The 288,358-nt window shown below is 42.3% G+C and overlaps 8 protein-coding genes and 2 long non-coding RNA genes across 23 annotated transcripts in view; 8 read left to right on the top strand and 2 right to left on the bottom strand.

Annotated features, from left to right (window-relative positions):
- The first annotated feature begins 4,362 nt into the window (after positions 1-4,362).
- Positions 4,363-24,492, top strand: tbcela (tubulin folding cofactor E-like a). Of its 3 annotated transcripts, XR_012599115.1 has the most exons (12): positions 4,370-4,468; positions 7,567-7,687; positions 7,844-7,914; positions 8,630-8,809; positions 12,370-12,509; positions 12,685-12,866; positions 13,092-13,348; positions 14,643-14,769; positions 15,117-15,233; positions 19,122-19,233; positions 20,073-23,807; positions 23,891-24,492. XR_012599115.1 is itself a non-coding variant. In XM_074679586.1 (11 exons), the coding sequence occupies exons 4-11, from the start codon at positions 8,662-8,664 to the stop codon at positions 20,277-20,279; spliced, it is 1,290 nt and encodes a 429-aa protein (XP_074535687.1). In that variant the 5' UTR covers positions 4,370-4,468; positions 7,567-7,687; positions 7,844-7,914; positions 8,630-8,661; the 3' UTR covers positions 20,280-24,492. The 3 variants fall into 3 exon arrangements, 2 of the variants coding, with proteins under 2 accessions (XP_074535688.1, XP_074535687.1); XM_074679586.1 differs by having other exon boundaries at positions 20,073-24,492; XM_074679587.1 differs by lacking the exon at positions 7,567-7,687 and having other exon boundaries at positions 4,363-4,468; positions 20,073-24,492.
- Positions 24,493-27,456: 2,964 nt separating this feature from the next.
- usp2a (ubiquitin specific peptidase 2a) lies at positions 27,457-175,671 on the top strand. Of its 4 annotated transcripts, none has more exons than XM_074679689.1 (14): positions 27,457-27,606; positions 33,419-33,567; positions 102,577-103,378; positions 150,756-150,806; positions 156,557-156,680; positions 157,447-157,558; positions 157,701-157,811; positions 158,614-158,693; positions 158,886-158,989; positions 159,321-159,401; positions 161,516-161,594; positions 165,727-165,831; positions 174,996-175,116; positions 175,241-175,671. In XM_074679689.1, the coding sequence occupies exons 3-14, from the start codon at positions 102,626-102,628 to the stop codon at positions 175,335-175,337; spliced, it is 1,818 nt and encodes a 605-aa protein (XP_074535790.1). In that variant the 5' UTR covers positions 27,457-27,606; positions 33,419-33,567; positions 102,577-102,625; the 3' UTR covers positions 175,338-175,671. The 4 variants fall into 4 exon arrangements, with proteins under 4 accessions (XP_074535790.1, XP_074535791.1, XP_074535792.1 ...); XM_074679690.1 differs by having other exon boundaries at positions 27,458-27,606; positions 158,629-158,693; XM_074679691.1 differs by lacking the exons at positions 27,457-27,606; positions 33,419-33,567; positions 102,577-103,378 and adding an exon at positions 122,842-123,403.
- A 3,018-nt stretch (positions 175,672-178,689) lies between these two features.
- LOC141797968 (GTPase IMAP family member 8-like) lies at positions 178,690-185,808 on the top strand. The gene is made up of 4 exons (XM_074679693.1): positions 178,690-178,966; positions 183,979-184,219; positions 184,302-184,619; positions 184,718-185,808. The coding sequence occupies exons 1-4, from the start codon at positions 178,811-178,813 to the stop codon at positions 184,873-184,875; spliced, it is 873 nt and encodes a 290-aa protein (XP_074535794.1). The 5' UTR covers positions 178,690-178,810; the 3' UTR covers positions 184,876-185,808.
- Positions 185,809-187,348: 1,540 nt separating this feature from the next.
- LOC141797722 (TLC domain-containing protein 3A-like) lies at positions 187,349-192,201 on the top strand. 2 transcript variants are annotated; one of them, XM_074679370.1, is made up of 5 exons: positions 187,349-187,733; positions 189,156-189,239; positions 189,309-189,528; positions 189,611-189,706; positions 189,822-192,201. In XM_074679370.1, the coding sequence occupies exons 1-5, from the start codon at positions 187,585-187,587 to the stop codon at positions 190,113-190,115; spliced, it is 843 nt and encodes a 280-aa protein (XP_074535471.1). In that variant the 5' UTR covers positions 187,349-187,584; the 3' UTR covers positions 190,116-192,201. The 2 variants fall into 2 exon arrangements, with proteins under 2 accessions (XP_074535471.1, XP_074535472.1); XM_074679371.1 differs by having other exon boundaries at positions 187,349-187,706.
- gemin4 (gem (nuclear organelle) associated protein 4) lies at positions 192,171-199,766 on the bottom strand. The gene is made up of 6 exons (XM_074679369.1): positions 199,499-199,766; positions 195,855-197,855; positions 195,382-195,538; positions 194,654-194,924; positions 192,937-193,623; positions 192,171-192,744 (listed from the first exon to the last, which is right to left on the bottom strand). Exons 1-6 carry the CDS (start codon positions 199,518-199,520, stop codon positions 192,523-192,525), a joined length of 3,360 nt encoding a protein of 1,119 aa, XP_074535470.1. The 5' UTR covers positions 199,521-199,766; the 3' UTR covers positions 192,171-192,522.
- Positions 199,767-206,692: 6,926 nt separating this feature from the next.
- LOC141798111 (tapasin-related protein-like) lies at positions 206,693-210,270 on the top strand. 2 transcript variants are annotated; one of them, XM_074679901.1, is made up of 8 exons: positions 206,693-207,152; positions 207,578-207,748; positions 207,819-208,094; positions 208,265-208,594; positions 208,857-209,198; positions 209,294-209,377; positions 209,614-209,633; positions 209,777-210,270. In XM_074679901.1, the coding sequence occupies exons 1-8, from the start codon at positions 207,107-207,109 to the stop codon at positions 209,792-209,794; spliced, it is 1,287 nt and encodes a 428-aa protein (XP_074536002.1). In that variant the 5' UTR covers positions 206,693-207,106; the 3' UTR covers positions 209,795-210,270. The 2 variants fall into 2 exon arrangements, with proteins under 2 accessions (XP_074536002.1, XP_074536003.1); XM_074679902.1 differs by having other exon boundaries at positions 209,780-210,270.
- Positions 210,271-234,215: 23,945 nt separating this feature from the next.
- On the top strand, positions 234,216-236,110 carry LOC141798422 (uncharacterized). Its single transcript, XR_012599155.1, has 3 exons — positions 234,216-234,465; positions 235,731-235,799; positions 236,041-236,110. It is a non-coding gene; the product is annotated as an uncharacterized LOC141798422 (long non-coding RNA).
- A 5,254-nt stretch (positions 236,111-241,364) lies between these two features.
- LOC141798421 (tapasin-related protein-like) lies at positions 241,365-250,181 on the top strand. Of its 4 annotated transcripts, none has more exons than XM_074680353.1 (9): positions 241,366-241,792; positions 242,037-242,188; positions 244,776-244,946; positions 245,014-245,289; positions 247,184-247,513; positions 247,785-248,132; positions 248,217-248,309; positions 248,475-248,491; positions 248,645-250,181. In XM_074680353.1, the coding sequence occupies exons 2-9, from the start codon at positions 242,143-242,145 to the stop codon at positions 248,657-248,659; spliced, it is 1,296 nt and encodes a 431-aa protein (XP_074536454.1). In that variant the 5' UTR covers positions 241,366-241,792; positions 242,037-242,142; the 3' UTR covers positions 248,660-250,181. The 4 variants fall into 4 exon arrangements, with proteins under 4 accessions (XP_074536457.1, XP_074536454.1, XP_074536456.1 ...); XM_074680355.1 differs by having other exon boundaries at positions 241,366-241,706; XM_074680354.1 differs by having other exon boundaries at positions 241,367-241,774.
- Positions 250,182-269,400: 19,219 nt separating this feature from the next.
- LOC141798317 (uncharacterized) lies at positions 269,401-270,170 on the top strand. The gene is made up of 3 exons (XR_012599142.1): positions 269,401-269,847; positions 269,932-270,003; positions 270,078-270,170. It is a non-coding gene; the product is annotated as an uncharacterized LOC141798317 (long non-coding RNA).
- Positions 270,171-286,666: 16,496 nt separating this feature from the next.
- The window catches only part of git1 (G protein-coupled receptor kinase interacting ArfGAP 1), a 39,908-nt gene continuing 38,216 nt past the window's right edge, over positions 286,667-288,358 (bottom strand). For all 4 annotated transcript variants that reach the window (XM_074678937.1, XM_074678940.1, XM_074678939.1 and 1 more), the window contains one exon: positions 286,667-288,358. This exon is cut by the window's right edge and continues 7,046 nt beyond it. The gene's annotated coding sequence lies outside the window, so the exon portion shown is untranslated.

Consider the following 288,358-nt stretch of genomic DNA (forward strand, 5'->3'; position numbering starts at 1 on the left):
ATGCATTTAGTGTATTGCATTTTCATTTTCATGATTGCAATGTCATTTTAGTTTTGGCAGCAATACGCTTCCATATTCCCTGACAATGTCTCAGTTATGATGATCAGTAAGATATTGTTTGTTCACAGCCTATAAGAAAAAATGTTGGTCCAAAAAGACAGGGGGTGGTCCCACGCCGGAGGACTTCACTCTGACTGAGCAAATTGGTGACTGAATGGTCTTTCATGCCGGCCGGAGAGAACCGATTGGTCAGCGGGCAGTCTGTCACACCCCGTGAGCTCTTATCCTGGAACTTAGCCTGCTCCAGACCAGGTTTGGCATTCAGCATCAGTTACTGGGGCAACGTGTCTGGATAAAAAGAGATCCACATTCATAGTACGGAAAACCCAGACTTATCCAGGAAGTTATCTCTACAAGTGCTAATCCAGCTTCGTAGTACAGGCCCCAGGTCTTTCTCCTGCTCCCCCTGACATCTACTGCCTGGTTCCTTGTGCAGGATGCCGTTGTGGGTGTAGCCTGAAGCTCTCTCATCAAACTGATAGAGGTTTGGGTTCAGGGCAGCCACTGTCATCTTTTAATGTTTCTTGGCTCTCTGTTTTCAGTATCACTGTCATGACCAAAGCTTTGATCATCAACCCCATTGGTGCTCCTACAGAGTGAAACTGAAAACATGTCATCCAAACCCGGTTTATGAAAACCAATGTTAATTTGTATTGAAAATGTATCAATGTTTACAAGAAAGTTTGAGTTCACACACACACACACACACACACACACACACACACACAAATATATATATATATATATATATATATATATATATATATATATATATATATATATATATATATATATATATATATATGTGAGTTAATACCAATGTTTGGTAGAAATTTTGTTTGAATTGCATCTTTGGAAATAAAGGTGATAAGAAAAACTTAAAAACTTTCAATACTTAGTATGTATGTTTATTTATTATAACAACTTCAGTGTGGAAGGACAGTATTTTTCCTATGATTAACATATATGAAAGAGGACAAAATGAACAGAACAGAGCTTGAACTCCTTGCACGATGGTTGAGAACAGTACTCAGCTGAATATTTACTGAATGTTGTTTTTAATCATCTGAATCTATCTACTTTAGGCACTATGGTTCAGCCACATACTTTTTCAGTTCACATAACACACTTTGGATTTATCAATCAGCTTAACTGCAACTTTATGCTCTCAGGCAAAGACAAAAAAGGAGCTACATTACTTTTTGATGCAGAGCATCAATGCAAATAAGATGAAGACAAATGTTATTTCAGTACCAGAAAATACAGTATTCTTTTTCATTTTAATGAAACCAAAAGAAAATGGCCTACACATTCATGTGGTCCTCTTATCTACTCATTTTTCAGCCAGTTGCTGAGGCAAACCAACTTGTCCACATTTTCTGAGTGCTGACCTCCTCTTGTTCACAATGTGCCCTGCAACAGAGAAACTCACCACATATGCTGGGTCCTCATCGGACACTGCGCAAGTGGCAGAGAGCAGGGGAGTATCATAGAGCAGGAGACACAGGCCTCCCCACCCAGAATCTCAGTTAAATACCTGTCATGGAATACACACACACACACACACACACACACACACACACACACACACACACACACACACACACACACAACACAACACAACACACAAGGAAAGATAAGTGAATTACCTGATCACAAGATGTTACATTTAATAGCAGATTAACATGCAATATTCCTTTGATAAAATTAATTTCAGCCAACAATGAATGGTCGCATTATGATGACAGGCTTACCGGCAGGGCTTTTGAAGGGTTTCCAGTCTCAAGAGTTTTTCCCATTCTGGTGGCGTCGACATAACAAGTTTATGCTTCTTTTTATCCAGGGTGGCTGCTATTGCTGCTTGATTGCGAACTGAGCACATGACCATTTCCAACGTGGAATTCTAGCGCGTTGGAACGTCCTGTATAAGTGGCTCCTGTTTCAGTCCGAGTGACAGGTGCTCTGCATTCAACTCCCCTGTGTTTGCTGGGCTGTGCTTGAAGTGGCCCACAATTTTGCGACACTTGGCCAACGCGCTGACAAAGCCACTGACAGCAAGACTTACTGTGATGCTCCACTGAAGTCAACAATAGAGCAAGAAAAGATTGGTCCTCTGGATGGGGAATTTGAGTTTCAGAAGAACAAAGACGGAACCGTAAACAAACAAGTAGCAGTCTGCACGCACTGCAGGGGAGTTTAAGTTTCACCAAAGCTGTTCAAGCTTAAAGTACCATCTCAGCGCTAACCATGCATTTGTTCGGGCTTCCAGTTCAACACGTGGCTTCCGTCAGACCACTGAATGAATGCAGGCTGTTAAGCAAGTCTGCCTCGGACAGATTAACCCACACAATTGCCAAATGGGTTACAAAGGACTGTAGACCGGTTAGCGTTGTTGGAGACAAAGGGCTTCGCCAATGTTTTGGAAGTTGTGTCCCTTGACACTTCGTACAAGCCACCATCAAGAGGCACAATAATGAATGAATAAAAACATAACACTTTGCGGAGGCATGTGCAGAACAGTTCCAAATTGTGGCTCGCAAGTGGGTAATTGAAAGAGGTCACAACCAAAGGGACTAAAAGTGCACGCAATATGATCGCTGCAGCTCTTTTTCTACCATTCGATCACATGCCCTGCATTGCTCACATGTTACACAGGAGCATCACTGAAGTCAAGCCAGCACACAAGTAGAAACACTCGGTCAAGCCAGGCCACACGTTGCCTTGTGGTGCGCGAATATTATGGCAAATTACGGTAATAGCTGCAAACGCCTCATTTCAAAGTAAAAGCAATCTGACTGATAGTACAAGACATGAGGATTAAACTCAGATAAAAATCAGCTCATTTTGAGGTGGAATTTCACAATAAAGGCCCTCTTAACTTTCAAATCTCACTGTATTTCCTCTAAATATAGATTTATAATAACTAAAAAAATCTGTAGTTATAACTGGGCCATTCCACTTTAGACTGATAGTACTTGACTTCAGGATGACACTCTGAAAAAAATAAGCTCATTCTGATGTGGAATTTCACAATAAAAGCCTTCTAAACTTTCAAATCTCACTGTATTTCCTCTATTTATGGATTTATAATAACTTAAAAATCTGTAGTTATAACTGGGCCATTCCACTTTAGACTGATAGTACTTGACCTCAGAATGACACTCAGAAAAAATCCGCTCATTCTCATGTGGAATTTCAAAATAAAAGCCTGCGCATTTCTGTTTCTGTTTTATTAAATTCGTGGATTCTTTTCATTATTGTGTCTCTTGATGGTGGCTTGTAGGACGTGTCAAGGGACACAACTTCCAAAACATCGGCGAAGCCCTTTGTCTTCAACAACGCTATCCGGTCTACAGTCCTTTGTAACCCATTTGGCAATTGTGTGGGTTAATCTGTCCGAGGCAGACTTGCTTAACAGCCTGCATTCATTCAGAGTGGTCTGACGGAAGCCACGTGTTGAACTGGAAGCCCGAACAAATACATGGTTAGCGCTGAGATGGTACTTTAAGCTTGAACAGCTTTGGTGAAACTTAAATTCCTCTGCAGTGCGTGCAGACTTCTACTTGTTCGTTTACGGTTCCGTCTTTCTTCTTCTGAAACTCAAATTCGCCATCCAGAGGACCAATCTTTTCTTGCTCTATTGTTGACGAATGTGGTGGGATGAATGGGTGGAACCTTGGGAGTCATGGAGCGGGTCATCTGTGCATGCGTTAAATGCGCAGTGTGGATTTTTGGATGGGACGTATGCACATGCGTTAAATGCGTCAAATATTTTAATGCAGTTAATTCCAAAAATTAATTAATTACACACACACACACACACACACACACACACACACACACACACATATATATATATATATATATATATATTTATATATATATATATATATATATATATATATATATATATATATATATATATATATATATATATATATATATAATTTTACGCAGTTTTGGTCCTCGACACAAACGTTAACTTTTCCCATGTTATGTATTCCTGCCATGATCCTGATCCATTCAGGGTCTTTTTTAAAGGCCCCTTCGTATAAACCTTTTTCTTTTATTTATTTATTGATTGATTTATTTTTGAGTTAAGTCATGTTTGTGAATGCGTTTACAGGCAGGATAGACACCTCGTTATCGACATATTACATTGTGAGCTTATCTACGCCTCTGGGGACCCCATCTTGCTTTCAGTGAAAGATTTTTTTTTTTATCACGACAGAAAACAGCATTAAAAACACACAAACACAACACAGGAAATAATCTAATTCTTTAAAATAATAAGAAAAAAAAGACATTGATTTCGACGATCAAGCAACGTCACTTCCGGATGTACAGGCGAGGAAAATGACAGCTGCTTTGTTTTTATCAACTAGGGGAATTAAAATAGACACAGAAGGTATGTACAACCACGACTTTGTATATAACCAATCATTCTCCTGATCTGCGTATGTGTAACATGATTATTCTCTGATAATTTCAGTTTGTTCATGTTTTTAAACCGCTGCTATCTGTGATCCACCTCCGGCTGAATCGAGCTGCTTGCAGAGGGTCAGACTCTGATGTCTTACCTTAAAAATAAAACCTTCACTTTCCATTCGTTTTTCACAATTAGAATGCAGTTTCCTTGACACTGGAGCTATCATTTGTTTTTAACGCGTGGACAGGGTTAGCTACAGGCTATTCAGTTTGACAGGGAGCCAGACTCCATTCAGAAATCAGATCGTTTTCAGGGAGTCTAGCCGGCGGATTATCAAGGCAGCTGCACCAATTTCAGACTTTTTCTTCAACCCTCAATATTGAAATATCAGCAAGGAGGTAATTCTGTTAAACATGCTTCTGTGGCGACCATGATATTTCAACTTTTATGATCTCCCTGTCTGTTGATGTCTGTAACACTTTGCCCCAAATCACTGTGACCCATGCGATGCTCTGTCAGCGGTTAATACATGAAAGACATTTAATTGTAACAACGATAATACATTTTATTGAAGGGGAAAAGCCAAATTAACGGGATATTTTTGGTGATTGCCGTCATGTTCAAACTTGAAAGTTGTTTAAAGATGTTTAAATCCAGTGATAAACAAAGAAAGTAAAATTTATTGTTCTTTGCTTCAGCAGTTTTCTCCAGTTATACACTTTTATTTTAAAGCCTTCCTTCAGTGTACTTTCTGTATGACACTGTGTTAAAGGCACACTGTGCTTACAACAAATATTAAAGCAAGTTTTTTCATATATACATTGTATTTTCATATAACAGAGTTCATTTCCAATTGAACATTAAGGCTAAATAAAAATCAAATAAAAAACTACAAGCAATAAACATTGCTCCAAACTCTGGAAGCATCCATGACAATGTGTAGATTACCATTTTCAGTTACATAATGGTGTAAAAGAAAATGTTTATCTATCTTCTAGTAATTAAAGCCATATCAGGCTTACACTTTGGTAGCACCATCGTTTTCTGATCAACCAAGCCTGTATTAAACAGTCTATGGTTTCAGTGGGGAGAGACAACAGCTTTGTTTTTCTTGGTATTCAAACATCTTATTTTTAAGTCCTTAGAAGAACAAAGTTCAACAGATTAGAATCGTAGAACAAAAGTAGAATAGAATAGGAACATTCTAACATCCCTGAGGAGAAATTCAGGGGTCACAGCAGCAATCAAGAAAACAAAAGTAAGAAAGTGATAGAATGTGCAAAAAGGTCTATAAGAAAACAGATGACAGCTTGGCCATCATTCTCCAGTTAGCTAGCCTTCACCTCCACAGGGTCCAGGACTGAGCTTCTTCAGCCGTCAGTTCTTTTCTCTCTCCTGTATCCTGTCTGCTCACAGCAGGTGAAGTTCTTCCAATGTGGCGTTCATGTCCAGTGTTAGCTCTGTTAGTATGATGCTACTCTGCCTTCTGGTATTCCCTCTGTTGCTGGGTTAGCACAGCCAGGTGGTCCATCTTATTGGAGATAGATTTTACATTCCCAATAACCATGGATGGTAGGACAGGTCAATGTCATCACTTCTTAGTTCACACCTGAGAACCAGCACATCTTCCTCACCTGCTTCTCCTAACCTTGTGAGAAAAACATCAGGCCTTGCCCCAGTAAGCAAGGACATGCTACAGGCTGCTAATAGCTGATTTCACATGGAGACAATGTGGCCATGGTTACTTGTAGGACCTTCAGACAAACACAGGAGCAAAAAAAGTAAAAGTATCACCAAAGGCATAACCAGTTTGATGTCCATAACCAACAAATGAACCATACAATTGTAATGATCCACTCCAAATGCAACAATGACAAAAAAGAGATGAAAAAAATTACAAAAACGGACAAGGAATAGAGAGCTCATGCAACAGGCAGCCACAACGGGGCGGCGCCTAGCGACAAAGCATTAAGATCATTACTAAGGCAAACAAATTCTGACACCCAGTTGAGTTACTGATTAGGATTAAGAACTACAAATTTAAAGAGGGTGTGATTCGATGATCCCCCCAGGGTTTGAGCAGGGATAGGGATAGTTTGCCTGGCGATATATCAGAATTCTGATTACACTCTGGAAATGTAGAAACCTCCTGGAATTCTGGTACCTTGTTGGAATTCCTGAAGTATTCCAGAATTCAGGTGTCACTATGAATTTCCCAGAAAAATCCCAAATTCACGCAAACTTTGGTCTTGGGCTAGCACTTAACGTCTACCACCCTTATAGAAGTCAGTCCCACAGTTTGGCCAGCTCATTCTAAAGCTCCGTTACAGGTTTAGTCTGAGTTCACAGAGTGGAGTTATATTACAGTATGGTGATCCACTTCAAAGTAATATAACAATTCATATCTATATTTATATCAGAAATCAGAATTCAGAAATACTTTATTGATCCCCGGAGGGGGGAAATTACATTTCAGTTTCATCCCTTCGGAGGAACATTAAACACAGTGACATGGGGAATACAGGAATGGGTGAACTGTGGAAGCTGCTAGCGTGCCCAGCGCCCTGTTATAATAGATATGAAATGAAAACCTGAGGGAGAAGAGGGGGGAAAAAAAGTAAATTCCAGAATATGCTCCAAAGGGGGGGATAACAAAAAACAAAATCTCGAAGACTTGCACAATTGTCACTGCACAGACACTGAGGGGCGCACAAACAGCCTTGCTTGCATACGTGCACAACAAACCTCAGCAGACTGCACTGAAACTAGCCCTTCCCATACCTTAAACATGGATCCAAAGTACCAGTGTTGGATAGTTGGACTGAGCATGTGCGGATCTTCAAACCTGTACATATTCTTATGTTGTAGAAATCCCTGGACAGAGCAAAACACTCTGTTCTGAAAATAACACCAGATCTTGCAATACCCCCTGCTTTTTGTTTCTGTGTTGAATAGATGTTAGTTAATATATGCTGTAAAAACTGCTCACAGTAGTAGTGCACTGTTAATCTAAGCAGGATTTTATTGCTTCAGGTTGAATAACAGCACAGTGACCTTTTATCTTGTTTACTCTTCAGTGTCACGTGGTGACAGCTTTCTGACTTCTTCTGGCTGCTCCAGATCAAAACCTGACATCTGATCAAAGAAGGGCCAGCATTTTTCTTGCAGTGGTCTATCAACCCCATCAGCCACTCTGGAGTAAGACCCCACTAACAAAGCAAAGGGCCTTGTCTTTCGTCTTTACTACAGACATGTGCATATGACCTTATTTTTCAGCTACATATGTAATGGATGTATTAACCTATGTGTCAGTAGATGAGAAATGAGAAAGAGTAATGCTGGTTTCTTTGACAGGCCCATAGCATTCACAGAGACAACCACAGCGAGCAGTGACGGTAGTCAAAACAAAGGAAACGTCTCTCCGGGTAAGACGCTCTGTCCTTTCTTTTCCGCTCTGACCTTTCTTTTCCGCTCTGACTTCCTTCATTCAGAGAAATAGGATTAAACTGTGAACAGTTTTCATTGGGTGGTTTCCTGGGTGTAAAAATAACTGTGGCCTCACAGAAAATGACTTATTGGCTTCAGAGTCACAAATGGCTTATTATCTCTCACCACAATTTACTGCAGCCCATTCCTGTCAAATAAGACAGTGTCAGGATCTTTTTATTATTCAATTCAGTGAAAACCACTGCATAATTAATGTTTCCCTGCAGTGGACTCAACAGCAGCTTAACCCAGCAAGAGCTTTGAAAAAGATTACTGACGCTCCTCACTTTAATTATAGAAGCTGAAGTGATACGTTTGGTCAAAAGGGCTTTCTTCACCTCGTGTTTTATTTTTAAAAGTTCAGTATAAGGAGCAGCCGTAATGTTTCTTTCCTTCGGGGTGAATTCAGAGAGGTTTCAGTGGGACACTGTGGTTTGCTGGTAAGAGCTGGTGACATCTCCTTATGTCCCTCCCTGTTCCCTCCCCTGTTTCTACACCTAAAGAGAAGAGTGGATGGTCTGCCGTTGTTTCAGTAGACCATCTTTAATGTTTGTGCTTAGATTCAAGAACAGAAATGTTTTTAAGCAACAGTAATGAAGAAGTCAAAAAGCTAACGGCCAGGGATGTCCATCTTTTCCCCCATCTGCCCTCCAGCTGAGGCAGGGTCAGCCAAGCCGGACAGTGTCATGGAGCAACCAGAGTACTCGGAGGGCCGTACCTTTGTGGAGGTGATGAGTGAGAAGTACAGCCCAGAGAACTTTCCTTACCGCAGAGGGCCAGGGATGGGTGTGGTTGTGGTGCCCACAGTCCTGCCACAAGGTTCCCCCATGAAAGGTAAACAGGAGGAGGAACTGCTGCAAGTACAGAAGACCTTTACTCAACAGGGAGTTTGATGGTCATGACTTTAAAGAGTAAAGCACTCTAGATAAGACAGAAAACCCCTGTCTGAGACACACCTGTGCTCAACACTTGCTTCTGGTTGGTTGATCATTGTATTTTGCTTCAGCATCAGAGGAGATGTTTGGTTTAGCATGAGGCAGAAAAGCTCAATTATCATGAACAAAGATGGCTGCTGTGTTAAGGGCTCAGTCTGGGGGAGTAACAGACTTATTTCACTGGAGTAAATAGGATCATTTAGAGTCCACAGAATCATTTTCAGACCAATGTTTTGTCCCAAAGTGAGGTAGAATAAAATTTTGATTGAAATCAAACAAACAAATCTTTCTACACATCCCCATTTCAGCGCTTGTATCAGGAGCTTTAAAGTTCTGAGTCAGTCAGTCTGTACTGACGCCTTGTGACAGTAGATAAGTTCAGGAAAATAATAAAAACAGCTTCTTTTGATAGAATTTAAAAAAAAGGAAAACAGAATTAAGCTTCATTCTCGAATTGGATCCAGTGATAATAGATGAAGGCTAGGTAAGTCACAGAAGAAGATGTACTGTAAATTTTTCTCGGGTGGTGGTGGTGGTGGTGTGTGTGTGTGAGTGTGAGTGTGAGTGTGAGTGTGAGTGTGTGTGTGTGTGTGTGTGTGTGTGTGTGTGTGTGTGTGTGTGTGGGGGGGGGGTGTTAATGCATGCAGCCTGTGAGTGAACTCAGGGTTAGCTGATGTGTGAATGGGACAGGTGACAGTAAGGAGCCAGTGGGTCATATTAAGACGTGGGCTGCAGGGTTGTGAGCTCTTTTGCACATAATGAAGACTTAAATTCTCAGACCAACCACTGAATTGCATTGGTATGAAGGTAAACTCTCCCCCAGGGTTGAATTCTGGCTATCTTGTAAACATTACACAGTGGCAGCTCCAGCTCTTTTTATACAGTGGAGAAATTTAGTATTGAACGCGTCAACTTTTTTGTCATCACATTTTTTTCCAAAGATGCAATTCAAACAAAATGTCTACCAGAAATTGGTATTAACTCAAATAATCCACACATGAAAAGAAATCACAACAAAAATGACAGCTTCCAGACGCTTCTTGTATGTTTTAACTAATCACCCACACTGCTCAGGTGTGATTTTGGCCCATTCCTCTGCACAGATTGTCTTTAAATCTTGAATTTTCTTTGGTGCCCTCTGGCGAACACTTTTCTTTAGTTCTTTCCACAAATGTTCAATTGGATTTAAGTCAGGTGATTTACTAGGCTATTCTAACAGATTGAATATCTTTTTTAAGAAACTATTTGAGAGTCAACTTTGCCATGTGCTTTGGATCGTTGTCCTGATGGAAGGTCCAGCCACATCTCATCTTCATCAGCCTGGTGGATGGCAGCAGATTTATATCGAGAAATCCGATACATGGCTCCATTCATTGCTCCATCACTTATATAAAGTTTGCCAATACCATGAGATGAGAAACAACCCATGCCATGATGCTTCCACCTCCAAACCTCACTGTTAGTATAGTGTTTTTTGGATGATGTGCATTGCCTTTTCCCCTCCAAATATGGTATGTCGTATGACAGCCAAAAAATTCAACTTCGGTCTCATCTGACCAGACAACATTCTCCCAATATTCTACAGGCTTGTCAAGATGCTGTTCAGCAAACTTTAAACAAGCTTCAACCTGCTTTTTCTTGAGGAATAGAGTCTTGCGGGCTGAGCATCCATAGAGGCCATGGCGTTGGAGTGCATTGCCTATTGTTTTTACTGTAACAATTGTACCTGCTGCCTCCAAATCTTTCTGGAGCACTTTCACTTTCAGGGTGGTCCTTGGCTCGGTGAGTACCCTTCTGACTATCTTTCTGACTCCCTAGTCAAGAAGCAAGAAGCTCTTGTGTGTGGCCTGTTGATGGTAAGGTGGTGCTTCTTCCTCTTGCGAATAATGGCCCCAACGGTGCTGACTGGATTATTCAGGTGCTTTGATTTTGTAACCAGTTCCATTCTGATGCTGAGCAACAACCAGGTTGCGATTGTCTTCAGAGAGCCCTTTGCCTTTACCCATCATGAGGTGTGTGGCATTTTTAGTACCATCAATTTGCTGTGCCCCAGATGTTGTTAGTTTGCACTAATTGGAAGTTCAAGTAATAATTACTGACAGATTTCAGGTGGTATAGGGCATTTCCTTGCCTAAGTATACAGCCTTTCCATGGTGTGTTCAATACTTTTCCTGTGTTATTGGACTTAATTCCACATAATCATTATTTATGGACTTGATCGTTTTGATTTCTTTTCATGTGTAGATTATTTGAGTTAATACCAATGTCTGGTAGAAATTTTGTTTCAATTTCAGCTTTGGAAATAAATGTGATGAGAAAAAAGTTGATGTGTTCATGTAATATATATGTCAACTCTGCCCCCACCTCCCTGTTCCAGCCTGTGAAGGACACTCGGGGTCAGACTGTCCAGAAATGTTTCTGATGTTCTCAGTGATTCAAGAAATCTAACACGACATCACTTATCTCTCACACACTTACTGTCTGTGAGTGTTTGAGTGAGAAGGATGAACCAGATTACAAAGACCCTTCTTTTCTATGACCACTTTCTCTCCACTTCCTGTAAACATCTGTCTTCTTCTGTGTGTGTGCGTGTAGTTCTAGATAAGTAACCCAAAATGTTCCATCAGTGTCATATTTTAAAAAAGCATGAGCGCTTGACCTGGGACAACACTATCAAACACACTGATACTATCTTGATATACAAAATTTTCCATGGCCAAGCACCACCTCTGCTACAAGAATTTGTGAAAAAAAAAAAAAAAAAAAAATCTCAAATAGGTCAACAAAAGCCGGTTCCAAAGGACTGACTGTGTTGTTCCTTTTAAAAAAGTGGCTATAGTCAAGCCACTTCTTCTGTCCGCGCATCTCACACCTGGAACTCAGTTCCAACACTCCCAACCTTGACCTCTTTTACCAAACAGCTTAACACTTGGCCACCGGAAAACCAGCATTGTTGTCATAACCAGGCCTGAACTTGCGTACTTGTCCTGTATATTTATTGTGTCGGGGGCTCCATCTCCAATTTTTTGCTGGGCAATGTGCAATGCAACTGGCACTTTGTATGTGTTAGATGAACTGATTTGATATGCTTTGTGTGTGTCTGCTCGATCTGTGCGTAACATGTTGTGTCTTCTCTCTTTTATTTGGGCTTGATGGGCAATGTGCAATGCAACTGACACTTTATATCTATGGATGAACTGATTTGATATGTGTTGTGTGTGTGTGCTTGATCTGTGTGTAACATGTTGTGTCTTCTCTTTTTTGGGCTTGATTGTATTAGAAATGTAATGCATTTTATTTTACTTTAAATTTTTTTTAGGTTGCCTATATTGACAACTGGCCGGGGACTGCAGCTGGAAATTAGCCGCAAAGGCTAAAGCTGCCTCTTTTACTTTGTACAGTACATTAAAGAGGACTGTCCACGAAATAATAAACAAATACAAATACAAAAACTTGCAGACCGTCTGAACCTACCCAGTGTCCTGGTGCTGAACAGCTGTGGGATTAGTCGGGCAGGAGACCAGGCTGAGATTGCTGCTTTCTGTGCCCACGTTATGGAGCTGGATCTGTCCCACAACAAGCTGCAGGACTGGCAGGAGGTGGGTTCAGCTTAGTCAGAGGTTTCTGATACTGCAGGTTATAAAATACATTTAGATTTTTCTGGATCAATGGATGAACACAGCGGTGTGAAATTCTAACTGTGGAGCATCACATCAGAGTGAAAGTCAAAGCTGAATTCATGATGAAGTGAAAAGGTCTCTGTCTCATTTTCAGATCAGTAAAATTGTCTCCAACATCCCAAACCTGGACTTCCTGAACCTGAGCTCTAACCCTCTGGCAGGAATAACCCTGGAGCCGCAGTTTGCTGAAGCCTTCTCTCGGGTCCGACGCCTCGTCCTCAACAACACTCAGGTGTCCTGGGACACTGTGCTGCTGCTCGCCAGAGAGATCCCAGAGTAAGAGAAGCAGCTGATGAAGGCTTTCACATAGTTGTCTCTGTTTCTTGAGCACTTATCCCCATCTGCATTCAGTACACTAGCCCCATCTGTCTCTCTGTTTTCTCTCTCTTTCTGTTGTCTCTCTCTCTCTGTTTTCTCTCTCTTTCTGTTGTCTCTCTCTCTCTGTTTTCTCTCTCTCTCTGTTGTCTCTCTCTGAGTATGTTTCCCTGTGTGGCCCTGCAGGCTGGAGGAGCTGTTCCTGTGCCTTAATGAGTACAGCAGTGTGAGTGCCTCCAGCATAATTTGCCCAAACCTGCGCCTGCTACACATCACCGACAACAGCCTCAAAGACTGGAGTGAAGTCCGCAAGTTTGGCTCCATGTTCCCCAGCATGGACACTCTAGTGATGGCCAACAACAACCTGAGCTCCATCAGCGACAGCAAGGACATCCTGGAGCGCCTGTTCAGCAGCTTGCGCAGCATCAACCTGAACAACGCAGGTCCGTGTGTGTGTGTGTGTGTGTGTGTGTGTGTGTGTGTGTGTGTGTGTGTGTGTGTTTGTGTGTGTGTGTGTGTGTGTGTGTGTGTGTGTGTGTGTGTGTGTGTGTGTAACCAGTTCAGCATCAACTTGAACAATGCAAATCAATGTGTGTGTGTTGATGATTGCATTGTTTTGCAGGATGTCTCTCATTCCTTCTTTATCATCATCCATAGGCTCTGACCTGATAACCCCTGGTCTATTCAGCACAAACACACACACGCGCACACACACGCACACACACACGCACACACGCACACACGCACACACAGACGCACAAACACACACACACACACACACACACACACACACACACACACACACACACACACACACACACACACACACACACACACACACATGTGTGGGCGCGCACACACACACACATGCGTGGGCGCGCACACACACACACATGCGTGTGCGCACACACACACATGGGTGCCAGCATGCTTCCAGAGCTGTGTGTCTCTGCAGTCTCACGTCAGCTTCATTTCAGGTCTCAAGACTGGTTTCTGTTTCAGAGCGCAATAGAGCTGCTCCTATTTTTAGAGCTCTGTATGGAGATGAAGGGACAGAAGTGTGTGTTGGTGTCTCCAGTGGATAGCTCTGTCACATCTCCTCTGATGCCCAAATACAACCTGTGATTGTTCTGGAGAAGAAGAGAAGTTATTGATTTGAGAGACTGTGAATATTCAATCTATGAAGGAAGAAGAAAGATGAGATGATGGAGCAGAGATTTCAGCCTGAGAATCATGTTCCAGTCTCAACAAAGAAGAACAGGACTTTCATTTCCGCTTTTTAAATGTTTCAGCTCAATCCTTGCTGTTAACTTTTATTTCTGTAAGGAGGGTGTTGTTCTAGAGCCGGCTGTAAATACCATCAATCACACACACATTTTATTTGGCCTGGTTACCCTCAAGATTTCACTCCTTGTTGTCTTTTCAACAAATCATGACTTGGTGAATGTCATTGTGTCTCTTGAAGCTGGTGCTTACTTGTTCTCACACATATCAAACATCTCCTTTAAGAGCTGTTTCTGTGGTTTTATGGGTGCTAAGGGATTTGATTGTGCAATACGGGCTCAGATCCACCCTGTGATCTCTTTCCCTCATGCCCCTCCTTGCTTTTGCTCTGGTTCCTACTCTATCCACTGTGCTGTCCTCCCTAAAGGCCCATGAAACCTAAGAAAATTCAAAAGGATCACTGTCTTTTTGTCTTAATTGTTAAAAACATGACACCTCTGTGTTTGTTTTCAGGTCTTAATCAATGGGATGACATTGAGAAGCTCAACTTCTTCCCTAAGCTGGAGGAAGTGCGGCTACAGGGCATTCCTTTACTGCAGACCTACACCAACGCAGAGCGACGGAGCCTCATGATAGCACAGTGAGTCACTTTCTGCCTCAGTGAGAACAAACATTTGGAAGAGTTAACCCCCTGTTTTCAGACTTTATTAAAAGACGGCTGGCACAACAGCTCCCCGACAGTGAAACCAGAACATTTAGTGCTCTAAATGCTGACTCAGTGTAGGCCCTGGGCTCCACCTCTTTAAAGAAGTGTTGGTCTAAGTTAGTCTTAAGATGCTGATTCAGGTCAAGGTGTTGGTTTTCATAAGCAACAGGCTCAGCACGGTAGCATTTTGTCCTCACTTTGTGCCACAGGAGGAGGTATAAGCGTGGTCACATTAACACCTGCTGTTAAACTGGCAAAACAGTGTGTGTGTTCCTCCACAGCCTCCCTTCAGTGTCGACGCTAAACGGGAGCGTTGTGACCGACAGTGAGAGAGAGGACGCAGAGAGGTTCTTCATCCGGTACTGCTCAGACTACCCCAAGGAGGAGCTGCCTTACAGGTACTTTGCACACTCAGGATGTACAGTGCAGCTGTGTTTAGACCTGTGTAACTGTGTGATCATGTAGACAGATTTTAAGGGAAGTCCACCTGCTTTCTCTTTACTGACCAGCAGGGGTAGGCTCAGAGAAAAGCTTTCAAAAAAACAAGTGTAGATTTATCCTCTTCTTAATTCATTTTCCAGCTTTACAAACACTTTGATAAGTTCACAGTCTGACCTACATCTTTGAAGTCTTCTTGAAAACCACCTGACACCTCAGAAACAAAACTTCAGATTCATGTATGAACCACATCGAACCAGGTCCAGTCACATCTGACCTTTGAGTTGGATTAATGCCCCTCAGCTCTTAGTGTAGACCTTCCTTTACAACTAATAAATTACTAGATCATCTCAGCGGACCTTGAAGTCAGAGTTTGAAGTTCTGCTTGAATAAAAGAAACCGACCCGAGGCTTTAGTGGAGGAAGGTCCTCAGGATCATTGGTCCCATCTCCTCCTTTGAGGCGCCCTGGTATGAGACTGATAAGATTGGTTTTCAGTTAACAGGTTTTCACACTGGGAGCTGATCTGGTTCAGGGTGGGAGTGAGATCAGGAAAGTAAATTCATATCAGTCTGTTAGATATTTGATTCAGGGGAGTTTAGTGGGCCTGATAGTCAGGTTGCTGAGGTAGGATGAAGACGGAGATTTGTCAAAGCATACATTTTTGGAAACCTTACAACGTAACAAATCAGAAAACCAATGTTGCCATTTTTTCTGAGATCGGTATGGCAACCATTTTTAAATAGCCAACTTTAAATATGGCCTCTTTCAGAAATGAATTTCTCCATATCTTGTCTCCTATATGACCTAAATTCATGGTTTCAATGGTTAAATGTACATTTTGGGGGGCAAGGAAACCAATGGAGTTGACCTTCCTTCTAATTGAGGCATGTATGGTTGTGTATTTTGCATATTTACATGACAAAATGGTATTTTATGTTCATTTGGATATGTATGTCGTCCAAATAATGGAATATTTCACTAACACTCTTTATCACATCTTACAAAAGACAACTCTTAAAAGACAACCTGCCCATTCATCAACTTTGAGGGCCCCTTAAAGTTATGGTGTACGATTTGGAAGCTTTGTACATCTTAATAACACCATTTATAGGGCTGCTATTGTCCTATGGTCCAATCTACACGATATAAAGACCAAAAAAAACGAAAAAAATCCATTCAGTATATCCGCTGCAGAGCTGCATACTAGTTGACCAATCCGACCCGCACATTGCATGTGAGGTTCGGATTGATCCATGAGTCCATCCAATCCCCTGTCTCCCTCGCATCATGCCCATGGTCCCACCTCGAGCTTTCCCACTACCCCTCTCACATCAGCTAGCTGCTCGGCTACCGAAGCGTCATGGAGCCAGAGAAGATCAAGACCAGGAAGCTGTTACTGTTACCCTCCACAGGGAAGGGAAGAAAACAAAAACGTTTCAAGGAAAAGGCTGAAGCAAGGAAGAATTATGAGCCATACAAGTGCCAACAGAGACTGAATATTGGAAAAATGTACGATCGGTGGAAAAAGCTGCAGAGGGATTTGGGACTGAAGACTGGCGCCGACAGCTGAGTTTCTGTTGAACAGGTACAGATTTTGTTTGACACAGTGGGAGATGTCAGCTGAATAACTCTGGTTAGTCTGTGCCTATACTGGCTAATGACTGAACGCTGCTGGTTGGAACGGGTCAGCTCTGCAAATAGATTTTAGCATAAGTTAGCCACACATCTTTAGCATTGTAAACTGAGCTGGTGATGACACACCAAGAAAGGTAAAGCCTTGTCTACAGTCGGCTCTGCTCTGATCAGCTGGCAGTGGCAACGCCAGACCTGCTTCGCGATCGCGCCAGTCCAATTAAAAAACCTACCACTGAGTGTTACAAGGAGGATGACTGTCTTGTTTGTTACATTTTCTGCCGGCTGGCTTCTTGCTCTGTCGGAGAGGGCGTATTGTTAGGAGGCGAAGAAAGGTGATACAAGCTGGGCGGCGGGATCGTGGAACACGGAGGGGAAGGGTGAGTGAGACTGCATTTTTCAATTGTGTCTCATCAGCCGAACTGGGTTTCAGATCATAGACCATATTAGTTTTATCAAGAACTCAAAGGGGGGTGCTCTTAATTGAATTAAGAATTTGAATTTGTATCTGAATTTCCCCTCGGGGATAAATAAAGTATTTTCTATTCTATTCTATTCTATTCTATTCTATTCTATTCTATTCTATTCTATTCTATTCTATTCTATTATCATGGCACACCATCATAAGAGTTCATCAGACACTATGACAAAATATGGACAAATGTAGGACAGTTTTGTGATCATACACTAGAAGATAAACTAAAAGCATATAGGATCTCCTACCCAAATACAACATATACAATATTCTCTGTACATTGAACATTTAATTATCTACAATATAACAAACATGTCCAACAATATCTAACAAACTTGTCTAACAAACTTGTTTAACAAAACAGAAATGTTCAGAGCTCTTCTCATCAAACCTTGTACTTGACTCAATGCAATTGCTAACTAGAGTTACCTTGGCCATGCCATGTAGGCCTAGCATCAACATTACACTGATAAGCAACATACCTGGACCTGAGACACAGCCTAGCTCACTGTAGACTTATTTATCCCTGCTAAGTACACAGCTACTCCTTATCAAATATAATTGACAAGTAATATTGATTAAGAGATGATTTTACTCCTTCTGAAAATATAATCAACCTTGCAGGTGACACAATGCAATTGCTAACTAGAGTTACCCTGGCCATGCCATGTAGGCCTAGCATCAACATTACACTGGTAAAGCAACATACCTGGATTCATCCGAGATGTATTGGCACCATTTGTTTTTTTCACAGACAAAAATGTAGAAGCCAGTGGAATCTTGAATTAGGGTAACATAAGAGTTAAGCTACAGTAAATCAAATCAACTAGGATATGAATTGAATTTTCCTTTGGGATAAAAAAATGTATTTTTCATTCATTTGTTTCATATAAGGTATTGTCATGATGACCTGATTGCTTCATTATGCCAATTATATGCAACACTGTGTGGTATTATGATTATGGGAAGTGAAGTACTGATATAACAGCCTCGTGTTGATTGGTCATTGTCTTGTTGATTTTTTGTGATTGCTGCTCTTGTTATTGGTGTCTAAATTAATGTTCTATTCTGTACTGATCATAAGCTGTGAAGTTTAAGTAGCGAGATCACACTACCACACCTCTATTCTCTTTCCTTTACATCAATTTAAGTGTCAAACTGTTACTACATGCATCAGATAATTTGTGCTCACAGTTTTTGAGGGTATATCGAGTAAACTGAAAATATACACCTTTATAGGGACCTTTTCATTTTATTTGGGGGACCATTCTACAAAATGCAAGAAAAAAAAGCCAGACATGTTTCAATCAAAACAGCCAGCTATTTTATCATATAAAACACTCTAAGGCATGATAAAAATTCAAAATACCCACCTATTCATGTCCTATCTACAGTGTAGTCAGCTTCATTGGATTCTTTGCCCCCAAAAATGTAGATTCAACTATTGAAATCATTCATTTAGGTCATCTAGGAGGTAAGATATAGAGAAACTTGTTTTTGAAAGAAGCCATTTTTAAAGCTCCAAGATGGCTGCTATAACAACCTTGGAAAGAATGGCAACATTGGTTTTCTGATTTGTTACACTATAAGGTTTCCAAAAATGTATAGTTTGAAAAATCTCTGTCTTCATCCTACAAACTCATCCAGCTGAACTTATTGGCCCTGACTATGATGCTCTTTCTGCTCTTGCTCACGCCTGAACCGTGTTTCTAACCCCTGGCTGCTCTCTCCCCTTTCAGATACCACTCACTGGTGACCAAGTATGGGAAGCTGGAGCCGCTTGCTGAGATTGACCTTCGACCTCGCTGTCGTGCCCAAGTGGAGGTTCACTGTGAGGAAAAGGTGCAGCAGGTGTGTTCAGTGATACTCACACTGCTGGAATGAAAAGTAGGAATGTTTATTTACACAGATAACCAAACTGCCCTCCATTAGTGGAAACCGTAGATTGTAAAAAAAATAAAATGGACATCATCTTGCTCGGCTCGAAGTGAGGGCGCCACAAAAACTGCTTCCCTGGTGGCTGGCTAGCTGTGTTCAAACTTTGAAAAAAATAATACACCTGGTAGAAATGTTTCTCACATCCAATTCTTGTGGTGATTTGAAGATATTATTTGGCTGCCTTGTATTCAAGCTCTCTTTTTTCTGAGAAGTTTTGTTTTCATTAGTTATAAAAGGTTAAAAACAAGGCTTTACGTCACGTTTAATGATGATTGGCAGCTGATGGTCCTGTGTATTTTTTTCAGGGATTGTAAAATATGTTGGGAGGGAGAGCCAAGAAAAGATTAGACTCAAAAGTAAAACAAATATATATTATTTTTGTCACCCAGCTCAAGTCAGATTCTCTCAGAGTCCCTCATAGTCTCTGCTGAGCAGACTCTGCTTGCACAACAGCTGCCAATGGCGGTGCCTGTGAAAGGGGTATTTTGGCTTCAAAGCCATTCAGTGGCAAATGGCGGAGCCACGCTGTCCTCTCTATGGTGGAAACATTGTCTCTCTGTCAGTCACATTATTGAAGGTGGAAATGATTCTTACAAACAACAGTAAGAAATTTCTCTCAAATTCTCAAAAGATAAACACCTGCCTGTTATCTAACTATAAATCAGAAAACTACTGGTATTAATACCAATGTGAAGTTTTAAGGGGAAAAAAACACTGCTTTGCTTTTCTTTGAAGCTTTTTATTTGTTTCAGCTGAACATCCGTTTGGACCAGACCGTTGCTGAACTGAAAAAGCAGCTGACCACCGTTGTGCAGCTTCCCACCAACAGCATGAGGCTTTACTACATTGACAAGTGCACCGCTTTTGGTCCTGAGGAGATGAAGTACAACACCCGCGCTCTGCACTCCTACAGCATCCAGGACGGGGATGAAATACTGGTCGTTCCCAAGACCAAGTGAAAGTCTAGTGTCAAACTGTCTGAGAAGTGGGATTAACTGAGTGATGGATTATTTTGATTTTTTGCTGGTTGGTTACAGAAAATACAAAATCATTGGAACATGTTAATGGAAAAGAAAGGACAGGCAGTCCACTTGTTGGAGCATGAGAGAGGAAAAGGATGCAGACAAGTCGAGGAGCGCAGAAAGGACAATAGTAGACTGTGAGGAGGATCTGACTGCTGCTGCAGCCAGTATGGAGAGGGGTGTGTCTTTATTTATTTTAGCTATATTCAGAGGAATCCACTGGAGTCTGTGGACCAGTCTGTCAGCGTGAATAACAGGCTGAGAGCCCACTCTCAGCTTGAGCAGAGGAGAACAGGGCCCTGCTGAAGCAGCTCTTTCTCCATGTACACAACATTTACCAAAGCACCACTAGCTTGCCCGCTTGTGGGTAAAACTACCCTGTTCACTAGTGAGGCACTGCTGCACTCATCTACACCATTAGAGTGGGCACATTATCAGGAAGAGCAGCTGCTGTGGCAGGAAATCTTCTCTCTAAACTCTGAAATGCAGAGATTGGTGATGAAACCTGCTTTTCTTAGCTTTATTTGTTTTTGAGTGATTTCTTTTCTACTTCCATGAATAACTGCCAAGGTTAGACAATGCCACATCACACTGACACTGTTTAAGGGGGTACTGACAGTGCCACAGAGAAAACTAAAACTCTAAGAGCCAACTAGGAAGATCAGAGTCCTAAAGATCACTAAAGATGACCACTCAAAGATAAGGGAAGTGTGCCCAGAGTGACTGAATGAGCATCAGGCTGCATCACAGACTGAAAACAAATATAAATTCATAGGAAAATGTGTAACAGATAAATAATAAACTGAGAGGTACTGTCATTTACACATTAAACTAATAATCTTCATAGACACAGCATTTTTGCAACCATGTAGGTCACCCCCAGCTGGCTGCTAGCTGCGCAGGGTTCAGGTGCTACGTTTTTAACCTGTGATATGCATTTACTTCTTGTGTTCAGTCACAAACAAACACTCACCTGTCCACACCATTCACAGCAGAGCAGCTGTTTGTCTGGTGAAACGCTGCATCCTTTAGGTGTCATGTTTCAGCAACACAAATTCAGCTCTGCCTCTGCACTGAGCTGACCAGAGGGTCTACCATCTAAGGAGTCACACTCTCACACACTCTCTCAGACTTTTCCACTTTCACTCACTCTAAAACACTTTTACACACTCTCACATACTCTCACAAACTCTCACACATCCAAGAGGCAGTCTCTCAGAGCTCATCAGCTCATATAATTAATTCTCTGTTTCTGAATTCCCGGAATAAAATCAGCTTTCCTTTAATTAACCACACCCAGTTTATCAGGTCATATCTACACACACACACACACACACACACACACACACACACACACACACTCATACTTGTACTACTTACTCTCTTAGCAATCTATTCTTATAATGACTGCTGAGAGTCAGCTCTTTTATTTCTGAGTTACAGGAAACGGCAGAGTGATGGCACACTAAGGTCGCTGATGTTCATTCCTTAAAGTGGGGGTATTTTACGTTGTTAAGGGTTTATTCTGTCCCTCTGGTTCACCCATAGTATCAGCCTCTGTCTGAAACGTTTTGTTTTAGCTGCTGTCTCTTTAAGGATGCGGTCACACTGGCAAACTGGCCGTGCTTGAGCAGGCTTCAGTCCAAAGCACGTTTTGAATGGCCAGTGTGATTGCAACCAGGCATTAGTATGATTCACTTTTCTGCTTTGGCACGCTTCAGAGAGGAGGCCTTCGGCACGGTTTACTTCACGCATGAGCACAAGCACGCAGACAGTGCGTGTGATTCATGTTGTCATGTTATGTTTACCGCGTGCGTCTCTCGAATATCATTTTAAACAGTAGCGGGGTGTTAGAGGGCTGTGTCGGGCCAATAAGACTTTCCATTAGTTACAAAGTTCCTTAAAGTTGTAGCAGTGCACCCGTGTCTTATTGTACTGACTCTGATGAGATTGCACTTCATGTAAACAGACGCTTCACGGTGACGTAGACGAGCCATATGTGTGTGTGATACCTGCTAAAGTCTGGTTCATATTGGAGTAGTGTTACCGCTGGCTGTACTCTCCAGTGGGGGTGGGGGGATGGAGGGGTGCAGAATGCAGAGGACTAATGCTTCATCGATGTGTTCCTTTGATGATCCACTTTCCAAGAAGTCGGTCCTTTTCCCTGACTTTTAAAGTGGTTTGATGGTTTGATGCTAACTGACTGCTGACTCGAAAGCCGCATTTCCACCAAGTAGACCGGTTCGGTTCGTCTCGGTACGGCACACTTATCCCGGGACAGATGCCTTAAAAACCGAGACGAGCCGGCCTACTTTTTTGGGACCCTTCCGTATGGGTGCCAGACTGAACCAATCCGCTCTCGAAAGGTGGAGCAACACACTGCGGACTGTTGATTGGTGAAAGGAATCGTTACTTACCCCCCGACAGCGGCTGCTGTATTTCTCCTGGCGGCACACAGACTTCTCTGAAACAAAGCTTGACTGCTTTGCACTTTGTAACAGAGAGCTACATGCCAATCACAGGGAGGTCGAAATGCTGCATGTCTTCCATTTGTGCTCTTTGTTTTCTGTGTCACGTTTTTCTTCTTTGTTGGATTTAATAGCGGGGTAAACTGCTACGGCGTCACGCTATTGTTTAACAGCTGGGGCTTTCGGCATCCGGCTTACACGCCACCTACCACAAGAGGGCACAGTTTGCTGTGGAAACGCAAACTGGATCATTCTCAACTGTACCAAACCGTCCCAAACCGTACTGAACTGACCCGGCCTGCTTGGTGGAAACGCGGCTTAAGATGCCTGACTTGTCATTGAGGGTTAAATACCACACTAATCACAATAACTTAACACTAATAACTTCCTAATGTGTCCAGATCACTGAAATTGGACAACAGCTGATGGAAACACTGTTTCATGTGACGCTGACGCACCAGATTTGAGATGATGTTTCTGATTGGAGCAGGCACTCGTGTATTTTCCAACCTGGGGGCTCTTTTTTCTGACAGCACATGAATGCAGCATAACTTTCATTATATCTGTCCAGTTATGTCAATGTTTGTAAGTCCAAGTATGATGAGAAAGCCAAGAACAGAAAAGTAAACAGCAGGGAAAAGGATGGAGAGGTTAAAATGAAATTGGGAATTGGTAAATAACAGTTTCAAGGGCTGACAGTCACAGATTTTAACAGTGATGACACTTTATTAGGTATCATCATTATTGTTTATTTCAGGTAGTAGCTGTGTCATGAGTAATGTACAGTTAGCAGGTTGTTGGAGCAGAAGTCTTGGCTCATTGTCTAAATTAAACATTGGTTTTCAGGTTGTAATGCCAAGAGAGTGTTAGCATCAGAGTTTGGACAGAAAAAAGAGAAGAAGGCCTGCCCACGCGGTCTTATTCTGTAGATCTCCTGTTGATCTCAACTTTATGTCACATTCAATAATCATCCCATGCTTTGATTCTCTGTTCATCAGTGTTTAAAAAAGTATTTTAAGCCCCAAACCGGTGCCTCTTGGGTGAGTTAATGCTTTGTTATTTCTCTCTCACATGGGTTAGGGGTTTAAAAGTGTACATTTTTAAAGTGTTTGCTTTAAAAGAGAAGTTTTGAAATCTGATAGCAATGTGTTTTGTTGACGCAGTAAAAAATCAGTGTCAGGTAAAACTGTAGATGGATATTACATAGCATAGATCTATAGTAGAAACAAACCAGAAGTTCCTTACAGGAGCTTTAATGAAATGGAGCTCTTGTCTTTTCTTTAAATTTTTTCAGCTGAAATGGATATGATTCATATTTCTACAGCTGCAAATATATTTTTTGAGGTTTAAATCCCATCACTTATTGCACAACATGTGTCAGCAGCATCAGTGGAGCACATTCTGTCTGAAATAAAACAACAAGAAATTTTCATCATGTCCATCTGTAACACTCTGCCTGGGCCATCATCTGCATCTTGGAGTTATCCAGCAGGGCTGACATGGATCTCCCTAAAGCTTGGTTTTTCTTTGTCTTTGCTTTTCATGGTTTAACAAAATGTGCAGAGTTCATCCTCATTCAGACCTGTACATCAGAATTTAAGCTATTTATTCCACAAACCGACGTATGTGTGTGTGTGTGTGTGTATAAATGCGTATAAATGCGTATATATATATATATATATATATATATATATATATATATATATATATATATATATATATATATATAGAGAGAGAGAGAGAGAGAGAGAGAGAGAGAGAGAGAGAGAGAGAGAGAGAGAGAGAGAGAGAGAGAGAGAGAGAGAGAGATTTATGACCACTGTACACACACACACACACACACACACACACACACACACACACACACACACATATGTATACACACACTCACCGTCCACTTTATTGGGTGCACCTGTCCAACTGCTCTTTGACACAAATTTCTAATCAGCCAATCAAATTACTTTGAATGTGGCATGGTTGTTGGTGCCAGATGTGCTGGTCTGAGTATTTCAGAAACTGCTGATCTACTGGGATTTTTCATTGTTCATCTCTAGGGTTTACAGAGAATGGTCTGAAAAAGAGAAAATATCCAGTGAGCGGCAGTTCTGTGGGAGAAAATAATGCCTTGCTAATGCCAGAGGTCAGAGGAGAATGGCCAGACTGGTTCCAGCTGATTGAAAGGCAACAGTAACTCAAATAACCACTCGTTACAACTGAGGTATCTGAATGCACAACATGTCCAACCTTGAGGCAGATGGGCTACAGCAGCAGAAGACCGCGCCGGGTGCCAGTCCTGTCAGATAAGAACAGGAAACTGAGGCTACAATTTGCACAAACCCATCAAAATTGGACAATGGAAAAATGGAAAAATGTTGCCTGGTCTGATGTGTCTGCATTTCTGCTGCCACATTTGGATAGTAGGGTCAGAATTTGGCGTCAACAACATGAAAGCATGGATCCATCCTGCCTTGTATCAACGGGTCAGGCTGGTGATGGTGGTATAATGGTGTGGGGGATATTTTCTTGGAACACTTTGGGCCCCTTAGTACCAATTGAGCATTGTGTAAACACCACAGCCTACCTGAGTATTGTTGCTGACCATGTCCATCCCCTTATGACCACAGTGTACCCATCTTCTAATGGCTACTTCCAGCAGGATAACACACCATGTCATAAAGCTGGAGTCATCTCAGACTGGTTTCTTGAACATGACAATGAGTTCACTGTACTCAAATGGCCTCCACAGTCCCCAGATCTCAATCCAATAGAGCACCTTTGGGATGTGGAGGAACGGGAGATTCTCATCATGGATGTTCAGCCGACAAATATGCAGCAAATGCTTGATGCTATCATGTCTAGGGATGCACGATATTGGATTTTTCCGATTTCCAATATGCCGATATATCAAAACCCCTTTTGGCCGGTACCGATAATCACAAGTTTGTTTGTTTTTTTCACTGTAAAGAAAGTTAAGTCTATCCTGTACTGGCATTTATATGTTACTCTTATTGTGACAGTCTTATTTGTTTAAGAAACACACATAAAACAAGACAAAAAAACATTTGATTTTACCATAAATAAGAAATGTATTAATATTTCAAACTCAAGACATTCAGTATTGAAATACAGAAAAATAATTTCTTTAGATCACATAAAACTTTAAATGTACAATGCATTTTTAAACATAACCAAGCTGCATTTGATTATTTTAGAGCTACTGTAACAACCTGGTGACAGACACAGAGCTCTGTGCAAATAAATGAAGTGCTACATTTTATTTAAGGAGCTTATTTTTCAGATGGAAAATAATAATAATCCTAACTGAATAGCACCGTATCGGCTGTGCATATCTGCAGGAATTTTCATATCTGCCAATACCGATAAACGTGTTTTTAAGCTTTTATCAGCCGATACCGATATTGTGCCGATAATATCCTGCATCCCTAATCATGTCAATATGGACTAAACTCTCTGAGGAATGTTTCCAGTACCTTATGGAATATATGCCACAAAGAATTGAGGCAGTTTCAGAAGCCAAAAGGGGGTCCAATCCAGTACTAGCAAGGTGTACCTAATAAAGTGGCCAGCGAGTGTAACACAGGACTGCTCACAATAGGTGGCAATTAAAGCTAAATGACTCTCTGTAGGAGCCTGTTTGATGTACTAGAATAATCAGAGTGAGTCATCTTTCTCATATTAGGGTTTGTGGGGTAAGATGCGTCAACAGTGGGTAATAAACAGCGGTCTCTGTCCTCTGTGTCTGACACTTTGTTTCATTCACAGAGCCGAAGCATTATTAGTTCCATGGTTTTGCTGTAGGACGATTTTATGACTAACTCACTTTGATTGCAGACACTCCAGAAGGAGTGCCCACTTCAAGGGCTGCAACTCTGAATACTCCAAAGCATGTCGATATTGCTAACATAGTAAATGGAAATTCATAATCATTGGTTCTTAGAATTTAGACTTCAAACAACAAATAAGTTCAGCTCTAAGCTTCACAGAACATTTTGATAATTACAAACATATTTCGGCCAAATTTTTAACAGTAATATGCAATTTATTACATAAAAAAGCAATATGAGTGCACTGTGATGACAGGAAAATAATGATAATGATAAAAAAAATAGCGGTTGTCTTGTGTTACAGGGTACACATTTCAAACACATTTTTATTTCTATTTGCTACTATTGCAATGGCTTGACTTAATCCAAAAGAATTTCATTTTTACATCAAAACTGCTGAAAGAGTCCATAAAGTTATCCCTTATTACTTAATAAACTGCATTTAGTCTAAGTTGCAGGTCATGGGTAATGTATTTATGAGATATTTTGACTTATTCTGCATGTCTTCTTGAATGGTGCTTCTTTCACGGGTAGAAAATGAATGATCCTATTAATGATTAGGCTATGTCATATATAGAACTGTGAAAACAAACGCAGCGTCGGCTTTTTAAACCTCTCTTCATCCCATCACATTTTCTCAATGAAAGAATCACCTTATGTTTACGTTCATCACCACGGCGACAACGTAGTGGGCAGTTCCCTGAGCTGGCTGGTGACGCTCATGGAGAGGTGTGAACCAATCAGAGGCGAGCTTTCAGTGCAGAGCTGACGTCACCGTCAAAGCAGACATTACCGTTACTTAGTTGCCTCCAGAAGTCGTCTTCCATAAATTAACGCTCAGTTATCATGGATCTCAACCCTCTGCACGTTGAAAGGTGAAATACCAGCTGTGGGGATACTTTGAGGGGCGTTTCGCCACCCGTGTGGACCGGAATGAGTTCTAGCTGTGAGGTGAGTGCCTGCAGACCACAACCTTCCCGCGAAACCTGAGAGGTTATGTTGGCAGCAGTGTTAAACCTCAGGCTCATTTACACTTTAATTCATTCACATTAATCATCATTTACACATAACGAAGCCGATACTAGGAGTTTATGGGTCATGACTGCCAAAAGAGCCTATTTCTGTGATGTCTTAAGAAGTGAGAGAAATTCGAGCTCTAACAGTTAGTCGGATCATTTGACTCAGTTCAGCAGTAGGCGCCAATGGTCGGATCCAAAATCTTCATTTGGACTGTAGAATTACATTACTTTACTTTTGAAATAATGAAGAGCAAAGTGTCTTACTGTTACCCTTTTCTATAACCTCTGAAAGTAACATCTGAAAGCTATATGTATTATCTATTTATTTTAGTGATTTCTATAAAATCAGTCCCACAATGTGCTTAAACCTGCTCTTTCCATCATCACAGGCTGATGACATCAAAACTCATCCGTCCCTCAGGTGTCTCTTGATACCAGATAATCAGTAGTCCGTTTTCTGCAGTGTTACGCTCTGCATAAACACCAGCAAACTCTCCTTCTGACCAAGGAACATGTTCTCCATTAGGGGATGAAACAAGCGACAACCCCTGGTCTAAGAATATGAGACAATGTGGAAGTGCTATAATCTGCTGTTTCTCGAGTGTTCGCGTGAGGCTGGCTCTGGAATTACTGGAAGTCACATACACACCAAGCCGCAAATAGCCATTTTCAGAGCAGAAATTAACCTATTTACAGCCTGGTTCAAAAAACGTCTCCTGTCTGAGTCGCTAATTTTACTATTGGCACCCACTGTATGGGGGGGGGCACTTTTTTCTAACTTGGCTGTTCAAAGGATATTAAGATCGTGAGCTCCCCCAATAAGAGGCACAGCTGAGGGTCACGTGACCAACAGGCGCCCTATGGCTGTACGTGAAGCCCCTGCCACTACCAATATGGCCTCTTTAGTCGATGTGCTTCATTTTCCGTTTCAGAAACAGACAGATGACGTCGGCGAGACCATGTCTATGTTTTATACAGTCTATGGGATGAAATGAGCCAAATGTCAGGACGGCTTTATGGCAGTATCAGGATCTGAATTTGATCAGGGCAATTTGTTTTTTTTTTTTACTATTTTGACTTTTTTGTGTTTTTTGAACTCACTTTTTCACATTCTGATTAATCTATTTATTTAAAGAAGCCAGATGGATAAGTTGTTGATTTTATGCAGAATGTGCAGAACTTTACTTTTATACAAGCAGCCTATGCACAGTCCACATGGAGTTTAGTGAGACAATACTAGTTGTTGTGCCAGCTCACACAAAAAGTGAGCTAGCTCAAAGTGCAATTGACACCAATCAAAATGAACAAGTGCATGTTCATAGTTCATTTTTGAAAATTCTGAACTAGCTCATGGTACAAAAAAATGAACTAGTTCATGTTCATTTTTTCACTATTTTTTCCTCGTCAAAGGCGTCGGATTCCTACTGAATCTGACCTGCTGATGACTTCTGGCCATGTGTCAATGACGATTTTTTGATAAACAAGAATGAAATTTATGATCAGGAGCCAGAACATGAAGCTCTTTTTTGAAACAACTCGATACTCAGACTGTTTGACGCGTTTCTGCAGCACACCCCGCCTAAGAGTAGATTCACAGCAAAACAGGTATGCACAGCCTTTGACCGACCGTAGTTGGCATGTATGTGTGAATTGGAGGTTAGATTGTGAGCGGCCGCTCACTGCCTCAGGACTGAACCTCGCTCACATTTCTGTTCACGAGTTAAAACTTAACAGTTCAGTTCACCGTTCATGAACATATGAGCGCATTCAATGAACACGCTCATTTTCACTCTTTCATGCACAACACTGTAGACTTTGTTTGTCTTTGGGCTCTTATCTATTAATGTAGACATAATTTAGAATGTGATTAATTTTCTTGCCATAATTAATACACAATAAGATAAATGCTGAGGGCTGTATGAAAATGGCTGGTTTCTATTCTGTAATACATAATGCTGGGGGTGGGAGAAATAAAGCAAAACTCAATATATTGGGATTTTTTGTTTGACAATATTAAATTTGGGATTCTTTATCAAAAAATCATTTTGTTTTCTAATTCAAATTCTTAATTTCAGTCTTTGTTTATTAACTGGATTGGGAAAAAATGTTACCATTTTTCTCGAGCAGATGGTGAAATGTTTCTCTCTGACTCACGTGATGTGCATTTTATGTGAAATTAGGGCTCCTGATATAGTCTGTTGACATTATCATCATTATTTAACGGTCTCCATGGTCTGGTGTTAAAAAGCAAACTAAAAATCACAAAAATTGCAATTGAAACCGAAGCAACACCCCAAAAATCGTAATACAATCAAATTGCAAGAATAGTATATTGTCCCAGCCCTAGTTAATAAACAAAGAATATAGTGGGATCTGGGATATAGTTAAGCTATGATGCAAGGTAGACTTGCAGTATTTGACAGATCACTGGTTTGAGGTGATTACTATCTGCATATCAATCACCCATCACTTTTGACCACAGCATAGCCATGTTGCTGTCTCAACGACGACTTTGGCTGCAAGATGTTTGTTCCTTTACAAACATAGCAGGTTGTTGACCGAGGTTCTCATGATTTCACAGTGTTGGCTCCTAATTTCGATAGCAGTGTCTTACAGTCCAAGGGAAAGAAGAGTCTGTCCTTTGGCTCCTCTGCCGGTGTCGTCCCATCCCCTTCCAGTGACATGTAACGCTACACCCTTCTCACAGACCTCCACCACACCACTCTGTTTGTCTCCACTGTCTTTCACTTATACGTCAACTGTAACCTCAGCTAGTGTTCACCCTCACCGCTCTCGTTTACTTCTCCTGCAGTAGTTTTGTTAACTATGGTCATTGTAACGTATGAGACTCCATGCGGAAGAAACCGACACTAACGAGGTGAGCCTCATAGCTATATGCACGTTGTGTAAATATTTGACTCATATTGGTCTGTAAGACACAAATGCAGGTGCAGTAGCCAGGGGCACCACAGATCAAATGTTTGTTTTGGCTCCAGAACTTTAAGTATCATTGCTGCTCTTCATGTTATAGGGCTCCATACAGTCAGGGGCCCCTGATATGAGCCTGACTTTTCTCCCTGACATAAATTTTATGTTAAATGACTAGGGCTGAACAATTAATCAAATTGACACAGAAATTGCAATGTAAAAGAATGCAATTTTCAAGTTGCAAAGGCTGCAATCAATGACTAATCAGAAAGATTTTAATACATTTAATGTTCATATCATCACCCTATTAAAATAATGGCCTAAGTTAGTTTTTCAAGTTTTGGGGAAAAACACAAAAAACTTGACCAGATACAGAGCATATATTTATAAATCACTTCAATCAAAACGGCCTTTACAGTGGATGATTGTTGTTATGCAGAGAACATTGTGTGTCAATCATGAAAGATTAAATAATCAAGTGCCTGAGGCCAATTTTTCTAACATTCTAGTGTGACCGAGGCAACTTTTAACCTGCCCTAAACTGCCCTTTCATTCCATAGTGCAAACCTAAAACTGGAATTACCCTGAGTTAAATTAAATCAATGTCAGGTAAATCAAATTGTTTAGGAGGCAGTGCTATGGTTTTGAACCAGGAAGTTGCACAGAACCCAGGAGCAGACAGGAGGCAGCGAAGACGTTGAACAATGATTTTATTAACACTGTTAATAAAGTGGTGTGGTGCAGTTCCCAAAATCCAGTGAGTGAGTGACAGCCGGTGGAATCAGTGAGAGCTTTAGGCAGCGTGGAAGACTGGGCAGAAGAGCAGGAAGCATGTGGGGGCACTGGAGCAGAGTGGAGCAGATGCAGGCAGTTAGACAAGCGAACCAACACATACTAATTTATAAATACTCAAAAGAGCCAGCCGTGTTACCACAATGTGAGTGGGAATACGCCTGTCTTCCACTGCAGCAGTCCTTAAGTGCATCCACAGAGCGTTGGTGATTGCAGGCAGGTGTGCAGGGGAATCAGGTATGTAGACATGAGGGAGGAACTGGGAGTGCAGCCTGCACTACAGGGGAGTTCAGGGCGAGACCAGACTGTGGTGAGAGATCACCACAGGCAGTCCCTTTCCTTACTTCTCCAGGTCTTCTTTGCTGGGTTTTTATTGGATTTAACCCATTTCCAACATCCAATTTTGACAACTTTTTGAAACCTGACCATTAACTATCCTTTCATTCCATAAAGCAAACTCAAAACTGAAATAACTCCAACCTTAATTGAACAAATGCCAGGTCAATCATATGCTGGGTAGGCATACTCATACATGTCCTACCAAAAAGCAAAAATGTTTCCTCTAATTTGCACAGCACGTCACCCTGCTGTTAATCTCTCTTCACTGGCTTCAAGTGGCAGCTTGAATCAAATTTAAAGCTCTTCTTCTGGCTTACAAATATTAACAAGAATGGCTCCTGCTTTCCTGGGGTCCCTCATCCAGGTCCTCTCTCCTTCTCGTCCTTTACGCTTTGCTTGTGAAAGGCGCCTGGTGCTCCCTGGCACTAATTCTCTTGCCAGACTCTTCTACTCTGCTATGCCCAAATGATGAAATGAATTACCCAACTCTTTACGATCAGCAGAGTCCCTTTCTTCTTAAAGAGATGTCTGAAGACTCATCTGCTTAATGTTAAAGCATCCGGTCTGCTGGCTGAAGCAGTGCACTGATGGACTTGGTTCTTACCCAGCCTGGTTTATAAAAAGTCTTAATGTGAGTCCTTAAAGTAAATTAGAATGCCTGTGAGTGCTGAGTGACCTGCCGAGGTCAGAGGTGTCTGCTATATTTACCGCCGCTGTAATTTGATCTGTGGCATTCTGGATGGCTGTGCTCATACTATCCTCTCACACTCTGGGGCCACAGCCTTCCATGTAGCTGTTCTGCCCCGCTGCTGTCTGTCTGTCTATGGGTCTGGCCGCTCAGAACAACCAGGGAAAGCCGCTGACCAACCCAACCCAGCCTCCACTTATCCTCCTGTTTCTGCCTTCAGGTACCTGCTTCTAGGTGAAGTGTATGGGTGTGTGTGTGTGTGTGTGTGTGTGTGTGTGTGTGTGTGTGTGTGTGTGTGTGTGTGTGTGTGAATGTGTGTAGTGTGTGTGTGCGTGTGCGTGTGCGTGTGTGTGTGCGTGTGTGTGTGTGTGTGTGTGTGTGTGTGTGTGTGTGTGCGTGTGAATGTCAGGGCTGTTTGAGCAGTTGTCTGGAGGCGATGATAGAAGATGGGGTTAGTGACAGTTTTGGGTTCTATCAGCACCGGAGCAGCAGACAGACTCACTTTGGACTGGGAAATGCCATCAGTTTGTGTGATGTTACATTTTGTGGTGAGATTGTGAAGTTGATGGTTTTAATTTCAAAATAAGAGCATTGAAACAGGTGCTGAGAGAGCCACACACTGAACATGGACTGTATGGATCAACTTTCTCTGGGTCTCAGTTTTCTCTCTGAGCAACTTTTCCAGATTTGATAACACCAGCTGAATGCTGCGTCATCAAACTTTTATGGTTAGACATGAAATCCGGAGAATGTGTTGACTGGCCTCTGGGCTCACTTCAAGCTTTTTGTGTCTGTCATAAAGGGACAACCGATTGAGCGCTTTCCTGCTACATTTGTCCATTACTACGACTGAAAGTCCCCAAACTGCTCTCACAGTGAGGTTTATATGACAGCTACCAAGAGTTTATGCTCTACAAATCAATGTGTGAACATTTTAATGTTTCTTTCAATGTCCTTTTCATTTAATGACACCTTATATATCTGTATGTTTTCACAGGTGTGATCAGAGCCCTCCTATGTGTTTGGTGTGTGTATGTGTGTGTGAGTGTGTGTGAATGTACTCTGTGGGATAGCAACAATAGAATGAGCTGCCCCGGAGCCTTCACAGTCTGCAGGGACTGACACACCGCGCTACCAATACAGCAGGTAAGGTACCTTCAGATGCTCTTTGTAAGCAGAAGAAGGAAATCTGGTAACTTCATCTGCTGCTTTGCTGCTTCTGAAACCTGGAGTTTGTCTTTCTGATCGACACTGGCTTGGTTTTTGGAGCCAGAAGTGACCGTGTTTAGAAACCTCATCAGCAGAGCTGATAAGAGTTAATGCTGGTCACTCCACCTGGTTAACTGTCGAATGCTATCCATTAGGGCTGAACGATTTTGGAAAATTTAGCACAAAATTATTTTATTTCTACTTATTTATTCATTCATTTATTTTTGTATTTATTTAATTATTTTTTTGGGGGGGATCTTCTGCATTAATCACTAAACACAAGCAATAAATCAATTTGCTGTATGACCAACACAACAAAGGATGAAGGATACTGTCAATATAAACAGTTATTTATCCTGCACTAATTGAAAAAGAAAAAGCATCAATGTGAAATTTTACCGACATCCAGTTGTCAGAGTAACAAACCATACAGACTTAAGTGAACAAGAGGAATGGCTCTGCCAGCTACAATCATTCGCTGGGTTCGGTTCTGAGTGACTCACAGGTTTTTACCCGAAAAAAACAGCTGATTTACATTGCTGGTTTTGAGGAATGAGTACAAGTTTCTATTTTTTTCCTCCGGGTCTGTGAACATGAAACTCTTTTGTTGTTAATTGCACCCTTTGCAATTTGAAAATTGCATTCTATTTCATTACAGTTTTGGCTTCAATTTGATTAATTGTTCAGCCCCCTCATCCATCCATCCATCCATCCATCCATCCATCCATCCATCCATCCATCCATCCATCCATCCATCCATCCATCCATCCTTTAAGCCCTTTATCTGGTCCTCCTGGGCTGTATAGGATTGGTTCGTATGAAATGATAGTGATCAAACTCTGAACATAGCTATGCGTCCTGAACCTCACCACATGTTGCTCCATGATTTAAGGCCGCCACATGAACATGGTGAAGGTTTTCTCATGTGGCACCTATTAGAGAGCGTTCAGATGTGGTCTAGAGGAGCTGACTCTATCTGAGCAGTTAGTAGCAGCTCTTGACTCCAGGTGCATTTCTTTCCCAAGGTGAGAGGGCTGAAACAAATCCTCAGGGTAAAGAAAAGATTACGGTGAGTTTATTAAAGCAGAAAAAAACATTGACAGGCTGAGAGGGCTCCTGACCCGGGGGGAAGGGTCTCCTCTTTTCCTTAGAAAGTTTCAAAGACAGCATGACAACACTGAATCAACATTTGTATTTGTGTTATTGAAATTAGTAATCAAAGTGTGTGTGAATAAGGTCGCTGAAGTTTTCAGCATGTGACCCCAAAATAACAGTGCTAGAGGTCAGCAAGCTGACAATGACGATGTTTACCCTACTGAGGGCAAACACTCACAGTCCAATCCCAAAAACAAAGAAACAGCAAACAAAGGCAAAAGGTACTAAGTTTGCTGTTCATTAGAAAATGAGACTGACTATAGGTACACTGCTATGTTTCCTAAAAATAGTGTGCCTTGAGGGTCAAAAAAAGACATGGTGTCAAACAGTTTCTGTTCATATGGTTTTATTTAGAAATTCAAACTACTTTTGGTCGTATTTTTGACTATCAATGAAATATACTATTGTAAAAAGCTTGTGATTTTATGACCCTTTAATCAGTGACTTGCAACCAGTGATGGGCAAGCTACTTGGAAAATGTAGCAAGTTAAGCTACAAGTTCATTTTGATAAACTATAGCTTCACTACAGCAAAAGCTAACCCAGAGAAATGTAGCAAGTTAAGCTACAAGCTACAGTGCAGAAGTAGCTGGCTACAGTCCCACTACTTTTTTTTTTTTTTTTACAACCAAACAAATAGGCAGTTAAAAAATATACAGTTTGATTGTTTATCAAATGATCAGCTTGTCATCAAGCTCTGCTCGAGCCTGATAATGTGCCATTCATTTGAATCAGGTGTGCTGGAGTGGGGTAACATCCAAAACATGCAGGGCAGGGGTCCTCCAGGACCAGGGTTGGGTAACACTGATCTTGAGGAATGTAATCATCTCTACATATTTCAGGCAAAAGTAATAATTTAGACTTAGATGTCTTTCCTTTGTTCTAGGGATTTGGTTCTCATGCAAATAATATTCATACATAGCCCAGAGAAATTAAATACATACACAGTTTGCCTTTTCTTTCCCTGACCATCCCCACAATGTTGTTCATTTTTTTGCACATGATTCTGTTGAATACACAAAATCTCTCACTTTTTTTAAAAAAAATTCTGAAGACTATACATTTAAAAGGCAGTAAATTATACTTTCCCAGAGTCCTTTCTAAGGTGTGGGGCAATCGCAGTTTTATAAGAATTTGATTTAAGAGTAAACATAATAGCAGGATAGAGGCATTTGAAACAAGTGGCTCTAGGCCCATTTAATGGCTCCAAGAGTGCAGCTACTTTCCTTTTCATCAACTCACCTTAATGTGCGTTATCAGTTTTGTATTTAAAGTCTTTGATGTTGAGAGCTGTTTTTTTTTTTTTTGGTTTACACAGTAAACACGTGAAGACGTAGATTTTATCATTTGTGTTTGTTCTCGTCATAAATTTGTCAAGAAACGGCCATGGAGAAGAATTGTTGTTGACCTCTCCTCGGGCGTTATCTCCTTCATAACTACTTTCTACCTCTGTCATTATCCGGTTGTTCTTCCATCCCTCCCTTTTGCTTGTTTTGCCTTTACTCGTCGTCATTTCACATGTGCGTTTGGTATGGGTGTAGGACTCAGCTTCTTGGTTGGAGTGGCATGACCCGCCTTATCTTGCCTCTGATTGGGTAACCTTACCCAACTGTGAGTCGCCATAGTCGTCATATGCAAACAAACCAATCACCGTAAAAAAAACAACCCCCCCCCCACAAATCTTTATTCAGCCGACTTCTTCTGGACACTCGACAAGACAGTAACATGTAGCTTCCGTCGCTGCTGGCTCTAAAAATATCTTTGTTACAGAAAGAGCTACTTGACTCAAATGGAGCGGCGCTGCCGCCTCGCTACAGAAAAATGTAACTAAAGCTACTAGCGCTGCTACTTGTAGCGCGCTACTGCCCATCACTGCTTGCAACCCTCCAGGGGGTCTCCACCCCCCCACTTTGGGAGCCACTGAGTCATAAGATTTCCTATTTAAATCTTGGGGATAGACAAAGGTGTGCTGTAACTTACAGAGACTGAACAAATCCTGGCCGTGGTCTCTGTGACACCACTCACTGGCTTCTGAGGAATTGTACCAAAGTTGCATTAAAGCCTGACGATGCCTGGTGCTATGTTGTAAAGAGTAACTGGACCCAACTTTAACTTTTAAACTTGGATTAGGCCAAAGGTGGCACCGAGGAGGGCTTTTAGCCTCCCGGGAAATTAGTACAACATACCTGCCCATCTATTCAAAGCTGTTCAGTTCTGCTGTGGTATTAGTTTTTCTCCATTGGTTAGGCTTATTTCTTGATACAGAAATTACATTCTCAAAACAACATGGACAAACCTCCAAACTACTTGGAAATTGTTAACAACATAATTTAATGTGTCATTAATTTAATCAAATTGCTATTTTTTTTTGTTTAGTACTGCAAATGACAAAGTACAGGTATCCTACATTTAGTACAGTAAGCCTAGATTTAGCACAATTTTCAAGTGTATACATTACATTGATCTAAAATGTTTGTTGATTCTCAGTCTAATGGTCAGTCTCTCCAGAACGTATCCGCATCATTTCATTGCATAAGTCACCTCAAGCACAATTGTCTGCTCAATTGTCAAAATTAGTCAACAACCAGATATGAAGACCATATATCAGGGGTGGGCAATTAATTTTTACCAGGGGCCACATGAGGAACCTGAATTGTGTCAGAGGGCCACCAACTTTCTTCCATCGTAAAATGCTCTAAATTAAATATTTTGAATAGTCGGAACTGATTATCAGAAGAATAAAGCACTCTGTAAATGTTTATATTAGGTGATGTAAAATTGTGGTGTATAGGTCAAGTAGAAAAAAACAAAACAATTATTGAATCCTAAAATGAAAGAGAAAATGTCTTAAGTTTTCGTCTTTGTCAATATCTGTCATACATGAACTCACTTTTACCGATCGAGAGTGCTGGCAGACTGCCAACACTCCTGAATATGGAGGGAAGCTCCCATTTTTTAAACCCTTTCTCCAGCTGTTCTCCTGGCTTGTGATTTCTCCTGATAGTCCCCAAAATTTAAGTATGCTTCTGTGAGCTCTAATATTTTACTAAGTCAAATCAAGTCCCGTACTTGGGCGTTATATCGAAAACTCAGAAACCATCCACCCCCCTCTCTTAGTTGGTTTGATCCAGAGACGCTGCAGTAGACCTCAGAGACAGAGACAGATAACGGTGCAGCACTTGTTGATGAAGACTTTATCAGAGCCTTAGCTGTTTCCTTTCTTTTTTGGAGAACTTTGACATGACATGTCATGAGTTAGACTAACGTAGCTCTGCTCTAACGCAGCATCCTCTCCAATCAGGAAAGAGCAGCGTGAATTTTATAGTGAGAAGGCTGACTCTAAAATAGTGAAACGCGTATCGTTGTACTGAAGACAGTGCCGTCGCGTACATGCGCTGCGCGTGTACCAACGGCACTCTCTTGCGGGTTTGTAATAGCACACAGAGGAGGGTGGAGGAGACTGACTGAGCCAGTGAAAGAGAGGGAGAATTCAATCCAAAATGTCTTGTTCAGTGCCTGTGATAGATGGAGTTTTAAGACATATGCACCCGCACGAGTTTTATGTTTATGTTTATGATTGGCCTCACGCGGGCCGGACAGGGACGTACAAAGGGCCGGATGTGGCCCGCGGGCCGTAGTTTGCCCAGGTCTGCCATATATGAATCTCTTGAAAGATTTGATAAATTGATATATCAAAAGTCAGGTGGAACTAGAACTTGAAGGAAGAGTTTCACACATCTCAGAAGTCCAGATGACAGGTTCTGTCAGTAATTGTGAAAATACGCTGTGATGTGTATAAGAATCCGTGGCCAGACAGGCAATTGCCTGTGGATGGTCAGGAGAGCTAGGATGGTGGGCAGGAGAGGGAGGGTGAGGACGGTTGCCAGTAAAGAAGTGTAGTTGTGAAACTCCAGCTTTATTTACAGCACTGTTGGCTACATATAATTTTCCTTGTTTTAGTTTATGTGTTTATATTACAGTACTTTGGGCTTAATGCATTTTCTTTTTACTCTGTTGTAGGGAAGTTACTTTATGTGTGTGGATAATAAAGGTTACTATTTGCTTGGCAGTGTAAGTGCAATGCGTGATGTCAAACCTTCGGGATACTCTTACCGTAAAACCTTTTTTTCCCCTTTTTAATTAGCTTTATATGTAAGTGGTGTTACTCTGCGGAGTAACACCACTCCGCTGCGCGTCGTGGTGTTCCCACTCCTCGTCGTGCCTTAGAACGGTCTAATGCACGCTTCCTCATTGTTTAATCCGCTTATACCATGGTCCCACAAACTGTAAACTTTAAAAGAAATAATGAAAAATTGCTGTAAACTTGCTAAATGTGCTCAAATATAGGAACTATTTTTGTGAGTCAACCAAAAAAGTTTTTTTTTCTTAGCAAATCGTTGTCAAGATAAAAGAAAAATTTAACTGAATGTTCCCGTTGATTGTGCCATTATTAGAAGACACTGGCGTGTTTGCCTTGCTGGATTTTTTCTGTGGCAGGGATGCTGCTGAGTCATTTGCTGAGCCCGTCAACAGAATTTCGCTCCAATTTTTCCTGTCATTTAAGCCTGGCTCACACTACAGGATTTTAAAAATCTTATAAGATTCTGAAATTGGGCTGTATCTCACACATAAGGAGAATCTTCACAGATCATCTTCTCTTAAATCTTAAGCACGCACTAACTACAAGATTTGAAAATACGGACCGCCACACGCTACAGGGTTTCAACAAGATTATTCAGAGAGAGTGATGGACCGCATGTGCTCAGTTGTTTGATCTGAGGTTTTTAGCGCACTGGTGGGACAGGAGGAGAGAGAAGCGGAGCTGTCTGCAGCGGTGCCTTTCATCCATTACGCACACGCAGAGGGACAGAGGTGAAACTGTTGCTGTATCAGCCAATAATGGCATGATCTCACACCGATCACTGATAAAACAACAGTTTGCTACTGAAAAAGGCGTGATTATGTGTTATTTTTAAAGGCATTATTGAACTGGCTCGAGTGGGCCAGTGCAGCGCGCAGTCAGCTGACCCGGAGCCTTTCAGTTGCACTTTGAGCCTGTGTTTGTTGTCTGTTGTTCGGTCTCTGGGGCTCTTTCTAATTGGCTGTTGTCATCCTCAGTGAGAATGAATGTTGTAATCATCCAGATAAATATCAAACATATTTGAAAATGATTGGGGCGGCTCCGACAAGTCAGTGAGATGATCGTGGGGCTAAAGATTCATCTGTCAACCACTCACACTAGAAGATAATCTTGGCTGAACGTGGGGGCCGATTTTAGTCCCCGACCAGGTTTCTTCCCCAATTGTCGGGAGGACCAAATCTGGGTTAAATCGGGGCGAGAATCCTGTAGTGTGAGTCAGGCTTTAGAGATGGGGCCCAGTAGGAGCGCAGGCTGCTCTCGCATGCGTTGAAATGTGTGTGACGCGTTGCTATGGTAACGCGCACAGCGGAGTGATACAATTGTGATCTAACTTGCCGAACTAACATGTCAACTGGCGTGCATTAGACCGATCTAAAGTACACCATTGGAATTCTCACTGACCATGGTATAAACAATTTTATTCTGTAAGCTAGACAAAAATTGAGTACAGTACCCTTTGTCAGTGAAGGACTGGGCTAAGGTTGAGAGGTGGACATTAGCGATATTTCAATGGTCCTCCGCCATAACAGAACATCTGAACAATTTGACTTGCAGTGCTTACACAAAGCCAAATGGAAAGATGCATTTTTGAGGCACTATCTGTATGAGACAGAAATTTTGTTTTGACTGTTTTGGGAGAGATATGAGCGCTTTGCAGGTGATCCATGTTGTTATTTTGATCAATCCAGGTTAGTTTTAGCAAAAGCACCAAGAGTGTTGAGAATGTACAGTCTGTTTCAAGAAATGAGCCACGGCAACTGAGAAGGATCTTTGCATTTTTGGTGGCACTGACTTTTTGTTTGGGAGAGGAAATTAGCTTTGAACCATAGGTGAATAGTTTTGGGAGAGATATAGGCTTTTGCAAGTGAGCTATATTGTTGTGCTGAACTGGAAGACTGTTTTGCCAAATGATCTTGGAGTGTTGAAAGTGTAATTTCTGTTTCAAGAAATGAGCTAAACAGATGGAGAAAAACTGTAACGTGACCGAGAGGGGATTACTTGGCTTTTGCAGCCAGCCCCAGGTGTACACTGGGGGAACTACATGTTTTTTTTTTCTAAATTTGGCTTTGGCTTCTTTTCTTAGCACCAGAGGATGTGAACTGGTAACGTTGCATGATCGTCTTTATAGTGGCCATTTGAGTGATCTTGAAGTCTCCCTTCTAGATACAGTGTCCTCCAAAAGTATTAGAACAGTGGGGCAAATTCCTTTATGTTTTCTGTAGACTGGAAACAATTGGGTTTGACACCAAAAGAAAAATATGAGACAGGAGATCAAAATTTCAGCTTTTATTTTCAGGTATTTTCATCCAGATCTGATAAACAACTTAGAAGATAGCATTTTTTGTAAAGGAACACTACATTTTTAGGTGAGCAAAAGTATTGGAACAGATAGACTCAAGATAAATTAAAGCAGGTAAGACTTTATTTATATTTATTTTACATATTTATATTATATTTTGTGGCAAATCCTTTGCTTGCAGTAACTGCATCAAGCCTGTGACCAATTGATGTCACCAACCTTTTGCATTCTTCTTTTGTGATGCTTTTCCAGGCTTCCACTGCAGCCTCTTTCAGCTGTTTTTTGTTTTGGGGGGTTGCAACCTCCAGTCTTCTCGTCAGCAAGTAAAATGCTCCATAGCAGGCATCTCAAACTCAAGCCATGAAGGGCCAAGAGGCTGTAGGTTTTCTTTCCAACCAAAAACTCCACCAGCTGATTTCACTGATTAGTCCCTGCTCTCTGCTTGAAGGTGATGTAATCAGTGAAATCAGCTGTTGGAGTTTTTGGTTGGAAAGAAAACCTGCAGCCTCTTGGCCCTCTATGGCACGAGTTTGAGATCTCTGCTCTACAGGGTTTAGGTCTGGAGATTGACCTGGCCAATCTAAAACCTTCCACTTCTTGCCCCTGATGAACTCCTTTTGTTGTTTTTGCAGTTTGTTTTGGGTCATTTTCTTATTGTTTGACGAATGATCTACCAATTGGTTTGGTTGCATCTTTCTTCAAATTGGCAGACAAATTGTGTCTGTAGAATTCTGAGTTCATTTTGCTGCTGCCATCAGGTGTTACATTATCAGTGAAGTTTAATGAGCCCGTCCCAAGCCATGACATTGCCTCCACCCTGTTTTACAGATGAGCTTGTATGTTTGGGATCATGGGCAGATCCTTTCTTTCTCCAAACCTTAGCCTTTCCTTCACTTTGATAATGGTTAATCTTCGTCTCATCAGTCCATAAAACTTTGTCCCAGAATTTTGGAGGCTAGTGTCTGTACTTTTTGGCAAAATCCAGCCTGGCCCTCCTATTCTTTTTGCGGATGGTTGGCTTGCATCTTCTTGTCTAGCCTCTGTACTTCTGTTCATGAAGTCTTCTGCTAACTGTAGATGCTGATTTCTTCACTCCTGCTCTATTGAGGTTGTTGGTGATGTCACTAACAGTTGTTTTGGGGCCTTTTTTCAGCTCTCAGAATGTTTCTGTCATCAACTGCTGTTGTTTTCCTAGGTCTACCTGTTCAACATCTGTTCCTTAGTAGACCAGTGGTTTCTTTCTTCTTCAGGACATTCCAAATGGTTGTACTGGCTATGGTCAATGTTTGTCCAAAAGCTCTGAATGATTTTCCATCTTCTCTCAGCTTCACAATTGCTTCTTTTTCACCCACAGACAGCTCTCTGGTTTTCATGTTTGTAACACGTCTTACTATAATTGCAGTCTGCACAGGCAAAACTCAAATCCAAAACTGAACCATTCAGACGTTCACAGGGCTTAAAGTTTTCCGACGCAGTACTGGATTTCCGGCGCGAGGAAGTCTCCCCCTAAAAAAAATATGTATATATATAATTATATAAATGTCATAAATACGCAAAGCTAACTACAGCTTTGGTAAAGACTTGTGAGTTTTTGACCAATACGATTGAAGGATTGCCCGCATACAGTTCAAACAAACACCATTTCAGCCAATTAAAAGTTGACAGGGGCTGGTCTTTTGTGTGTCAAGAGGTTGTGACTGCGCATGCAAACTTCTCCTGTCACAGCAAATTAGCTTACTCAGCAGCTAACACCACCATGGAGCGACATTTAAACATTTAATGAAACCAGGAGAGGACATTTCACGAGTGGGCGTAGGTGTTAAAAATAAATGGCGCTGGGCGTGGATGGATGAGGTGGGCAGTGGTGGAAAGCCCTTTGGAAGCTGGTGCCGAAAGCTTCGAGAGTCAGGGGCTAGCTTCTGCGTTGTATGCTCCACGAAGCTAATATATGCAACGAGTGGCAAAAAACTTTATTCTCGCCACGAGCTTCGCCTGGGCCATATCATAGCTGTCTGTTCACTTCATCACACGACAACGACAGCTGGAGCCAGCGCCACCACCGAAGCCCCTGCTTCAATCACTGATCGGGTATGCAAATTGAAAGTCCGCGTATGCTCCTTTATTGCCGAACATGATGTATCTTTTACATTAGCCCAACCACTTGTACGCGTCAGCAGTCCACTGCTCCAGCTGCCTCCACTGGACCAAGCAGATTTTTCCCTTTATTTCATTGCTCATCCAAAGTAGTCTCCTCCTTACACCCTTTTCCCAACATGTTAAAAAGAAAGGGATCAGAAAATGTACAAACAAAGCAAAAACGAAAAAAAAAAAAAAAAAAATCTTTAAAACAGTATTCTTTAAGCACGCAATGTTCTCTTGTGATGTTTATTACCAATACAGATTGGACAGTACGCCTTATGAAGGAAAGCAGCATAGAGTTATGCAGCTGCTTTGTTAGGTTTACAGTTGCTGTGTTATGAGTTCTTGTAAAATGTACAGAAGAGTTATAGAGGATTTTATAGTTTTGTCCTTTTTCTCAATGTACAATATATGACACCACAGACTGTTCTAGTGTGAATTTTTTATCTTGTTTTTCCTTTAACTTTTGAGCAACAAGTTAATAGTGGGATCATTATGGGAATTATTTACACCATCTGATCTTTTATTTGCTCTTATTAATATAATCTCATATTGTGTTTTATGAGCTAAAACACATTTTTAAGTGCAGTGCACAGACGTAAGTTGTCCACTGCTGCTTTTTCTCTGGTCCAGGATGGTGTGGAGTGGGTGATCAGTGTGACGAATGATGGCCTCCACTTTCTTCTGTGTATACCTTTCCACCACAGCCTCCAGTGAGTCCAAACTGGATCCAACCACAGAACTAGCTCTCTTCACCAGTTTTTCCAGTCGCCTCTTGTCCTTCTGCTTTAAACTATTTCCCCAGCAGACTGCACCATAAAACAAAACACTCGCTACCACAGACTGATAAAACATCTGCAGCAGCTTACCACAAACATCAATAGATCTGAGCTTCCTTAAGAAAAAGAGACGGCTCTGCCCCTTCTTAAAGAGTGCATCTGTATTAAGGGACCAGTCCAACTTGTTGTCTAGATGAACACCAAGATATTTGTAGGATGGCACCACCTCCACGTCCACCCCATGGATGTTAACTGGCTGATGGCAGAGCCCAGACCTTCGGAAATCCACAATCATTTCCTTTGTTTTTGAGGTGTTCAGTAGGAGACAATTTCTATGACTCCAGTCACAGAAAGCCTTTATCAGATCCCTGTATTCAGATTCCTGTCCATTTTGGATATACGCCACAATAGCAGTGTCATCGGAGTATTTTTGGATGTGACAGGACTCAGAGTTGTATTTGAAGTCTGCAGTATAAAGTGTGAATAGGAATGGAGCCAGAACAGTTCCTTGTGGAGCCCCTGTGCTGCTCAAAACTGTCCCCGAGATGCAGTTTCCCAACCTGACAAACTGTGGCTTCTCTGTGAGATAGTCTGTGATCCAGGAGACAAAGGATGGGTTCACTCCTATATCTTTGAGCTTATCTCTCAGTATCATGGGCTGGATGGTGTTAAATGCACTTGAAAAATCAAAGAACATAATTCTTACATAGGTGTCAGGTTCTTCAAGATAGCACAGGGCACGGTGGAGCATGTATATAACTGCATCATCCACTCCAATATGATTTCTGTATGCAAACTGCAGAGGTTCTAGTGTGTCTTTGACCTCAAGTCTCAACAGACGTAAAAGCAGCCTCTCAAAGGTTTTCATAACATGTGAGGTGAGGACAACTGGTCTGTAATTGTTGAGTTCAGCTGGGCATTTGAGTTTTGGTACCGGTACAATACAAGATGTTTTCCACAGAGCTGGGACCTGACCCAACTGTAGACTCAGGTTGAAGATCCTCTGAAGGGGTTCACACAATTGGGCAGCGCAGTCCTTAAGCAGTCTTGGACACACACCATCTGGACCAGCAGCCTTCCCTGAGCACAGTCTTCCTAACTCTTACCTCACTCCTAAAGCTGTGATAGACGGTGACGGTGGAAGAGGCACAGGTGTAAGAGGGGATGTAGCAGGAGTGGTGGAGAGACACAGATGTGCAGAAGGGGCAGCAGTAGAGGAGGGAGTGGTTGCTGTGTCAAACTGGTTGAAGAACAGGTTGAATTCATTAGCACGTTCAACATCACCCACAATTGGCTGCCTTGTCTTTGTGTTATAGCCAGAGATGTTATTGATTCCTCTCCACACCTCGCGAATGTTATTATTTTGTAATTTTCTCTCAATGTTCTTTTTATATTTCACCTTAGCCTCCCTTAATTTCCTCTTCAGCACTTTTTGCACCAGTTTGAGCCGTTCTTTGTCGCCATCTCTAAAGGCTTCCTTTTTCTGATTGAGGATATCCTTGATGTCACTTGTGATCCAGGGTTTGTTATTGGAGAAGCGGAGTACAGTCTTTGATGGTATGATATTGTCTTTACAGAAGTTGATGTATTCAGTAAAACAGTCAACCTGTTTATCAACATCTAGGCTGTTCTCATCTGTTTCTAACAATACATTCCAGTCTGTGCACTCAAAGCAGTCTCTCAGAGCCTCACTGGCTTCAGGTGTCCATTGAATGACTGAAGGTATGTCTAAAAATGGCTAAATGAAGTCTTAAAAAGCTTGCGCAGAACTGCTAATGCTGATACTGAACATGAATGACTGAAGATATGTCTGAAAATGGAAGAAAAAAGTCATGAAAGGCTTGCGCTGCAATGCTAATGCATAACACTGAACATGAATGACTGAAGTTAAATCTGACAATATTTAAATTAAGTCTTAAAAAGCTTGCGCTGAACTGCTCATGCAGAATGGTAAACATGAATGAATGAATTTATGTCTGAAAAAGGTTGAAATAATTCCTGAAAAGCTTGCACTCAACTGCTAATGCAGAATGCTGAATAAGCCCCCCATGAACTCTTGGATGAAAGGAAATTAATGGATGAATCATTTAAATGGATAAATGAATTTAAAGTTCAAATGGCTGCATCTTATTAAAATTTGAAGCAATGAATTAATTTTTAAATAACATTTATGGAAGAAATGACCTGACTGGGAATCAACAGACTGAGTCTGTTGATTCCAAACACATTTCCACTGAAATCAGGGTGTCAAACTGCCTGCAACTGTGACTAAACCAAAGGGCCGATCAGAAAAATGATCACACCGTAGGAATCCTGAGACCCAGAGGAAGCTGTTCTTGTACATTTCATTTCTGAAGACACAAAAATGGGCCCATGACAGTGATAGATAGATGAGGGAAATTTGTCTGATCTCTGAGAAAACCCCTCTAGAATTAACATTGGAGTACATGGGTGCCGGAGCTGACTTTGCCCGACAGTTGGCCATTTTGTGAAAAAGTGCTCCATCTTTTTGCTTTAAAAACCACTTTGTCAGAAGCAGGACAAGACTACCTACATTTTGACGGCTTATTTGTGTTGATAGCTCAAAAAATGTGGCCAAGAGGGCAATTTACCCAGAAGTTTTCCAGGTTTTGTTTCCCCCTCTCCCCACTCTGTCGTTTGAATCTCCCACTCTAAGCTGCAACATTCCGTCCAATACACACCACTGTTAAACGGCTCGAAGAGCTGAAAATCATCATGACCTTTGAAGGGTCATTGTGAAGAAACTATGAATGCTAGGAAACATTTGAAACATTTGAATGGAGCCAAAAGATAGGTGAATATTTTGAAGTTTGAACGAAGTTTGTAGCTGAATGTATGACTGAATGAGAAAGGTTTGAAGGGAGAAAATTTATCACGGTTTATCTCACAGAAAAACAACTTACACGACGTTAAAACGCCATATTATACTCTTGTATTAGATAATGGTGGAGGTATGAATTAACATTTCCAATTATCTCTGTTTATCACACGAAAAAAAACCAACTTACACGACGTTAAAACGCCGTATTATACTCTTACATTAGATAATGGTGGGCGTGTGAATTAACGGTAGCTTTTATCTCCGTTCGTCGCACAAAAGATGCAACTTACATGACGTTAAAACGCCGTTCTAGAGTCTTACATTAGATAATGGTGGACGTGTGAATTAACAGTAGCATTTGTCTCTGTTTATCTCACAAAAAAAAACAACTTACACGACGTTAAAACGCCGTTCTATAGTCTTACTGTAGATTATGGTGAACGTGTGACTTCACAGTAGCATTTATCTCTGTTCGTCTCACAAAAGTTACAACTTACATGGCGTTAACATTGTTACACACTCTTTAAAACTTACGTGAAAAAACATTGAATGCTCTTCCTGGCATGTCTTAACAGTGTGTTTTTGTCATGGAGCACTAAAGTGTAGTTACATTGTTTTGAAAAATCACAGCTGACGATGGAGTAATTAAAGTTATTGCCGTCCTCTCCTGTAGCAGAGTGAGTGGGGGAGACGAGCGGCTGCAAAGCATGGTCTGCGTGTGAGGGGGAGGGGCCGGGCACTCGGGCAGCCGTGCAGCCGTGCAGCCCAACACACAGACTCACAGGAGCAGGAGTGACAGTAGCAAGAGCGGCAGAATTTCCGCGGAGCAAAATTTTTTTATAATCGGCTACATTTTGGCCAGTGTTGATTATTCTGGGACAGGCTATAATCGGTCGGGCTCTAATATATATATATATATATATATATATATATATATATATATATATATATATATATATATATATATATGTATATATAATTTTTTTTCAATAAACCTTAATTTTAACCAACACTTACTGTAGTGACAATTTGTCCACCAAAAAAAGACAACAAAAAGTTTCAAACAAACTTTCATAAAAGGCTCAAAAGGCCACTCTTGCACCGTGGGTTATGGTGTACACGGATGGGAAAATAAACGTAAGGTCCTAACAGATGTCCAACTTTCACAAAAACGTGGTTTATTAATCCAAAAATCAAGCAAACGAAGAACAAAGGAAAACTCCCCATGTGGCTCCCGCTCCTGTAAAAAAACATTTGCCCACCCAGGTGCATGCTGGTCCCTACGGTACGCCTACCTATATAGCCTAAAGTGCCACCGTGTCCAACTTAAACAAATAATAAACAAAACACCCAAACTAAAGGAATGATAAACTACTGAAATACTAACAAAAACGTAATCATAATTAAATCAAAATTAATTGATTTAAAAATAGTAAAAATCTAAACACTAAACTAAATTCTAAACAAAACAAAGAAAAAACACTAAATAGCTCCTACACTAAGGCTATATAATGTATACTACTATGGATGAGGCAGGAAAGTCAGGTTGAGACTTTTAATGTCCCTAGTCAGGATATGTACATTCAGTGGAGCTTATATTTACAAGGCTGCGAATTAATACTCAACAAATAACTCAAACAATTAATTATGAAAGAGCTGCAGCATCTTAAACCAGCAACAATGAACATTTTAAAGATAAACCACAGTGCTTCAGTTTCAGCTTCAGAGTTTTTTGTGTCTTTTATGTATTGTGACTGTCTCTCTCATCTCACCATATTTGAAGTGATACTCCGGGATGGAACAAGTTGGGTCCTATCACAAGGTTTAGGGCAGAAATTACCCCTACAGCAGTGGTTTGGTGCAGCAGAAGCCCAGAGCACTTGCACCAAACACCCTCTCCCTGCTCGTCAGACGGTTTCCTCTGCACTCAGACGGGGCCATATTTTACTTGACCAAAAACACAAATGAACGGACTCCCACCGAAAAATCTGATATCGGTCTGCATTCACGCTTCATTTAGATAATTTTTAGCGCGTTGCTTTCACACAAAAACACCGCTAAATAAGGCTCTAGTTCTCATCGTGTCTCTTCGTCCTGGCAGACTACCTGTGTTTGTTTATATCTGGCACGCCGCACGTGCGGACTGATACACTAAGCGGCGAGCGCCTCGTAGCCAGCTGTGGCTCTGCAGCGGAGGTAGCTCCATTGTACGACACGATGAGAACTACAGCCTTATTTAGCGGTGTTTTTGTGTGAAAGTAACGTGCTGAAAATTCTCTAAATAAAGCGTGAATACAGACCAATATCAGAATTTTTCAGTGGGAGTCCGTTTATTTGTGTTTTTGTGTTTTCAAAGTCAGGTGCTGTGGTGGAGAGAGCGCATCTCATCTCCGACGCAACATCCAGTCGAGAGGGTTAAACTTGTTTTTTTATTATTAGTATTAACATAATAATTATTATTGTAAAGGGAAATGTGTTTTTTTTTTTTTTCTTTAACAATTGCTGGAAATTCCAGGCGACCCCATTTGAATTCCAGGCAACCCCACGTGGGGTCGCAACCCCAAGGTTGAAAAAGACTGTCCTAAATGCTATTTCTTAGCTTCCTCATTACAACAGAATTGATGCTGTTGTAATGAGGTCTCCATTACAACACCACACTGGCTGATAAAGTTTAGTTGTGTGAAGAGAGATTTTTGTTTTTCTCTGCTGAACACAATTTCTGTGATTAATTTTGCAGTGATGGTGGACATTGGAGCCTAACTCTCGGAGAGAAAAGGGATAGAAAAGCACAAGGAAGCTAAAGGGAGCTAGAGGTTGACACATAAGCTAAAGGCTAAAGCACGGGCTACAGGCTTAAACCTAGGCCAGTGGCTAAAATGCAAGCTAATGGCTGAAACTAGGGCTGCAGGCCAAAATGCAAGCTACAGGCTAAGATGCAGGCTACAGGCTAAAACACAGGTAAGAGGCTAAAAAATAGGCTAATGGCTAGACACGAGCAAAAGTCTTAAACGCAGGCCACGTGCTAAAACACAAGCTTAAGGCTAAATCACATGCTAAAGGCCAAAACATAGGCTAATGGCTAACACACAAGCTAAAGGCTAAAACACAGGCTAAAGGCTTAAACATAAGCTGAAAGGTTACACACAAGTTTAAGGCTAATAATAGACCAGTGGCTACAACATAGATAAGATAAAAGATAAAAGCTTAAACACAAAGCTAAAGGCTTAAATTACAGGCTTCAGGCTAAAACTCAGGCCAAAGGCTGATTGCTGAACATAAGCTAAAGGCTAAAACATGGGCTTAAGGCTTGAACATAAGCTAAAGGCTAAAACACAGGCTACAGGCTAAGATATAAGCTTGAGGCTAAAATATAAGCTAAAGACTTAAACAGATGGTAATAGCTGCAACACAAGCTTAAGGCTAAAAACAGGGCTGTGTTACCTGTGTTTTAGTTAAGTTTGCTTTCTGTTAGCTTTGTGTTGGCTTTGGTGTTTTAGCCAGTGTTTTTGAAAGTTGGGTCCAGGATCCATAGCTTGGGGTAAACAGAATAATTTTAAAACAATTGTTGAAAAAGCAAACCAATAAACTGGGATCTCTAGCACAAATATAATATAATATAATATAATATAATATGAAATAATAGAATAGAATAGAATGGAACGTTATTGTAATTCTAACAAGTACAACGAAAATGAAGTCACAGCAGCAATCAAGACAACAAAAGTAAGAAAGTGTATAGAAAGTGCAAAAAGGTCCATAAGAAAATAGATGCTGACAACTTTTCCATCATTCTCCAGTTCAGCCAGCCTCCACCTCCACAGGGTCCAGGACTGAGCTTCTGTAGTCATGCTCTATCTCTGTCTCCTAGATCCTGACTGCTCACATCAGATCCATCATGATTCTACTCTGCCCTCTTGTATTCCCTCTGTTGCTGGGTTAGCACAGCTAGCTTGTCCATCTTATTGGAGATAGATCTTACGTTCCCAGTAAGGATAGATGGAAGAACAGGTCCATGTCGGCACTTTTTAGCTCACACCTGAGAACCAGCACATCGTCCTCACCTCCTTCTCCTCACCTTGTGGGAAGACATCAGGCCTTGCACCAGTTAGCATTGACATGCTACAGGCTGCTAATTGCTGAGTTTACATGTAACCAAAGCAGCCATGGTTACATGTAGGATCTCCAGACAAAAACAGGAGACAAAGTAGTAATAATATGGCTGAAGCCACAAAAAGGTTGGTGTCCATGACCAACAAATGAGCCATACAAAGTAATGATCCACTCCAAATTCAAAGATTACGAAGAAGAGACGAAAAAATTACAAGAAACGGACAAAGAGAGAGCTGCTGCAAAAAGCAGCCACAGCCAACAGGGCAGCGCCTAGCAACTCAGAAAATCAGTCATTCCTTTTCAGGGCTCTGGCCCACTATAGTTTTTTTTGTCATGAGGTCAATTCTTTCGTTATGGTGATGGGTCAATCAGTTCATAGTTTGCAACACTAGGAAAAAAAAACACCTTAGTGCAATAGGAGAGGTCAGCTGACGTGGCTCACACCCTCTATTGAATTCACCAGTGAGTCCAGACAGGAGCAGTCCAGCCTGGTCCAGTCAGCCAAGTTGGAAATAGCTGTGGCTCTGCTAGGTATATATCTGCACAGACTCCGCTTGAGTGTCTGCCCACATTGTGTGAAGACCACATTGAGTAAAGACCTGCGCAAGTCTACCTGCGCGAGTCCACGGAGCGAGGATGCCGCCTGGCTGCTTCGTTTTGGTTTCCTTGTCACCTTAAAACAGTCTAACTCATCATGGTCCCTTCACAAATCCCTGTAGTCATGGGAATATTTATCCTCCACTGGGTCTCCATAGGGGTGCATCCTCTCTCCTCTTTTATTTGTATTGTATACAAATGAGTGCCAAACTCAATTCCCTGGGCGGCATATCCTTAAGTTTGCAGATGACTCTGTGATTGTGTCACTTCTTAGTGACGATGAATATGATCATGACCCAGTGGTATCTGAGTTTGTTGACTGATGTGACCCGTCCTTTTTAAATGTGAACATGTCCAAAACTAGGGAGATGATTGTTGATTTTTGGAAGAATCCTACAGTCTTCTCTCCTGTCATCCTTATTGACCAGTCTGTCGAGGTGGTTTAGGAGTATAAATATCTTGGGACGGTGCTCGACCATAGGCTAACGTTTGAGTCCCAGGTGGATGCTATATGCAAGAAAGCTCATCAGAGGATGTATTTTTGTCGTAAGCTATCCAGTTTGAAAGTGGATAACACTTTTATGAAAATGTTTTGTGTTTTATCGAGTCTGTGTTGACCTTTGCTTGTCTCACTTGGTATGGGATGCCCACCCTCAAAAATAGGAACAGGCGGCAGGGCATCACTTAAGTGTGCAGCAGAATTGCTGGCACAACACTTAATTACCTGACCATGTTTTACCAGAGGCAGACTCTGAAGAAGGCCCAGTCAGTCCTCGACGATCAGAGTCACCCCCTGCATGCTGAATTCAGGTTGCCTCCATCAGGCTGCAGATACTGTGTTCCAAAATGCAAAACAAATAGAATGAGGAATTCTTTGGTTCCAGCAGCCATTGTTCTGCTGAATAACTCCCTGTAATGTTGGTGCTGTATTTACTGCTTTTTATTGTATTTATTGTTGCTATGTTGTCTGTGTGTTACTGCTGGCTGTAGAACAAAATGCCCCTTGGGGATAATAAAGTTTACCTTGACCTTGACCTTGAAACAGAAAAAATGCATCTTCCACAGACAAAGAAATCCACAAAACATATCTGCCCTTCAGAAATGTAGTTCAAATGCCTCCTCGAATAATTTTGGCCTATGAAACTGTCAGTGCGCAGTAAATAAAACAGAATTCATCAGTTCAATGAGTAATCTCACAGATATTCAGGTCCTAGCCCTGACTAACCGCCCAGAAAACACAGCAACTCTGTGTCCTCTACATTCTGTCATACACCTCACTGTGCTTGGCAAAGAGGTGGTACAGGCATGCTGATTCCAGACAGTTGAACTTTTACCAATCTCTGTCCATTGAGTAACAACACAGCACTTAAATATTGTGCTATAAAGGTTGCTGCACCAATAAAAGCATATATTCTGGTTGTGTACCGCTCACCAAGGGGTAATCTGGATAGCTTTGTCTCAGAACTTGACATGTTATTCTCTGACATCCCTGATGATGGCACACCACTGATTGTCATGGGAGACATGAACATTCACATTGACAAAACAGGCAAATGATTTTCTGGCACTCTTTTGACCTCAAACTGGTCCCTTCTCCTCTAACTTACAAAGCTGGCAAAATCCTTGACTTGGTGTTGACTAGTGCTGGACGATTATCGCAATCGCAATGTCAGCACATGCAATTATGTAATCGCAAAAGAGGTTATCGCAATCGCAATGTCAGCACATGCAATCACAAAAGAGGAGCGATTGTGCCATTATTTAAAAAAAGTATAAGAAAATGAGTGTGTTTGTGTGAGTGATGTGTGTGTGTGTGTGTGTGTGTGTGTGTGTGTGTGTGTGTGTGTGTGTGTGTGTGTGTGTGTGTGTGTGTGTGTGTGTGACTAAGTAAGAGAGCGTGAGATGACTAATCAGTCACTGTTTCAACTGATCATGTGACTACCTGCCCACCTGGTACGGCAGTTTAATCAGACAAGATGGAGCACAAAGAAGTAAGTGAGGCGCTCAAGGCGAAAAGAAACTCTGCCTTTATTTGGTGTTATTTTGGTTACCGGTTGAATGACACAGCAAAAAGATGTAATATTCAAAACATGCAAAGCAAAAGTGGCATAAATGTGCTGTTTTGAATACAAACAAAACAGTACTGTTGTGCTGTACATTGTTGTTTGTATACAGTAAGTTTGGATATTTTGAGAATTATTACACAATTAAAATCCTCAGAAATCTATCTGCGCTTTTTTCTTGATTTTCTCCATGAAAACCAAGCAAGTCTGTAGACTCATTACACAACTTTTTTTAATTAAATCGCAAGCACAATTGCAATCACAATATTGTCCACCTAATCGCAAATCGCACCTTTTACCCAAATCGTGCAGCACTAGTATTGACTTGTAACTGCTGCTGGCTGTGTCTTTTCAATTATCACTTAAGCTGTCTGCTGGCTATGTTTTAGCTGTGTGTAAGTTGTGTGCTGGCTGTGTTAGCTCTGTACTGTCTGTGTTAGCTGTGTTGTCTTTGTGTTAGCTGCGTGTAAGCTGTGTGTTGGCTGTGTTAGCTGTGTGATGGCTATGTGTTGAGTGAATGCTCTCAGTTATTACATATTGTTTTTTATGTTTGTGTTTATCATGGAAAATCTGTTATATTTTTGATTATTGATTGTTTGAGTTAGAGTAAGGACTGACTGATTGAATGATTGTTTTTGTGGGCGTGTTTAATGAATGGCGTGCACCAGCACCTGATTTTGATTGTTGATGTTGGGTAGCTACAAAAAGAGAGCACAGAGTCTGTCATCTTCTTTTCTTTTCTTTTTGACCAGTGCTTGATTATTGGTCTTAGTTTTTTGGTTCACAACACTGAGCTACTGTAGCCAACTCTGCCAACACTGTGTGTTGGCGGTGCTGGCTTTGTGTTGGCTGTGTAAGCTGTGTGTTAGCGGTGTTAGCTCTGTGTTGGCTGTGTTAGCTGCATAGTGGCTGTGTGATGGCTGTGTTTGCTGTGTATTGGCTGTCAGTTGGCTGTGAAAGCTGCATGTTAGCTGTGTTTTGTATGTTTTAGCTGTGTTAGCTGTGTGTTTCTATGGCACAGAATGTTTTTTTTTAATTACAATGGGACCTAATTGAAGTGAATGATTGGGTCAGTGATAAAGGATCATAGCAGTCAGCTGCAGGGTTTACGGTATCAATCTGTGCAGATGCTGCCCTCTTTGAGGTCACTGCTACCTTTATTGCCTCTGCAGTGAGTCACTGACAGATGGTGGTCACTATAGATGTTAATGAGCTATTCCTCTCCATGTGCTTTCATATCTCACACACCCTTTGGTTGTGTTAGCTCTGTAGTTTCCTGTTCCTTTGTTCTGAGCTGCCCCTCACTCAGCTGTTGGGTGAGGTGAAGTATGAAGTCCAGCTTGTGGCTCTGCAGCCTGCCAGAGCAGCTAATTCAGGTCCAGTAGTCTTGGTTTGAACCAGCTTGGTATGCGGCACTGAACAGAGAGGGAGGGTGAAGGTGTCAGTGTGGCCCTCACGTCAGCAGTCTCTTATCTGCTCACATTTCAGGGTAAATATAGCAGCCTGTAAGACCAGGCCAAAGCCAGCAAAGCTCAAAGACCTGTGAATAGACCCCGTGTTTGTTTCTGACTCACTTCCTTATGAGAACTACCCTGAACGAGCAGACTGCTGTTTGGATGTACTGCTGCCACTGTGTATGGCTTCTTCATGGCCATGGTAATGATGTGTGTTTATTGATCTGTCATAGAGAAGGTTATAAAGCCATGTTTCAAAGTGAATCCATGTTATTACAGGAGTTACAGTTTAAAAAGTCAAACCCAAGACTTCACTGGGGCTCAGTTCACCTCAAAAGTAATGTGATTTCTGACCTCATTATCAAGTCCAGGACTTCTTCATGCCAGCTGGATCCCCACTTCCCAATCTTCCCGGTTACCTCAGGTGTGCCCCAGGGCTCTGTCCTGGGGTCCCTAGTCTTTATCATCTACACCTCTTCCCCTGGCAATATCTTCCGTAAATATAGTATCCACCTCCACTACTTTGCAGATGACACCTTGCGCTACCTGTCCAGTAAACCGGACTCCACTCTTCCACCTTCCTCCCTCACCTTCTGCCTCTCTGAGATTAAAGCCTGGTTCACCTCAAACTTTCTCAAACTTAACAATGATAAAACAGAACTCCTCCTTGTCAGTACCAAATCCTCAGAGTCCTCATGGCTCAGTGGTGGAGTAGTTGCCTCTCGATTGGAAGGTTGGGGTTCGATTCCAGCTCCTGCAGCCACATGCCGAAGTGTCCTTGAGCAAGACACTGAACCCTGAATTGCTCTCACTGTTGGTCAGTGGTGTGTGGATGGGTGTGAATGTCTTATACAATAACTGATGGTTTCCAATAGAAATCCACGATCAGGGGAAAAAAAAAAAAAGGGAAAAAAGAGAAAAAAAAAAAAAAGGGAAAAAAGAAGAAGAAGAAAAAAAAAAAAAGAAATCCACGATCAGTGTGTTTGGGTGAATAAAGACTAGTGTAAAGTGCTTTGAGTGGTCTGAGAAACTAGAAAAGAGCCACATAAGTACTGGTCCATTTACCATTACTCCAATTTGTGTTTCACACTACAGCCTGACATGGGAGCAGATTTTCACTCCTGTCCCACCCGCTCCCACAGAAAAAAAATCCTGTCCCCTCCCAATCCCGGTAAAACAGCTCCCACTCCCATTCCCCTCCCATTCAGAATGACACCCACTCCTGTACCGCTCCCATTTCCCCCTTCTTTTAGTTTTTTAGTTTTTCCATTTAGTGAAAAGACGGTAAGTATAACTCAAGTGATTCAATACACTAGGACCGAATTCCTTTAAAACAAACATTTTTCAACATTTCACAGATTAATTTTAAATGTAGTTTGTCAAGTTTGGAAGGAGCTGTACTTTGTGCACAGCAAAGCAATTGTCCACTTATCCATTTTTGATTCACTGAAATAAATCATTACATATTTGTGAAAAAAATAAAATAATATACGTCATTTACAGTGTCCAGCAGAAGGCGAATCTTGGAACCAGCAGCTCCTCATTTTGCACGCATAACCCGCAAAAGACCTGGTGTGTACTCATCAAGTTTTATCATAAATTTTTCCTCCAAGGAAAAAGGTGGTAATAGGTCTGAACTCTTCCTTGATCTAGTGAGAAGTTAAAAGGAAAAAAACGACATTTTAAATGACAGACCGTATTTCGAAGTAATTACATGAAAAATCACTGGCTACAAACAACCAACTGTTGCCGTGGAGGGGAACTGTGAGCAGGCAAACGAGATGAACTCATACTTTAACAGGTTTGACCAATCATCTCAGGGAGGACAGATTGGCCCCCAGACAGGACAGCCTGGGTCCCTTGGTCTAGCCGCGTCACCCCCTCCCAAAAACCTATCTCGCACCGTCTCATTATTATCGTCCCACCTCAGTAGGGAGATTACCCCCCTGCCCCACCCCCCTCCCCCCCAGTCGTCCGGGGCCAGAGTCCTATTGCCATCACAGCCAACTAGGTGAGGTGGCAACTAGGGCTGCAACTATCGAATATTTTAGTATTTGAGTACTCTACTGAAAATAACATCGAGTACTCGTATTAGAATAAAAAACGCATTTTCGCGTACTTAAACAGCAATCATTTTTCAAATGGAAATTTGTTTCAAGCAAGTGTAAAATCAAGTCACTTTGGGTGATAAATTTTAAATTCTGACTACATATGTGACATTTTAACTAGGAATAAGACATTTTTGAAAGATTTTGAGTCTTTGCAGTGTTCAGACTAAAATGATTATCCGTGCTGTATTGGAGCACATATAGCTCCATTACTACTTGATATTTGTACCCTTCTACCCCTGACACCTGCCCAGTTAGCTCTATTATGTTTTTGTTTTTTAATCTTCTTCACTCTTCAGTGCTCTGTTTTGTAGATTATCGACAACACTAAATCAGTAATCAACTAATTTGCATAACACGTCATTTGTATGTAACGGTTGTGGACATTGAAGGAGAGAGGAATAACATCGTGTGAGGGACAGTAAGCGTATAATATCACAACAGTGTTTCCCCTGGGTTAACAGTTTGGGGGGGGGGGGGCACGTTACGGCAGCAGGGGTTGCAAGCACAGGAGAACAAGTGTGGCCTTTTCACGGAGAAAGCATTGGAGATGTTTCTTGTGGTGGTGTGGTTTATTTGTCCTTTATAGGGAATGAGCTTGTCTGTGTGTGTAAATGTGCGCATGTGTTTGTGTGTCTGTGATTGCGTTGGAGCAGAACTTCGCCGTGCGCTAAAGATCACGCGCTCTTTCACTCACAGTGAAGTTCCGTGAGGAGAAATATGAACCCAGTGATGTAGAAACGACATCCCGCCATGAAAATTAGATTAGTAACATAGGGCTATTTTGTCTGATGGATTAAAAAACAAGGTATGGACCTGATTCATGAGAGAGGGAACTCTAAATCACTTCTGCTGTGATCTGGCGCTGTATGGAAAATAAAATTAACTTGACATTCGGGGGGGGGGGGGGGGGGGGGGGGGGAGTAGGGGAAACACCGCAACCTGTTAATGTGTTTAGAACTACAAATAAACTTTGTTTGGTTGACTCTTTTTGAGATGTTAAAATGTCGTGCACTATTTAATTATACGCAGTCTCCTGCGCAGTCACACTGGCCATCCAAGTCGTGCCATACTCTACCCGCCTGCACAATGAGACACAGAGAACACTGCTACAACTTCAGTGACTTTTAGGCTCATATTAAGTCGATTAGGTGCGACACAGCCCTTTGACACCCCCGCTATTGTTTAAAATGACTGTTGAGAGAAGCGGTCGCAGCGATCGTATGTCATTGATCATATGGAGTATCTGCGTTTGTGAGCGTGTATGAAGTGGATGGCGCTAAAGCTCACCTCTCCTAAGGTGCCAAAGAGAAGTGAGTCACACTGATCAAATAAAATGGACTGTGAAGACTGTATAAAAACAGTTCAGATAGCCAGTGTGACCGTGACGAGAGACTGCTGCGAGCGGGACGTCCGTCTTTGATGAGTGAGTGATTTTGGGTAGGGGAGGGGCTCAGCAAGTGCGGCTTGTTGACAAGCAGCTGATGCAGATCAAAATATGCTTTCATATCAGTCTCCAAACTCCAGAAAAGAGGCTAAATTTATTGTCAGTCACTATTTTGAAATAGAGGTAACTTGAGGGGTATAAAAACTCTAAATATAGCGTCAGCTTTATTTGAAATACCACTCTTTGATCTTTTTTTAAAAATTAACGATCCTTTGAGGCGGAGAAAATCCCTCGAGCATTTTTTGTACTCGAATACCTCGAATTATTCGAGGTATTGTTTCAGCTCTTGTGGCAACTCACCAGGGTCAATGTGAGAAAGGCGAGAGGACCAGACAACATCAACCCCAGGGTGCTCCGTGTGTGTGCTGCGGAGCTGGCAGAGCCATTCCAGCATCTCTTTAACCTCTCCTTGGGCCTGGGGAAGATGCCACAGCTGTGGAAAACATCATGCATCGCCCCATGCCTAAGAAGGGACGTCCCAGCAACCTCAACGACTACAGGCTTGTGGCCCTCACATCCCAGGTCAGGAAAATCATGGAGAGGTTGATTCTGCAACATCTCAAGCCCCAGGTGAAGGACTACCTGGACCAGTTTGCCTATCGAGAGAGGGTTGGAGTTGAGGACGCTATCATATATCATATATCATATATCCCTTCCTATCCCATTCTTGCGATATTTTATCTGTTTAATTGGGTTAAAAATCTGGATCACTGGCCATCTCTCTCAAATAAATACATTTATCATCACATTTATACATATTCCGAATTGTTTTCCAGTTTATAAGGGTATTGTCTATGCATCTATTATTTCCTTTGTACTTTTGAATATCCTTTGGATTCAGATAGGGTAATGCTCCTAATGATATTAATATTGATTGTTTTTCCATTTCTACCCATTTTGTTTGAACTGAGTTATACTTATTTCGTTATTATGTCTATTTGGGTTGCATGGAAATACGTAATTAAATCAGGAAAATTGAGCCCTCCTTTTCCTCTAGTTTGAGTTAGTGTACTGAGTTTTTTTCCATTTGCTTTTGTAATTCCAAATAAAGTTTAAAAGCATTGTGTTCCATCTTTTAAAACTATCGTGTGGAATGGGAATTGGTAGGGTTTGGAATAAAAACAAAAACTGTGAAAGGATCATCATTTTAATGCTTTCTACTCTGCTCATTAAGGATTTTAGTGTTGTTTCCCATCTATTGAGGTCTTCTCTTATTTTATTTTCAAGGACTTGATAGTTGTCTGTGTACAGTGTTGTTATGTCTCCGGTAAGATATATTCCCAAGTATCTCATTTTCTTTACGTTCTATTTCAGTTTATATGTTTCCTGAATTTCCGAATGGTAATGGTAATGGACTTGAGCTTATATAGCGCTTTTCTAGTCATAGACCACTCAAAGCTGCTGTACACCACAGGTCACACTTACCCATCCATACCCATTCGCTCTCACATTAACACACTGATGGATCCAATCTTTACTATGACAGCTATCCATCAGTACATGTAACACAGTCACGCCCTTTTCATACCCATTCACACACCACTGACGCAGCAGTGGGAGCAACTAGGGGTTAAGTGTCTTGCCCAAGGACACATCGCCCATGTGTCGCCCAGAGCTGGGCTTGAACCTGCAACCCTCCGATTACCGACCAAGCGCATTCTCCAACTGCCCCACCGACGTGAGTGCATCTATCTGTTCTTTGATTGTTAGTGCTTCACATTTATTCTCATTTAATTTATATCCAGAATGTTTGCTATATTCAGAAATTGTTTCCTTTAAACTTGGTAAGGACTGCATTGGTGATGTTAAGTAGACAACAACATCATCTGCATATAGCGCCAATTTATGTTGTTCCTCCTTTATCTTTATTACTTTGATGTTATTACTTTCCTTATGCTTTCTGCTAGACCTTCTATACATATGGCAAATATTACTGCTGAGAGTGGATCTCCTTGTCTTGTACCTTTAGAAATTGGAAATCTTCTAGATGTTGTGCCAGTTACTTTTACTCTTGACATTGAATTTCTATACAGTCCTTGCAGCCACTTGTTAAATTTTTCATGAAATCCAAAGCTCCTTATAATTTCAAACATGAATGGCCATAGTACTCTGTCAAATGCCTTTTCTGCATCCAGCATCAAGAGTAATAGATTTGTATTGTTATTTTGTGCATAGTCTATTATATTTAACATCCTCCTTATATTGTCTGACAGCATTCTACCTGATATAAAACCACATTGATCACCGTCTATTATATCAGGTACGATGTCCTTTAATCTATTGGCTATAATGGCGGTTATAATTTTATGGTCTGTATTCAATAGGGATATTGGTCTGTATGAAGAGCATTCAGTTACATTCTTACCTTCTTTATTGATGATCGTTATTATAGAGGAGTTCCAAGTGGTTGCCAAATTTCCAGTTTATAATGCAAATTTATATGCTTGTAGGAGAATTTATATGCTTGTAGGAGTAGTGGTATCAGCTGTCTTTTGAAAGTTTTTGGGTGTCGGTGGCGCAGTTGGAGAGTGCACTTGGTCGGTGATCGGAAGGTTGCAGGTCCAGCTCTGGGCGACGCATGGCGATGTGTCCTTGGGCAAGACACTTAACCCCAAGTTGCTCCCACTGCTGCGGGTGTGTGTGTGTTCGACATACTGATGGACATACTGATAGAAACACTGTGGTCCATCAGTGAGTGCATGTGAGCGCGAATGGGTGTGAAAGGGTAAGTGTGATCTGTGGTGTAAAGCAGCTTTGAGTAGTCCATGACTAGAAAAGCGCTATATAAGCTCATGTCCATTTATAAAATTCATTGGCATATCCATCATCACCTGTTTTTTTCCCCCATTATAAGGTTATTTATTTGGTGTAATATTTCATTTACTGTGATGTCTTTAATTAGCTGCTCATTTTTTGAACTTGTTACCTGTTTTAAATTCAATATATTTAAGTAATCTTTCATTTCATTTTCATAGGCTCACTATCTCCTGTGTTTTTATAAAGGTTCTCATAATATTTTGCATTTTTTCTTCAGCTATTTTATCTTTTTCTGTTATTATTCCAGAGCCATCTAGTGTCTTCAATTTCGTAATGTATGCTTTTTTACTCTGTGCCTTAAGTCGATATGCTAGGAGTTTTAGAGACTTTGGTCCTCCATGGTAATATTTCTGTTAAGTATATGTCATTAGCTTTTCCTATTCCTCTATACGAAATTTATCCAACTCTTTGCATTTCATTCTTAATTCATTTTTTACCCTTATTTCAGTTGTATTTTTGTAATTCACTTTTTATTGCTTTTTAAACATTGTAGCAGTAAAAAAGGAAAAACACAGGTAAGTACATGTAATGGACCCAAGAATTAGTCCCTTACAACAACAACAATATACAAAAGGATAGTTAAATGAAACAGAATAAACCATAATTATAACAACAACAAAAAAAGATAAAATAATATTAATAATAATGATAATTAAAAAAAAAAAAAACAATAAATACATGAAATAAAATAAAATAAAGTTATTTAAAATGATAACAATAATTACATATATATATATACATCACATGTCCAGAGTACATGACTCCCAAATCCTCTATCTCCACAGTCCCCCCCACCTTTATCTCATTTTACAGCCACTCTTTATCAAAATATTTCACAATTCCTATCAGGATTAGGACCCATCTGTAATAGTTCTCCTATCACATATCTTATATGTAGTTCAAAAAAGGACCCCATACATTCAAAAACATCTCCTCTCGGTTGTTTAACCTAAAAGTCAACCGTTCATAGCTTGCTGTTTTTGTCATTTCTTCCAGCCATTCATTAAATGTGTTGACATTTTTAGATTTCCAGTGTCTCAGAGTGATCCTACATCCTGTTATCAGGGCCAGCTTACACCACATTGTCTGTTGATGGGACATCCCCATTTCACTTGTTATCAAACCCAAAATACATAAGGCTGGGCTCTGAGATAAATCTGTCCTGAGTACTTTGTTAACAAATAAAATGATCTTTTCCCATAGGTCATGTATCCTTTCACACTCATACAGCATGTGTACAAGAGTTCCCTCACATCTCCCACATCTCCAGCACGACTCAGAATCACAGAGCTTTAATCTTGCCATTCTACTGGGGGTCCAATACATTCTGTGTATAATTTTGAACATTATTAGGCGGGTCTGTGTCTCTCTTGATATCTTGTGCCAGGATTGAGTAATTTCTTCCCATTTCTCCATAGCAATTTCCCCCCTTAAATCAACCTCCCATGCTCTTTTAAGAGCATCAAGTTTAGGTGGGTGAGATTTTCTTATAAAGCTATAATATTTAGATGCCCCACCTTTAGCCCCCCGATTATCCTGTATTAGTTTTTGTAGCTCAGATTGGAAAGGTAGGGGGGATTTACATTTTTGTTGTAAAATACAACTCCGTAGTTGCAAATATTTCCAAAAATCCTGTTTAGGAATTTTGTATTTAGTTGCCACTTGCTGAAAGGACATCAAGCTATCATTCTCAAAAATATCTCTAACATAAATAATCCCTGCCACAACCCATGATTTCCAGAACAGAGTGTTTTTCCCCACTTTCAACCTTTTATTATACCAGAGAGGAGACTGCTTTGTAAAGAAAGGGTCGAGGCCAGTGATACTATGTGACCTTTGCCAGGTTTCTCTAACAAATGACAGCAGTGGATTTCTAAAAGGGATTTCACCTTCAGTCTGTGACATAAAAGCTTGCAATGGAACGGGTTCTGTAAGTTCCTTTTCAATCATGACCCAGCCTGGAGCTTGATTCTCTGCATTATCTATTTTGGCAAGCTGATTAAGAGAGAAGGCTAAGTGATACCAATCTAGTCTTGGTAGGTTAAGACCTCCATCTTCATTTGCTGCACTCATCTTAATTTTATTTAACCGAGGTCTTTTACCCTCCCATAAGAAAAAATCCACTGCCGCATTAAATTTTTTAAGTAATGCAGGAGGGAGGCTTATGGGCAATAATTGCAAAACATAATTAAACTGTGGAATAATCATCATTTTCAGTACATTTATTCTACCCAAAAGCGATAAACCTAATTTAGCCCAGTTCCGTAACGCGGTCTCAGTTTTCAACAACAGGGGGAGTAAGTTTTCTGTCATAATGTCCTTTAGGCCTGGTGTAAGTTTTATCCCCAGATACACCAAACCAGAGGGGAGCCATCTGAACTGCCAGTTTTGCCTGATACTTGGTGGACATAAACATGAAAGTGGCATTGCCTCTGATTTCCCCCAATTTATTTTGTAGCCTGATATTATAGAAAAGGTATCAATTAGAGACAGAATTTGGGGAACAGCTGTTTCTGGATTTGAGGTCACCAACAAAATATCATCTGCATACAAAAAAAGTTTGTGCTCCATCTTACCAGCTAAAATACCCTTAATTGTGGAATTATTCCTGATGGCAGCTGCTAACGGTTCCAGCGCCAATGCAAAAAGCAAAGGGCTTAGGGGACAGCCCTGTCTTGTTCCCCGGTGTAGGGGGAAACAAGAGGACATATTTCCATTTGTCACCACCGAGGCTTTAGGATTGCAGTATAAAAGTCTGACCCAATTTATGAAGGATGGGCCTAATCCAAACCTGTGTAGAGTTCTAAACAAGTAAGTCCATTCGACCCGGTCAAAAGCTTTCTCTGCATCCAAAGAGAAAGCAACCACGGGTTCAGTGCAATTCCTCATCTGCCAAATTAGGTGTAATAGCCTTCGTACATTGTCTGCCGAAGATCTACCTCGAATAAACCCCACCTGATAAGGATGAATCAGGCTGGGTAGATGCGTCTCCAATCTCATGGCTAATATCTTGGCCAGTATTTTGGCATCTACGTTTATAAGAGACACGGGGCGGTAGCTTCCACATTGTTGAGGGTCTTTGCCCTTCTTATGTATCAGGGTTATAACAGCAGATTGCATACTCTGAGGCATATTACCCCTCTTGATCGCATCTCGGAATACGGTCACTAATCTGGGTGCTAGTAGATCTGCAAATTCTTTATAAAAATCTGTCGGGAGCCCATCATTTCCAGGAGCCTTCCCAGAGCTCATTTTCCGTATAGCTTGTTGAACCTCTTCCAACGTAGGCTCTCCACCAATCTCCTTTTGCTTTTCCCTGGACAGGGTTGGTAGATCCATCTGGGACAAAAACCCATCTATTTTGTCTTCATCCACCCCACCTTGTGAAGTATATAATTTCTGGTAAAATGTTTTAAATGATTCATTAATTTTCCCCCTGTCTGTCACTAAAGTCCCGTTTTCGTTCTCCACAGAGGTTATTAATGTGCGATTAAACTGTTGTTTTACTCTTTGGGCTAGAAACTTTCCTGCTGTCTCTCCTTGTTCATAATACTTCTGTCTACATTGAAATAATGAAAATTCAGCCTTTCTCTGTAGTATAGAGTTTAGTTCAACCTTCAATTTGCCTAACTGGGTGAGGATTACTGAATCTAGTTGGGACGCATTTCTATTTTCCAGATTCTTTATTTCCGTCTCCAGTTCAACTAGTCGAGAAGCTGCTTTTTTTTTTTCAAATAAGAACTGTGTTGAATCAAGCGACCCCTCATATAGGCTTTAAATGCATCCCATTCTAGTCCAGGGTTGGAAGCTGATCCCTCATTAAATTCCCAATACTCAAGAATTTCTTTTTTTATAAAATTACATGATTCCTCATTTTTAAGCAAAGGGGTGTTGAGTCTCCAACAGCCGCGAGGGATTTCAGATTCAGTTTTAGATCCCAACACCAATTCCACTGGTGCATGGTCTGATAGTACAATATTGCCAATCGAAGCGGTTATAACTGCACTAACTAACTGTTTAGATAAAAGGAAATAATCTATCCTTGAGTACGATGTGTGTGGGTTGGAATAGAAAGTATACTCTCTTTCCCTGGGGTGTAAAAGTCTCCAGACATCCACCAAACCAAGCTCATCTTCCAAAGCCTCGATGGCTAGCTTTGATTTATGTACCACTCTTGTATTAGCAACTTTTGATTTATCTAAGGCTGGGTCTCTGATCTGATTAAAATCCCCCCCAATAATTATGTATTTATCCCCCAGTTGTTTTGCAACCTTGGATATATTAGCAAAAAAATCAGGCGAGTCTAAATTTGGTGCATAGATATTAATGAGGGAGCATCTGCTGCCAAACAAATCTGCACTTATTGCCACCCACCTGCCTTCTTTATCCGAGAGTTGTTTGTGAATGGTGATATTTACATTTTTACGTAATAAAATACAAACACCCCTCTGGCTTGAAGAATAGGCAATTAAAATATTTTACCTACCCAATCCCTCTGCAGTTTTGTTGACTCCTCCTTATCTAAATGAGTTTCCTGTAGGAAACATATATCTACTTTTTTTTGTTTAAGATATAGGAGAAGCTTCTTCCTTTTGGTTGCAAGATTGGCCCCCTTGACATTCCAGGACAGGAACTTAAGCATTTCTGCCATAATAATACAGCATCCCTACTATTTTGCTCCAATACATTATAAATAATTTTGAGGAATAGATATCCATGTAGGTGGGACTGTGAAATAACCTGACCCTGTCATCTCCCTGTGACTGCAATGTACACATACACACATACACACGCACAAAAAAAAAAAAAAAAAAAAAAAAAAAGAAAAAAAGGGGAGAAAGAAAGAAAAAAGAAAAACACACATGAACCACGGAGAAGCAACGCTGCTCCTTTAACTCTAACCCCAAACCCTGAGATAGTACGTCCGTGAAGCTGGTAAGATCCTGACCCGCCACCCACACCCCCCCCCTCCCCGAATATCATTAATAGCCCAAACAGAAATATATATTGTTCTAATATATCAACAAAACAAACAAAAAAAAAAAAAAAAAAAAAAAAGAAAGGGGGAGAAGCCTTAAGCAAACCACAATCCCCATTAATAACATCAGAGAAAAAAAAAGATCAGCATAAACAAAACCAAAAAGGGCCAACATATAGGCCTCTCTAAATGGCAAGTGACCTGATAATTTTTAGCCCTTCTATTAACTGGACGAATGTCCATCATATCCCTTTAACAGTGTATTGAGTCCTTTAAATATTTTCAGTAAAATGTCCATTCCAATATTCCAGTCCAAAAGACGAATATATTACTGAGGAAAAAAATCCAAACAAAGCAAAGCACCATAATCCTAATGCAAATAAAGTATAAAGTGCAATTTTAACCTTGAAAGGAGAAACACTAATTCCTTATAAAAGCTTATAAAAAAAAAAAAAGCCCTTAGATATACTGCTTTGCTCCTTTAATCGTGATTAGCACAAATCCTGAACCACACGAACATGAACTAATTATATGTTATCAGAAAACGATGGGGTGACTCACGTAAGAGTTCGTCCAGGTGGAGCTGTAAAACGGCTCTTAAATTTACCCCATATTCAGCATCGTCCTCTCTGTCCCCGCCGTATCCTCATCCAGATCTCTGGGAGATGAAGTCCATCACCTCCTCCGGAGAGGCGAAGGTGTGTCGGACATTATCCGCCACGACTCTCAGCACGGCCGGATGTACCATAGTGTATCGAAGCCCCTTCTCTTGAAGTTTTTTCTTTACTCCGTCGAACTTTTTACGCTTCTGAATCACGTCCTGGGAAAGGTCTTGGAAAAAGGAGATCCTCTTGCCTCGCCATTCCACCCGATCTTTCTCCCGAGCCGCCTGCAACACCGCCTCTCGTGCTCCGAATCTCAGGAAACGTACCAGCACATGCCTTGCTCTGCTGCCCCGCTGACCTGCTCTGTGGGCCCGCTCGATCTCAAATCCCGGGCCCATTTCAATGTCCAAAACTTCTGCCAGTAGCTTCTGCATGAACCCCTTCATGTCTCGATCCTCTGCACCTTCCTCCAATCCAACCACACGGACGTTATTGCGGCGGCCTGCATCCTCGAGGTAAGTTACTTTCTCCTGCAGCTGGGCGATGGTTTTGGCCGCTGTGCCGACCGTAGCATCCAGGCTGTGGCTTTTATCTTCCAGTGCTGATATTCGAGTCTCGGTCTCCGTCACTCGAGCTCCCAGTTTATCCACCCCTGCCTGTACTGCATCCATGCCGGCTTTTAATCCACTCATATCGGAAGCTATGCCCTGAAGCAGTGTTTTGATGGTCGTTATCTCAGATGCGGTGTCTGTCTCCGATGAACTTGGAGTAGCCGCCATGCTATCTTCTGAGCTTCCCTCTGTCTGGCGTGTGAGGCTCCTCAAACCGTACTGCGTAAGAGTTTTCTGGACTTGGTGCATAATATATATAGCTGTGCTTCACCCCATGTATATTTTAAGCGTTTAGGATTTTTCAAATATAAATTTTAAGGGGGGAAGGTGCGAGCGGCTCCGCAGCAAATTCACTACACGGCCATCTTGGACAGTTGCCTCGCCGGAAGTCTCCTTTCAGTTGTATTTTTAAAATATCTTCCAGATTTTGTGTTTGTTGTTCAAGCACTTTCTGTTGTTGTTGTCTTTGTCTTTTCTTTTGTGCACAGTATGTTATTATTTGTCCTCTTAATACAGCTTTAAGGCCTTCCCATATGATGATTGGATTGGTACCTCTGTTGTCATTTATCTCTACATATACTTTTATGGCTTTATTGATTTTTTCAACAAAAGTCTTGTCTTGTAAAAGTGAATTATTTAATCTCCATATTGTTTCTCTTTGCTTTATATTCATATCATATAGTAATAGATACTTTAGCATGATCTGATAAATCCCTTGTGCCATTTGTACATGTTTCAATCATCTCTTAATCTTTTTTAAACATGAAGAAATAATCTAGTCTATTAAAAGTTGAAAATCGTCCAGAATAATATGTATATGTTAGTATACATTTAAAAATGAAACAGTAATTGACTCTATTTTCCAATTACTAAGACAAATCTGCCCTCTTTATCAGATACATGTTGTTCTTCTTTAAATGCTATGTGTGGTTGTATGATTATAGCAACGCCCCTCTTCTGAGTTCCATATGAACTGGAGTAAATTTGTCCCATAACCAGTTTGTCATGTTCTTTTTTCTTTTAGTGAGTTTCTTGTAGAAAGAGGACATCTCCTCCTGCTCTCCTCAGCTGGAGAACCTTTTTCCTCTTAGTTTGGTTGTTCAAGTTGTTAACATTAAATGAAATTACTTACAACTTTTTCATATCTCTGTTTAGAGGCTTTATTTTAATTTAACTTGTTTTGCAAGTATTTTCATATGTATATTCAGGAGAAAGCAGTGGGAGGGGAAAAGCACGGAAAGGGAATAATAAAGGAGAAGAAGCGAGACAAGGAAAGAAAAGAGTGAGGGGAAAAAGAATAAAAAGGAGAAGAGGAGAGAAGAATAAAAAATAAAAAAAGAGAGAGAACCTGAAGACATTGACAGGTTCAGTTGTACCACCTTAAAATTAGGCAGTGTTAATCAATAACCATTATTGAAGGGGCCAAAATGGTCCTTAGGGTGGTCTCTACCGGCCGCAAAAATATATCTACTCAACAATATTTCATTGGCATCAATGTAACATAGTCTCCCTATTCCCCTACTTGTGTTCACATAATTGTTTTGCGTCATTTTCTCTATAGCCTACATCTGACAAATTCCAAAAGGATAAACCAGACGAGCAAAGGAAAAAAAATCATAATAATAATGGAAATAAATAAATACATAAATAACTATATTAAAAAAAGAGTCCACATTGTTTTTACTTAGATCCGTCTGCCCCCTTTTCAGTGCTTATAAGATATGAGCTTACTTTTTCCCTTATTTCCATTTAATTTCTCTTGATTTAATAAGATTAAGCCAAGTGAAATATTAAAAAGAAGAATTTATATCTATCGTAATGATGATGATAATTAAGTGAAACGGAAAAAAAAAAATAAATAAATAAATAAAATAAATTATCATATCCAAAACAGTTTTTCATTCTAAATGTGTGGCTTCATCTTTCAATAAAAAAAACAACAACAAAAAAAACAAAAAAAACAAGGGGGTATGAACTGCGGGTCAAAAGGGGAGAAGGGATATTATCTAGCCTGCCATTAATCATTAATCCTACACAGAGTTAATTCTCTACTTTTTTTTTCTTCTCATTTTCCTTCCTTTTTTTTTTTTCCTTTTTTAATAATTTAAAAAGAAAACGGAGAGGGAAAAATAATCTATGTCTTGAAAAAAAAAACGAAAGAAGAAAAATAGACAAATAAAGAAAACTGGTATGTTTACAGCTTCAAGGGGGAAATTAAAATGTCATTTATCGTTTTCTTTTCATAGTGTAAATGTTTTCGTTGCTAGGCGCTGCCCAAATAGCTGCCTGTTGCAGCTGTTGTAGCTCTCTCTTCTTATGGTGCGGCCACACCAAACTGGAATTTGCGGCGCAATTACATACAAAGTCAATGCAAAGACGCGTTTAGCCGCCGATTCGCTTCGGGCAGTGCGTTTGGGGCGTTTGGTGCGGCGCGTTTGAGCGTTCACACGTTTGGGCGGTAGACGCGAATTTGCTCGAGTTCAAAATATTGAACTATTGACGCGAAGTCGCGTGAAGGCTTGCTGCCAATCAGTGATGACATTCCCCCACGACGTCATTGATTTGACGACGTTGGGGGGCAACTGCCGCCTGCTCCGGCTCCAAATCCGCCGGAGGATGGAGGAGAAAACAATCTGTGCGGTGTGTCATCATCCAGAGTTATACGACACGACGTGTGTACTGTACAGAGACCGGAAAAACAGGAGCAGGCTTGGGTGAAAGTCTGAGGAGACAGGTTTTGAATGTAAGTTCTGAAAACATTCGTTCCCAGTTGGACTTGCCTGCACGGGCTATCACTGAGTCCGACTGTGTTTTCCTCGGTGGAGTTTTGAGCCTGATAGAGAGGAGGAAAGAGCGGGGCAGGGGCAGAGCCAGGGAAAAGATGGAAGTTCTCTGCGGTCCTCTCTTTCCTCTACCCCTTCATTATCCCCAGGGAGACCACCGGGAACATGGGTTGGGTGGTCGGGGGTTCGGGGGTCGGAGGTTTAGGGGATCGAGGATGAGATCGCAGGGAACAGCCAGGCAAGGCTGGTGGAGGTGGATTACCAGGGAGAGGCAGCAGGCATTGATTGTGATCTCCAAAGCTTTCACACACTCTCCTGTCATGCTTTTGAAACCACAGCTCATTGTTTTTCAGCTGCTCTTTTGGGCTTTCGGTTTTTAATCGAACGGGCTCTCTACTCCGCATGCGCAGTACCCCGCTAACGTGCGTTCGCCCCTCAGCTTGTCAAAATAGTCCAGCAGCGAGACTTGGGCGTTCACGCGGCACCTGACAGGCCATTCGCGCAAATGAATTTGCGTGTTCGCTTTTGGTGTGGCCGCAGCATTTGTCCGTTTCTTGTAATTTTTGCGTTTCTTTTTCCGTCATCTTTGTATTTGGAGTGGATCATTACTTTGTATGGTTCATTGTTGGTCATGGACACCAAACTTTTTGTGGCTTCAGGGATATTTTTACTACTTTTCTCCTGTGTTTATCTGGAGATCCTACATGTAACCATGGCTGCATTGTTTACATGTGAAATTAGCTGTTAGCAGCCTGTAGCATGTCAATGCTAACTAGTGTAGGGCTTGATGATTTCCCTTGAGGTGAGGAGGAGGAGGTGAAGACGACGTGCTGGTTCTCGGGTGTGAGCTGGGAGGTGACGACATGGACCTGTCCTTCCATCCATCGGTGTTGGGAATGTGGGATCTATTCCGGTGGGATGAATGAGCTAGCCGTGCTAGCCCAGGGGCTGCCGGAGTGCAGAGTGGCATCGTGCTGTTCACTGATGTGGCTGACGGAGCTGACATTGGACGCCGGCGCCACATTGGTGGAGCTTTGCCAGCTGTGAGCAGACAGGATCCAGGAGACAGAGACTGAACAGACTGCTGGGGAGGCTCAGTCCTGAACCCTGTAGAGGTGGAGACTGGCTGGGCTGGAGAGTGGTGGACGGGATGTCATCACCTATTTTCTTGTGGACCTTTTTGCACTTTCTATACACTTTCTGAATTTTGTTTTTTCGATTGCTGCTGCGACTCCTGAATTTCCCCTTGGGGATAAATTAAGTATTTTCTATTCTATTCTATTCTATTCTATTCTATTCTATTCTATTCTTCAGTGTAGCCTGCTGTATAGTCAGTGTTCATCTCATCAACTTAAGATAACTGTAGTGTTAGTGTTTAAATGCCTCGGTACCTGGATTTAATGTCTCAGTTCTTTTTTTTTTTTTTTTGATCCAGCTGCGCTGTTTATGGTGCGATCTTCTTCAGCGTTCTGTAGCTGCGTTTTTGTCTCTTCCATGTCCTCCTGCTTTGTACAGTCCTCTCTTCTCCAGGTCGCTGGCAGCCTTAGTTGGATTCGGATATGTCGTAGTTGTCCTATCTGGGTTGAAAACCTTCAGTTTAGCTGGCGCTAAGATGTGCGTCTTAATGTTGCTTTGATGTTTCAGGCACTCTAGGATTAGTTTATACAGGGCTCGCTGTCTTCTTGTTTTATATGTATAGTCATTTTCAAATAGGATGCGCTCGTTCTCATCCAGCACTTGCTTTTTATACCAGGCTGCTTTTAGCAATCAATCAATCAATCAATCTTTATTTATATAGCGCCAAATCATAACAAATGTTATTTCAAGACACTTTACAAAAACATTTACAGGTCTAGACCCGTAAATGTTAATAAAATTTTTAGCACCCTTTTCTTTGCATCAAAGTCTAGGAAGGCTGCAACAATCGGGCGAGTGGAGTTTGTTTGTTTTTTGCCCATGCGGTGCGCTCTGATTAAGTTGATAGCACTTGGTAATTAGTTTTTTTAGAAACTGTGTCATGTTTTGAGCTCCATTTGGTTCCTTGACATTACATATATGAATATTGTTCTGTCTGGATTTATTTTCCAAATAATCCACCTGTTCTGAAAAATCCTTGATTCGATCCTTTGTTAGTTTCAGCTGCTTTTGGGCTGCAGCCTCGGCGTCGTCCAGATAGCTCACCCGTGACTCCAAGCAGCTCACACTTTTCTCGGTTTTCTCCACGTCTTTGCGCAGCTCTGCTGTTTGATCCATAATTGTTTTAATGTCTTTCTCCGTGCGTTCTTGAAAGGCTTTGGATCCATCTCTGGACTCCTGGATCTCTTTAGCCAGTGAGCCTTTCAGATCGGCAAACATTTTCTGCATCTCCTCTTTGTTCATGTGGATTCTGCTTTTGTCTTTAAATAGATTCTCAGGTTTTGTTTAGATAGATAAAAATTAGGGATCTCCCGATCAGGGTTTTTTTGCTCCCGATCCGATCCCGATCATTTGAGTTTGAGTATCTGCCGATCCCGATATTTCCCGATCCAATCACTTTTTTTAAGCTTCCGATACAATTCCGATCATTTCTGATATATTTTACCAATCACATACATTTTGGCAATGCACTAAGGAAAAAAAAAAGAGCACTAAAACTTAAATTGTCCCAAGTTTCTTTTATTGTCCATTCTCTCCAACATGGACACATGTTTCTTTTCACTGCATCAAAACAATTAACTTATCAGCACTGGTGCCATGAAATACATAAACATAAACTCAAACAAATAGTGCAGAATAGTGCAATGACATAAAATAAATAGAATTCACTTCAAAAGAGGTAGTTAACCTTACTAGGTTCAAAAGTTGACATCCCGTCAAACTTAGAATCACAATCAATGAGAAAATAAAATATCTTTTGGCTTGACCTTAGTGCAGAATTCTAAAATGAAATGAACAGCAGCAGCTTAATGCAACATCAAACGTAAACCACATGGGGTATAAAATCTCAAGGTGCTCTTTTTTTATAAACAGGAGATGGTCTCTCTTACTCCTCATCTCCACTCTCACTCCCATATTCAGGCAAAATTAAGTGGAGATTTTTCTTAAGGAAAATCAGCATCTCTACATTGCCAGCTGAGAGCCGGTTCCTTTTTTCATCAAGGACATTAGAAACTGAACTAAAGAGTCTCTCACTGTCCACAGAGGTGCAGGGAGCACAGAGAAACTTGGCTGCCACATCAGCCAGAGGGGGGGAACCTTGAACCATTCTGTTTCCAGTATTGCAGAGGATTGCTGTTCCTATTGGTGGTTTGCTCTAAAAGATAGGTCTGTACCTGGACTGCAGCTGAGGTACACACAGACCGGGCCTCTACCGTATTCTCCTCCAAGATCTCGTCCAAGATGCTGCTCAGGCTGCTGCTTCCTTCTTGGCGTTTCCTCTTGCTCGTAGGCTCTGCTACTGCTGCCCCTGGTTCTTCACTAGCAGTAGATGCTCTCTCCTCCATCTTCACTACCTCCTGGATGAGCTTATCTTTGGCAATGCTTAGTTTGTCTGACTGGGTGAAATACCTGAAAATAGATAAATATACCAACAATTACCACAGCTAGCCAACTAATGAGCTGAGCACAACAGTCAAGTCAGACAATAGCCTTACAGTAGGCTACATCCATAACAAAATATTAACAACACTACAGAGTCTTACATTTAACCTAATTGGTTTGACTAATGAATTATTGCATTCAATAGTACATTTGTTTACAGTACTTGCCTGTCTTTGTATCTAGGATCCACCAGAGTGGCAATGCTGTACAGTGTCTCCTCCTCTATCCCTGCAAAACGGGTCTCCACTGCGGCTAGGAGTGTGGTCTTCATCGTTTTGACCCCTGGTCAGTCGTCTTCTCCTGAGACAGCAGACGTCTGAGGGCTGTTTGAATGAATGAAATGATTAAATAAATAGATAGTTCAACCTCTTAAACCCCAGCATCAGTGTTGTGAGAAAGCTTCTGTGGAAAATAGCAAATCAGCAAGCTCACAACACAATGTGTCACGTTGTGAGCTTGTAGATCAGCTATTTGACGGAAGCTTTCCTGACAATAGCAGAATACAGATAATAGTATTAGCTCTGAGGGCCTCTGGATACCCATATGGGGTTCATGTGGTTAAGTGTAAGAAATTGATTTGATTGATCAGATTTCCCTTATCCGGACATCCCTAAAATATTCTCTTGCAATTGTAGTATTACTTGTTCAGCAACTACAACTAATAATTTGATTATAATAAAAAATAAAGTTACCTGTTATTGCCGGGATGACATCGGCTGCAGATGCAGTGACCTTGCTCACATCCTTTGTGAGCTCCTCAAATGGAACCAAGACCTCAGCTATCTTCTCCATCAGGGTCCACTGGGCGGCTGTTAGTGTGGCTGGGAGGTTATAGGAACCAGCATAAAGCAACAGAGGCTGCTTTTGCTCCAGGATGCTCTGCAACATGTATAGGCTACTGTTCCATCTCACTTGCACGTCCTGCTGTAGACGCTTTACGTCCATCTTCAGCTCCCGCTGTTTATCCTCCAGATGTGAGTAGGCCAGTGGAGAATGTTTAAAATGGCCAATAATCCTTCTCACGTTGGCCAGAGTGTCCACGACGCTGCGCTGAGACAGTAGACCCTCGTGCACAGCAAGCTGGAGGGTGTGTGCCAGACATCCCACACTCTTTACCTCCATATCATCCATGGCTTTCTTCATATTCCGTTGTCCCGCACAATCACATGAACCCTTGGCTTCTCTATCCCCCACCTGTTGAGCATTCCCTGGATCGCCTCTCCAATGCGTTCTGCCGTGTGAGACCCTCTGAAATCCTGAGTGTGCAATGTCACACGTTGTAAAGTAAAAGTTGGATCGATCCACTGTGCAGTGAAACTAAGGAGGGACATTGGACACACAGAGGAGCTCCATATGTCTGTGGTAAATCCAAACGCAGGTACGTCCTTTAACATACCTTGTATGTGGTCGCGTAGCTTTTGGTGAGTGGCAGGCAGAGCTTTTGTTGTAAAATAGGCAACACATAACGTGGCTCCAAGATCTCCATGAGCCGGCGAAAGCCCACGTTCCCTACCACACTGAACGGCTGGTCATCCAACGCGATGAATACAGCTATCCCGGCTGTTATGGTTTTGGCCCTTTCACTCGTCTCCGACAGCTTTTCCTTCTTTTTAAAACTGTCTTTAATTGTCAGTTGTTTCCGTGCTGCAGCCGCCTCGGTTGCTGCGACGTACTCACTGTATGCCTCTTTATGTTTGCTCCTCAGGTGTCGAATGAGGTTTGTCGTGTTGAATGACGACTTGTTTGTTCCTCCTCGCGGAACGTCCACCTGGCAAACGTTGCATCTGGCTGTTGGACTGCCTTCGCTTATAAGTTTAAAATACCCCCAAACTTCAGACATTTCTCCATTCATCTTCATCCTCCTCATGTATTCTCGCGCCGAGCAACACAAAACTTGTCGCACGACAGTGACGTAAGCCAAAACCGCAGATCTGCAAGCTCACAAAGAGCTTCTTTTGCATCCCCTGAAAGCTTGTCGATCTGCTTTCTGGCGACTGAAAGTGACGTTTACGTGAGGTTTCCGAGGTTCATTGAAAGCAGCATTAAGAGGGGGAAAGAAGCGTGGCAAACAGAAGCCTAACAACAACACTAGATGTCCCGACATTTTCTGGCCGATACCGATATTATAAAAATGACGTGATCGAGCCCGATCGATCGGGAGGCCGATCCATCGGGAGAACACTAATAAAAATACTTTATTAATCCCTGAAGGGAAATTCATGAAATGAATGATGAATGATGTTTGTTCTCCAGAGTGTAGATTCATCAACAACGGCTATTATTTCACTATTTTTTGGGGGTGGCGAGGGAGCATTATTACGCTGGGGTCATCTTGCCAGAAACAGAAGTCCAAGAACACTGTAAAGAAACTCTGGAAGATTAAGTCTTAATTGAATTAAGACCAAAATGAGTGGTTCAAATTTAGATAGTGCAGACAAACCACTTGAGGGGATGTATGGCTAACACAATCTAAACATCTGCATTAAAACCAAGACATTGGGCAATCCTGTGTAAAATTTTGTCTTCTCGTTCTCTGGATTAAACTCTGCATCCAGTGCTTTTTTCCTGAGGTCATTCATCTCCTCTGTTGAGCGATTGATGACATCCTGCATCTTCTGAGGGTCACTCATGGTCAGGTCAGTCTGGCATCCTACATCTACATAGAATATATTTGGCAAAGGGGATGAGAGGAGCAGCTTAGCAGACGTTTTTTAGAGCTGCTTTCTCTCCTCTGCGGGCTGCAGGGCTGCGGGCTGCAGGGCTGCGAGCTGCAGGCTACAGGCTGCAAGCTGCAGGGCTGCAGGCTTCAAGGCCACAAGGGCAACAGCAAGTGCACAGTGTCTGTGCATTTGCAGCAGCTCTCTGATCCATTATGCAGTGGTAGAAAAAAAACAATGCAGCTTGTTGTCTCAGTAGCTATGAAAACTACTGGTTAGTAAAACCTTAGGGGAGGTTAAAAAATGCAGAGTGGCTGAAGTCTGTGTGTGTTTGGGCTTGTAGTCGCACCATGTTGTTTCCTTGGAGACATCTCCCCTCTGAAGTGAAATCCAGAGTTTGATCGCCTTCGGAATCCTCGGTGGTGGACATCCCACAGGTGCGATGCACTTGTTTTAACTTCCTGCTGCTGGTCTGTGGCTGTGTTGAGATTGTAGAGAAACAAGGAGTTTAAGTGAGCTTATACAGAGGGCTGAGGATGAGCAGTCAAAGGACAGATAGGTGTTCAGATTCAAGTTTGGAGGCATGACCGAGTCCTGGTACCTTAGATCATCCAGGATCTGTTGACTTTATAGGGCCATCAATTTGCTCTAGCCCAGCTGATGTTGGTTTGCACTAATTGGAAGTTCAAGTGATAATTACTGACAGTTTTCAGGTGGTATAGTGCATTCCCTTGCCAAAGTATATGGCCTTTCCATTGTGTGTTCAATACTGTTTTCCTGTGTTATTGCACTAAATTCCACATAATCATTATTTATGGACCTGAATGTTGGGATTTCTTTTCATGTGTGGATTATTAGAGTTCTTACCAATGCCTGGTAGAAATTTTGTTTGAATTGAATCTTTGGAAATAAATGTGATAAGAAAAAAGTTGATACGTTTATACTTATTTCCCCCACTGTAGCTGTTCAGCCTTTTCCATCAGGGGGCCATGACACAGTGAAACCTGACAGAAAATCACATTCAGTCCACATTTTTTTTGCAGGTTTTGGCTTTTAAGGGCTGTGGTCTTAAACTTTTGATCAGCTGAAGAACAGCCTATTTCAGTTTAATTGTTTGAAATAAATTGCTTACTTATTTATTTTTTTTCACTCCTTTTTTAAACAGTGCTTAGTTTTCTAGTCTACTCGGGTCTCTCCCAAGACAGTTCAAAATGTCTTTTAGTGACTGTTTCTTTCTAGACTTGGTTGCTGCCTTGTACACCTCCAGAATTCTTTGGACCAGACCATCAAGTCCTTCGAAAAAAGATGAAATCTGCCATAATCTGAGGAGACAGACAGAAAATACTGACTTTTCTTTTTTCTCAGGACAGTTTAGTGTCAGACATAACATGATTAACGCTTCAGTTGTCCACAGAAAGAAAGAAAAGAGAGGAAGGGAGTATGAAAGGAAGGGAGGAGGAAGAAAGGTGAGAAAGGGGGAAGAAAGGAAAGAAGAGCAGAGGAAATAAGGGGGGAGGGAGAGGAGGAAGGGATGTTAGGGAGGGAGGAAACAAGTGAGGAAGGAAAGGAGGAAGAAAGAAGGAAGGGAAGAAAGGTTAAAATGCTTTGTAGAATACATCCACACAGTGGCGTATCCAGGACATTTTTACTGGGGTGGCCTGGATGGGACACAAAGTTAGTCCATGGTAGCCATGGTATCACGGAATTATACTCTCTCTCTCTCTCTCTCTCTCTCTCACACACACACACACACACACACACACACACACACACACACACACACACATATATACATATACATATATATAATACAGTAAATTGTTTATTTTACTATCAGTTTTTACTTAAATCAAGTTTTTTTTTTTAAGTATAACATCTCTGCACAATCATTCATTTCTCTACGAAATTGCTTTATCCTGTACTACTCAACTCTTTTTTGGTTTTCAGGGTAAGATTAACACATTTGATTGTTTATGCCATCACTTTTGTTACCCTTTGTATTATTTTCAGCCATTTGCTCATTAGTGTTAACAGTAATACTGAATACAGATTTTTGTTTTACTGTTAAATCATTTTCTCCCATACATCTGCCCTCATATATGTATCAATTTGATTATTTTATCCTCCACCTTACACACACTTTAACACTGCCATTGCATCCTCTTGCTTGATTCAATTAATTTACTGCTACGCAAATTGTCGGCTGTTGAAAAGCAGCTTGTTTGTGTTGACGTCTTATTCTACAGTTGACATGTGGTGGTTAGCTTAATTGCTGGTTCTGCATATTAGTCCCCTGTGTATGGGTTCTCAGATTTGTGTTCGCCTTGGGAAACTGCGCCTTGGGTTGGCACAGTAGGCATCTGAACACATAACTTTTCCCCGTTTTCTTTTTTTTTTTTTTTTTTTTTTTTTTTACAAAACTCAACTATTTAGGTAGGTGACTGCTCCAGCTGCTCCTCTTTTCCTTCCTTTTCTGCCATCTCTCAGTGAACTGATGAGGGCGTGTGTGTGTATGCAGTGAAGTCGCAGGCAGGGATTGTTGAGTGACGACATCAACAATTCCTCTGCTTCTATTGGTCAACACAGACACAGCAGCGTTTGGAGATGGCGTCACAGTCTAATCCTTACAAGTGTGAGATGAGACTGCAGGAGAAAGCTCCGCTTCAAGCACGTCAATATGAATCATTTAAAAATATTTAATGTAACTTTTGCGTTCGCTGATGACGAAAAAATCAGCTAAGTTATTGAGACAATCTTTCTTTTTATAAATGACGCTACCATGTTGTTACTGAAAATGCAGTTAAACTACATTTTCAGGAACACATCCTTAATAGACTAATTAGGACAGCCGGATAAAAGAGAGTTACAGTTGTCCAGCCTAGAAGAAACGAAAGCATGGACTGGTTACTCAGCATCGCTCCGAGACAAGATGTGTCTAATTCTCTTGATATTACGAAGATGAAAAAATGCCGTCCTTGAGACCTGTTGGATGTGAGAGTTAAAGGACAGGTCCTGATCAAAAAGAACTCCCAGGTTCCTGACAGCGGTGCTGGAAGCCAAGCTGATGTCGTCCGAGGCGACGATGTTGTTCAAGAAAGCTTCCCTGAGATGTTTCGGTCCAAGAACAATGACTTCAGTCTTCTCTGAAATCAGCAGTAAGAAGTTTCTGCTCATCCAGGACCTTACGTCTTTGAGGCATGCTTCAAGTTTAGATAAGCGGTTGGTTTCTTCAGGCTTCATTGACAATGAGTTTTCAGGGGTGGCACCGGCCACCCCAGGCCACTCCCTAAAATCGCCACAGCATCCGCAGTAATTTGAATACCTGTCTCTCATGGAACAGAGCTGGCCATCGGGAAATTATTTCTCTGATGGGTGGCTGATCTCCAACGATCTCTCTTCTGCGCTGTGAAAATGTGGCAACCATTAGATTCTCCAACAGCAGGTGATCAGGTTCTCGTTTTTGCATTTCAGCCTCCATTATCTGGCATTTCTCCTCCATGTTTTCAGGACATTCTCCTTCTGGTGGATCAGGAAAGTAAAGTCACCTCACCCTTTTGGACTTTTTGACACATTTTCCCTTTGAGCCTCCTCCTTTTCATTTGTTGATGACCACTTCCAGGGCATCCTGCTGCACTCAACTTTTGCCAGAAGTTCCCAATGCTTAAATTTCAGGCTGTGAAACCACGAATGCCATCCTTTTTCAGACCCAGGCTCTTGCAGACAGAGCTTCTTCTCCACCAGAGGTTTGGCTACACTCTCATAGTGGTTCCTCTCAGGATAAATGATAATCTTTGACATACTGTCTGCAAGTGTGTCAAGGATATCAGACCTTTGGGAATCACCATCATAGATCCATCCTTGATATATGTACAGTTTGCTTCTCCAAGTTGCTGCTCCCCATCGTGTGAGAACTTTGGAATTAGGAAAGGGTAGGGCCATTTGACAGAATCCCCACTACTGGCAGAAAGAAGACTGCATGTGTCCAGTGTAGAATCTGAGGAATCATCAGGTGCGAACAAGACTTTTAAAGTTGCCTGTTCCACAGGAAGAGTCTTTGATGTCTGTTAGGTTGCACAACTGATTATTAAAATCAGGATCTTCAAATGTAGAAAAAAATCTTCCCCCAAGACCAAGGCTTGTTCGTAACAGCTGATACAGCTTCTTGACACTTGAGGGAGTGTCTTCAATTGGAAGACGTCTGATTTCATTTTCTGACACTATGAAACGCAGTAGCATTGTAGACAACTTTTACCTGAAAACAGAAAAGAAATGAAAAATATAACATTAGTATCCCTCCCAATGCAAATCATATTACTTACAGTCAAAATGGTAATTCCTTACAGCAGGTTTATCTCAGTAAGAAGGTCTTGGGCGTGACCAGGAGGCAGCCTCGAATGAAGTTTGATGCACGTAGTCTTTGAGATCCTCTGGTTTCACCAACAGGCACTCAGTAGAATTTTTCTTCGCAAGATAACTCCACAGTTGCTCCACATAGTACACTGAAAAAGGTTCAATGATAAAGCAAACTTGACCAGCCAACACTATGCATACTTCCAATATCCCCCCAAAGTCTGGTTGTCCACTTGTGCTGCCAGCAGAAAGAATCATTCCCTTTGAGTACTTTGTTCCATTTAGGAAGACATGAGGGGTCAATCGTACTGTGTCAACATCACCAAATCTATTAAACATGGCTTGTCAGACAGCAGCGTCCAAGACTTCAAGTCACGTATCAGACACCTTTGCAGTCTCGGTCTCATGGTTGAAAATGCTTGGCATTTCAAGTTAGTGCACCAACATGAGCTGATGTCTTGAAGCAAGGACAAGCAGAATGTTTTTAAAGTTGTTCGCATCCCACACAACTCTTTTAAAGAAAGGATGTTTTGCCTCAAACCTGATAGTCTAACATTCAGTTGGAGGACCAAACTTTTGAATGAGATGTGAATAATGTTCAAAATGTGTTTGGTAATCTAATTTTTTTTGGGGGTAATCTGTCTGCAGCAACTGTCTGTGCTCTCATCTGTTTGCTTGTAAATACCAAAGTGAGTCTGGAGTAAAGTATGGGGTGCACAATAACTCCACCAAGTCTTTAAGTTCAAGAATTAAATATGTTTGATCACCCTCTGGAACACAGTGACCAATGATAAAGGGGAGGAAACGCACAAGACTCCAATTTTCAAGTCCATTACCGCCAAGGGTCTTACCTCCAATTGAAAGTCGCTGGAATTTTCTGAGGGCAGTTTGTCTTTTCTGTGAACTTAAAAGGAAAGCCTTGTATTTCACTGTTAAGTTGGTCCAAAGTGAAATAGTTCTTAGAAATTAAACCCGAGAGACACAGACATATTACTCTGGGTATGATGCCTTCTAGCATGTCATGCAAAAAGTCTGATGGAAAGCCTTGGCATGCATGAAAACCTGTCGATCAGTTAAGAGGCATTCTTTTTTGACACCATCAACAGACACAAGTTCACTCACTTTCCACACATTTACAGCTTCATTGTACAACTCTGGTGTTTGAAAAACAAAATTGCCACTTCTAACATCACAAGTCTGTATTTTTTCACGATCAACTAGACAAAATCTGCAAAATTTGTCAACATTCAAGAACTCCTGGAACCCACCTAGGAGTGTGCAGCCAAGTTGTCAGCAGCCACATATAAAATGATCCCTTTTACATTACAAGCAAGTTTTTTAACAAAAATACCTACAGTTTCTAAATATTCAAAGCAAAACGCTATTATACCCATAAATTTTTATATGTTCAGTCTTGCACAGTAAAACTAGGTAATTTTTTGAAGTACTTACCATGCAGACATGATGTGTAATGTCCAGATTGTTCAACTGGTCTGTTTACTTTCAACTCATGCAAGACCTCCTTTTTTTTTTCTAAGTTCTGAAAGTAATTTTAGAATAGGAACATAAACAACGGTATGAGACCTTTTTTGTCTACTCAAAACACATTCAACAGGCTCAATGACAGTGAAGTTGTTTCTGTAAAATGCCTGTCTTCTAAATTCAGTGCCAAGAGACCCCTCCCTTGAAAGTAAAAAAAGTGGGTTGGCACTCTGGAATGCTTCAGTTAATGATGCAGTTAATTCCTCAGCTATGCAATCGTGCTCCTTCAAAATATTTTCAACTGTCTGACTAGTTATTTGTCCTGCAAATTCACCAACATTAAATAAGTCGTCAACAATATCTTGAATTGCTTTCTGTGACACGTGAAGGACTGCTTGCAAGCGAAGTAAAAGGGATGCAATCCCCCGCTGAATGGAATTCTGCACAGGCTGAAATTCAGATTCCAATAATAAATCTGATGACACTGAAATGTTCAAATTGCCCTCTTCATCATTTACAAGGGCTTGACTGTGACATTTTATAACAAGGTCAGATTTAAAATCAACTAACTCGGCTTCAAAATCATATCTTCGACTCTTGTGGGCAGTAATAGTTGAAAATACACTGGACTTAAAAGAGCACCCCTCAAATGGACAATTTACAGTCTCACCTGATCTCAAATGTCTCTTTAAACAAAGAAAATATTACTTTATGTTAGTTGGTGCTGAAAAAGTACAAAGTTCACAGCACAGTTTGGCAACTTGATTTGAACCTTTTTTATGCTTCTTGATATGTTTTGCCGGATTCACATAGGATTGGAGCACAGTCAGACAGTTGGGGTAAACGCAGTTGAAGCTATGCCGTCCACTGCAGAATAACTGCTGACTGTGCAACCTGATGAACATTATCACAAAGTTTAGCCAGTGTTTGAGCTGACACTCTATCTCTCTCCTGTTTATTTTTCTTCTGCTCTTCTGTCATTTTTCTGTCTGACAGTTAGGCTCCAGTGTCCACTATCACTACAAAATAAATCACAGAAATCGTTTTCAGCAGAGAAAAACACAGACCTCTCTTCTCTCTATTGAACTCCATCAGCTGGCGTGGTGTTGTCATAAAGACTTCGACATTCTGTAAATCAATCCGGTCCTGTCGGACCAAAGAGGGAAGTTGAGAAATAGCATTTGGAAATAAGCTATGTTGATGCTGATAGTCTCATTTTAAGATGTGTATTACAATCAGGCATAGAACAAAAACATTTCAAGATTATTTGTAAAGTCCTTACAGTCCCTTTAGTTTTTTTTTCTTCTGTTTAATGATAGCTATTATTATGATGATGATGATGATGATTATTATCATTATTACAATGGTTATTATCAGTGATGGGCAAGCTACTTGGAAAATGTAGCAAGTTAAGCTACAAGCTACAGTGCAGAAGTAGCTGGCTACAGTCCCACTACTTTTTTTTTTTTTTTTACAACCAAACAAATAGGCAGTTAAAAAATATACAGTTTGATTGTTAATCAAATGATCAGCTTGTCATCAAGCTCTGCTCGAGCCTGATAATGTGCCATTCATTTGAATCAGGTGTGCTGGAGTGGGGTAACATCCAAAACATGCAGGGCAGGGGTCCTCCAGGACCAGGGTTGGGTAACACTGATCTTGAGGAATGTAATCATCTCTACATATTTCAGGCAAAAGTAATAATTTAGACTTAGATGTCTTTCCTTTGTTCTAGGGATTTGGTTCTCATGCAAATAATATTCATACATAGCCCAGAGAAATTAAATACATACACAGTTTGCCTTTTCTTTCCCTGACCATCCCCACAATGTTGTTCATTTTTTTGCACATGATTCTGTTGAATACACAAAATCTCTCACTTTTTTTTTTTTAATTCTGAAGACTATACATTTAAAAGGCAGTAAATTATACTTTCCCAGAGTCCTTTCTAAGGTGTGGGGCAATCGCAGTTTTATAAGAATTTGATTTAAGAGTAAACATAATAGCAGGATAGAGGCATTTGAAACAAGTGGCTCTAGGCCCATTTAATGGCTCCAAGGTAAGAGTGCAGCTACTTTCCTTTTCATCAACTCACCTTAATGTGCGTTATCAGTTTTGTATTTAAAGTCTTTGATGTTGAGAGCTGTTTGTTTGTTTTTTTTGGTTTACACAGTAAACACGTGAAGACGTAGATTTTATCATTTGTGTTTGTTCTCGTCATAAATTTGTCAAGAAACGGCCATGGAGAAGAATTGTTGTTGACCTCTCCTCGGGCGTTATCTCCTTCATAACTACTTTCTACCTCTGTCATTATCCGGTTGTTCTTCCATCCCTCCCTTTTGCTTGTTTTGCCTTTACTCGTCGTCATTTCACATGTGCGTTTGGTATGGGTGTAGGACTCAGCTTCTTGGTTGGAGTGGCATGACCCGCCTTATCTTGCCTCTGATTGGGTAACCTTACCCAACTGTGAGTCGCCATAGTCGTAATATGCAAACAAACCAATCACCGTAAAAAAAAACAACCCCCCCCCACAAATCTTTATTCAGCCGACTTCTTCTGGACACTCGACAAGACATTAATGTGTAGCTTCTGTCGCTGCTGGCTCTAAAAATAGCTTCGTTACAGAAAGAGCTACTTGACTCAAATGGAGCGGCGCTGCCGCCTCGCTACAGAAAAATGTAACTAAAGCTACTAGCGCCGCTACTTGTAGCGCGCTACTGCCCATCACTGGTTATTATTATCATTATTATTATCATTATTATTATTTATTTATTTATTTATGCTAATTAGTTAAAGCTGTATCCTTTCAATCCTGTATTTTTAATACATGCATAGCGAGTGCCCCGGTCGGGGCACCCCATTCTAAAATATCTGGACACACCCTTGCATGTCAGCGCAAATGTCTCTGCAGGTATGTTATGTTACTTCACACATCAAAAGATTTATGCTGAACAGAGGGTTCAACTAGTGGATTAGAGGGAGTTACAACGCAAAATGGGACTTTACTTTCCCCAGGTAAGAGTCAAACAACTCCCCAAGCATGCAACGCGTCTCTCTCTCTCTCTCTCACGCTCCAGTTAAATTGATGTGGATCCCCTATCTGCTTCCCGTCTGCCTCTCCGCAGTCACAAACAGGATGAGCGCAGATGTTTGTCACAAAATACTCAAAGGGCGTGTAAAAATAATAAAAGCCATTATAGAAAGTTGTGCTCTACAAAGCCAGCATTTTCTTTTTTTTTTGGAACTTTATTTTTATTTTCCAATTTTTTAAACAAAGAGAAACAAAACAGAACATTTCTTGACAGCCTCACAGGAAAGGTATGACATATATACATACATATACATACACATACACACATAAATACATATATACATATACACACATACATACACACATACATACACACACACACACACACACACACACACACACACACACACACACACACATATATACATTTACATATATATATATATATATATATGCATATTAAAACAGGCTTATAAGTAGATAGAAAGAAAAGAAAAGAAAAAAAAGGACAACCTATTGTGGTCAAGAGAGCTAAACCAACTGAATAATAATAAAATAATAATAAAAAAAATAATAATAATAATAATAAAAATGATCAAATGGTTACTTAGGAAGTAGTTCCGCAATGCACAGTTCTCTTTAGTTAAACAGATATCTTGCTATAGGCCGCCATCTTTTCACAAAAATGTCAGACTGTAATTGTAATTGAGCAGTTAGAGCTTCCATTCCATATACCTCCTTCAGTTTCTGTTTCCATTGTGCCACTGAAGGTGGCTTGGAATCCATACATTTTATTGTCACCATTTTCCTAGCAGTCATTAAAAGTATATGTAGCAAATATCTTTGATCTCTGGTGTATTCATCTCCAGGAAACATGTCTAAAAGAAAATGACATGGTGTAAATAATATATCGGTTCCAAGAATCTTATCAATCTCATTCTTTACCCTTTTCCAGAAAGGAATCAACCTTGGACAGTCCCAAAATATGTGTGAGTGGTCACCCACCATTCCACATTCTCTCCAGCAGTATATTACAGCTGGGTTTTTTTACAAATTTAGAAATTACCAAGGGTGTCTTAAAAAAACCTAATCTTCATCTTCCAGTCAAATTCCTTCCATGTGTTACTATCAATACCCTTGTGACAACCAGAGCATATTGTTTCCCATTCTTCATCTGTAATTATAACGTTTAACTCCAATTCCCAGTTAGTTTTGATATAAAGAGTGTTGTCAAGTGTATCAGCCAACAGATTTCTGTATATATGGGAAGTATGTTTTTTATTTGGCAAATGATGTTTAGTTACAGTACTGAAGTAAGTTTCTATGTTTGATGGGGCGTCTTTGATAATATTCCAGTCTTTATGGTTTGTGATGTAATGCCTAACCTGAAAATATCGAAACATATCACTTTGAGGTAAAGAGAATTTATCTTGGAGGTAAGAGAACGGCTGTAATACATTGTTATGAAACAACTGGTCAATAACCTTTAATTCTCTTCCAGCCCAGCTTTTAAAAGTAGTATCCATTGTTGAGGGAGGAAAATCCGGATTTCCAGCGATCTGCATAGCCTGGGAAAGGGCAGCTATTCCCCTGATTCTTTTTTGGACAGTCGACCAAACTTTTACCGTGTGTTTCACTCATATATTTTCACTTTCTTCTGGGATTGCTGACTCAAAAACATTAAGTTCGATAGAGGTATACCTGGCAATGACATCTGCTCTATGTTTACCCATCCTGTCTCCAAATCATTGTTTATCCAGGCTACCACTGCTGTTAACTGTGCTGCCCAAAAGTAGTATTTTAAGTTAGGGAGACTAAGTCCACCCCTATTCTTCCCTAGAGTGAGTGTTTTAAGTCTCACCCTTGGTCTCTTATTCTGCCAAATGAATCTAGATATAAGTTTGTCCAACATATTAAAGGCTGATGCAGGGATTCCAACTGGTAACGATTGAAACAGGAACAGAATTCTTGGTAATAGGTTCATTTTAACAGCCTCTATTCTGCCCAGAAAAGATAGAGGCAGTGCATCCCATCTTGTCAGTTCATTCCTAAACGTCTCAATTATCTTTTTATAGTTTGCCTTATATAGTTGTGTGACCTGGGGAGTGAGTGTAACCCCTAGATATTTGAAACCCTGTTTAGATCTGCGAAAGGACACTATATCATCAAGTTGACTAGGCCATTCCCCGGACATCATCATTGCCTCTGATTTGCTTGGGTTGACTTTATAACCAGACACTAGACCATAGTCCTTGAGATTTTGTAGAAGGGCCGGAATTGAATGGATGGGGTTCTCAATAAATAGTAGTATGTCGTCTGCGTATAATGCTATTTTATGTTGGTGTCCACCCTCATCTCTAATTCCTTGTATACTGGGGTTGCTCCGGATTAATTCTGCGAGGGGTTCAATACTTAGCATGAACAACGCTGGCGACAGTGCGTCCCCTTGCCTCGTGTCTATTGAGACATTAAGTCTCCAGTATTTAAAATGTTTTTCTTGGCCTAACTGTATTTTCATCTTTCCTGGACTATGGTCTGATAAAGTTTTGGGATCTATCTTACACTCAGCTACTCTATATACATCAGCCTTTGAGATGAGAAACATATCTAGTCTGGAGTAGCTCCCATGAACCTGGGACCTATAGGTGTAGTCTCTGTCCCTGGGATGCTGATATCTCCATATATCAGTCAGGCCCAGACCCTCCATCATTCCCAGAAGCGCAACAGATTTCTTTGTCAGAGGTCCCTTCTCTGCAGGTAGTCGGTCCATGCTCTGATTCAATATGCAGTTAAAGTCCCCTCCAACCACTATGATTCCTTCCCCTTCATCAGCCAATTTAGATGCTATCTTTTTAAAGAAATTTGGATAGTCTTCATTAGGTGCATACAAGTTAAGGAATGTAAACCGATTTTCCCCAATTGTACCTATTACCAAGATATATCTGCCTTCCTTGTCTTTCAGTACTTTTTCACTATTAAAAAAAAACCCTCCCAAATAAAATAGCAACCCCTCTTTTTCTCCCTCCCTCATAAGATGCACTGTATATTTGTTTCACCCAACCCCTTCTTAATTTCAGATGCTCTACCTCAGATAAGTGTGTCTCTTGCAACATTGCAATTGAGCTTGCATAGCTTTAAGTTGGTTAAGTATTTTCTTCCTCTTTATTGGGTTTCCCAGGCCCTTTTTATTGTAGCTAACCACAATCTAACCATCCATATCACACTACTTTTAATACTTGCTGTCATAATGCTTATCCTTAGCCTTCGAAATATTGGATGTACGTTCACCTGTAGTAAATGTCCTGTCAAGGAAATAACAGAAAAAAACAGAAACTATGAACATATTACAAGAAAGAACATCAAAAATCGAACACAACAACCTGGCTTCCAAGTCCTCAACAGGCCTATCTCCAGTAGTAGCCAGTCCCCGTGTGGAACCGGGCGGAGGGTGGCAGAAGCCCTCCGGGATAATGTCACATTGTGCAGCAGTCCCTGTAACCTGCTGCTGCCCTACGATGGCTGAGTGTAAGTCACTCATCAGTTGCTGCTGATATCACAACCCCAAACGACCTAGAAATATATTGTTACATTCTGAACTTAGCAGGATATTGAAACAAGGTAAAAATAAATAAATGTAAGCTAAACATGCGTAAATACACACCCACCCACATAGAGATACGTAGATTTATAACTATAACTGTTCACTTCTACATAGATATATGCTTTATACCCCACAAACACCATTATACTGGGAGGGTATCGAGAACATTTAACTTACCCAGTATAGCAAATATTCATTCACCGAGGAACGTAGCTGTCCAGATAGTTCTCACAGAAGTATATATAAAAGAAAAACCTTCTTCATGCATAATGTGATCAGTTATTTCACGGAAAGAAAAAACCTGCAGTCTTCCTCCGTAAAGGTGCTGACTCTCCGTCCTCCTCGATTAGCATCACGTCTGTCCCATCTGTGTCTGGCCAGCTCTCGCTCCACTATATCCTGCTTGTCAACACGGACCTGGATCCCCAGGTCCCGGAGTACCGGCACTGCATCCATCACCGTCTGGAAAGTTTTTTCTTTGGCGCCCACTGTCATCCTTAGCCGAGCTGGATACAGGCACTTCGCTTTAATATTTTTCTCCTTTAGCTGTTTAATAACATATCTGACCTGAGCACGTTTCCTCTGCAGCTCAGGAGAGTAATCATTATCAAAGTAGATCTGTCTCTCATTCATCTTCACTGTGCGCTGTTTCCAAGCTTGCTGTAGTATCTGTTCCTTCACTGTGTAGTCCGCAAATTTAATCACGATGGAGCGAGGGGGCTCATTCTCTTTGGGTTTTGGCATAAGCGCTCTATGCGCCCGGTCAATCTTGATGTTGTCTTCTGTCAGTGACAGGTCCGTCAACACTCTCGGGAGTAGTTTTTTAATGAATGCCACCATATCTTTTCCTTCGCTACCTTCAGGAACCTGGTACAGGCGTAAGTTTTCCCTTCTTGCTCTGTTTTGAAGGTCCTCACATCGTTCCACAAGTTCCGCCTCACGTTGTAGCAGGTAGCCGATGGCTTTGCCATGTGTCACAGTGGTCTCCTCCGTGTTTGCAATACGCTCCTCGGCATCAATGATCCGCTTTTCCAACTTTGTTAATTGTGCACTCAGACCATCAACGGATGTTCCAAGTCTTGTGAATGATTCTTTGGTTTGACCTTTAAATTCTTTAACGTCCAAACTTATTTGTGAAATGTTCTCTTGTATTTCTCGGTTTGACTGGGCAATAGTTTGCAGCATGTCATCCATGTTTTTAGCCGCAGCTTGAGCACTTTTGCTAGCGCCCGCAGTAGCAGATTTAGCATGCTTGTTAGCGTCAGCAAAGCCAGCATTTTAAAGTTCTTCAGAGACACAAACGTCTAAAACAAGGAAGCTTACGCAGGAAACACATCTGAAGACACAGATTCTCAGCCAGGGAGGGTTCAGCTGCTGCCAGATAGCCAAGGAGTGTAGATGCAGTCAGTGATGCTAGTAACGCGCTACTAAGTAACGCGTTACTCTGATTTGACTGCTTTTTTCAGTAACGAGTAATCTATCGAGTTACAATTCCCAAACCAGTAATCAGAGTAAAGTTACTTATCAAAATCACTGTGCGTTACTTTTGTTTTAATTTTTCCTTTAAAAAAGCTATATGCTTTTTTCTTGTGTCTCAAGGAGTGACACGATTCGTGTGTTCATCAAGTTTTCAGCATGTGAACAACTCACGTGTAATAGCAGCCAGCACACAAGGGTAAACAGAGGGGGAGAGGAGAAACGCGCATTTTCTAGCTGGAAATACGGTCACTGTTTTAGCTTTGTCAGCTAAAGATGACGGTTTAGGGCAGTGGTCCCCAACCTTTTTATCATCGCGGACCGGTCAACACTAAAGAATTTTAATGCGGCCCGGGGGTGTATGAAGTTGCCAGTGCCTCGACGCTCTCTGACTCTTGTTGCTATGCTAACGTTTTAATATGTTTTCAAAATAACTTAAAGATACACCACAAAATCGAATATAAAGTGCATGAAAATTTTAACTCACCATAACGTGAAATCAATGGGAGCCCTGAGCTTGTTTCTCCGCAACGAGGCGGTCCCATCTGGGAGTGATGTGAGACAATGACACCCAAAGTGTGTTGAATATGTCCAGTCGACTCCGTTGTTTTGTTTTGGTCGTCGTCACTGCAGAAAACCCGGCTTCACACAGATAGGATGTCGGAAACGGCAACAGGGTTTTCAGTGCTGTGGTGGCAATCTCAGGGTATTCTGCCATGATTTTAATCCAAAAAACCGGCACAGTTGTTGTCTCGAACATACTTTTAAGACCGCCGTCATTTGCGATCTCCAGCAGTTGATCTTCTTCTTGCATAGACATGCTGGATTCACCTGGTTTGTTAGCAAATGGGTCGCGGAACCATTCCTTGCCAATTCTTGGATCCCTTGTGTTTGGGAAGTAGCGTTTGAACTCCTTTGAAAGCAAAGACAGATGATCGTGCACAAGCTGGGAGAATGAAGGCTCTGGCTCAGTCTCATCCAAAATCCCCGCTAATGTTGGAAACATGTCGAATATGCCTCTGTTAACGCGCCGTCCCCACAAATCTATTTTGGCTTTAAATGCAGCTACTTTATCTGCCAACTTGAAGACAGTAGTCATTTTTTCTTGAAGTGACAGATTGAGTTCATTGAGCAGGTTGAATATGTCGCACAGGTAAGCCAGTTTTGCGACCCATTCCTTGTCACCGAAATGTGCTGCCAGCAATGACTTCTTTTCTGTGAGAAATCTTTGCAGCGGCTCGCGTAATTCAAACACTCTGGTCAGCGATTTCCCTCGGTATAACCATCTTATTTCTGAGTGTAAGAGAAGGCGTCTGTGCTGCGCGTCCATCTCCTCACAAAGCTGCTCAAACAGGCGCAAGTTAAGGGCTTGTGCTTTGACGTGGTTAATAACTTGAACGACATCATTCAATACGCTGTTCAATTCCGGTGACATTTTCCGACTTGCCAACATTTCCCTGTGAATGATGCAATGCGTAGCTTCACATTCAGGTGCAACCTCCTTAATCCTAGCAGTTAAACCAGACAGCCGTCCGGTCATGGCAGCAGCCCTGTCTGTGCATATGCCGACACAAAAAATCCATTTCAGTTTTCCTGATATGTAACCATCCAGCGACTTGAACAGTTCTGCGGCAGTGGTATTAGTTGGCAACGAAAGTGCACATACCATATCCTCGTGCACATCCTCTTGATAAAGATATCGCACATAAACAAGTAGTATTGCCTTGTTTTCAACATCTGTAGATTCATCAACTTGGAGGGCGTACCATGGCGATGTATTAATCCTCTCTAACAACTGTACCTCAATGTCTTCAGCTATTTCCCCAATGCGCCGGCTCACCGTGCTAGCCGACAGTGGCACCTGTGCTATCTTCTTAAAGGCATCCTCGCCTTGAAGTTCACGGCAAATTTCTTTCGTGGCGGGCTTCACCAATAGTGAATGGCTTTTTAGCTTTAGGAATACGGTTGGCCACCAGGTAAGATGCTCTCAGGGCATTCGTATTTACTGATGTGGTTGCCCTTAGTAGATTCTTCTGTCTTTCTTTTTCCTGTTTTTTTCTTTCAAAATACTCCAGGGGCTTGTCTTTTAATCCAGGGTGTTTGGTCTCCAAGTGGCGAAACAGTTTCGAAGGCTTCATTCCCTCATTAGAGAGCCGGTCGCCTCATATAACACAGAGCGGGCTCTGTACATGAGAATCACCGACCGCGATAAATCCATATTTCAAGTACAACTCCTGGTATTGTCTGTTAAAAACTTTCTTCTTCTTGGAAGTCAAAGGCTCTTCTCCTGTCTCTTCATTGAGCCTTTTGCCCCTCGCAAAGAAAGTTTCCAGAGACAGCTGCTTCTTACTCATTTTGCTAGCTTAAGGGTAAAAATTTGGCGCACAAGTGACCGAGAGAAATGACCGAGAGGAGAGCATCCGGTCGTTTTCCAAAACAAAAGATCATTCAGACTCAGACAATACATAAAACAGAAATGATTAATTATTTCTTGTACGGCCCAGTACCAATTAATCCGCGGCCCGGTACCGGTCTGCGGCCCGGGGGTTGGGGACCACTGGTTTAGGGTTCACTCTGTGCCGGCAGTTTGCTGAAGTTCTTTGACTGAAACGTTTAGGAATCAATTAGAGAGAGATTAGCGTACCGCAAACATAAACGCTTGAGAAGTTGTTTGACTCTTACCTGGGGGAAAGGTGAGTCCTGTCTTTCACTGTAGCTCTCTCTGTAACCCCCTCCATTCCAAGAGCTGAACCCTCTGTCTAGCACAAGTCCACCAGTTGAGGGGCAGAGCAACATTACATAGGCTACAACGATGCACCCGGTGGCAGCCCAGACTTTTTAGACTGAGGTACCCTGAGCAGGGTATTGAGGATTATGTGAGCCCACACTCCAGCAACATTTATTTTTGCTTATTCTATTACAAAAACAGGATCAGCTTTAACAATAAATGAAACTAATGGAAACCAAACTAGACTAAAACAAAGGATTTAAAAAGAAAATAATTCAAATCCAAAATTTAACCGAAACAGTGCTGTAGTATACCAAAAATAGTACTGTAAGAGCTTTCAGTTGTATTTGACATTCAAAATGTATAAAATGAATATTTTTTGTTTGTAATTGATAAGTACATGTTTTACAACTACCAATGTCTGCATGTTACTTTAAAACAAAACATATGGACTCATATTAATAGTCATTTTAACTGCTTGTGCATTTTTTGCCAAATTATGCAGCTGGAAGTATTGTCAGCAGCTGCTGAAAGTAACTAATAAAGTAACTTGTAATCCAACTTAGTTACCTTTAAAATTAAGTAGTCAGTGAAGTAACTGAGTTACTTTTTTAAGGAGTAATCAGTAATCGGATTACTTTTTCAAAGTAACTGTGGCAACACTGGATGCAGTCCACTCTACAGAAATACAAATGAACCAACAGCTTGGAAAACCAACAAAGATCTGGCTGTCCAAGGGTTTCTTTGGCAAAACATGACCCCATTCTGATCCAGCAAGGAAGACCAAAGTTGCTATTTCAGTCTAGGCCCCCTGACTGTGATGATGATGATGATGATTCATAACCATTAGTGTTTTTATTCACTAGTTAATCAATCAATCAATCTTTATTTGTATAGCGCCAAATCATAACAAACGTTATCTCAAGACACTTTATAAAAACATTTACAGGTCTAGACCCGTGAATGTTAATAAAATTTTATTAGCAGAAACCCCACACCAAGACAAGATAAGGAGTCTTATCTTATCTTAATCCACCATGAGTACAGGACTTTGCAGCATTAAGCAAGTTACAATGGCAAGGAAAAACTTCCCTTTAACAGGCAGAAACCTCGGACAGAACCAGACTCATGTTAGACAGACATCTACCTCGACTGTGTTGGGGTTAGAGAGAGACAGATAGAGGAGAGAGAGTGGGAGAAAGAAGTAAAGAGAGAAAGGGTGGGTTGACAGAGAGGGATACACACACACACACACACACACACACACACACACACACACACACACACACACACACACACACACATCCCCCGCATACTCCTGTTGCACTCCTACCAATACCTGCCAACACTCCCGTTTTCTGCCAGAGTCTCCCTTTTTTTAACCATGTTTCCCACTGAACTCCCACTTCAGAATTTGTCTAATATTCGCCCAAATTTTCATGTTGAACCTGGAACAGACTGTATGGGAATGAGAATTACAAGGCTCAGTGAATGCATCATCCGCAATCAGCAGATCAGCAGGCAACGTCTGCGTGATGTTTATTTTCTGAGAGAGTTGTGGGACACATAGCTCTGTAACTCAACTCAGTAAACATAAGACCAAGTGTTCTTTTTTTTGTCCTGGTTACCCATAGTGAAAATTATATATATATATATATATATATATATATATATATATATTAGTGCTTTCAGGCGATTAAAACATTTAATGTAATTAATTACAGGATTTGTAATTAATTAATCTAATTAATCGCATTTTAATCTCATATCTGCTTAAGGTCCCAAAATAAAGAATTTGAATTCCAGGACATTAAAATTACATTAAAATACATTTGAAAATAAGGTGGGAATATAGACAACACATTTTTAGGTACCCTGAGGCATAAGGAACAAATGAAAAAAGTGTTATGGTTCTATCTTTACAAAATCTACACAGTCCTGCACCTAAGATAAGCTGATTTGATTTTTAGGACGTTTTTTTGTTTCTGTTCACATTTTTACTCGATGTGGACTCAATTTTCACTGCAATATGAACTTCTATACTTCTATGAGGTCAGGAGAACCAGGGCTAGAGGCTAAAAACTGTGAGGAACTATGTACAAAACACTTTTTTCAAGTCTTGGATCAAAGAAAAGTAACATGCTCTGAACACACAAACTGTTGCTCATTGGTGCAGAGCAGCCCCAAGCTGAAAACACCAGGAAGATGGAAGGAAAATTTCAAAGAATTCTTTAGATTTAAATACAAGACCTTTTTTGATCATTCAGGGCTTGTTTGATGCAGTAGAGAGTGTAAAATTACCTGTTTTTTTTCAGAATTGAGCTAGAGCAAACTGTCGATTTTCTGTAGATTTTCAAAAAGGACGTGTGAATAAACGAGATGTGGACGGCAGTCCCCTTAAAGGATAAGTTCGGTTTATACAGCTTTTACATTGTTTATAGAATGAAGTAGAACAAAATACTCACCCAGAAGGTTTTCCTGATCCAAGCAGTGCTTCGGGAGATATTTCGATCCAAAATCGTGCAGCGGACGTCCATATAATGGGATCTATCGGCGCATAGACAGCGCCGCTCCTTAAAACTGCATTAATCGCCCATAAACTCGTGTTTTTCAGCAATACTCCATCATGGTCGGCTCCGAGGTAGTCCTCTGCTGCAGTCTGTGTCACTCCAGACAGCGCTGTGCGGCTGTACTGACCTCTGAACTGACAAAGACTTTGTTTATGCTTGCCCCTCAAAGAAAGGAATCAGTGCTCCAGAAAGTACTGCGTTTTTTTAGGAGCGGCGCTGTCTATGCCCCGATTGATCCCATTATACGGACGTCCACTGCACGATTTTGGATCTAAATATCTCCCGAAACACTGCTTGGATCAGGAAAGCCTTCTGGGTGAGTATTTTGTTCTACTTCATTCTATAAACAATGTAAAAGCTGTATAAACCGAACTTATCCTTTAACAGCGCTCTCTATTCATATTATAAGCATGTTGCTAGATGTGATACATTCAGGGACCGTCGGAAATTTGAAAATCTGACGAGAACACCACTTTTTTCATGTAGTACAAACGGTTTGTAAATGCTAGACATTTAAAAATAAGTGCGTCTTTGAACGCCTAGCGGGTTTGGGATCCAGATTAATCTGCGTTAATTTTTATGATGCGTTAATTTGCGGTGTAATTAATTAATCTAATTAGCGCGTTAAAATGACAGCCCTAATATATATATATATATATATATATTTATATATATATATATATATATATATATACATATATATACATATGTGTGTGTGTGTATCACTCACTCAGTGAAACAACTCAAATCCAGGGATCACAGCACACAATAAGAGGGAACCACCAATAGGATTTCAGGAACCACCACAACTGAACAGCAACTGAAAAGGTTGAAAAAAAAGGGGGATTAGTGAGTCGCACTCACTGAAGGATAACCAGAATACACCCCAAAATTATTACTTATGGGTGGCAGCCCCAACTAACTAAGCCAAATAAAACATTTGCTGCCAAAACGATCAAGCCCTGAAATTAACAGAATAGAAAAAGACAAAACAATAGTCAATTCAGTAAATTAGGTTCCTTCAATTATCGATCAAAAAGAGCTACAAACAAAGAAAACAATTAAATACAGAGGAAGAAAGACAGATGTGAGGAAATATGAAATAGTTCAAGATAATTCATGGAAACAAAATTAACCCGCACTGAAATAAGAAAACAGTTGGGCCTACTTAAATTATTGCTTTGTTTGGTCACACCTAAATAAATTAAGTTATTTGAAATGAAATGAATAAGTTCAATCAACACAATTGACTAAGTCAAATGAACTTAAAAATTTGATTGTTCTCAAATAAACATTTTGCATTAGTCCAACTTAAAGAATTCAGTTGTTTCAACTCAATAATTTGCAAAACCTAACAGTAAAATCTGACAAGGTGTTTTTATACTTTAGTGCACTGTAAAATGTGACAAGTTGAGCTTACTTAAAAAAAAAAATCTAGAAAAAAATGCACTAAAAAGGTTAGTAGATATGACTAATAGTCTTAAGTTGAGTTTACTATATGTCTACTTGTAAAGTTTACTTTACAGCCTATTGAATTGACTCATTGTGAGTGAGGAGGAAATGCAGTGGATATTAGACCCCGCTGTACATTAAGATGTTAACCTGCCAAGAGATGACAAGGCTTTCTGTGCTCTGCATTGCACAGACCTGCTGTCTGTGCCCTGTGGCATGGACCGTGCACCTTTAAGCGTATTTAATGTTTTATGTATGAGATGTGTTGATGGGCTAAAATTATGATCAGAAATGACGAACTGGGTTTATTCTTCAGTTATATTCAAATTACCATTACTGAGAGAGTATTTAATTGGAGCCCTCACTGCAGTGGAGCACAGGCAGCTAGGCTGCCAGGACAAGCAGCCTATGCCATGGAGCTCAACCAGGCAGCCAGGACAAGCAGCCTTTGCCATGGAGCACAGCCAGGCAGCGAATGCCATGGGGCACAGCCAAGCAGCCTATTCTGTAGGGCACGGCCTGGCAGCCTATGCCATGGACCACAGACAACCAGCTGGTCCATGCCATAGAGCACAGACACACTGTCCCTGCGTGGTATCTTGATGTGCATCAGGGTCTCATATCCACAGTGTTCCCTCCTCATCCATGGTTTGTCCTTTTGGGTTATGCAGATTATTGAGTTGAAACAATTTAAGACTTGGACCGTGCACCTTTAAAAATGTTGATTTGAGAAGTATCAAAATATGTACTTTAAGTTGGGTTAAATGAACTTGTTAAATTCATTTCAAATTACTTAATTTATTTAGGTGTGACCAATTGAGGCAATTTATTTAAGTTGGTCCAGCTACTTATTTTTAGTAGTTGTAGCAAAGCGGAATTTCAAGTTGATAAGATCCACAAAAATACATAGGAAACCTTAACTTAAAAATATTGAGTTGGATTGATTAAAAAAATTACATCATTCCAACTGATTTAAGATTCCCTTTTCACAGTGCAAAATATGTTTACCCATGATCTCAAAACAAACCAAAACAACCAAAAATGTCAACAATGAGATAAAGAAATTAGTAAACCCAAAGAGGAAAGAAATGAAATAATTTGACAACAAAATCAAAGGTAACCCCACAGATCTCAATCAGTCTTTAAGATCAATCCTTTAGACCAATGTTATGGAAGGTCAGCTTCCCGTTAATATATAAAACAGTCCGATCCAGCCTGCCGTGCAGACTTAACCATTTATTCCTATTAGCTCCCAATAGGTCTGAGCAGAGTCAGCAACGGGCAGTTAGGCAGTAGCTTTGGCTGCGCAGAGCACCAAAGGCTTTATAGCTGCAGCAGGGCAGAGACAAGAAAGCTGCCAACACCGAGTCACAATGAGCGCAGCAAGAGCTGAAGCTGACTTTGGTTATCGGATCAGACTAAATTCTGAAAATGGGTTGTTCAAAAGGGAAAGAAGCATTTCAAAACCGGATTAGATCACATAATCCAACCCTAGTTCTAATCCGGCTCAAACCTTTAGTTTGTGTTGTTCAGAACTTTTCAGTAGCATTAGGATCACGTTGATCAAAAAAAAAAACAGGATTATACTAGTCTCAACAAGGAGTAGGATTTCAAGGTGGATTTCTGGAAGAAAATGTAGTAATACTTTAAAATTGGTCAAATAATACATTTTTAGCATTTAGTGTCAATACTTTTAATTGTATTTTGCACTGGACTTGTTTAACAATTGCTGTAATAAAGTACATAAAGTTAACTTAAGCTACCAACGAAGCCTTTTAGTATAGTAAAGTAAAAACAAAGAGAAACTAACAGAGCAGCTAAGTACAGACACTCCTGGCTGAGGAACAAATCAAGCTGACCAAACTACAGCAAACCAGAGAAAAACTTCAGGTCCGCCTTCTAAAAACAGAGCTTAAAATGCTAGACTCTACTTCACAGATGAAGAAGAGCCCTGACCTTTTTTTTTTTTTATTATTTTGCTAACTATTGGACATTCATTACTTTTTTTAACATTTCAGACCATTTCAAAATATCTAATGTAGTGGGGTTTTTTTGTTTATTTTTTATTCATTTGTTGTGGCTCAGATGAGGGGTCATAAAAGAAATAAAAAATGGAAGTGGATGTTAATGTTTTTTCTTGTTTTTTTCCCAAAACTAAACAAACACCTACAATGACCCCATGTCGACTATTCTACCCAGAGCTGGCCCAAGGCATAAGCAACATAAGCAGCTGCTTAGGGCCCCCCAAGAGCGTGAGCTGCGGTGTATCAAATTGATTGTTGCATTCATAAGCACTCAGCAGTACATTGTGACGCAAACAACCTGTTTCTGGATCATGGAACGGTTTATGAAAAAGAACCAAACGGTTCAGGGCGCGTGTGCTCCGTTCAGTTCGTGCTTTTCTATTTTCGTTTTACTACTCAGTTTGAAGAGAGTATGTAGTTCTAATTATACGCATGCGCAACTCGAGGCAAAGGAGTACAGCGGGACACTTCGTGATGAGGCGTGTGTGTTGTCTACATGACGAGCAGAGAAGACAGAGTCAGAGGGTGTACCTGTGGCGTTGAGTCGTTCTGCTGTCTGGGAGCTCTTTAGATCCAGTGTGAGCTCCCTGACCGCGGTAAGAAAGTGGAGGGTAAAACCGCGACTGAGTGTTGCCAACTTAGAGACTTTGTTGCAACTTTAATGACTTTTCAGACCCCATCTGGAGAGTTTTTTTAAATAGGACAACTCCTGTGACTTTTCTGGAGTTCGGAGAATCTGAGGTTAAGGTGTGTTTTGATCTCCTCAGTGGTCAGCGTGTGTGAGCCCCTCCTCTATCCGATCACAGCAGTCTCCTCCTGCTGCTCCAGAGCAGACAACTGCAGTCACATGAATCACGTAGGTGTGTGTCTCATTATGGTCACTTCTGCAGGTCCCCAGCCCAGATAAAGGATGAGGATTGATATTTAGACATTAAAAAAACAAGAATGGACAGAAGAGAGTTAATTTGTAGTTCTAAACATTTATGAAGTTGTGTTTTACCTGCTTTCTGTCTCTCCCACCTTATTTCTCTCTCCTTCGGAGTCAATGACAATCACATGTAAATGGGTTATTATGCAAATTAAAAAGCAGCGTCATTTAGTGACTTTTAGTGACTTCTGGGACAGCCAATAGTGACTGCCCTTACTGAGTAGCTGGTGTGTTGAAATTAGCAATGTTTCCCTCAGCTTTAATGATGTTTGAAATGGGAAACAGCCTCATTCTTTCGGGTTTTTCATGATGATACATGACATTACTGAAACATAATCTGTTAGTAGTAGATTATCTGGGAATATGGTAATCTGGGGTGTTAAAAACAACACCAAACCTAACCTAACACCGCAAACCACAAAACCGTGATATGAACTGAACAGTGGATTTTGTGAACCGTTCCATCCCTACTCCATCACACACTTAAGTTAGAGCATCCTGTCTTTTATGGAGCTCCTTAGTGCAGTGACTGTGAGTTAAAATGTTCAGTTTGCAAAACCAAAAGCAGATAAATGATACTTGTTCATAGTAAACCGCACTGACTGCATCTTTAAATGTTTAGGTGCAAATTAATACAAGACCACATCTCAAACAAAGAAATAAAAATTATGAGTGCTTAGCATTATGTTGAAGAGATTTAGTGTAGTTTATAGTGGATGTGAGAGATTTTTTGTCAGTGAACTATAACCATGTGTGAATGATAAAGCATTCATTAACAGTAGTCTGTGCTTCAGTGGAAGAGGGCCCCCAAATAAAATTCACTTAGGGCCTCATAACCACTTGGGCCGGCTCTGCTTCTACCTGTTGGTCTACTAGAGCTGGTAGCCCACAATATGATATGTTTTGGACCATTTGGACCACTGGTAATCTTAAAACCTGTGTATCTGAATCAGGGTGATCCAATCTGATCTTACTTTGATAAACCAGCATACAACTGAGACCAGGGATGCAAACAATTTCTTATCAATTATGGATTAATTGTTGATGAGAAATTACTCGATTAAAATAAATTAATTGCAATTAATCACGTTTTTAGCCTGTAGTTCCCTGCCAGCCCACACAAGGGTGAGCTTTGTGCCAGACATCCTTGACGCACATGTGGGAACATGAGAGAAGCAGACCTCTGACAACAACAACAAGACAAACAAAAAAAGAAGTGGACAACTTCCCTAAAGATCCACCACCACACCTTGACTCAAGTCCTGCAGCATGGTGGAAGGTAAATGAAGGCAGGTTTCCAAGAGTAGCAAACCTTGCATGGAAATACCTGGCCATACCTGGCAGGTCTGTCCCTGCTGAGCGAGTCTTTCCAGCAGCCGGCCTAACTGTGAACAGGCTGCGCACTAGGCTCACTCCTTACCAGTGTTTCCCCTACCATTGTATAGGGGTGCGCCATGGGTGTGGTCTGCCCTCTCAACGAAGCCCCCCCCCTGAAAGTCAAGTTAATTTTACTTTCCATATAGCACCAGATCACAGCAGAAGTGATTCAAAGTTACCTTTCTCATAAATCAGTTCTATACTTTTTTTTTTTTTTTTTTTTTTTAAATTTGACAGACTAAATAGCAATATCTATCTAATTTACATGACATGATGTCATTTACATAGTCGCATTCACATTTCTCCTTGAACTGTCTTGCGCATGGCGAAGTTCCATTTGTGAATATGTTGTTCCCTGCTGTTAAGAATAATGTTATATTAAGGAATATGATTTGCATTTTCTCTCATAAGAAAGACAGTTTTTTTGTAGATAGGAACCCATTGATTCAGAGGGAATTTCACCTTCTCAGAAAAATTGCTGCTTATCAATTTCTGATCATCAATCAATAAGATGAAACAATTATCAATTAATGAATTACTCGATAATTTGCATCCCTAACTGAGACAGATTACCTGATCCTGGATAGCAAGAATTGGGATTTCCATTAAATTCTTTGAACAACTGGCCCCCTGGTTTTACAGAGCAGTGCTGCGTGGAGCAAAGATGGGTGATGTCCTACTGCTGCTGCCCAAATTGTTGCCGTGCTGCACTGATCAGATTGTTGCTGATGAACTAACACTGGTGTCTCTTTCTGCTACTGCAGTCGATGCAGTTTCCCAAAGGCTCTCCCTCTCTGTGGCTGAGAAACCAGCATGTCCCGCATCTCCTCCACTGCCAAGCGCTATGCTGGCCCCTCCTACACCAGCCACTACAGCTCCTACAGCTCCCTGAGCCCTGGCCTTAGCTCTTACGGCAAGCAGGACAGAGTGTCCTCCTACAAGTCTCCCGCCTCCTCCTCCTCAACCTCAGGTTACTCCTCCAGCTACTTTAGCAGCTCTGCTGCCCGAAGCCACAACTACAGCACCTCCTCAGACCAAGACCCTGACCGGGGACGCACCACCCCACGCACAGACACTCTTGGAAGCAGCACCAGCCGCCGGAGCAAGAGCCTGAGCAGAACCCCCGTTAAGAGCTATGGGGGGTCGGGGCTGAGCGGAGGGTCGACCTACACCAGCCCCAGCTCCTACTCCTCATCCTCGGCTCAGATCAACTACCTCTACTCCTCACCAACGACCCCAAGCACCTCTTTCAGCCGACGAAAATCTGTATCTCAGATTGACCTGAGCCGGGACCTGGCCTCAGTGCGCCTAGGCGACTCCTCCTCCTCTTCGTCCTCTTCCAGCAGTGCCGTGCGGAGCTACCGCAGTCAGGCCGTCAATGTGGCCAACTCCTATGGTGCCAGCTCCCGCCCAAGCTACTCAGGCCTGTCGCGGAGCTTCACACAAGAGGCCCTGTCACGGAGCTCCACCCAGGAGGCTTTCAGCAGCAACAGCAGAGCGTATAACTCCTCCACGTGGGAGCCCAGCAGTGATGGGCTGTCTGACTCCTCCACCAGGGATGGCACGGTAAGACAGCAACCTCTCTTCCTGTCTGAGCTGCACTAATTGGGTCTGCGATTGTTGATGCCCTGGGCTGAGTAGGGCTGGATCACTGTAGTCTGCTCCCTGAGGCTCATTGCATTCCTTTCTGAGGGACACACATGCACGCACGCACGCACGCACGCACGCACGCACGCACGCATGCACAACACAGTTCCATTATGCTCTGTGGATTCTGACAGTGCCCTGTTTAAACCAAAAGGAGTGCTTTTGCTCAAATATCTACTAAAACTCAAGCACACAGCATTCGGACCCTCTCTTTAACCTTCTGTGGGTGGCTGTTTATAGGGGTAGGGGTGGGTTAAGGAAAGGTAACACGTGGACTTCAGGGGATTGTTCCTCCAGACACAGGTAAATCCATAGTTTTGTCACAACTAGCTCCATGGTTGGGTCACAGGTCGGTTGGGTCTGTTGAGTTGGGATGGGTGTGAATGTGTTAGTTCAACTGATGGCTTGCCGTAAGTGTGTGGATGTGGTGTGTATGAATGGATAAGACTAGCAGTGTAAAGCAATTTAAGGGGTCAGATAGATTAGAAAGAAGCTAAATAAGTACTGGTCCATGTAACATTACAATCTAGAGTGGTTTTGTAACAGGTAGCTTCATTGTTCTGTCACACATAGTGCCATGGCTGTCACAGAAGGCGCCATTGTCTCTCACAGGTAGCTCCATGGTTCTGTCACAAGCAGGTCCAAGGTTCTGTCACAAGCAGGTCCGAGGTTCTGTCACAAGAAGCAAGTAGCTCCATGGTTTGTCACAGGTTGCTTCATGGTTTTGTCACAGGAAGCACCATGTTTTGTTTTTTTTCACAGGTAGCTCTACAGTTCTGTCACTGGAAGCTCTATGGTCCTGTCATAGATAGCTCCATTTTTCTGCTGAAGTGATTTTATGGTTCTGTCACAGGTAGCTTAATGGTTTGTCACAAGTAGCTCCATGGTTCCGTTACAGGTAGCTCCATGGTTCTGTCACAGGTAGCAACATTGTTCTTTTACAGGTAAGAGCATGGTTCAGCCATCTGGTACTCTATGGTTCTGTTGAAGTGATTCCATGGTTCCGCCACAGCTAGCCCTATGGTTCCGCCACAGCTACCTCTATGGCTCTGTCACAGCTAGCCCACACGTAGCTTCATTGTTCTTTCACAGGTACATGCATGGTTCAGCCAAAGGGCCTCCATGGGTCTGTTTTAGTGATTCCATGGTTTTGAATCAGGTGGTTCCAAGGTTTTTTCTTCAACGTAGCTTCAGGGTCCTGGCTGTCTTACAGGTTGCACCATGGTTCTGTCACAGGGAGCTATATGGTTCTGTCACAAGTAGTTTCACTGTTCTTTTAAAGGTAGCACCATGGTTCTCTTAAAGACAGCCCAAACTTTCTACTACAGGTTTCTCCATGGCTCTGTCACAGGAAGCTCCATGGTTCTCTCACAGGTAGCTTCATGGTTCAGTTACAGGTAGCTCTAAGGATTTGTCACAGGTAGCTCCACGGTTCTCTCAGAGTAAGCTCCATGGTTTTGTCACTGGAAGCTCCTTGGTTTTTTTACAGGTGGCTCCATGGCTCTACCACAGGTATCTCAATGGTTCTGTTACAGATAGCTCTATGGTTTCATCACAGGAAACTGCATGGTTCTGTCACAAGTAGCTCCATGGTTTTGTTACAGGTAGTCCTCAGCACAGATGTATCTTCTTTCATATCATTTAATTGACTCACTCATTTCTCAGCGTGGCAGCTATGGTTCTGCTGGTGCTCTGCCTCATTCTTGAGCTGTGTATAGTTGACCTGAGTACCATGCATGCGGGTTTAAAAGCTGACCCCAGTTCCTTTTACCCTTAAACTTCAGGATAGCTTACATGACAGCAGGAGAGAGTGGGTCGCAGGAAGAAGGAAGAGAAGGAGGAGGATTAGGGGGGACTCTGGTGAATCTCTCAGCACTTTTTGAAGACTTATACCTACACTGTAAAAAATGTCTGTGGAATTAACAGGGAAACACTGTAAATCCATGACATTAAAAAAATGTAAATGTGAAAATGGTTTAGTACTGGTAAACTTACAGTTATATTTCGCAAAATATTGAACCAAGCACAACTGTTAATATAACAGTGTTAACATGTTAAAAAAATAATACTTTTTTGTGTAATTTACGCATTACTGTTGGTTAAACACAGAAAAAACACAATACAGTAAGCAATGCAATACACTAAAAATTACAACTTGAGGGTGTCAAAATCATGGTTTTCTTATATAGATTTTTTCAAGCCTACAGAAAAGAAATGTATTTAGTTTTACAGATTCATACATTGTAATCTACAGATGAGAACATGTACAAAAAACGGTCAAGTTATGTTAAGATATTTTAAAACGGGGTCAGCTATAACATGTAGTTTACATAGCTGAGTACAGCATTATGCCTTATGCATAACCTTTTATTGCGTATGGATTCATAATAGATGACATTATCCATAATAAAAAATAAATTAGTTTTTTTTTTGTTTTGTTTTGTTGTTTTTTTTAATCCGCTGCTCACATGAAACATAAATATTAAACATAACAATTTTTTACCTACTTTGTAAATTTTCAAGTGAAGAAATAATATCTTAGTCCAGTAAAAAGGCAATAAGCTTTCCATCATAAATTCAATTTTGAATGATGTTAAACACATTTATATGACCAGAATTTTCTTTTGTTTTCATCAATTAATAATTTATGATGATATTATGATTTTCCACATACATTTTGCATTGCTGCAAAAAGTAAGGACTGTGTTTTAATTTAAAAACTCTGCCACCATAGAGCGCACAGCAGCAGGGTTTTATTCGTGATTTCATTGGATGCTGTACTTTTGCAGAAGGAGCCACCCACTGTGTGTCTAGCAGAGACCCAGCTGACTCTGGGTGCGTCTCAGTGGCTGAATCTCAATGTTGCTCCTAAACTCTGAGCCCTGAGCCCTTAGGGATTAAATTAAGATCACCTGGAAAGTGTTTGAGTGCATAAGTGTATGAGGGCTCAAAATGGTGCAACTCAGATTGGGACAGCACTTTGCCATCCTCACATAACCTGCATGTCATAATGTAGCTCACCTTAGCTGGCAGTATGAACTGTTATTGATCAAGCTTTAAATTGAAATAAATGACATTTTATCTGTATACCCCCAATAGGTCAAAACAGTTTGTCCACCAAACTGAAAGAAATATGAATATGAAAGATCTGAATTAATTCATTTATCTGCACATACTGTATGTGTAAAGATATAAATTAGTGCTTTCAGGCGATTAAAAAAAATAATCTAATTAATTACAGGATTTGTAATTAATTAATCTAATTAATCGCATTTTAATCTCATATCTGCTTAAGGTCCCAAAATAAAGAATTTGAATTTCAGGACATTAAAATACATTAAAAGACATTAAAAAACATTTAAAAATAAGGTGGGAATATATACAACACATTTTTAGGTACCCTGAGGCATAAGGAATACATGAAAAAAAAATATGGTTCTATCTTTACAAAATCTACACATTCCTGCACCTAAGGTAAGCTGATTTGATTTTTAGGACGTTTTTTGCTTCTGTTCACATTTTTACTCGATGTGGACTCAATTTTCACTGCAATATGAACTTCTATACTTCTATTAAGTCAGGAGGACCAGGGCTAAAGGCTAAAAACTCTGAGGAACTATGTACAAAACACTTAATTCAAGTCTTGGATCAAAGAAAAATGAAGTATTTTCAGTTTTTACATGCTCTGAACACACAAACTGTTGCTCATTGGTGCAGAGCAGCCCCAAGCTGAAATGTGACACCAGGAAGATGGAAGCAAATTTTCAAAGAATTCTTTAGATTTATATACAGGACAAATATTGATCATACAGGTTTTTTTAAAGCAGTAAAGAGTGTAGAATTATCTGTTTTTTACAGAATTGAGCTAGAGCAAACTAGCCTTTTTCTGTAGATTTTCAAAAAGGACGTGTGAATAAACGAGATGTGGACGGCAGTCCCCTTAAAGGATACGTTTGGTTTATACAGCTTTTACATTGTTTGCAGAATGAAGTAGAACAAAATACTCACCCAGAAGGTTTTCCTGATCCAAGCAGTGCTTCGGGAGATATTTAGATCCAAAATCGTGCAGCGGACGTCCGTATGATGGCATCCATCGGGGCAGAGACAGCGCCGCTCCTTAAAACGGCATTAATCGTCCTCGTGGTTTTCACCAATATTCCATCATGGTCGGCTCCGAGATAGTCCTCTGCTGCATCTGATCTAAATATCTCCTGAAGCACTGCTTGGATCAGGAAAGCCTTCTGGGTGAATATTTTGTTCTATTTCATTCTATAAACAATGTAAAAGCTGTATAAACCGAACTTATCCTTTAACAGCGCTCTCTCTTCCCCCGGTTCAAAGCATGTTGCTAGATGTGATACATTCAGGGACCGTAGGAAATTTGAAAATCTGACGAGAATACCACTTTTTTCATGTAGGACAAACTGTTTGTAAATGCTAGACATTTGAAAAAAAAAGTGCGTCTTTGAACGCCTCGCGGGTTTGGGATCCAGACTAATCTGCGTTAATTTTTATGACGCGTTAATTTGCGGTGTAATTAATAAATCTAATTAACGCATTAAAATGACAGCCCTAATATAAATATTTGGGTAGGTTATGGCGGTTTTATGCATTCATCCTTAAAGACAGGTAGACTTATATTTATGAAGCATCATCATTGGACTAATTTCTGTGATTCTTGTTTGCCATCTCTCCTACATAATTTTCTGTATTGCGCATTTGTTTAACCTGACGTGTTTGTGAGCTTCCCCTGAGAACCTTTGTTTCTATGGTTTCATGACACATTAAAATGAACTCTGGGTAATTCCCTTAAGGTAAGTCTGCAACCATGCTGACTCACAGAAAGGGTGCAGTAAGTGCTCATTCAGTCAGCAAGAGCTCCCTCACGCACTTTGTGATATGACAGCGGGACAGCCCTAAGCCCTCATGAACTTTATGGGAACACACCTCATAATCAGTGAGTGTGGACATTGGGATTGGGTCAATCTCCGTCCTATCTCCCCCGTGGCACCGGAAGTACTTTCTTAGTTGCCATTTTGAAGACTGTCCCTAAGCAATAATTGTGCTCAGAGGAGAGAAGAGAGAGGATGGAGGAGACTGATTGGAGGACATATGATCGAGGAAACACAGAAGCTGGCTTTGCAGAAGTCTTTTCACTGGCAGACATGCCCCCCATATTGAATATCACTCTCTGATTGGACGCTGCATCGGCTAAGACTTCTCTACATGAAACTTTGCAAACACAACAGAGTTTAATGAGAGAGAAAAGGCGAGCTGAGAACAGGCACTTAAGATCATTCAGAAAAGGGTCATAAGGCTAGTAATAAAGTGTTTGTTGTGAATTTAAAGCAAAAAATGCTGAACACAACCATCATGATATCAGTATAACAGAGGATTCAACTGAAAACTGAAGTCTATCAGTGGTGATTGTTCTAAGACTGCAAGGGAAGCTCAGCTTCCCCTAAACTGTCCCCCAAAAAAGTGGTGATATGTACTGCTGTGTGTACATTTCATTGACAAAATATGCGCTAGAATTCCTTCATCTTTTGTTCAAAATCAGCTACCTATCACAGGCAACTTGCTCGACCTACTTCTCATTCATCTCTGCAGTGTCTCAGCACTTTAACATAGTCGGACGCTTAGCGTCTTCTGACTTCAGCAGGGAAGCGTAGAGTGTGTTGTTCCACTGTGGAAACTGGACGGTCATTGGATAAACACTGGGCTTTGTCCCGCCCATCGGACGCTGAGCGTCTCTGGGGGTCTATGAGGCAGTAGGCCTGGACGCTTCAAGCATCAACATAGCTTTTTTCCAAATGCTATTTCTCAGCTTCCCTCTGTGGTCAGACAGGACCGGATTGGTTTACAGAATGTCGAAGTCTTTATGACGACACCACTCAAGTTGACGGACTTCAGTAGAGAGAAGAGAGGTCTGTGTTTTTCTCTGCTGAAAACGCTTTCTGTGATTTATTTTGAAGTGATGGTGGACACTGGAGCCCAACTGTCAGACAGAAAAATGACAGAAGAACAGAAGAAAGACAAACAGCAGAGAGATAGAGTGTCGGCTCAAACACTGGCTAAACTTTGTGATAATGTTCATCAGGTTGCACAGTCAGAAGTTATTCTGCAGTGGTCTGTTCAAACTTGAGAGTCTATCAATAAAATGAAGAGTGAGGTTACTTTAGCTCTGATTGGTGAGGTTGGAGTTAGTAGATGAGCTCTGGTAGGACAGAACCAGGATTCACTAACATTGCACCTTATGGACAAGTCTCAGAGCAACAGGCTGTGAGTAAAGCTAAATATAGCCAGCTACTAAACTATGCGACAAACTGACAAAGTTAGCTTCTTGTCATGTTTCAAACTGTAGCTCTACCTAATTATTGATAAACATCTTTACCTTGTTAAATATGTTGAATATGATTATTTTAAGAAGACACTGGGCATTTTTGGGTGGTGTCAGTGCACAACTTCCTGTCTCACTCCTGCTTTTTGTTAAATTAACACATCACTGCTCCAGCATCTGGCAAACATAGAATTGTTGAGTATATGCCTCCTGCCTGAACTGGGACGCAGCCATACCACGACGGACACATTAATACTCAGTTTACACACAAGACATGCACTGTCTCTGTACTGAAATAATACAATTTCATATTTATACCATGCAGCTGAGCCCCAGGGTAGTGCTTTTGCTCTTCAACTCATGCTGATTATGGTGTAATATTATCTAGACTGTTTTTTTCTATTTTCTTTTTTGGTCTCGGTCTTAGTCTTGGTCTTGTCTTGGTCTCGTTACCTTCTGGTCTTGGTATTGTCTTGGTCTCAGCTGAGACGGTCTTGACTACAAGTCTAATAGGAACTCTCAGGGTTACTTTTGCTTTACAACTTTCAATGTTAAATCTTGGTATGCTGTTTTGTATTGTAGGTAAAGGTCATATGTCTATGACAACATAGTGCGTTTTCATTGATATTAAGTATTCATAGAGTGCAGATTCATTTTTTTTATTATTATAGTTCTTATATTTTATTACTACTTAAAAAAACCTCATGAATACTGTAGAAGACATTGAATTATAAATCGCTTTCCTGTAGAACTCACAGGAAAATTCATTTAAATAACTGTTTTTAATTACGCTTTTACAGTTCAATATTGTTCTGTTTAATAGAATGGGATTTAATGTAAACTAAGCAAAAACTGCATTTTAATTTCACTGAGTAATTTTCTTTTAAAAGCAGCATGTTAATGCTAATTTAGCAAAAAAATTAGTAATGAATAAAAAAACCTGATGGATTTACTAGTCAAAAATTTGTTTTTAAACAGATTTTAATTGTGAAATAAACAGGTTGTTTTGTAATTGTATTTAAACATATTCTGTACTTTTTATGGAATTTCTCTGGCAACTGCCGTTTTTGTTTTTCTTTTGTTTATGAAATTCAGGATTTTCTTTTAACGTGAAGAACGTTTTTGGGTGTTTTTTTTTTCTTTTTCTTTGTTTTTTTAAACTACATGATTTTTTTTTATGTGAAGATACAAATATCTGTTTACATTTTCAAAAGCAGGATGTGAGTACCATCATTTCAGTCTGTGAATAAGAAATTAAGAGAATTCATGTGAGGTACAGCTGCAAGGATTAATTGAGAAAAGATTAGACTGAAAAGGATTAAATCTTAAAAAAATTACGCATTATTTCTATAACTAACAGGGAGATATGTGGACTTTTATATTTCACTCAGGAAGATGAGGAAGGTTTAGGATGAATTAGGATTATGTAAATGTTTAATCAACTCACGTGCATTTGCACTTGCAATGTCTTGTACAGTAACACACCATAAAATAAGAGAAGCAGCTTCTCTAACATTGAGACGGCTAACTGCACTATAAAGTTGGGTTTACTCGAAAAAATGCTTGTATACCTGTTACCTTAAAAAAAAAAACGAAGTAATAAGATAAGTTTACTTAACTCAACATCTTAAGTAGCTACAATTATTATGGAAAATCATTCCACTGAATGTCTTTAACCAATAAACCTGATGCTTATTTGTTAAAAATCAAAATATTTAGTAGTGTTAAAAAAATGTTGCATATCACTGTAAAACATAATAAGCTGACTTAACTCAGAACTGAAAGATGGGATATCAATGAATTTGCCTTGTGAATTAAGTTAATGTACTAGTAAAAAAAATGAAGCAGATCTGAATAACTAAAGTAAATTAAATAATTTAAAGTATAGCTGGGTCTTATATCTACAGCCTTCCCTCCTCACTCATAGTTACAAATGCTGTCACAACAAAAATCAGCTCTAATTTCATGACCTTGGTAACCGTGAGTGAGGAGGGAAGGCACTAGGCCCTGCTATACATTGAAATATTGTTCTTTAAGGGGCACAGGTTGTTTGTGCCCCACGGCACTGACTGGTGGTCTGTGCTCCATGGCATGTGGTCTTGTACGTGCTGACTTTTGCAGTGTGTGCCTACTGGTTAATATATTAATAAATGAAACTTTGACTGGACAATCATGCCATTTTGGCCAATTTTAAAGTGTGAAAAGGTATGTTTATATTTTGACTCAGTCGGTCCACAACACATAGAGCATGGGCTGCTGATTGATGCCACAAGGGGCACAGACAGCTGGCCTATGCTGTGACGCACAGAAAAACAGTCGGCAAAATGTGGAGCACAGAGAACCTATGCCTCTGCTACACTTCAAGAAGTATAGCAGGGTCTCATATCGTTACCCCTCCTCACTCGAGGTTACAAAACGCCATCACAAACTAATGATTTTAAATTTTGCTTACTTAAACAGTAACAAAAATTAAATCTACTCAGAAATCATAATTTCTAACACTGAAAACTCGGCCATTTGAATAAATTGAACTTACAAAGAAATTTTAAATTTTCATAGCTTAATCCAATGGAGTAATTTGAACTTTTGGGGTTAACAGTGTGAGGAGGAAGTGTGTTTCAGAGTGTGTTTGCATCCAGAGCTGGTGTTTTAGCATCCAGTCAGCTAAATCAATAACCAGAGGACACCTTTTAGTCCTGATCCTGGACCATCTAAAAGCATACTCCTGAGTCCTTGGTGTTCCAAACTGCAGCTCAGAGCCAGGAAACCAACAGCTTCACAGTATGCTTTTAGACTGATCTCCAACACTGTGGAGGAGGAAAAAAGAACTATTATTTCAAAGATGTGGACAGAATGGATACTTTAAAAAAATAAGACATAAGATTTGAACAGTTAACCTGCAAAATTCAGCACTCAGCTAACTATTCACGCTCTTTAGATCTCTCTCTCTCTCTCTCTCTCTGATCTCAATTAGCGGTCCACATAAAGGAGTTACGGGGTTTATGTTTCTGCATGTTCAACCAAACCAACACTATACTTTCATGAAGTCATAGGTCAGACATTTAATGAGTGATGACAATCTTTACAGATTGAACCTGACAAATCAACCCAGCCTCCCTCTCTTATCAGTCGCTGCCTCCTCTCAGCTCAAACAGCTCTCCATTCAAAACCAGACTAGTGACTTAACACAGGTTACAAAACTCCTCTGAGCCAAAGCTTTGTTGGGTCATAAGCTGTGGAGAAGCGTGTTCGTCGTACTCACATTGCCACTGTTGAGAGATCCAGCAGACCTGAGCCATAGATCTCTACTCAGTCCGGATTTTACCAGACATCCTGAAGTTTTCAGGGTTCACGGCATGAAGCAGTTTGAGCATATTTTTCGGATTTCATTCTCTGTAGTACTGTGTCCTCTTAAACCAGTAGCTGCAGACTAAGTAGCTTACTCATAGCTAAACCATAAACCAGGATCTCATGTCTGTCCATGCGGACAGATCAGTTAAACATGTCACACCCTCTCTGCACCGACAGGCCTAGACCTGACTTTGATTTTCACTGACCTATGCGGTAATCAACAAGTCTCCATCATGTTCAGAGGGGCACAGCTCTAACTGAAAGTCCCCAGCTGGCTCTGACGATTATCTTCAGGCCTCTGTTATTCCAGACTCCATTAACCAGGCTTCAGGTCCGAGCCGAGCCTGACAGAGACAAAACTAGCCTGAGCTGAAGTCTGAGATTGCCACTGTGCTTCATTTAATGTAGAGAAGGGAGAAAATGAGCAACCAGGAAAGACAGGAGAGGTTAGAGACCCAAACTGTAGGTTATATGATAAAAATCAACACAATTAAAGACGGTGGGCTCTAATTTCGTGGCGCAGCGCAGGGGGTGCAAGCCTGGCGCAGCCTGCGCAGTGCTAATTTCGTGCGGCGCACCGCCGTGCGCTGCCAATTTGACAATTTGGTAGACCGTCTGCGCAGAGATGGGTGTGACAGCGCGCCAGGGGGGGTTGACGGCGCACCAGGGGGAGGTGTCAGCAGATTCATGTTGGCGCAGTGACAATTTCGTGCCAAAAAAGTGCGCTGAAAGCTCGCCAGCCCCAACCTGGTCTATCCTCGGCGCAAGGTGGAGGGCACCCCACGCAGCTGTAATTTGGTGACAGGCGCACATGTGCGCACATGTCATCAAAGCCTCAGAGGCAGGTTTCCAGAGTGTCAGGCACATTTTGATGCAGTAAACAATCACAGCAATCACTATTTAATGTAACTGTCTGAACCAGCATATACATTTATATCTATATTAACTGTCCGTCACATCTGATGTCAGATTAAAGCCGTTTGTCAAAATGGAAAGTTAACCTGACAGCAGCTGGAAGTTTGATGCACATCTTACAATTAAACAATAAACAGCCTTAACATCTGATACTGAGTATATCTGGTTCTCTCATTTCATTTAATTCAAAGAAAAGAGGGAGAGAAAAGACGAAAGAAACGAGATGAAGAAAAAAGAGACGAAATAAATTAATGTCACTCAGGATTTACCCGTTATTTCCCATATTTCTCTGTTCTAGTCTTTATTTTTAACGTGATCTAAAAAGATGGAGTATATTATTGTAAGGAGGATGAGGTGGAGACACTGGGAGAGTATACAGTATATCACCAAAGACTCTGCTTGGCGATGACAAACCAGGAGTGCAGGTGGATCAAAAGTATTCTGAATGGATAAGCCAGCTGTGTAACTGCCTCTTATTTTTTTTACTCCGAATAAAGACAAAGGAACAGATTAAATCTGTCCAGGGAGCTGGCCCACATGGTGACGCGCTTCGTGTCCTCCGATGTGCCCCGCTGTCCATTGTCCTGCTGCAGGCACAGCGGCTCTGACCTCTCTCCGCTACCAGCACTCTGGTGCTGAGGATCACTCAGACCAATCAGATGCTGCGCCTCGGTTGCAGGGCATTTAAAGGCGAGGAGAGGCGCTCATTTGATTGGTGAAAACAGTGCTCGGCTGTGTTAAACCCACTCACGGCTTTTCTCCTCCCTCTCTGCCATTTGCGCGGAGGGAGGCGTGGACGCGCAGCTCTGCGCTCATTTGCGCTGATGTGCGCCTGTACTGCGCCTCTCTTGGCACTGCAGGAAACTTGCAAAGTGCACCGGTCACGCCCTGTGCGCACGGCGAAGGCCGGCGCAGGGCAGGTGCGCCTGCGCCCGCGCCCGCGCCTGCGCCTGCGCCTGCGCCTGGTCTACGAAATTAGAGCCCGGTGTGTGAAGTGAACACTTAGGGCTCTTATTTCGTAGACCAGGCGCAGGCGCAGGCGCACCTGCCCTGCGCCGGCCTTCGCCGTGCGCACAGGGCGTGACCGGCGCACTTTGCAAGTTTCTTGGGGCCTTTTTCAAAACGCCCCCTACACACTCCCCCTCCACGACGGAGTGCACTCCGTCACGGAGTCACACTCGCAGCTGAATGAAGTTCACTTCATCAGAGTGTAGGGTATAAATACAGCTTTGGGACAGAAACTTCACTCGATCTCAGGCGGAAACAGACAAAGAAAAAAAAAGAAAAGAAAACGTAGAAAATACAAAAGACACTTACTCCCACGCTTCTTTGGCTGCATTTATTTTTTTATTGAAGAATATTTTATGTTTCACTCTCACTTGAATAAATTCTTTTGTTTTTGTCCCAGTAAATATTAGACACTCAAATACACACAAACTGTCTGAACAAATGCAAGGCAGGCCTTAATCAATGACATGAACATCTAAAGTTGTGAACATCTGCACTCATTAAATATTTCTGTTAGTTTTACAGTATTTGTGCAGGCACATGTGCGTGGAACTTATATTTGTATGTTGCTTCCTCCATTGGCTGACACCGGACACAATTTAGCGCTGCACGTGTTCAGCGAGTCGGCATCGGTGCAGACTCGCTTTTGGAGGGTTTTAGAGCCCACTACCCCTCCCCGCGGATCAGTTTGGGATGGCCCTTAATGTGGCGGACCCTCCGCGAGAACGCGCAAACGGAGGGTTAGTGGGTAGGGAGAGTGTGTAGGGGGCGGTTTGAAAAAGGCCCTTGCAGTGCCAAGGGATGCGCAGTCCAGGCGCAGTCCAGGCGCAGAGCTGCGCGTCCACGCCTCCCTCCGTGCAAATGGCAGAGAGGGAGGAGAAAAGCCGTGAGTGGGTTTAACACAGCCGAGCGCTGTTTTCACCAATCAAATGAGCGCCTCTCCTCGCCTTTAAATGCCCTGCGGCCGAGGCGCAGCGTCTGATTGGTCTGAGTGATCTTCAGCACCGCGGAGAGAGGTAGCGGAGACGGTCAGAGCCGCTGTGCCTGCAGCAGGTCAATGGACAGCGGAGGACACGACGCGCGTCACCGTGTGGGCCAGCTCCCGGGACAGATTTAATCTGTTCCTTTGTCTTTATCTGGAGTAAAAAGTTAAGAGGCAGTTACACAGCTGGCTTATCCATTCAGAATACTTTTGATCCACCTGCACTCCTGGTTTGTCATCGCCAAGCAGAGTCTTTGGTGATATACTGTATACTCTCCCAGTGTCTCCACCTCATCCTCCTTACAATAATGTACTCCATCTTTTTAGATCACGTTAAAAATAAAGACTAAAACAGAGAAATATGGGAAATCATGGGTAAATCCTGAGTGACATACATTTATTTCGTCTCTTTTTTTCTTCGTCTTTTCTCTCCGTCTTTTCTTTGAATTAAATGAAATGAGAGAACCAGATATATACTCAGTATCAGATGTTAAGGCTGTTTATTGTTTAATTGTAAGATGTGCATCAAACTTCCAGCTGCCGTCAGGTTAACTTTCCATTATGACAAACGGCTTTAATCTGACATCAGATGTGACGGGACAGTTAATATAGATATAAATGTATATGCTGGTTCAGACGGTTACATTAAATAGTGATTGCTGTGATTGTTTATTGCATTAAAATGTGCCTGACACTCTGGAAACCTGCCTCTGAGGCTTTGATGACATGTGCGCACATGTGCGCCTGTCACCAAATTACAGCTGCGTGGGGTGCGCTGCGCCTTGCGCTGAGGATAGACCAGGTTGGAGTTGGCGAGCTTTCAGCGCACTTTTTTGGCACGACATTGTCACTGCGCCAACATGAATCTGCTGACACCTCCCCTTGGTGCGCCGTCAACTCCCCCTGGCGCGCCGTCACACCCATCACTGCGCAGACAGTCTACCAAATTGTGAAATTGGCAGCGCACGGCGGTGCGCCGCACAAAATTAGCACTGCGCAGGCTGCGCCAGGCTTGCGCCCCCTGCGCTGCGCCACGAAATTAGAGCCCTTAGTTACACGGTTTACAGGAGGTACAGTGCTATGATGGAGAGGAAATGTTACAGATGCCTTGTTCACCTTGATTTCCTTTACATTCAGAGATTAGTTCAGCTCAGTGTGAGTAATTACAGCTCACTTGGCCTCTTTCAGGGAGAATTCAGAGTTTCCTGTTCCTTTGGAAACAGCAGATACTTTTAATATTCACAAAGTCTCATCTAGATCTACATTAAGTCTTGAACCATGGAATAACTAAGCCAGAGGTCATGTAATGCATGGATAATGTAAAGTGAGTGGGTCATTATAGCAGACACCTCTGCTTCATGTCAAGATTCTGCTCACCCTGCTGGGGTCCAGGAAGGCTTTAACAACCTGCTCACTAATCATTGTCCCTCATTTAACAGAGGCAAGATCAGCAGCACAGAGCAAAATACAAAACTTCCTGGGTGTACACCAGGCTCTGTAATGTTAAGAATGGATAAACAACATGTTAACATAACATCACAGATTAGTGCTGGAAACTAATGGCCAAATTACACCAACTGCATCTGTAGTGCTCTCCATTCCGTTATGGCAAACAGATTCAATAGGTTTCATGACAATCAATGTGTCAACTTACTCTGGATCTATTCTGTTGCAGTACATCGGCGTGGCTGGTCTGTCGTGTTGCGGGTAATACCCAGCCATCCTATTTTTGTTATGCTGTGACGCATAAATTCAGCGGAGGGAAGATCCAGCGGGACAGAAAGTCATTGCCAGAAACTACCTAAACACACCCAGAGACTTTCAAAACCAAAACATACCGTGTCAAAATCAATTTTTATTTAGCTTCACTAGAATAGAATAGAATAGAATAGAATAGAATAGAATAGAATAGAACTTTATTATAACAAGTACAACAAAATTGAAGCCACAGCAGCAATCAGGAAAACAAAAGTAATAAAGTTTATAGAAAGTGCAAAAAGGTCCATAAGAAAATAGATGCTGGCAGCTTGTCCATCATCCTCCAGTCAGCCAGGGTCCAGGACTAAGCTGGAAAAGGTGGAAACAGTTAGATGGGCTCATAATCACTATGAGGGCAGGGAGTGCATGGCATAGCTACAAAATATAACCAGACATGACAAACATGAAAGACCTAAAAAGTGCAAACTGAATTCAATCAATGAGACATGACAAAAGCTGGACTCCTACTCCAGAGGTAGTTTAGCCATTTATTGAAATCATGCACCCCATGTCACTGTGTCCTTTCACACCAGTTTCCTGCTCCGTCCTCCTTCCTGACCTCTCTAAAAAAATCTATTTTATCCCATAGATAACATGAATGTCAGAAAAATATGTCTGCTCTATTTGTTCCTCTAGTCCTCTGACCCAGTCTGATAACTCTTCATCTCCCAGTCAGTTCAGTATTTCTGATACAGCTCCATTGTTGATCCAGTTTTCCAATAAGTCAGAAAAACTGACTCCATCATTCTGACTTTACTCCTACCTGTAAAGTGTGACCTGATTCAGTTTGCTCTGATTTGCTAACAGGGGTATTTGTTGAACAGAGAGACTGCGCTTCTCTTCTTGATGTGATGTTTTCATACCCTGGTATAATACACCAAATATTACTTTAATGTCCTTTGGCTTTCATGCCCCAGGTAAGTCAACCAACCGTGGTGTTGAATAGATGCATCCATCTTCTGAAAGACTCTACCTTCTGTATGCCGAGGACCATGGAGCCTGTGTGTCCTTGTTCAAAGTACTAGCCTCAGTCTCTGATCCTGGCACTAGACTTGTTTGTGCTGTGTGTTCCTGCAGAATAAGAAATAAAAGCATGCTTTAAAGGGGGGCAGAGCCTCTAGGTGAAGCTGGATGCCTCTGAGGGAGCTGGTCTCTAAAAGTCTTTTAAAAGGAGACTCAAGTTTTTAGAGGAAGATGTATTAGGTCCCTGATGTTTGGACTTCCTTTTTTGGTGGGGAAGGATGTGTCGACCTGTTGAGTCTCATGTTGACGATGTGCTGCAGCCAGTGTCTACCTGGACTTTCTGTCGGACAGATTTTCTCTTCAGTTATGCTTCCTGGTTACATGAATCTTAACATGGGATAGATTGTCATGAAGTGGTTCAGTTTTAATATCAGACTGTTCTTGACTAACAGGGCTGAGGAGATACCCGATGTTTCTTTCAGCCTTGGTTCATTCTCTCTGCTCTCACCATGGTCCCTATCACTTGTGAAACACTTGCAGAAGTCTCTGGATACTCTGCGAGCCATAATTACTCGGACTCAGTCTCACTGCCTGTAGACTGATTCATTATTGAGACTTTCTCCACTTTGAGGTTCAAAGAAAGAGCTTCAGCCCAGCTTCTCGTCCGGCTTCTGACACCTCCACACTCTCCTTGTTCAGGTTTTACTTGTGTGCCGTGTCATCTCACCAACTCTCCTGCTCTGTCCACAAACAAACCCCACAGTGGAGGCTCACCTGATACACACCCATCCAGGCTTTGGATTTTGCTCCTCAGGATTTTGTGCTGGACTTTGTTGGGTCAGCAGTATTTCCAGACTCAGATTTGCAGAGTTTGCTGTCTGGTACAAATAGGAGAGAAAGCCTGCAGAGCTCTGCTGTAGCTGTGGGCATGTCAAAGGTAGAACTTCACATAAAAGATAGGAGAGCACTCTTGTTAAAAATATTATTAAAAAATACACACTCTGGGTTTCAAGGTGTGGCCTGCACCCCTCTCCTGTCCTCAGCTCCTCCATTTTGCTTAAACAGCCCTGAGTACCCAGTCCTTGACTACCCGAACAGAAGACTTCATTTTGTGCTGGAACATGACACTGAAGGCTTTCCTCTGTCCTCTACCTCTCTCACACTGTAAAAGAAGAAATCTGTAAAAAATCGGTGAAAGCACTAGATGGATACCGTAAAATTACAGTCAAACATTGTAACACAGAAATACATAAAATAACTGTAAAAATACAAGACTAGATTTTACAGTTGAAATTAATTAAAACACAATATATCATTGTTTATAAATGTCTGTTATTCTGTAAAATAACATAAATTCAGTCAAAACACATTGAAATCAGATTCCATTCAAGTTAATCTCTGTAATTTTAAGGTAAAAATTATTTATTTTAGGAAACAGTGAAATCAATTTACAGTAATTTCCTATCAAAATACTACTTTTCCAATGTACAATAACAAATTTGTAATTATAAAAAACAAACTGTAGGTAAAACTAAAGATAAATGTCTGTATATTTACAGTATTAATATACAATTTTAAATAAAAAATACCATTATTTTTGAATACTGGAAAAATATTTAAGAAGAAATTGAGAAAATTATGGAAAGAGTAATACCTTCAAATGCACTGTTTTACTTAATGTTATACCGGTTGACCTTTACACTGCTGACCAAAAATATATTGTACATATTTAATTGTTGATTGCCAAGAAAACTTTAAGAGCATATTGGTAGAATGTTCAATCACCAAATGTGGCTGAATGGAAGCAAAGGTTAAGACAGGTGTATCTAATGGAAAGAATGACTGCATCACTACAGTTGAGAATGGACCTTTTTGATTTGCGGTAGAACATGGTCAAAAATTATCTGATAATGTGATCTATTTGGGTTGTTGAAGCTGTTCTTTCAGTAACGAAAAGGGGCGTTAATATGATGAATCTGTTTATTTTGCTAATTATTTATTTATTGTCTGTATGTCTTTATATGCAGCAATATTTTGTATGTATGTAACATGTTTTGCACCTTATTTGATTTTATATCACTGCCCTTGTCTCAGATAGTGTTCTATGTTCTATGCCTGACAAACAGGTCTTTCTCAGTAATGATTGGCGACTTGTCCTCCTCTGTTGCCTCTTTGTCTTGTGGAGTTCCCCAAGGCTCCATTTTGGGTCCTTTGCTATTTTCTTTGTACATGCTGCCACTGGGGTCAATTATAGCAAGGCACAATATAACATTTCACTGCTACGCTGATGATCTCCAGCTGTATTTACCAGTTTTCCCAAACAAAAGTGGTGCTGTTCAGTCTCTGACAAACTGCATTGATGACATTAAGACCTGGCTGGGGAAAAATTTCCTCCATCTAAATGAGGACGAGAGCGACTACATTTTATTAGGCAATAATGCTCTTGTCGACTCAGATCCGTTGCTTTTAAAGCTTAAACCATTTGTTAAGAACCTGGGGGTCATGTTTGACAGTGGTTTTACTTTTGCCAAACAAATTGACAATGTGGTCAGAACAAGTTTTCATCAACTACGTCTTTTAACCAAAGTAAAACCTTTTTTAAATCGCACTGACCTCGAAAGGACCATCCATGCTTTTATTAGCTCACGCATTGATTATTGTAATGCTCTTTATGTCGGTGTTTCCCAGTCTGCCCTGAGCCGCCTTCAGTTGGTGCAAAATGCAGCAGCCCGTTTCCTGACCAACACCCCAAGGCGCCAACACATCACCCCAGTCCTCTTTTCACTCCACTGGCTTCCAGTATCTGCAAGGATAGATTTTACTTTTTGTTTTTAAAGCCCTCAACGGCCTTGCACCTATTTATTTGAATGAGCTTCTCTCTGTTCATAACCCTAACAGGGAGTTAAGGTCTTCAAACCAGCTGTTTTTAGAAGTTCCTAGCACCAGATACAAGCACTGGGGTGATCAGGCTTTTTCAGTTGCTGGACCCAGGCTCTGGAACAACCCCCCCCCCACACACACACACACACACACACACACACACACACACATACGCACTATTACAGACTTTGGCCTTTTCAAAGCTCAGCTTAAAACATATTTATTCAGACCGGCTTTTAATACACAGTGATGTGGTGACATGCTATTTTATTTGTCTTGTTTTATCTGTTTTTATCTGTTCTCTCTTTTAATCTGCTTTTATTTCTTATCATAACTATTTTTATCTGGAAAGCACTTTGGTCACCTCGAGTGTTTTAAAGTGCTCTATAAATAAATGTAGATTGATTGATTGATGTTAAACTGGAAAAAAAAAATCAAAATACCCCCCCCCCCCCCCACAAAAAAAAAAAGAAAAAAAAAAAAAGAAAGAAAAATACCATTGTTCAGCAGATTTTTCCTAATTTATTGCGTTCAAACACCTTCAATATAGTGTGGCAAAGAGTTTTGCAGAAAAATACCATTACTTTACAGCAAAATGCTTTTTTTTTGTTGTGATGGTGTTTTGTAACTGTGAGTGCGGAGGGACACTGCTGTACTTAAAGATATTGCATAGCTATAGGGCGCTTGTCGGTCGTGACCCTGAGCTGTGCCTCTAAACTTATTATCCTCTGAACTGCTGAGCTTGAAAAAAATTTACCCCCTGTACAGTATGTGCCAATAGTAAAATTAGCAACTCAGACAGGAGGTTTTTTTGGAACCAGGCTGTGAATAGGTTAATATCTGCTTTGAATTTTTCTCTTTTTTGGGGGGGGCTTGGAGTGTATGTGATTTCCGGTACTTCTGGAGCCAGCCTCAGGCGGACACTCGAGAAACAGCAGATTTTAGCTGCATTGTCTCATATTCTTAGCCCGTAGATTGCTGCTTGGGAGCTCCATGTAGTGGGGCTCCTGCAGCTGCTGCGTATTGCGTGGACATGAATTAAATACAGAGAGGCGTGGGCTGCTCTGCGGTCCTGATGGGGATCAGATAAGTGGTCTATCTGGGCCCCAGTTCTTCAGAGTGTCACAGAAGTGTGGACAAGGATTAAACGTGACGTAATGAGCACGACAAGAGGCGGGCGCTGACGTTTGATGCAGGCAGAATGGATGAAGCCAAATTGGGCGGAGCTTCAGAGCTGATAAACAGAGTGAGGGTAGAAAGAGACAACATATTCATTCAGTTCAACCTGGATACGCAAGCGGCGATCACCTGCGGAGGCTGAGACTGACATTGGAACAGATTCTGCCAAAATTGAGTCATTTCAGCCCGCGAGGCCGCCTGTCCGCTCACACTCTGCGTCCATAGAGCAGGTCGAGTGTTTAAAGTCTAAGAGCAGAGGGCTTGAATGGATGAGTGGCATCCAGCAGGGAGCCGATCACGAACGGAGTGAAACGTCAGATTCTTGCGGGAGAGCCGGCAGCCGGAGCGCAGGAGCGAACAGGAAGCCTCCACTCTTAATCAGGCTCACCACCCACTCCTTCTTCCCGCCAGCATGCCTAGCATGCGACAGTCCTACACGGTCACCGTGCCCGAGGACCCGCCGGCTGCCGCCTTCCCGTTCCTGAAGCAGGAGGTGCGGAGAAAAGGCAGTGTGCCCGGCTCCATGCTGGTGTCCACTTTCGTAGGGCTGCTGATAAACCAGGCTAAGGTAAGAACCGTCGCTATGAGCGCCTGACAAAATCAAACCGGTTTACAGCGCTCCTTCACTTACTGACTTGTTACAGCTGCAATGTTAAAGCTGTGGAATGTTTTGTGAAACCAGGCCTGTAACACACACACACACACACACACACACACACACACACACACACACACACACACACACACACACACACACACACACACACACACACACACACGTGCGCGCGCAGTGGACCCTCTCAGCTCGAGGAAACTGGTCACCAAGTTATGTCACCAAACTGCAGATGATGGATCAGTCTCTAACTGCAGGGAGGGTATAATGTGTGAATCCATGTATGAAGCTGTGTTTATGCTGTGTCAGGTCAGCATGTGTGTGTCTGTGTGTGAGCAGCAGTAGTAGCAAGTCTGTCATGTGGTGTTCTTGGTGTGAATAGGACAGATGTTTGTGTCCTGACTGAGTTATGTATCTGCTCATGGATGAAGTCTGTTTGCTGTTGTATGGAGTGGGTGGCAGAGGTAAGCTCCTCTTAAAGCTGCTGTGCTTGCTGTGATCTGCTGTGCTCTGCTGTGCCTGGATCAGTAGGCCTGCACTGGTAGGTCACTGGTTATATAACCACCTTTTAATCCCCCCTCATATACTACAGCTACTGTTATCATAATGGCCTTTATGCATTCAAGCACGGGCCTCTAATAGGATGAACAAGAACAGACCTGCTCTAACAGAGCCGTCTTAATGTACAGGGATATCTGGGATGTGCCTCTGGCTGTTTCCACATGGACAGATTAATGTAGTTCTGATTACACAATGCAGCTGGGTCAGCCTCTGCACAGGGAAACACACTGCCAGTTTGAAGCTGTTGTTATAATCTGAGATTATTCAGAGTGTGGGATCCACCTGAGTTTGGGTAATATCACAGATTCAGGGTGTGAAATCATTTCATATGAATGGCAAAAAAGCATCTTAAATATAAAAAATGTGGAGCAAAGGTGTTAGTGTGTGAAGCTCTGCCACGCCAGAGGGAGTCCTCAGCTGAAGGTCAGTTTGTTGATCATCTCCTGGATCCTGCTGTCTTTGGATTATTCTTCATTTCCTCACTTTATGACACCTTTGAATGTGTCCAAGCTAATGTGTGTCCTTTGACCTGGAGGGGTTGTTATTGTGCAGACCTTTGATGCAAAGGTAAATGTGACACCCGTGTGACTGTTTGAAGGCCCAGCTGTGTCAGTTCAGATACGAGGAGACAAAGAGGTATGACTTATAGCTGCAGGTGTGTGTGAGTGTGTGTGTGTGTGTGTGTGTGTGTGTGTGTGTGTGTGTGTGTGTGTGTGTGTTTGTGTGTGTGCGTGCGTGCGTGCGTGCGTGTGTGTGTGTGTGTGCATGCTAGCCTTCTGTTATGTAATGAGAAATCACATCAGAAACACAGCTGTCCAGGCTGTGCTGCTTGGTATGCTCTGTGTTTTGTTAGTACCGCCCACCTGTTCCCTCCATACTCTCTTTCTCCTTCTCCACTCAGTGCCTGTCCTCAACTGCTCTGTCTTGTTGTGTGTGTGCTTGTGTGTGCACACATGTGGATTAGTGCAGGTGTGTGTGCAGATATCAGGGTGTGTGTTGTTATCAGTGCTTGTGCACATGTTTCTGCACAGACAGCTGGATCACAAGTCAAAGGTTTCTCTGCTGGGCTGAGGCTCAGACTCAGTCTTTTGGTGATTTACAGAAAGTTTTTTTTTTTCTTCCCTTGTCTGCATTATCTTTTCTGCTGAGCACTGTGTCATATGACAGCGTTGAAAAGACCAATGCTTTTTTTTTCTAGCAGTCAGATAAACTGCTATAGTGACCTTCACCAGCCCTCCCTGTAGGCTACTTCATCATTCTAAACTTTATTTAACCCCTGATGTGAGCTGAAGGGGAGGGCCGTGCCACACCACTGTGTGAAAGAAGGGGAAATAATGACAGGCAGGACGAGACAAGACAAACAGAAGGGAGGACAAACGTCTACTATTGTTGATTTAAGATAGCAGTTCAAGTGCTGGGCTAATTCAATACAGGAAGTAAAGGTTGTACAAAACCAGGGACACCAGAAATGTGGGGTCTTGATAGTGTGGGGAGTGTGGGCCTACGTGGATAGGGGATGAAGTGGCATGGATCACAGGATGTGAGAAGATGTGTAATAGTACCCGACTCAGCACGCTCTGACGGGATCTATCATATCTCTTAGTAAGTCTCGACAGAAGCTTGAGTATCTGCATGCGTGTGAGGTGGTCACCGAATATCCAAGTAAGTAAAACACAGCCACGGGTGCCCCCCTGGCCACCAGGGCATCCGGGCCCCCCCACACAGTCCCCAAACCGCCAGGCCCAGGGACAACCCCAGGACTCAAGGGGGCACAGACCTGCCTCCCTGCCAATACCAAAGACAGCACCCAAGGCCCAGAGCAGCGGTCTGCAGATCGCACCCGTCCTCCCCGACTACCCATCCGCCCGGCCCCAAGCCACCCCCACCCCCAGCACCCAGCCACCCCCCCGCCCCCCGCAGCAGGCCGGAGGCCCCAAGCCACCCAAGAGCCAGCCCCCCCAGGACCAGACCCCTCCCCAGAGGGGAGGCCACAAACCACAGCCAAGCCAGGTGGGGCAAGATGTGGGCATGTAGCGGTGGGATGGAGGTCCCGGCCCGTCCCCCAGAAAATCCGAGGCCATGAGAGGCCTTGGAGACCGCTGCCCAAGCAACAGGATAGCCCCCCTGGCAACCTGCACAGGACAGCACACCACAGGGAGCCCGTCATGCCAAGGCCCCTAGCGAGCAACAGACCGAAGGATCACGCACTGCAGCCCACCAAGGGGTGCGGGAGCCAACCGGGCCTACCCGCCCCCTTGGGCCTGCGCCAGACCCCCACCCCCAGCTCCCAGAGCCCAGCCGCAGCCACCACGGAAGCCGCCGGCGCCACCCGCCCCCCACAAAGTCATGACCAGCGAGGCCCAACCCCCACAGCCACACCAAGCCTATGCCCGTGACAAACTCTATACCAACAACCCCTCCCTCACTATTCTGTAACCTGGTCCCAGACAGGCTACATTATCCCTACACCGTGAATAGTGCAGCTAGGTGTAATGTGGTGCATTAAAACTGGGGAAGAAAAGGTCGAGTGGGGGTCCACAAACCCTCCCTCTCCCTGCCTGGCCCAAAAAAGTGGATGTTGTGTTGCATTAAAAACAAAGGATCGGTGGGGCAGGCAGGGAGGGGAGCAGAAAGTGGCCACAGCCTAAAACAGACTGCGCCCACCCACCAATCCCCCAAACCACCCCCTTCCCTACTCTAAGTAATGTATGTAGTGCATTTAAAACAGGAGGACGGGAGAGACAGAGGGGTCGAGCTGGTCACTCCCCCTGTTACCCCCAACCCCCAGAACCCTAAGTGTTATGAATGTGCCCTAAAGTGATAATAAAAACTAAAGGTGCAATCTGTGAGTGGTGAAGTGCAATTAAGAGGCAGGGCTAGTAAGGGCCGGGCCAAACTACCCAAAACAGCGCGAAGGCGCGGGAGTAGCACCGAACGGCTCCCTGAACAGAAGGACCCAGAACCCACAAGCGACAATCCAGATGAGCCCCAGTGAGCAGGCGTGCCCAGCACAAGCCACCCCCCCCCCCCCCCCCCCCCCCAGTAGACCACAGCACCAGAACCACCGGCCCAGCGCCCACCAGGGACCCAACTCAGGCGGGCCACCCCAAGGGCGCTGCCCCCCAGGGGAGGACCCCAGGGCACCCAAACATAGAGTCCCTGGTGCCCACCCCCTGCCCGAGCCAACGGGGGAGGTAGGAACAGCACCAGGGGACACCCACCGCCATTGTCTCCTGATCTGGAGTCGCCCCACCCAGGCCCAGTGGTACCGCCCAGATGACGCAGCCCCCCCTGGAGGTATGCCAGGCCCCAGCGGCCGACCCACTGGCGGGCAGGGGCCCCCAACCCCCCGCGAGGGGAGAGGGGGGAGCAGGCGAGGGGGAAGGAGGAGGGGAGGGGCCGCAGGGCGGACAGCAGGAGGAAGAAGACACGGGTGCAGAGCAGAGGAGCCCACCACTCCCAAGCCCCAGGGCCAGCCAAGGCACCACTGCAAGAGGAGGCCAGCGCCACCCCCAGACCCTGCAGACTGAACACGGACCCAGCAGCCACAGGGAACAGGAGGGAAGGCACCGAGCACCGCAGCACCCCAGAGGAGGCCGCTAGGCCAGTTAGCCCCACAAGGTAGTGGGTTAACCTGGGTATCTAGGTGGATAGATGTCTCCAACCACCATCACCAGAGTATATTTACCTCCTTTGGGACCCACGAAGCTGTGCTATTTCCTCTCCTTTAGTTTTCAGGAATCTGTGGTATATAAAACCAGAAGAGGAGAGGGAATAGAAAAAAAAAACAACCAGAAGAAAAAAAAACAAAAAACGAGACAAAAGAGCACGAGGGGGCAGTACTAGCTAACATGAGAGGGATCTTTGGTTAGGAATATAGATGTGCTAGAAAAGGTTGCCAGATTGAGTCCTGGTCTTCTGTCCTTTGCCTGTTTGATTCGGTTAGATGTTCCATTGATATGTGGTCGGCAACGAGGTTTTTCCAGAATGTAATATTTATTGCTTGTTTTGATTTCAAGTTCATGAGAATAGTTTTCTTAGCAATGGTTAGAGCTATGAGAAGAGGTCTATTTATTTTCATTTTATGGTTTAATGATGATAAATCCCCTAGCAGGCACAGTGAAGGGGACAGAGGGATGGGGCAGCCCAAAATATTTGAGAGAGGTGTGATAATATCAACCCAAAATTGTTGGACAGGTGTGCAGTTCCAGGTGGCATGAAGGTAAGTGTCTGGAGTGTGTTGGGAGCAGTGGGTGCAAGTGTCAGATTGTGCTAAACCCATTTTAAACATCCTGTGCCCTGTAAAGTGAACCCCGTGGATGATTTTGTACTGGATTAGTTGGATATTACTGTCGGTTCTCATAGAGAAGGTGTTTTCACAGATATGGTTCCAGAAGTCAGCATTGGGGGTGAGGGCCTGGTCTTGTTCCCACTTTATTGATGGTAGTAATATTGATTTGTCTAAGTTAGCAATTATCTTATATATTTTGGACAATGATTTTTTCTTTATGGGGTTGATTTTAATTAGGTCCAAGGTTGAGGCGGGTAAGTTTAAGTTTGTACGAGTGATATCGAATTTAGAGGAAATGGCAGATTTAAGTTGTAGGTATTCAAGAAAATGGTTTTCCCCCATGCCGAATTCCTGGACCAGATCAGAGAATGGCAGCATAGTGTTATTTGTGAAAATGTGTCTAAAATGAGTGATTCCCTTCCTGGTCCATGTATGGAAGTTCATTGATTTTTTGTTAATTTTGATATCCGGATTGTTCCAAATTGGTGTGTAGTCTGACAAAGCAAGAGAGGTGTTTGTGATTTTGTGGAATTTCCACCAAGCTTTCAGAGCTGTTGATATGGTTAGACTTTTAAAACATGGGTGGAGTTAAACTGATTGATTGTAGGTCTGAAATTTTTATTTTTTTACAAAATGTTTTTTCTTTGTCTAACCAAGTGTCGCATTGTTGACTATTGTGGATCCACTTTGTGATATACTGTAGTTGGTTTGCTAAGAAGTTGTGGAAGAATTGTGGGGCTTCTAAGCCTCCGAGATGTTTGGGTTTCTGTAGTGTGGATAATTTAATCCTTGCTGGTTTATTTTTCCAGTAACATTTTGAAGTGATGGAATCTAGAGATTTAAACCAAGTGCGTGTAGGTTGAATTGGAGTCATTGAGAATAAGTAATTTATTTTTGGTAATATTGACATTTTAATAGTAGCTATTCTACCTGTGAGAGATATTGGTAGGTTCATCAATCGTTCAAGGTCATCCGTAAGTGTTTTCAACAGTGGTGTAAAATTTAGATTAAACAGCTCTGACAACCTGGAGGAGATGTGAATACCTAAGTATGTCAGGTGACTGGTGCATATCAGGATAGGTGATGTATGGGTTGCCACATCCCAACCGCTGTCTTTAATGGGAAGAATACTTGATTTAGACCAGTTTATTAAATAATCTGATAGATGGGAGAATGATCGGATTAAATTAATAGTTTCTTTTAATGATCTAGATTTGGATTTCTGATATAACAATATGTCATCTGCATATAAACTGATTTTGTGATGAGATGTTGGAGTCTCGATACCTATAATGTTATTATTCTGGCGAATGGCTGCTGCTAGGGGTTCAATAAAGATAGTAAATAATGAGGGGGAGAGTGGGCACCCTTGCCTAGCTCCCCTGTGCAATGTAAAGTTTTGTGAAGTTTGCCCATTAGTGATGACTGTGGCTGAAGGTAAGGTGTAGAGAGTCCTAATCCAGTGAATAAATAATGGTCCGAAACCAAACCTCTCCAGGGCAGGAAACAGGAAGTCCCAGCTTACCCTGTCAAAGGCTTTCTCTGCGTCTAATGAGACTATGTATGTATCTGTTGATTGTGATACTGAGTACTGCATTAAATTAAATAACCTGCGTGTATTAGTAGAAGAATGCCTTCCTTTTATGAAACCAGTTTGATCTGGGTGAATAACAAATGGAATTACCTTTTCTAATCTGTGGGCTAGGGCTTTGCTGATAATTTTCATGTCTGTATTGATTAGTGAGATCGGACGGCAACTGGATGGAAGAGTTGGATCTTTATTAGGTTTTAACAGGAGGGAAATTGTGGCTGTGTTCATGTTGGATGGGAATTTTGACTTTCTTTTGACTTCAGCAATGACTTTGATGAATATGGGTGACAGGATTGACCAGAAAAGTTTGTAAAACTCTGCAGGGAAGCCGTCAGGTCCAGGTGACTTATTGTTTGGCATGAGTATGAGAGCTGCAAATAATTCTTCTGTTGTTAATGGTAATTCAAGCGATTCTTGTTGTTCCCCGGTGAGATTTGGTAAGTTAATGCTGGATAAAAAAGACTTAATGTCTTCTGGGTTTTTGTCATTGTTTGGGGAGTATAGAGTTGCATAGAACTGTCGAAACACTTCATTTATTTTATCTGGAGATGGTGTAAGCTTCCCTGCTGAGTTTTTGATGACAGAGATTGTAGTTTTTTCTTGATTTTGTTTAATTTGATTCGCAAGATATTTGCCGGATTTGTTTGAATGTTCAAACTTCTCATGTCTCAGTCTTTTTTTTTTATTCATCATTATATTCAATTGAGATTTACTGTTTTCTGAGTTCATTATATACTTCTTCAGATGGGTTGGTAGAGTTAATGTTTTCTAGTTCTTGAATTTTCTTTTCTAGCTTAATTTCCTGTTCTTTTCCCCTTTTTTTTTTATTCACGGAGAAGGAGATGATATGTCCACGTAAAACTGCCTTTCCTGTTTCCCATAAGAGAGAGGGTGATATTTCTGGAGTGTTGTTAATGTCTTGGAAGGATGCCCACTCCCTTTTTATAAAACTGTCAAATTCTGGGTCCTGTAACAGAGAAGTGTTAAGTCGCCATCTTGTACTGCGTTTGTGGGGGTGGTCTGGTCTCCAAAGTATTGACACAGGTGCATGATCGCTAATGAGGATGCGGTGTATATTAGTGCTGCACGATTTGGGGAAAAGGTGCGATTTGCGATTAGGTGGACAATATTGCGATTGCGATTGTGCTTGCGATTTAATAAAACAAGTTGTGTCATGATGAGTCTACAGACTTGCTTGGTTATCATGGAGAAAAATCTGAATTGCATGTGCTGACATTGCGATTGTGATTGCGATAACCTCTTTTGCGATTACGTAATTGCATGTGCAGACATTGCGATTGCAATTATCGTGCAGCACTAGAAACCACTGCTCATTGTTTTCAGATGCTCTTTTGGGTTTTCGGTCTTTAAATAAATAGGCTCTCTACTACGCATGCGCAGTACCGCGCTAACATGCGTTCGCCCCTCAGCTTGTCAAAATAGTCCAGCGGCGAGACTCGGGTGTTCACGCAGCGCGTGACAGGCCATTCGCGCGAATAAATTTGCGTGTTCGCGTTTGGTGTGGCCGCGGCATAAAAGGCCCGTTGGCGTCATACCACTGTTACTATGTGCCTCTGTACAGGACGGTGTCCAGACTTTCAGACTGGGGGGGCCCAATGAGGGCAGTGCCATAGGTAGGGGTGACTAGGGTGTGCACGGTACAATTTATCACCATTTCTCCTCTTCAACTTCACTCTCTACTTTAACAACTATAAGTAAATATGATAATATAGATATTATATTCAAAAATTATTTTAGTGTAAAAGTGTATTAAACATAAACGTGCATCTTCCCCTCGGGAAAATTACATTCAGTTTCATCCCTTCCAAGACACATAAAACATACAGAAACATGAGGAGTACAGGGGTGGAAAAACTGTGCCCATGGTGCCCAGCACCCTGCTATAATGGATATGAAATGAACAGCGATGAAAAGGTCACCTTAGTGGCGCAAATAAAAATATTAGGTGCACTTTAATTTGTGCCTGTGCACCTGAAAATAAAAGGTAGGCCCACTGGTGCAACCAATACAAAAACTTAGTCTGGATCCCGGCAACCACTCTGCTCATGCTAAATGCTCATTTAAATTGGGGGGTTTGCTCCTGTTATAAATGGGCACACAGTCTTCGTAGATCACCTGAAACACGCCCATTAATAGCAAGTGCAATTTTTTAGTTTGAACAATTTAGAGCACGTTATTTTGGATCTTAGTAAATCAGGCCCAATGAGTGTTGCCCTGGGAGAAAACTTGGCTCTGTCAGAGCATGTACAATCCCAGAGTAAATCAAGTGCTGACGCCCATCAGGAAACAACCAAGGTAAGGCCTGTGCCGTAATAGACTATTGAGTTTGCGTTCTCCGGCATCATAGAATAGAAAAGGATAGAATAGAATAGAATAGAAAAATACTTTATTTATCCTTTGAGGGGAAATTCAGGAGTCACAGCGGCAATCAATTAAACAAAAGTAAGAAAGTGTATTGAAAGTGCAAAAAGGTCCACAAGAAATAGATGATGACATCCCGTCCACCACTCGTCCACCACTCTCCAGCCAAGCCAGTCTCCACCTCCACAGGGTCCAGGACTGAGCCTCCCCAGCAGTCTGTTCATTCTCTGTCTCCTGGATCCTGTCTGCTCACAGCAGGCGAAGATCCTCCAATGTAGCGCCGGCGTCCGATGTCAGCTCCGTCAGCCACGTCCGTGAACAGCACGATGCCGCTGGGCTAGCACGGCTGGCTAGTCCATCCCACCAGAGATAGATCCCATGTTCCCAACAACGATGGATGGAAGAGAACCAGCACGTCGTCCTCACCTCCTCCTCCTCACCTCGAGGGAAATCATCAAGCCCTCCACTAGTTAACATTCACATGCTACAGGCTGCTAACAGCTAATTTTACATGTAAACAATGCAGCCATGATTACATGTAGGATCTCCAGACAAACACAGGAGAAAAGTAGTAAAAATATTGCTGAAGCTACAAAAAGTTTGGTGTCCATGACCAACAATGAACCATACAAAGTAATGATCCACTCCATATACAAAGATGACAAAAAAATTACAAAAAGCTACTTGGGCAGCGCCTAGCAACAGACTATACCTAACAACATAAAAACGAAGAGACAGAATCTATACCAATGAGAGATGTTTAGAATTTATTTTGTCTTGTAAGACCTATTTCATTCATTTTGACACAAGAGTTTACGTGTCATTTTTGTTTCTCTTCACCCAGAAAATTTGAAAGCATTACGATTCATTTTTTGAATTGAGCTTTTATTGATTTGGAGTTGACCAACATAGTTAATGGCCTGTTTTGTTAGTTAGGGGCTCGGGCTTTGAACGAGTCCCTCTCCTCCATAGCAAACCACAAGCCCCTTGTTCTTCCGTTTGTCACTTTTTTCTTCATCTTCTGGACAACATTTTGGCTTGCTTCTCCTCCTAGGGCTTTAAGAAAATTGCAATAATTATCAAAACTTGTGGTTTGGCCGGGAATGTTGTGCTTTGAATTTTTTGCCATTATGCCAATCTTTGGCTGAGTTATTCACAAAAAACAGCGAAAATGCCTTATATGGAATAATTTGGAATCTAGGACTCTCTCTCCCAAATTTCCACTAACTTTGAGATGCTAAACTTCAGCATACTTCCACTTACAGACTCAATTTTTGCTTTAAAATGTTCACAAATCTTTCAGCTCTTCATGTTTTAACTCACTTGTAGATATCTTTTACAGTTTTTGAGATTTTACTGTTCAAGCAACATGAAATTTTCAGTTTTTGCCCTGAAACCTCAGCTCCTAGAGTGCAGAACTTCTTCAGCTAGAGTGAGAGGCTGCTGCTGAAATGCTTAAACTTGCTGAACGAATTTTCATAGCTCCCAAATTCTTCACAGCAGAAAAATAAAAAATACATGAAAACGTAGGTAATCTTGGCCTGCTTCTGACAAAGTGTTTTTTAAAGCAAAAGGATGGAGCACATTTTCACAAAATGGCCAACTATCAGGAAAAGTCTACACCAGCACACCATTTACTACAATGTAAATTCCTGGGTCCACAGTGTTACATGAAACTAACACGGACAGCTTCCTCCTTTGAAGATATCATTTGGCTGCCTTGTACTCAAGTTCTCTTTTTTTCTAAAAGTTCCCTTTTCATTAGTAATAAAAGGTTAAAAACAAGGTTTTATGTCACATTTAATGATGATTGACAGCTGCCGTACTTCTGTAATTTTTTCAGGGATTTTAAAATATGTTGGCACACAGAGTCAAGAAATGATTAGACTGGGAAAAGGAAAAAAAGTTATAAGTTATAATAACCTGACAACCTTTCATATCATGCAGCTGTTTATACTAACTCATCAAAACATTCAGGAACAAAAACACAAATGTGTGTTTATCTATCAGTGATCACTAATGAAACATCTAGCTTCAGATAAGCCTCAGCGGACAGGTTTGATCAGGATTGATCACAGGACACAAAGTGAAGAATAGAAATAGAATAGAAATACTTTATTTATCCCCGAGGGGAAATTTAGGAGTCACAGCAGCAATCAATAAAACAAAAGTAAGAAAGTGTATTGAAAGTGCAAAAAAGTCCACAAGAAAATAGATGATGACATCCCGTCCACCACTCTCCAGCCAAGCCAGTCTCCACCTCCACAGGGTCCAGGACTGAGCCTCCCCAGCAGTCTGTTCAGTCTCTGTCTCCTGGATCCTGTCTGCTCACAACAGGCGAAGATCCTCCAATGTGGCGCCGGCGTCCGATGTCAGCTCCGTCAGCCACGTCCGTGAACAGCACGATGCCACTCTGACCTCCGGCAGCCACTCTGCTGCTGGGTTAGCACGGCTAGCTCGTCCATCCCACTGGAGATAGATCCCACGTTCCCAACAACGATGGATGGAAGGGCAGGTCCACGTTGTCACCAGTATCACACTTTATCTGCATATTACAGATCAGGCTTTCCCTGAGTCAGCTCATTATTTTCCTGTTTTTTTTCCTATCATTTTAAATTCCTTCCTGTAATTCTTGGATTCTTTCAGCCAATCAAACTTCTAAATTCAATTAGCCATTACAATGATGCATGCTTCATGATTCATTCACTTTATTTTTTGTTAGAACTGCAGGCACTGTAAGACCCTGATTTCAGTGGAAATGTGTTGGGAATCAACAGACTCCAACAGCTCTGTGATTGCACTTGGTAAACAATGATCACCATAGCAAAATCTGGCTTCAGATGAGCCTCAGCTGACAGGCTTACATGATTAAAAACTCACACACAGGACACACAGTATTACACTCTAACAGCATTTAAGAGATCAGACTTCTATTTCCCCTCAGTCAGGTCATTAATTCCATAAATGTTTTTTAAAATTTAATTCATTCCTTTGATTTTTTAACAGATGCAGCCATTTAAACTTTTAATTACTCATCCATTCCATTTCCTTTCATCCATTCATTTCCTTTCATCCAAGAATTCATGGCAGGCTAATTCAGCATTCTGCATTAGCAGTGGAGTGCAAGCTTTTCAAAACTTCTTTCAACCATTTTCAAACATATCTTCATTCATTCATCTTCTACATTAGCGGTTTAGCGCAAGCTTTTCAAGTCTCCATTCCACCTTTTTTAAATTATCTTCAGTCATTAAGCTGCTTTTGCATTCTGCATTCACAGCACAAATTCTCCGGAAGTTGCTTTTCTAGTTAGAAATTGTTTGTTTTTTTTGTTTAGTTTTTTTTTTTTCAAATTAAAGTCCTTCATTTTAGTCTTTCTTTATAACCTAGGTTAAAGTTGATTTCTCAGATCCTCTTGTTTTTGTTGATGATGTTGATAATGATGATAATGGTGATGATGATGATGATGATGATGATGATAATAAGATAAGATAAGACATGACATACTTTATTAATCCCCGGAGGGAAATTCAAGTTGTTTGGGCACTCTTCCAAGCAAAGAATTGTACACTCTGATGGCTGCAGGGAGGAATGATCTTCGGTACCTCTCGGTCCTGCAGCGCACAGAGGTAAGATGTCCAAATCTGCTGAGCCTCTGGACTATGATGTTGTGAAGTGGGTGATCAGAGTGACGGATGATGGCCTCCACTTTCTTCTGTGTATACCTTTCCACCACAGCCTCCAGTGAGTCCAAACTGGATCCAACCACGGAGCTAGCTCTCTTCACCAGTTTTTCCAGTCGCCTCTTGTCCTTCTGCTTTAAACTATTTCCCCAGCAGACTGCACCATAAAACAAAGCACTGGCTACCACGGACTGATAAAACATCTGCAGCAGCTTTCCACAGACATCAATTGGTCTGAGCTTCCTTAAGAAAAAGAGACGGCTCTGCCCCTTCTTAAAGAGTGCATCTGTATTAAGGGACCAGTCCAACTTGTTGTCCAGATGTACACCAAGATATTTGTAGGTTGACACCACCTCCACGTCCACCCCATGGATGTTAACTGGCTGATGGCAGAGCCCAGACTTTCGGAAATCCACAATCATTTCCTTTGTTTTTGAGGTGTTCAGTAGGAGACAATTTCTATGACTCCAGTCACAGAAAGCTTTTATCAGATCCCTGTATTCAGATTCCTGTCCATTTTGGATACACGCCACAACAGCAGTGTCATTGGAGTATTTTTGGATGTGGCAGGACTCAGAGTTGTATTTGAAGTCTGCAGTATAAAGTGTGAATAGGAATGGAGCCAGAGCAGTTCCTTGTGGAGCCCCCGTGCTGCTCATGACCGTCCCAGAGACACAGTTTCCCAACCTGACAAACTGTGGCCTCTCTGTGAGATAGTCTGTGATCCAGGAGACAAAGGATGGGTTCACTCCTATGTCTTTGAGCTTATCTCTCAATATCATGGGCTGGATGGTGTTAAATGCACTTGAAAAATCAAAGAACATAATTCTTACATAGGTGCCAGGTTCTTCCAGATAGCACAGGGCACGGTGGAGCATGTATGTAACTGCATCATCCACTCCAATATGATTTCTATATGCAAACTGCAGAGGTTCTAGTGTGTCTTTGACCTCAAGTCTCAACAGACGTAAAAGCAGCCTCTCAAAGGTTTTCATAACATGTGAGGTGAGGGCAACTGGTCTGTAGTTGTTAAGTTCAGCTGGGCATTTGAGTTTTGGTACCGGTACAATACAAGATGTTTTCCACAGAGCCGGGACCTGACCTAACTGTAGACTCAGGTTGAAGATCCTCTGAAGGGGTTCACACAATTGGGCAGCACAGTCCTTAAGCAGTCTTGGACACACACCATCTGGACCAGCAGCCTTCCCTGAGCACAGTCTTCCTAACTCTAACCTCACTCCTAAAGCTGTGACAGACGGTGACGGTGGAAGAGGCACAGGTGTAAGAGGGGATGTAGCAGGAGTGGTGGAGAGACACAGATGTGTAGAAGGAGCAGCAGTAGAAGAGGAAGTGGTCGCTGTGTCAAACTTGTTGAAGAACTGGTTGAATTCATTAGCACGTTCAACATCACCCACAATTGGCTGCCTTGTCTTTGTGTTATAGCCAGAGATGTTGTTGATTCCTCTCCACACCTCCCGCATGTTATTATTTTGTAGTTTTCTCTCAATGTTCTTTTTATATTTCACCTTAGCCTCCCTTAATTTCCTCTTCAGCACTTTTTGCACCAGTTTGAGCCGTTCTTTGTCGCCATCTCTAAAGGCTTCCTTTTTCTGATTGAGGATATCCTTGATGTCACTTGTGATCCAGGGTTTGTTATTGGGGAAACGGAGTACAGTCTTTGATGGTATGATATTGTCTTTACAGAAGTTGATGTATTCAGTAAAACAGTCAACCTGTTTATCAATATCTATACTATTTTCATCTGTTTCTAACAATACATTCCAGTCTGTGCACTCAAAGCAGTCTCTCAGAGCCTCACTGGCTTCAGGTGTCCATTTTCTAACTGTTACAGTAGTTGCATGCTGCCTCAATACGCAGGGTCTGTAACAAGACTGAAGTAAAACCAGATTGTGATCCGACCTGCCCAGTGGTGGTAATGCAGTGGCACTGTATGCATCTTTGACGTTGGCATATAGAAGATCAAGTGTTCTGTTCACTCTGGTTGGGCAATTAACAAACTGTTTAAATCTAGTGAGATAAGAGGAGAGGCTAACATGGTTAAAGTCTCCAGATATTATTATGAGAGCCTCAGGATTTTGAGTCTGTAGCCTGGCAACAGTTTCTTGGATAACATCACATGGAACTTCAGCAGTTGCTTTGGGTGGAATGTACACGAGGATTGTTATTATATGACTGAATTCTCTGGGAAGGCAATATGGCCTCATCCCAACTGCCAACAGTTCAATGTCCGGACAACACATCTTCACCTTGACTGTAGTATGTTCAGGATTACACCATCTCTGATTGATGAATAAAGCAAGTCCACCTCCTTTTGTCTTGCCACTAGCTTTGGTGTCTCTGTCCAGACGTATCAGCGTGAAGCCAGGTATATCCACACAGGAATCAGAGATGTTTTGATTCAACCAGGTCTCAGTAAAGCACATGAGGCTGCACTCACGGTATACATTTTGTGTCTTCACCAGTATCTCCAGTTCATCCTTTTTGTTGGGCAGAGAGTTGACATTCCCCATGATGACTGAAGGAAGAAAGGGCTTGTATCTCCATCTCCTGGCCTTTAACTTTGCACCAGCACGACATCCTCGGAAAGGCTTCTTTATCTCAGCAGGAATAGGGTGATGTCCTCCAGATTTGCTCCATCGTAGTGCAAGAAGCTCCTCTCTTGAATAGACTCTCCTTCCAGCAGACATATCCATGAGTTGTTGTCAAAAAAGTCCAGTATTGAGCAAAAATTAGCAAAAGAAACAATTAAAGATAGAAATATAGCTAAAAAAGCAGAGTAATAACAGAGAGCTGCCAAACTTTGCTGCTACCGCTAGAAGCGCATCATTCGAAAAAAAAAAAAAAAAATGGTGATGATGATGATGATGATGATGATGATAGTGACGATGAAGTTTGAAGACACCATGATTGTTCACACCCTTAGTCTAAAAGTCACATCTGAGTCTCACTGAGTCACACACTCACACACGCACACGCACACACACACACACACACACACACACACACACTGATAAACATGCCAACTAGACTCACAGGCTCTGATGATAACATACAGTGTGCGGCACTGTAAATGAAATGCAGTTTTCCTGGTGCCTGTGAGTTGAAGGCCCCTTCCCTCCCACAGGTGAGGGTAACGGGGGATGAGTTAGATTTCAGCCTCCACAGGAATCAGGTGTCAGCTGTTAAACAAGCTCAATAATGGTGCTTTTGGACTCTCTGCTGAGGGGAAAGATATGACAGAGAGGACTGTGTTTACTGCTGCTCACTTTGAACCAAACTCGGGAAACTTAGGGGGGCTGATGAGAGAGGTGTTAGTCTCCTCTGTGCTATTTCTGTGTAATGGGACTGGAGACGGGTCGGTTTCACACCAGGACTCTTTTACTTCAGAGCCGTGCTGTTGTAATATACATGGTTATTGTCCTGTTGACATATGTAATAGGGCTGGGGGTAAACGATTATTTTTAAAACGATTAATTGGGCGATTATTTTATCGATTAGTCGACTAATCTAACGATTAATTGGACGATTAGTCTAACTTTTTTTTTTTTTTTGTCGTTTATTTCAAAACCATAATGTATCCAAATACATGCCAAAACGATCTCTCTCATAACAGCTAATTAAACAACACAGTTTTGCACAGCAAAATGCAAAATATAGAATAAAATTAAAAAAAAATAAAAGACCAGTCTGTTTACTCTTACAGTCCAATAGGGCTGCAACTAACAGTTATTTTTAAAGTCAACTAATCTATCCACTATTTTTTGGATTAGTCGATAAATCACGGTTATTTTGTGTTTCAACCTAATTTGGCCTTTAAAATGTGCAGACCTTTATAATTCAACCTATGTGTTGCATTTTCACTGCATTTACTCAGAGTTAGGTTCTCAACTCTGATTGGTTAGCCCTGTGTCATGTTTGTTTGTTTGTCTTTATTTCATTCATGATAACATAAAAAATATAAGTGGCCTTCTATACAAAAAAATTAAATTAATCTCAAAATGAATGAAGCAGGTAACAGGGAAATGAAGTTGTTGTATGCAGTGTTGGACAGACCGCTTATTAGTGACTTTGTTCTTGTTTTCTAATGTTTATTTGCTTATTGGGGCTTGCTTTGCTCTCTGTATGATCCCGCCTGACTCTCTCCCAGCTCTCCATGACAACGCGTTTAGTTTCGTTTCTCTACATGCGCTATTTCGCTCATGCGCACTCTGCCCCTCCTCCTCCCTGCTGAGTGTTATCAGTGCAGTGTGAGCTTGCGAGTGAGAGATCCATCAGATAAGTGTCCTCTCTTTTCAAAAGTTAGGGGAGTTTTGACACTAGTTTGTGACTCAGATCCTGAAAAACTGTCTGTAACAGAGAGTGAAGGAGACTCTCTAAATCACGTGATCAGAAGCTGAACTCCGGGAGCTGTCAGGCTGTCCAAGCCGGAGATGCAGAGCCTCCGTCAGCGCACAGCGCTCTCTGGGAGTGGAGATTTTTCCTCATCAATATTCCTCACGTATGAACTTAGTGATCTTTTCCCATAAAAGTATCCAATAACACAGCACCTCATGCTGTGAACTGAAGTTACTCATGAGTATTACCCTCTGGTATTTAATTTCACCACGTGACAACAACAATAAAAACAATAATAAGACGCGTCGACTATTAAAATTTGCGTCGACGAATTTTTATCGTTGACTAGTCGATTATGTCGACTAATCGCTGCAGCCCTAATATGTAAGGCTGGGTCCGTTCTGGGTGCGGAAGGGCTGAATGTTTTATTGTTTACTGATCAAAATTGTGGTTTCAGACAACGCAATCAATTGATCATCGAAGCTGCAGTTTTTTACAGTACTCCTGACTGGTGCTGCACGATTTGAGGAAAAGGTGCGATTGGCGATTAGGTGGACAATATTGTGATTGCAATTGTGCTTGCGATTTAATAAAAACAGTTGTGTCATGAGTCTACAGACTTGCTTGGTTAACATGGAGAAAAATCATGACAAAAGCAGAGATAGATTACTGAGGATTTTAATTGTGTAATAATTCTCCAAATATCCAAACTTACTGTTCACAAACAACAATGGACAGCACAACTGTACTGTTTTGTTTGTATTCAAAATAGCACATTTATGCCACTTTTGCTTTGCATGTTTTGAATGTTTTGAAAATAACACCAAATAACAGAGGTAGAGTTTCTTTTCGCCTTGAGCTCCGCACTTACTTCTTTGTGCTCCATCTTGTCTGATTAAACTGCCGTACCAGGGGGGCAGGTAGTCACATGACCAGTTGAAACAGTGACTGATTAGTCATCTCACGCTCGCTCTCTTACTCAGTCACACACACACACACACACACACACACACACACACACACACACACACACTCGTTTTGTTTTTTTTTTACACTTTTTTAAAATAATTGCACAATTGCACCTCTTTTGGGATTACGTTATTACATGTGCTGATGTTGCGATTGCGATAACCTCTTTTGCGATTACGTAATTGCATGTGCTGACATTGCGATTGCGATTGCGATTGCGATTGCGATTGCGATTGTGATAATCGTGCAGCACAACTCCTGACTGACCCAGGATCTGCTGTGACAACTATTTTACACATACATGCTGTCTGAACATGCAATCAGAAGAAGCATGTTACTTGTGGACACGCCATGCTAGCCTATCAGTATTAACCTGCTCCTTGTGCTTTGTAATGTCAACCTGTTTGGAAATGGCTCTGGCACCAATTGGCATGGAGTTGAGAGATTTAATCCCCAAGAAAAAATGTACATCGGTTACTTGGGAGGATTTCAGGTTTAAGCTAGAAATACTGCACTAGAAACAGGCTCTGTGCAAAACCTGTCACGCTAAAGTTGCAACACAATCAACTTATAGGGGCACTTGGAAATCACCACAGGCAGATGCACGAAGAGCGCATGACGAAAAAGTCAGGTGAAAAGTCCTGTGAAAGTGATGCTCAGGCCCGTTGTAGCAGACAGATTACTGTGACAACATCTTTTGCCAGTGTAACTCCGTATGACAAGAGCAGCCGAAAACACAAGGAAATAATTACTGCCAGAACGCACCTCACTGCCAAGGACATGGTTTAATTTGCTATACTTTGGTTGTTCTAATTGCATCTCTTGAGCCGTTCCTTTCTGTCACAATGCTGCAACCTTAGAAAGCAGACTTTTATCCACCCTGAAAAAGACAATGATGAGGCTTGTATGCTTGAGTTTAAAGAAAAGGTGCAGAGCTGTTATTACTTATAAGTGATTAAACAGAACAACCAGACGTATCTCTTTTTGACTGTGCATCTTGTAAATGACAACGTTGAGTTGAAAAGTCGCTGCCTGCAGACAGCATACTTTCCCTGACTCTGAGACATGTAATGCCCTGAGACTGAGACTGTCTGTTTAATTGGACTCTGAAAGAAGAGGAACGGGCAAGAATCTCAACCGACAATGCAGCAAACATCATCAAAGCTATAGAGGGATTATTTGTTTATCAATAACGCTGGATGCATGTGCAACTTGGGTGCAGAAGCACTGCAGATTTTAATGGTTTGTCAATTGCCGCGGAGGAGTTAACCATCAAAAAGTGCAATTTTTTAACTCAAAATCAGCACTTATATGGATGGTAAACGACTCCCAAGTTTGTGGAATAGCAGTGAGTGGACAGAAGAGATCAGCAAGTGGACAGATATTGAGTGGACAGACATTTTTTAAAAAGAAATCCGGCGCGTACCCAGAGAGCAATTTAGAACCAAAATTAAAGAACCAGAAAACTATGTCCAGAGTTAATTAAGTAAGGATTAAACAACGAGGAAGCGTGCCGTTCTAAGGCACGACGTGAAGTGGGAACACCACGACGTGTCTTGGTCTAATGCCTTAGAACGGTCTAATGCACGCTTCCTCGTTGTTTAATCCGCTTATACCATGGTCCCACAAACTGTAAACTCTAAAATCAATTATGAATAATTTGACCAGAGAGAGTGATGCACCACATGTACTCAGTTGTTTTATCTGAGGTTTTTAGCGCACTGGTGGGGCAGAAGGAGAGAGAAGCGGAGCTGTCTGCAGCGGTGCCTTTCATCCATTACGCGCACGCAGAGGAACAGAGGTGAAACTGTTGCTGTATCAGCCAATAATGGCATGATCTCACACCAATCACTGATAAAACAACAGTTTGCTTCTGTATGAAAATGGCGTGGTTATGTGTTATTTTTAAAGGCATTATTGAACTGGCTCGAGTGGGCCAGTGGAGCGCGCAGTCAGCTGACCCGGAGCCTTTCAGTTTCACTTTGAGCCTGCGTTTGTTGTTGTCCGGTCTCAGGTGCTCTTTCTAATTGGCTGTTGTCATCCTCAGTGAGAATGAATGTTGTAATCATCCAGATAAATATCAAACATGTTTGAAAATTATCGGGGCGGCTCCGACGAGTCTGTGAGACGATCGTTGGGCTAAAGATTCATCTGTCAACCGCTCGCACTAGAAGATAATCTTGGCTGAACGTCGGGGTCGATTTTAGTCCCCGACCAGATTTCTTCCCCGATTGTTGGGAGGATCGAATCTGGGTTTCTCGGGGCGAGAATCCTGTAGTGCGAGCCAGGCTTTATAGAGACGGGACCCAGTAGGAGCGCATGCTGGTCTCGCATGCGTTGAAATGTGTGTGACGCGTTGCTATGGTAACGCGCACAGCGGAGTGATACAATGGTGATTTAACTTGCCGAACTAACTGTCAACTGGCATGCATTAGACCAATCTAATGCATGCCAGTTGACATTGGAATTCTCTCTGACCATGGTATAATTTTAATTATTTACCTGCAGACTTCACTGGTGTTTCAGTGTAAAGTGTGACCCTGTTAACAGGTGACTCTTGGCCGTTAATCACTGATCCTGTCTGCTGAGAGTCACCAGTTAGCATGATGGCTACTAACTCCAAAACACCATTTGCTCTGTGACAGTCAAAACTTGATAGAAGTGGCCTCTGTTGTATAGTATCGTTTCTAAAAAATAAAACCAAGTTTGTGAAATAGCAGTGGGTGGACAGTAGAGATCAGCAAGTGGACAGATATTGAGTGGACAGATGGTTTTAGGGAAGAAATCCAGGATGTACTCAGAGAGCAATTTAAACACACAACTGTCACTCGATGCTCATGACTGCATTTTCCGTGGACACTTACCAGACTGTGACATACCAGGATGTCAATGTGTTAATAAATTAGAAACCCTCCTGGACCAAAAAAAGCACACAGCCAGCTGAGTCTGAGACCCGGTTCATAATAAAAGAACCAGAAAACTATGTCCAGAGTTAATTATTTACCCACTGACGTTGCTGGTGTTTCAGTGTAAAGTGTGACCGTGTTAACTGGTGACTATTGGCCTTTTATTACTGCAGAAACTTCAGGAGTTACAGGAATTTGTGCCTTCTTCTGTTATTGATCAGATCTTTGCCATCTGGGAGTAGGCATGCAACGATTAACCGGTTTTACTATTAACCGCGGTTTGAAACGTCACGGTCAATTAATCCCAGAGGCTCCTCTACACCGAGTATTTCTGTTCTCACCCGCAAAAACCGGACATCTTGTTGGGACATTATCTTCGGCGCAACCTGCGAGTAAGGAAAACAAAGTTACACCAGCGGTGCATCTGCTTTTAGTGCTGTACTATGCTAGGCTACATTAGCTACAATGGCAGAGACATCAAGCAACAAAGCTCTGGTTCCACCAAAGAAAAAAGTGAAGTCGGCAGTGTGGAGCATTTTGGGTACACAAAATGACGAGGGAGTTATTCAGGACAACGGTTCACCTGTATGCAAGACCTGCAGAAGAAAAGTTTCTGCGAAAGGCTCAAACACGTTAAATTTAATGCAGCATTTGCGGGATCACCACCCTGCTTTACACGCCGAACTAAAGGGAAGACCTAATAACTGAGTTAAACAACGTTTAAGGCATTTTACTTACATAGATACTGAGTTGATAGGAGTTAAATATAAACCTGTCGACTACTGTCAGTGGCGTTGCAGTGGGAGGAGAGCTTTCAGCTCAGTGTAAACGGGACGATACACTTAAACTCACAATACGATGCATCTCGATATGCCCAGGTCACGATACGATATGTCACGATACGATATCAAAAAAGTAAAAATGAAAAATATTACTGCGTCATTACAACTTTTTTTTTTTTTTTGAGTTGCACAGAGGAAAACATGAGGCCTAACAGGCCATACACAAACAATAACCCTCTCTCACCCTGGGTTCAGTTATCTCTCAGCCTCTCTTAAATCATGGCCCTGGCCTAGATCTGGTTCTTCTTCAGAAAAACTAACATATCAACGTGTTCTGGTGTAATTAGTGACCTTTGAGCACACACAATGTCCCCTGCCGTGGAAAAGACACGCTCACTAGGGACTGATGTAGCAGGAATGCAAAGGTAAGCCTTGGCAAGGGGGGCAAGTATGGGGTAAGCATATGCATTCACTTTCCACCACTCAAGTGGATTACTGTTAAGTGGGATTGGCATCCCGTTTCTGTAAGAAAGTATCTCAATCTCAATCCCTCTGCTGGACTGCACTGTCTCAACAGTAGTGTAGGAGCTCCCAAGGAGATCTTCTAGTGCTGTCTTCTTTGGTGGGGGAGGCTGTGTCTCGTCCTGCATCTGCCTTTCTCCTTCTACTGGCTCCTCCTGGCTCTGCTCTGCTCCCTGTGCTGCCTCAACCATGACCACGGCCTGCTCTGCTGCTGTCCCTGGTGTTGAAGCCCTGGCCCTACTTCTTTCATCAGTGTCACTTGTCTAAAAAAATAGAAAATAGAAAAAAACAGCTCAAACATTTCTGTCTTTCAATCCCTCACTTCCTCTCTCTCCAAACACACACAGACACTCTCCATCTCTCTCTGTCACACACACACAGTCACATCTCTTTCACGTAGATCAATTAAAATACAATATGAGAAATAAGTTTTTAGGCTGTAGCCTACACAGACACACACTCTCCATCTCTCTCTCTCTGTCACACACACAGTCACCTCTCTTTCACTTAGATCAATTAAAAAACAATATGAGAAATAAGTTTTCAGGCTGTAGCCTACACAGACACACACTCTCCATCTCTCTCTCTGTCACACACACAGACACCTCTCTTTCACTTAGATCAATTAAAAAACAATATGAGAAAAAGGTTTTCAGGCTGTAGCCTACAGACACAGTTTCATACTCTCACTGACAGCACACCCCCTACCTACCTGGTTCAGTTGCACGTGAAGACCTGAAGCTTTTCCTTGTATCCAGGCATAGACGGACTCACGTTGTTTATCATTCAGATGGGACAGGCTTCGGAAGCGTGGGTCAAGCGCAGTGCACTCTTGCAGCATGTCATTACAGTCCCCAGAGTACCGGTCCGAGATGTCGAGTAGGATAGCACTTTTCATACTGGCGATGGTCTGTGTGTCATTTTCGTCTTGTGACATGCTTTGCTCGATCATGTACTTCAGTGGCATTATAAGCGAAATAGTGGGCTCTTTCTCATCACAGAGAACTGTTGTGGCTGTCTTCAGTGGCTTCAGCAGTTTCACCATGGCTGTGTCCGAAATGGCATACTAACGTACTACTCATACTAAGTATGACGTCAAAAATAGTATGTAGTGCGTTCACATTAAATAGTATGAAAAGATTGTGTGCGCGAGAAATACCCGGATGTATACTATATCGGTAAAATTTTTAAGTATGGGAGGTGGGCATACTAGTTGTACTGACACGCCCCATAATGCATTGCGAGCCCCGTATTTATAAACGTAAATACAGAATGAGATGACAAGATGAGAAGCAACTAAAATGGACTTAGCTCTACAGGGAAACCTAAACGTAAGTACAAAGAAATAAAGTGCCTGAGGCGACGGACGGATCGTCTTCGGTGTCTGCGAGCAGTAAACATTTTTTAATTTTTTGAAGAGAGATGAATTCGTTTTGAGACCGGTGTTAGCTAAAAATCATCCACTAGCGAACTTTCCGTTTTCAAAATAAAAGTACCCGTTTATCTCCTTTAAGTTCTTTAACGCTTTTGTAAATTGGGCTCTTGTTTTGGAGCGGACCGGAAGTTTCTTCGATAGCATATTGGCGCTCTTAACAGAATGTCCGAAATGTCGAAATTAAATTTGTATCCGTGCGTTTTGTGGCCCAAATGACTACATTTTGGTATTCTACGTGATGACTTTCTCGCCTAAAATGTTCTTTAAACTTTCAAATATGGCGAATCAACTGAGATATTTGATAGCCTGGTGTGCTTCCATAGACTTATGTGTGCTTCCAATTTTTGTCGTCGGAGGTTTTGAAATGCATCATGGGAAACCGAGTAGTATACTACGGTGTAAACGGTTGGCACTCTAATCATACTTATAGTATGTAGTATACAGTATATACACAACGACCATGTAGTATGTAGTATGTTAGTATGCCATTTCGGACACAGCCCATGTCTTCTACATCTGATACGTCAGTGTTATCCAGAGTGTCTATTTCTCTCGCATTCCTGCGGATTTCTGGGCAGCTCAGCGCTGCTGAGACAGCTGCTTGCTGCTCCAGGTAGCGCACGAGCATTTCATAGGAGCTATTCCACCTGGTCTGGACATCAGTGATGAGTTTATGCCAAGGCAGCTCCAACTGGGCTTGCTTGTTGATCAGGATGGCGGTGGCCGTGGTGCTCTTGTGAAAGAATGTGGTGACCCTTCGCACACGGCCAAGAAGGCGCGCGACACGGGGTACAGCCAGGCCTCGCTTACTAGCCAGATTCACAACATGCGCAAAGCACTTGATGTGAGGGTGGAGACCGCTCTCCTGCACTGCAATGTCCATGTTGCTGGCGTTATCTGTGACACAAGCAATTTGTGGCCTCGTTAGCTCCCACTCTGTCAGTGCATTTTTCAATACGTTAGCTATGTTAACACCCGTATGACTTTCACTTAGCTCACGAGTTTGCAACACGAAGCTTTTACTGTCCCATTTCACATCAATGACATGTGCCGTGATGGTGATAAAACTCTGTGTTGCACGCGAGGTCCAGCCGTCGGTGGTCAGGGCGATGCACTCTGCATTCTTGAGACACTCTTTCACTCTTTGTTTGGTTTCAGTGTAAATTTCCTGGATTACCTTCTCTGAAAAATGTCCTCGGCATGGCATCTTAAACTTTGGCTCCAGCACCTTGAACATTTGGATGAATTTTCTGTTCTCTACCATGTTAAATGGAGCCATATAGTCCGCTATGAACTCGCCGATGAGCCTCGTTATCTGTTTAGCACGCGGACTTGGCGGGGGTAAAGTTTGTATGAGTGCTTGTCCCATGGTCAGCTGCCCCTTTGGTCGGCTCGTTTTCGCCGGGGTCGTCTTCACATTTTTATGGTGACGCTGCAGGTGGTGGTTCATGTTCGTCGTATTGGAGGTGGTGTACGGAATGACAGTATAGCAAAGTTTACACACGGTCTTCGTCTTGTCAGTTGCTCTATTGTCGTCCTCGTCTTTTTTAATGAGAAAGCCAAAATACTGCCAGACAGATGACTTGTATCCAGGCGGAGCATCCTCAATTTCGACCTCATTTGACTCCATTGTGCGGCTTTTTGCGGGAAAACTAGTTAGCGCTAATGCTTACTGTCGTCACTTTCGGTCAAGTGCGCTGTAACCGGACGTGACGTCTTTACTTCGCGATCCATTTTTTTCAAACTCGATGCATTTCGTCACGTTTTGTATCGCGATATTTCGCCAAACGATATTTCGTCCCATCTCTAATAAACAAACAGCAGCAAAGCAGCGTGTCTGCCTATGGAGGACAAAATACCTCCTCTCAAGGCTTCTGTCAGTGACCATTTAACGTTACAGTCTGCTTCTTCCCCTCTGTGTTGAATAAACTCTGGGCATTGTAGGTTAACGTACCAGGTTGTAGGTTAAAGGATAAGTTCGGTTTATACAGCTTTTACATTGTTTATAGAATGAAGTAGAACAAAATACTCACCCAGAAGGCTTTCCTGATCCAAGCAGTGCTTCGGGAGATATTTAGATCCAAAATCGTGCAGCGGACGTCCGTATAATGGGATCCATCAGGGCATAGACAGCGCCACTCCTAAAACTGCATTAATCGTCCAAAAGCTCGTGTTTTTCACCAATATTCCATCATGGTCCGCTCCAAGTTAGTCCTCTGTTGCAGTCTGTGTCTCTCCAGACAGCGCTGTGCGGCTGTAATGACCTCTGAACTCACGAAGACTTTGTTTACGTTTGTTTTGACAAACGTAACGATTAATGCAGTTTTAGGAGCGGCGCTGTCTATGCCCCGATGGATCCCATTATACGTACGTCCGCTGCATGATTTTGGATCTAAATATGTCCCGAAGCACTGCTTAGATCAGGAAAACCTTTGGGTGAGTATTTTGTTCTACTTCATTCTATAAACAATGTAAAAGCTGTATAAACCGAACTTATCCTTTAATATATCAGGTTCAAAACACTAAAATAACATCACGAGCTTGTTGACTTCCAGCACTGTGCCATGGGAACAAATTAATTGCATTTCAGTTGCTAATAACACATCATAAGAGATTTTTTTTCAACCTATATTTTTTTACTTAAACTTGTAAAGCACTTTGAGTGTCAGTCAAGGATAAAACGCTATATAAATGTAATCCATTATCATTATCATGATTAATCTTCAACCAAACAATAACAATGATCATAATAGACAGAATTTAATCAGACCACATTTAAAATTAGATAAATGTATGAACATTATCCAAAGAATAGATTAGATTATTAAAAATGAATCTAAAAATCAGCATGGATGACAATAAAACTTAAGTTACTTACACACAAATAACATTTTCCTCTGGGGGAATCAATGAAGTTAAGTTTAGTCTTATATCAATAATAATACTTAAAATACTTTGTTTCAGATATTTAAAAAAATACAACTTAAATCATTACTGCAAATCCAATCAAAGTTCATCATGGCATGGATTATTTGTTTCATTTTTCTTATTCATTTTTAGCCTAAGAGTTCAACAACACTGACACTGACAGACACAGACACTGTATTTTTTTCAAAAGGGAAATACTGACGTAGATGTTTTCAGAGCACAGGTCACTTTATTTATTTCCAAATAGAAGAGTTATAATTTATGTTTATCTCTATTTATTATTTTGTACTGTGTTATTTGATTAATCTGTTATTTCTGACAGGAATACAAAGCTCATTGAAATCTCTAAAGAACGTTCATGTGATTTTATATATTTGTTCATTATCAGTGTTGTGAAATTAATGTACGATAAGCGTTATAATCGTGAAACCGAGATTATTCCTCAGACTATAATTGTGCAATCAAAATCTATAATCGTTGCATCCCTATCTGGGAGTGATTACCAGGAGAGGAACTGACTGTGAGATGACAAAAACAAGTTCCTCTGAGGGGATGAATAAACCTCCTGTCTGTCATCCTGGGAGTCAAACACACTCACACACTTTTCATGAGGAGATCTTATCTGTGTGCAGCTTTACTGAGAGTTCACGAAAACACTCATCCTGCTGATAGACAGTAACGTGCTGCTGTTTTAATCAAAGTTCTGGGTAAATACAGAGGTCCTGAAAGGACATTTATCCTTTACAACTTTACTGCTGCTTTGGTTGTTCTAATTGAATCTGTTGAGTCATTCCTTTCTGTCACACTGCAGTGACCTGAGGAAGCAGAGCTTATCCACCCTGAAAAAGACGATGATGAGGCTTGTTCTTGACTCCTATCTAAATATTTCATTTCTGTCTTTCAGAACTCAAAGAATGCTCAAGGCCTGGTGGGACTGAAAAACCTTGGAAACACTGTAAGTAAAACGTTTACCGCTCAGTGAGACAAAAGTTGGGATGCTGTTAAAAACGGTAATACCAGGAGCTCAGCGTACAGCAGGCCCCCCATGTACAAAGGTGACAGTCTTCACCCCAGTCCTTCAGCTCCAAGAAAAGTGTATGTGTTTTGGAAATGTACATGCTTATTTTATTTGATAGAGTAGAGTAGAGTAGAGTAGAGTAGAGTAGAGTAGAGTAGAGTAGAGTAGAGTAGAGTAGAGTAGAGTAGAGTAGAGTAGAGTTAAGAAGAGTAGAGTTAAGAAGAGTAGAGTAGTGTATAGCTTTATTGTCAGTGCTTTGAACAACAAAAGGCAGTGTGGCTTCTTTTTAAAAAGTAGCAGGGAGAAAAAATATGGACCAATAATAAATTAAAGAATGAAATAAATAAATCAGACTATAAACAAAGTAGCTAATAGTGAACAAACACAGGGTGGAGACATGTTAAACAAGACAATTTCCACAGAAGAAACTCGAGAGGGGCTCAGGCGGTGGCCAGGCTTTTCGCATTCATCACACAAAGTGCAGTAGTTCAAAAACATAGGAGAGATGCCACCAGATCGTATTCACGTCTGACCTCACAAAACACCTCCACACGTTTACATACTTTGTACACAGTCATGAGCGTTTTGTGCACACACTTTCATCTATAGGAAAGAACACAGGAGAATTAGTATTCAATCTCCACAGAGAAGGCGCTGGGAGATGTTTCTTGTGGTGGTACTGGATTACCCAGCTCTCTCCGCTATGTGGAATGTGCTTGTCTCTGTGTGTAAATGGGCGCACATGTTTGTGTGTCTGTGAATGCATCAATGTGCGCGAAAGAGCATGTGCTCGCAGTGAAGTTACGTGAGGAGAAATGTGAACCAAATGATGTACAAACAACATAAGGCTTTTTAGTCTGTTAGGAAAAAAACATGGTACAGACCTGATTTATGAGAGAGGGAACTCTGGATTACTTTTGCTGTGATCTGGCACTGTATGAAAAATAAATCAATTTCATTTTAACCCCCCCCCCCCCCCCCCCCCCCCCCCCCCCCCTATTATCGTGGTGGGGTAAATACTGGTGTGTGAGGCAGTAAGTCCTGACTCTGTATGTGTGTTCAAGTATCAGTAGTTGAGATGTAATACTCCATCCACCCTGTGTGTGTGTGTGTGTGTGTGTGTGTGTGTGTGTGTGTGTGTGTGTGTGTGTGTGTGTGTGTGTGTGTGTGTATGGTGTGTGTGTGTGGTGTGTGTATGGTGTGTGTGTGTGTGTGTGTGTGTGTGTGTGTGTGTGTGTGTGTGTGTGACTGAGTAAGAGAGCGAGCGTGAGATGACTAATCAGTCACTGTTTCAACTGGTCATGTGACTACCTGCCCCCCTGGTATGGCAGTTTAATCAGACAAGATGGAGCACAAAGAAGTAAGCGAGGCGCTCATGGCGAAAAGAAACTCTGCCTCTGTTATTTGGTGTTATTTTGGTTACCAGTTGAATGACACAGCAAAAAGATGTAATTTTCAAAACATGCAAAGCAAAAGTGGCATACATATGCTATTTTGAATACAAACAAAACAGTACTGTTGTGCTGTACATTGTTGTTTGTATACAGTAAGTTTGGATATTTAGAGAATTATTACATAATTAAAATCCTCAGTAATCTATCTCTGCCTTTTTCTTGATTTTTCTCCATGATAACCAAGCAAGTCTGTAGACTCATGACACAACTTTTTTTATTATATCGCAAGCACAATCGCAATCGCAATATTGTCCACCTAATCACCAATCGCACCTGTTTCCCAAATCGTAAAGCACTAATATAGACCTGAAAAGTCATAGATGCATAGTCCTTTTGAATGGGAAATAGGAAATCAACAAGTGTTGTTTACACATAAACATCCACTTTATTGACTTCAGATGTTATTTCTGTGAACTTAAACTGTATATTACTCAATGAGCAGAGCTTCCATTTTAACCTCATAGGGACTCTGTAACAATATTTTAATAAATGCCCCCAAAATGGCGTAAACTCCTGCCTAAAAACCCTGAAAAGCACCAAAAGTAGCAGTCATCTTGAATTTGAAGGTTAAAATAAGGTCAAATCATAATGTAGCCCAGAAATATGTATTTCTCAACAAAAACAAGGTCTGAAAACATGTAGCGTCCATTATTGTAGGTCAAGCCTTTAAAAAGATCATTTCCATGACAGCCATTTTGGATTTTGGCCTCTAAAAAAATTTCTCCGCCATTTTAAAAAATACACCCCGGCTAAAATTGTTTTTTATCCTTCCGAGATGACAAATCCATAAAAAAAACGGACCTTCGCTCACCGTGGTCACGTTTTGCTCCAAAATGACCCAATTATAAACTGAAAAACTAGTAAGAAAAAATGTCTGCTTAGATATTTATTTACAACAGTAATTTTTCAGTAATAAACTAAGGACCATAACTTCTGGACTATGTCACTTTGTAGTATAATTATACATTTTTTTTAAAATCGTATCAATAAAAAGAAAAAATGCGTCTTGAAGACGAAAACAGCAGATAGGCTATAAGTCACACTGGACCATAAGTTTCATTTATTTAGAATGATTTGGTTTGTTTACAGTATTTCCAGAGTGAACTTTTTACATATAACTGTGATAAATGTTTGTACATTAGGAGGTTTAAATATTGTTCCTACAGCTCCTGGTATCTGTAACCAGTTTCTCTTCTCTATGTGCGCTTCTCGACGCCCACACTCCCCCTCTCACTGTGTGCAGGCAGTGCCCATGGGAGTTATAGTGCCGTAGTCTCATACTGCTGTGGGTTTAGTATTTAAGATGCCGTTCCAGAAAACTACAATTAAATAATTCGACCCGCCAAAGTAGGAGTGACGGTGTTACCCGCCACAGCTGGAATTCAGTGTAGGCTAGCATCTCCCTCTCTCTCTCTCTCTCTCTCTCTCTCTCTCTCTCTACGAGGCAGGACTCGGGGAGTAGGGAATGAATATCCTATCTTAAATCAAGAGTATTTTTAATTGATTTGAGAGCAGTATTTTATTGATTTCATGCTCAGATTTTGTGAAATTGTCTCTCAACACTCTGCTCTTGCGCACGAATTTGCTCTGCGCGTGTCTCCTCGTGCTCAGTTAGAATGCTGCGCGTGCTCAAACTGTCCTTGCGCACGGTTATAATGCTGCTCGTGCAGATTTCCTGCGCTCACACTCGGGTTCTTCCTCTTGCGCTGAGGGAACTTTTGCTCACAGATCTCTGTCTGCTCTCGATTTTTTTGTGGATCAACCAATAGAAGGCTGACTAGTATTGACCAATCAGATTATCCCTGTTTGTTTACGGGTGTATTCGCTGTTCTTAACAGAGCGTCACATATGGGCCGGGCAGTCTTTCAACCTGGTTTATCACCCCCTGACCTACAGGGCTGTAATAAATGTGATTTCTTAAATTTTTTTGTTCACCATCGGAATCATTATCGTTGAATAAATACACGACCGCCAGTGTGTTTTACCAAAAAAAAAAGCTATATTGTATGATCATAGCTGCATGACACAGTGCTCTTTGCAGTGTGCTGGTGGAGAAAACAGTGTCACCATCATGAAGCTAGCGGGGCAACAGAACTCAGGCAAAAATGGACAAAGTCAAGGAAATCAGGCTTGTGTTTTAAATTCATTGTTATGAAAACTGTATTGGGCTGTGCACTGAATATTTGATCATATACCTGGGGTTGTTGATACATGCAAACTATACAAAAATATATTTATGTAGCCTAAGCCTGTATTTGTTTAATTTGTTTTGAAAATGATTTATAACATTAATAAATGCAAATTATGATCATACTGTATGCAAGATGTGATCCTTTAGGAGGACTTGGAAAGGGGCTTATCCGAACATTATGCTTATCAATTAGTCATCATTACGTTTACCATTGATTAATGCTTACAAACCATGTTAAAACAGTGCCTGGCTCTAATGTAATTGCTCATCATGTTTAGCTCATTCTCTAGTAATCATGCTGTAGACTGGAATATAAAACATCTATTTTACAAGGTTTATCAGTCTAACAGTAATATCTTGGCTGCGGGAGGAGGCTTCCTAATATCAGTAATTAATGTACATTTATAGCTGATAACGAAGGGCTTAAGGGCATTTATACCTTACTTAATGCATTGGCTAATCAAGGTAAGGTAGCTTATTTACTGTCATACAGGTGTAGTATTGTTCAGGCATAATGCTAGGTATATGATTAAATATTCAGTGCACAGCCCAATATAGTTTTCATTAAAATGAATTTAAAACACAAGCCTGATTTCCTTGACTTTGCCGGTCCATTTTTTATGAGTGCTGTTGTCCCGCTAGCTTCATGATGGTGACACTGTTTTCTCCACCAGCACACCGCAAAGAGCACTGTGTCATGCAGCTATGTCATGAGTATACAATATAGCTATTCCAGTTAAAAACACGCTGGCGATTGTGTATTTAGTGAATGATATTTGATTTTAACAGTGGACAAAAAAATGTAAGAAATCACATTTATTACAGCCCCGGAGGTCAGGGGCTGATAAACCAGGTTGAATGGGGAAACTGCTGAGGTTTGGCTGGACTCTCTGGCCAGCCTCTCTCATGCTCAGACCATGATTCAGAACATGGTCAACAATAGTGACCCAGATATGGTTAGAAGTTATTGCTCTCTTCCTCCTTCCTCTTCTTCTTATCCTCCTTGTCCCACTCTTCCTCTTGCTTGTCCTCCTTGTCCTACTCTTCCTCTTCCTTCTCCCTGTATTATTCCCAAACCTCTTACTCCTCCTCCTCCACCTCCTCCTACTCTTCCTCCTCTTCACCCTTTTTCTTTTTTAGCTCTTTTCTTTGTCCTCTTCACTCTTACCTCTCTTCTTCTCTAGTTGTCGTTGTCCATTGTTCAATGCTCTCCAAACAAAGCAGAGGCTCAAGGCCCTCTTATGCTGCAGTTGTCCTGATTAAAAATTGCACACCAGACCTGGGTGTTTGGACATTTGCATAATTGTGTGTTGTGGGTTGATGCTGTGAAATTTCAATGGTGGTGTGTGTGCAACAAGTGACCATTGTGTGTACAGCTTTGACAACAAGGTGATGTATTCTTGACATCTGAGTGCAAGAAAGGAAAGCCAGAGTCTAATTCAGATAAGGGAGTGTTTAAAGGCAATTGTTACTTGAAGTGAGGGTTTTGCAAACTGTGCCAAATTATTGATTGTTGTCTGTTAAGAATCGTGAAAAACTGTGAATAAACTTGAAAAATCCACAAAAACAAACATTACTTGTCAAACCAAAATTATCTCACATTAAACCCCGAAAGAAAAAGGTCTTAATTGTTGCTTGGGAGCATAGAGGCCAAAACAAATAGCCACTTCACTTGAACAGAAGCATGAAATAAAAAAGCACATGCACTGTCTGGTAATTCACAAGCCCTTCAATTCTCCTCAGCCGTGCGGATGAGAAGTAGGGTGATAATTGATGGGCAGCTGTATGAGAGGAAGGGCTCAAAGATTGGCAGCCCACAGTCCAGAATGAAGTAGTAGCTGATGCCATGGGAGAGTCTAACTTCCAGCAGGTCCAAAGAGAGCATCCTGGTTCACTGTGTACATTAACACATCTCTTACTCTTATATTACTCCTCTAAAGCTCCTTAAATTCTCATACTGAGCCCATACAAGCTTCAAACTAGCTTACGGTGTGTGTATATATTTATGTGTTTATAAGTGGTATGATGTTTTTCTCCCGCAGTGTTTCATGAACAGTATCCTGCAGTGTCTCAGCAACACACAAAGCCTGCGAGACTACTGCCTGCACAACTCGCACCGCAGAGACCTTAACAACAACAGCCGCACCAACACAGCCCTCATGCAAGGTAAGAGATGTGGCGCCCAGGCCCTGAGGTCTATAGCACACACTGCATCACACAGAAAGACACAGAGGAACACAGACAGACATAAAGTGAAACACAAATTGCAACGCACACTGAACGACACACTGAAAGACACACTGGAACACACACACAGGCACACTGGAACGCAAGCTGCAACACACACTGCAGCACAGGGTGAAAGACAAACTGAATCACACACTGGAACATACAGTGCAACACACACTGGAGCACACACTTGAATACACACTGCAACTCACTTTGGAACTCACACTTAAACTTACACTAGATCATGCACTGAAACTCACACTGGAACACACTGGAACACACTGGATCACACACTAGATCACACACTGAAACACACACTGGAACAAACACTCAGTTCCTTTTCCCCTGGATTGAACGACTCCTCAGTGTGTGTGGGTACCTGGTTTGTGTTTGTTGAACAGTTGAGACCCAATCTGACAGGTTCAGTAAATAAAGACCTTTAGGTTGTTGTTGGCAGCTGGAGGTTTTGGGCAGTTTTCCAAACCAAACCCTGACATTCAAATTTAAAAATGGATCCTGTTTCCACGTTGTCTCTTGAAGCTGGTTTAAGTCTTTGGCCTGCAGCCCACATCTGTGGCAAGATAACAAAGAGGAGACCCTTCAGCTCACCAACCTGGCATCCCTCCTCATCCTCTTTTCACCCACAGGTTGTTTGGTTGGATGTATCTCACTGTGAGTAACTTCATTATTTGTATTGTGCCAGAATTTGCCAAGATGATTCAGACCATGTGGACATCGTCCAGCAGTGAGGCAGTCAGTCCGTCTGAATTCAGAACTCAGATCCAGAGATATGCTCCCAGATTTGTCAGATACAGGTGAGCTGTTTCTCTCCTAACTCAGATATTTGTGTGTGGCAGACCTCCTCAGGGCCACTGAGCCTGGCTGCCTGGTGGAGATGACCTGACTTTGAAAAGTTTGATACTGAAACATGCTGGTATCTCTCTCTGGGTCCCACAGCCAACAGGACGCTCAGGAGTTCCTGCGGTTCCTCCTCGACGGTCTTCACAATGAGGTCAACAGGGTCACTGTGAGGCCCAGAGGCACCATGGAGGACTTCGACCACCTGCCGTAAGTTTCCTACCTCACATACTGAGTGTGTGTGTGTATGTTGTTGTTAATTTGTTGTTATTAATGTGTCAGTGCCTGTATTAACACCACCCTGTGCTGATCAAACCCAGTTAAGTGCTCATGTTGAACAAAAACACATTATCTGCTTCAAAAGGAAAAGTTTACCTGATTCAAGTCACATTATGCTTTCTTAAGTGCTATTATAACCAGAAGAAATAATTTATTCAGCTAGAGGACAGGCGTCAGGAGTAGCTCAGCCTGTAGATCCTTAAACCACACAAAAAAAGGTGGTTTTGAGCCACCCATCTGATTTCAAAGTCAGAAAAAGTTGTGGCTCCATTCTATTGTCTACAGAAGACAATTACAGCTGGGGGGGCTGTGAGCTGATCCTCTCAGCACAATTGACAAAACATAACATCCTTGTTCTCCTACCTAGCATGGAGTTTGTACACACAGCTGTGCAGATCAACAGATTACTGCTCGTTTCCAGACTTCAGCTTCTTTCGGTTAACGTTTAAAAGAAACTCTTTATGATTGTTTGAACGTCAAATGGTGGCGGTCACCATGATGGAAACGCTAAGTCAGCCTGACTCCTTGTCACATTAGAAACAGCCTCAAAACTCCTGGTTGTCAGTCAACTCAGATCCACCCATAGTTCTTAAAATCTGTGCTGAACTCTTCATCTTAATCTTTAAAAAAGGTGAAGAGTCATCCCACATTGTGTGCAGGTAAAGACAGCAGTCCTCAGAGCAGCATATCCTTGTCTGTCTGTTTCATGTCCTAACAGTCTAAAGTCTCACAGGTTTTCCACCTTCAGGGATGAAGAGAAGGGGAGGAGGATGTGGAACAAGTATCTGGAGAGAGAAGACAGCAAGATAGTGGGTGAGTGTGAGAGTCAGCATCGATGTGAAAGAGAGTCCAAGGATCTGATCGACTCCATCTGTGGAATCAGACTCACTTCAACCTGTGTGCAAAGTCATATCTGTTTCTGCAGCAGAGCTGTGTGTCTGCACTGTTGACAGCTGGAGCTGAATGATGTGAATGTTTTCCACACTCTGACTCCTCTCCCTACAGACCTCTTTGTTGGCCAGCTGAAGAGCTCTCTGACCTGCAGGCACTGTGGCTTCTGCTCCACCGTCTTTGACCCCTTCTGGGATCTGTCTCTACCTATAGCCAAGGTTTGACACCCCCCCCCCACCCCCCCCCACCCCCCCCACCCCCCACCCCAACACACACAAACGAACAAACACACACACGCACACAGATAAACCAATGCACAGATAAAACCATTCACAGATGAATAAGTGGGTGGTGTTGGGGGCGCATGGGGTGGATTTTTTGTTTTTTTTTGTTATTTTGTTTTTTTTTTTCGTCATGATGATCTGAAGTGAAGTGTCTTTGTGTGTGTGTGTGTGTGTGTGTGTGTGTGTGTGTGTGTGTGTGTGTGTGTGTGTGTGTGTGTGTGTTTTGCTGCTCACTAACATGAACATGTCTCTGGATTGCTTGCAGACGGGCTACTGTGAAGTGAGTCTGATGGACTGCATGCGGCTCTTCACCAAAGAAGACATCCTGGACGGAGACGAGAAGCCAGTAAGAAGCAGAATCCAGGCCAGATTCAGTTTGATGACCCATGTCTGAAACTTCTCAGCTCTTGTTTTACTCTGAATCATGATGTATATGTATATATGATGTAGGGCAATGCGTTTCAGTCAGCTGGGTGCAAGTATTCAGGACGAGTCAGCCCACCTTCACAGGTCCAGTTTACTCTGTGAAAACATCACGGTGGATCAGAGAAAGCAGCAAGTGTGTGACAGGACTGAGAGAGGTGCTGTAAGTGTCTGTATGTGAAAAAAACAGTTTTAAAGATTGCAGTGTGTGAATGGATCTGAGAATAAAAAACAGAGACATATCAGTCCTAACTTACACAGGATCCACTCTGTTGCAGTCTGTGTGGCTGGACCATCATGCAGCAGGTAATACACAGCCGTCCTGTTTTTGCCAGACGTGGAACTGTGATGCAAAATTTCAGTGTAGGGAAGATCTAGCGGGACAGGAAGCAGTTACCGGAAACAACTAAAAACACCCCAGAGACTTTCAAAAAAAAACAAACTGTGTTGAAATCAATTTGTATTTAGCTTGAGAAAGGTTCATCAATGGAGGGGGAAGCACGGGAACTCCTCGGTCTGTAACTCCAGCTGTCTGTCAGTCATGCAGCTTGTCAGACTCAACACGCCGCTGTTGGAAGTTGATGAATGCAGTCAACACGCAACAGAACACAGTACAGCTGCACACGTGGTGTATTTGAGGCGTCAAACTGAGGCTGCCTGTCAGGTCACATCATGTTGTAGAATAATTCACAGAGCATCCTTTTGCCTTGTTTCAGTGGATGGACAGAGATGACCTGCTTTTAACCTAAGAATAATTTAACACTGAGCAGGGAAATGTTTTGTCAGATTAACTTTAAAGAGCAGGGTTCTGTTTGATCCTCAGACGAGAGAGCCGACAGAAGAGGAGAGGAGCTGTGGGGTCTTTGTTATGATCACCTCCAGTTGCTCGGTGGATATTGTGCCCTGAGTTCATTATGTGACGTGCTCTCACCCTGCATGAAAGGAAAGAGATAAAATGGCTCACCTTAAAATTCACCTTCTTCAGCCCCTCTCTCCTCTTTTTCCTTCTCTGGATTATTTATCACCTCCATATTTTTAACCCAGACCATTTCAAATTCAGGACAAGCTTCCTGCACCTCAGTTAACACGATAACAAAGCACACATGGCCAGTGAAGGATGGGAGAAAAAACGTGCTCAATTTCTGAGGTTTTTCTAAAAAGAAACACTCACACAATTCCTGATATTTATCAAAGTTTCTGAACATGAAGGTTCTTAACATGTTCACAGAGAACATGAGCACTCTGAACATGAAGGCTCTGAACATGAAGGCTCTGAACATGAAGGCTCTGAACATGAAGGCTCTGAACATAAGCACTCTCAACATGGAGGCTCTGAACATGAAGGCTCTGAACATAAGCACTCTCAACATGGAGGCTCTGAACATGAAGGCTCTGAACATGAGCACTCTCAACATGGAGGCTCTGAACATGAGGGCTCTGCACATGAGCACTCGGAATGAAGGCTGTGAACATGAGGGCTCTGAACACGAAGGGAAGGAATAGGAAGGCTCTGAACATGAGCACAGAGAACATGAGCACTCTAAACATGACAGCTCGAAACATGAGCACTCTTAACATGAAGGTTCTGAACATGAAGATTCTGGCAATGAGGGCTCGGGACATGAAGGCTCTGAATATGAAGATTATGACCATGAGGGCCGAAACATGAAGGTTCTGAACATGAAGGCTCTGAACATGAATGCTCTAAATATGAAGATTATGACCATGAGGGCTCGGAACATAATGGGTCTTAACATGAAGATTCTGACCATGAAGGCTTTGAACATGAGCGCTGAGAACATGAGCACTCTGAACATAAAGGCTCCAAACATAAAGGCTCTAAACATGAGGGCTCTGAACATGAAGGTTCTGAACATGATCACTTGGATCATGAAGGCTCTGAGTAATGCACTGTGGAGCATGGAGCAGATTAACGTTTGGGTTAACGTTCGGGGTCTGCTCCTGGCTGGGGTGTTAGTGTATTCTGGATTCCTGAGTGAACCTGTTGGCCACATACTCATCTGTTTTTCTCCACAGATGTGCTCCAGGTGTAAAGTCAGGAGGGTGTGTGCAAAGAAGTTCACCATCCAGAAGTTCCCCAAGATCTTAGTGCTGCGTATCCTTTTTCTGCTATACACCAGTGTGTGGTAACAAGTGTGTAGTAACAAGTGTGTGATTATGAGTGTGATAATTAATGTGTGATATGAGTATTTGATTCGAGTGTTTGATAATGAGTGTGTGATAACCGGTGTGTGATTTTGAGTGTGTGATAGTGACTGTGTGATAGCAAGGGATGGAACAGTTTATACAAAAAATTGTGTTTCCTTTACTTGTTTCGGGACGTGTGTGCTTTGTTCGGTTCATTTCTTTCTTTTTCTTCATTTTAGTACTTAGTTTGAACATGACAGAATTGACTAAACATAATCTGTTAATAGTATAATAATCTGTTAGGGTATATGGCAATCTGAGGTGTTAAAAACGACAACAATGTACACCGAACCGAAAAACTTTAGATTATTTACATAATCCCGGTTCTCTGAGTAATATGAGTGAGATGTCTTACTATGGGATGCTGGCCCCTACTGCAGCCCTCAGAAGCATTAAAGGGATAGTTCGGGTTTTTTGACATGAACCTGTATGGCATCCTCATCTATAGTTATGTACATCAGCGCTGTCTTAGCCCTGTCAGCATCCTGTGACCCAAGATCTGGTGCGGTTTTGGTCCAGATGAAAGTCCTCACATGGCTGGGGTCATGAAAATAAAGTGTTTTTCCTCTCAAAACAATTTGTGTTCAAAAGAGTGATAAATTTGCATCACAAAACTCCAATCCGGAAAAAAGTCAGACTCCGTTATCGATAAGCACTACTTTCTGGTACGTATCACTGCACCGCGCGGTGCATCCAGCTGACCGGTGCGCGTTGTCACCGTCATTACAACTTAAAAAAGTTAACGATAACATGTCTGACTACGACCCTGATGAAGATGACCTTACATTTAGCACATAGCCAATGGGATTTATTTATGAACCGGAATATACTGATGCTGAAATTCGTCAGATGTTAGAACGGGTAGAGAGACGGGGCACAGTCATGTTGCTCCTGGAGCCACAGCTGGAGCCGTGAAAGAGAGAGTGACAGACAAATGCTGGTGCACTTGTCTGAAGTGTGCAGCCATGTCGACAGAGTTGGAGTGCTACTGCTGCCACAAATGGAACCTCATCATGCCACAGATGCAAGACCTTTCAATTGATGAGGAGGCCAGCGTTGCAGCTTCTGTCTGCATCACAAACAGACTTCCCTGCACTACTGAATGAGAGTCTTACAGACCTTTTCCCACGTACCTAGGTACGTCGAAAAAGCAGTAGCACTCCACCTCTGACTTCACACTTCTGACAAGTGCACCAGCATTTGTCTGTCACTCTCTCTTTCACGGCTCCAGCTGTGGCTCCAGGAGCGACATGACTTTGCCTCGTCTCTCTCTACCCGTTCTAACTCCATCTGACGAATTTCAGCATCAGTATATTCGGGTTCATAAATAAATCCCCTTGGCTTTGTGCTAAATGTAATGTCATCTTCATCAGTGTCGTAGTCAGACATGTTATAGTTAACTTTTTTAAGTTGTAATGACGGTGACAATGTGCACCGGTCAGCTGGATGCACCGCGCGGTGCAGTGATACATACCAGAAAGTAGTGCCAATCGATAACGGAGTCTGGCTTTTTTCCGGTTTGCAGTTTTGTGATGCAAATTTATCACTCTTTTGAACACAAATTGTTTGGAGAGGAAAAACGTTTTATTTTCGTGACCCCAGCCATGTTGCCGGACTACTTTTGTCTGGACCAAAACCGCACCAGATCTCGGGTCACAGGACGCTGACAGGGGTAAGACAGCACTGATGTGCATAACTATAGATGAGGATGCCATACAGGTTCATATCAAAAAACCCGAACTATCCCTTTAATCTCATTGCCCCAATCCTGAATGGCGAAACGTGTCTGTCTGCCCAAGGTAGTCCCACCTACCTTAAAGCTTTCCTTTGCTAGGCGCTGCCCAAGTAGCTGCCTGTTGCAGCACATCTCTCATCTTTGTCCGTTTGTTGTAATTTTTTTCCTCTCTTTTTCATAATCTTTGTATTTGGAGTGGATCATTACTTTGTATGGTTCATTGTTGGTTATGGACAACAAACTTTTTGTGGCTTCAGTGATATTTTTACTACTCTTCTCCTGTGTTTGTCTGGAGATCCTACATGTAACCATGGCTGCATTGTTTACATGTGAAATTAGCTGTTAGCAGCCTGTAGCATGTCAATGCTAACTAGTGTAATGGTGCGGCCACACCAAACGCGAATTTGCGGCGCAATTACATACAAAGTCAATGCAAAGACGCGTTTAGCCACCGATTCGCCTCGGGCGGCGCGATTCGCGCGTTTGGCGCGATTCGCGCGTTTGGCGCGGCGCGTTTGGAGCGTTCACGCGTTTGGGCGGTAGACGCGAATTCGCTCGAGTTCAAAATATTCCCCCACGACGTCATTGTTTTGACGACGTTGGGGGGCAACTGCCGCCTGCTCCGGCTCCAACTCCGCCGGAGAATGGAGGAGAAAACAATCTGTGTGGTGTGTCATCATCCAGAGTTATACGATACGTCGTGTGTACTCTACAGAGACCGGAAAAACAGGAGCAGGCTTGGTTGAAAGTCTCTGAGGAGACAGGTTTTGAATGTAAGTTCTGAAAACATTCGTTCCCAGCTGGATCTGCCTGCACGGGCTATCACTGAGTCCGACTGTGTTTTCCTCAGCAGAGTTTTGAGCCTGATAGAGAGGAGGAAAGAGCGGGGCAGGGGCAGAGCCAGGGAAAGATGGAAGTTCTCTGTGCTCCTCTCTTTCCTCCACTCCTTCATTATCCCCAAGGAGACCTCCGGGAACATGGGTCGGGTGTTCGGGTGGTCGGGAGTACGGGGGGTCGGTTCGGGGGATCGGGGATGAGATCGCAGGGAACAGCCAAGCAGGGCTGGTGGATTACCAGGGAGAGGCAGCAGGCATTGATTGTGATCTCCAAAGCTTTCACACACTCTCCTGTCATGCTTTTTAACCCACAGCTCATTGTTTTTCAGCTGCTCTTTTGGACTTTCGGTCTTTAAATGAACGAGCTCTCTACTCCGCATGCGCAGTACCGCGCATTCGCGTGTTCGCGCCTCAGCTTGTCAAAAAAGTCCAGCGGCGAGACTCGGGCGTTCACGCGGCGCGTGACAGGCCATTCGCGCGAGTGAATTCGCGTGTTCCCGTTTGGTGTGGCCGCGGCATAAGGCTTGATGATTTCTCTCGAGCTGAGGAGGAGGAGGTGAGGACGACGTGCTGGTTCTCTTCCATCCATCGTTGTTGGGAACATGGGATCTATCTCTGGTCGGATGGACGTGCCAGCCGTGCTAGCCCAGCGGCATCGTGCTGTTCACAGACGTGGCTGATGGAGCTGACATCGGACGCTGGCGCCACATTGGAGGAGCTTCGCCTGCTGTGGGCAGACAGGATCCAGGAGACAGAGACTGAACAGACTGCTGGGGAGGCTCAGTCCTGGACCCTGTGGAGGTGGAGACTGGCTGGGTTGGAGAGTGGTGGACGAGTGGTGGACGGGATGTCGTCATCTAATTTCTTAAGGACATTTTTGCACTTTCTATACTCTTTCTTACTTTTGTTTTCTTAAATGCTGCAGTGACTCCTGAATTTCCCCTCGGGGATAAATAAAGTATTTTCTATTCTATTCTATTCTATTCTATTCTATTCTATTCTATTCTATGAGATATGGTTGCTCCCATATTGCCAGACAAGCTTATCTAGGGTCCACTAACACTACATGGAAAAATACTCAGTTCAATTCAGGACAGAATGCGTGACACGAGCAAAACTGCTCGTGTCACGCAGGGGGCAGAGATGTCCACCATATAGAAACAAACAAAAGTGAGAGGCGAGGACCAACTGGCTGCAGCACAAATGTCCTGAACAGAGACTCCCCTGAATAAGGCCCAGGATGTAGCCACGCCCTGAGAGAGTACAACAGAGAGCAGTGTGTGTTTTCTCTCGGCGCGAACAGATCCAGACCGAACCGGTCCATATCTGTTCCACAACTTCTTGGTGCAGAGTCCACTCCCTGTTTACTGGCATAAATCAGCTGATTATCCTGTAGAGTGGACGTGCCTTCATTGTGTCCCTTGAATAAACTGGCACATTCAGTTTCTCCTTGACTCTCTTCTCTTCAGACCTGAAACGTTTCTCTGAGGGACAAAGAACCGGAAAACTGTCCACCTTCGTAAACTTCCCTGTGACTGATCTGGACCTGCGAGAGTTCGCCTCACAAAGCAGCAGTGAGTTTGATCCAAAGACTTAAGAGTGATTGTGAACTGAATGATTAAAGAGTGTCTGGTGTGTCTGCGGTCTGAGTAATAATAGTGTGTCTGGTGTGTCTTTGTCCTGAATGATGAGAGTATGTCGGTGTGTCTTTGTCCTGAATGATTAGAGTGCATCTGGTGTGTCTTTGTCATGAATGATGGTAGTCTGGTGGGTCTGTGGTCTGATGATAAGAGTGTGTTGGTGTGTGTGTGGCAGGGGTAGGGGGTATACCGGTTTCATCACTGTCACCGGTATCATAAGTTGCCACGAAATGAATTTTGCTATACCGTAATTACCGCAGTGAAGCACTATTACACATAATTTAGTCCAAGTAGTGGTTAATCTATGTGGGAGATTTATTTCTCCCAACGTGAGAAGACCCTTTTCTGCCACAGCCATTCTAAAAATACGTCTTTAAGGCCAGTAGCATTGAGTCAGTGACGTGACAAAGTAAACATTCACTGCGTGCAGAAAGTGAAACAGCTGGTGTGCATGATGAAGGCTACCCCATTTTGCACACAGGCTGTACGTCGCCATAGGTAAGTGTCTATGGCCAAACCTCAAAACCTAAAATGTGATACAACCATTTTTTTAACAAAAGTAGTGGCATCAAAATAAACGTTTTGAAGCAAACTGAAACTGTGGTTTGCAGACTGTGAGCCACTGCATTTTTCACACGCTTTGAACCCTGTGGCTTAAACAATGGTGCAGCTCAATTACAGATTTTTACGGTCTAACAAGTTTCATGTCCTTTAAAACCAATAATTTCTCAATTGTTTTCGTTATTAATAAAATGTTTGCCAACTAAAAATACGAGCTTTGCCAAGCTTTGGCGGAGTTGAGGCATATATAGCCAGCCTGCTCCAGGTGCGTCCGGACGGAGTGGGCGCTGTCACGTCAGCAGGTGTTTCTGCTGATGGGAAAGGTACAACAAGCGTTGTGCTAGTTTGCTATAGGTTTGTTTTCACTTTTTTGTGTAAAAAACATGTAGCTACAAAATGCCTTTGATAGACTCTGGTTCTGGAGATGAAGCCTGAGCGCTGTCCAGCGCTGTCACGTTGTTCTGTCGGGGCAGGTTATTGCTTTTACTCCTTGTGGATGACAATGATAAATATCTTAAAACAGCATTACATGATTTAGGAATCAAACCTTAGATTGATAAAGGTGTAGACCGAGCAACTGCCCATAGGCACAAATCCTGGGGGGGACGCAGGGGTCATGTCCCCCCCTTCCATAAAGTTGACCCCCCCCTCCCCAAAAAAAAAAAAAAAAAAATCAGTTGTAATTAATTTTCTGATAGTATAGTAATGTTTTTCTAATGGTATAATACAAGTAATGCTACTTTAAACACACGGTTTGACGATTTTAAATAGTGAAAGATCCTCGCAGTGGTTCAATCCAATCTCTGTCTCCCAGCACGGATGTTGCACACACACATGCACACAAATACAGATGCGCACAGGCAGAGTGGAGGATTGCGGTTGAGTAAGTAGCTTTCATTGAAAGACTGAACAGTTATAACTTCGCTTGTTCAACAGACACACAGAGAAAATGAAAAGCAAATGTCAGCTCTATTGTCCGAAGTCTGACAGTATGCTCTAGATAAACACAAGACGTTGATTAAGCTTTCCGCCTGATGTGGTGCGCACACACAGACACAGACTACAGAGCGCCAAGGATCGCGATTAAGTGCATTAAAACACCAAACAATTTATAAGTTAATTATCACACCGTTTGCTGCTGGCTGGCAAACAGCCTCTCCTTTATGATGCAAAAAAGGCTGTGACAGATAAGACAGACAGATGACATGCTGACATCCTCATCCTCTCATTTATGACACAATATTAAACTATTTAAGATGCCTTCCGTGTCTACCATACTGACTGTTATTGATCCAATTTAGAGGATACATTTATGAACATGGATGACTCTTCAGTTCCAATGAAGAAAAATTTATTTTGTCAATCTACCTCGTTTCACTTTATTATTCATATGTGTAAAGGCTTGTGTATTTTTAAGTTTTGTAGCAGTCATTTGCACTTTATAATTTAAATCTGTGAAGTGTTGTGTATTTTGAAGTTTTGTATCATATTCAGATTTTATTTTTGTTGACAGTTTGATAAAAACATATCTTTGAAGAATAATTTGGTGTAGTGTAGTTATTCACTGAAGTGTTTCTTTTAGTTTTAGCACTTGTATTGAGCATTCAGTTCTTGTAAAGCTGCTGTAATTGTGATCAGACCAGTGTTCATGGTAAGAAAAGAAATTCTGTTTGGTCACAACTGGTGTAATTGACACCTATCACCCAAGACCACTTGGAATTGCCAGTTGAGTATAAACAAACCTGCAGACAGGTAGGATATGCACTGAAAAGGAACAATGACATGATTATAGTCACTGTTTAATATAAAAAACAATATTAAAAAAACACATAAAAATATTGCATTTATTTTTATGTCTCTTCCCCCCCCCCCCCCCCCCCCCCCCCCCCCAGGAATTGATGTCTTAAATTTTACTGTTCATTGTCCCCCCCAACAATGAAAAGGGATTTTCACCCCTATAACTGCCTCAAAAGTTTTTTGTTTTTTTGGTCGTGGTTCAGGCTCTGTGTCTGAACTCACGCCCTCTTTTCTTCACTCAAAATCACTGATCTGTCAGTGTCTCTGTTTAAGTCCATTTGTTGCCCGAAAAACATGATGGCGGTGGAAAAAATCACGTAAGTGAAATGTTATGTGTCATGCCACAGCTGTCTGTTTTACAGCAGCAGTGTTTAGAGGAATAAAAGCTCAAAAATCTTTTGTGCTTTATTAGACAACCTTACAGGCTTCAGAAAACATACAGAACATAAATTTAGAAAAAAATCACTGAATGAATAAACAATAATGTTAATTTTTACAAATTTATTGGCTTCCAAAATGTTATAAGTTAATTGCTCACCCTTTGGGTGACTCAACAGTTCACTCAAGAAACAGTAGAAAGCAGAATGTTATAAAGAATATTCTAGTGAGTCTTTGACACACAGCACCTTGACAGACATGTACTTTATCGTCCGTATTAACAGCCCAGAGAGTTAAGTATAAACTAGACTTTTGATCGGTGAATGTTTAAACCCTTTTCCTTCAAACTCGGTTTGTTTTTCGATCTGTCACTTTTCAGGACAAAATGCACACACAACTTCAGTGTCACAGACTGAGTGCATTTCTATCACTGGTTGCGCTAACATTAATGCTGAGAAGCGCCACCAAGGGGCTCAAAATTTCAGCCCCACCAGCTACTTGGAGCTACAGGCCTGAAATTTTTTGGGCATAACTGTCATGCCAAGACCTATGGCTTTTCTTGCTGAGCCAAATTTTGCTGCACATGTGGCCACTAGGACATGCCTGGACGAGGGCCTGTTGGCAGACGAGCTCAGGCCTGATAATGCTGCTTGCAGCTATATTTAGGGCCCTAGCCCGTCGACCAACAGTTGGGTGAGAGCCCTATTGAAACCCTTGCAATTATTATTCTTCCGTGTGCGCACCAAAATTCAATCCTGGTGAAAAATTAACGATTCCACTGCTGGCCCAAAAATGAATGCTACATAGCGCCCCCAAGGGGCTTAAAACTGCAGCCCCTCGGGCTACTTTGAGCTACAGCCCTGAAATTTGGTGTACATAACAACCATGCCTAACCCTTGAAAGGAAATGGTGTTTATAATTTATCTCCAAGTGACAATTTTACTGATTTCCCTACCTGCAATATCTGTTAACAGGAGCAGGTACTCTGTAACTGTGCACTTAGTTAATTTCCCTAACTTCTGTCTTTTCAAATAAAGAGGGTACTCTGCAGATATTACTTGTCACTCAAAGCAAAGTCCTTATTCTGTGACTCCCAAAATTTCAATTACCCTTTCACCATTCTTAACATTCTCGTTGATCAAAGATGACCAGGACGGATCCAAGTTCTCAGTTAACTTGGATTTAATGATTACAGCAAGTTAAAAATGTGCGACAGAGCTCTGGGTTCTTCTTTAACTCTTTCTAACAGCCCTGTTACAAGTCTTGGACTCTTCCTTTCGGGACAGAACCCGAATATCTGGCCCTTGAACCCTCATATAGCTGAAGATGGGCCTATTCTAGACATGCAGTTACTGATCTGAAATGTTGTCATCTTCGGGCTGAGCAAGTGATTTCTCCTCTCATTTCCCAGCATCGTCTGGTGTTTTTTTCTAATAAAGAAAGGTTAAATGCACACTCACGCATCACACACTTTCATGCTCCCTTTTTAAATTGTTGCCTCCTCCCAAGGAACTTTCTGTTCTGTTCTGTCTCCAATTCAAGGCCTTCCTGTGTTTTACATCACACACACCCAGCACACTCAGCAGTTGTATTATGCAGTTATTTGCTGAAAACTCAACAGTCAGTAGTTGCTGTAGTCAGTAGTTATTTGATAAGTAGATGGGTAAACAAAATTAATCATTTAGCTTCAAAGAAAAACCTTTCCTGTTAATGGTGTCCACTCTTCCTTCGTACTGAGTGATCTGTTGTCTCTCAGGAGCTTTCAACCTTCTGCAAGTATCACATGGCCGCAAGGAGCACAAATTAATATAGGAGCAATTAGAGCATCATTTTAAGAACTGTGAGAGCAATACTTAATTCAACGCCACATCTTCCTTCACCCTACAATAAAGTCTCTTACGTCTATCATGATTTCCAAACACAAACTTTGCTATTTGGACCTAAACATTGCATTTTGACGATTTATAGCCTTTGTATTTGAATGAACTGGTCCTAGGTTTTTTTACACATCAACTCAAAACTTGGCTTGTGTAAATTAGATACATTGAAGATCAATAATCAAAATAGGATTTAGATAATATTAATAGGTGCAGCCACAGCAAGGGCACAAAGTTTGGCATTTTGTTAACTTTGTCTGATCTGCACAAAAATGGACACACATGTTAAGTGTTGTGCCCCTTACGCAGCCATGTTATTATTTTCCCCTGAAAATGCAGCGCCCCCAAATGGCAATGGCCCCAAATGGGCAAAAACTCATGTTCATAGGGTACATATTTGAATGGACTAGTCCAAGGTTTTTACTTGGGTTCATCTCCAAACTTGCCATGTGTATACTAGACGCATTGAAGATCAATAATCATAATAGAATTGTTCTTATCTTGTTGGGCATGGCTACAAATGACCGCCAAAGTTGACCATTTTAGCCGCTTCATAAAAACTTTAATAGCTCTCTTGTACATTGTTGGGTCAGAGCCAAAATGCACACACAACTTTAGTGTCACAGCCTGAGTGCATTTCTACCACTGGTTTTGCAACCATAAATGCTCCATAGTGCCACAAAGGGGCTCAAAATTTAAGCCCCTCCTGCTACTTTTGGCCACAGGCCTGAAAGTTTTGGGCATAACTATCATGGCTAGACATACAAAAAAGTTTCTTACGGCCATAGTGAATTCGGAATAGGAAGTTCGCCATTTGGATGTTAACACGGGATTTTGACAGTTTCTAGCCCACGTATTACATGAATAATTCCCTAGGTTTTTCATCCGATCAACTCCAAACTTGGCTTGTGGATTCTACACACATTGAAAATGAAAAGTTAAAAAAAGAGTTTTGGTACCTCAATGTGTTTGTGTGTGTGTGTGTGTGTGTGTGTGTGTGTGTGTGTGTGTGTGTGTGTGTGTGTGTGTGTGTGTGTGTGTGTGTGTGTGTGTGTGTGGCACAAATTACCGCCTAAGTTGACCATTTTGGCCGCTTCCTGAAAACCCTAATAGCTCGCTTGTACATTGTTGGATCAGCACCAAATCGCACGCCCAAGTTTAGTTTCACAGCCTGAGTGCATTTCTACCACTGGTTACACTTACATTTATGCTCTATAGCGCCACTCAAGGGCTCAGAACTGCAGCCTGTCCAGCTACTTTGAGCTACAGGCCTGAAATGTTTTGGGCATAATTATCATATTACACAGAGTGGATGCGGGGGTTGTGAATCACCTGTTGCGATGAACCCGTAAATGAAATAGAAATCTTGGTATTTTCTCTGAAATGCAGCTTTCTTTTTGCAGGCAGTCTGTGACCCTTCTGCTGTCTCATCGTTGACTCGTTTACCCTTTCCAAAGAAACTCTCCGGTGAACTCTGTTTCTGGCTCATTTTTTGAAGGCTAGCTTGCATTGCTGTTGCAGGATAGATATGCACCAAAGAGTCAAGCTCGGGAGTTGGGCAAGGGCGGAAGTGGTTGTCTTTCAGAATATGACACCTGGAAGCAAAAACATATTCTTATACAAATATTTTGATCACAATTATTCATGCTTTGCAGCCTGGTACAAAATGATCCACGGACCGGTACCGGTCTGGGCCTGCTTGTTGGGGACCCCTGCTGTAGAGCACTGAAACAGTACTGTACAAGCTTTTGTTACATATGGAGGTAGTTTCTGACCTCACGCACTCCTAACGAGCCTCTCACTCAGCTCACCTGGTCTCAGTGCACCCAGCTGGTGCTCAATCAGCCGAGGCAGGTTTTAAAAGGAGGCTCTTTCCCTCATTTTGGTGTGTGACACCAAAGAGCCAACACCTTCAGTTGGTTTTCTTTTGGTTTGTGTGAATTGAGTGATGTGAGAGGGTGTGTGGTTTGAGCGTGTTTGCGGAAAGTGTTTTAATACACGAGTTGGGATCATTTAATCTCTTAGGACATATTTTTCATTTAATGTTAACCCCCCACCCCCACCAAGCAAACTCCACTATTGTTAAAAGCCTAATTTAAGTTTGTCTACTCTTTTGGTAGAATCAGTGGGTGGTTGTGGGGAGTCATACCTCCACTCCACCTTTTAACCCAAAGGCTTTATTTATGTTTGAAAAAGGTGCAGATTTTTCTTTTTGTTAGTTTCCTTGTCCGTGACCCCTGTCCTTCATGTGACGTGACTTGCAGAAACATAACACTTTGCAAGATGTATTTTCAAATTCAAAATGTATAAAATGGTGCAGCTTTTAATGTGAACGTTAACAAGTCTGTCTCCTTTAAAAGTATGAAGTGAAGTTGTTGAAACAGAAAAACAGCCAAAACTTTTATCCCAGAAATGAAATTGAGATGACTTTTGCAAGTTTTTGATAACATTGAAACAAAGCTGCTTTTGAGTTCTCTCTGTCATTTTAACTTATTTTTTTTCTTTAAAGGTTGGAAAAAAAATGTCAAAAAATCAAAAATCCGTATTTTTGGTGAAAAAAGCAGGGATTTTTTATTTTGAGGCCAGATCCCTCAGCCCTACCTGAACGATGAGAGTGTGTCTGGTGTGTCTCAGATCAGATTAACCCGACCAAAGCTCTGCAGTAGGACACAGAGCTTTTTAAAAACACATCACTTTAAGTAACTTATCAGAAACATGAGCAGACATAAATCAGAATGAGAAAAGCTATCATGTCAGAAACAATGTTTGAAAAAATCTATTTAATTTGTGTTTGAATTCAAAGGGCTTAATTTTTTTTGTAGATTAGCACTTAACATCATTTGATAATGGCAGTAAAATAAGTCAATCATTGATTTTACATTTTATTTAACAAAAAAGGCACACATTTAGAAGAAGAAGTGGCTGTTTTCAGTATAGCTTTTCAAAACACTCTTTTTTTCAGCATCCCGTCATATTACGTAACAAAAGGGACTCGCATTCCCTTACTCCGCTTTGAGCCAATTTGAATAACAGGTTGTCTTGAGTAAGATAGGGCATTTTGGGTTGTTATAGTGTTTCTTCCAAAGTATTATTTGATTTGACCATCCATTGAGATAATTAAATCTGTTTAGATAGAAGGATGCAGATATACTAGCTTAACAGGACATCGAGTCCACTAACTGGGCTAACTTTCATGCTCGGATTCGTTTTATGCAGCTGACAAGAACAGGACTTTATTTCTGCATCAGTCACAAAAAACACTGTCATCTGTGGTGCCCATTTCTCAACAGGAAATTTGATATGATTGAACTATTTCATAAAGTCTATGGATGAAATTCAGGATGAGATCCCGGAGCCAGGTCTGGGTGAGACTGACGCGGCTGCTGTCTCGTCAGACAGCTGCAGCTTCACCAGCAGCAGCAGCCTCTAGCCCGGCTCGTGGTGGCAGACATAAACAAGGATTTGTCAGAAATTCACCCTGAGATTCGACCCAACAGAAACATAAGCTGAGCACACTCAGTCTTGGTTTTCTGACTCTAGATAAGTCGACAGACCTCTGATAGCCCTCTCTGTCTTTTCCTCTATGGGCCTTATCATGATAGCTCAATTCAAGCTTTATGATCAGCACTTACTTACACAAACTACTTATTTTTCAAGTCAGTGTATCTGATTTCAAACTTTAACACAGCATTAGGCTACATATCACTTGCTAACAGCACTCACTCACCGGGACACCTGCTCCGTTCTCCTCTGGTTCTCCTCACATCATAACTCCACTGCTCTCCTACGGCCGTTATTCCTCCTCATCCTGCCCTATTCCTGGTCTCCATCTTTCCTAACAGGCTCATAATTATAACCCTGAGGACCATCATATGGATAGGAATACAGATTTTCTTCATTTTTATTGACAGGAGTGTCAGTCAGGTCTATGTTTATTAATGGTAAACATAGGTCAGAATCAGCGGGGACTCCCTTTTGCGATTTTACGTTCAAATGCCAGGTTTTAACGCAAAAGTACCAAAACCCATACTTAAATGTCTCCCAGAGACCTTGTGGTTTAGTAATTTAGGAATTTCTTACAGGATATCGATGTTAAGTTATTATCCTATCGATTTATTAACAGTTGTCTTTGACCTGCAATATGCCCTTTAAAAGTTCCGTCTGTTAAAGGAGGAGGCAGATTTATAACCAGAACTACAGCCAGCCAGCAGGGGGAGCTCTAGATCTTTAAGCTATATAGTCGGTGAGCCTATGTGACCAAACTGAATCAGATCATCTGAGCTGAGACTTTCTCTGGGGTCATTAACTGAAAGGAAAACTGATATAAACACACCTAGGGTATTCTGGCAGGTGATGACTGAACTCCAGCCCACTCTCTGCTTTTAAGTTTCTCTTCCTGGTGTTCGCTGAACTCTGGGGGGCTGTTTAAGGGAAGGGGAGAGTGTCAGTTGTAAGATTTGTTTCTTTGTTTCCATGTCTTTGCAGTAAATGCTGTGTACAACCTGTATGCAGTGTCCAACCACTCAGGCACCACCACAGGAGGTCACTACACGGCCTACTGTCGTAACCCCTCCAACAGAGAGTGGTACACCTTCAACGACTCCAGGTACGTCCCAGCATCCTCATCCTCCTCCTGGTAAAATATATGCAATCCTTTTAAGCAATCTGTTGCTAAAAGGAAATATAAAAGTCTTTACTTTGACTCTTTCCTTCCCTTCATCCTCCTCCAGAGTAACACCGACGTCCTCCTCACACGTGTGCAGCAGTGATGGTTATGTCCTCTTCTACGAGCTGGACGAGAAGCTTCCTGGAGGAAGGCGGCTCTGACTGATGGACGGACAGAGATAAAAATAAAGTGTTGGTGGAGGAGGGCCTGGACCTGTATTTGGAACAATATCACACACACACACACACACACACACACACACACACACACACACACACACACACACACACACACACACACGCACACACATACACACACTCTCACACACACACACACACACACTCACACACACACACACACACACACACACACACGCACACACACACACACACACACGCACACACACACACACACTCTCACACACACACACACACTCACACACACACACACACACACACACACACACACACACACACACACACACACACACACACACACCTTAGATCATCATGATAATTAAAAATAAAGAAACACCAGCCTGGAGTCTCTGAAAACCACAGGAACCCTATCAACCAGCCTAGCTCTCTCTTTATCTGTCTTTACTGTCATGTCATGCTTGTTCTGGGCTGAGGTGTGTGTGTGTTTTTTTGTGCGTGTGTTGTACCAGTAGGCAAGGTTGACACAGGGCAGTAATCCCACATGGTGAACCTTCATCTCAGACACCCCTCTCTATGCACTGCAAACCAAACTCTCTTCCCAACCGCACCTTGGCTTCGTTTTCTTCTCATTTGCCTCAAATCGTTGGAAATGAAACGTACAGTTTTTAAATTTCTCTGCTTTGAATCTATGTTTTTAAGTTTTGTTTTGGATGAGGGGTGGGTGAAGTTTATGGCAACATCATTAGACTGCTGATGAGCTTACAGCCCACCGGCCTGCTTGTGCTGCAACACCCCTACTCCCACATCTGGTCGGCGTCACTCTTCTCCTTCTGACCGTGGTTGGGGGGTCCAGTGGCACTGTGAGCCTCTAGATGTTTCAGAGCACAGCATCTGGAACATGTGTTTTATTTAATGAGTTTGTCCCGTGTGTGGCTGCAACTGATGTTTTCAAAGTGCTGTGAATAGATGAATGAGGCACCTCATACTGACCTACAGAAGAGCTGTGAGCTGATGATGCTAACAAAGTTCACAGTCACTGTGAGCTCCGTTTTTCCTCTCGTTTCATGCCATTGAACAACACTGAAAGATTGTTTTACAGACAAATAAAAGTCTCTATATCTGTATATTTTTATATTCTGATGCAATACAGAGAATGTACTATTCAATGGTGCTGAAAATCGACCCATAACTGTCACTTTAATTTCACACGTTTCAAGAGAGAGAAATTGGGGATTATTTGTGCTTACATGTGATAATGTGATGACTCACTAAGGCAGAGGCAAGCAAACACATGACTCTATATATCTTTATATCTATCTATATAAATCTCTCTCTCTCTCTCTCTCTCTCTCTCTCTCTATATATATATATATATATATATATATATATATATATATATATATATATATATATATATATATATATATATATATATATTTAGATATATATTTAGATATATATTTAGATATAGATATACATACATATATAGATATAGATATATAGAGATAATAGATAGATACATAGATACATACATAGATATGTAAAGTTAAAACGGTGGTTTTACTTTACTTTGGTTTTCTCTGCCTCCCTCTCTGCACAAAGTTGTGTTAACACATGAATGTGAAAATAGAGTCTTTGGGGTCTCTCTGGTGTCCCTTGTGGTATCTTTACATGCTCTACAGCTTGAATAAACCTCTGTTTTTCTCTCTGGTGTTTTAGAAAACTTTATTCCAGCCTCTGTCTGAAACACTTTGTTAGCTGCTGTCTCTGTAACCCTTCACAAACCCCCTTGCCTCTGATGGGCCAGTTCTCTGGAGTTGAAGGTGGAGCTATGAGCAGACCTTATGTGATGACATCATCATTTCTGCAAGTCTTGTTGAGATTTGGTTCTTTGTTGTTGTACTTTTAATGGATTGATTTGAGCAGTTTACAGACAGATCCAGGAACATTTTATGAACGACAAAACCAAGTGAGAGCATGAGTGAACAACTCACTCACGTGAGTAACAGGACTGACTATTTTTACACTGTAACCTTTAAACCTATAACTGCTGCTAATGTGGAGGGTTTCTAATGAGCTTCCTGAGGGAACTTTTTCCTCATCAAATATTTAGAACATGTGTCCTCTGGGTCCTCACAACCAGAGGACACAGGCAGCAGGGACAGATCAGAGTTCAGTGTCCAGCACAGGGACAGCCAGACACCAAGGGTCAAACCTCAGACCCCCCCAGTGAAGAGGTTGACCAACTCCACCAGCATTTGTGGGGCATTTGTTCAGTAAGATAAGCTATAAGGAAGAGGCCCCAGGATGGTGGTTTGGGGAATTCATGTGGCTCCATTCTATAAAAAGCAGACCTGAGTTTAGATCTCACCTCACTGGTAATATTTTTGGATTTTTCACATCATTGTGATTGTGTGCACACCCTAAAAACTAAATCTCTGAATCTTGAGTTAAAGCAATACACACCAAAGCAGTGCAGTGGCAAAAAAAAAGTGTGAAGCTAAGCTCTGTTTTCATCAGGAAACTAAAGTTCATTACACTTTATTAGAAGGTTATATTTTGTAGAAAAGATTATATTTTTATCTCTTTTCGGCATAAACTTGGTTTTTGACTCAGTTTAATACTGGTGGTGCGGCAGCTGAGTGTGTTATCACTGTTTTATATCTCACGTGAGCTTGGCCTGAGTCAGGTTTGTACTTCTCTGGAACTTCTCTGTAGTGAACTTTGAAACTAATACTCATTAAATGAGGCAGCCCAGCCCATACGTCACTGAACACATGAAGCTTTTATCCTGGATTGAATATTTGCCATAGACAGAGCGGCTCTGAGCCAGGAGGAGGAAGAACACAGAGAGGAAAAGAATTAATGAGTAGATGTTTTTGGAGGGAGCCTTCAGTCTGACTCTTTGACCCACACTCTCTCTGTAGATCCTAATCAGAAATCTTTACATGGCGGCCTTGAGTGGTGAGTTATTTGTCAGGAACACTGCAAAAAATTGAAATCTTATAGCATGACTTTGTCTTATTTTCAGTATAAAATGTGTTTTTAGACTTAATATTAGCCACATTTACCTGACCAGTCCAGAAAAATGTCTTGTTTTAAGTTATTAAAAGACAAAAATGAAGTCTGAATTGCTTGTAACAAGTAAAAAGAACTCTGCTAATGGAATAAGAGAAAATGTACTTGTTGATGTTACTCTAGTTTTAAGCAAATTTATGAGCAAATTTTTCTCGTTCCATGGGCAGTTTTTTTCACTTGTTACAAGCAATTCAGACCTCATTTTGTCTTTAAATAATTTGGAACAAGACATTTTTTCTGGACTGATAAGTTGAACGTGGCTTATATCAAGAAAAATATGACAATTTTACAAACAAGATCAAGACATTTGATAAGAGATCTGTTTTTTTGCAGTATAAAAACACAGGAGGTGTTTGTTTGTTTGTTTTTTAGCTGAAGATCATAAGTGCCGGTCAGGTATGGAGTTAAATCGCTCTGGCCAGCTGGTTCTTCTCTTACTGGGTGAGAAACGAAGTGGGAAGAGCTCAGCAGGAAACAGCATCCTGGGACGACAAGCCTTTACCAAAAACACTACATGCAGCTCCAGAGAGGACAGTGCCATCTATGGAAAACATGTAAATACACAAGTTTAACTCTTATTTCTTTTATTTCAACATACACCTTTTGAATAAGGAATAAAGAGCCCCTGTGATCCCTCCCAGAGGCTGGTCAGTGGTATTTGAAGCCTGCTGCGACCATGTTTTGACCAGAGGGTGGTGCTGGAGAAAAGTGAGAGCTTGACAAAATGAAGTCACTCTTGCCTTTAGATATTCACTCATGTTTATTCACAGAGAATTCAGTTGCACTTTTAATTGCTGCAGCTGCTGACCCTTCAGGGTTGTTTTTTTGTGTTTTTGTTTATTTGTTTTAGTTTTAGTTTTGACTAGTAAAGGCCAGTGGGGTATTGCACAAAACCAGGATAAGGGATTAAGCTAGCAAACATTGGTTATCCTGGATGAAGTTAGCCTCAAGTCGGTTGAACAAAAGCTGGTCAAGTTTATCCCAGACTAGTTACCATGATGATTTATTCTCTGTAGCTAGCCTGCTCCGGACCAGGCTACCAGAGCTCTAACTACCAGGGTAAGATTAATCCTGCGCTGGCTCTGCTCTCTGTAATGTAAGAAATGATCATGGTTTACAGCATTTCCATGCCTTTTCTACACATTTCATCATTTAATCATCCTGCACCCAAATCTTACAACTGTAGTCATTGCATTTGCTGGTTGACTTTAGTGTTATTTATTTGCACAGATAATATGAAGACAAAAATAACTTTTAACACAGACAGTTGAGAATCCTTTCTTTATTAAAACAAGTCCTACAATAAAAGGTTTAAAATTATTATAAAGAAAATGGAAAAAACAGGCCTTACTGAAATTGGTACTAAACCAAACTGATGTAGGCTAAAAAATGAATAAAAACCAAAAAACAACCCTAAACCTACAGAATGAGAAAGAGGAGAAACAAAGGAAATATAAACCACTGAAATGGACTACAATATAACAGACAGAATATAACTTTGTCTTAACTGTCTCTTGAAAATAGGAAAATCGTCCTATTTAAGGACTCCGCCTTTAGGAGTGAAAGGGTCCCACATCATTCTGACTCCACTTTTAAACTTAAACAATCTTTCTATTCATTCATTCGGTCTCATTGTCAGCCCTACTGTTATATTGCAATACTAATAAAGACATCTTGTCAAATTGCTGTCAGAGGTTTAATTAATATGTAGCCTATATCACTATCTGTCACAGTCCCCCTGGATCCCCTCCATCACTGGCCTCCCGTTATTTAAGTCGAGTGCCAGCTCCTCTGCTGGGGTCAGGGCCTGGCTTGGTGGGCCACCCCCTCTGCTGGTGTGACGAGTCTTTTTTTTTCACGGCTAAAATTGTACAGAAATTCACTCTCAGCAGACAACAAATGTATCACTTCATTTGATAATTGTTCTTTGGGCTACGCATAAGTAACTTACCAGACTGCAGAATATTTTTATGTTTGGTTTTCACCTGCTGCCAGGTTCTTTTCTGGCCAGACAGGTTTGTTCTTCATGACAGATGAGGGACAAAACAGAACACAACATAAGATATATTGATTCAATAGATAACACAGACACAGAGTTGAAATTTTCTTTGAACTCGATTATACTTTAAATAACCTGAGTAACATGCACTTCTATGGGCCACATTAAAGAAAAACACAAGTAGGCCTATTGATTAGCGGACTTGAAAAGTCATCGATGACTTTGCGGATGCGGAGCTGATCAGCTCCGCATCCTAAAACTGTAATTATGACAGTGCGTGGAGTACTGTTTCTTAATTGTACATGTTCGCGCTACTTACGCATTAAGCCGGTCCGTTATTGACTGCCAGGCTTTTTCCCTCTCCTTTTTTTTTTTTAATTTTTTTTATTACCACACTCGTGTTGCTTTTATTGTGGATTACATGTTTTACTTCTTCATATAGTTGAAGAAGTATTGCCTGTTCGTCCCGCGTGAAGAAAGATGCACGTCCTTGTTCTATTTTCGATCTGTGATTCTGTGATCGATCTCGTGGTCCTCTTAAGAAGGCTGTGAACGCGCACTTATCCAAATGATCCACACCTGGCTTAAGCTACGTCTTTTCATCCTGGCTCGCCAAACATGCAACCAATTAATCCGAGAAAGCGCCGACTAGGTTTATTCAAGCCGCGCCTGCTCATTTATCCTGTATGTATTTATCCTACTTTTATGCATTACCCCTCTAGGGACCCTAAGCCCTGCATGTTTTGGATGTTACCCCACTCCAGCACACCTGATTCAAATGAATGGCTCGTTATCAGGCTCCAGCAGATCATTTCAATCAGGTGTGTTGGAGTCGGGAACATATAAAACACGCAGGGCTTGGGGTCCCCAGGACTAGGGTTGAGAAACACTAAGCAAGAACTCTGGGATTCAAACCCAGTAGAAAATGTTCTCCTGGGGGGTATTGCACAAAACCAGGATAAGGGATTAAGCTAGCAAACATTGGTTATCCTGGATGAAGTTAGCCTCAAGTCGGTTGAACAAAAACTGGTCAAATTTATCCCGGACTAGTTACCATGGTGATTTATTCTCTGCAGCTAGCCTGCTCCAGACCAGGCTAACTACCAGGGTAAGATTAATCCTGCACTGGCTCTGCTCTCTGTAATGTAAGAAATGATCATGGTTTACAGCATTTCCATGCTTTTTCTACACATTACATCATTTAATCATCCTGCACCCAAATCTTACAACTGTAGTCATTGCATTTGATGGTTGACTTAAGTATTATTTATTTGCACAGATTATATGAAGACAAAAATAACTTTTAACACAGACAGTTGAGAATCCTTTCTTTATTAAAACAAGTCATACAATAAAAGGTTTAAAATTATTATAAAGAAAACGAAAAAAAAAAAAAAAAAAAAAAACAGGCCTTACTGAAATTGGTACTAAACCAAACTGATGTAGGCTATAAAATAAATAAAAAACAACCCTAAACCTAAAGAGTGAGAAAGAGGAGAAAAAAAGGAAAAATAAATATATCACCCACTAAAATGGACTACAATATAACAGACAGAATATAACTTTGTCTTAACTGTCTCCTGAAAATAAGAAAATCATCCTATTTTAGGACTCCACCTTTAGGAGTGAAAGGGTCCTACATCATTCTGACTCCACTTTTTAACTTAAACAATCTTTCTATTCATTCATTCGGTCTCATTGTCAGCCCTACTGTTATATTGCAATACTAATAAAGACAGCTTGTCAAATTGCTGTCAGAGGTTTAATTAATATGTAGCCTATATCAGTATCTGTCACAGTCCCCCCTTAATCCCGTCCATCACTGGCCTCCCGTTATTTAAATTGAGTGCCAGCTCCTCTGCTGGGGTCAGGGCCTGGCTTGATGGACCACCACCTCTGCTGGTGTGACGAGTCTTTTTTTTTCCACGGCTAAAATCATACAGAAGTTCATTCTCAGCAGACAACAAATGTATCACTTCATTTGATACTTGCTCTTTGGGCCATGCATAAGTAACTTACCAGACTGCAGAATACTTTTATATTTGGTTTTCACCTGCTGCCAGGTTCTTTTCTGGTCAGACAGGTTTGTTCTTCATGACAGATGAGGGATGAAATAAAACACGACATAAGAACACTTGATTCAATAGATAACACGGACACAGAGTTGAAATTTTCTTTGAACTATACTTTTGAATTATACTTCAAATAACCTGAGTAACATGCACTTCTATGGGCCACATTAAAGAAAAACACAAGTATTGATTAGCGGACTTGAAAAGTCATCAGCTCCTCATCCTTAAACTGTAATTATGACAGTGTGTGGAGTACTGTTTCTTTATTGTACATGTTAGAGCTACTAACGTATTGAGCCAGTCCGTTTTTTTTTTGTTTGTTTTTTGTTTTTTTGTTTTTTTACCACACTTGTGTTGCCTTTCTTGTGGATTATATGTTTTACTTCTTCATTTAGTTGAAGAAGAATTGCCCGTTCATCCCGCGTGAAGAAAGATGCACGTCCTTGTTCTATTTTCAATCTGTGATTCTGTGATCGAGCTTGTGGTCTTCTGTGAACGCGCACTTATCCAAATAATCCACACCTGGCTTGACTAAGCCGCGTCTTTTCATCCTGGCTCGGCAAACATGCAACCAATTAATCCGAGAAAGCGCAGACTAGGCTTATTCAAGCCGCGCCTTCTCATTTATCCTGGATGTATTTATCCTACTTTTGTGCAATACCCCTCTGGAGAACATTTGAAGAGTCCACAGAAACTGTCCCAACCATGGCCACAGAGCGGGGCTTAACAAGACTTATCTGCAAGGACCCAGGCACACGACTAGTGAAAGCTTGATGGATTTATTGAACAGATACTAAGAACAAAAGGTAACAAATAACTCAGAACACAAAAGAACAAAAACCTCAGCAGGTGCTGGAAAACCACAGTTATAAAGAACTAAAAATCTCAGGAGCGCCTGGCCTTAACAAACTTGAAAACAAAAGCACTTGACCGAAAACATCAGCTCAACAACCTGTCAGGACAAGACAAGCAGACACAGGACAAAGGGAGACACCGACAATATATACATGAGGTAATGAGCCACAGGTGGAAACAATGAGGGTGGAGTCAACAATCACGAGAGAGGGGAAACACATCAGGACAGGAAGTGAAGTTATCTGAAACAAGAAGAGAGCCATTACTACAAAATAAAAACCAGACAGGACAACTAAATATCACACTGAACTAAAGGATGTGAGCTTAACATATGAGACGAGAAATAACAGAGCTTGGCCAATTGTCTCTGCTGACTCCAGCTAAAAAGAGAAGGATTTTACCAACCACCTGATGGGGTCTGAGCCCGACTTGTACAAGCACAGAGCTTATCGAGAACAGCAGCACTCCCTGAACCCAGAGGAAAACACAGCTCTACAGGAAATAAGATCTGTTTTTCAAAACAATGACAAACAAGTCATCAGCAACTCCCACTGACATAAATTAGACCACAATAAAAAGGAGAAAGATGAGATAAGACCTGGTCTGTGTTTATAAAGTCTGTGGTCCTTTGATCCATAAGGTGACCGTTGTAGACACTCCAGGCTGGCTCTCCCACACCATGACTCCAGACAAGGTGTCTCAGGAGGTCTACAGAGGTCTGACTCTCTGTCACCCAGAACTCCATGCCATCCTGCTGGTGCTGCCCACCACCTCTGTCTTTGGCAAAGAGGAGCTGAGGGCCTTGGAGGCCCAGCTCAAAATGCTCCAGACCCCCACTTGGCACAGAGCAATGGTCCTCTTCACACATGCAGACAAATTAGGTAAAGATGATTTATTCATGTCTGACATTTTTGTTTGCCGCTGTTTGGGTTTGCTCAGTCAGTACAGCTGTTCCTGTTCCAGGGGCCAAGTCCATCCAGGACCACATAAAGCAACAAGGACAGACTCTCCATTGGCTCCTGGAGCGATGTGCAAACAGGTACCAGGTGATGACCAACTGCCTCAGCTCTCCCAAGGCCCAGGTCACTGAGCTCTTAGAGAAGATCCAGAAGATGATGGAGACCAGCAGCTCCAGAGAGACCCAAAACATTCTGTACACCAGGCTGAGACGAGAACTGGGCGTCAAGGAGAGGACCTGGTGGGGGAGACAAGTCGTTGAGAAGACGTTGAATGAATGTGATGAATGTGATGGCGTACCAGGACAAATGCAGCAAACACCAGGTGATGTTTCTGTACATCTCAGTGATAACTTGTATTATCTCTCATCATCGACTTTAATTACTGTCCCAAAATATAAACTGTCTTCACTGTGTTCCCAGTTTGTTCTGGACTTGCTCTCACCTTCATACTACTGGGGAGGAGGAAGTCAGGGAAGAGCTCAGTGGGCAACATCATCCTGGGCCGAGAAGAGTTTCCAATCAATCAGTACAGACAGAGCAGCAGATGCTTAGTGGGCCGTGGGACAGTCTCAGGGTGAGCTGTGATGGTGGTGGACACTCCTGGATGGAGTCAGTTTTGTTTGTCCAGTGGGATGGAGGTGAAAGCAGAGATATGTCAGAGCCTTTCTATCTGCCCTGACAGGGGCAAAGTGAACTTCCTGCTGGCTGTACCAGTGGACTCGTTTGGACAGAGAGACAGGAGAGCTCTGGAGGACTTCGTCAGTGTTTTAGGGGACAAAATGTGGAGAAGAGCCGTGGTGGTGTTCACCTACGGAGATGAGCTGAGGAGAACAACAATCCAGAGACATGTAGAGAGGGAAGGAGAGCCTGTACGGCAGGTGCTTCTGAAATGTGGCCACCGGCATGTGGTGTTTAGTACTGACACAGGAGACCAACATCAAGTGAAGCAGCTTCTGGAGACAGTGGACCAAATTGTAGACCCTCATTAAAAGTCAGAGATCAGGAGTGAGTAATCTTTACAGTTTTATGAAACAACCTCAACACCTAATCCACAGACTGTCACCTAGGGCCCAGGTGTTAAAAAAAATTAATCTGGATCAAAATTATCCAGATTTGGTAATCCCATTTTCTACCATCCAGGCTCAGGTAATCTGTTTTGTTTTTAGGTCGTTTTTTTTCAAAGTAACACTGGATTGGCTCACGCTAATCCAGATACACAGGTTCAAGATACATAGTTTTCAAGATTACCAAATCCAGATTACCAGGGCTCTAAATGGGACATTGTATCACAATGTGGGCTACCAGATCTGTAAAGAACAACAGGTGGAAGAGCCGAGACTCACTTTTAAGTGTTTCTGATTTTGAGACAAAACTCAAAAATAACAGAAACATCCACCTCCATTTATCATTTATTTTATGAACCCATCTGAGCCACAACAAATAAAGAACAAGTATACATTGACAAATACATCATGGATATTTAGAAAACACATTTTTTAAAAAAGGCTAAACACCCAACAGTTGACAGAATAAAGGATCTTCAGGAAAAAACACACTTATACTTTTGTGTACTGTCCTGCACAGCATCTCTACAAGGCTCAATATCCCTCTCTAGGATGAAGGTTCTATTCCACCTGAGTCTGTGGAAGAATCAGACCAACCTCTGGTTTGGTCAGAGTGAGTTACTGACTGGACTTACTGTGGTAACAGACGACACAGTGTTAGAAATCTCTGATGACTGTTCGTTTGAACAACACAAATTTAAGGTTTGATCCAGTTAAAAACTAGGATTGGATTACATGATCCAATCTGATTTCAAAATCCCTATTTCCCTTTTGGACAACCCATTTCCAAAATCTAAACCAGTCTGATAACCCAGATTTCAATCAGTCTACTTTTGAACAACTGGCCCCTAATGTTTCACTGTTTGTGTTACAGGATGAAAAGTTTAAGGCAGAGATGACTGTCAGCAGAGTTGTCCAGCTCTAAGTGACACAAAGCTAGCTCACTGACACATAAGAAAGAGAGCACTCTTAATGCCTTGGTGAGGTTTAAATCTGCTGATTTATAAAGACATTTAATTTTATGGGTATAGAGAAGATATGTAACACCTGGTAGATTGGGAAAATGCCTGTACACCACCATGTTTTTTTTTATCATATTGTTTGGTTTACATACAAGGAATTGTTGAATGAAAATAAACATAAGCGTTTATAAGCTTAAACAGCCCAAGGTCTTCACAAGATGTCGACAACTTGATGAAATGATGAGGTCATCGCAGAAGTAACTGGTTCATGACACATCATAAATCCAGCCTCCAGAGGGCAGGCCAATCAGAGTGAAGAGGATTTGTACATGGAGTCTTAAAGAGACAGCAGCTAAAATGTCTCTTCAAGGCATTTCAGACAGAGGCTGAAACAAAAGTTTCTTTTATTTAAAGAAACACCAGTGTGAGAAACAAAGGGTTTCTCTTAGCTGTAAAGTACAAAACGATACTACTATAGGGGTACCACAGGGACAATATGAAGCCTTTAAAAAAGCACAATAGCCCCTCTTTAGGAGCTGTGGTCACTGTATACATTTTACCATGACTGTAAACGTAAAAAAAATCTATTGTTATAATTTCACTGTACGTTTTAACTTGAAATTTGATGTTAATTTGTTCAGCAATTAGACTGAAAACATTGAAAAGAGCTAATAAATTAAAAACTGGAAAGACTATTTTTTAGCACCCATTTCATTCAATAAAACCTTCTTCTAATCAATACTTTGTGTCATCTTTATTCTGAAACAACAAAACAACAACTACAAAGATAATTATATACATAATAATAATAATAATAATAATAACATTATTATTTGTGGGTCCCTATCATGACAGTCAGGGTTACCTTACACAGCAAAAGTATTGGGTGAAAAAAAAAATCAGCTTCATAAAAACAAGAAAATGATCATCTAGTATTTGTATTGGTGGGATAGTGAACAGGTGGTTGTGACTGCGGTTGACATTCCAATTTAACTGGGTGAGCGGTAAAGGTTGGAGAGGTCAGGACTTCCTATTGGCGCAGAGCAACTCTCCTTCAACCAATACTGTCACTTTAAATGAAACTGATCCCTATGAAGAGGAAGTTAAGCTACATCACAGAAGATCTGATGTCGACCTTTTGCGGCAGTAGTACATTGTTAGTTTGCAGTATATCAGGATCCGTCAGACTTGCAGTCCCCTTTCAGTCTGGTCCGGTCTGAGGTGGTGCTGTTGCTGAAGGTGGAAGAGCTGGATTTAGAGCATGTTGGCTGCGGTAGCTTGTGGATCTGTGGTGTTTCCGGGTCTTTTCTACTCCTTCAAGAAAGTTCTGAGATGCTTTTTCACAGCCTGGAGCGATGCTGATGTTGTGTCCATCAGTGAGAGGTCAGCAACACCCACACGACCCCCACGGTACAGACCCACTGCGTTACCAAACCCCTTTAAGCAACGGTGCCGTTCAAGATCATCTGACTCACTGATTAGTAAACAACCACTGTAGAGATTTAGTCCGATCTATCAATGATAACACATTTATGTTAAATTCGGCTTTGGTGTAACAACCTGAAACCTTTCCAGAATGAAGTTATCGAGTTTTATTTCTTCCTGTGAGCAGGGGAGCAGCCAGACTTTATCTACTGTGGCGCCCAGCACAGACTCATTCAGGGCCTTGAGTATGCGCACACTTGGATATTTTAAACTTTAAAAGGTTGTCTCTGTTGAATGTATCTGATTTAGGTCCTGACTGTAGACTATTACACCAGCCCTGTTTTGAATACTGATCAAATTCACAAGTTTATTTTAAAAAAAAATTATCAACTTTTTCAAAGTTGAACAGCAGAATATCAGCATCTAAAACGCTCTTGTGGTTTTTCTACATTCTTTATAGTAAACTTGTAAAATCACCTGTTTTGACCAATGTTTTTTTCATCATCACTTTTAAATGGCTCATTTTTCTAAGGGTTACATTTCTGTCAATTTATCTGGAGTTTTTTTTTTTAACACTTTCTTTGTTTTATTTTGATGAATCACATCAGTGTCATAGAAATGTCTACATTGCTTTTTTTTTCTACACAGCTTAATTTTAAAAACAAGGAATAGGGTGTGTTTGCATAAGAGCTGTATCACTATCAAATTTCATTTGTATTAAATTTTAATATTTAGCTCTCTGTGTACACATACCTGCCCAGTAAATTTGAATTTGAATTGAAGACACAAAATTTGACCAAAGTTTGTAAAATGATCTATTTTATTTTACCAGGGCTGAGTAATTAGACACAAAGAAACAAGAGGACATTTCAGTTTGGTTTGGTGTACCTTTGGCTTTAATATATATAAAAAAAAGAGATCCACATGTTCCCCATAAACCTGTTTTCCTTTGAACCAACCCATGGTAAGTTTTTTTTTTTTTTTTTTAAATAAAGCTCTAACTTTTAATTTTAGCTTTTTTTTTTTTTTCTAATTCAAAGTTGGGTCTAATTTTAAAACAGACCTGTACATTTTTTAAGCTGAAGATGCTGATGACCACTCCTTTGTGGGTGTAATGTTTCTTTGGGACCGGTAATGTGAAGACAGCGAGAAATTAGTCTTTCTTTTAGTGGCATTTGGTGCATCTAGCTGAAAACTTTGACCCCCTTGCGGCAAGGGGGTCAAAGTTTTTAGGAAGTTTTAGCTTGCAAGTTTGTCAGGCAAGGGCCTTGCCTGACAAACTTGTCTTGATTTTTCCTGTCATCAAAGACTTGTAGCTGCATTCCTCATTTTAAAGGTGTAATGCAAACAGACTGAACTGTTATTATGATTGAAGATGATGTTCCTTCCATCTGACTGTTTTTCCAGGCTTGTTTCTGTTGTCCATGCATCTCTTGCGACTGTGGCCGGAGTGTGCGTGGTGGCGTCCTGCAGAGACGTCATGACTGACAGGTGAGCGTCTTCATCACTATATAGAGGATGAGCTGTGATTGCATCAATCATTAGTTTCTCTGTGTGCAGTCACTGGTTGACCAACAGCTTTACACTGTTTGGAGCTCCTTACATGGCCTATGACATCTTCGCCATGTACCTGAGCCACCACCACACTCAGAGGGAGAGAGATCAGAGCGGCCAGTACAGCAGCCACTCTGCTCACACGGTGAAGGCATTCCTCAGGAAGGACTGGATGCTGGTGCTCCATCACATGACGCTGCTTCTCATTTTCCTGCCCATCACTCTGGTGAGTGCTGCTCAGATCTCGGTGAGAGGGGTCTCAAAGACGTTTGGTTTCCTCTTTTGATGTTTCTTTCTATAATCTACAGTTCTTCAGGGGAGGGCTGGGGGATTTCTTCGTTGGCTGCTTGTTCACCACAGAGTTCAGCACACCTTTTGTCTCAATGGGAAAGATTCTCATCCAGGTAAATTCTGTCATACTCCTGACCTCTGAGAGGGGCTTTTAGTTTTCTTCCAGCTGACTTTGGCACAGGAAGTTGTAACCTTGATGCTTTTCTCGTTATCTGGTTCATCCTCCAGCTTGGCCTGGATCACACCCACCTGCACAGAATCAATGGCCTCATCGTCCTCCTGACTTTCTTTATCTGTCGGATCCTCATCTTCCCCTTCATGTACTGGATGTACGGCCGGCAGTTTGGGATCCCCCTGCACCGCGTGGCCTTTCATCTGCCCCTGCACTGCAACCTGGGTAACCTGGTGATCCTGGCTCCTCAGATCTACTGGTTCATCCTGCTGCTGAAGAAAGCTAACAGGCTGTATCTTCGGCAGAGAGGGAAGGGAGACAGAGGAAAAGAAGGGATGAGGACAGACTGACTGAAGTTAGGGACAGTATCAGGAGCTGGAGGTAAAAGGTTTAAACTGTTTCATATATTAAAAAAATCTCCTTAAAACTTCCCAGAATGCTGTCAGAGGGCTGCTTCAGTGAACACATACTGAAAACAGAGGCTGTTTTCCAAACCGCCTACTACTCTAGCAGAGCCTATTATTTTGGCTGAAAGTCAGTATGTAGTAGGTAGTGTGCAAAAACTTGCAAAATCTGCAGTATACTAAAAATTCTCGGATGTCCTACCGTTCCAGGAAAATTTCTCAGTATGCAACTGACCAGTCTACCTGGCATACTGTTTCCCACAATGCACGGCGCTAATGCTGTTTTTCTATGCGTTGGCAGGTTTCTGTGAATTACTGCCATCTAGTAAAATTAATCAGCATTATAATTACAACACAACACTAACGGTAAACCGTCCATTAGAAAGAAGTGAAGTGATGTGAAAAACACCTGTAAATCTTGTCTCTTCCAGTAAGAGGTGTTAACTTCTACAAATTCCCATATAAATTATTTATTCACTTTTTAAACTATACATGGATAGAAGTGTTTTTTACATCAGCTGTAAAAAATAAAAATCCCTTTCAGATTTATTTTCAGGAAACGATTTAACTTTTAGTGTAAGATTAGAAATCAAGAATGATGATTCTGTTTGATAGGATTAACAAAATGACCAAATACCAAGATCTGTCAATTGCTTGTTTTGTGTATTTACATTAAAGGCAAAAAACCCAACATCATCTGTGGCTCCACCTTCTGAGACTGGAAACCAGAGTGGTATACTACAAAACAGACCCAGAAAATTCATACTACATACTACAAGCAAAAGCAGTAGGTAGTATGTAGTGCCCACTACATACTACAGTCACCTGTAGTATGTAGAAGGCGGTTTGGAAAACAGCCAGAACTTCACCCAGACTTTACTGAGACCTATTTCAGCCAGATGATGAGCACCTGGGCTGGGTTAGAGATGTTTGTGACAGCAGAGAGCAAGGAGGGAGAAACAGGGCAGGCGAAAGAAACCCGATTAAAGAAGCAAGAATAGCCAAGCAGCTGCAGATTCATCACAGGTTGGTCTCTGTCTCTTTTCCCTCCATCATGGTGTTAACATCACACTCTGGTTTCTTCCTCCTGGGACTAAGTGCGGGGAACGTCACGCTGTGAGGAACAGCTCTGTTTACACAACATTTCATCTGAAAACACTAAGACGTGGTGAAAAAAGTCTGTGTTTACACAGAAATGCTGAGGGACTGAAAGCACTGCATGCGAGGCCTGGTAGATCTTCACTGAAGTAGAGTTGAGCCAATCATCTGGTTTATTGGTGAATGCTAAGATCAGAAGTGGAGCAACAGATGCTCATTTTGTTACAGACAGTCAGCAGATTCAGCAGCACAAGCGCAACGTTAGTCAACAATGATTGTAACATTGGTACTGTTGGAGGCACATGCACGAAGTGGAGCGTGACAACATTTCCACTGAAAACACTGGCCTACTGTTTGCACAACAACGGTGGCTGCAGCATTTTTGATAAATTCCACTCTGGAAGACCATTTTCAAAAGTTTGCATTTTAGGTCGGCTAAAATGCTGTTTCCTTGTAAACGAGAGGCCAGTGCGCAACAATACTTTTGCGTTTCACCCTAAAACCGTTGCTGTGTAAATGGCCCTCTGCTAGAAAGTGTTAAAGAGCTCTGAGAAGTTTTCAGGCGTTCATGTGAAGAAGTGAAGAAAGAAGGTTCAGGGAAAGAAGAGGATAAGGGGAAACATCAGGAGAGGAAAGGAGAAATTAGTTAGACCAGCTTAGGAAAAGAAAGTTTGTACCCAAGTAGCTGTGATTTGCTGTAAAATTTGCACCTTTCCCTCTATCAGTAGTATGATTTTCCTCTAAGAGTTCATGAACTCAAACAACTCCAGTGTTTCCAGTTCCAGGTTTTTTTTGTAATTCTTGGATTAATTTTCCCCAAACTTTTAATCTTAACAGAATCCTGCAGAATTCTAAGTTATGTTGCACTACATCTTTTTGTTTCTTGATTTGTGTCATTTGTCTGTGGGCGGTTACTGTGTGTTAAAATGTTGAGCATGCTGCTTTACCTTTGGTACATAAAATATTTATAGAAATAAAAGGAAAATGTCAAATATTCTGTGCGAATCCAACACTTTTTGAACCACTGTTTGTCATTCTTTGTTTGTCAAATTAAACTCAGATTATTCAGGTCGTCATATCTCAGGCAGCTGTTGATGAACCTGTGCAGAGAAGAAATGACACAACAGCCACAGGCAGACATCAGCTGTGAAAATCCCCCTTTTATTTTAAAGTGCTGTGTTCTCTTAGCGCCCCTCATGAAACCACAGGTGGAGAATCATGCAACGCCCTGTGCTCCTATGTGCGAATGGGACTCTCAGGCAGCAGTCGACACCAGCTGAGCAATCTTCTGATGCAGCACAGCCTTCATCTGCTCATTCTCCAGGTTGTCGGTAATGGTGGAGAAGAAGTGGCGCGTGTTCTCGCTCTCCAGGGGGCTGCTGCTGCCAGGGCACGCAGACATCACGGCCTTGTAGTAGCTGAGGATCTCCAGACAGCAGAGGAACAAAGGTTCACTCAGAGCGCCTGGCATCATCACCTAGAGAGAGAGACATGAACTTTAACCATCACCTGGATTCACAAACACATTAAATCAGAGGTGACTAAAGTTTGAGCAGGTTAAGAGTCTACTGAGACCCTGGCTCCATGATCCAGCTCTAAAAGGCTGGTTCGCCCCACTAAGCCAATCACAGCTTTGCATGTTGGCATCGCTGATGGCAGATTCTGGTACCTGGATGTGCTGAACGTGGCAGAAAAGCTGGCTGAGGACAAACAGGACTTCCTGGCAGGGAGCTGTCTCCACCCCTGTGTCCAGAGAAGAGTCCTCTGCTGGTCTGGGGTCTTTTAAAGAGTCTTTGGACTCATTTGGGGGTCTGTCTGATGAGCACATCTTTGGGGCTGTAGGTGACAATGGTTGGGAGACGCTCAGAGCTCCAGAGGAGGGCAGAGGCAGCTTGGTCCTCACTGAGTTCATCATCTCCCTCACAGCCTGGGCATATAACCGGCCCAAGTGGGCCCAGCCGTCCCCTGACAGCCAGTCCGAGCAGCTAGGCCCGCAGAGCAGCTGAAAGACCCGAAGCAGGAGGATGGACAGGCGGAGCTCACAGGAGAACCTCCTTAGATCCAGGAGAGGCAGGTAGTCCACGTACTCTAAGGAGAAGGGAACATGGAGGCGTTTTGAGGTGATCAGCTCCTTCAGGACTCTCAGCAGTCTGTTCCACTGTGAGACCGAGCACCAGGGCAGGGTCTGGGTCAGAGCCACCAGCAGACCTTTGCTGAACATGTTGACATGGTCGGGGACCAAAGAGAGATGAGCCAACATGGTGGACAGCAGGGAGTCTGAGAGAGAGCAGCACTCCATCCAGGCCAGGAGACCTGTTCCCAGACCATACTGAGGCAGGTCCAGACCAGACCAGTCCTGCAGATGACGGGAGGAAAGAAGAGGAGAAGGATCATAGGATGGAAATGTAGAAATTATACATAAACCAGGACCAGTACTTCCGTAATCTGCAACGTTGCACATCAGGACTGACTCAGAAAAGGTCTCACTTCAAACCTCTGGTCCCTCTTTGGTCCTCCCTCTTTAGTTTCAGCATGAAGAGGAAATTTTGAATGAACAGTTTAGTTTCATTCTGTTAAAGATAAACTGATCCCTAACGATTCATGTCCTGTATTGACCCAAGTGCCTCAGACTGTTCAGATCCTCCACCCAGAGGTAGCGTACCGTTAGCAGAAATTTCAAAGAAGTCTGGTTTTTCAAACATCCACCAATAAAATATCCAACAGAGACCTGTTTGAGAATCAGATGGTGAATGGAGCATTCTTCTTTTCACTGATACAATACAAAGAAAAAGACAAACTGGCCCCAAAAGATGGTTAAACCCCTTTTTCAGATTATCCAGTAACTTTTTTTTACTGCCTCAGCTCCTATCAACAAAGACTTTATTAATCCAGCTTCCTGGTTCAAGGCCTGCTGAGAGCTCAGAGCTGAGAGCGCAAAGTTCAGAGCAGGTTCATTGTACACAGATTATATGACCCCAGTTCTCATCTTACAAACCAATAATCACTGAAATGAATCATGATCATGTGCACATTTACATTTTCTGTCCAAAGTCTAAAGGTCTGACTGAATTCTATGTGGACTCTTCATAGGCTGATGGTATGAAGCCAAAGCTCTGAACATTCTGCAGAAACTCAACAAGTCTTCAGCAAACATCTTTATATGAAAGGATTAATCAGGATGTAGAAATGTGAGAGTTCAGATTAAAGTGAGGAGAGGGAGCAGAAAAATGTTCAGAATGGAGAGTCAGAAATATTTGGGTCTAAAAATGTTGCTTGAAGTCAAAATAGTCTGAATATAGAAAACAATCCTGATCACATTCAGATCCTGATCCTGCCATAAAAACATCCTGACATATTTTCCCCACATCGCCCCCTAATGTTCTCACCTGCTCAGGTAACTCACACACGGTCAGCAGAGCAGAGGGAACCTCATTTTTAAAGTGCTCTCCCCACACAGGCTTTAGGTGGAACCGAACTGTCCAGTCCAGATCCTCCATCTTGTTGTAGAGCCAGAACAGAGCTCTGGACCAGCTGCTGGGGTCTGCTGCCACCTCAGCACCCATCACCTTGGCCACAGAGGTCAGCACTGACACCAGCAGATCCCTGGTGTCCATGGACCAGTGGCTGACAGCACCCTCTGCTGGCTCATCCCAACACCTACCAATCAAAAACAGATAGACTGACTACATTAAATTACTGCTACCACATAAAGCTGGAGGTCATTGAAATAAGGTAAAAGAGTAAGTGGATTGTACAGGAGAAGATATTCACATTGCAAAGAACCTGCTGTGTTTGAGCAGACCCTTTGAAAAGTCACATATTCTAAATCTGCTGTTTCCTGTAAATGAAACGATATTCCACTGTTATAAAAACATGTTTAGTTTGATCCAGTTTTATTTAGCTAGACACTGGTGTCTCAAGTAACAGAGAGTTTTGATTCAGATTCCAATTTTTGCAGGAACCTCAGGACTTTGTCTAAACATTACATCTGTTCTGATCTTATCCAGGACCAGCTAATCACATCTTTTCTCCTCATGCCCAGCTAACTCAGGTGTTTGTTAAGAGGGAATGATCAGATTCTGGATTGGATTTGAAAAACAGTCATCTCACAAACCGGAGGGTCTGGCTGAGCAGCTGTGCGAGGATGTAAAGGAGAGGGAAAGGAGAGCAGTCAGTCACCCAGTGAGGAGAAGAAGCTGCTCCCTGAACATCCACAGACAGAGCGCCACTCAGGAGCTGCAGACTCAGGTCTAAACCCAAGGAGCCGTTAGCTGAGGGGAAATAAACAGATGGTATGAAGACAGGCAGCTTTGGTTAGAGATATTTGGTACAGAGATATTAATCCTAAATAAACTACAGCTGTTCATATAAACATGATGCTTACAATCAGTTTACTCATTTAATGTAACCAATGTCACCAAACATTGCCTCATGAGCTCTGCCGCTCACTGAGCAGGAATCTCTAGGATTGGTGATCAAATGACTTCTTCAGACAGTTCAACCTATTTATTTTTTCAGCTTAGTTTATTTCTTTTTTTATTTACACATTCACACAATCCAGGGTCTTGCACGCTGCAGAAGACTCACCCAGAGAGGAGAGATGAGGCAGCACAAAGACGTTTACAACCTCTGGAGGCGTTAGGAAGCTCTCCTTTCGTTCTTCTCCTTCACTGCCCATGCCTGTCTTCATCAGCAGGTCCACAAACCTGAGGAACTGCTCCTTTTCAAGAGCAGACAACGATCTGGAGTCCATGACCTCCTGCAGACACCTGCAGAGCAGACTGCTCCTTCTTGTACCATCTCTCCTTTCATCCATCCTCTCCTCAGACTCCTCTCTTTTCTCACTTTGAGCTCCATCTTTTCCTCTTCTCTGTCCTCTGAGGCCGGGCAGCTGCTGCAGGATGGCAGCCATCAGAGAGAAAGCTCCCTTATTGAACACAGCGGAGTGACAGCACGACCTAAGAGCGGCCTCTGGATTCTGAAAGGCCACTCTGGCCACTAAAGAGACGGCTGTGTTCAGATTGCTGTGTGGCGTTGCTGATCCTCCTTGGATGATGCAGTTGAAGGCCATGTTGAGCTCTTGTTCAAACCCGTCAGCCACCGCAGAGGGAACAGAGCACCCAAAGAACCCCCTGCTGGACAGTCTCAGCATTTCAGACAATGCTTCATTCTTGTCTTCTAAGGTAAGAGCAGAAAATATGTCTGTGGTGACTTTCATCAGCCTCCTGCTCTGGCCCACGTCTGTGCCCGGGCTCTGGAGTTTGCTCATGAGTGTGGTGGTGAGTTTGGTGAGGGTGTGTGGCTGCTGGAAGGCTGCTTGGTTTTTTTCCAGGCAGTCCAGGCAGTCCATCCAGTCCTTGACCCAGATCATCTCGCTGACAAACAGCCCTGCAAAGTCCTGATAACCGTCCAGATGGTGGCTAATGATGATCGCTGCCACCCTGGACATCAGCTCTGGTTTGCTCTCTGCAGCAGGGAAAGTGAGTGACTCCAGCAGACCTCTGAGTGTGTTCACACCTTCAGGCTGGTCTGCCCTATGCAGAGCTGTCAGGACTCTCCGGACACTCAGCTCTAACTGAAAAGCTGGGTAACAAGATCCGCTTACTTCCAGGAACCCGCTGTTTTGCCAAAACTCAGCAATGTCTATTACAACCTTTAAGGCTTCACCAAACTTCATCCTGCTTGGCCGAAACTGAGATGGAGTGTGAGAGGCCTGCAGGTCCTGATGTGCCTCCCTGACAAGCTCAGGACTCGGTTTCCCATCGTTCTTTTCTCTGATGCTGACAGCTTTGGATAGGATCTGAAGCTTCTCTCTGGTTGGAAGTGCAACTGCTTGGCTGATGAGAAAGGTTGTGTACAGAGCATTGAGACATACAGAGAGAGCCTGGAGGCAAAGATGTGTCCCAGAAAAATGGTGTTTAATATCTTGAAGTGCATGAAGCAGAACACGCAGAGTATCGTTATTTGGAGCTGGTTCTGTCTCATCTGCTGGGTCCAGCTTTAACCTCTTGGCGGCCTGAAGAGTCTCACCTGAAGCCTCAGAAGAGAGACGAGCAAACTGTGCAGCAAATAAATCCTCTATATCAGCAGCTTTCTGCTCATCACGACCTCTCCACAGCTCCCACCACACCTCCACAAAGAGTTGCACATCTTCTTCCGTGGTTGGGCTGCTCTTCACATGTTGCACCAGCCTGTCCAGCTCAGTGCAGAGCTGAGGCTGAGGAAGACACTGCAGGAGCTGGGCATATATCCGAGCAGCATGGGTTGACTTAATCACCTCCAGCAGGACCACGTGGCTGACTTCAGGGATGCTGTTCTGCAGGGGGAAGAAAGGGTTCTCCCTCCAGCCTGTCTCTACATCCTCTCCAGCCTCCCTGCACAGCAGCTTCAGCCACACAGCACAGACTACAGTCTCTGTAACACTGTCTGCTGAGGCAGGCAGATGTTCGCTGTGTGTGCAGACTTCTTTGATTCCCTCCAGGACTGGGTTTCCCACCCTGCTCCAGTCAGCCTTCTGAAGGGAGGACAGGGTTGATGGATGACACAGCTTATCAGCCAGGACAAACGCTCCCTGAAGAACTGACCAGTCTGGAGGAATAAGAGACCAGGCGGGGATTAAAAAAATGACAGTGCGAGACTCAGTCCTGGTTTAAAATTCATAAAGTTTTAAAGTCACAAATGTTTCCAAAAAGAGATTCAATCAGAGCTACTGTGAGGTGAGGGCCTGCCTCTTTAAGTTGTTTAAATTACCAATGATACTTATTCAATGTCTGTGACCTCTTTATTTTCATTACTGTCATGGATACACATCTGTGCCTTTTAACATTTATACTGTGTTCCAATATTCATTCATAATAAATAAAAAAGAAGAAAATAAGTGTGTTTATTACAAGCATTGCTTTCAGTGTTGATCTATTGCTGATCATTGCCTAAGGATTGATTTAACCATGTACCTGTTTGTATCTCGTATTATTTATGCTCTATGTTCAACTGTAAATATCTATGTATTTCAATCAATTTGGTACATGCATGGAGTTACCTTTTGTGTCATGTGAGCTGCTCTGGATGCACTATACAGCATTGTGGTCAGCTGTGGTTGTTTTGGGTTGGATTGGATACAGTGCCCGGCCCAAAAAAAGTTGCCACCAAAAAGTCACACACTTTAATATTTTGTTGGACTGCCTTTAGCTTTGATTACAGCACACATTGGCTGTGGCATTGTTTTGACAAGCTTCTGCAATGTCACAAGATTTATTTCCATCCAGTGTTACATTTATTTTTCACCATGATCTTGCATTGACGATGGCAGAGTCTGACCGCTGTCAGTCAGCAATCGGTGAGCCTAACTGGAAAAATAAGGCTTCAATTTGCCAGGGAGCATAGAGATTGGACTCTGGAGCAATGAAAAAAGGTCATGTGGGCTGATGAGTCCAGCTTTACCCTGTTCCAGAGTAGTGGGCACATCAGGGTAAGAAGAGAGGCAGATGAAGTGATGCAACCATCATGCCTCGGGCCCACTGTTCAAGCCTGTGGCAGCAGTGCTATGATCTGTGGTTGCTACAGTTGGTGAGGTCTAGGTTCAGCAACAGTCTGTGCTCAAAGAATGAGGTCAGCTGACTACCTGAATATACTATATAATGACCAGGTTTTTCCATCGCTGGATTTTCTCTTCCTCGATGGCATGGCCAAATTCCAAGATGACAACGCCAGGATCCATTGGGCCCAAATTATCAAAGAGTGGTTCAGAGAGCATGAGACATCATTTTCATGGATTGGACACCACAGAGTACAGACCTTAACCCCATTGAGACTCTTTGGTGAAAAAGGCTTTGCACAGCAGTCAGAGTCTCCCATCATCAATGCAAGATCTTGTTGAAAAATGAATGCATCACTGGATGGAAATAAATGTTGAGACATTTCAGAAGCGTATTGAAACAATACGCTTCGCAAGTGCGTGCCGTGATCAAAGCTAAAGGCAGACCAGCGAAGGTGTGTGACCTTTTTTGGCCGGGCTTTCTCTTTACTTAACATTACATTTGTTAAATACACAAATAAAACGTGTAAGCATATCTGTTTCCTATTCAAGATGTTAAACAGTGAATTTCTTTGTATCCCATTAAGTTCAAACAGTAGTCTGCACGTGGCTCTTTCTAATGCACAGGAAACAAGCGGACGGAGTGATGCAAACTGAACGAGTGATCTAATTAAAGAGTATAGTCTGAAAAACTGACCTCTGTTCATCACTGAAGTCATAATTCCTGGTTGTGGTCCAGGATTTAGTCTCCTTGTTGTTCCTGATCCTCTGGCCCGCTCAGGTAAAGCCAGTATACACAGACAAGGAAGTGCCCCTAAATGTACTCTCTCACCATATCTGTAGATGAACTGTGCAGCTGGTCAACAAGTTCGCATGACGCACGTCCGGCATCAAGACAACAGACAGGGCGGACCGGATGTTTTCAGGTCTTCTTGTAGCCCACAGCGCCACTAAAGGGCTGCATCGGCACTGCACCTTTCACACTGCTGTTGTGTCCGAAATCATTCACTCATTCCCTACTCACCAATCACTTTATAGTGAATAAGATGTAGTGGACTATACAGTCCACTCAATCAGTTAAAGTAAAACGACATTTTGGATACTGACTCACTCACCAGCCGCTGACAGTGACGTAATTTCTCTCGCATCTCTCACGAACGGTTAGGAATGTAGAGTTATTAATTTTTCTGAATTTATTCAGTGATAACTAATATTATCCTAAGCGTATTTTTCTCAACAGCCAAATTAAAAAAAAAAAAAAAAACCTTCACTACATGTTATTTTGAAATAATTAAACCGTATATTTGCGCAGCAACTTATGCTGTGTTGGAGAATTACAATGTCCAGTGAATGTATCACCCAAGATGAACGGTTACAACATGGCTGACGACCAAGGTACGTTTTATCAGTCTGCTTCCTGGGTATGAAAGACACGAACAGAAACAAGAAATCAAGCTGTATTTCCGTTTTTGCGTTTTGTACAAAAAAAAAAAAAAAAAAAAAAAACAAAAACAGGAAATGGCTTGTTTTTTCGTTTTTGTGTTATGCGCAAAAGACAAAAAAAAAAAAAAAAAAAAAAAATATATATATATATATATATATATATATATATATATATATATATATATATATATATATATATATATATATATATATATATATATATAAACGGCCCGTTTTTGTTTTTACCGTTTTGACACACAAAAAAATGATGATTCCACTCAATATTTCATTTCGTTAGTGGGCGGGGCTTTAGAGCCTGACAGTGCTGTGCCCTTCACAATAAAACTCCTCTGGCAGGCTTGGAGAACCGGACTTTCAGCCTGCATTTATCCAAATCAACGCAAGTATTGTACACAGTACAGGATTTACATGGAAGTAATCTATCTATTGACTGAGAGAGAAGCCTATTTGTTGGCGATAAAACGCACAAGAAAGGATCGAGGAAGCACGAGGAAAGTAGGCATTTAAATGATCCGGAGGTGTTTCGGGCCATAACAATGAATTAAACAATACAAAGATAAACATTGCAGCTCCTATTCGACAAACGTACAGCATTGCTTGATCACAACTGACGTGAATGCAGAAAACAGCTTAGTCCTTCAATCTAAACACGGAGGCACCATTTGAACATCCTAGAAAGGTAGTTGTGAAGTACGACCTCTGCTGGAAGATCATAGATACTGCACATGTCAACGAAAGTCCCCCACTTACTGTATGTAACTTAAAGACAATAGCCATCATATGTTTATTTTCTACTCGTAAATAATTAACTATGTAACAAAAATGTACCCGAAACTACTGCGATTCATGAGCATGACATTAACACTACAGTGTCAAATTCAACGTTAATACTTCTTTCATAGATGACCTTTGTGAAATGAGCAAGATTATCCGTGGTACGCACCAGATACTTGAGTCAGTATAGTCAATTCAGCAAAAATTCTCGCCCAATCAGTGTAGTCCAGTATGTATAGTTTGTTTTTTAGTTTTTTTTTAAATCGTTATTTTTGACAAGATGTGCTGATTTATTCGGTATTAAATGGGGTATTTGATGATAGCAAAACTGATTAAAACGTCAATATAAGTCAGTGTTGACTCAGAAAAGATATATAGGCCTACCGGGGTGAATCATAATTCATTTAAATGGATAAATATATATATATATATATATATATATATATATATATATATATATATATATATATATATATATATATATATATATATATATTTATATATATTTATATGTGTATCATTGAAGTATCATCATCCATGTATGGATCACTTGGACATTTAGGAATGATTGAAGGCATTGTTATGGCCCGAAACACCTCCGGATCATTTAAATGCCTACTTTCCTCGTGCTTCCTCGATCTCTTTTCGTCCGTTTTATCGCTGACAAATAGGCTTCTCTCTCAATCAATAGATAGATTACTTCGGTGTAAATCCTGTACTGTGCACACTACTTGTGTTGATTTGGATAAATGCAGGCAGTTCACTGAAAGTCCGGTTCTCCAAGCCTGCCAGAGAAGTTTTATTTTGAAGGGCACAGCACTGTCAGGCTTCAAAGCCCCGCCCACTAACGAAATTAAATATTGAGTGGAATCATCAGTTTTTTTTTGGTGTCAAAACGGCAAAGACAAAAACTTTTTGTCTTTTGCGCAAAATACAAAACGAAAAAACAAGCCATTTGCTGTTTTTTTTTTGTACAAAATAGAAAAACTGAAAAACAGCTTGATTTCTTGTTTCTGTTCGTGTCTTTTATACCCAGACTATACCCAGTGATGGGCAGTAGCGCGCTACAAGTAGCGGCGCTAGTAGCTTTAGTTACATTTTTCTGTAGCGAGGCGGCAGCGCCGCTCCATTTGAGTCAAGTAGCTCTTTCTGTAACGAAGCTATTTTTAGAGCCAGCAGCGACGGAAGCTACACGTTACTGTCTTGTCGAGTGTCCAGAAGAAGTCGGCTGAATAAAGATTTGTGGGGGGGGGGGTTGTTTTTTTTTGCGGTGATTGGTTTGTTTGCATATGACGACTATGGCGACTCACAGTTGGGTAAGGTTACCCAATCAGAGGCAAGATAAGGCGGGTCATGCCACTCCAACCAAGAAGCTGAGTCCTACACCCATACCAAACGCACGTGTGAAATGACGACGAGTAAAGGCAAAACAAGCAAAAGGGAGGGATGGAAGAACAACCGGATAATGACAGAGGTAGAAAGTAGTAATGAAGGAGATAACGCCCGAGAAGAGGTCAACAACAATTCTTCTCCATGGCCGTTTCTTGACAAATTTATGACGAGAACAAATACAAATGATAAAATCTACGTCTTCACGTGTTTACTGTGTAAACCAAAAAAACAAACAAACAGCTCTCAACATCAAAGACTTTAAATACAAAACTGATAACGCACATTAAGGTGAGTTGATGAAAAGGAAAGTAGCTGCACTCTTACCTTGGAGCCATTAAATGGGCCTAGAGCCACTTGTTTCAAATGCCTCTATCCTGCTATTATGTTTACTCTTAAATCAAATTCTTATAAAACTGCGATTGCCCCACACCTTAGAAAGGACTCTGGGAAAGTATAATTTACTGCCTTTTAAATGTATAGTCTTCAGAATTAAAAACAAAAAAAGTGAGAGATTTTGTGTATTCAACAGAATCATGTGCAAAAAAATGAACAACATTGTGGGGATGGTCAGGGAAAGAAAATGCAAACTGTGTATGTATTTAATTTCTATTATGTATGAATATTATTTGCATGAGAACCAAATCCCTAGAACAAAGGAAAGACATCTAAGTCTAAATTATTACTTTTGCCTGAAATATGTAGAGATGATTACATTCCTCAAGATCAGTGTTACCCAACCCTGGTCCTGGAGGACCCCTGCCCTGCATGTTTTGGATGTTACCCCACTCCAGCACACCTGATTCAAATGAATGGCACATTATCAGACTGAGCAGAGCTTGATGACAAGCTGATCATTTGATAAACAATCAAACTGTATATTTTTTAACTGCCTATTTGTTTGGTTGTAAAAAAAAAAAAAAAAGTAGTGGGACTGTAGCCAGCTACTTCTGCACTGTAGCTTGTAGCTTAACTTGCTACATTTCTCTGGGTTAGCTTTTGCTGTTGTGAAGCTATAGTTTATCAAAATGAACTTGTAGCTTAACTTGCTACATTTTCCAAGTAGCTTGCCCATCACTGACTATACCCATAAACAGACTGATAAAACGTACCTTGGTCATGTAGGGTCAGGGGTCAGGGGACTTTAGTATAATTTGTTTTCCTGTCAATACCAATGAACAGAAAAAGCGAAAATTGAGCCTTTTTTTTTCTTTTTTTCGTTTTCTAACAAAAACAAAAAAACGTTTTTTTTTTTCGTTTTGAATTGAAAAAAAAGGAAAACAACACAATCAAATTACAGGCGAATTTTTTTTTTTTTTTTTTAACTTTCTTTTTTCGTTTTTTTTTTTCGTTTCAGGTCTAAAAACGAAGAAACAGAAAAGCGCGATCATAGGTAAACTGGACTCCCTACCAAAATAAAAGTCTTCCTGATAAATGGGTAATAAAAGATATATTACGTTAAATGACGCTTTTATTTTTGTACAGTGTTTATTATGTACTCTGCTATGACAATCTTAGTAATAATAATAATAATAATAATAATAATAATAATAATAATTATTATTATTATTATCATTATTATTATTATTATTATAATATCCATTAGAGACAATAAGAGACATTTAATGCGTGGAAACGAGATAGTTAATGCTTGGCTACGAGTCAGTACACCTTCGTGAAATGTGTTGACGATATTGCTTTGATTATGAAATACGTGTCTCATTTTAACTTTGTGACATGCCAGCCGCATGGTGTGTGCTGCTGGGTGACATTAACGTACCCTGGGACTGAAAACAAGGAACTAGCTACCTGACAAGATCGCGGGTACAAGCAGCTGAAATAAACTTCCTCTGCAGGATGGCTGGGCTTATTCACAGAGACAGGGTGAGAAGCTCGATCGTCCGGAAAGAGCTTTGGTGTAGAACAGATGCTCATCCACCCTGGCTGATTCCCAAAGCCCAGGCACTTTGCCTTGCCTTGCCTTTGAAGGCAGTGCCTCCTAAGCCACTTCCCTCCAATCCAAGGCAAGTGTCCTGCCTCTGCTCAAAAGGAGATGCTAATGGAACAGCCTACAAAGGCATATTTTGGGAGGAGCTCAGATGGCTACAAATATTGTCATAGCTTGCCACTTTTCTACGCTTTTTGCTTTTTTATTGTTACATCATTGACTCTCTGCAGGTGCAGCTTCTCAGTAATTATAGTTACATGAGTGACACACAAAGGAGTTAAGTGGTGGACATGGTATAGTTGTTATTTTCAGAGGTGTATTTTGTTACTTACATTTAAATTGAAATTTAACACGCGCCTCTGCTGGTGCGTCTTTTCCTTCCATTTTTTCCTTTTTTGTAGATTCACGCGTTGCATGTCGGGTATTTAAAGCCATGGCAAGGCAGTGAAGGATACACCTGTGTATCCTTGGTCAATTAGCCACATGCTAACCAAACGGAGGACATATGCCTCCGGAGGACATGAACATTGGAACAGCACTGGGGCAGCAACTTATGATGTGGATGCCTGCCCACGCCCACCCCACGCCCCCATCAGACCAAGGCAAAGGCAAGGTACTTTGGCTTTGGGAAACAGCCCAAAAGGAGTCCTGTTTTATCCAGATATGAAGGATTTCTGGCAACAACTATGTGATTGTGTTTCTAAAGCGTGAAAGAATATTTTCTTTTTCTGTGTGAAAATGTGTTGCTTGGGCTCTTTTCAAGTAATATACTGACGAAAAATAGATTTTTTAGAAATCTTCTCATTATTATATAAAAATTTGTTCATAAAAATAAATTCTCTTGGGAAAAAAACGTACTTGGTGTTTTTTTTAATTTATTTTTTTTACAGGGAATTCAAAAAAGACATTAAATCATTTCAGCAGCTTGTATTTTATACTTTTTTATTTATCATCCCCCCAGCACTTGATCAAATGTTGAAAATGTACGTTGTTGCCTTACTCTCATGTAAATGTTGGTTCTTTACTATATCAGTAGGGATAATAATTATAATAATAACAATAATAATAATAATAATAATAATAATAATAATAATAAAAATAATAATAACACAAAGTAATGAAAAGATAGTAAAAATCATCCTGTTTAAATGTGAGGTTTTGGTTTACATGTGTTTAAAAGTAATGTAAGCCTGGGCGGCACTGTGTGATGTCTCGGGTGACAAACAGGAAATGCTTCGTAGACCAGACCGTCTCAATTCAGTTCGGCCTTTGCGGTCTACACAGGCTACAAAGGCCGGGTCCTCCAAAGGCTACAGCCTCCGTAGGCTGCAGCCCCTGAATTGGGACACAGCTAGTGTTCTCTCCGTTGAGAAGAGCCAGGGGAGGTGGCTTGAACAGAACATTTTCCCCCTTTTGCCCAGTAGATGGCAGTATGAGCCAATTCATAAGAATATCCAGGACTCAATTGAGGGACTGTCAGTTTTGTTACATAATGTTACATGACTTTGTTTATAATTGCCCTTGTGATATTTGTTATTAAATACAAATTCACATATTTCTTGTCTACTGTTATTGTATGGGCAGCTGGTCCCTTTTGTATGAGGTTTTCCATCTCTGAATCCTATGTTTACAAATGAAAATTTATAATGAACTGCTGTACATCTATGTGTAAAGGTATAGTTTTTAATGTTTCAGGTGAAGGCCTCAGGAGATTTCCCAATAGGTCATAGGTTGACCACAAGTGTTTTAGACAGTCCAGGTTGAAGGTCATAGGTCAGATGAAGAAGGGTGCCTTGTAGTCTAAAAAGAGTTCTGCTCTTTTTGGTAAACTAGAGGTGTATTGCGATTTTATGTAGTCACTGTCATATGTAAGCAGGTATTTAGAGCCATTTGTGAGTGGTTCACATTGGCTTTGAATCCTCTTCCCTCCTCCAATGAATCGCTTATTATCAATGCTTGGTAATTTTGACAAGGGCAGAAGTGAATTAAGAGATTTTAGTGAAAAAAGTAGAAAAAAATACTGATTGGATGGGTTTTTAGAGCAGTTGGAAGTTAGTGGCTGAAAACAGCCATAACAGCACCTGCGTTACTTTTTGAAAAAAAATTGATGTTACACAAGAACTAAAAAGACATTAAAGTCAACAATGTCACTCATCTTTGAAATATCCAAGACCAGGATACCCCGTAAAAAAATCTCTGGTTTCTGATGGCTTTTTATATAGAATATAGGTCTGACTGTTTCGTTTTTTAATCAAGTCTGTGAACAAGAGACCGGAAGCTGTCACCTATATTCACATCTTCACAGAGCCACTCCTGGCTCTAACCAGTACTGCACTTCGCAACATGTTATAAACACGGAAATACTGGTTTGATTCGGGTTTTTTTTTTTTCACTCCGTGATAAAGTTCGGCTAAATGCTCCTTTGAGAACATGACCATGATTTTTTTTTCTTTGTCTTTGCTCTACTTATCGTTAGGTTAACGGAGTTTATTCCGTACATAGTAAAGCCTCGGTGATTATATTTGATCTCATAAACAGAAGGCATGGATTGCCGATGGACTCCAAGTGAATCATAAAGTGTGCGTGTATTTTTCAATGATTCTTAGATGATGTATAGATATATAGTTTGACGGGTGGTGAAAGTTTGTAACATAGATGAAAGTGAAAGTATTCCAACGCAGAGCAGCTCAATGTCAGCTGCTTCCGATCAGGCGTGAACATTAAACTATTATGGATCAGTTTTTAAAAATACTGATTTATATGCACCTGCTGTCAAGTAAGTCATCGTTTGGGCTTAATAAAATATCGGGATGTATTTGCTGTTTTGTTTAAGTTTCTTAAGACAGGAGTGAAAATGTCTTACTACACTTTACCATCATACACTGCTGTTAAGTCTACTTATGGAGCCGTGCTCCTTCACTTTAATATTTTTAAACAGATTAATGTAATAAGGACAGGACAGAACTGCACAATGCTCATTTATTATACTTTGAACTAAACTGTATTGTTACTTGTAATATTTTAGCATGGTACATACTGTAGCTACTGTAGTATTCAGCACTACACTAAGTTTAGATATAACATAAGATACATAGCCTAATGAACTGTACTGGAACATCAAACTTAAATTGATTACTGTAAAATAACAGAATTCAGCGCCAGAATCAGACTTCATGCTGGCTGACTTTGTGCCTCTCTCAGGTGTGCTCTCCCAGGTGTCACAGCTGCCCTGTCACTTCATTGATGAACGTGTGTTTTTGAATAATGAAAACCACACTGAGACAAAGCTGATCCACAGAGAGGCTCTGGTGCAGTTTGGTCAGAAAGGTGACGCTCCTCTCAACCCCGAAGGCATCACTTTCCTGGTCACAGGTGAGACCTACAGCCTGAAGGTGAACCAGGCCTGGTGGATTACTCTGACTCTCTCCTTCTTGTCTTAAAGGATCAAAGCTGGACCTGCGGCGTTATGTGGAGAAGGTGGAAGCAGGGCAGATGGAGTGTGAGATCAGAAGGTTCAGTACAGAAGGAGTCCATGTCCGGTGGCCGGTAAAAAGTGAGCAGGAGTACAGCCACTGGTACACCTGTACCCTCAAACATATTAAGAACCTGTTCACAGTCACAGGTTTCCTCAAACAGCCATCTGATCAGCCACCCTCTGGAAGACACGACTACAACAGCTGGCCAACTATTGAGGATAAAGAGATACTAATAACAACAGGTAACACCAACAGAGAGTGCGTTTCTGGTTAATGTTTCATCCCAGGTTTTTCATATTCTGTTTAAAATAAGCAAGGTGGGAACAGTAGGGCATTTTAACATCTAAAATCTGCTCTGAAATCCCTTAAATCCTCAAACTGGGATGTTTCTCTGTCCTAAATGTTTCCACAGTGGCCATGGTAGTAAAGACACTGTCTCCATCAGTGAAAGCAGGCCTGGGGTCCAAACAAAGGCTCCACTGTCAGTTTGCTGTTGACCACAAAGCTCCACAAGTGACAGTGGAGTGGTACAGGTATTACCGTGGACAGAAAGTCCCACTCTTCACTTACAACAGCCACACAGGACAGGCACAGGGGAGTGGGGTTGAGCTTAGGACCCTCATCAAAGGGGACGCTTCCTTCACTGTGCCCCTTATTGATATGAGCAGTGAAGGGAAGTACGTCTGCTCTGTGTCTGTGAATCCAGTGTCCACCAGCATGGAAGTTAGTCTGCAAATAGAAGGTGAGGAAGACTCAGTGAGGAGAGTCCACCTTTAATTCTCTGACACACTCACTCTGCCTGTTAATGGTCTGACTGTTTAGAATAACTCATACATCTTTTGTCAGAGGGCAGTTCATCTGTTGTCGTTTGTTTGTGCAAATTAGATAACAAATTTGTTGATAACTCTGATTTCCGACCCCGACCTCTATTTGACCATGTCTGACCACCCCTGAGTTTTTATGAGAAAAGTTAAATAATATTCCTCTCTCTCTCTCTTCCTCAGAGCCTCCTCAGGTCTCTCTAAATGTTGGAGCCACTCTCTCTCTGCAGGAGGATGAGGAGGTGAAGGTGATTTGTACAGCAGAAAGTTACTACCCTCTGGATGTGGAGGTGGTTTGGTACAGTGAGGACCTGTCAGATCAGAGGGTTGGCGTACCTCGTTCTAAACTTCCTCACAACTTTGTGCGCTCCAGCCACAAAACCAATAGAGACAACACCCACACATTGTCAGCCTTCTTCTTCCTGAAGGCCTTCTCCAGGGACTCAGGGAGACAGTTTACATGCAGTGTGTCCCATCAGTCCCTGGGACAGCCGATAAATGTGAGCTTCATCCTGAAAGTAACAGGTGAGATACAATTTAATTTAATTTAATTAATAAAAGTATAATACTAACAGCTACCACATGAGAGCAGCAAAAGACTGTATGGTGTCCATTCTCAGCTCCAAACTTCTGGGTGGTGTTTCTTGCTGTTGACTTCTTCTTGCTGGTCATCCTGTACAAGCTGATGCCTCACCTGTGCTCATGTGAGTGAAGAAATTCCCTTACTGTTCAAAAGATAATTGCAGAAAAGTGATCTAGGTGCTGTGTTCAAGAACTGGTCACTTTTCTAAGCAGCATTCAGCTTGTTTGGAACTAGCAGAAACCACTGCACCCACATTCATTTAAATGATCACATTTATTGATCAGACTCATGAAATATAACTGTGATCATGTGGTAGATGGAAAGTTTTGATCTCAATTTTTGTTTCTTTTTTCACAGGGAGGAAAAGATCAGCACGGGTAGGATCAATGCAATGTTCACTTCCTCCTGATTTAAGTCGAACAGATATTAATGGCTGTGTAATTGTGTGTTTGTGTGTGTGTGTGTGTGTGTGTGTGTGTGTGTGTGTGTGTGTGTGTGTGTGTGTGTGTGTGTTTTGCAGCAGAGTCAGCCGTGCTGATCAGCTTCCAAAGACAGCAGATTAACTGGACGGAGGATGGTTCTTCATGATTCAGTTCATCTCTGCATGTTGAAGCTGAATGATAGCACTCTGAGACATAACTTAAAGAATCAAAATGCAACATTCTGAGATCATTACTACTTCTTCTTCTACTACTACTTCTACTAAAAGAATACATGGAATAAAAGTCTTTCTTTTACATCTTTGTAAAACAAAATGTTGTAAATATTTGATTTTCCCTCCTAAACCTGGGTAGCTATGATCACATCAGTGAGACGCTTTGATTTTAATCCCCTGAAAAAGGAAATACTTTTCTTTTGTGTGTGTGTGTGTGTGTGTGTGTGTGTGTGTGTGTGTGTGTGTCTGTGTGTGTGTGTGTGTGTGTGTGTGTGTGTGTGTGTGTGTGTGTGTGTGCATGGTATTCAATGTTGATATTTGTGTTATGGTTATGTATGTGCACACTGTGATGTTTTTGTTTGGTGTACTGATATTTGAGATCTGTTTGGCAGTGTTGGGGCTTTTTTTTATAAAGCTCATAAAAAGTACTCTGTGCTTCTGGCAGCCCATTAATCAACAGTTCTAAAAACAGCTGTAAACTGTCTTTACAGCTCCACCCTGGATTCAACCATGTCTAAAATATAACATACAGAAATTTAATGGCTTTACAGCCTTGACATTGGGACTTTAATGAACGAGTTAGTGTTTGTGTAGTTCATTTCATTCATCTCCGTCTTTTAATTCTGGTTTGTGTTGATCTCAGGGACTGATAATTACTTTTTTTTCAAAGGAAAAAGAAAGTCGGCAAAGGTAAGATCAGAGGATAACTTTTTTCTTACCTTCATCCCCTTTTTTACCTCTAACAAATATGAATTCCTGTATTGATGTGTGTTTTCTTAATAGAGGCTTTACTGAGCAGCTTCCAAAGACTCAGCCGACCACCAGAGAGAGGCATACTGTTCCTTTCTTTTTTGTTGTCAACTGAATATGTTTTTAGAAACCTTTTGACAAAGACAAGATTTCAGTTGGCTGCACGGTGGCGCAACTGTTAGCGCTGCAGCCTCATAGCAAGAAGGTCACCAGCTCAAATCCCCACCTTTGCTGGTGGGTCTTTCTGTGTGGAGTTTGCATGTTCTTCCCGTGCGTGTATGGGTTCTCTCCGGGTACCCACGCTTCCTCCCACAGTCCAAACATGCTCACCAGGTCAATTGGTCACTCTAAATTGTCCGTAGGTGTGAGTGAGTGAATGGTTGTCTGTCTCTATGTGTCAGCCCTGCGATTGACTGGCAACCAGTCCAGGGTGTACCCCGCCTCTCGCCCAATGACAGCTGGGATAGGCTCCAGCCACCCGCGACCCTGAACAGGATAAGCAGTTAAGAAAATGAATGAATGAATGTGTGGCTGCGGTTGAAAAGTCTCCTATGGTCTTTTACTAACTATTTTTCCTTAATCTCGATGAGAAACGTCATTAGGTCAAGGATAGATGTGTAGGAGAATTCAGAAGGACTTATGAATAGACAACTGCTGCGTTCAGAGAATCCGACTGCACTTACAATGGGCTACGTTTTTTTTTTTTTTTCTTTATTGAATTATTGACAACTTCAAGAGTCGTAACACAAATACAAATACAATAAAAAAAAGAGACAGGAAAGTTAATAAAATGAAAAGGAAAGAAAAAAACAAAAGAGGAGAAAAAATAAAATAAAAAAAAAAACGTGCGAGAATGCGTTTTATATAAACAAATTAAATTCTTTGCAGATGTTGAAAGTTTTTAAAGCCTTAGTGTTTGTGGATTTGGAAACTGTCCTTATATATTGTTCAAGTTCCTTTTTCAATACAAAGAGTACTGGTTTTCTGTTCAAGAATTCACATTTTTGAATGTGGAACTTGGCTAACAACATGAGCAAATTTATAAGGAAGAAAGCATTATTGTCTTTATGGTTATAACAATGAAAACCAAAAACAACATTTTTATAATACAGGTGAAAATCAGAGAAAACAAAATCAGTAATAATCTTGTGGAAGTCCTTCCAGAATCTATAAGTGAAGTCACGGGACCAAAATAGGTGAGCACATGTTTCAGGATGGTTTTGGCAGGAAGAACAGTTAACATATATGTCGCTCTTAAATTTTGACATGTATTGTTTTGCAGGGTAGAATCTATGTATCAATTTAAATGAGACCTCTTTTACTTTGTTGGTTAAAATTTTTTTTTGTGGTAACGTCCAGACTTCTCTCCATTCAATAACAGACATAAAGTTTGCCCAATAGAGTGTTGCTGGTGGGATAGAAATGAGGTCATCCTGAAACAAGGCCTCTTATCTTGGGGTTCATAGTTTTGACAGATGAAAAGCAAACTTTACCAAGAGGACACTGTGACACATCATGTAACCGCTCCCAAAGTTTTCTTCTGGTACAAATCAGCCAAGCTCCAACTGATGTTTGACAAGTGTTTATTCTTTTCTTTGCCACAGCAAACTCTCCATTTACCGTCAAGCACCGTGAAAAACTAGAGCAAAATAACACAGCAACGTAAGAAACATTTCTAAAAATAAACCTTAACAAAACGTACATATTCAAACAAAATACTATTACATACCGTGTGCGCCTTCTGTCCAGAAATTTAGGAGTTGTTATAATCCTTACGTCGTCTCAATATTCCAAAAACACAATATCTCCTTTCGATTCGACTGCCTCTGTCTGCATCCCTCAAGTAATTTACAGACCAGAGCAGCCCATGCACCTCTTCCAATTAATCATGTGAACACTGCATGACACTACCCATCGCAATACACTGTTTCACCAGCAGGTGTTAGCAAAGGACAAGACAAGGTGCACACATCTTTAAACAAACATTGATACAGAAATAGAAACAAATATACATACAGAAACCATCTCTGTGCGACAGCTACACATCAAGAGGATGAATTGCTAAAAGGAGGAGAGCTATTAGAGCGCCTGAATAACATACACAAACCAGATGGAATAGCATCGAAAACCATTGAAAATTCTCGAGGTGTTATTGGTACATTATATCTCATAAGAAACTCAGAATAATTATATAGCAGGCCCTCTCGTGGTGGGCGGTGTGTAAGCCGCATGCCGGAAGCCACAGCTGGTAAAAGTTCACATTTATTAAGGTTGAGGGACAGTCCAGAGGCTTTTGTAAAGGACTGGATACTGTTAATTGCCACTGATACTTGTGAAGCATCCCTGAGAAAAAGAGCAGTATCATCTGCTAGTTGACTTATAAATATTTCTCTATTAGCGACGATCATACCTTTCAAAGGACTGAGTTTGACATGTAAATTAAGGAGCTGCACAGAAAGAAGGAATAGATAGACTGAGAGGGGGCATCCCTGCCTCACTCCACGCTTCAGAGAAAATCTCAGGGAGGTACCACTAGTGAGTTTTATAGAACTATTACTATTAGAATATAGCGTTTGAACTGCATTGCAAAAAGATTGACCAAAGCCAAATTTATTTAAAGCAGTGATAAAAAAGTCATGTTCCAATGAGTCAAACACTTTATAGAAATCTAAAAAAAGAATAAAACTGTCATCCTGCACTAATTCAGGGTAATCAATGATGTCTAAAATTAATCTTATGTTATTTGAAATATGACGGTTCTGCATAAATCCTGACTGACACTCATCAATGAGAGTATCTAATACAGGTTTCACTCTGTTTGCAAGAATCAGAGCTAGTACCTTATAGTCATTGTTCAGTAAGGAAATTGGACGCCAGTTATCTAAGAATAAAAGGTCCTTTCTTGGTTTGGAAATTAGGGTGATTAGGCCCTGACATAAAGTAGGAGGAAGTGCACCTCTTTCAATGCTCTCTTTGAAAACCTCTAAAAAAACAGGGCTAAGCTCTCAGAAAACTGTTTTTACAATTCGGCAGTAAGACCATCCGTACCAGGAGACTTATTTACTTTCAGATTCTTTATAGCATCTACCACCTCATCCAAAGAAATTGTCCTGTCACAGAGTTCACTGTCACTTTCACTTAGCTGTGTGATATTATCTATTGAGTTAAAAAAAAATCTGAAGCAGCTTGAGGGCAATATTTGGACGAATAGAGATTACCATAAAAATCAGCACAGTGTTTTGCTATGACGTTCTTTTCATTAGAAACAGTTCCAGTAATGTTAAGTTGTAAAATGGAGTTAGTGTTGTATTGGTGTTTCTCAAGTCTGGAAAAATGTGCTGAGTTCTGCTCTCCTTCTTCAAGCCACTTTGTGCGAGACCGAACAAATGCTCCCTCAGCCTTTCGTTTATAAATCTCATCTAATCTCTGCTGCAAGTCAATCATTTCTGCCTTATCAGACTCACTGAGAGCCTCTGCTGGTTTAGAGGTTCACCTCTAAACCAGCAGAGGCTCTCAGTAAGATTGCATTTTTCAAAATGCAATCTTACTTATTTCTTCAAGCTCTTTAGCCCTCCTTCTCTTTGCCAAATAAATGCTATACTTTCAAAAAAAATTACCAAGTTCATATTTCAAGAGCTCCCAGTTGTTACAAAACATATTTTCAGCTACAGCTTTGCTCCAATGAAGCCTTATCAAATGATTTAACTTTAGTAACTACTTCATTATGCTCAAGAATAGTGCTGTTGAGCTTCCAGTACCACTGCATAGTACCAGAGGAGGGTGACAAAGGAACAGTTACATAAATGGTTTTGTGATCTGAAAGAGGTGTCGGACAAATATCTGTTTTAACTTCTTTCAGCTCTTTTGAGATAAGCCAATAATCAATGCGTGAATGACTGGTTTGTGCCTTATTGCACCAAGTGTATGTCATTTGAGCTGAATGAGAGTCTCTCCAAGAATCAGTTAAATTAAATTTTTGTGCAAACATTCTTACTTTCAAGTTAGAGGAATCTAAATTCTTTGAAGGCCACCTATCTATGCAATTATCAGACACAGCATTAAAGTCTCCACCTAAAATTATAGAAGAACTTGGATATTTGGACAGCCAATGCAATAAGCGCTCTTCCAATCTGTCAAAATAAAGATTATTCTCTGTTTCTTTGTTGAATCTATGCACATTAACTAAAATAAAAGTGGAGTGTGCCGCTTCAAGTGTTAGAAAAATATAATGACCATCTTTATCACAGTCAGAGATCAGGATTTTACCATTAAATTTGCTTTTCAAAATACAAACACCAGCTGCACGCTCTGTACCATGGGACATCCAGAAGTCACCACCCCACTGCGACCTCCAGAAAGACTTGTCTTGTTCATTTAAGTGGGACTCTTGTATAAAACAAAAATCTGTGCTGAACTGTTTGCAAAACATGAATAAGGCTTTACGTTTGACATTGTTTCTCAAACCTCTCGCATTTAAAGAGATAATAGACAAAGACATGGGGCAAAATATGAAAAGAAATAAAAACAGAAGAACAATCAAGACAAATATCTGAAAGCTTAGACCTAAAAGCGATGAAATGCTTAGGTTGAAAACTTGTGGTCGCTCAGGAGAACTTAACAGTGAGAACAGCAAGCCCTGAACGAGAGAACTGTTCCTTTGAGCCATAACAATAACATTTAATGTGAAAATAAAGCCAAAGTGGCTTACCACCCACCTTTCAAGCATGTGGTTTATGGAAGGAAAACAAAACCCTTTTTAAATATATATATATTGTGATGACTATGGTGTTACTGTTCATGTTATGCAAGGGTGAACTGTTTCATGAGTATGGGAGGGGGAGCCAAGAGGGCGCGCATGCGTGTGAGAGAGGGAGGGACGTGTGGGTCTTGAGTGGCCTGAGTGGCTTGTGTGTGTGTTCTGTAAGAGTTGAGGCTGAGACAACAGCTCGTTCGTTGCATGTGTTTTGCCAAAAAAAAGACCCGAAAGAGAACCGAGGCTTCCAAGTGACTGTCCTGCAGTTAGGAGCATTACATTGGTTTCAGAAGCTCGAGATCCACCCACTGCATGAACCGCTGTTTGCTACGGAGAGAGAAGATGTTCTTCGGCTCAGGTTCCCGACTGCAGGTAAAGAAAGAAGTCGACGAGTGCAAAATAAACATGCCAGAAGACGCTATTACGGCCTCAGAGACCCCAGATTCACGGCGGCTGAGCGGCGTCATTCCCCGCCATTCGGATGCTGCACAGCCCGCCCATTTGTGCGGCGCGGGACGTAATGTAAACAAAGCTGGCGGCGCCCAGCAGCTCTTCGTGGCCCGCTCTACAACACCGCTGTTCTCCGGCAAAGGGAGCTGGGAAGCCTATCGGGCGCAGTTTGAGCTGTTAGCAGCTACAATGGGCTGGACTGAGAAGATCAAAGCTGTGCAGCTAGCACTTTCACTGACGGAGGAAGCTGCGGACTGCCTCCTGCTCCTAAGCCCGGAGGAGAGAGAGGACTACTCGATGTTGGTCGGAGCCCTGGATAGACGCTTCGGACTTTTCAATTTGAAAGATTCCCTGCGGTGTGAGTTCAAGCACCGTGTCAGGCGGCCGGGTGAGTCCCTCCGGTCCCTGGCGCATGAGATTGAGAGCCTGGGCAGACGTGCTTATGGCTGCATGCCGAGCTCAGTCCTGTCTGAGCTGGTCTGTGACCAGTTCGTCCATGCTTTGACACCTGTGGAGCTGCGCCTTTATGTACAGCTTGCCCACCCTACCACGCTGAGCGAGGCGCTGGAACTGGCCCTAGAGAGGGAGATTGCCGCCTGTGCTATGAATACATCGACACCTACACCTGCGTTGGCTGCTGCTGTTGCTGTAAAAGAGCTGCCTGAACAGAGACCAGCATGGGCAGAGGAGCTGGTACGTGCTGTGAAAAATCTGTCAGTGAGTCCGAGAGAGAGCAGTGTGCAGCGCAACCTTCCTGCTGTCTGCTGGGGGTGTGGCCAGCCAGGACACACACTCCGTCAGCGACCAGAGGCTAAGAGTCAGCAGGCAAACGGGAAAGGGTCCGTGTAGCCCGGATTACACGGACCCCGTCTACCATTCACCGGGATCCGCATGCTGATGCTGATGCTGATGCTGTAGAGACTGTGGGCTGGACAGAGGTGGGTTACCACTGCCATGTTCCTGTGCTGGTTGGGAGTGGTTCCTGCCCAGCCCTCGTAGATACAGGGTCTAATGCTACATTAGTTAGGCCTGATGTCGTTCCAGAAGGGACCGTTTTGAAGCCGACTTCAGTGAAATTGCGGACAGTGACTGGTCAGACGGCTGAAATGAAAGGCAGAGGGACTTTTGTTTTCACTGTGGGTAGCTTGACGGTGACCTTTTCAGCATGGGTAGCTGAAGTGAAAGACCCATGTGTCCTGGGATTGGACTTTCTCAGAAGTATAGGGTGTGTATTAGACCTTGGGGCAGATATCCTCATTCTGCCTGGGGGGCAGGCTATCCAAATGATTCCACCCTATAAGCAGGTCTTCCCTGTGGCGCCTATCTGCTGCACAGCTGCGCATTCAGGGACAGTTGATCCACATCCGGATGGGATTCAGCCCAGCCCTCCCTCAAAACCCACTCAAGCTGTAATGCTGCCAGATGACTCAGTCCCACCTCTGCAACAGGTGGATGCCCCAGTGGATTGGTTGGAGGCCATCCGGGGCATCTGGGCAAAGAACTGTGCCGGTCTGGATGAAAAACAACAAGGGGACCTGTGGCAGGTTCTGTGGGAATATAGGGACACATTTGCCCTCAGTGATAATGAAGTGGGCCTTACACACCTGGTGGAGCACCATATTCATACTGGAGATGCACAGCCCATCAAAGTGCGTCCGCGCCGTCTGCCAATGATACGACAGGAGGCAGCCGATGGTGAAGTCCGAGCCATGCTTGAAGCAGGCATAATTGAGCCCTCGGACAGCCCATGGTCGTCAGCTGTGGTAATGGTCCCCAAAAAGAAAAGCCCGAGGTTCAGGTTTTGTGTGGACTATAGACCCCTCAATAAGGTCACAAAAAAGGACTGTTACCCCCTTCCTCGAGTTGACGAGACCCTAGATTTAGTGTCTGGCTCTTCATGGTTCTCATCACTCGATCTACGCAGTGGGTAGTGGCAGGTACCCCTCGACAAGGAATCCAGGCCGAAGACTGCATTCAGCACCAGCAGGGGACATTGGCAGTTTAAGGTTCTCAGTTTTGGACTGTGTAATGCGCCTGGGACTTTTGAGAGACTCATGGACAGCGTTCTGGCCAATGTTCCCCGACATGAGAGTCTGGTGTACCTGGATGATGTCCTCGTCCATGGATGGTCCTTTGATGCTGCCCTGGACTCCCTGAGGCTGGTGCTTGGAAGGATCTCAGCTGCTGGATTGAAGCTGCACCCTGAGAAGTGTCACTTTGTGCGGCGGGAGGTGGAGTTTGTGGGCCACAGAGTGAATGGTGATGGCATCAGCACACTCCAAGACAAAATCCAAGCCATCAAGGACTGGCCAGTGCCAGGTAACCAGAAACAGCTGAAAAGTTTCCTAGGACTAGCCTCCTACTATCGGAGGTTTGTGAGGGGGTTTTCCTACATTGGAGCCCCCCTTTTCTGCCTCCTCCAGAATAACCATCCTTTCAGTTGGACACCAGACTGTCAGGAAGCATTTTCAGCCCTGAAGCAGGCCCTCACGAATGCCCCTGTTCTCACCACACCAGACCCCACATTGCCATTCACGCTGGATACGGATGCCAGTAATGTTGGAATGGGAGCAGTGTTGGCCCAGGTGGGTCCCGACGGAGAGCGGGTGGTAGCTTATTTCAGTCGTGTTTTCAGCAGGAGCGAGAGGCGCTATTGTGTGACCAGACGTGAGCTACTGGCTGTTGTTTTGGCTGCCAGGCACTTCAAGTATTATCTGTGTGGCGTGCCGTTCACTATCAGGACGGACCACGCGGCCCTTCAGTGGTTGATGTCCTTCAGGGAGCCAGAGGGACAGGTGGCAAGATGGCTGGAGGAGTTGCAGTCTTTCCACTTCAGTGTTGTACACCGACCTGGGGCCCAACACGCTAACGCTGATGCCCTGTCCCGGCGTCCATGTGCTGCGGCTGGCTGTGGCTACTGTGACCGCAGGGATGCCAGAGAAATGGAGCTCAGAGGAGAAGGGGCTGCTCCTGAACAGACATGCTGTTCACTGGAAGTTGTGGGGGCTGCAGATTGGGCCTCTCAGCAGGAGGAGGATAAGGAACTGAAACCTGTGCGCTGCTGGGTTCAGAGTGGGAGGAAACCACTCTGGGAGGACGTGATGGGCCTGTCAGGGACTTCAAAGGGCCTGTGGAGTAAATTCAGTACTCTACGCATGTTGGATGGTGTGCTCCAGCGTGCATGGAAGGAACCCACCACCGGGGAGGAGAGTTGGCAGGTGGTGGTTCCTAAAACCCTCAGAGAGTCTGTGTTGGAGGCGTGTCATGGGGGCACAGGCTCAGGGCATTTTGGAAACACCAAGACCCTTCGTCGACTGCGCCAGGGGTTCTACTGGGGTCAGCACCACCGCGATGTTGAACATTTCTGTCGGCGCTGTGATGATTGTGCAGCCTATAAAGGTCCCCTTGACCAATCACATGCCCCTCTACAACAACAAGCGGTTGGAGAACCCATGGAGAGGGTAGCGGTGGACATCATGGGCCCCTTCCCTGTGACAGACAGAGGAAACAAGTACGTGTTGTGCGCAATGGACTACTTCACGAAATGGCCAGAGGCTTATGCTCTGCCAGATCAAGAAGCAGAAACAGTGGCAGACGCTTTGTTGGAGGGGATGTTTAGCCGGTTTGGTACCCCTGATATCATCCACAGCGACCAAGGCCGGAACTTCGAGTCCAAGGTTTTTGCAGCCCTGTGTGACAGGTTGAATGTGCAGAAAACACGCACCACACCATTACATCCACAGAGCGACGGCTTAGTGGAACGTTTCAACCGTACTATGCAGCAGCAACTTGCCATCCTTACTGACACTCACCAGCGTGACTGGGACAAACATATTCCACTGGTCCTGATGGCCTACCGCTCTGCTGTTCAGAGCTCCACAAACTGCACCCCTGCCCTGCTTATGCTTGCTCGGGAGATCCGGACTCCGGCTGAGCTGGCATTTGGACGGCCACCAGATGCTGCTGGGGACCCTCCAGGACCAGAGTATGCAAGGAAGCTGCAGGATCATCTGGAGACAGCTCATACTTTTGCCAGGGACCAGCTGGAGAGGGCTGGCATGAGGCAAAAGAGAAACTATGATGTGCGGAGGAAAGGCAGAAGCTTCAGATCTGGTGAGTTGGTTTGGGTCTACACACCAAAACGGAAGAAAGGACGTTGTCCTAAACTGGAAAGACACTGGGATGGCCCATGTAGGGTGCTAGAGCGGGTGGGGGAGGTTGTTTACAGGGTTCAGGTGCCCCCTAGGGGCAGGAAGGTAGCCCTCCACCGGGACAGGCTGGCACCTTATAGGGGAGGGGGCATCCCTTCTTTTGAACAGAGTTCTACCCCACAACGCAGCCCGGAACATTCAGTGGACCCAGTTTCCCCTGTCTCACCCCCTGCAACAACCACTCAGCTACCCGTGACATCTGGACATGAGTGTGGGTCAGCTCCACACAGGCCAAAGAGACTGAGACGGAGACCACCACGGTTTGAGGACTATTGCATGACCCCTCGAGGGCGAGGGGCTTCATGAGGGGGGGGGGGGGGGGGGCAGTGTAATGACTATGGTGTTAATGTTCATGTTATGCAAGGGTGAACTGTTTCATGAGTATGGGAGGGGGAGCCAAGAGGGCGCGCATGCGTGTGAGAGAGGGAGGGACGTATGGGTCTTGAGTGGCCTGAGTGGCTTGTGTGTGTGTTCTGGAAGAGTTGAGGCTGAGACAACAGCTCGTTCGTTGCATGTGTTTTGCCAAATAAAAGACCCGAAAGAGAACCGAGGCTTCCAAGTGACTTTCCTGCAGTTAGGAGCATTACAATATTTATATGTAGCAGGATGAGGTGTCTCATCTGTGTTTGGACACAAGGTGTCACCCTGTTGCCTTGGGGGTCCCTGTCATCCAATGACCTGACAGGGGCACCCTATAAAAGGGGGTAGTAGCCCCCCCCCCCCTTGCTCTGGCCGTTCTGACCGCTTCCGGGTCGCCTCACGCTGCACCGGTGCAGGTAAGTTAGCAGTGGCTGCTAATAGTGTCCGTCATTAAATCTTCATGCTGATCTGCCTGTAATTCGGCCCGTTTTCAGATCGCTGGTTGCTCGCTCTAGACTGCTGTCGTTTTAGCGCAGTTGCACTGTGCTCTCATCGTTCCTCTCCCTCCTGGGTGATCGCTCGTGGCCTGCTCGGTATGTATGTTGTCTGACAAGCCTGTACTTTTATCCTCTAGTGCTCCGAAATTAATAAGTGTTAAATTTTACCTGACAGGGGCCGTGTGAGCCGGGTGTCTCCCTGGGGAACTCCAGCGGCGTTAAATTACCGAAAGAAATCGGTTTTTGATCCTGCTCTGCTTCTGCTTGTCTCGCCTGTGCTGCTTCTCCTGACTGCTTCGCGGTTACAGCCGCCCTGCTTCTGCGACTGTTTTACTGTCCTGTTCTGCTTCGGCTCTGCGTGGCTATCACGCCTTGGTGCTCTGCTCGGCTGAAGCTGCCGCTCTACTGCTCCGCTGCTGTTCTGCTACAAGGCTAAGCCTGTCGCTATATAGCAGTAGTTAAAGAACAATGGTAGCTGGTCTGCGAGGCGGACCGGGCCAAGCAGTAGGATTATTGTGTATGTTGACTTTCGAAAGCCCTGTGCGCTGGACATCACCTTTTATTGAGTCTGACTAGTGGGTTTTCTTTGTTAGTTAATTTGGTTTATTCTTTTTCCTGAGTTTTCTTTAGTGTTTTTCTTGCTTTATCTTGTTGACATTAATTGTTTGCTTTTGTGTTGGGTTCATGGGGAAACATTTTTTGGGTTAAATTTGTTTCCATGAATTAGTGTTCTTTTCTTTAAATTTTCTTTTGAGCGTAAAACTATTGGTCTCTTTTGTTTTGAAGTAGTTAACTAATTGGTTACTTTTGTTGGTTTATTTGTTTCTTTTTTTAGGTTCTCCAGTCAAGTTTCTCGATTTATTCTGTTTACTTAATAATCTGTTTTTGTTTTGGGTTCATGGGTAACATTTTTTGGGTTAAAATTGTCTCCATGAATTATGTTTTGATTTTCTTTTGAATGTAAACCCATTAATTTTTTTCCTCTTTTGTCTGTTTCAGTTGCTGAGTGCCTACGGTGGTGGCCCCTGGTGTCCTGGTGGTGGTTCCCGCTTTGTGTGTGCAGTTTTCCCCTGGTTTTGAGTTGATCACTAGATTTTTGATTTATTGCACGAGTGATTAGGGTGTTTTCTTTCCTGGGATTCCCTCACCAGTCCTTGACCCTTTAAGTAAGCCTCAGCGCCCGGAAACGGTACTTTTCCTTTTTTTTTTCTTCTAGTGTGTTGTCAGTGTGTTTTATTGATTGTGCTTTCTTTTTAAAGTGTTAAAAATAAATTGAATGTTTTTTTAGTCTGTACCACGTCTCCTGCTCTCCATTACGCTAACGAACCTGGGTGTCTTAAAAATTGACTATTTGAAGTAATTCTTTGGGTGAAATTCCCAAAGTGGCGTTGCCGGACCTTAAAATCATTGTAGTAATATCTGTTGAGTCAATTAGCTCCCCCTAAATACTCGAACTGCCACATATATATAGCTAATTTAACAAGAATAGTTGCTATTTAACACTCAGAGTAATTTTCAAAGTATGAGTGTTAAAGACATTATTTATTTAAGGGTGTTTTCACACCTACAGTGTTAGGTCGACCCAAATTTAGATCGACCTATATTTGGTCCCGTTTGGGTTGGTGTAAAACCAAAATCGGTCTCTGGTGCGCACCAAACTGGTGCGGCCAGAGGAGGTGATCTCGGTTTGGCTCTGGCCGCACTCTGGTGTGCACCAGCTATGGTGTGAAAGCAGTCGCACTCTGGTGCGATGCAACTGTCAGGCGAACTCGGCGAGTTTGACATTAGAGGGCTCCCGTAGAGTTTTGTTTGTGATGCAGGACAGCTGTGCACTCCAACATCCTAAACTACCCTTATATACTCATCTAAAGAGCAGAGCTCTTCCCTGACTCCTCACGTCAAAAACACATCGTTTTATATGGCCTATCATATAACAGGCATTAATTACCTTGTCGGTCGTCTGTATCTGCATCTGATGAGGATCTAACGGTACATGGTAAGAATCATTATTTCTGAATTTCCCCTCGGGGATAAAAAAAAAAGTATCGGCGTCTCCAGTGCATCTGTATGCTTTTTTCAAGCCGCAGCTGCGCTTCATTTTCAAACACTACCGTTTGCAGATGGTTATACACACAAACAATATAGAAATGAATTTTAAGCACTATAAAAACTCGGCGTAGGCCTATTTGACTCTCCATCATCTCTGATTTAAGCAAACAGTTCTCTCGGCGCTTCCAGCTTCCAACTGAAAGTAAGCTACACGCGCTCTAGCCGTTGTCGTCATGGAAACATGACGCTCGCAAAATACTGCGGCATTTGGTCCCGAGTGACAAAAAGCAGATGTGAAAGGAACCGCACTAACTGCAAAATGGCAACAAAGTATCAATATGACATTCCAAACCGCACCAGGGTGCGCACTATCAGGTGTGAAAACACCCTTAAATGCTTCCGGGTCATTTCTTCAGTTGGGAAGGTTCCTTATCAAAAAAGGACTATTCGGATGCACTCATTGGCTGCGGTCGAATAGTCATTTTTGCTCAGGAAGGTTACTAAAGGAGTGAAATAACCAGGGAGTACCTAAGTGGCAGCCATGATAAGAGCTGTTTGAATTCTCTAGAAGCAAAGGAACGGAGATTCAATTCTCCCTTACAAATCTCCTTTACCATAGGGTACATCTGACCATTCTTTCCCAAAGGAAAGGAGACAATGCCGTCCCACAATTCCTTGCAGCAACAATATTTAAAGCGAACAACCCATTACGAACACAAACAAATAAACCCGAAGAAGAAGGTACCTTGAGGAAAAAGGACGGAGATCACCATGTAAGTTACTGTTGATTATAAAGCATTGTCAATCTTATGCCATAACTTTCGAATATGTGTACTGCTATATGTTTTGAACTCTCAACAGTATGTTTAACACTTTACACGAACTATGAACGCCGCGCTACTGTTGTAACATTATGAAATTCAAGTTAATGTTTTAGTGTAAGACAGGTACAGTGTGCGTTAACCATGTGGTCATTTGAGCGTTGATTTATTGGCGGCCCTCAAGGAGGATCATAATTAATATTAATAATTAATCTGACTGAAGTCAGAGACTCATCCCTTTTGTGTGCAGAGGCAGCACCAACCTCCCTCATACCGGAGACGGTGAGTGAGGACGGACCGGGACCATCCACCAGCTCCCAGCCAGCCACCAAAAGGCCGATGAGGGGTGGAGGTGTGCTGGCATTCCTTGAAGCACAGGCTGTAAGGATGAGGCCAGGGATGCTGCTCTGTATAAGCAGAATGAGCGTTTTCAGGCCATCTTTGAAGAACTTGCAAAAAACAAAAATAATAATAATAAAGAAAGAAAACCAAAGCAAAACTTTGAGTCCTGTCGTGTTAAATGAAAAAAGTGAAAACCGAGGTGTTCAGTTGATGAAAGACTGAAATAGCAATGACTGATCCATAAATAATACTTCCATTTTGTTTATTGTTGAGGTTGCAGTGGGTTGTGCTGGTGTGCTGGATTATGTTATATAGAATAGTGTAACTATTTTACTTTAAAACTAAAAAACGCATAGATTTAATGCCAAGACATACCTTTTTTGGTTCTTTTATTTATTATCCAATGTATTAATTGTGTATTGAAATGCAGCAGCCATTTAGGACCAACAATAAAAGTTTGTGGATAAAAAGTACAATAAAACCTTGGATTAATAACTTGACTTTATACAATCATGTTGTTGGAGAATACACTTACTTGAAGTCCTCTTTGATTTTGGGGATATATTTATCAGACTATAAATATACCATTGAAATTTCTGATTGATCCAAAATTGTCCCACAGTTCATATGTCATGCATCAATATATTTTTGACAAATGATAGACAGTAGAGACTTAGGAGGAGAGGCTGGAGGTTAAGTATATAGCGGTAGTAAAGGTTTTTTCTGAATAAGATAGTTTGCTTGTTTGTTTGATTAGCTCTACATGTGATTAAAGAACAGTCATAACGCAAAACACATCAACTTTCAGGGGTGCCATCTTAGGGTACTTTTATGTCCCCGCCAATGTCAAAATCAAATCTAAACCCTTGGTAACCATAGCACTTTTTTTTTAAGAAAAAAGGATATGACACATTGTAGTTAGATTATGTTTTTAATTCAACATGTTTGTAACTTGATAATGATACAGTGGTAGATTTGTGGACCCAACATGTTATGCCTCTCACATACATTTTGACATTTTTTTTAATACAATTGGCCTTCAGGAGGGTGAGTATGAACAAACTGTTTTTAGTGTTTCACTATTGTGACTGTTAAACTACCTTTCCTTTTAAAATTCAATTCCGACCTTTGTAATGGAGTCATTTTCTCACTGTGTTGGCCACATTTATAATAGGGTCAGAACGCAAAATATCTGGAGATGTGGAATATCTGAGATGCGCTTTTTGTAGTTCATCTTCAGGACATTGTAATTCCACAACCGACTGACATCACTGACATCCGCCGTTGCATGATTACGTAGCCCATTGTAAGGGTTTTACAGAGCTCCATCCAGTTAGACTGTAACCGAAACTGGAGGAGCCAAGATGGCGCTCTGAGCAGTCGTATTTCTGTGAGCTCTGCAAACGTAACTGTTTTTTAATGTATTGAGTACGGCGAACAAAATACTTTCTTTTTGCCCTTTGGCAAAATATTACTGCTGTCACGTTTAGTTGTCGCCAACGAGCCAAAATGAACAAACCGGAGAAGAGAAAACCTGAAACAAAAGAAGTCCCCAGCTAATATCGTCGGCTCTGCTAGCAAACCTGTTCGCAGCCAGCCCGCGAAAACAACCTCTACACCTGACAAACCGACTGAAGCTAAAAACCCTCTTATTGACTCCATGCACGACTATTTGGAAGCGGTTTCTGATCCATTACAGTGTGTCCTAATGGAAGAAGACTTCCCTCCACTTCCCTTCACACCATGTGCCTCTCCTGCTGGTAAGCAAAGGAAAGTTGAAGACACAAAAAACTACTGTTCTCTCTCAGCTCTCATCACTCACCGTGCTGATTAATTCGAGGTCAGATACGCTCGAAAAAATGGTCAGTGGGAACTCTGTCGAGATTTCTGAGATGAAAAAGGCAGTTCTAGAGAACACTGAGCATATCACAATGAAAAAATCCTTTGACACTATCTGTGCCGAGATAAGTGACGCGAAGGACAGAGTTGTCAACGTTGAATCACAACTTGCAAAATACAAAGCAAATGCAGAGACACAGGAGAAGCGAATCTGTCATCTGGAGAGCTCGCGCCGATGGAATTTAAAACTCTACGGCCCAGCTGAGAATGAGAATCAAGACGTGCGGCGGGAGGTGATCCAGGTTTGCCAGTCTGTTTTACCGGAGGCAAAAGATAAAATACGAGATGTCCTAGATACGGTGCACCGCCTAGGTCCCAAGAAACCCAACAGTAACCAACCCAGAGGAGTCATCATGCAGTTTATGTCCAGGATCTACCGTGATGCTGTCTGGCGCTCAGATCTGTCAGCAGATGACTGCGACCAGCTGGCCAGCTGTGGAGAAAGCGCACAAAAAAAAAGAATCGGAAAACTAGCTGGCATTCTTCGTAGGAGGACGTGCGTTCATTAATAGGAAAGAAATCTTTCCACCCTGATGTTTTATCTTGAGGTAAAACATGGCACAAAGTGTAGTAATACCTGGTTCGAATGTGTTAACTCATCGTTTTCGTTGACTGTTTTCTTTGGTTAATTGATTCCATACTTTAAATGTGCCTTAAAGAAAGCTGGAATTAAGCTGCCATTTATTTCAGTTTTAATTGCCAGTTTGATTTTGAACTTAGGGTGTTTTCACACCTGATAGTGCGCACCCTGGTGCGGCTTGGAATGTCATATTGATACTTTGTTGCCATTTTGCAGTTAGTGCGGTTCCTTTCACATCTGCTTTTTGTCACTCGGGACCAAACGCCGCAGTATTTTGCGAGCATCATGTTTCCATGACGACAACGGCTAGAGCGCGTGTAGCGTACTTTCAGTTGGAAGCTGGAAGCGCCGAGAGAACTGTTGGTAGCACTTTAGATTACAGCCCGCGTCTTACAGTGTAGTTTCCCGTCTCTTACCGTGTAGTTTCCTCAACTGTAGGGGTAACTCTCACACATGTACCTTGACATTTTGCGGTACCTATCGGGTAGTTACGCTCTCGTCTTACAGTGTAAGTCCTGGAGTCTTACAGTGTAGTTTCCTCAACTGTAGGGGTAACTCTCACACATGTACCTTGACATTTTGCGGTACCTATCGGGTAGTTATGCTCGCGTCTTACAGTGTAAGTCCTGGAGTCTTACAGTGTAGTTTCCCGTGTCTTACCATGAACTTATCAAAACAGTGTAATTTTCCTGGACATATGCTCTAACTATGCAAACCTTGATGTATCACTTCCTCATCAGCATGGATAAAGGTTATGTAGACCAATGATAAAGTTAAAAGCTGTAATGTATTGATGAGTATGGGTTTCACATAATAATGATATTCAGACGTATAAAATATCTTTATTTTTTTATACACACAGAGACCCCACATTGTAATTCTCCTTTTAAGTTACTGATCCATTAAGATCACACTTGTCTTTGCTTACTGGCTAACTATCCAGTATTTTCTGTTATAAATTGCCTCTGTTCTTCGTTGATGTGTTGTAAGCATTTTGTATATAATTTTATGCAGGCAACTTAGAGGGCAGACCAGGGTCCTTAGGGATTTTGCGTATTTGCGTTCATGCCTTTATGCGGGCAGCTTGGGGTCCTAAAAGTTGTATAGCCCGAACGGAGATTCCGCGATTGTTTAAAAGCATCTTCAAAACATCTTATAAGTTATCAGTGATGCATTCTTGAGGAAGTAAGTACTTCAATAGCTTACAAGTTATCTTTAAGGAGTGTTGAGTGAGGAATGAACATTTAGTTTGTTTATGTGGCAGGAATATTGGTTCTTATTTCCCTTACGTTGCACTGCTAATGCTAAATAGCTAGTGGGCGCATCATTTACGTCTGGTAGACACTGTCTTTGATTCACCTTCTGTTATTTATTGTTTCAGATACCATACACTGCCAACCCTGTTGAGATGCACTACTGATAAGTGGCTGTTGGACGTTGATGTCACACACATAATTCATCCTCTGCGTTCATTCAATCTCCATGCATGCGGCCGTTGCTGTAATGCTGTTTCTAAAAGGATACATAAAAGACCGAACTGTGAACTGTGTATCTTCCTTTACTCTCTGACCGGAGTATCTGTGTGAATAAAGTGTCCAAGCATTATTCATCATAGAAACACAGATGTCAGTAGCTTCAACAGTTCCACTGCAACAACCCAGCACTTTACCTGTAACTACTGGTCAGCACCTGGAACTGGACTAGAGTATAAAATGCACACTAGTAGAGGGTAGTTACACAGTAAGTAAAGCCAACAAGTGTGCACTTTAAAATCCAGCCCGGTTCCAGTTGTTGACCAGTAGTTTCAGGTGAAGTAGCTGGTAGTTACACAGTAAGTAAAGCCAACAAGTGTGCACTTTAAAATCCAGCCCAGTTCCAGTTGTTGACCAGTAGTTACAGTAAAGTAGTGGGTAGTTACACAGTAAGTAAAGCCAACAAGTGTGCACTTTAAAATCCAGCCCGGTTCCAGTTGTTGACCAGTAGTTACAGTAAAGTAGTGGGTAGTTACACAGTAAGTAAAGCCAACAAGTGTGCACTTTAAAATCCAGCCCGGTTCCAGTTGTTGACCAGTAGTTACAGTAAAGTAGTGGGTAGTTACACAGTAAGTAAAGCCAACAAGTGTGCACTTTAAAATCCAGCCTGGTTTCAGTTGTTGACCAGTAGTTACAGTAGAGTAGTGGGTAGTTACACAGTAAGTAAAGCCAACAAGTGTGCACTTTAAAATCCAGCCCAGTTTCAGTTGTTGACCAGTAGTTACAGTAAAGTAGCTGGTAGTTACACAGTAAGTAAAGCCAACAAGTGTGCACTTTAAAATCCAGCCCGGTTCCAGTTGTTGACCAGTAGTTACAGTAAAGTAGCTGGTAGTTACACAGTAAGTAAAGCCAACAAGTGTGCACTTTAAAATCCAGCCTGGTTTCAGTTGTTGACCAGTAGTTACAGTAAAGTAGCTGGTAGTTACACAGGAGGTAAAGCCAAAAAATGAGCACTTTTAAATCCAGCCCGGTTCCAGTTGTTGACCATTAGCTACAGTAAAGTAGCTGGTAGTTACACAGTAAGTAAAGCCAACAAGTGTGCACTTAATAATCCAGCCCGCTGCCAGTTGTTGACCAGTAGTTACAGGTAAGGTAGTGGGTAGTTACACAGTAAGTAAAGCCAACAAGTGTGCACTTTATAATCCAGCCCGCTTCCAGTTGTTGACCAGTAGTTACAGGTAAAGTAGTGGGTTGTTGCAGTGGAAGTACTGGACAGTTAGACAGTAAGCAGATGCAAGTGTTAACTTAATGGCCGGGTTACTTAAAAGGTGAATTACTATGTGGGGTCTCTGTGTGTTTAGAAAAATAAAGTTTTTTTTTTTTTTACATCTGCAAGTCTTATTATTGTGTGAAACACATACTCATCAATACATTACAGTGTTAAGGTTCATCATTGGTCTACTTTATTCACCATACTGATTGTTAAGAGGAAGTGGCACATTAACAGCAAAAGCATACGCCTAGGAAAATTACACTGTTTTGATAAGTTCATGGTAAGACACGGGAAACTATACTGTAAGACGAGAGCGTAACTACCCGATAGGTACCGCAAAATGTCAAGGTACATGTGTGAGAGTTACCCCTACAGTTGAGGAAACTACACTGTAAGACTCCAGGACTTACACTGTAAGACGAGAGCGTAACTACCTGATAGGTACCGCAAAATGTCAAGGTACATGTGTGAGAGTTACCCCTACAGTTGAGGAAACTACACGGTAAGAGACGGGAAACTACACTGTAAGACGCGGGCTGTAATCTAAAGTGCTACCGAACTGTTTGCTTAAATCAGAGATGATGGAGAGTCAAATAGGCCTACGCCGAGTTTTTATAGTGCTTAAAATTCATTTCTATATTGTTTGTGTGTATAACCATCTGCAAACGGTAGTGTTTGAAAATGAAGCGTAGCTGCGGCTTGAAAAAAGCATACAGATGCACTGGAGACGCCGATACTTTTTTTTTTTAATCCCCGAGGAGAAATTCAGAAATAACTAGAAAAGCAATTTCTGAAGAAATTGCGCTGTGAATGCAGAATGCTGAAGCAGCTTGCGCTGAACTGCTAATGCAGAATGCTGAACATGATTGAGTGAAGATATGTCTGAAAATGGCTGAACAAATTCTTAAATAACTCGCGCTGAAATGCTAATGCAGAACGCTGAACATGAATGACTGAAGATGTGTCTGAAAATGGTTGAATGAAGTCATGCAAGGCTTGCACTGAAATGCTAATGCAGAACGCTGAACATGAATGACTGAAGATTTGTCTTAAAATGGTTGAATGAAGTCTTTAAAAGCTTGTGCTCAACTGCTGATGCAGAATGCTGATCAAGAATGACTGAGGATATGTCTGAAAATTGTTTCAAGAAGTCCTGTAAAAGCTTGCGCTCAACTGCTAATGCAGAATGCTGAATTAGCCTGCCATGAACTCTTGGATGAAAGGAAATGAATGGACAAATAAATGGAATGGATGAATGAATTTAAAGTTGAAATGGTTGCGTCTATTCAAAAATTAAAGGAATTAATTAAATTTTAAAGAACATTTATAGAAATAATGACCTGACTGAGGGAAAATGTAAGTTGGCTATCTTAAACCCTGTTAAAATGTAATCCTGTGTGTCCTGTGTATGAGTTTTTTAACCATGTAAGCCTGTAGGCTCAGGCCCATCTGAAGCCAGATGTTGCCATGGTGATCATTGTTTACCAACTGCCATCAGAGAGCTGGTGGAGTCTGTTGATTCCCAACACCCCTTTTGAAATCAGGGTGTAAAGGTGCTTGCAATTCTGACAAAAAGAATGATCATGAAGCATGAATCAGTGTGATCCAAAATTGGATTTAAAAGTTTGAATGGCTGAATCAATTCAGGAATTAAGGGAAGGAATTTAAATTTAAAGGAAAAAATCTAGGAAAATAAGGAGCTGACTCAGGGAAATGGAAGTCAAATGCTGTTAAAGTGTGATACTTTCTGCCCTGTGTGTGTGTGTGTGTGTGTGTGTGTGTGTGTGTGTGTGTGTTCAATCATGTCAACCTGTCTGCTGAGGCTTATCTGAAGCCAGATTTTATATTGGTGATCAATGATAAATTAACAGACACATGCTTGTCTTTGTTCCTGGATGTTTTGATGAGTTACTATAAACAGCTGCATGAGATCAAAGGTTTCCACGGAGACCAGCTCGTTAAAGGCAGCAGGTGCAGGTGCACAACTTTGCCCTTGTTACTGTAATCTTCTGAAGATTTTGTGGCAAAGCAAGAGTCCGAATCTCCTGTCACCTTGCCAAAACCGTGAGGGCTAGAATAAAAATGAACACACCGTAGGAATCCTGAGACCCAGAGGAAGCTGTCCGTCTAAATTTCATGCATGAAGGTCAAGAAACGAACCCACGAGAGCGATAGATAGATGAGGGAAAATTTACTGATATCTGAGAAAACCCCTCAGGAATTAACATGGAGGTATATGGGGATTTTTTTGAACTTCTCATGACAGTTGGCCATTTTGTGAAAAAGTGCTCCATCCTTTTGCTTTAAAAACCACTTTGTCAGAAGCAGGACAAGCCCTCCTCCATTTTGACATATAATATGCCTATGTGGCGCGAACATTGTGACCAAAAGAGCAGTTTACCCAGAAATTTTTCATGTCTTGTTTCCCCCTCTCCGTGCTCTGTTGTTTGAATCTCCCACTCTGAGCCAAAACATTCCGTCCAATACACACCAATGTTAAACGGCTCGAAGAGCTGAAATGCATCATGACCTTTGAAGGGTCATTGTGAAGAAACTATGAATGCTAGGAAACATTTGAAACCCACTGAATGAAGCCAAAAGGTAGCTTAATATTTTGAAGTTTGAATGGAGTTTGTAGCTGAATGTATGACTGAATGAGAAGGGTTTGAAGCAGGCTGAAAAAATGTCCTGAAAGGAGAAAATTTTGAAAATTCCTCATTCATCTCTATGAGACCAAAAAACGCACAAATTCTGAAATATCTCGAAAAGTATAAGTGAAAAGTTTCTGAAGAGTCATAGCCCCCTTGTCCCAACTGAAACACACGTTTTGAAGTTTGAACGGTGAAAATCGGTTGAAGTTTGTCGGAGTTTTAGCGGTCCAAAAAAGCGGGCGGAAGAATGAAGAAGAAGAAGAAGAAGAAGAAATTTTTTTGTCACAGAAGAACATATGCTGTGAATGCATTGCTGCATTCACAGCAATGATTCTTACCATGTACCGTGAGATCCTCATCAGATGCAGATACAGACGGCCGACAAGGTAATTAATGCCTGTTATATGATAGGCCATATAAAACGATGTGTTTTTGACGTGAGGAGTCAGGGAAGAGCTCTGCTTTTTAGATGAGTATATAAGGGTAGTTTAGGATGTTGGAGTGCACAGCTGTCCTGCATCACAAACAAAACTCCACGGGAGCCCTCTAATGTCAAACTCACCGAGTTCGCCTGACAGTTGCATCGCACCAGAGTGCGACTGCTTTCACACCACAGCTGGTGCACACCAGAGTGCGGCCAGAGCCGAACCAAGATCACCTCCTCTGGCCGCACCAGTTTGGTGCGCACCAGAGACCGATTTTGGTTTTACACCAACCCAAACGGGACCGAATATAGGTCGATCTAAATTTGGGTCGACCTAACACTGTAGGTGTGAAAACACCCTTAAATAAATAATGTCTTTAACACTCATACTTTGAAAATTACTCTGAGTGTTAAATAGCAACTATTCTTGTTAAATTAGCTCTATATAAATATATATATATTTAAAAAGGGTTTTGTTTTCCTTCCATAAACCATATGCTTGAAAGGTGGGTGGTAAGCCACTTTGGCTTTATTTTCACATTAAATGTTATTGTTATGGCTCAAAGGAACAGTTCTCTCGTTCAGGGCTTGCTGTTCTCACTGTTAAGTTCTCCTGAGCGACCACAAGTTTTCAACTTAAGCATTTCATCGCTTTTAGGTCTAAGCTTTCAGATATTTGTCTTGATTGTTCTTCTGTTTTTATTTCTTTTCATATTTTGCCCCTATGTCTTTGTCTATTATCTCTTTAAATGCGAGAGGTTTGAGAAACAATGTCAAACGTAAAGCCTTATTCATGTTTTGCAAACAGTTCAGCACAGATTTTTGTTTTATACAAGAGTCCCACTCAAATGAACAAAACAAGTCTTTCTGGAGGTCGCAGTGGGGTGGTGACTTCTGGATGTCCCATGGTACAGAGCGTGCAGCTGGTGTTTGTATTTTGAAAAGCAAATTTAATGGTAAAATCCTGATCTCTGACTGTGATAAAGATGGTCATTATATTTTTCTAACACTTGAAGCGGCACACTCCACTTTTATTTTAGTTAATGTGCATAGATTCAACAAAGAAACAGAGAATAATCTTTATTTTGACAGGTTGGAAGAGCGCTTATTGCATTGGCTGTCCAAATATCCAAGTTCTTCTATAATTTTAGGTGGAGACTTTAATGCTGTGTCTGATAATTGCATAGATAGGTGGCCTTCAAAGAATTTAGATTCCTCTAACTTGAAAGTAAGAATGTTTGCACAAAAATTTAATTTAACTGATTCTTGGAGAGACTCTCATTCAGCTCAAATGACATACACTTGGTGCAATAAGGCACAAACCAGTCATTCACGCATTGATTATTGGCTTATCTCAAAAGAGCTGAAAGAAGTTAAAACAGATATTTGTCCGACACCTCTTTCAGATCACAAAACCATTTATATAACTGTTCCTTTGTCACCCTCCTCTGGTACTATGCAGTCGTACTGGAATCTCAACAGCACTATTCTTGAGCATAATGAAGTAGTTACTAAAGTTAAATCATTTGATAAGGCTTCATTGGAGCAAAGCTGTAGCTGAAAATATGTTTTGTAACAACTGGGAGCTCTTGAAATATGAATTTGGTAAATTTTTTTCCAAAGTATAGCATTGATTTGGCAAAGAGAAGGAGGGCTAAAGAGCTTGAAGAAATAAGTAAGATTGCATTTTTCACCTCTAATCCAGCAGAGGCTCTCAGTGAGTCTGATAGGGCAGAAATGATTGACTTGCAGCAGAGATTAGATGAGATTTATAAACGAAAGGCTGAGGGAGCATTTGTTCGGTCTCGTACAAAGTGGCTTGAAGAAGGAGAGCAGAACTCAGCATATTTTTCCAGACTTGAGAAAATGAAGCGCAGCTGTGGCTTGAAAAAAGCATACAGATGCACTGGAGACGCCGATACTTTTTTTTTTTTTTTTATCCCCGAGGAGAAATTCAGAAATAATGATTCTTACCATGTACCGTGAGATCCTCATCAGATGCAGATACAGACGACCGACAAGGTAATTAATGCCTGTTATATGATAGGCCATGTGTTTTCGACGTGAGGAGTCAGGGGAGAGCTTTGCTTTTTGGATGAGTATATAAGGGTAGGTAAGGATGTTGGAGTGCACAGCTGTCCTGCATCACAAACAAAACTCCACGGGAGCCCTCTAATGTCAAACTCACCGAGTTCGCCTGACAGTTGCATCGCACCAGAGTGCGGCTGCTTTCACACCACAGCTGGTGCGCACCAGAGTGCGGCCAGAGCCGAACCGAGATCACCTCCTCTGGCCGCACCAGTTTGGTGCGCACCAGAGACCGATTTTGGTTTCACACCAACCCAAACGGGACCAAATATAGGTCGATCTAAATTTGGGTCGACCTAACACTGTAGGTGTGAAAACACCCTAAGTGTCGGCCATGATAAGTGCTGTTAAAATTCTCCAAAAGTTAAGGCAAGGAGGGTCGTGCTTCCTTTAATATCTCCTTTAGCTTCGGAAACACTGGACCATCCTTTTCAAAAGGAAAGGAGAAGAAAACGCCCCATAATGCCTTGCGGCACCTGACATGCATAAATACGGCTCCTGCCGAAAGTTTACGGGAACTTACAATGTAGTAAGGGAAAGATCTGAAAATTTGGGAACTAAATCGTTACCAAGAAATTTCTTCACCAATGTGTTTCTAAAGGTGTCTAATATCATGTACTAAAAGTTTGAAATTCAACTCCTGTGGGAAACCTCTCAAAAAACTTCTCAAAGTTGGGGTACTGATAACCAATTTTCAAAAATTCAAAAGTGCTTAAATTGGACTTTAGTAACTTGTAAAGGCTCAAACAAGTGGTTTTGTCATTATTCTGAGTTGATTGCTATCATTTATTTTTCACCACAACCATTCCTTAGTGGAAAAAATGACACACCCACCTTTGCATTTACATATAAAGTTGCATTTATTTCAATTAGTTGCACAATAATTAGAGCAAATACTTATCCATGCTCTGAAATGCTTTACACTGATAACCCGAAAGTTCTTTCTAAGCAAACAATTTGAGTACAGACCACTTGAATATATTAGTTTTGATAAGTTTTGTAGCACAACTTAAACAATATGAGTGTATTTGTAGGGTTTGAGATAGTTATTGAATGCACTTATTTTTATTAGTTGAAAAAACTTAGACTTTTAAGTTTTAGATCAGGCTGCAGTCCTGGCCTGCGTTGATTGGCTGAAAATTCAAGACAGGTCTGGGCTTGTCTGTCAGAGGATACCGACTCCATTTTCTTTTTCACAGACAGGAGAGATCTTACTCAAGCATTTTTTCACAAGTTTGTCGTCGAGTAAGAAAGATACTACGAATGAGGTGAGCTATTTTTCTTTCATTAACTATTAGAAACTGCTTAAACTTTCTTGTCTGTAACATTTATATTCAAATGTGCAGAAATTTGAGATTTATTTATGTGAGCACTCCAGTTTAGTTTTAGAGTAGTTCTCTGCAGGTGTTTCCTTTAGTTATCTTTATGACGTTTGCTTGGAGTTCAACCGGGTTGTTGAAAGAAACCTCAAAGAAGAATTCTTCCATGTCCTCGATGGTCTGTGCCCAGGTCTGATGGAGTTCTTCAAGAGAAAGACAGGCCGGATTGGCAAGCAGTTAGCTGACCTGCTACAACAGACAATGGTGGGTTGATAGTTTTTTTCTTTTTTTTGGTAAATTATATGAATGGTGAGTTCATTTATATTACAGAAACGTGTTTTTTCTACATTTAAATCTGTGACATGTCTTTGCAGAGCACTGAGCCAACAGCTGTCCAATGCCTTGCCCTGAGAGGACTTCCAATCATTCTTGGGGATGATGCATCTTTGTTCTTTAGGAGCAGTTCGGTGAGTACCGTTTTTTCGATCAGTGTTGTTGTTCTCAATTTTTTGTTCATTGGGGTTGATGTTCATAATAACAATAACCATATATACAGATGTTTCATATACATTGTCTGTCATAGATTCATTTCTGTATGAATTATGCATCACAGTGGTGTTGCACAATTGGGAAAAAAAATAAAGGGACAAAAAAAAATCATTTTTACAACACCTACATAAACTTACCTAAGACACACTGAATTATAATTAGACTTGACTTCATTGTCCCAGGCGGACAGAGAAAGAGAAAGACAAAAAATAAAGAAAACACATCAAGACAGAGACACATCACACATTAGTGTCTACAAAGAGGCAATGAGTGAGGGGACCAGGCTTCTGTCTACATGGACTTTGTTATGTGTGCTACTTGAGAGGGCCACACAGCTGATTGTACTCAGATTGCTGCTAACCTTATTTTCCTCATCTTGTCTTGTTTCTCTCACCATGTAGGATATTGAGGCTTTGGATACAGCAGTGGGAATCCTCTGCTTTGAGGCTTTTTTCTTGATGTGTCATGACACAATTGGTTTTCATTGCCAACTTTGGTCCTGACTGGATATTGAGGCTGCTGTTCTACTGTTGAAGCTCTTCTGTTGATAACATTGCTCTTCAATAAAGTAAATGAAAGGTTCTGCACTATGTTGTCATTGACAAAACATTTTAATTTGAATTTTCTAAATATTGTTATTTTAAACCAGTCATATTTTCTTAATTAACTAGGATTTTAAGTGTATTGCACTCACATTACTGAGTTTTGACTATTTAACTTTTAAGTAGATTCCACAGTGTTTCTCTATTGCTGATTACTTAAACAATTTAAGTATACATAACTCTAAGATTTTATATTCTGCATGTTCTACATTTAATTAGGCTGTACTTAAAGAAAATGATTTTTGAAAAGTCAATAACTCAAAAAAAGTGAGGCAATCACTTGACACAAATGTTTTAAGTACAATCAACTTATTTGGGTTTTCAGTGTAGGTGTCGATGTCTAAATCATCAAAACCATCCTGAATGGCATTCTTTCAGATAATGCCTTTACAGACTCCACAAGCTAAGATTCACTTGACGCCTTCATGGAGCTGCATCACCGGTAACTGCAAGAAGAATTGCAATTGCAGCTTGTAAACTGGAGTAGCTCTTCAGGAGCTATGGGGTCTAGAGTTGGAACTGGCCCATAACCATAAACACCTGGGGCTCTAATTTCATAGACCAAGCGCAAGCGCAGGTGCACCTGCCCTGTGCTGGCCTTCGCTGTGTGGACAAGTTTCCTGCAGTGCCAAGAGAGGCGCAGTCAAGGCGCAGAGGAGCGCAGAGGAACGCAGAGCTGCACGTCCACGCCTCCCTCCGCGCAAATGGCAGAGAGGGAGGAGAAAAGCCTGAGTGGGTTTAACACAGCCGAGCGCTGTTTTCATCAAATGAGCGCCTCTCCTCGCCTTTAAATGTGCTGCGGCGGAGGCGCAGCGTCTGATTGGTCTGACTAATCCGAGACGCAGCGGAAAGTGTGCTGGAAAGACCTGGTAGTGGAGACGGTCAGAGCCGCTGTCCCTGCAGCAGGGGAATGGACAACGGGGCACATCGGAGGACACGAAGCGCGTCACCGTGTGAGCTAGCTCCCAGGACAGATTTAATCCGTTCCTTTGTCATTAATAGAAGTACAAAAATAAGAGACAGTTACACAGCTGGCTTCGAATCTGCAAATCTGCCAAAGAAAGCACTTCAGGTTTGTTTCAGACCTTTTAGTATACCAATATTTCATTATGATGTGTTGTTATCATTGTTATTTTTATTATTATTATTATTATTATTACCTGTCAAACAGAGTTGTTTTCCCATGGCCAGCGATAGCAGAAACTGTATCACACCCAGTGAAGGCATGAGAAAAGATCATTGTCTCTGTTTTTCAGAGAGAGTCTTCGCTGCAGCTTTGTGCTGACTCTTTCTCTGCCTTTGATGCTTTAGCTGACTTCTTCGTGACCTCGACAAACTTGTTGTACAAATTATTTTGACACTTATGTTAGGGATGTCCCGATATTACATTTTCACTTCCGATACGATACCGATACAGCAGCATTGAGTATTGGCCTATACTGATATTAATCTGATACAATATCAGCATTAAACATATATACTTTTATTAATTATTCTGTAGTATGTCTGTCATTTTAGAAAAGGCTTGATTAAGTGATATAATTCAAAGAAAGAACATTAGTCAGCAACAGTAGGTATGAGGAAAAACTGACCCATTTATTATTAACCAATGGGTAACAGAAACTGCTTATATTGGAGATTTTAGATGCTTTCCAATACGATACCGATACTTGTTTTTTTGCTGATATCGGACCGATATCCAATATCAATATCGGATTGGGACACCTCTACTTTTTGTGGTACCTAAGTCTTCCTTCTTGGTCATACCCCTGCATAAGCTCCAAAATCCTAGCATTTCCAACTGCTTCTACATGTTTCAAAAAAGTAAAGTAGCCTTAAGGAGTTCCTTGTATTAGCCTCTCAGCTGGTGTATCTGGGCCTTCACAGATGAAACAATTAAGCAGAGCTGGAGTAACCTCCTCATCCATAGTACTGCAATTATAGCCTAATCTTAGACTATCATAGCATGCAAAGTAAAATGAAAATATAGATTTAATATTTTGTAATATCAATATGTCTCAGTAACACCAAATATCACTGAAAACATCAAAATATAACTCAAACATGAAACACATTCTTACAAAATATATATGAAACTCGAATAAATAATAGAATGTACACGTTACATATATGAAGATAAGGAAACAAACAACATCACTTACTTCTAAGGAACGCATTAAAAACATGCTATCGGATGTTAAAGCAGTAGATTTGTCTGTCCATGATCAACATGGAAAAAGGACCAAAATGACTTCTGGTGCTAATGTTAACTTGAATGTCAACCAACTACAGCAATCACCTTTAAACAGAAACTAGGCCTATTTACCATTTTAAAAAAAAATGCTGTTTTTTAATTTAAGTGTACCCTGCAGGGTATGCAGCGTGTGTGTGGGGGTTATTGGGAGTTTTTTTCACTAGGGAGTTGCATTGCTGAAAAATAATTGTTTGCAATCAGCTCAGAATCATGAAAAATCCCTAGTTTGAGCCTTCACAAGTTACTTAAGTCCAATTTAAGCACTTTTGAATTTTTGAAAATCGGTTATCAGTACCCCAACTTTGAGAAGTTTTTTGAGAGGTTTCCCACGGGAGTTGAACTTCAAACTTTTAGTACATGTTATAAGACACCTTTAGAAACACATTGGTGAAGAAATTTCTTGGTAACGATTTAGTTCCCAGATTTGTCAAATATCGGATAAAATCCCCTATAATGGAGAAGAGACGGAAATTATGTGAGTACCGTTGCTTTTCTAACATTTACCGTCATGTGTCTGCCTGAATGTGTTTATTGTGTTCACGATGTATGACTGTCAAAATAAGTAATAACCCAAAACGTTTGGTTGCAATTCTCAATCAATCTTTATTTATATAGCGCCAAATCATAACAAATGTTATTTCAAGACACTTTACAAAAACATTTACAGGTCTAGACCCGTAAATGTTAATAAAATTTTATTAGCAGAATTCTGAACTAAAACAATGAATCACTAGTGATAGAAGTAATAATGTTTATTAAAATATATGAAAGAAGGACAAATGAGGACTTTTACAATACTCCAAATATAATAAATTCAAACAATGTTTATAATGATATATGTGAATGAAACAGGGGGTATAGTGTTTCTGACAGTCTGCTGTATTATCCAAGACAGTCCTCTTGTGTTATCAGGCTTCAGATTGTTAACATTTATAGATGCTCTCACAAACCTCACAGCTGTGAGCAGGAAACACACACTGTATGACCAAAGACAAAACACCATCACAGGTAAATCCTCTGATCATGGATTGTTAATGTTAACCGGTGAAGACACGAAACGACCCTGTGAGATAAGGCAGAGGACAAATGCGCTTCTCATAGTTAATTTTCGGAACATTGTAGTTCGTCGTGGCTTACCTACGTCACAAGTAATTGTCGCCACATAAATATGACACCAAAATGAAAGTGCAGTCGATTTCCTCTTTGGCCGCAGTTCTTCTTTCCTCTCATCTTTTCCCCTCCTTCCCTTGACCCTGTGACGTTTTTTTTTTATTGGGGTTAAGGTAAAGTGGAATGGAAAGGACTTAGGAAGGACTATTCAGATTCACCCAATCAGAGCCCTCTAAAGAGACGGCTTTAGAGGGCTCTGCACGGGCGTTTTTCAAGCCGCCCCCTACACACTCCCCCTCCATGATGGAGAGCAATCCGTCACAGGGTGCGTCTCAATGCGTTAACTTCGTGCTTCCTCCGTCCTATCTCCTCCAGGACATCGGAAGTACTTTCCAAGTCGCCATTTTGAAGACTGTCCCAAAGCGATAATTGCGCTCAGAGGAGAGAGGAGAGAGGAGAGAGGATGGAGGAGACTGATTGGAGGAGCGATGATCAAGGAGACACGAGAGCTGGCTTTGCGGAAGTCTTTCACTGAATGACACGCCCCCATATGGAATATCACTCTCTGATTGGACGCTGCAGCAGCTCAGACTTTACATGAAACTTAACAAACACAACTGAGTTTAATGAAAGAAAAGACAAGCTGCAAACAGGCACCGAGGATTGTTCAGAAACTGTTGATAAATCTGGTAGTTAAGTGTTCGCTGTGAGTTTAAAGCACAAAACACTGAACATAAATAATTCATAAATAATCTCACAATGACACATTTTACCGGAAAAATGATCCATACGAGCTTAAACAGCACACAGAATAAACAGAGAGCAGGTTTTCTTCATGGTAACGTGTGTGTTCAACAGGTCAAAGAAACAGACAAATCTCTGTTACTGTTTCTGTTTGATCAGAGTTATTACTGCCCACATGCTCAGACGCACAAACAGCTGTTAGAGCTGACTGACAGATGATCCAGGGGTGATCAGCTGATGCCGTCATCACTGAAAAACGTCGCTTCATGTGACGCTCCGAAGGAGAGGAGGTCCCATTGCTCTAAAAACGAATCTCCTCCGTTCCTCTCTCCTCTCTTCGTTTCTTCGCGTCTCTCCCATGCATCTCTGGTGGAGGGACTAATGGAGCTTTGAGACGCACCCATAGCCCACTACCCCTCCCCGCGGATCTGTTTGGGATGGCTCTTAATGTGGCGGACCCTCCGCGAGGACGCTCAAAAGAAGGGGTAGTGGGTAGGAATAGGGGGCGGTTTGAAAAAGGTCCAATGACTTCGTTTCACCACCGGAAGCTGTCATGTATATCCCCGTCTTCACACAGCGCCACCCATGGACTTAAACGTAACTACACGTTTGCAACCCGACGTAAACACGGAATTTCAACCAGGCTTAACTATTTTAACTTCGTGGTAAAGTTTGGCTGTATGGTAAAACATCGACATTGAGTTTTATGTCCGCCCACTTTGTTGTGAGATGAATATAACGTACAGTCTTGTGCTTCGGACGTTGTGAATATACTCAGCATGTTGAAGCCAGTGACGTGTGTTTGTTTTTGTGTGTGTGTCTGTGTGTGTGTGGTAACAACTCATTGTATCATTCGTGTAGCAAAGTCTGAAAATGATTAGTGGGTGAAACTCTATCTGTCTGACTTATGACCTGACGGTTATGCAGGGCGGTTTTTATTTACACGAAGTGAAAGTGAAAGGATTTCTCAAACCGTCAGCAGCTCAATGTGGACTCGCTGCTCGATCAAAAGGTGTAGAAACTCCACTTTTCCATGGATCTACTTTCAAAGTTACTCTTTCTCCTGTATTTGCTTTCAGGTAAGTTATCGTTATTCGCTTTACAGACATTTTTATACATACTGTATATGTTGAAGTGCCTTTACCTATAGTGGTGGGGGAATTGTCCGGATGCCCTTAAAATTGTAGCTACATATATTTAAAATATTATCCTAAAATATTTGTGGAAGAATCAGTATTTGTGTTTCAAAAGATGTGGCTGCATTACACAGATGGTATAAGGAAAAAGCCAAAATACTATTTAATGTGTGATTGATATAAGCTGAATAACTACTCAGTTTTGTGCTTAGAACAGCTTCACTGAAGGAGAGGCTCAAGTTTACCTATGAACTGATGACAGGGTGGTGTCTCAGAGCTTATCTCTGAGTGTCTGTTCTCAGGTGGGTCTGATTCTGATTAAATCACATTTCCATTTACAGTTGTGGCTCAAAATTTTGGGAATGGCACTTACTTTGATTTTCACTAAGGTCAAGCAAATTGCCAGTTACAAATTGCCGCCACAGGAAATGAAGTAGCAAACTATGTGAAGAACCTTAATCTGTGCCATTCTCATCTTGGCCACGACTGTACAAATATATATATATATATATATATATATATATATATATATATATATATATATATATATATATATATATATATATATATATGTATATATATTTGAGTCAAAATGAAAATGAAATGGAAATATGGACTCCTTGGCTGTACTTTATGTTCAACAGCAGCTGGTGGTGTGTATGTGCCAGACAGCAATCAACCCAACAAGTACTACAGAAGAAGAAGATGCAACCCCCAACTGAATCATTAGGATTAGTTCAGGATGATTCGTTCACCAAATTGTTCGGTACTCTCCTCAGCTCTGCCTCTGAATCAGAAGTGAGTCAGCTGGAACATGGATGCAATGTGCTGTTCTGTTAGTGATCATGCTGAGAATGGCAAAAAACAAGCCGATGAGCTGATAATCTTATGGGATAAAGTTACAGTTTACAGACTGGAAGCTGCTGACACAATCATTTCCCCGACTGTGCTGTCAATTCTCAACACTGTTGGAGTTAAAGTCAAGAAAATAACAGAGAATGTGTTTAAAGTCAAGAAAATAACAGATAATGTGTTCAAACCTAAAGAGAAAAAAGGTTACTCATCACATGATCAGATGAACATTTAGTGGTCCTGTCATTAGCACAAGTAGAGCTCTGATCCTGGCTGACATACCCCCCTCCAGCCTTTCACTCTGTTGAGGCTCATCTTGAATTACTGTTTAATTCTCTTAATTCTTGATTTACGCTTTCAAACAGACCTTGATAATAGATAATCCACCACAGGTTTTCAATGGGGCTTATGCCTGGGGATTGATTGACCTCTAAGACCTGGATCCTGTGCTCCCGCAGTTCTCCTAGTCCAGGATGTGGTGAAGGGCTTTCTTATTTTGTTGAAACATCCAGTTTGGACCTTGTTGGAACAAAGCATGTGCAGAAGAGAGCTTGTGGGTCTGGAGAATGGTTCAGAACCTGTTAGAGTTTGAGAAGTCATCACAGACAGTGAGTGGACCAACAGCAGCAGCTCTCATGGATCTCCAAACCCTGATCCTGCCTCCACCATGCTGACTGTAGGTCCTGTACCTGCTGGAGGCAATGCTTGACCTGGTCTTCTGCGTCCCTTCACATTAGCAAGAGGAAGATTAAGCTGGAAACTGGACTCATCTGACCCCAGAGTCTTCTCCCTGTTCCTGGGGGTCCAGGTCTTGTGTGCTTGGGGCTAAACCTCTGTATCCTCATGTATCAGATTGTTCTTGACACCTTAAACCATGATGGGAAGTGGGCCATGTACAGTGCAGGGGGAACACTGGACCCGGTGTCATTCAGAAGTTTTCCCTGCACATGTGGATCAGCAAGAGGTCATTTCTTGCTGAAGAAACCCTTGACACCCAGATCTTAATTTTTCTTCCAAGCTGTTGGTTGGTCTGTGTTTCTGCAGAGTGTTTCCTGGCTGAGAATCTATATCTCACATGTAGACATGTTTCCTGGGTTAGCTTCCTTGCTGTAGACATTTTAGTCTCTGAGGAACTTTCAACTTTCGCTTTCTGCTCTACAAAGGAAGCTTTCATAAATTCATTGTACAACTACACAATTACAATAAAGGCATTCCATTCAAATGTGCCAGCTTTATACTGACACCAAGCACGGCAATGCAAAACCTGTCTTTTTTTAAAAAAAGCACCACCTTCATTAGTGGATCACTGGTACCAAAATGACCCAATGGGGCGTATCCATGGAGACTGCCGGGTGTGGTAGAGGCCTGTTCTTGAAATCTGATTGGCCACTCCAGGTGCAACTCCTAAATCCAATCCAAGCTATGATTGGGTGTTTGGCCTGTGAGAGGCCAGACTTGTGTTAAAAGCAATACTGCAGCATATATCCATGTTTTGACCCATCTGTGTATTTTGATGACCAAAAGTAAACCAAACTGCACTAACCTGTCTAAAATTAAAGAGCCCTCCTGAACTTTACTGTACTCAACCAGATAAACAGATAAACTATAATAAACAATACTCACAGGATTGTGGTAAATGTATTAAGTCAGTCATTTTGTGGATGTATTCGTCTCCTAGGTGTGCTCTCCCAGGTGTCATGGCTGCCCTGCCAGTTCATTGATGAACATGTGTTTTTGAATAACGACAACCACACTGAGACAAAGCTGATTCACAGAGAGGCTCTGGTGCAGTTTGGTCAGAAAGGAGACGCTCCTCTCAACCCTGATGGCATCACTTTCCTGGTCACAGGTGAGACATGCAGCCTGAAGGTGAACCAGGCCTGGTGGATTTCTCTGACTTTTTCCTTGTTCTCCAGGATCCAAGCTGGACCTGCGGCGCTACATTGGGGAGGTGGAAGCAGAGCAGATAGAGTGTGAGATTCGTCGTCACAGCACTCAGGGAATCCATGTACGCTGGCCGGTTCAGGCAGCCAATGAGTACAGTCGCTGGTACACCTGTAACCTCAAACACCTGAAGGACCTGTTTGCTGTCACCAGCTTCCTCAGGCAGGCATCTGACAAGGCACCATCTGGAGACGAGGACTACCGCAGCTGGCCCACCATCCACGACAGAGAGACCCTCACTACAACAGGTACCATCAGTGAAGTCCTTTGGTGAATGTCAGTGTCAGGAAAATTCTCCCTGTGCCCTGACTCACAGGCGGCGGCAGAAATGATCACAGAGATCAGAGTAGTCTGTTCAAAGAACTTTTACTTGCAAGGAGTGAGCAGCTTACAACAAAGGCAACTTCCCTCTCACTGAAGATCAGGATCTTCAGTTTACATCTTTATAGCCACTTGGTGTCCACCCATATGCAAATACATTTCACACTACAACAGACATGTTTACTTATGACATCATGTGTAATAAAAGAGTCTTTGTCGCTCTCAAGAGTAAATGCAAAGAGGTGTGAAGGTCATCTCCTCCGGCCACTCATCGTCTGGGGGGAAGACTCTCCTCACGATGAAAGTTGAAGCGTTCACACAAAGTTCATATAGATTTATGCACAGCTCTTCCTGCGGGACAACACGACGAAGGGGGGACCATTCCTCCAAGTGAAGGTTGACCTCCTGAACGCAATCAGTGAACTTGTAAATTCTCATGTTGGTACGGTGCCATTCAGTGAACATAAAATCTTTCTGTGCTCATAATATGTAATGGATGACTGTGTGCTCCTCGTGAACTAAACATGTGATAATCAATACATAAGATTGTTAGTTAACATAATGATAATATAATCAACATGATGATAATATATAAAGCATAATGGTAATATATTCATAAAATTTTCCAACAGTCAGACCTGGGCCCGTAATCAAAAAGCTTCTCAGAGTCCCCTCAGAGAGCTCCTAACTTAGCCTAAAAATTCCTAGCAAGGAGTCTTAGCTTAAGAGTGATCCAGGAAGCTTTTGAGAGCAACTCTGAGCAAAGAGGAGATAGGTGTGGTTGACCCCATTACTAGGTATGATGCAGTCTCCTAAAAGCTGTGATTGGTTGGGACAAAAAGGGAAAAAGATGAGGAGGGAAAAAGGTTCTGTGCTCCTAATAATGAATGGACAGTAAAACCAACAGATCACATAACTCATGCTGATTAAACTCAGCTAAATTAAATTAATGGTGACACAGCTTTAGAATGTTTGAACGTACCTCATTCACACACCGATTACATTGATTTGCTTATTGATACGTTTACTGCTGGTCATGTTACTACTCAGTGTGTTTGAGTTTAATGATGGACTCAGACTCAGCTGTCAGCACTTCTTATGATTGCTGGCATCCTTATAAAAAGAGGTTTGATTTGTTAGAACGACCAACACAACAAAAAAAATTGATGATAAAAGAACTAGACAGAGGAGCCTGCTGTTGACTCAGCTCATGGAGGAGAATAAAAGAGTACTGAGAGGGAACTTGGGTCCCGGGATCACAGCACAGGGGAAGAGGCAGACTTGGTAGCGCATCACCCAACACTTTAATGCGTCGTTCCCTCTCCTCGTGTGCACATTGTGCTCTGAGACGCGCCGATACGTGCTTCAATCCAAATGAAAGCGGAGGTTACAGCACAAAGTGATGTTGTATTTAAACAGTTTTGCAAATACCGATACCTTAAAATAAGGCTAGTATCACTGGTACTTGCCCATCCCTAGTGTTAAAACAAAATAACCGACCATATTAATGAAAGGAGTGCACTGTGGAGGGTACTTGTTCCATTATGGCTTTTTTCTTTCTATCAAATCAGTTTTCACTGGAACAAAATACACCAGCCTACATTGCTAACAGAGCTCCGATGTGATGGTGTTCATGAACTAAACTAAAGAGTAACAGTATCTAACCCTTGGTTTCCTTGGTATCCCCTTTTGAGTTTAAGTGTCTCTGTCTTTTCTCTTTCCATAGTGGCCATGGTCATTAAAACCTGGTCTCTGTCTTTTCCCTTTTCATAGTGGCCATGGTCATTGAAACCTGGTCTCTATCTTTTTCTCTTTCCGTAGTGGCCATGGTCATTAAAACCTTATCTCCGTCAGTGAAAGCAGGCCTGGGATCTGAGCAGAAGCTCCACTGTCAGTTTGCTGTGGACCACAGAGGGCCCGACGTCACCGTGGAGTGGCACTTCCAGCTTCGAGGTGAGAGACACAAACTGTTCAGCCACAGCAGCCGCACAGGACGGACTGAGGGTGGCGGGGTGAAGGTGAAGAGTCTAACAGGCGGGGACGCTTCCTACAGCATCCCCTTCACTAAGATGAACAATGAAGGGAGATACATCTGCTCCGTGTCTGTGAACCCGCTGTTCAGCAGTTTGGATGTGAATCTGCACATCGAAGGTGAGATTTGCTGCCCTAAGTGGGCACTTAATCCTAATCTGTACCTTAAATTCTCTGATGAGGTCTGGATCATTTGCATGTTCTTGGCCGACAGGTGTTAAATGCCTGTTAATTGGGAAATAGACTGACTTTGCATGTAGCTGAAACCCAAACCTTGTAGTCTTACACTTGGTCCATATGTCTGCCCCAGTTGGTTGTACACCACCTGTCCTCACAAAGCAGATTCCTAAGAGAGTTTGATGACCCAGGTTGCCTCCTCTCTTCTCCTCAGAGGCTCCTCGTGTCTCTCTGAATGTCGGTCCTGCTCTCTCTCTGCTGGAGGGGGAGGAGCAGAAGGTGGTCTGTGAGGCAGACAGTTACTACCCTCTGGATGTGGGCATAGTTTGGTTTGATCAGGACCCGTCTGCAACGGGTCAGAGGGTGGGTGGACCTCTTCCAAAGGTTCTCCAGAACATTCTGCTCTCCAGCCACAAACACAACGTGGATAAGACCTACACGCTGTCAGCTTTCTTCTACCTCAAGGCATCGCTAAGGGACTCAGGAAGACAATTTACCTGCAGCGTGTCCCACCAGTCTCTCAGAGTGCCCATCAGGAAGAGCTTCATCCTGACTGTTGAAGGTGAGAGTGACCTGCAGTACTGAGAGCAACCACAGGAGGGCAGCAGAGGAGCATAACTACCATCTGTCTGTTTTCTGTGCTCAGAGCCGACCAGCTGGATGTTCTACCTCGCTGTTGGCTTCGTTTTGGTGTCGTTGCTGATCATCCTATTGATGTTGCTGTCCCACCTGCGCTCCGGTGAGTGTGCAGGACATTACTTTGTACCTGATGTCTGTAAATATCCCTCAGTTTGTGCACCTATGTTTATGAAATCTGAGTTTCAGACATCTAGGTCAGAGGAAGCATCAGCAGATTACAGTGAAATAACTCATGCTGATTTCTGTTTACCTTTTTTCTTTACAGCAAAAAGATCAGACCAGGTAAGACCATTGGAAAAGCACAACGGTCAGATGTCAATCCAGCATTATCATCAGAGTGTCAACCAATTTTTAATGTGTTTCTGTGTGTGTGTGTGTGTGTGTGTGTGTGTGTCTGTGTGTCTGTGTGTCTGTGTCTGTGTCTGTGTGGAGTAGAAGAAACCATACTGAGCAGACTAACTTGAAGACAGACGAAGACTTTGGGTTTCTGTGAAACCTGATTGTTTGGTTTTGACGTCAGTGCTCATGCTGAACACCTGATATTCAGAGACCAGTGCCCATTTCTAGGACTAAGCTTGTGCATTTTGGGTTTTATTTGACATTTACATCAATCCTCCTCCATAATCTCTGAGGCATTAAGATGAATAACAGAGGGACTGAAGAGCCTGATGCTCAGGTTTCAGTGAAGATTTGTTAAATCAAACATCAGAAGGTTAAGCACTGGAAATACATTTTAAATAGAAATAAGCCAAAGAAATTATCGTTAATCAACTAGAGGGTGCTCTCTGCTCAGGCCGAGGACCCTAATAATTATTCATCCCTTACAAATGGCCCAGCTTTTGGGACAATGATGCCCATCAGTGTCACTTCTCCCTCAATGACCAACCAAAATCAAGAAGGGGCAGGACTTAAGTTTCTGTCCAAAGTTTTTTTTTTTTGCTGACTTTAAAGCAAATAATGAGAGTATAGAGCCTCTTAAAACTCATAGCAGTCACTACCCCAGTTATGGGCTTCTAGAAACATTAAGAGCTGGTAAGGAGCGCTCAGTAGTAAGAGTCAGAAAAACAATGTTTGTGGACACAGACCCTTAAATGAGTAGAACACCAGAAATCTCTGGTTGAATGTCCCTGCAGAGGTTTAGATCTGTGGAAGTGCTGTGGAGTGTTTCATTCATGGGCCAGTGTTTCCTTTGTACCATGAGTGAGCAGGGTGATGCTAAAAGACACATAAGGGACAACACCACACACCTTCCTGCACACTCTGTCTGCATTCCTCCACTGAGCTGTAGATGACACTCTTGAGAAGAAGACTGCTGCAAAAATCAAAAATGCACAGAAGACTTTAGACAATGCATGATGAAAAAACAATGAAAAGTTGTTTAAAGGATTGTTTTGTTTGTGTGAAATGAAAAAATGAAGATTAGTGTGAATATCTGAATCGCTGAGTGAGTGGTCAATGGAATAAAGAGCAGCTGCTGTGAGCCAATGAGAGAACATCATTAATCAGGTTGTTGCTATGAAACCTTTGGATGTTAATAACAAAAAGTGTGTCTCTGGTAAAGTCATCAGATAAGTATTTAAATGATTAAATAGGAAAATGATAATTATTAAATGATGATGAAAAACACAATCAGAGATAAAATCCATCAAAGTGTTTGTTTTCCAGGGGACATGTGATTCACTTTCAGATAAATCAGATTTGTTAGAGCTGTGCTTTGGTCCAAGGTTTATAGTTTCCAGGAAACCCCTCTGAGTGTCTTCATGTCCAGTAAAAACTTTTGAAATTTTAAGCTTTGTGCATGATGCATGCAGATTTCCAAGATTCTGATGTAGTTTCCTTAACATCTTTGTTTTTTAGTCTGAAACGTTTTAAATCAGTCAGCAAAAAGTGAAGATTGTGACAGACTTCAGATTCATCTGTAAACTTGATCTGACGTTCTGATGTCCTGGGGTGTGATTCTAATGTGTCTAAATAAAATGTGCTCTTCAAGAGTGTCACTGTCTGAATGTTGCTTCCTCTGCACACACCACTCAAATCAAAGCGTCTCTTTAAACTTCAAACCAACCTTTTTAAAACCCTGCTTTCGTAGAACTCTCTGCTGAAACACACTCTCCTGCTTATAAGCACAGTACAGCTCAGAGCTCCAGTGTGTCAGCCACCAGCTCTGAGGAGAATGTCCACAGGCAGAAAGCCCTGAACATGTTGGTCTGACCGCAGGCTTTCACAGGGAGACTCATACCAGATGTGTGGCAGTGTGTGCTGAGAATGCCTTTAGAATGGTGTGTGTGTGTGTGTGTGTGTGTGTGTGTGTGTGTGTGTGTGTGTGTGTGTGTGTGTGTGTGTGTGTGTGTGTGTGTGTGTGTGTGTGTGTGTGTGTGTGTGTGTGTGTGTGTGTGTGTGTGTGTGTGTGTCCTGAAGTTCATAGAAGACATACAGAGACATACTAACAGAGTCCATCAGCACTTCATCCAAGGCACAGAGGGCTAAAGAGAGAGATGACTGAAAGAAGGGCTCAGTCCACACAGTAAGATGGGTGGACATGAAGTCAGGCCTCTCTTGAAGGTAGGGTCTGCACAAGTTTTCGTTGCTTGTTAGTAAATGCAACATTAAAATTGGGCTCCTCCTTCTTGGCTCAGTATCAGTGACGGCGCACACCGGCAGCTTCCACCCATAACTGTGAACACACTCACTAGCCCAGCAACCACCTCTAGCATCAGGCTTCTACTTGGGAGAGACTCCAGAGCCATGCAACTGGCTTGGCAGGCTGCAGGAAAATCCCAACAACCAAATCATCCACAGGGGGTTGAGACAGACACTGACACAGACACATGTATAGAGGCTTGTAGGAGACGACTGAGCCGGATTATTCCTGTCAAAGGTGACTATATTTTTTAGGAAAACCCTAATGTTAAGATCATAATACCTCCTAGTTTTAAAGACAGTGCTGTGACCTCAGTGAGATTCTGCTTGATAATGTGTTAAAAATCAAACTCATATTAACATGTTTTCCTCTCATGGAGTACTTCAGAAATCATCCATCCTCCATCCAATAGACGTGTCAACGTTGTTTTCTTCTCTTCACTCCTCTTACAGACAGTCTTGATGGACTAACTTATGTTCTCCTTTATACTTCTAACGGGCCAAAGAGAAGTCTGTATGTGACTTATTATTTACAGTGAAATTGAGACAGAAACAACTGTCTATGCTGCTGGAGGGAAGAGGGATGGTTGCTCTTTAAAGAGGGAGTACTGTTCAGGCTTAATTCTGTCCCTCTGGTGGCCCCATAGTATCTTCACATGAATTACAGCTCAATAAAAATATGTCTTTCTCTCTCTGGTGTTTTATAAACTCTTTTTTCACAGCATGACTGAAACTCTTTGTTTTAGCTGCCATCTCTTTAAGGCCCTCTGCTCCAAGAACCCTCTTCTCTCTGATTGGCCAGTCCTCTGGAGGCCTATCAGGGGCAGACCTTGGTGTTTTAGGCCTCCACCCCTCCAACATGTCATGAAGTACTGAAGAGTTCACTTTAGTTTACAGAGGCTTTAAAACAATATAAACTTCTACAAATGCAAACCCTGAGGACTCAAAAAGAGGGCTCCTTTGATAAATCTGTGACGTGAAATTGCACACAGCAAATGCATGCCAAAACACAGGTGGGTGATACTCCTCAGAGTTCAAAGGAACCAGACATCATGAGTCTGTATGACTGTAATTTAACATGTTGGAAACTGGATGAGTTCAGTCTTTGCTGTTAAATCTGCTCTCATCTATTTAACGACCAAAGTTCATCTTTGAAATCTGGTTTGGTGGTCACTGGTTTCAGACTCTGGCTCCACTTTGTGCTCCAGCACTGCGTTTTTGTGATGTCTGAATGACAAACAGGCTAAATGATGGTTTGACTGCCTGGCTTTCCTCCCCTCAGACAGTTATGGACAGTTCAAGGAGCTGGCACCCCCTGAGGGAAAAAGAAACACGATGAAGAGGACCCATGGCCGCCATTCTTAGCTGGGTACATGTGTTGTGTTGTTGATGTTGAAATGGTCCTTGTGTTGGTGATAAGCTCGGTGAAAACTAGCCTGAGTTACCCGTCATGTCTGCCACTTCTCAAACACCATGAGACAAAAATCTTTGAAAGGCACCAATGACTGTTCATAGCTCTTCCCCTGGTAGGGCACCAGAGAGCAAGGAGTCTTAAGCCGTTTTTCCACCAAGCAGCTCAGTTTGGTTCCTCTCTGTACAACACACATTTTGTGGCACTTCCTTTTACTCAAACTGGGACAGGTCCCCAAAACCGGCATGTTCTGTTCCTTTTTTTGGTACCCTTCGGTTGGGGTGCCAGACATATCAGAAGGTGGAGCTAGAAACACTGCAGTCCAGGGATTGGTGGAAAGAACAGTTACTTTCAGTGTGAAAGTGATAGAAAAGAACAACACATAACCCTACCATGTTAAAATCTCCAATCACAGAAGTAACCAAGTAAGGACTGGGGGGTCTTCTGGTGCTAGGGGGTTTTGACCAACAATGCCACCTTGGGACTCTCACCCAAAGATTAACAACAGATATCCTACTGACCCTTCAAAAAAGGGTTTCCCCTTTAGGACAGAGGTAAGTTCCACAAATGAATACAAAGGCGGGTAGTTTGTTAGAACAATAGGTAACACTTTATACTACCGCCCTGTAACAGCACTGCAATAGTTCTGCAAAAGCAGGGTAATAGCGCTGCAATAGCGGGGTAATAACACTGCAATAGCGGGGTAAAAGCGCTGCAATAGCACTACAATAGCGGGGTAATAGCGGGGTAACAGCCCTGCAATAGCACTTCAATAGTGCTGCAATAGTACTGCAGAAGCAGGGTAATAGCGCTGCAATAGCGGGGTAATAGCGCTGCAATAGCACCGCAATAGCACTGCAATAGCACTGCAATAGCGGGATAATAGCGCTGCAATAGCTGGGTAATAGAGCTGCAATAGCACTGCAATAGCACTGCAATAGCTGGGCAATAGCGCTGCATTAGCACTACAATAGCACTACAATAGCGGGGTAATAGGGCTATAATAGTGCTGCAATAGTGGGGTAATAGCGCTACAATAGCACTGCAATAGCACTGCAATAGTGCCACAATAGCACTGCAATAGTGCCGCAATAGCAAGGTTATTGCAAGGTTATTGCATGGTAATAGCAAGGTTATTGCATGGTAGTAGCATGGTAATAGCAAGGTAATTGCAAGGTAATAGTTGGGTGGTACCGAGATGATTGCAGCTTAACTGTACAAATATGTTCCTTGCTGTATTTGTACAAACTGAATTTTTTAATACATTTCATGAGAGGCTCCAGGCCCCCTGTGCCTTCAAAGGGAAAAAGCGGAAGAAAAATGGTAGATGGATTTCTAAAGACCAATTAATATGTATTCCTGTGCTATCCTGCAGATTGTTGTCCAAGTGATATAATTCCCAAACGTTTTTGTAACTGCATTAGGATTAGAAAGATGCTTGCTGCGATTAATCCACAGTGTCAGCATAGCCTTGCGGCCACATCAGTATTATGATATTTAACTATACCATACAAGCATATAATATGTCAAAGCTACAAAGGCACATCAAGTAATGCCACATAGCGGTATGGCAGCATGATGGTAGTGGCCACAAAATATTTGATTGATAAATGGGTGTGAGCGTCGAGCTGACCAACCAAACCTCCAACCCATCTAAATCACAGTTCTGAAATCGTTACACATTAAACTCGACCAAAACACTGCACAAACAATGTCTTATACAGAAATCCCACACAAAAAGAAGAAACGCCAGCATTACAACACAAAACACAAGCATTTTACTGTAAAATCATACTTTATTTAAATTACCCATGAGCCATTGAGGCGGCCAAACACACCCAGCCACCATCAATGGCTAGGACAGGTGGACGCAGCACTGTGTGCCCACCGGTGCTGCTGTCTCCAGCGAGTCAGCTGCTTGCTCATGGACGTGGATGGCGATTATGATCGCACATGGATGGATGGATGTATGTTAAGCCTCCGGAAGCCATACCTTGAGACTGTCCATCAGCTGTCGGCCACTGTTTTTACATCGTCAGATGGCGATCGCAATGTTTTGATTTTGGCGCTGCTGTGCCACAGCTGATTATATTATAGATAAATTAGTTGTGGCGGCAATTGTAGGCTTTAGCAGTGGCAACTCGCATGTCCATCATAACTTACATATAATTATTAAATCTGTGGAAGTTAACGCAATATCAACTAATTAACGCAAAATCCTTTTTAACGGAAATATGTTTATATCACGCGCTGCAGTTGGACATTGTGATGTTTATTGTTATCCAACAAAATTGATTGCTTTAGAATAAATGTCCATCCTTCCTTCCATCCATTCTCTACCCCTTGTCGCGTCACGCTATAGGGATCGCGAGGGGGCTGGAGCCTAAAACCCCAGCGTCATAGGGCAAAGGAGGACAATAAATGTAATTCAACTTAACTATTTCACGACGATCCAACTCCTCTGGGTTGCCAGGCGAGAAGGACCGTCTGCTGTCAGGTCCAGTAAACAACCTGTGCATATTAAAAAAAAAAAACATTAAAAAAGTGATTTTCAAAGCGATCTTGATTGATTAATTAATTAATTAATTTGTGCGATTGTTACATTGAGTGTTACAATGTAATTCAACATTTGCAATCAGATGTTTTTCACCAATACTCTTATAGCATGCCTGGCTAGATCTTGACCAGAAGGTGGTGCTGCAACTTCACATGTAAAAGATGACTATATTTTTTAGGAAAACCATTCACACATACTTGACATCCGAAGCCTTGCTGCCTGGTCACCACGTTACTGGTTCAGGAAGTGGTTCAGATTATGGCGGGATATTGAATATAAACCCCATTACTTCGTTCACATTGAGTGGCGTTGATAGAGCTTTGTTCAGTTGGAGAGTAGTTGCTGTGGTTCTTCGATCGTTTGTTAGACAGTGTTGTAGTTGTTGGTAAAGTTACTTAGCTAGGTTGGATTGTTACTTTGATGAGTATAAATAAAAATAAAAATGACTAAAATCTCAGTTACACAAGCATAATCCAATCATTTAACACAAGCTTTCATCAATCATGAAACACAATTATCTTCAAGTAACGCAAGCACATCCACCCAACCAAATTCTGTACTACAAATGCAGCCTACGTCAAGACAAGTCATAGGGAAACAGAAAAATGTCTTTGTAGTTGTATATAAATTATTCAGATTGTGTGTGACATCTGCAAAGTCAAGCCATGTTGGTTGGGTGGTTAGTGGAGTGAGTTTTTTCACGTGGGATATGTGGGTTCAAGACCACATGATGGTGTAATATATATAAATATAAGCCAAAGTATGATCTTACGGTAAAATGCTTGTGTTTTGTTTTGTAATGCTGGCATTTTGTTCTTTTATGTGGGGTTTCTCAATAAGACATTGTTTATGCAGTGATTGGTTTGAGGTTTGGTTGGTCAGCTCGAGGCTCTGGCTTAGTTGTCATATATATGTACTAATAGGCAAACATTACTGGTGCACAGCTTGCGCACAGTGTTGCTCTATTAATGCACATTTTATTTCTGTTCTGAGGTGTAGCTATGATTTCTAATGCCATATCGCAGAAGTCCATTGTTCATATTAAACAGAGCACCTATAGTAATGTGGGAGGTATCACACAAACATCTAGAAGTCTTATGGTGCGGCCACACCAAACGCGAATTTGCGGCGCGATTACATACAAAGTCAATGCAAAGACGCGTTTAGCCGCCGATTCGCCTCGGGCGGCGCGATTCGCGCGGCGCGTTTGCGAGGCGTGTTTGGAGCATTCACGCGTTTGGGCGGTAGACGCGAATTCGCTCGAGTTCAGAATATTCCCCCACGACGTCATTGTTTTGACGACGTTGGGGGGCAACTGCCGCCTGCTCCGGCTCCAACTCCGCCGGAGGATGGAGGAGAAAACAATCTGTGTGGTGTGTCATCATCCAGAGTTATACGATACGACGTGTGTACTCTACAGAGACCGGAAAAACAAGAGCAGGCTTGGTTGAAAGTCTCTGAGGAGACAGGTTTTGAATGTAAGTTCTGAAAACATTCGTTCCAAGTTGGACTTGCCTGCACGGGCTATCACTGAGTCCGACTGTGTTTTCCTCAGCAGAGTTTTGAGCCTGATAGAGAGGAGGAAAGAGTGGGGCAGGGGCAGAGCCAGGGAAAAGATGGAAGTTCTCTGTGCTCCTCTCTTTCCTCCACCCCTTCATTATCCCCAGGGAGACCTCCGGGAACATGGGTCAGGGGTTCGGGTGGTCGGGGGTACGGGGGGTCGGAGGTTCGGGGGATCGGGGATGAGATCGCAGGGAACAGCCAAGCAGGGCTGGTGGATTACCAGGGAGAGGCAGCAGGCATTGATTGTGATCTCCAAAGCTTTCACACACTCTCCTGTCATGCTTTGGAAACCACAGCTCATTGTTTTTCAGCTGCTCTTTTGGACTTTCGGTCTTTAAATGAACGAGCTCTCTACTCTGCATGCGCAGTACCGCGCTAACACGTGTTCGCTCCTCAGCTTGTCAAAAAAGTCCAGCGGCGAGACTCGGGCGTTCACGCGGCGCGTGACAGGCCATTCGCGCGAGTAAATTCGCGTGTTCGCGTTTGGTGTGGCCGCGGCATTAGGGAAATATGAAGGTTGTCAAATTTCATGTACCCACCCTCTTCTGCTTGTCTCCAGGGTGCTGGGGGCCTGCATCCTCTCTTGAAATGTTCTAAAAAAAATACAGTTTGTACAAATATAGCTATGGAGGTATTTGTACGGTTGTGCTGCAATAATCCCGGTACCACCCCAGTATTACCGTGCAATTACCTTGCTATTACCATGCAATAACCTTGCTATTACCATGCAACAACCTTGCTATTACCCCACTATTGCAGCGCTATTGTAGCGCTATTTCAGTGCTATTGCAGTGCTATTGCAGTGCTACTGTAGCGCTATTACCCAGCTATTGCAGCGCTATTGCAGCGCTATTACCCCGCTTTTGCAGTGCTATTGCACAATATTACCATTTCCATCACCACATTGATCACAAATCTGTCTGAATGTTTGACAGTGAGCACTTCTGCTTTTCTGAGATAATCCATCCCACCTTACAGGTGTGCCACATCAAGATGCTCATCAGACACCATGATTAGTGCACAGGTGTGCCTTAGACTGTCCACAATAAAAGGCCACCCTGAAATGTGCTTTTTTTTGGTTTATTGGGGGTCTGGGGACTCAGAACCAGCCAGTATCTGGTGTGACCACCATTTGCCTCATGCAGTGCAACATATCTTCGCATAGAGTTTATCAGATTGTCAATTGTGGCCTGTGGCCTGTTGGTCCACTCCTCTTCAATGGCTGTGCGAAGTTGCTGGATATTAGTGGGAACTGGTACATGCTGTCATATATGCCGGTCAAGCACATCCCAAACATGCTCAATGGGTGACATGTCTGGTGAGTGTGCTGGCCATGTAAGAACTGGAACATTTTCAGCTTCCATGAATTGTGTACAGATCCTTGCAACATGGGGCCGTGCATTATCTTTCTGAAACATGAGGTGATGTTCATGGATGTATGGCACAACAATGGGCCTCAGGATCTCATCACGGTATCTCTTTGCGTTCAAAATGCCATCAATAAAATGCACCTGTGTTCTTCGTACATAACAAATGCCTGCCCATACCATAACCCCACCACCACCATGGGCCACTTGATCCACAACATTGACATCAGCAAAGCGCTCACCGACACGATGCCACACACGCTGTCTGCCATCTGCCCTGAACAATGTAAACCGAGATTCATCCGTGAAGAGGACGCCTCTTCAACTTTCCAGACGCCATGGAATGTGAGCGTTTGCCCACTCAAGTCAAGTTGCGGCGATGATCTGGAGTCAGGTTAAGACCCTGATGAGGACCTGGGCTGGTGTGGTTACATGTGGTCTGCTGTTGTGAGGCTGGTTGGATGTACTGCCATATTCTCTGAAACGCCTTTGGAGACGGCTTATGGTGGAGAAATGAACATTCAATGCATGAGCAACAGATCTGGTTGACATACCTGCTGCCAGCATGCCAATTGCACGCTCCCTCAATGCTTGCGACATCTGTGGCATTTTGCTGTGAGACAAAACTGCACATTTCAGAGTGTCCTTTTATTGTGGGCAGTATGAGGTACACCTGTGCACTAATCATGGTGTCTGATCAGCATCTTGATGTGGCACACCTGTGAGGTGGGATGGATTATCTCAGCAAAGCAGAAGTGCTCACTAGCAAGCATTATATAGTAATATTTATTACTAAAATAGTAATATTGTTTATCTGGAATGAATTGTAGATCTTTGAGTCCGTCTTATGAAAAATGGGCGCAAAAACAAAAGTGTTGCGGTTATATTTTTGTTGAGTGTAGCTGCAAAAAGTTAATTGACCTTTGAATTGGACTGTGAAGGCTCAAGACATAGAATAGAATAGAATAGAATAGAATAGAATAGAATAGAATAGAATAGAAAATACTTTATTTATCCCCGAGGGAAAATTCAAGAGTCACAGCAGCAATCAAGAAAACAAAAGTAAGAAAGTGTACAGAAAGTGAAAAATGTCCACAAGAAAATAAATCCCGTCCACCACTCTCCAGCCCAGCCAGTCTCCACCTCCACAGGGTCCAGGACTGAGCCTCCCCAGCAGTCTGTTCAGTCTCTGTTTCCGGCGATTAGGATAGGATTCTATCACGATACTTCAGTCATGATTCAATATCACGATTTTGAGATATGCCGGTATTGCAGCACGATATGTTGGGATACTTTGCAATCTATCACTTTTCATCAGGAAATTATGTTCCCAAAAGAAAAGCTTAATCAATATGTGCCTTATCTTATAACAAAATATTCTCAATCTGTTCACTTCACTTCAGTCAGTTTATTTTAAAGAAAGTGACCGGGTCGCTGTACTGGCTCCCCCGTGGCGTAAGGTGTTGGGCGGTGCGCACCGTTAAAGGGGGGCTGATACCGTGCCTCGCCCTTTCTTCCGGTCCTGGCAGGTCAGCGTTGGCGTGGTGTCGCGGGTAGAGCTGCATTACCCTCGGCTGGGACACGTAGCGCGTGGCTTGGGTATCCCTTTCACGGCGTCTTTCACGTCTGATCAAGAAGGTAAGCTGCTTCTGATCCCTCACTGTGATGCGTGGGTCAGCCTACACAGTCATTATAGATCATTGCTCCCTCTCTGTGCAGCACAGCTGGTGCAGCGGAAGAGGGGAGCTGCAGGTGTTACAGCTCAAAGCCAGCACGGTTCTGGTGGTGGGGTGGTGTGAGTGGCCGTGGATGAGTCTGTGCGCTGGGTGGCAGCGCCCGACGCAGCGTAACCACCGGGGTGAGCTGTCTGGTTGTTCAGCTTGCCTTTTTTTTATTTTTTATTTTTTTTATTTTTATTTTTTTAACGATGTGAAAGACCAGGCTGTGACGTGCTCTCTCTTGGACAGGTGCCACTTCCAAGCTTGTAAAGGAGCACCAAGCTCTGCAGTGTCTCACCTGAGGTGAGGGAAGGAGCGGTTTGCTTCAGCCAGGAGGCGGACACTGCCGTTTTTCTGCTGTTTTCTGCAGGTCTCTGTTTTGGATCAAGTTAATGCTGTCCTACTGTGGATACAGTCCACAGCTCTTTGTCCTTATTTTTTTGTTTGGTTCAATTAGGATTTAAGTTTATCTCAATTAAATTACTTTCATTTGTATGGTTTTCCTTATTTCTTAGGCTTACTGTTATGTACAGTTAACTTCAATTTTTCTCTGTTTTTTAGGCTTAAATTCTTTATTTTTTATTTTTTGATCTCATTGTCTTTATATTTAGTTGCATTCCTTCATATTTTTATTTTATTTATTTATTTATTTATTCATTTATTTATTTGGGGGTGGGGGGTGGGGTGCGTTAGTTTCCTTAGTGGTAGTTTTCTTTTGTCAGGGTTTATACATTTACAATTAAGGTCGATGTTACACATATTTGGGTTTTCTTATTTTGTCAAGTAGCTACCTGTTCAGGCTGGGAGTCATTTTAAAGACATTGACTGGGAAAGTTACTATCCTTGTTGGTGCTATTCTGTTGTGATTATTTTCTTTTCTTTCTTTGGTACCTTATTTTTGACTTTGATTATTGTTATCCTTGAGTGCAGGCATTTCCTGGGTTAAAAAGTGCTAATTTTGTTTGTTACTTTATTTCAATAATATGAACATTTGGTTTTCATTTCGTTCTTTTTTTGTGGGCCTATATAAAATTTGACATTTGCAGTTAAAATATGTGGTAGCACTAGGAGGGAGGCAACCCTGACGTTCTTTCTTTTCTGTTTTACAGGTGCTGTGGGCCGAAACGGGAGCGGCAGTCCCTTTCCCTGGTGATGGTGTATTTCACAAGTTATTTTGGTTGATGCATGGGTGTTTGGTTTGCACATTTTCCCCTTTGGTTGTCTTGCCACTGTGGTAAGCCCCAGCCCTGCTTTATACGTTGCCTCTCCCTTGTGCATCCCGCTTTAGTTATTTTCTTTCCCAGTGTTTCAGTTAGTGGTGAGAGTCATGGATCGGATCATTTTTCGCATCAGCAAAAAGCAAAATAAATAAATAAATAAATAAATAAACAAGTATAGTCAGTTTATTAAACACTTTAATTATTAAAGTAAATATATAAAAGTAGTGCACAAGGAATATCTTCTTTATAACAGTTATTAAAGAAAAACAATTTAAAGTGCAATATATTGACATATCTCCTTCCTTTAAAATTTAACAATAAACCAAAAATCAACTTAAAGTGCAACAGCAACATAAAAAGGCATATCTCCTTTTAATATTGGTTGAGAGACCATTGATAAAATAGAACTCAAATGTAAACATTAGAAGACATCTTCCTTGACACAAGGAAAGTGAAAGAACCTGAGCTTATAATTTCAGTTTTTTTTTTTTTTTTAAAAAGACATGCCAGGTATAAACAAACAGATATAAACAATATGGGAATGGAATGCAAAGTGAACACCAGGTTGTCCTCGCTCTCATAATCACTCATCTTTACGTTGTTATTGCATAATTCGTCCTGGGCCCTGTTCTACGAAGCAGGGTTACTGCCTAGCGAGGTTAGCTTTGAGGATAGGTTCCGGATTCCCTGTTCTATGACACGGGATCACTCCTCAGCGAGGCGAGTCTCCATGGCAACATACGCTGAACGGCTAACCTGCTCCGGGGCAGGTTAGGTTTCAAAAAAGTGCATGGTGAACAGTGCTATTCCAGGATGATAATGGCACAAAAGATTTTTTTTGCACTACATTTACGCATTTAGACTGTCAGTAATTTTCTGCCAGCGCTCCTTCTGTGCTATAGCAGCGGCAACGGTGTTGCTTTTAACGTTAATTACATGTTTCAGCTCATCATACTTCCTCATGATCACCTCCTGCTCCTCCGATGTGAAGTATGCGGTCCTTCTCTCTGCGGCCTGCTCTGACACTCCAGACTGCTCCATGTTCGCAATTGGTCAGACTCATCCACTTATGAGGTTGATAACCAGCGTCGTCAAACCGTGTAGCGAGACCGCCGGCTACCGCGCTCAGTTCAGCGAGGTAGTTTTGTGTGGACAATGTTATACCTCAGAAGGAAATAACTGTGTACCCAAACAACAAAATCTACATAAGCAAAGAAGTTAAAGAGTGTATAAATCGTAAAAAGATGGCTTTTAAAAACCAGGACAGGGTGCAACTGAAAATTATACAAAAACAACAAATTACCCCTACAGCACTGTTTTTGTGTAGCAGAAGCCTGTAGAAGAATGTCCTATTCTAAAAAGTTTTGGTAGACGCCCGGTAAGTTCTCATGGCTTCTTTCTTTCGCCTCATGAACACACTTCACTTCTTTTATCCAACCTGCTCTCATATAACTCTCGGGTGCCCCCTAGTGGGCACATATTCTATAACTGTGAACATCTGTACATCCCCCTCTTATAGCTTGTAAACCACTTTACTTTAGAACATCAAACTGTACCAAAATAAAAATAATTCCAAATAATAAATACACCTTTCTAAATTAGGTATTCATCACTGGGCATCTTCAACTCTGACTAAATAATATTACCACACAACACATCACTCTTTTTTCAGGAACGACAAACTGTTAGGCCCATACATTTTTTTTTCAAATGCTGGGGGAAATTTCCTGGACAACCAAAGTGTTTTTCATAAGTCCAAGTCTATCAGGAGAACGGGAAACTCGTCCTGACCTGGTCATTGTTACAGCTGAGTCGTCCTGCCTTGGATTAGTTGTTTAGTTGTAAGCTCCCTTGGTCTGTTTCCACGTTGTAAGACCTTGGTGTTGTAGCAGGTCCTTGGACAGTAGCTGTGGTCTGTACTGTTCTAATCCAAACTCTCTGTCCTGGAACCAGAACTGCTAAGTCCTTTGTCTTGTGTCTTAAGTTGAAAGCCTGTCTCTGTTTTTCTTTCGTTCCCTTGTCTTTTTTCCTGGTTTCAACGCTTGTGGAGTAGCTGGAACTGTGGATCTTATTTTCCTACCCATTAGTAGTTGCGCTGGACTCAGCCCGTGAGCCAATGGTGTAGCTCTGTAAGCTAAGAGAGCTTTTTGAGGTTCAGAGCTTTTGCTGAGCAGCTGTTTAACAGTGCGGACGGCTCTCTCCGCTTCCCCGTTGCTCTGGGGGTAGCGAGGGCTGCTAGTCCTGTGGATGAAACCATAGTCCTGGGCAAAACTTGCAAAGTTGGTGGAAGCAAACTGCGGGCCGTTGTCAGTTATCAAGATTTCAGGTACTCCAAATCTTGCAAAGATGACTTTTAGTCGCTCCACAGTTACAGATGTTGACAGGGTTGGGAGATTTGCTATTACAATGTATTGGAAGTCATAGTCTACCACCACAATATAATGACCACTCTTCCACTGAAAAATATCAGCTGCCACTCTTTCCCAAGGTCGCGCAGGCAGGGGCGTGGTCATTAAAGGCTCTGTCTTGGTCTGTGAATACTGGCAGCAGATTTCACATCTTTCCACCAGCTCTTTGATCTGTCTCGTTATTCCTGGCCACCACATGGATTCTTGTGCCCTGGCTACACACTTAAGCTGCGTTTCGACCAAGCAGTCCGGGTCGGTTCAGTACGGTTTGGGACGGTTTGGGCCAGTTAAGTCTCATCCCCTTTGCGTTTCCACAGCAAACTGTGCCCTCTCGTGGTGGGTGCCGGAAGCCTCAGCGGGTAAACGATAGCCCGACGCCGTAGCAGCTTACCCCGCTATTAAATCCAACAAAGAAGAAAACGCGACACAGTAAACAAAGAGCACAGATGGAAGACATGCAGAATTTTGTCTTCTCTGTGATTTTCATGTAACTCTCTGTTACAAAGTGTAATCAAGCTTCGTTTCAGAGAAGTCTGTGTGCCGCCAGGAGACATGCAGCCGCTGTCGGGGTAAGTGACGATTCTTTTGACCAATAAACCGTCTGCAGTGTGTTGCTCCACCTCCTGAGAGCAGATTGGTTCAGTCTGGCAAACATATGAAAGGGTCCTAAAAAAGTGGGACGGCTCGTCTCGGTTTTTAGGGATCCGTCCCGGGATGAGTCAGTGGAAACGCAGCTAAAAGCGCACCGTACCGAGACGAACTGACCCGGACTGCTTGGTGGAAACGCAGCTTTAGTCACTCCTTGATGGCCTTCATGTAGCCTCCCCAGCATTTCCCCCGCATGCTCTTTGGGATCAGAATCCTCACTCCTTTGAGAAGCAGGCCCTCTGCAATGTGGATGTCATTCCTGTCTGACCAGTATGGCAGAAGGTGAGTGGGCCAGCCTTTCGCTGTAAATGTTTTCAGCTGCTTACAAATGTTATCTGAGCTCTGAGCTTCCCTGATTTGAGCAAGTTTACTCTCAGTGGCAGGTAGATGTTGTATGATGTGGTTGATGTAGGCACAGCATTCATTCTGCAAGCTGGTATTGTCCTCTCTGTTCTCCAGGCCTTGAGGGGCTCTTGAGAGAGTGTCAGCGGTGACAAGTTGTTTGCCTGGGACATGTATGATATTATAGTTAAACCTCAACAGTCTTAGTCTGCCTAAGGATTCTTGGAGGGAAGTCATCTAAGGACCAAGACGGGGCAGTGAGATTAGAGGTTTGTGATCTGTTCTCACTGTGAATTCCAAGCCTAGCAGATATGAGCTCAATCGCTCACAGGCCCATGTTACTGCCAAAGCTTCTTTTTCTATCTGAGCATCGTGGACCTCTGTGGGTGTCAGGCTCCGCGATATGTACATGACAGGTCTCCACCTCTCCTCTGCTTGTCTCTGCAAGAGTACTGCCCCTAGTCCATATGAAGATGCATCTGCAGAAACCATTGTTTCTTTCTTAGGGCAATATTGAGCTAGTATTGGGGGAGAACTTAGCTCATTTTTTATCTTTTCAAAGGCTGTTTTCTGTTTAGCATCCCATATCCATGTACTGTCACTTTTTAACGGATCACGTAGGGGTTTTGTGAGGGCTGGTAGGCTGGGTGAAAACTTGCCAACATAATCTACCATTCCCATGAAACGGTGGACCTCTTCCACATTGCGAGGTTCTGGCATTTTCATGATGGCGCTGATGTCTGTCTGGATCAGCCTGGATTCCTGATGAACTTATGCTGTGTCCCAGGAACTTCACCTTCTCCACTGAAAACTCACATTTTTCTTTATTAAGGGTGAGGCCTGCTTTTTCGCATTTTTCCAGTACTTCCTGCAGCCTTTCATCATGCCCTGCCTGGTCTTTTCCAAAGACCAAGATGTCATCTGCATGGCATAGAGCGCCCCTTGTCCCTGCAATGATTTGGGAGATTCTCAGCTGAAAATGTTCAGGCCCTGAAGAGATACCAAAGGGCAGCCTTTGAAAACAATATCTTCCAAAGGGGGTAATAAAAGTTGTTAGGGGCTGTGATTCTTGGTGTAGAGGAACCTGCCAAAACCCAGATGTTGCATCCAACTTTGTGAAAACTTTTTCCCCCTCCAGCTGTGCCAGCGTGTCATCAACTGCTAGCAACAAGTGTCTCTCCCTGCAGACACTGTCATTCATTCGGGTGAGGTCCACACATATGCGGGGTTTCTTATTTGGTTTGGGGACCACCACCATTCCTGCACACCATTCAGTTGGCTCTTCAATCTTTCTTATAACCCCTAATGCTTCCATCCTGTGTAACTCTTCTTTAACTTGATCTTTCATCGGTAATGGGACTCTGTGTGGAGTTGCAAGAGCATGGGGGACTGCTCCTTCTTTCAGTTTTATCTTGTAGCATCCTTGTAGCTTTCCAAGCCCTGAAAACACTGTAGGGAACCTAGCTTGGAACTGGTTGCTCTTCTCCTCTTTTTTTTCTTCCTCTACTGCAGCTACTTGTTTAATCAGGTTCAGTGCTATTAAAGCAGGGAGCCCCATTCATGGTATCACCAGGTTTGGAACTACCTACAAAATCTGTTTTGTTTCCTTTTTGTCAGTTTTCAGGTGTGCACTTACAGTGCCCAAAACCTGTAGAGGGACGTTATCTGGGCCTTTGATTTTCTTAGGTGGTTTCTTCAGCTTCTTCAGCAGATTTTTTCAGTGGGAGTCTGTTCATTTGTGTTTTTGTGTTTTCAAAGTCAGGTGCTGTGGTGGAGAGAGCGCATCTCATCTCCGACGTAACATCCAGTCGAGAGGGTTAAACTAGTTTTTTTTATTATTATTATTAACATAATAATAATTATTATTATAAAGGAAAATGTGTGGTGTTTTAATTTAAATGACATATATGGGCCTATTCAATCATAAAAAAATATATTAGTATTTTTTATCTTGTTTTTTTTTTTTTTTTTTAATAAATTGCTGGAAATTCCAGGCGACCCCAAGGTTGAAAAAGACTGCTCTAGTGGTTAACAAAACCAATCTACATTCCTGGGGGCAAACTTCCCCCAGGTGGCGTTGCCGAGCTCCTCTGATCACCTCAGCCCTGTCACAACAGGAAAGCAAAGACTGACCAAAAATCTTTGTCTTACAATCTAGTCCAACTCCATGGAATGCAACAATAAATGAGCTGTACAGTTTAAGGAACCAGTACAACTTGTACAACTTTTTGCAAAAAGATCAGCAACTGAGAAATTCAGGAGTAAATGACTTTAAATGAAAACAAACTTTGACCCATAATAAAAGAGAGAACGCATACACTGACATTTTAAAGTACTTTAAATTTAAATAATATTCATTGTGTAAATAATAAAATAATGAAAAAGATTCATCCATCCATCCATTTCCTATACCGCTTATCCTGTTCAGGGTCGCGGATGGCTGGAGCCTATCCCAGCTGTCATTGGGCAAGAGGCGGGGTACACCCTGGACTGGTCGCCAGCCAATCGCAGGGCTGACACATAGAGACAGACAACCACACACACACTCACACCTACGGACAATTTAGAGTGACCAATTAACCTGATAAGCATGTTTTTGGACTGTGGGAGGAAGCCGGAGGACCCGGGGAGAACCCACGCATTCAGGGGGAGAACATGTAAACTCCACACAGAAAGGCCCACCAGCCAAGGTGGGGATTTGAACCGGTGACCTTCTTGCTGTGAAAAAGATTCATTGAAATAAATATTCAACTCCCAGTTTTGCTACTTGCTACTGTTTGCCCTTCGTGTTCTTTGGACCAAAACACTTAGAAACAGTCGAACAGTGAAAGAGTGTCTGCATTTTTGCAAAGAAAGAGGAGCTGATCAACATGTTCAGAAGTCAGAGCGCTTCTTTGTGCTGTGACAATGTCACCAACTGTAGAGAACACTCTTTCTGCTGAGACACTAGTGCCTGGGATACAAAGGTATCTTTTAGAAAGCTTGGCGAGGAAAGGATACAGTTGCTCATGCGGCTATGCTCATGTTAGCAGCATTGTCTGTTACGACAACCAAGTTTTTGTCAGCAATTCTCCATTCTTGTGCTGCAGACTGCAAGAGGTCGGCTAAGTTAGCCCCAGTGTGGCTCGCGTGTACCGCTCTTGTCTAGAGAACGTGAGACAGTAGTTTCCAGTCATCGTTAACATTATGGGCTGTTATTGTCACATACAAATCCACTGCAAATGGCAAATGGCAAATGGACTTGAGCTTATATAGCGCTTTTCTAGTCATGGACTACTCAAAGCTGCTTTACACCACAGGTCACACTTACCCATCCACACCCATTCGCTCTCACATTCACTCACTGATGGATCCAATGCCCGAGAAGTCCAAGCGTCGCAAGTCAAGGCCACTCTTTCTGCTGTATCCAGACTTTTCTCACAAGGCTGAAGTTGGCATCCAATAAGCTGGCATCCGATAAGCCTTTTCCGGTCCACCTTAAAAATGTCAAATTACCTGGACATGGCGGTATCCAGTCATTTTCCTGTGTAATCCTGTGTCTTTTTCTGATCAACACCACATGAGACGAGGTCAAAATATAAAACCACAAGATAAAAAGACTTCAGGGCACATTCCACTGATTTCTGGCTCATTCAGACTACAAAAGACTAGGTCTGAGTCCAGAACCACAACACTTAGACCCCTCAAACCTGGACTGATTTATTCTTTGGAGCCTAAACATTCTTTAGAACACACTCTCTGATTTGTGAAATCTTAACTCTTTTTGTGAAAATGCAAAAAAAGGCACATTCCACTGAATTCTGGCTTATTAAGACCACATTAGACCAGGGGCCTGTACTACGAAGCTGGATTAAGTCATCCAGGATAACTCTGTGACAACTCGCTGAACTTCACCGGATCTCCGTCATCCAGATCTGCTGTACTACGAAGCTCGTTATCAACTCGATAAGTGAATCCGGCTGGGATCTGTGCGCGCACACATAAAATGGGTGTGGTTAGTGGCTCTTTCCACAATGGAGAAGAGAGCAGCCTATGTTACGGCGGAGGAGCAGCAAATAATTCTGCAAAAAATACGAGGAGTACCGCAAAATGGCCGACTCTGTGAATGCGTAAATTTCCAAAATGCTGATATTAATAGACCTATCTCATCATGTGACGACACAGGCATTTAGGTCCTTATTCATTCATGTTGTCAGTCAGTGTGTGTGTGATCAGCATCATATCCTACCTCATAATTAGAAAGAGTCCACTTTCCTACAAATCCCAAGGAAAATGCTCATTATAGGCTATTTGTTTTGCAGATGCAATAGCAGTGGGAAAAAACATGACGTGGGAGCAAAAAAAATATATATAAAAACATCCTTCAGTATGAATTTCCTGAATTTCTCTTTGGGTTAAATAAAGTATTTTTAATTTCATTTTATTTCATGAAAGATTCCATTTGCACACATTTCTACTTTTCCCTGATAATGTCTCAGTTATGATGATCAGTAAGATATTGTTTGTTCACAGCCCATAAGAAAAAATGTTGAGCCAAAAAGACAGGGGGCGGTCCCGCACCGGAGGACTTCACTCCGGCTGAGCAAACTGGTGACTGTGTGGTCTTTCATGCCTGCCCGAGAGAACCGATTGGTCAGACCGCCCGTCTGTCACACCCCGTGAGAGCATATCCTGGAACTTAACCTGCTCCGGACCAGGTTTGGCGTTCAGCATCAGTTACCGGGGCAACGTGTCTGGATAAAAAGAGATCCACATTCGTAGTATGGAAAACCCGAAACTTATCCTGGAAGTTATCTCTCTAAGAGCTAATCCAGCTTCGTAGTACAGGCCCTCTGTAGGCCTGTACAGGAGATAACTTCCAGGATAAGTTTCGGGTTTTTCGTACTACGAATGTGGATCTCTTTTTATCCAGACACGTTGCCCCGGTAACTGATGCTGAACGCCAAACCTGGTCCGGAGCAGGTTAAGTTCCAGGATAAGAGCTCACAGGGTGTGACAGACCGCCCGCTGACCAATCGGTTCTCTCAGGCGGGCATAAAGACCGCACAGTCACCAATTTGCTCAGCCGGAGTGAAGTCCTCCAGCGTGGGACCACCCCCTGTCTTTTTGGCCCAACATTTTTTCTTATGGGCTGTGAACAAACAATATCTTACTGATCATCATAACCGAGACATTATCAGGGAAAAGTAGAAATGTGTGCAAATGGAATCGTTCATACTGACCACTTTGAAGGATGTTTTTATATTTTGTTTTTATTTGCTCCCACATCCTTTTGCCCCCACTGCTATTGCATCTGCAATACAAATGCCGATGTGGCAGAAGGGCTGTGAGCACCCTCCCACTGTGGGCACAGCACCTGTTTTTACCTGCACTGATTGATGGGCGGCACTGCGTGGCTATATAGTGGGGCTGGATCTCGGCCGCCCTCCCTCTTTCTCTCCCTCTGGATCCGCGGCTCCTCGTGGCGTGGCGTGGCGTGGCGTGTGCTGAGGTGGATGAGCTGGTTGTGTGGTCGGGCGATAGTGCCATCGGCGTGTTTTACCAGCGAGGTGTGCGTCTTGGCAACAGGTAAAGTGCGCACCGTCTTTTTCTGTTCCTTTAGTGTGCAAAATGTATTGTCAATGACATAGTGGGCTTCTTTCCTTGTCCAGCGGGGGGACTGGTGGTGTGGGATCAGGCTTATCCCCTGGAATTTTGTGTGTGGCTGGCTGTCTGCTGGCGTGGCTGGCATTGAGGCATAAACTCCCTTCCCTGCAGCGCACAGGTAACATGCCGCGAGGCTCTCTCTCTTTACTCGTTAAGGTGCTAAAAATGACATAATGGTGACACGATCTCCCTCTCGATTCAGTGAGGGCTGTGGGTTCCGTGGGGTCAGGTTGCCCTGCTGGAGGCCTTCTGAGTGTGGTCGTGTTTCCCATAGGTAAGTCGGCGATGTCCGCCTTATTCTTCCTTGTTTATTTTGCTCCTGGCTGACTTTGGTGCTTTCTGCTGCAGCCTTTGTCCATTGGCTCTGTGGTGCTGCGCTGGTGGTGGCCCAAGTCACATTATCTCCACGCAACAGCTCCTGAACTGCGCTGCTGTTTTGGCTCTGCCTTCTCCTGTGAATTGGGCTTCGTCTTAATTGTTTTCTGGTTCGAGCCCACCCTTTGTTATTATTTTCTTTAGCTTTAGGTCTAATTAGCTCTGATTAACGTCTTTTTTTGTATTTTTTGTTTTGTTTATTATTCTTTTGGTGCAATACGTTTCAATTGTGTTCTGTTAATACTGTTTATTCTGTTTATTTCCTTATAATTTAGTTGTGTGCGTGCATGTGTGGGTGTTTCCTTTTTTAGACAGCTGTACGAAGCATTGTGGCCTGTTTTAAGTGTTTTTTTCTTCTTCTGTGGACAGGTGCTGTGGGCCCAAGGTGGCGACCCAATCCTGGTGGTGGGTTTTTTTGCTCACAGATCTGCGTGTGTGTGGTGTCACGGGTGTTTTAGTTTCTTCTTCCCTCCATGAGTTTGAGTTTGGGCCGCCACGGTAAGCCCCAGCTCTGTTGCCCTTTAGTGCCACCTTCAGGTGAAAGGAAAAGCATGATCTGCAGCTGATGTTTTTATTCATGATTGAAATAAAGATTTGTTATATTTTTCTATAACCCGTCTCTTGCCCTGTTGTAATTTCGAGCCTGTGTGCCCTGATTAAACTAAATTATTTCCTGGGGTGAAATTCCCCAGGTGGCGTTGTTGGTTTCCAGTAAAAATTAGTGTTTTCATCTCCCACTTGCCACATATTTGGCGTTGTTGGCAGGATACCACAGTTAAAAGGGCAGAGACGTGGTTGTTTTTTTTTCTTTTTCTTTTCTTTCTATTAGTGTGGTTTGTCTCTTGTTTTTTCTTTTTCATTGGTGATTATTTGTGCAGTCATAGAGCCAGAACAGCAGCGTTATTCCCCAGCTCAATTTCAATTATCCTGTGCATCTGTATTTCGGGTCATGATGGAGGAGGAAATGCAACAGCTCAAGGAGCTGGTTTTGCAGCTTAAGGCGGACAACGAGCGACTCCGTCGGGAGTGTGCGGCCTCTCCGGGGGCTTCTGGTGGGGCTTCTTCGGGCTCTTCTGTTCCGGCAGCGGGTGCTGTTTCAGAGAGGTTGGTCGTGATTCCGAGAGACCGTAAGTGTCCCATTTTCAATGGTAAGACAGGCATAGGGATTATTGAGTGGGTGGAGGAAGTTCAAGCATGTGCACGCGCTCGCCACCTTTCTGCTGCTGATCAAGCATTGTTTCTTTTTGATCATTTGGAGGGAGAGGCAAAAGAGGAGATCAAGTTTCGCTCCGGTGAAGAGCGCAGTAATCCAGCTCGGGTCCTGGCCATCTTAAAGGAGCTGTATGGGTGCAGTCAGTCTTATGTCACCCTGCAGCAGGCTTTCTTTTCTCGGCATCAACAGGAAGGTGAGACATTGCAAGAGTTCTCTTTAGCCCTCATGGCTCTAATGGCACAGGTTGAGCAACATGCGCCTGATAGAATGCCTAACGCAGGCGTTCTTCTTAGAGATCAGTTTACAGAGCATGTTCTTGATAGCTCCCTTCGTCGGGAACTGAAGCAGTTGGTACGTTGCAGGCCCACCATCACCTTGTTGGAGCTGCGGAGTGAGGCAATTCGATGGGAGAGGGAGGGCCTTCCAGGTGGCGCTAGAGGTCCTAGCTCTTCACTCCCAGTGGCTTATGGCCTCCAATATGGAGTGCAGGGTCATTGTCAGCCAGCTTCTCAGGCTGCTCCTCAAGGACCAGGCTTAAGTGAGGTAATGGACCTCTTAAAGCGTCAGCAGGAACAGTTAAATCACTTGGCCCAGACAGTAGCTTCTTTGCGGGCACCTCCCCTGCCAGGTCCTGTGTCTCAATCTGTAGTTTGCAGGAGGTGTTTGCAGCCCGGTCATTTTGCTCGAGAGTGTGACCGCGAGCGGGCTCACCCTCGTAGGCGTGCTAACTCCGCTGCAGATTTCAACCGAAATGCTGCACTGCCCTCTCATTCTTCTCAGCAGTCGGGAAACTGAAGCCCGCTGAGCTGTCGAGCCAAAGCTCAGTTGGGGAACCTACAGGCTCACAGCCGGATTTGGCAGCTGACCTGATTGCTCCTTGTCCACACATTACTGTTTCCATTGGAGGAGCTAGTGTGAAGTGTTTGGTGGACACTGGTTCCATGGTGTCCACCATTACAGAAAGTTTCTTCTTGGCACAGTTTGAACCCTGGGGCCACGACCGTCTTCGCTCTTGCAATTGGTCGCAGCTACGTGCGGCTAACGGTTTAGCCATCCCGTACACTGGCTATTTAGAGTTGGACGTGGAATTGTGTGGTAAAGTGATGCCCGGCTGTGGGATTCTTGTCGTGAAAGACCCCCCTGGTGCTGAATCTTCTGCTCCTGGAATCCTGGGGATGAACATCATCCGACGATGCTACAGAGAACTCTTTGGTGTGTTTGGACCTTCCTTGTTTGAGTCTCCCTCTGTGTCAGGGGCACCTGGTGTTGTTGTGGCAGCTTTACAGAAGTGCCATCAGTCTGAGACCCAGGCTGCAGCGGGACTCACTGGCACAGTGAGAGCGCGAGGCAGGAGGGTGGTGCGTATACCTGGTGGCGTCATGAAACTAGTTGCCGCAACATGCCCAGAACAGTTTGCTGGTCAGAGTGCTCTGTTCGAGCCTCCTGAGTCTGGTTTGCCAGCAGGCCTGATGGCTTCTCCATGCCTGTTAAAGGTAGTTCGGGGCACAGTGTATGTCCCAGTTGTTAATGTGGGAACAACTGAGGTGCTGCTGTACCCCAGAACTAGCCTTGGTGCTTTGAGTGTTGCCCAGGTTGTCAGCCTACCTGCAGGAGTGACCGAGGTGGGATCCTCCAATGCATCAGTGTCTTCTCAGACTGTTACTCCAGTCATTGATGGGGTAGGGTCGCTGGACCTGTCTGCATTAACTGAGCGGGAACAGACCAATGTAAGGTCATTGTTGTATAAGTACAGCTCAGTTTTTGCAGCTCAAGAGGGGGATTTGGGGTGCACAAACCTCCTCTCACATGAAATACCTCTGCTTGATGATGTACCGGTGCGACAGAGATATCGGCGTATCCCTCCTTCAGAGTATGAGGCAGTGAGGGCGCATATTAACCAGCTGCTCGAGTCACAGGTAATTCGAGAGAGCAGTAGTCCATATGCATCGCCCATTGTGTTGGTGAGAAAGAAGGATGGAAGTTTGCGGTTGTGCGTGGACTACCGCCTCCTCAATAGCAAGACCAGAAAGGATGCTTTCCCGCTGCCTCGCATTGAGGAAAGTTTGGATGCCCTTTCTGGGGCCCGCTGGTTCTCTACCATCGATCTGGCCAGCGGGTACCATCAGGTACCAGTGGCTGAGCAAGACCGCCCCAAGACCGCCTTTTGCACACCCTTTGGCCTTTTTGAATTTAATCGCATGCCTTTCGGCCTCTGTAATGCTCCCAGCACCTTCCAACGTCTGATGCAGAGGATGTTTGGCGATCAGCAGGGTCAATCCCTGCTGCTGTATCTTGATGACATCATCGTTTTCTCATCCTCTGTTGATCAGCATTTACAGCGGCTGGAGATGGTGCTGAGTCGCCTTCAGAAGGAAGGCTTAAAGGCCAAAGTGGACAAGTGTGCCTTTTTCCAACAGCAGGTGGCTTACTTGGGACATGTCATTTCAAATCAGGGGGTTTCTACAGACCCCAAGAAGGTTGAGGCTGTGGCTAACTGGCAGCGGCCACGTCATATCTCCGAGCTTCGCTCCTTTTTGGGATTCGCCAGCTATTATCGGCGGTTCGTTGAAGGCTTTGCCAAGTTGGCCAAGCCCTTGCATCAGTTAGTGGCTGACCTTACAGGCACCAAGTCAAGGAAGGGGTCCAGTCGGGGTCTGGAAGCCGCATGGACACCTCAATGTGAGGAGGGATTTACGGCATTGAAGTCCAAGCTCGTCTCAGCCCCAGTGCTGGCTTATGCTGATTTTTCGCGCCCTTTCATCCTTGAGATCGACGCGAGCCATAGTGGGCTCGGTGCTGTGCTCTCCCAGCAGACAGATGATGGTGTGAGACCAGTGGCTTATGCCAGCAGGGGCCTTCGGCCCACTGAGCGCAACATGTCTAACTACAGCTCTATGAAGCTGGAATTCCTTGCGCTCAAATGGGCTGTGACAGAGAAGTTCCGGGAGTATTTGTTAGGACACAAGTTCATTGTGTACACTGACAATAATCCATTGAGCCATCTCAAGTCAGCCAAACTCGGAGCTACAGAGCATAGGTGGGCTGCTGAGCTCTCTGCTTTTGACTTTGAAATCAAGTATCGTTCAGGTCGCAGCAATAAGAATGCAGATGCACTGTCGAGGCAATATCTACCGGTTTGTGAACTTTCTGCCCCACCCCTGCCTGGCACATTGGTCCCCAGCAGCATTCATCAGAGCCCACATCATGGTCCTGTGGTGGCCCATCAGGCTCTGGTCAGTGTTCTTCCATCCCACTCTGCATCCGACCTCTCTTTGATGCAGGAAGATGACCCCCTCTTAAAGGAGGTGTTGGTATTTTGGCGCAGGGGGTCCCTCCCCACCTCCCGTGAGAGACAGCGGCTTTCAAAACCCGCCATGGCCCTCCTACGCCAGTGGGACCGCCTGGTAGAAGAAGATGGGGTCCTTTTCCGTCGGTTCTTTCGCCCAGATGGTGGAGAAGAGTTTCTCCAACTTCTCTTGCCTGCGGCGCTCCAGCAAGAGACTCTTCATCAGCTCCATCAGGAGCATGGCCATCAAGGCATAGAGAGGACTACAGAGTTGACCCGACAGCGGTGTTATTGGCCAGGGATGTCTTCAGACATTAAGAACTGGGTTCAGAAATGTGCACGTTGCCAAGTTGCTAAGGACTCAGGGCAGGTGCCACATAGTTATATGGGCCATTTACTTGCCTCGCAGCCTAATGAGATCTTGGCCATGGACTTCACGCTGCTCGAGCCATCTCGTAATGGGTTTGAAAATGTCCTGGTCTTAACCGATGTGTTCAGTAAGTTCACGGTGGCTGTTCCCACCCGTGACCAACGGGCTTCAACTGTGGCCCAGGTTTTGGTGTCTGAATGGTTTTATAGGTTTGGCGTTCCAAGTCGCATCCATTCAGACCAGGGTAGGAGTTTTGAGGGCTCATTGATTTCCCAGCTCTGTTCCTTGTATGGTGTCGCAAAGTCCCATACCACCCCTTACCACCCGGCAGGAAACGGTCAATGCGAGCGGTTTAATCGAACCCTCCACAACCTCCTGCGTACTCTTCCAACCTCCCGAAAACAGGACTGGGCCTCCTGTCTACCTCAGGTGCTCTTTTGTTATAACACCACTCCACACCAGGGCACTGGTGAGTCGCCGTTTTATTTGATGTTTGGACAAGAGCCTCGACTGCCAGTGGATTTTCTGCTGGGGCGGGTCCGGGAACCTGTGCCTGGCAAGGTACAGGACTGGGTTTCTGAACATCAGGCTAGACTCCAAGTGGCATTTGAGGGAGCTCGAGAGCGACTGATGGCTGCAGCTGACAGACGGAAGGTGAGGCATGACCAGCGAGTCAAAGTTGTACCTCTTCCTGTGGGTCAGCTGGTGTACGTAAGGGACCATGGCGCCAGAGGGCGACACAAGATTCGAGACTTCTGGAGCTCAGTAGTCCACCAGGTTGTGAGGGCCCCTGCAGGTGGTGGAGCACTTTACACCGTGGCCCCAGTGGATGAGTTGCATAAGACTAGGAATGTGCATCGGGACATGCTTAAGGCTGTAGTCCCGTCTGAGGCTGTAGCCCTTGCTAGCCCAGCGTCACCCTCTCATCAGCCTTCCATGGCAGCCTCAGCAGATGACTCCTCTGACAGTGAGCTCTGGTTTTTGGTGTCAGAGACCCCTGCACCACCACATACTGTGGTTTCTGAGATCTTGCAGCCTTCACCTGTCCCAGTTACGTCACCTGCAAGGGCAGGACCCAGTGCAGTGATTCCTTCGGCGTATGGGGGTTTCTCATTTCCAGTTTCCTCGCTGCCCCACCACGACCAGCCGAGTACTAGTCAGCAGTCCTTGCGACGAACTGTTCGTTCAACTGCAGGCCGTCACCAAAATGTCCATCATCTTCCTCGGCCAGCTGGTCCTTTACACCATGTGACTAACAGACCACAAGACCCTGTGTCTAGCTCCCAAATAGCAGTTTTTAGACCTTGGTGTTAGCTGCTGGTTTTCTGTTTATCGTCGGGTCGACGATACAAAGAGTGGGGGTAGATGTGGCAGAAGGGCTGTGAGCACCCTCCCACTGTGGGCACAGCACCTGTTTTTACCTGCACTGATTGATGGGCGGCACTGCGTCGCTATATAGTGGGGCTGGATCTCGGCCGCCCTCCCTCTTTCTCTCCCTCTGGATCTGCGGCTCCTCGTGGCGTGGCGTGGCGTGGCGTGTGCTGAGGTGGATGAGCTGGTTGTGTGGTCGGGCGATAGTGCCATCGGCGTGTTTTACCAGCGAGGTGTGCGTCTTGGCAACAGGTAAAGTGCGCACCGTCTTTTTCTGTTCCTTTAGTGTGCAAAATGTATTGTCAATGACATAGTGGGCTTCTTTCCTTGTCCAGCGGGGGGACTGGTGGTGTGGGATCAGGCTTATCCCCTGGAATTTTGTGTGTGGCTGGCTGTCTGCTGGCGTGGCTGGCATTGAGGCATAAACTCCCTTCCCTGCAGCGCACAGGTAACATGCCGCGAGGCTCTCTCTCTTTACTCGTTAAGGTGCTAAAAATGACATAATGGTGACACGATCTCCCTCTCGATTCAGTGAGGGCTGTGGGTTCCGTGGGGTCAGGTTGCCCTGCTGGAGGCCTTCTGAGTGTGGTCGTGTTTCCCATAGGTAAGTCGGCGATGTCCGCCTTATTCTTCCTTGTTTATTTTGCTCCTGGCTGACTTTGGTGCTTTCTGCTGCAGCCTTTGTCCATTGGCTCTGTGGTGCTGCGCTGGTGGTGGCCCAAGTCACATTATCTCCACGCAACAGCTCCTGAACTGCGCTGCTGTTTTGGCTCTGCCTTCTCCTGTGAATTGGGCTTCGTCTTAATTGTTTTCTGGTTCGAGCCCACCCATTGTTATTATTTTCTTTAGCTTTAGGTCTAATTAGCTCTGATTAACGTCTTTTTTTGTATTTTTTGTTTTGTTTATTATTCTTTTGGTGCAATACGTTTCAATTGTGTTCTGTTAATACTGTTTATTCTGTTTATTTCCTTATAATTTAGTTGTGTGCGTGCGTGTGTGGGTGTTTCCTTTTTTAGACAGCTGTACGAAGCATTGTGGCCTGTTTTAAGTGTTTTTTTCTTCTTCTGTGGACAGATGCTGTGGGCCCAAGGTGGCGACCCAATCCTGGTGGTGGGTTTTTTTTGCTCACAGATCTGCGTGTGTGTGGTGTCACGGGTGTTTTAGTTTCTTCTTCCCTCCATGAGTTTGAGTTTGGGCCGCCACGGTAAGCCCCAGCTCTGTTGCCCTTTAGTGCCACCTTCAGGTGAAAGGAAAAGCATGATCTGCAGCTGATGTTTTTATTCATGATTGAAATAAAGATTTGTTATATTTTTCTATAACCCGTCTCTTGCCCTGTGGTAATTTCGAGCCTGTGTGCCCTGATTAAACTAAATTATTTCCTGGGGTGAAATTCCCCAGGTGGCGTTGTTGGTTTCCAGTAAAAATTAGTGTTTTCATCTCCCACTTGCCACACCTATAATGAGCGTTTTCCTTGGGATTTGTAGGAAAGTGGACTCTTTCTAATTATAAGGTTGGATGTGATGCTGATCACACACACACTGACTGACAACATGAATGAATAAGGGCCTAACTGCCCGTGTCCTCACATGATGAGATAGATCTATTAATATCAGCATTTTGGAAATTTACGTATTCACAGAGTCGGCAATTTTTTGCCAGCAATCCCTCCGGCTTCTCGCGGCCGCAGTCGTGCTCCTGGCCTGGATAATACTGTGGTACTCCTCTTATTTTTGCAGGATTGTTTGCTGCTCCTCCGCTGTAAAGTAGGCTGCTCTCTTTTCCAGTGTCCATTGAAAATGCTCCGGGGCCGCTAACCACGCCCATTTCATGTGTGCGCCCACAGATCCCAGCTGGATTCACTTATCGCGTTGATAACGAGCTTCGTAGTACAGCAGATCTAGATGACGGAGATCCGGTGAAGTTCAGCGAGTTGTCGCAGAGTTATCCTGGATGACTTAATCCAGCTTCGTAGTACAGGCCCCTGGTCCAGGTCCAGAACCACAGCACTTAGACTCCTCAAACCTGGACTGATTTAATCTTTCAAGACTGAGCATTATCTCATGCAGATAGGAGTAATCCATTGAATCAGTTTGATGAAATGACTTTCTGAGACCGCTTTCGTATGTACAAACAAGACGTAATGGAGATAATCACTTTGCTTGAGCCTAGACTTTCCTCCATGTCCCAAAGAGGAAGGCCTGAACCCAGTTCTCTCCAAATTCTGATCACTTTGAGGTTCTGGGCATCCCAAGCCCTCCTCTTCTTGTGCTCAATGGCCAGGGCTTGACATTAACACTCGCCAACCCGCCAAATGTGGGTGTATTTCAGCTGTGGCAGGTAACACAGTCACTCCTACTAGCCACTTTGGCGGATTGAATTATTTTATTGTCATTTTCTGAAATGGCATCTGGAATACTAAACCCGTAGCAGTACGAGACTATGACACTACAACTCCCATGAGCACTGCCTGAACACACTGTTTGCTCATTGGTCCATTCGCAAAGTCTTTTGCTGACGTGACCGCTGCCAGGCGCTCTCTAGCATCCGACTTGGACAACCTGGCAGCTCCTGGTGTTTGCCGCCTGATATCGTCATTTAAAACTTCACTTGCATCTTTTTGACTCTCCAATGTAAACAGATCCCGAGATTTGAGTCACAAACTAGCGTCAAAACTCCCTTAACTTATTAAAAGTGAGGACATTTATTGGATGGAGCTCATTTAAGCTCACGCTGCACCAATCTCACCAGCAAAACTCACCTAGAGCAGAGGAGGGAATGGGGAGAAGAGAGGAGCGCACGTAGAGAAGAGAAACTGGTCACAGATATGGGGAGCTGGAGGAACAATGTTTAAACCTCCTAATGTACAAACATTTATCACAGTTATATGTAAAATGTTCACTCTGGAAATACTGTAAACCAATAAAAAAAACTGATGTGTAGTCCAGTGTAACTTTTATATGTTGTTTTCGTCTTCATAACGCATTTTTTGACAGCTATGACTTCAAAAAATGTATGATTACACTACAGAGTGACTTACACTCCAGAAAGTATGGTACTTGGTTTATCACTGAAAAATTACTCTTGTGAATAAATATTTAAGCAGACAGTGTTTCTTGCTATTTTTTTTTCAGTTTAGTTTTTATCCTTCCAGCTAACCTTAAAGCAAAAACTTTAATGAAATTCAATAATAAACGACTGCCTTTATGACTTTGTTTTAATAGACTGCATATTTTTATTTAAAAGAACAACCTTACACACGTTTCAAGAGAGCTGTAGCTTTAAATATTTATGTAGTCTTGATTGAGAGTAAACAGAGGTCATTTACATTTAAAAAGGTTTTTGATTTAGTTCAAGTAAACTTCTGCACGTGTTTGTCAGCTTAACATTATTATTCAACAACAAAATTTTGGCTTGTGAAAATGCTGAGTGGGAGTAACTCTAGGAAACCACAAGCCACAGTGGCTGGTGAGCAAAAATGTTAATGTCAAACCCTGTCAATGGCAGCAGTATGGCCTTTACTTTTAACGACAGCATGATTTCACACAATTTTTTAGGTAGAGTTTTTTCAAACTTAGTAAAGTTCTTTGAGCTCATTTTTCTGGTTTCACTTGTGTTTGGTGTAAAAATTCCCTTCGGGAAAGCTGCCCTCAATTCCATTCCAGGTTTTTGTAATCACCATTTGGCTGATGGGCTGTGCTTCCACTTAGGCTAATGAGAACTGATGCAGGTGTTGTCACTTAAGCTTACTCCAGGACTTCATTGTCTGGGACTAACTAAAACAAATGTAAGCTATGCGCATGCAAGCTACTTATATATACACCAGCTTTACTAGTCTAACTTAGGCCTACTCCTGGCTTGATATAAGCCTTGTTTGTGAAACCGGGCCTTAGACTCCTCAAACCGGGACTTATTTAATCATAAGAGACTAAGCATTCACTTGAATACAGTCTCTGATTTGTGAAACCTTTATTCCATTTGTGAAAATACAAAAAAGGGCACATTCCACTGATTTCTGGCTCATCCAGACCACATAAGACCAGGTCCAGGTCCAGAACCACAACACTTAGACTCCTCAAACCTGGACTGATTTAATCTTTAAAGACTAAGCATTCATTTAAACACAGTCTCAGATATTTGATATTTGCATTTTCACAAATAGAATAAAGGTTTCACAAATCAGAGACTGTGTTTAAACGAATATTTAGTCTCTTAATAATAAATCAGTCCAGGTTTGAAGTCTTCTTATCTTGTGGTTTTATATTATGAGCTGGTCTCATGTGGTGTAGATCAGAAAAAGACACAGGATTACACAGGAAAACGACTACATACTGTCATCTCCAGGCGATTGACATTTTTAAGGTGGACTGGTAAATTCTTATTCGTGCCTAAGGGGCGCCGTTTGTAAAGCAGCACATGCTAAAAAAACCCCAGCAACATTTTGTCACATTTAGCTTCAAACCATGTGCAATAAACGGGTGTGATTTTTTCTAGTGACCTTTTATGACATTTAGGACAATATTTGTCATCTTAGAAAAATCTTAGATAGTTTAATGTAAATATTAAATGTCACACGTAAATGCTAAATCTAAATCTAAATGTTAAATCTAAATCTAAATGTTAAATCTAAATCTAAATGTTAAATCTAAATATTAAATCTAAATATTAAATCTAAATCTAAATTTAAATGTTAAATCTAAATGTTAAATCTAAAAGCTAAATCTAAATCTAAATGTTTAATCTAAATGTTAAATCTAAATCTAAATCAAATGTTAAATTTAAAAGTTAAATCTAAATCTAAATCTAAAAGTTAAATCTAAATCTCTCGGACCCAACTAAATATTTAGCTAATATGCAAACTGAAACTCCAGGTAACAGGAAGTACCAAACTAAAAGCTCACCGAACTACCATTGTGGTGTTCAACATGTTATCATGCAGTGTCAGAAATAAACGGCTGCTAGTACAGCTGATGGAGAGAATCCGATCTATTTAATTGTGTTGTTTTAGCGGAATGAATTAAAAAGATATATATCGCACAAAATGTCGAGGGAGACTGGTATGGCTGAGAGCATAGGAAGGGCTGTTCTGGCAGCCATAAGACAATTTGTTACGGCAGCAGCTACATCCCCTGCTGCAGAGCAACCCCGGTCACTCGGTCAGTGTTTCCAACTCGCCTTGCATTAGCTCAAACATGTTGTTTATGTCACCGCAGGCTGCCAGGAACTCACTTATTTCACCTGGACCAGCCACACCGTCCACCTCCACAGGGCATACATGCCAACCCTCCCGATTTTCCTGGAGACTCCCGAATTTCAGTGCCCCTCCCGAAAATCTCCCGGGCCTACAATTCTCACTAATTTCTTCCGATTTCCACCCGGACAACAATATTGCCACACCATCCTTCTCTTCTAGCGCCGTTTTAATGACGGTTACACCTTGGCTCGAAGTCAAGCATGGCAAACAGAACAGAAGAAGAAGAAGAAAAAGAAGAAGCAGAAGAAGAAGCAGAAGAAGGAATGAATAAGTAAAACTCTTGTAAATTCCAGAATGAGCGGAAAAGAGAATTCCCATTTATCCCGGACAACGCGAAGGGGACGGGATATGCTACATGCACATTTTGTAGATCTGACTTAACGATTGAACACGGTGACCCCCCCCGCCTTGAAAATCTCCCGAATTCTGAGGTCTCAAGGTTGGCAAGTATGCCACAGGGACATCATACCGCACGGTATACTCCCACAATGACACATTCGGATTCCCCCCTTGTAGACGTGGGCAAGTTAGAGATGTTGCGTCTACAACAACTGTACCAACTGCATTGTTGTTAACTGTAGTGGCATCAAACTCACCTCGCTGATCAGGCATATCTTTTAAATATACTAAAGCTCTTACCTTAGCGAAATGTACATTTAGTTAGTTAGTTGTTTAGTTAAACAGTGAGGACAGTTGTTATGAAGATGTGAGCTGTGATTTTGTAGACGTAACATCTCTAACTTTACCCAAGTCTACAAGGGGGGGGGGGGTCATATACAACGCATTAACTTCATTTTCTGTACTGTTTTTTTTTTGACGTTTACATGCTTGGCAGTAAGAGACGAAGCAGATATGCTAAGCATGAAGGGCACTTTAGCGAATGGGCTAACTAAGGTCGTCTACAGTAAGTTTGTCATGTTTGAGCTAATGCAAGGCGAGTTGGAAACACTGCCCGAGTGCGGTTGCTCTGCAGCAGGGGATGTAGCTGATGCCGTAACAAATGACGCTTAGCGAAAGTTCAGTCAGGAAGACTGGGGGCACACTCACACACACTTCTGTTCTTTCAGGCTCACGTCTCGACCTTCCTCCTCCCCAGACACCCCCAGTCTCTATGGCTCAGTCCTCTTTCTTAAACCCAGCAGCCCTCCGCCCTGCAGCCGCAGATTACAGTTCGCAGCCTCGCAGTTGCAGCCCAGCAGTTCTCAGCCCAGCAGTCCGCAGCCCGAGTCTGAAGTCCGCAGCCCACAGTTCTCAATGAATCTTACAGATCAAGCCTCTCAAGACTATCACCACCACCAGTGTCTAGACTCCATCGGGGGATATCATAATTCACAATGTCATTGCACCCCCTTCATTTATTAATTGCTCAAAGATTGATGGGGTCTAACTGCCAAACTATCTTTGCATGCATTTGTTCATTAAATTGGTTCATAACTCTTTATGGTGTTTAAGTCTCTCCTGATTGAAATTGTCTTATGGCTGCCAGAACAGCCCTTAATGCTCTCAGCCATACCAGTCTCCCTCGACATTTTGCGATATATATCTTTTTAATTCAGTCCGCTAAAACACCACAATTAGATAGATCAGATTCTCTCTATCAGCTGTACTAGCAGCCGTTTATTTCTGACACTGCATGATAACATGTTGAACATCACAATGGTAGTTCTGTGAGCTTTTATTTTGGTACTTCCTGTTACCGGGAGTTTCAATTTGCAATTTTCGTTTAATCTTTCTAAACCATGCTTTTTGTGAGTTTCTGTCCTCCATTTCGCTGATGCACTTCCTGTCTAAGGGCCTTTTTGAAACCGCCCCCTACACACTCCCCCGTCATGACGGAGTCACACTCGCAGATGAATGAAGTTCACTTCATCAGGGTGTAGGGTATAAATACAGCTTTGGGACAGAAACTTCACTCGATCTCTGGCGGAAACAGATATACAAAGAAAAAAAAGAAAATATAACGTAGAAAATGCAAAAGAAACATACTCCCACACTTCTTTGGCTGCATTTCTTTTTTTATTTAAGAGTTTTTCATGTTTCACTCTCGCTTGAATGAATTCTTTTGTTTTTTGTAAATATTAAACACTAAACACGAACTGTCTGAACAAATGCAAGGCAGGCCTTAATCAATAACATGTACATCTAAAGTTGTGAACATCTGCATGACAATCATTTAATATTTGTGTTAGTTTAAAAGTGTTTGTGCAGACACATATGCGTGGAACTTACATTTGTAAGTAGCTTCCTCCTTGGCTGACTCCGGGCGCAATTTAACGCTGCACATGTTCAGCGAGTCGGCATCCATGCAGACTCGCTTGTGGAGGGTTTTATTGCCCACTACCCCTCCCCGCGGATCAGTTTGGGATGGCCCTTAATGTGGCGGACCCCCTGCGAGAACGCACAAACAGAGGGGTAGTGGGTAGGGAGAGTGTGTAGGGGGCGGTTTGAAAAAGGCCCGAAGTGTGCATCGATGCAGGCTCGCTGTTTAAGGGCTGAACAGTCCACTCCCCCTCCGCACTACGTGGTTTGGGATGGCCCTTAATGTGGCAGACCCTCCGCGCAAACGGAGGGTTAGTGTGTAGGGAGAGTGAGTAGGGGGCGGTTTGGGATTGGGCCCTAGTTTAACTTCACTGCTTTGTAAAGCTTCGGTATGGCAGTGTCTGTAAAATAACGCCGCGACGGAGGCACATACCTGGGTTCAAGAGTCTTTAGCATGTAGCAAAAGCCATCGTTTTCCACGACCCTGTATGGCCTCAAGTCCTTGCACATGAAGTATGTGATAGACCAGGGGTCGGGAACTTTTTGACTCAGAGAGCCATAAAAGCAAAATATTTGGAAATTTATTTCAGTGAGAGCCATATAATATTTTTTAAGACTGAATTAGACTAAATGTGAGTATTATATGCCTCTAAATTTATTTTTTTAAATAAGGTTGTTATAGTACTCACCATTAATGCAACTTCTGGTGCTGCATGAATTTGCTGATGGCTTTGTAGTCAGGTTCGTACTTGGTGAGGTTAAGCTTCATGCAAGCGTTGAGGCTTTCATCCGTTAAACGTGATCGTAGGTTAGACTTGATGTTATTAAGATGTGAGAATGACTGCTCACATGCATAAGTAGATCCAAACATGGTCAATACAGCAACACTCACATGTTGCAGTGTGTGGTATGTCACAGGAAGCGCGTTCCAGGTTTTGATTATCAGCTGGTCTTTGAGTTGAAGTTTTTTCATTTCTGTCCACATGTGCTTGCTCGCCAACTCCGCTTTCTGTTGTGCGATTCTTTCCAAATCTTCACTCAGTGACTTGAACTTACTCACCCACAAGTCTGAAGCCTTCAGGTCGGCCACTTCTACCTCAAAATCTCTGACGGAGACAGCAGGAATGCAACTCAGGTCGGCTGTGTTCAGTAAACACTCATTTGGATGGGTGATGAACTTAAAAAGACGAGTGTGCTCACAAAATTCTCCAAAGCGTGCTTAGAACGACTGTAGGAGACTAGATGTGAAGCCAGCTAGTTGATGAAAATCAAATTTTTCAGTGGGCTCACTTGCTGTTCATGCATCTTTGAATTATCTTAGTTTTTCAATATGTAGTAAACGACCTGATTTAAGATCCATGATGAAAAGCTCCAGCTTGTTTTCAAAAGCTATGAACAGTATGTTAACAGTAAAGCCTTCAGTACAAGGTGTATACATGCATAAAATATTTGTGCTCAAAAATATCAAGAAGTATTGGAATAATCAGCCAAACAAAATAATTACTGCCACAAAAATCTCTACGCACCCTCTACTGCTCCATGATCCTGCCATACCTCTCCTACTGTGCTGAAGTCTGGGGTAATACATATAAGACCAATCTACAAAAGATCTGCACATTACAAAAAAGAGTTATATGGTTAATAAGTCATGCTGGGTACAGAGATCACACTAACCCTCTATTTCTACAATTAAAACTGCTAAAATTTTGTGACATAGTTAATCTGATGACTGCTCAGGTGCCATAGCATAAGCATTGCACAATAATTTACCTGGTAATTTACAAAAAAAACTCAAAACCAGAGAGGGGGGCTATAATCTAAGGGGTGAACATAATTTCATTTTACCAATCATTCACTCAACTCTTAAAAGTTTGTGCATTTCTGTTTGTGGAGTTAAACTCTGGAACAGACTGGATTTCACTTTAAAAATGTGCACTACCAAGCAAATATTTGAACTACACTATAAAAAAGTACTACCAAACTCATGCAGGTAATTTAAAATAACATGGCCTTGGATTAAAACACTGATAACTATTAACATATGTAAATAATCATAATAAGTAACTTAAAATGTCACCTTGAACAGATATACTATGGTGAATTTGATAGTATTATGAGTTGGACGTTTAAGAACACTGTTGACAGCGGGTTCTGAGTCATAATTTGATTTTGTTTCTGATTTGTATTGAAAGGGGCAGAACTAGATAAGCTTTTTTGCTTCTCTCTGTTCCTTCTCAAACTGGTTGCTGCGCATGTGTTTGCACTCACATGCTTAATTTGTTAACGTACAGTAGCAGTACAGTTGGGTTTACATATAACTTGTTGGATTTGTTTGTTGTTGTTTGTTATTTCTTTATTTCCTTTTGTTTTCTGTTTTTTTTTTTTAAAGTTTGAGATAAATAAATAAATAAATAAATAAAAAGGTGCACTTGAAATGTTGGAGGAGCTGGCTCGGACTCTTGACAGACATTTGCTCTAGGAGGAAACTCTCCTGTACAACCCAGTCAAATATCCAACTTAAAGCTACTTTCACCGCAGTACCTGGGGTAACATTTTATTGTTCATGGGCTCATTTCTGAGCGGCAACAAAAGTTGCTGATGGGCACATAGCTTGTCAAAAACTGAAGGAAAACACTGCCTGCAGCATCGCTCATGATGTATTTATTTGGTGCTGTTTTCTTGATACACAAGCACTTACCATAGATCCTGTGTTGAAGACCACTGTATTATAATTTTCATACACAGATTTTTATGGTCTATAAGTTTAACAATACAGTAGAACAAATGGAAAAAATCAAACCAGCAACTTGTTTAACAATTTTATTACAAATGTACAGCTTATTAGTTTCCATCATGTTTGACACTTAAGTCATTGTTTTCTTTACTTATACACATTTTAAAAGTATTCTGTCAAAATAAAACGCTCCTGTTACTCATCTCCCAAAATTTAGAGCTGTAAAAAAAAAAACAGGTACAGTAACATCACATGCCCCAGCTCAGGTGCGTGTTTCTGTTTGTGTATACAAGTTTATAATTCGCCGTCAGCAAATGTCATGTCTGATGTTTTGCACAGCTTGTTTGGACAGATAGGTTGAGTGTTTATGAGAGGGAAAATATATGCTGCATTAGCGACATGATGAAGGAGAAGAAAGTGCGTCCATGGGGGCTTTAACATTCAGTCCAAAAGCAGCCCCTGTGATGTCAACTCCTTAGTCCCACCAATTTGAAATGACTGTATGCAGTACCACACCAGAGAGACGACAGTTTAGAGCTTTCCTGCAGACCCCTTCTAAACCAGCCGTTTTGTTCTGCATCGAATACACTTAAATTGGGACCTTACAGAGAGTGCAGTACTTGATGGAGATCCTATGTCTCCCAGCTGGTTTGTAAAATAGTGCAACCATACTGTTGAGTAGTCTCTCAAATCAAATGTCTGTTCTCACTTTTCACTCCCTGCATGTACTGTAGGGTCATGACATGCTCAATACCACTACACAAGGAGGTAATACCACAGCATACTATAAAGGTTAAAACCATTTTAAACCACCAGTGTTGTGGGTCAATCCAAGGTTTGGTCAACAGATCTGAGAGCCTTCAGCCTGTTCTGGCAAAATAAAGAGACACAACAATGACAACTGGATGTATAAAAATGTGGACATGAAAATATATGAAGATATAAATAACTATTCTATAAACATGGAAATCAAGATTTAAAGGGACATGCTTTTCTTCAGCCTCCACCACAGCATTTTTGTGATAGAGAAATGCATTTTTTCAGCAGCAAGACTCTTATACATACAATAATTAAAGAGACATCTCTGTGGTGATCTGGACTTGTTTGGCCATAATGGGGACATAAAAATGATCCAAACTTCCCTTTGGAGACATGTGCACACCATTGAGAAATACTGACATACGCTCAAGGTAATGAACAAAAAATAAAAGAATGGAAAGTGAAATCTAAGCATGTGTTAAGTGCTTGGGAAAATTTCCATCAGTCTCAAAGTATTTGAGGTTTAATGCCTAAAAGCAGTGATACAAATAAACAATAGTGTCGCTCTTGAAACAGCCCATGCAAATAAACTTCATCTACAGAGAAAATGAGCATGTCAGATGATTTACAGAAGTTCAAACCATGGCTCACAAGAAAAACCTGAAACTCTTTGAGAAACCAGCATCATAATCACTGGAGGGTGGAGGTAAAATCACAACTAAAGACACGACCTGCTGATGCTGTAAGCCCCCACTGTAACATGTATGACCATGTTTGTTCTACACAGCTCTAATTTTTGATAAGGTGGCTGCGTGGGCTCCATTATAAGTATATAATAAACTGTCCCAAATACTTTCTCCACATGAGCAAAGTGAACCTCTGATGCCATGACAGAATTTAATTTTGATTGTACTAGCCAGTCCACACTGGTATCGAGCAGGTTAAATCAGCTACCTTAATGGTGGCAAGGTCCATTTCAATTGAAATACAGTTGTGCTCATAAGTTTACAT

This window comes from Halichoeres trimaculatus, unplaced genomic scaffold (assembly GCF_033239565.1).
Source record: "Halichoeres trimaculatus isolate MK-OKI-2021-1 unplaced genomic scaffold, fHalTri1.1 fHalTri1_scaffold_9, whole genome shotgun sequence".
NCBI classification, from domain to species: Eukaryota; Metazoa; Chordata; class Actinopteri; order Labriformes; family Labridae; genus Halichoeres; species Halichoeres trimaculatus.

Excerpts from the sequence above, each read along its gene's own strand:
- tbcela (XM_074679587.1), top strand. The coding sequence starts at position 8,662 with ATGGAGCAACCAGAGTACTCGGAGGGCCGTACCTTTGTGGAGGTGATG. Across the intron at positions 8,810-12,369 it reads ACAAGGTTCCCCCATGAAAG|ACCGTCTGAACCTACCCAGT; the intron begins GTAAACAGGAGG and ends AAAAACTTGCAG. Across the intron at positions 12,867-13,091 it reads CTCGCCAGAGAGATCCCAGA|GCTGGAGGAGCTGTTCCTGT; the intron begins GTAAGAGAAGCA and ends GTGGCCCTGCAG.
- LOC141798111 (XM_074679901.1), top strand. The coding sequence starts at position 207,107 with ATGGATCAGTTTTTAAAAATACTGATTTATATGCACCTGCTGTCAA. Across the intron at positions 209,199-209,293 it reads CTTCATCCTGAAAGTAACAG|CTCCAAACTTCTGGGTGGTG; the intron begins GTGAGATACAAT and ends GTCCATTCTCAG. Across the intron at positions 209,378-209,613 it reads GATGCCTCACCTGTGCTCAT|GGAGGAAAAGATCAGCACGG; the intron begins GTGAGTGAAGAA and ends CTTTTTTCACAG.
- LOC141798421 (XM_074680353.1), top strand. The coding sequence starts at position 242,143 with ATGGATCTACTTTCAAAGTTACTCTTTCTCCTGTATTTGCTTTCAG. Across the intron at positions 242,189-244,775 it reads TCTCCTGTATTTGCTTTCAG|GTGTGCTCTCCCAGGTGTCA; the intron begins GTAAGTTATCGT and ends TTCGTCTCCTAG. Across the intron at positions 248,133-248,216 it reads CTTCATCCTGACTGTTGAAG|AGCCGACCAGCTGGATGTTC; the intron begins GTGAGAGTGACC and ends TTCTGTGCTCAG.
- gemin4 (XM_074679369.1), bottom strand. The coding sequence starts at position 199,520 with ATGACTTCAGTGATGAACAGAG. Across the intron at positions 197,856-199,498 it reads GACTTCAGTGATGAACAGAG|ACTGGTCAGTTCTTCAGGGA; the intron begins GTCAGTTTTTCA and ends TTATTCCTCCAG. Across the intron at positions 193,624-194,653 it reads TGTGTGAGTTACCTGAGCAG|GACTGGTCTGGTCTGGACCT; the intron begins GTGAGAACATTA and ends CGTCATCTGCAG.
- usp2a (XM_074679689.1), top strand. The coding sequence starts at position 102,626 with ATGTCCCGCATCTCCTCCACTGCCAAGCGCTATGCTGGCCCCTCCTAC. Across the intron at positions 103,379-150,755 it reads CCTCCACCAGGGATGGCACG|AACTCAAAGAATGCTCAAGG; the intron begins GTAAGACAGCAA and ends TCTGTCTTTCAG. Across the intron at positions 165,832-174,995 it reads GTTCGCCTCACAAAGCAGCA|TAAATGCTGTGTACAACCTG; the intron begins GTGAGTTTGATC and ends ATGTCTTTGCAG.
- LOC141797968 (XM_074679693.1), top strand. The coding sequence starts at position 178,811 with ATGGAGTTAAATCGCTCTGGCCAGCTGGTTCTTCTCTTACTGGGTGAG. Across the intron at positions 178,967-183,978 it reads GTGCCATCTATGGAAAACAT|GTGACCGTTGTAGACACTCC; the intron begins GTAAATACACAA and ends TTGATCCATAAG. Across the intron at positions 184,620-184,717 it reads ACAAATGCAGCAAACACCAG|TTTGTTCTGGACTTGCTCTC; the intron begins GTGATGTTTCTG and ends CTGTGTTCCCAG.
- LOC141797722 (XM_074679370.1), top strand. The coding sequence starts at position 187,585 with ATGTTGGCTGCGGTAGCTTGTGGATCTGTGGTGTTTCCGGGTCTTTTC. Across the intron at positions 189,240-189,308 it reads AGAGACGTCATGACTGACAG|TCACTGGTTGACCAACAGCT; the intron begins GTGAGCGTCTTC and ends CTCTGTGTGCAG. Across the intron at positions 189,707-189,821 it reads TGGGAAAGATTCTCATCCAG|CTTGGCCTGGATCACACCCA; the intron begins GTAAATTCTGTC and ends TTCATCCTCCAG.